The sequence below is a fragment of the Candoia aspera genome, chromosome 2 (assembly GCF_035149785.1).
Source record: "Candoia aspera isolate rCanAsp1 chromosome 2, rCanAsp1.hap2, whole genome shotgun sequence".
Classification (NCBI taxonomy): domain Eukaryota; kingdom Metazoa; phylum Chordata; class Lepidosauria; order Squamata; family Boidae; genus Candoia; species Candoia aspera.
Window position 1 is genome coordinate 126,789,298 of NC_086154.1, and position 272,883 is coordinate 127,062,180.

At 41.8% G+C, this 272,883-nt stretch overlaps 1 protein-coding gene, 1 long non-coding RNA gene and 1 other non-coding gene across 4 annotated transcripts; all 3 read right to left on the reverse strand.

Annotated features, from left to right (window-relative positions):
* Positions 1-3,678: 3,678 nt before the first annotated feature.
* LOC134490501 (uncharacterized) lies at positions 3,679-48,357 on the reverse strand. Its single transcript, XR_010067216.1, has 3 exons — positions 47,490-48,357; positions 5,326-5,919; positions 3,679-4,779 (listed from the first exon to the last, which is right to left on the reverse strand). It is a non-coding gene; the product is annotated as an uncharacterized LOC134490501 (long non-coding RNA).
* A 21,095-nt stretch (positions 48,358-69,452) lies between these two features.
* TRNAT-CGU (transfer RNA threonine (anticodon CGU)) lies at positions 69,453-69,524 on the reverse strand. Its single transcript has one exon. It is a non-coding gene; the product is annotated as a tRNA-Thr (tRNA).
* Positions 69,525-82,009: 12,485 nt separating this feature from the next.
* On the reverse strand, positions 82,010-217,494 carry RAB11FIP4 (RAB11 family interacting protein 4). 2 transcript variants are annotated; one of them, XM_063293591.1, is made up of 14 exons: positions 217,417-217,494; positions 204,367-204,455; positions 110,433-110,656; positions 104,771-104,962; positions 103,298-103,432; positions 98,839-98,874; positions 97,419-97,518; positions 96,498-96,601; positions 95,639-95,779; positions 94,702-94,783; positions 91,765-91,902; positions 89,538-89,693; positions 88,030-88,173; positions 82,010-85,777 (listed from the first exon to the last, which is right to left on the reverse strand). In XM_063293591.1, the coding sequence occupies exons 3-14, from the start codon at positions 110,573-110,575 to the stop codon at positions 85,661-85,663; spliced, it is 1,488 nt and encodes a 495-aa protein (XP_063149661.1). In that variant the 5' UTR covers positions 110,576-110,656; positions 204,367-204,455; positions 217,417-217,494; the 3' UTR covers positions 82,010-85,660. The 2 variants fall into 2 exon arrangements, with proteins under 2 accessions (XP_063149661.1, XP_063149660.1); XM_063293590.1 differs by lacking the exons at positions 204,367-204,455; positions 217,417-217,494 and adding an exon at positions 140,034-140,285.
* Between the last annotated feature and the right edge of the window lie 55,389 nt (positions 217,495-272,883).

The following is a 272,883-nucleotide window of genomic DNA, read 5'->3' on the forward strand; positions in this document are numbered from 1 at the left end:
CTGCCGGATCTCCTTCTTTTATTCCCAACAGAACTGAGATTCCCCCATCATGCCTTTGGCACTTCGCTTGGGATTACATATTGTATGAATGAAGTGGTTGCGGATTAAGAGCCATGCTTTATGGCTTAGTGTGATGTGCTGAGCAGGCCTCCATAGCTTCTTCCATCAACCATGACAAAAGCAAACCACAGGTTAGTAAGATGGGAGAACCCAGTCACTTAGTTTTTGTATGAAAAGGAAGCAATATCCTATTCACACAGCCATCACATGGAAGGCTAGCCCATGAATAAGCCTCTTCCAGGCCTGCAGTAATGTGTGGCTCAACCCAGCCTCTGATCACAACCCCATTCAGACTTGGTTGTATTGCCCAGAATTCGCTATGTGTTCAGTGTGAAGTGTCTAGTTGTATAAAGGATCTGCCTCCAGAGCTTTGCTTAATACAGAGCAACTGGGGTGCGGAACCAGAACGATCTTGAATCTTGGAGAGGAAGGCTTGCAGATACACAGAAGTCTCATGCCTAGAGGCAGCCTTGTCCCCCAGTGTGAGAAGGTAGATACCAGGGGCCTTGATATCCAGCAAGTGCCCTGCCCCTATTGATTTGGAGAGTGGGGGTGTTAATAAAGAAATGGTGGAGGAGCGTACTATAAAAATAGTGCAACCCAGGGATGTGTAGGAGAAGCCCACTTGTCCAGAAAATCTAAATGAAGTACAGTAAGTTGACACGGCAAAGAGCACCTCAGGAGTCTAGATGCTGGTGAAGCAAAAGGTTTTCTCACTTTACTGCCTGATAAGTGGATGTTTGGGGTCTGGCCAGCCCCTCCACAGGAGCCATTTTGTGGGACAGCCCAAAATACACCCTCAGTATTCCAAGTGGACCATCAGCCCCCCAAAGTTGGAGACTTCTGACCTCTCAGTTATGCAACTGAACTAAGTGGGCCAGATAAAGAAAAATGTACAGCAAAGAAACAACAACTCATTTAATGTATTGGAAAAAAAATCTGTTCAGCAAAAGACAATCCCCTCCCCAAAAAAGCACTTAAACATCCAGGTGTGGGGAAAAATAAGTCTTTTCTTCTTTGCAATTGACACCAGAGATAATCCTGGTTTCCAAGAGCAACACACTGTCTAGATTTAGAGGCGAAGCCACCAGCGTTCCTCCTTGTGTTAACAGCCACCCATGATTTATGATCCAAAGGAAGCTGAAGAACATTATTCCCACGTAAGGAACAACAAACGATCATTTCCTTTTCCAGACAAAGGGTCACCATTGGCTTACGGTGCCTTGCAACAAGAGGATAAATATGATACTGCAAAGAGAAAGCAAAGGGCAGAAAGGAAAGCATCACCAAACATCCATAGCCACTGCAGGCCTTTTCCTGTTTGGAAGACTAAAAATACGTGAGAGGAATGGCTTTCTGGTCTGCGGCCTGATGCACAGTGAGGTAATGCTCCCTCCTCTGTGTTCAACACAACTCAAACAGAGATAAAGCTAATCACATCCACAGACTCTGCCAAGCAAAACAGACTGACCCTTCCTTCTCACCTCTGTACCATTAGGAGACATTTCCAGACGGTAGGTGGGGAAAATTCTAGTGAGGAAATTTGCTAAAGAGACAATGTGTTCTCTGTGGTAGGGGTGGGAGTGGCACCCCAAAATTTGAAGATGCAGATTTAGGTTTTGGTGCTGCCCGACTCCAGAACAACTCTGAGTAATTGCAAGATGCCATAGATCCTAAGCTGCACAGAATAAAGAAGGAAACACTGGCTTGAGGACTGTTTGCTCTACCAGCATTCAAGGTTTGCAAACTTATACACGTCTGCATGGACAGTAACTATGAAACTTAAGAGGTTTTCTGGTGGACAAAGGTTAGACTATAAACTAAATGCGCAAATAGACATTTTTGAGATGTTTCTCTCCACTCTCTCTTTACGGCTCCCACTTGACTTTAATTCACTGTCCATTCCCTCCTTGGCAAAATTCTGACTGTAATTGTCTTGGGACAGAGCTCATTTGGAAAGCCCATCAAATCCAACAACTTGTTTCTAAATCTCTGGTTCCACCAAATGTCTGGTGCAAGTTCTCAAGTAGGCTTATGGTCAACCAGACATTTGGAAACAAGTTGTTGGATCAACCAGAGCCACCACCCCTTCACCCCAGAGCCATATTTAGAAGCAGACTGCCTATAAACAAGGAGGCTTTCTTCACCTGTACCTTTTAACCTTTACTCTCTTTACCTGTACCTTTACTGTACCTGTACCTCTTTACCTTAAAACCTAACCAATCAGGGCTGATCTCAAAAAGCTAATGTGTTAGGATAAGAGACCAGCAGGACATTTAGGGCCATTGACTTGACTGGAATTAAAAAATTAAATAAATCCCAGAAGAAGGCACCACAAACTATTTCCATATTAGTGCCAAGAAAACTACATGGACATTCTCAGGAAATGAAGTTGACTCAAGAGAGACTTTTCTTTCTTTACAGGTATTGACCAGGACCTTATCCTCATTTGTGACTTCACTCTTTAAAACCTCTAAACCAGCCTTCCCCAACCAGATGCACTTCAGGAATGTTGGACTACAACTCCCATCACTCCCAGAAGGGCAAAAGGACATCAGACATTACCACATTTTATGGCATGTTAGTTCTTCCACCCTGGAAAGATTAGTTTATACACCCAGTTACTCAGTAGCTTGAAAATCTGATGTTATTTGTGATGGATAAATTGATTACAGTTTTAGATTATGTATGGATTACAATGAAATACAGTCATCATTTACTGAAACAGCTGTATAAAACTTTATATACATATATGTGGTATAAGAAGCCCCCTTTAAAAAAAATAACTTAATTATGCATTGCATCAATGGCTTTCTTCAGTCTACCATGAATTTATTGCAATTCCATCTCTTGGGGTGTGTCTGAATATTAGCAGCAGGATGACAGGCCCCTCTCCATCCACTTTTTCTTTTTAGCAACCTAGTCATACCCTGCTCAGTGGAGTCCCCCCTAAAATAAAAAAATTCCTCAACGCTTTCACCTTTGCTTACAAAGAGTTTGATTACCTGAAGACATCACTGGGGTTAGGTCTGATTACTCTCCCTGTCATGTCACTTAATACTTAATATTTATCCAAGTAGAAAGTAATTAATAAATAAAATCCAAGACTGAATGGTACACTGTGGTTTGGAAGCAAGATTTCATCTGCATCAGACCTTTTCAGAGGACTAGACATTGCCCAGAGAATAAGCATCTCTCATTAACATCAAATATCTTTTCCTCTCTCTATTCCCACCCCACTAGATCTAGTGAGAAGAAATCCTGAAAAAAAACAACCTATCTATATAGGATGCTAGATTTCACCTGGGAAGCCTGGATTCATATCTTGGTTTAGCTGTAACTGTGGAGTCCTTGGTGCTCTCTGAGCCTTGTTGTTTTCTTGCAGACGTTCCATTGCCAGACTAGAAAACATCTTCAGTGCAAAGAGGGAGTGGGCCTTGCTCTCAGTTTATATACAGTACAGTACAGTTTATATACAGTATATAAACTGAGAGCAAGGCCCTCTCCCTGTTCGCACTGAAGATGTTGCCTAGTCTGGCAATGAAACGTCTGCATGAAAACAAGGCTCAGAGAGCACCAAGGACTCCACAGTTCAACCCTGAGCTACAAATATTAGCCATAATTCTCACTGGATGATCCTTCTGCTCAAAAAATAGCCTGCTTCACAGGGACAAAATGAAATGATCTCATATCTGCTTTACTGAGTCTCCTGGAGGACAGTAGTAGAGTACAAATACAATGAACTAAGAAATCCCAAGCATTTATTTTAAGTTGTGTTTATTTTGAAAACATTTGACATACAGTAAAGCTTTTGGCACGTTATAATAGCCAACAGCAATTGTCTTGATATAATTAGGTAAAGTAGAATTCTGTGCATGTACCCTTAGCTGATAAAAATATTAGTTGCACCAATATGTCCTTCCTTAAACTAGGTGATTGATCCAGCTTCTAGAGCCACACAAGAATAACCTAACCAATTGGCTAGGGGGGCATGAGGAGGTAAAGTGGTCCTTCGGGCATCCTTTCCTTAGCCAACAGCTAGCCAGCTGCTTTTCTGCTTACCTGTTTGTTACATCCATTCATATTGTGACGGAGACCAGCTTATGTAAAGCTCTTCAGGTTGATCTCATTTCTGCAGACCACCCTGCCCCAGTTGAGGCCTTTCAAATGTGTTGGACTATAACTCCCACCATTTCCAATTGCCAGTCAGGGGTGATGTAGGCTACAGTTCATCTCATCTAGGGGGCTTCAGGTTGAAGAAGACTGCTTTCAGCTAATCTAAGGTGTCAAATCTTCCAACTTCATCCATCTCTGGTAAGAATAGCAATAGGAAAGCCACAACCTTAGCTAAGAGTCAGCCAATGAACCAAAATCAAAAAAGCCCTGGAGCAGGAGTGGGGAATTTCTTGACAGGAGAGCATTCCAGAACTTCTTGAATTACAACTCCTGGCCCTTCTCTCCATGGCTGTGCTGTTTGGGATGAAAGGAACAGTAACTCTGCAAAATCTAGAAGAGTGACAGGTTCCCGTCCCTGTACCAGATTGACACTCATGACACTCATGTAGACATTCCCTTCCTGGGATTAACCTCAAGTTTGGAAAACAGTTGGGGAATTTAGTATAAAAGATTGCCCTGTGCAGCTGAAACTTTGCAGCATGGGTACAAGTTGTGATGTTCTGTATAGTCATCAATCAAGTAATGCTTCTTGGAAGTAGAGCCCTGTGGACCAACAAAAAAAGGATAACTTAGATTAGCTGCCAGAAGAAATCTAGGAAAGGAAGAGTCAGATCATCAAGCAGATGTTGTTATCCCTTTGCAGACTAAAGGAATTTAGAAATAGATCTTGGATGCTCCCAACACTTCCTAAGAAACATCTTTTGTGTTGTAGTACTATTCATCAGGAAAATGCAAGAATGGATGCAGCATTTAGAATTTTATCAACCAGGTTTTAAGCACTTTCAACAGCAAGGCTGTATGAAAATATGTGCACAGTGATGTGAGATGAAGCTGAGCATGGATTCTTAGTGGTCAGGAGAAAGACCTGAGTACTTCATGTTGTCCTGCCTCAAGACTAGCAGAAGCCAAGAGCTAGCTAGCAAGCAAAAATAATTGTTTTTTTTTAAAATCAGAAGTTCATATGCAAAATTGTTCAGTCTTTTCCTAACAAACAGACACACAGAGAGAGAGAGAAATGCAGCTTTTCTTGGCACGGTCTTAATAGTCTTGGCAGAGAATATTTGCACAACCTTGCTCAGAGGAACATACCTCAGCTTCGAGCTCATAAAAATGAAACCAGCTGAGATATAAACTGTTGTACAGTAGCTCTCCGGCAGAAAAGGCCTTCTGGCGTGTACATTGGATTTGATGGAATCAGGTCAAAGGACTCTGTGGGGCTGTCTCTGACACTGACTGACCTCTTCTGGGGAACACTGTGTGTGCACAAAATCCCACGTGCATGGAAAAGACATTTGTTTAGCAGGGCGCCTGGCAAACTTACGGGTCTATAGTATAAAGCCTTCAGAGCTTCACTATGTACTCTTAAGAGATCTGCCAAAGTTTGGGCAAACCCAGTGAAGTTGTCTAAGAGATGTGGCCTGTATCTACAATATATCTATAATGTTGGTATAAACCTGATGTTGAGATATTTCTTCCTTCTTTTTCCTTATTGCATGTCCTTCATTTCTTTTGTTTACTGTCTCTTCTTTTCTGCACTTTGCATAGCATTGCTTACTGCAAATGGGAACAGCACGATCGGTATGCATGTGTATTTACATTCAGCGCAGCAAAAAACTTGTGACACTCTTTAATAAATATTGTATCTGTCTGTTCAATACAAGTTTATTGCAGAGGAGGAAGTTCCTGTCAAGAACAACAAAACAGAAAATCAAAACTCAACATCTGTTCTGTGCTATTAAGGATGGGGAGAGGTTGCAACTCTTCTTTGACCACAGCTGAGTATCTTTACACCATCTGATGGAAACTGATTTTCCCCCAATGGAAACTCACCTTGAAAGTCTTTCTTGACAGGAGAGCATAGTTGAACATTGCAAGGAACAATAAGGATTTTTAGGGGCATTATGACTGGGTTAGTAAAACACAGCTGCCCCTGAAAGTCCCTCATTTTTCTTGCTGTCTCACATTGTCTTCTGTTGTGCCCCTAGGACCAAGAGAGGTGAATTCTGCTTTGGTACAGATTGTACGCTTGACAAAATTAACAGAGCCCCCTCCTTTTCTGTTGTTGTTTTAACCGCCCCTCTATCAGTTTTTAGCAATCAGCTGCAACGTGGCGAAAGCTGGCAAGCTTAGAGATGTTTTTATTTTGGCCTTTCAGATCCCACCAATAGAAATCCACACGTGTCATTTTTGTTCTTTGAGTGAGCAAACAACCACAGATAATATCAGAGACTGCTATATTCTGCAGCACACAGAAGCTCTCAGGAGATTGATCGTCAATTGCTCTTGAGCAATTGAAACCAATTTAACATCCTTTGGGCTCAGACTAGTGCTGCTAAACCGGCTTTCTGAAACCTGCTGCCCTGCAATTATTGGCCACACTGGCCAGGAATGACATGAGTCTGGCTTGATTGGGGAAGACACGCTGAGCATTCAAACCTTGCTGCGAAAGAATAATACGTTATATCTAATTCTTCCATTTCACTATAAGACATATAGTAGCACTTACCCATGTGATCCCCCCCCCCACACTAGTGGTAGTTCTGTCTGTGGGATATGGAAATTAGGCATTCAGTAATGCCATGACTGGGAAGGAAACATGGAAGGACTATCAACTTGGTGGAGTTGCTTTGCTCTGTTTATTTCAGGGATTCATTCCCCCCACCCCCTCAGCCAAGTCAGGACTCAACTGAAAAGGGTGGGGACTAGAATGCTTCAGAAAATTAGGGAGGGAAGGTCCTCTCCATGGTAACAATGACTGCCTCCCTCCCCTTTTAACAAGTGGGAGTGACTTCAGTGATAGGTAGAGGAGCTATTCAGACTGTCTCAAAAGTGACCCTGCCATGAGAAGGTAGTTTCTAGCTTCATGACAAGGCCATTTGAGGAAGGGAACATGGTCTGGTTGCTCCTGTTGCTTGTCCAAAAAAAAAAAAAAAAGAGGAGGAGGAGGAGGAAGAGAAGGAAGGAAATACAAGTGCCTTATCTTCCTAAATATTTTAGACCTCTAAGCTCTCCATTCCTCTAAAACATCTTTGCTCATAGCCAACGGGGCTACATATTCGGTTCAATGCTACCATACGGATTGCTCTCTATCTTCCACATACTTGCTTTATATTAGATACACAAGGCTGATGTCAGCCTACTCAGAAGCTGTGTGACCATTGCTCAGCAAAAAGCATGAAAGGATACTAGACGCTTTGCTAATAGATGGAGAGACTATCTAAGAACTCCTTCCAGGAAAGATGTTGCTGGAAAGGCCAGAGCAGGACAATCCTCAGCTGATAGGCAACTTGTGATCCTCCGACTTCCAGAGGGCCCCCGAGGGAGCCACTGAAACCACAGATCTTCAACACGGCAAAAAGCAATGGGGGGAGAAATTGGGGAGGGCTTTTGGGGGAAGCAAGTATTCTGCTTGCTAAACTGCCACTGATAGGTCTAATAAGAACTGTTCCACAAACTTCTTCTCAACTTCTGGAGTGCAGTTTAATTTAAAGACTATTTAAGACATCAATGTCTGCTCTTCATTAGACACCACTTTAAACATTTTTGATGCAAATACTTATAAAGAATTCCAAATGGTTTTCACCATCTTAAAAAAAGTATTCCCTCTTCACTTTCACATAGAGAGGAGGAGGTCTTCTAAAGTGATTCATGTGTGTATTATTTTAAATGACAAGAAATACCTTTACTGGCTCACATATGTGGGTTTTTACCTCACTGCAAATACTGTATGACCAGTACCATCAACAAGCAGAGCAATCCACTTCCACATAAGTAAGGAAGGATCTATGGCAGATAAACCAGGGGCAGAAAGGGGAAGGCTTGAGATTTATTTAACCTCCCCTCTTTGGTTTCTTCACTACATACTTCTCTGTCCCGTCTTTCCCACTAATTCTAATAGCTGTTGAATTACAATTCCCAATATTTTTTGCTGTTGTCCCTACTGTCTGGATCAGGGTTTCTCAGCCAGGGTTCCGTGGAGCCCTAGGGTTCCGCAAGAGGTCACTAGGAGTTCCCTGGGAGATCATGATTTATTTAAAAAATTATTTCAACTTCGGGCAACTTCACATTAAAGAGGTAAGTTTCATTCTTTATTTTCAGTTTAAGAACACTGTTAATGCATATATACAGGCCTACACATGAAACAAATATAATAATTTTGTAACCTCTGGCCTATATTTGAGCCTGGATGTGCAGGGGTTCCTTGAGGCCTGAAAAATATTACAAGGGTTTCTCCAGGGTCTGAAGGTTGAGAAAGGCTGGTCTGGAGTGATAGGAACTGTAGTTTAGCTCTGTAGATGTCACAGATTTGTGAAATCAAAGGTATGGAGATTTCTGTCATCCTATCATGGAAACTTCTAACGATGTACTGATCTTGGAGAGCAAACCTTCCTGCTTTATCTCTGATCAAGAAGATCAACTCCTTTAGACCATGAGATGCAACCAGAGATCAGAACTGCAGCCTAAAACTTATAGGCACCAATCCATTACACTTCTTTAACTAGGCTGCAGCCCTAATTTTAATAAATGTAATAATTTTAATACAGGACCAATCCTTTCTTGTCCACAACTTTGCTCTCCCCTACTAATTTGCCTTGATGAGTATCATTCTTTAATGGGTGGTTCACAAGCTAAACGGGACACCTGTCTAAAGTTTCCTTAATGGGAAGCTGCCAGGAAGCCATCTGTAAATGGCTCTGAATTACTTGGAGGGGAAAAAACAGGGTAGAAGTAGAACAATAATATGATTCATGACTGTTGAGAATGTTGCAAAAGAAGGTGCGTTAAAAAAACCCACCCATAAATTCACAGCAAGGCAAACAGCTGAGCCACACTTTAAAAAATTGGAAGACATGCTTTTCCCAGGAGGGGGAAAAATAGCCTGAACTATCTCTGGGAGACTGATTCTTTTAAAAGCTACTGTTCTGGCCTCCCCACTGAAACACCATGTTCAAGACAGAGCAGCAAGAGATTTCAACTACAGTTAACACTGACAGCTGTTCCATTCATTAAAAAGAAGGAAGGATCCATCTCTATGTAATGGGTGTGAAGTGGATTTTAACACTCCCAGATTTTGATTACACTGCTTCTGTGGTGTTCATGTTTTAATGTTAAGTTGGGCTGCATTGTCTTTTTTCCCCCTTTTGTTATATCTGTTATACAGATTTTTTAAGGGGAAAGCAGCATATCAGCTTTTTAAAAAATAAACAACTTTCTGGGATAGAACAATTTGATGGGGAAAAATTGTTCAGAGGGTTAGGCATCTGGTTTCAGCATAAGAAGAGGGAGTCAAGAGAGACTTGAAGCTGCTCTTCAAATTATTATTTGAAGAACAGAATAGGTGAGTATCACTCATCTGGGCACGATCTTCCACACCTTGATGAAATGATTTTAATTTAAGTTATAGCAAGTGATTGAGTTACCCTGTGCACATTTTCTATAAACATAAACTCCCAATGTGCTTTCTCCTCTCCCAGAGATATTGTAAGAGTTCCACCAGACTTAAGAATCTAAGTAAGTTGGACTGGCAAGTAATTGTTGGGTTCTCTCTCCTACATGTCTCCTAACTTTAGCTATGAAAATATCATGAGTATTTGCTAGAGTAGAAAGGCAGAGTATTAATCAAATAATAAGTCAATACAAAAGAATACATCCAGTGTGTATCCTGATTATGATTGGGTTGAGGATAGCTAACACACCAAGGAAAAGAAAATTGAGGAATGATTTAGGGTGGGAAAAAATTAAGGTTATGGTTAAGTGCAAACCTCCTATCCTCCTGATCCACATGGTTCAAAACCTACTACCACTGGTTCGTTCAAGACTTAAAACGAAGTTGGCCTCCAGTATCCATCTTCGCTAACTTGGTTCTTAAGTTTGATTCTCTTAAGACAGGTGAAAGTCTTGGACAGATGATACCACAAGTACTGAGCAATCTAGCAGTGGTAGCTTTCCAGCTGCGTCAACCAGAAAGGAGTCAGCAGGCATTATCATGTACATTCACAGCAAGCCATAAATCAGGCTTAGCACATCATGTAAAATGTTGTATTATGTCTTTTTTCTTTAAACATTCTCAAACTCTTTTTGCTTCTCTTTTTGGAGAATCACCCAAATGTCTTGATGTGATTAGAATTTTTTTAAAAATAAATTTCCTGCTGCAAATTCCTTCCTCCCAGGAGAATTTGGAGCAAAGTGCCAGTTCTTCTTTTAAAAATTAACTATTTGCCAGCTCCAATTGCATGGGTGAAGGGATTTCATTGTTCCTTCCCCCCACCCCCAACAGTGTATTCCCTGCTGCTGGTAGGCTTCGTCCCGCCATTTGGTATGCAACCAGATTTTAAAACCACACCCACCAATAAAAGTTATAATAATGAACGAGTGAAGCCAGAATCACTTGAGAGAGCCCTCCTAAAATGAATCTGAAGAAAAATTGAATACTAGCAGTAATCAAGATTCAGGAGAAAAGGATGGGGATCGTGTCATGCTTCATGAATAAGTTAGATGGCACAATGACAGGATAGGTTTGGTCAACTTGGCCCAGAATGGGTGTTTTTAGTTGATTTTAGTTAATCTTCTTCCGAGTCCATCTGTTCTGAAAAGGCACAACAATGCAGCATACATGTAATGTTGGGATTATGTGTATATGTACACATGCTAATATACAGTTTGCAGTTTCACTGTGAACCAGAAGGGATGATATTTGCCCCATACATGCACTACAGTGTTGAAAAACAAAACAAAACCAGAATCTCAATAACAAAATAGATACTTCTTATGTAGAATTCCATTCCCCAACTTGGCAGCCTCTACTTTTATTGGCTGGGAATTTTGGAAGTTCAGCACATCTGCAGAGTTGGAGAAATGATAGAAGGACTCCGATTCAGTTTCCCACACCTCCATTTAATATAAGATGGAGAAACGGATGGCTCTCCAGATGTTGCTAACTTATACATTCATAGCAGCCTCAATCAGCATGATTGTGAGGGATGCTGGGAATGGTAACTGAGCAAAGTCTGAAGGGTCATATGTTCCCTATCTCTGATGCAAGGTAGTTGGGTTTTCTGCTTTCTTGAAGACCTACAGCCCAAGTAGACAATAGTAAGTGAACCAATGCTGTAATTCAGAATAAAGCTACTTCAGGCGAAGATGTAAAACAGGTTTTTCACCTCCACCACCATCACCTCTGATACCCCTGGATTTTTTCATTGCCACTTTTTACAGTCAGTATTCTATATCAAACCAGTCACCAGAATCATGAACTTAGTCAGCATGCACTTCATTTTATACCAGATCTATTTGAATATGGCATCTCCCCCTCCCTCCCTCCTTCTCTCTCTCTCTCTCGGAGCAAACATAACATTATTGTGGTGCATTAACCTTCCAAACAATCCTGTTAAATGGATTGTTTCAACCAATAAGCAATGGAAATCAAGATTCCCCACAGCCACTGTGGGGAACTTTTACAGCTGTGGTCAGGCTACCCAAATCCATGTCCAACTCTTTATCTGCTTCATCACAAAACTTCTTTTTATCTTGTAAAATTAGTTTAGGGACAGTTCCATCATCAGGAGCATCCCAGACAACAGACTGGGGGACTGCTTATTAACTGACATTTTGTACTTGGTAACAGAAATCTATCAGCATCTTGGAGTTATGTACAGGAAGGGCCAGCCTAATCTTTAGGCAAAATGCAGCAGCTACTTTAGAAAGCAGGTGCTATATGAGAGTAGTGGCAGCTTTCTATTCCTTTTAAACTCTGTTGGGAGACAGAGTTCTGGGTTGCTATGTGACTCCTAAGCTAATTTGTTGACTCACATGTAGCAGAAAACAGCATTTGGTCACCAATAGTGAAAGAATATGCAACTGCATTCCAGCTGGGAACACCTCATTGTTCTTCACTTCAGGCAGAAAACATCTTGGGCCACCCTTGAATTTATGTATTTAAAAAACTCCTCTTTCCTCAGTGTTACATTGGAGCATCTCCAAATTACCACAGAAAATTAGCACCCATGAGTGTAAACCAACAATTTACACTCAGCAACAGACTGATCCAATTATAAAGCAGATGTCTGAATATCGGAGAAAAGTGTGTGCACACAAACATGCATGCGTGTATGCAAAGAATACATTCCTCCTGCTCAGACTTCTGAGGGGTCCTGGAAAGGCAGACATTCCTATATCAGTTATGGTAGTTATCCTGTGGAAGAACGAACTGCCTTTCATGAATAGAGCCTTGTCTCACATTTACCCTTAAAAAACATGATCAAGCTGATCATTCTGTTCAAAATTATCTCAAAGGAAACAGCAAGTCAGCATTCATTCCAGTAAGAGCATAACTTCACGGCTGATCTCTAGTCTGCATTCACCACGCCTTACGGAGACACCAGAGAGTTGCATAAGATGCATTGTGAAAGGGGAATGGCCTAATGCCCAATCCCTCTGCTGATATATATTGGGGTGGGGGGGAGAAGGAGGGTTATTTATTTCATATTAAGCAATGGAGCAATGAGTTGCCAGTTGGCCTAGTCAGTTGCCAGAAGACCAGATGTTTGGTTTGATTTGGATATTAGAGTTTTAAAGTAAAACCCATCATGTCATTTCCATTCCACACACCTGCTTTACTGATATGATCCACATCTAGGTTGCTAAGCTCAGGCCCAGCACAAGATTTCATATGCTACCGCATATGAGACTTCAGAATACAGGCATGGACTTCTTCCATAACTCCATCTTCCCACATGCTAGTTCAAAGATAAGCATTAATAAATACTGCTATATATACAGATTCCCCATATTAATGTCTAATCTTGTCATTCTTGCAGTGACCTGATTCACTAAACATTCATTCTAAAATGGTAGTTTCCATGCTGTAAACCAAAAAGAATGTCAACTGACTTCATTCTTATATATTTTCCTACATAACTGTGCCATATATAGCAGAGTTTCTATAAATTATAGTGATTAATATAGAAATAACAAAGATTGTGGGCCTATGATTGGATCAATGAGGATTCATGTTTAAAAGGACATGCTGGCACCAGTGCTAGAAAGGCTGCCACAAGAAATCCAGTAATTGAAGACAAGAATGAAATTCTCATTATTCAAGTAGCGTCCTCCCAAATTGGCCAACACTTTTTACATTTCGTCATGAATTTTCAATTTTTTTGTCTTCCTCCATAAATTAACATTTTAGTTACTTTGTTGGATCCAAACTTAGTCATGTTTACATATGACCTATTAAGACCAGTGAAGTGAGTTAATCACAATCCACTTGTCCATTTTTTAAAAAAATAAGGTCTAAATTTTCTTTTTTTGCATGGCTTAAAAAGTACTGTTTTTGGATCTCCTTGGTATAGAGGAAAACCTTTAATACAGAAAACAGAAATATGAAAATAGAAGGGAAGGGAAACATGATTTTATAGTATGTGCTTTTGATGAACCATCTGGGTTTCAATGTTACAGATGCTGTTCAGCATTTTCCATCATGAAATGTTGTATTTCAGTACATATATATGTAAGTGTTTTTGTTTATTTTTTTAGTGAAAGTTGTTTGGAAATATTTTATTTGATAGCTTTGGAACTTTAGCTCTAAAATATTTTAGTAGGAGGGGGAAAAAGCCCTAATACATTTGATTACAGGACCAACCAATACCAATAGATGATTTTAGAAACTGAAAGGTTATCATCATCCAAGAATTTCTACTAAGAAGTAGTAAAATGGTAGACTTGTTAAAGGGAAAGGATATTTTTGTTCAAAAATATTTTAGAACAAACAAGTATCTCATTTCTCTAAAACAGTTTCAAAATTTACATTTTCATAGCTCTACTGCACTACTTCCCAAATGTGGTAAAGCTAGAAAGTTCAAGTTATATTTTGCTTTTTAACTTTGCTTTGTTGTTTAAGGAAAAAAAATCAGCTTATTTTTAGGGTCTCCACTGTCTCATACATTAGGCAGATTTTCCATGTAGCTGAAAAACCCATGCAGGAGCCAGGCATTCAAATAGCAACTTGTCTAATTTGCTTGGGCCTGTTGTGATTATCTCACTGTTATTTATGTGCAGGGGGGATTCAGAGACCAAGGAGAAGGGACCATTCAAGGAGAGTGTGCTGTACCTGCATGATTCAGAGCATACCAGACAAACTCTTCCAACTTTTACTGGAAGCCATTATGGAGCGGCACTTTTTTGTAAACATCAAGCTACCAATAAACTGTCCAAAGACCAAAGTGCTTAAGGATGTGGATCGTCTCAGTGTTTAAAAAGAGAACTGTCCAAATGCATATGGGGAGGGGTTACAGGGCATCAAACAGGACATCTTAACCGTCCCACTGAGTCCAACCTCTGTTCAGATGAATGCATCCCCAACAAATGTCTTTCTAGCCTCTGTAAGATCTCCTCCAGGGAAGAGAAGCCCTTCTCCCTGGGTGATTGGCTCTGTGGTCAAGGTGCTCCTACCAGCTGAAGCAGCAGCTTTGGAACTTTCCCCTGGAGCCTGCCTTCCTGTTACCTGAGATCATTATTCCACACCCTGCACTCTGAGGTGATACGAGAACCATCCCGTGCGTTCTTTTGTACAGCCCCTTTGAGGTTCTTGAGGACTGCCATCATAATCCCCACTGGCTAAATTTACCTAGTTCTCTCAATCTCTCCTCCTAGGATTTAGTTGCCAATCCCATGATTATATTCACTGCCCATCTTTAAACCAGTTTAGAATTCTCTGAATCTTCCTTATACCAATTGCAGCCTAAAATTACATCTGCTTTTCCGGCAGTCATGTTGCATTGTTGATACATACTCAGCTTGTATGTATGCCCCTGTCTATTCTTGTGCATGTAGTTATATCACCTGCAAATCTAAGATGCGTTCCTCCCACCTAATTGTCCAAATTAGGATCAATCCCAAGATAAAAGTGGGGAGGGAAAAAGCAAATTCAGGTATCCATTCTTAAAAGGCTTTGGTTCCCTTGTAGCAACCAGCTGGGAGAAGCAGTTTAATAAATGTGATGGAGTGACTGCCCTTAGCTGGAAAAGAGGAGCACCAGGGGCAATGGAATTGCCTGTTTCTCTTCTCTCCCACCACTCTCTCTTTCCTTTCTTCTGATCCCATCTTTGGGCCAAAGAGCCTTTCAACTACCACCTAAGCTCCTTTATGTTGACAGCAGACATTGACAGAAACAACCCAGCCAAGCCTTCTTAATTCACTCTGGATTTAAGCACATCCAGTTTGGCTGGACTATAGACATGGCTATATCATCTACTAGTTTATTAATACACTCCATATACTTCAGCTAGCCCTATTTACCAAAGAATAGTCCCTCCTCTCTGGTGTAATCCCACAAAGCACCCAGCCAGTCTATTAGCTATCAGAACTAATGAAAGTAATAAGGTTTCGTGGTCTTCTTCCAACCTTAGCATGATCCAGCAATAAGTAAGAGTTACTTGGAAGCTGAATTGCAAGTACATGTTGTCCCTAAACCACCCAGTGAGTTGGCAACACTGAACATAAGAAGAGTCTTGCTGGATGTCCAACTGTCCAACTGTCTGTGTCCCATAGTGGCCAATCAGATACATTCAGGAAGCTCAGAAATATCCAGGCGACAACATTCTTCAGCTTTTGCTTCCTGGCAGCTGAGACTTAATGTATGTTGTCTGTGATGCTGGAAGTAGTAAAGAGCCAACCAACTAATAGCTATTGATTGCCTGATCCTCCAGGAATTTGTCCAACCTCCTTAATGGCCTGATGGGAGAAAATTCCAGGTCAGCTTTGTGTTTTGTAAAGAAATACAGTTTTACTGATCCTACATCTCCCTGGATCTAGTTTTAGTGAGTAAGCCCAAGGGTGAGACAGGAGAAAAAACTTTATCCACAGGTTCCATGCTATGAATGATTTCAAGTACCTCTATAACAACTCCTCTGACCCACCTTTGCTCCAGGGTAAAAAGCCCCAGACCCAATAGTCTTTCCTTGTAGGGAAGCTTCTCTGGTTCTCGCTTTAGCTGTCCTTTCTTGCACCTTTTCCAGCTGTGTAGTATCCCTTTTCAGATGTGGTGACTAAAACTGCACACAGGCTCCAAGTCTCACCATAGATGTATATAAAAGGCATTACTCTATTGGCTGTTCTATTTTCATCCTATCCTAAGATGCCAAGCATGGAATTTGTCTTACTGATCGCAGTTGCACCCTGTGTTTGACATTTTCATTGAGCTGTCCGCCATGACGTCAAGATCTCTCTCCTGATCGGTCCGTGCCAGCTCAGATTCCATTAATATGAATGCTAGAGGGGCTAACGGGCATCTCTTTGCACTAGCTTACTTTCAACTCAATTTGGCATTTTGCCACCTATTCCCCCCATTTGTCATTTGGACACCCGGGCATCCAGTTCTCTGTAGAAGGCCCAACCATGCTATTGCTCATGAAAAACATTAGGAACTTCGAACGCAAGTAACCAACTTCACTGAACAGGTACAGTACTTTGTCCTGGCTTGCAATTCCCTTGTTTTTCTAACCTCTTATGACAGACATACTTGCCTACATGAGACATAACATCCCATTGCCATCCTATTTCATATAACATACAATCAACAGCTATATTGTTTCTTCATCTGGTAGGCTCTGAGCAACACAAGAGCATTCTTTACACTAGATGGAATGAGTCGCAGTCCCCATACATCTGAAGGATCCCAGCTTAAGGATGGCTGAGAAGCCTGAACAAGCCTTGCCCCCCTCCATATGAGGATACCTAATATAGATTTCTCATTCTTTCCTTTTATTTTATCTTATGAATCTTTCAAACCAATTGTTGAACCAAGACAAGACCTGCGAGGAGGGGCTTTTAAAGAGTTAATTAGTTAAGCCAAAAATTGAAAATTTCTTCACTTCCAGCTTCTGATTTTGTTGGAATGCATCCACAAAGTTTGGGTGAAGTGATACTTTTAGTATACATGCATTTGTGTGTATGGGGGTGTATGGGTATGTTTGTGTGTGGGTACTCACACACACATATATATGTATACGCATATGACAGATATTTTACTATACACTCGTGTCTACACACACACACATGTGCACACACATATATGAATGTGGACTATGGCTTGCCTTCTGCTCTGATTTGTATGTGCCAAGTCTAACTGTCCATCTAAACTATGGATTTTTAGGAATGTATTTTCAGGAAAAAAATGCGTGCCATTTTAAAGAAAGAAAACCTTGTGCATAAGGCTAATCTGAATCCAAGCAGATGGTTAGAGAGGGCTCCATAATCCTTTGATGCTTCCTCCGTACCAGAGTGGCCTTGACTGTGCTATCTTAAATTTTATTTTAAAAATACACAGCAACATATAGAAAATACAGAAACCTATAGAAAAAGAAGTACCACTGAGTTTAGTGGAGATTTGCACCTAGGTAAATGTGCAGGGGATTACAACCTAAATCACTTGTTCACATTCTGAACACCAGATAAACAACACAAGCATAAAACAGCAGAATAAGAATAAGAAATGGGGCTTCAAAAAGCAGTGGAACAGAATCACTTTAAAATAAACACCAGTTTGCCACCACACAGTAGAAGCAAGTAAAGTCCTGAGTAAATGAAACAGACTTAATGTGGTATCTGCACTGAGGACAGCACCAGATGGATCTGAGGATTTAAACAGGGTATCACAAGAGCAGAAGGCTCCAAAGATAATGTCTTTCGGGGGAAAATTCCTACCATCACTCCTACGTCTCTGGCAGATTCATGGGGAAGACAGGCCAATATTTTTATTGACCCCTGCCATGATTTTAGTTGCAAACAACTTGATCTGCAGGTCCCAGCAAATGACAGAGCAGCCTATTCTCAGTTTCTGAGTGGCAGCTGCTTGTACGAGAATGGAAGAAGGATAAACCGTGTAGCTTAGCTTTCCCGAAGCTGGTGCCCTCCAACTCCAGAAATATAAGCTCACCTGGTCAGTGGGAGTTCTCACACATTTGCAGGACACTAGGCTGAGGAAGACGGAGGTAATTCTTCCCATTACATCAGACTCCTTCCCAGAAGATGGCTGATCCTATGGGAAAGATCCACATGAGTGACTCGACCCATGCGGTTGGGCCATTCAAGTCTATCCAGCCATCTAGAATTCTCTCAGGAGTTTGCGACTCCCCCAGGAGTGGGAAAATGAGCTGAAATAGGACTGGTCTGACATCTCCACACTGACATCTGGGGCCAAGCCATATGAGCTTTTCATTTTGGCCTAGAGATATTTAGTCACCCATGAAGCATACGATGTGCTCTCCAAGCTTCTCCGGCCTCTATTTTCCTTCAAACTTCCCCCACCCCGAGTTTCTTTTGGGTGGGTCTAGCTTGAACCAACTCTCAGTATTTCCCTAGGATAGCAAGGGTTTCAACCTCCAGCAATGTGGCTGGATGGAGAAACGGAGCCTGTGCGAGAGGGAGGTTAGGGCCTGTACCTCCTGTGAGGGCCAGAAAGGAGCATGATGTTGTAGGGGAGGGGCGGGGGAATAAAAAAGGAAAAGCAAAGGAATCTGTTCCTCCAGCAGGACTGGAGCCAGCAAAGGGTTAATGTCTAAAATAAGCGTTGTTAGAAAGCCAAGAAACCTGCTTTCACTTGTCCTTTGGGAGTAAGGATGTGTGGGCAGGAAATCAGGGGTTTTTATTTATTCATTTTGGGCTATTTGTCCCACAGCGCATCTACGAGGTGCAAAGCTGCCATCGATCACAAAGGGACGCTGGACTGATATGAAGATATGCCTGCATGTGTGTGTATTTTTCTTCTTTTCCAAAAAGCAAACTGAAACCACAGCCACTGGGGCTTGGGGGGCTATAAGTAGCACAGCACAAATGACCTTTCCCAGCCTTTTACTTCTCCTGCATTTCTAAGATTCAGCATGGCTGCAGGGGCACGCAGTTCCTGCTCATGCCCTCAGTCGAGCAGAGAGCGCTGCGTTTGTGGTCAAGCAACCAGCGAACACAAGCAGTTGCACTTGGAACAAAAGCCCCCGCTCACCCCGAAGGGGCTCCAGTGGCATTCCTGCTTTGGCTTCTACTTAAGGCAGCCTATTCTCCTTCTTCCCTTCAGGCTACCCTTTAGAACAAGGTTTCTCAACCTTGGCCACTTTAAGAGGTGCGGACTTCAGCTCCCAGCATGCTGGCTGGGGAATTCTGGGAGTTGAAGTCCACACCTCTTAAAGCGGCCAAGGTTGAGAAACCCTGCTTTAGAAGGACTACGCAGGGTCCCATCCCACTGTTACTGGCACAACCATTGTGCTAAATGAGTGGCTGCGATTTATCTCCAAATTAACAAGGATTAGATAGCCTCCCCAGTTCGCATTTGCAGAATCCTGACACTCTAATTTTGGGCTGGCTGACTATACATGCAGGGCACATTTATTACTTGATTAATTCCCTGAAAGTCTAGACAGTTCATTTAAATTTAGCAAGAGGACTGTCTGGGTCATAAGTGGAATAAATAAATAGAATGTATTTTTTCCCCCAGAACCATCTAATGCAAGTTGATGCAATATCATTAAGTGCGAGGAGCACCACCGCACAGGCGTTATCAAACATGTGTTGGCCCTGACAAACAAATCACACTGGTTGATGAACAAGAAGGCACTACATTATTAAAGCTCACCCAAAACAACACCAAGATTAAATGATATCTGACTCCATTAAACAGAAGATGAAAAAGCAGAAAGAGCTGCAGCTCAGATCTCTACTGTAATTAAATATGTTTGAGAACGTTCTGGGCTGCATTCTTGTGAAAGTTCAGAGCGTATGTAAGGGGAGGGGTGAAATGAAGGCAGATTTACTCCAGCGTAAAGGTTCAAGGTAAGGAAAAGACATATATGGACACAAATGTTCATATCCCAGAAGAAGCTATTAATCTTTTTTATTATGAGACATTGGAATTTTAGATCGTGCAAATACATCCTTTTGGGAACAAGCTAGAGGCCTGCCTCTCTTTTTGCTTTTTCAGTCTATTTTGGATATCTTTTACTTAGTTACTTATTTATTTATTTTTAAAGTGCCTTACCTAAGAGCTTAGCCACATACTGTTCAGTTATCCTGGGAGGGAAGAAAGGAAAAATCACCCAGAAAGATGAGTTACCTTGTGCCTATGAACCATTTGTAGGTGGAAGCAAAAAGAAAAAAGGCGAGTATTCTTACTAGGAGAGGGAGTCCACCATGTGACAGAGTATAATAAATAGATTTTGGGTCAGTCATCCTGATTTGTGTCAAGTCACGTTTCAACTACTAGGATTTATGGCTGGAGCTTGTCACTTTCCACCTTCTCAGCGCTGAATGATTTCTTTACCCAGAGCGAATGAGGGCAAGGGGAAAGCCTATGGACACCCAAAACAGAAAACCAACATTTCTCTAATATACACAGGGACAACCAACATGTGCCTCTTGTGATTACAACAAGCCAACAACCCAAATGTGAACAACTGCAATTCCCAGCAGATATCACTTGTAGGCTGGAGACCATTGTGAACAGTAAGTAGAAAACCAGGGTCTTCAGAGACCCTGGACTTCAGCTGTTGATCAATGGCAACTAACCGCCACAGGTCACACACATGGAGCCCAAGTTGCTCTTTTTCCTGTCTCTTGATATTACAGTCATGGGCAAATCTGCCAGCAGAAACCACAGCCCATAGCATTCCATAGCTTTGCAGATAACAACACGATCCAACCCTTAAATGATCACCAAGAGCTTTCTACCACCTCACTAATAGATGAGCAAAAAGCGATGAACCTTTCTCTCAGGAAATCCACATGACCCCTAAGTTGTGCTTGCTGAACCAGGAATTATGGGAGGAAAAACCACTTGCAACATCACCACACCATAAGCTCTCAATTACTCTGGGTCAAACCCCGCTTTCAATGGGCAACCCTGCCATGTATTAGATGGGAAGATGAGGAGGAAGATAAAGGCTGATCCAATCATAAGCATTTGAGAAGAGAATCATGTGGGGCTGGGAAGAAGCACTCTCTAATAAAACCCATATGCCAATTCTGAAAGATGTTTTTGAAAAAATAAATTGTGGCTGACACTCAAACATATACTTCCCTCTTCAATCACATGTTTATTTTCAAGAAATCCATGAAAGGGCACATTTTAGTCATGCAGGAAAATAAAGGCAGCGAAAAAAGGGGAAATTATACAGCAGCCTGATACTCTTTCTGATATCTTCACAGCTGATACGATAAAGCTTTTTGTAAAGCAGGACAATCTCGTGGCAGGAGCCTCAGCCCAAACTGAGGCTCCTGCCACCAGATTTAAGCCTTTGGCTTAAAACTTTTTTTTGGGGGGGGGGGTTGCACCTACCTCCAAGGGCCATTCCTTTCAGCCCTGCATCTTTTAATGATGCAACCGTATCATTGCTGTGCCTGCTGCAGCCTTGTGAAACCAACCTATTTTAGGAGGGAGGGGACAAGTGGGCACTGGGCACAGAACGGTTGCTCACCCTTGCACACAATAACCCTTCCTGCCAAAGGAGACTCCTGTATCTTAGTTGCTATTACCAGTCTGTCTAGCACCGCAGACAGAGTTAACTGTGATCCAATCATAGAGAAATGGCAGTCCCAACTTCTTTTCCCTACACCCCCACCCCTTATATTTGAGGAGTGCACTTGAGTTGTACAGAATGAAAATAATGAACGTGATTTATAGAAGGCTGTTCAGTTTAAATTTCTAGTCTTCCAGATATTCCAATCAACATGAGGGAAATCAATAAATTGGGGGAGGGGGGGAAATGTTATCTTTATTCCTTGCTTATGGGTTTCCTAGCAGAGGCTGCCAGGCCACGATGCCTAGATGAAAAACTCATGCTTTGCAGATATTTTAATATAGCTCAAGACTATTTTCTCATCTACACTGATATATGGAAATTAGGGGCTAAGTAAGCATTCTTAGGATTTGGTTGCACTCATAACTTCACTGAGGTTCCTTTGCAGTCTCACCTGCTTATTCAAAATATCAGTGGATTGTGTTAACTTGGGTCACGAAGAACTTTTCTCTTAATCTCAACTGTTCATATATTGTTTACATTGTTTCTTTCTAGGAAGATATCCAATTATTTCCTGCTATTCCAAAACTGCCCACATGATCTTGCTACCATTGGATCCTAGTGGACATCAGCCCTGATGGATCCATTAATCAGTCAGTGCTAAACTCTAATCCAAGGGCATCTTTGGAAGTCACCATCAGTATGTGCAACCAGCTGGAATGTATGATGAGATCCCGGTAGCAGTACATCTTAGCTCCTCATTCTGGCACAAGGACACCCAAAGAAGTAGAAAGGGGCATGATGTTCCCAAGGAAATAAACATCCCCAAGGAAACAAAACAATGATAGGAAATAGTGTGCTGCTCCTTTGACTCACAAGATTGACAGTCATCACAAATCATGTGTAACCAACCAGGTACTTCTCTAAGAGTGTGTGTGTGGGGGGATGAAATCTGGCAATTTTATTTATTTATTTATGTTTGTTTATGTTTGTTTATTTTCTATCCCGCCTTTATTATTTTTATAAATAACTCAAGGTGGGGAACATACTTAATACTCCTTCCTCCTCCTATTTTCCCCACAACAGCAACCCTGTGATGTGAGTTGGGCTGAGAGAGAGTGACTGGCCCAAGGTCACCCAGCCGGCTTTCATGCCTCAGGTGGGACTAGAACTCCCAGTCTCCTGGCCCGTTGCCTTAACCCCAGACCAGACTGGCTAACCAAACTATCTTTTCTTCCAAGCAAGGCCAACCTATGCATTCAGCAGAACCACACGCTACAATTTTTCATATGCTATATTATTTAGACAGCAGATGTAGGATTGCACAGTGTTTCTCCATCTGAAGGAAATGCTTGGCACATCCATGCATGCAATCTCATACCACCACCCCTTAATCCAGCATAATCCACGAGGAGCTCCTCACTAAAAGCTTGTCTTGCAAAAGCATTTTAATTAGTTTCCTATTTTTGAAGATTCTATTCAAATTCCACAGAGGATGGCTCATCCTTTTACAGTTTTAGTGTAATATTTTCATAAGGGTTGTTCCAGATGAGACCAAACATAACTATCAGTTTCAACACATCGAATCTGTGTGATATCATATCACACACGTCAGATAATACGATGAGTTTTGGTCTCTAGTTTATGACAAATTATTCACAGCGTTTAAAACAATTGCCTGCTCATACATTAAAACAAAACAATGACCAAATTTTCTTTACCTGCAAGGTACAACATTAGTAGCTCAGCTGAACAGAAGACACACTGCTTTATTTAGCTGAATAGTTCTAAAATTCAGCATTTGGGGCTTTGCTCTTGCGATTTGACTCTGAAGTCTCCCTTTGAAAATGTTAGGCCTTCTTCATCCACTTTAGATCAACTTCACTTTCACTTAACAGTTCATTTGGACAGTAGATATCCAAAGCAATGACTTCAACTTAGATCAACAACTTAATTTATATAGCAGTTTGCCAGTTCGGTCTTTCCCCTATCCCTGCCACAGTTAGAACATTTGACAGCGATTTTTTTTTTTTTACGCAATGGGCAGGGGGTGCACGTCATAATCAAGCTAGGTTGTTTGGCTTGAGATTTCTTCCCTGACATGTTTTAATCTTGCTTTGTTTGCTGCCTGATTTGTCCTTGCTGTCAGAATTCTCAAAGGCGGGAGGGAGGCAGGCAAAGTACATATTTTAAGGCAAGCCTGTGAACAGACCTAAGCCAGCAATGCAGAAGACTTTTTCACTCAGACCCTCTTCTCTTGGAAGATACAGTTTTAATCTCTCTCCTTCTCTCTTGTATTTCCCTTATTTTAGTAAAATAAATGTCTTTGTTTACAAAGGGCAGTACAGGTAGTCCTCGCTTAACAATCACAATTGGGACCGGAATTTTGGTTGCTAAGCAAAGCGGTCATTAAGTGAATCTGACCCAATTTTACTATCTTTTTTGCTGCGGTTGTTGAGCAAATCACCATGGGGGTTAAGTGAACCACGCGGTCATTAAGTGAATCACGTGGTTCCCCATTGATTTTACTTGCTAGAAGCCGGATGGGAAGGTCGAAAATAGTGATCATGTGAGCACGGGATGCTGCGATGGTCATAAATGCGAACTGGTTGCCAAGCATCCAAATCGTGATCACGTGACTGTGGGGCTGCTGCAGCAGTTGTAAGTCTGAGTACCGGTTGTAAGTCATTTTTTTCAGCACCGCTGTAAGTCCAAACCATCACTAAATGAATGGTTGTTAAGTGAGGACTACCTGTATATACATTTTATGCAGATTCATTTCACAAATTAATAGGAAATGGATCTGTATGGCACTCATGTCCCCTTTGTAGTCAATAGGAACACACCAAAGCAAATTACTCTGCTGTTACATGCAGCTAGAACAAGGCTGGTTCAGAGTAGTGTCTTTACAACAAGCCTACCTACAAACACACAAACTGGCGTATGTCTCTGTTTTCTTGCAAACTTTTCACTTTGCTTTTATAAACAGTACAGTGGAAACAGTGCAACACCTATGATCTCCTGCGTCTGGCATGCCAAAGCTACCGCCAGACCTTCTGAACTGATGTGCTGCTTGCACAGGATGAGACAGACAACTAGGTAGTTTTAAAATAAACAACCAGCACAGGACACTTTCCATACAAGCTAGGATGAAACAGTTGCCAGTCTTAGCATTTGGTTTGCTAAGAATGTAATAGAGAGAACAACTGCCTTGACTGCTGTTACAGTTAATGGGGAACATCATCCTCCAGGCAAATCCAGGCCGAGAAGTCCAGGGGGGATAATTGAAAATAAAATGTTTCCTCAGGAGCTGCTGCTTCAGAGGAGTAAGGATGGTGCTAGTACTCCTACACTGTGAGCTTCGGGGATTGTGACCACTGCTGCAAGACTCTTTCACTCTGCCCCTGAATCTTGTCTCAACACTGGTGATGAGATGACAACCTCAGGAGGTTCAAGTTAGGTTGGGTGGTGCCCACAGCAATATCTTCCCAACATCTTCTTGCCGTTCCCTGCCTGTCCCAAAACATCTCCTGCCGGAGGCCACCATCTCATTGTGCAGCGACTTGCGTAATTACTACAGAGCGCAATCCCCTTTCAGAATTACCACACAGATAGATATGTCAATAAAAGAGGGGAAAACAGGACAGGAGGAAGAGGTGGCAAAATCAGTATCCTGTATCCATGATTCTATGCTGTTTCTTCTTCCAGTCCATGAAAAGAAATCCCACTTTGGAATTTGTTTTGACCTTGAAAAAACTGATTAAAGATTTCATTAAAACAAATGAAGCCTAAAGCAGCTGAGAATGGGGAGAAGAATGGGAAAGTATTCAGCTCCCCTTCCAAAGTTCCTAAATGTGAGTGCAACAAATACATGAACAATTGTGACAGAAGCCACACACCTCATTTAGCTTCCAATTCATCACATGTGGATTTATTTTCTTACTTATTAGATTTTAAGGCAACATCGACAGACAGCACTCCCTTCTCCAGTTTTGCGCACTTGTGTTTGTACAGTGCTGTGAAAATCGATCTCTTTCATCCTAGCCTCTTGAGTTCAAGCAGGTACAGGACAGATTCCAGATCAGAGGCTTAGAGAAGTTCCTTCTCACCCTTTACTACTGGCATACGTGCACACCCGCATGCACCACACACATACATGTCCCATGCCATAAGTTTAGCAGCCCACTTTAGCTATACAATAATGCCCTACAAGAGTGTAGTTATGTGCTACAGCAACAGGGTTGAAATGGTAGATATCACATAGCTGGGTAAAAACAACATGTGAGGGGAGATCTGATTTGGACCAGGCCCTGTTAATCAGCAACTGGAAGATACTGGATGCAGACACTGGATACAGCTTGTCTCTTTCAGACTCCACTCAACTCCCACCCTGACCCTCGGTCTTTCTCTTGGCATCCTTTCTTTATAACATTTCAGTGCTTTACTTTCTAGCCAGTGCCAGAAATATTCACCTTTCTAAGTACCTGTCAGCCCCACCAGGTAGACCAGACCCAGAAATCAGCTCCACGGGAAGGCTAAAACAACTTTTATTGAGAGTGGCTACACTAATAGAATCTTGCAAGTCTGACTGGGCTGCCCCTCCTCCTCTTCCTCATAGTTCAGTGAATTAGGGAGGCGTCTGCCTGAGCAGCTTCCGAATGTTACCTCATTGCTCTGGACTTAAAAAATGCTTCAGCCCCTTTTGCCGAGGTAACAGATCTTGCATACTTCTGCCAAGGTCATCTTCTTTACTCTTTATAGTACTTCAGCCTATATAACATTCCTCCTCAAAGCCCCCATCTTTACTTCTAATCCAGTCACTTTCCTGCCTTTGACACCCACTGCTTTTTTGACACCCACTGCTTGCTACTAACTTTAGCCACTGCTTTGCTCCAAATCATCCGTGACCATTTATTCAATTTATTGCATTTGAGGGGCAAGGTCCTTAGAGCCTACCCCTCCCCTTTCCTGTTTTTGGGTGGGCAGCAAGAACCAGTTAACAGAGATCGTTTAATTTAACATTCTAGTCATATTCTGTAATTTTATTCCTCCTGAATGCAACATGGTGCATACATGTACAAGGATTTCTCTTACGACCAAATGATCCCAAGTCTTGTGTTCAAAGTTATCTTATTAGAGATAAGGCTAGGCTTTTTTTTCAAGGTATGACTATGCAATTATACACTGTGAGTGTATAATATATTTATTAAAGTTGTTATGCTGCCAGCTACCAAACTTGAGACAGGGAGGGGGGCGCAGAATTCAAATATTGGATTTCTGCTTGCAGTCTCAAGTTTCACATCAATAATGGGAGGGTGAATTAAGGATTGCACACATACAGAAAGAATGCCTAGACCATATGAAGTAAGCTAACACCTTGGTCCAAATCTCGTACCAGCTCTCGTCTCAGCCTCCTGCCATCCACACACCCACAAGTAGGTCCATGCACATGCCAAATGGGATGTGGCTGCTGGTTGCATCAACAGAAGCCGAACTCCATTAGTCCTACCTCTTGGATTCAAGGCAAGGGGAAGGCAACAAACTGCCTTTAGTTTTGCTGTGCGTCTGGCTCCAAAAAGGATCCTTATGCTGAGTCTAAGATCTCCCAATTGTTTGTTTGTTTGCTTATTTACGGCCTGCCTTTCATTCAGCTGCACAAGACGAATGTACAGAGCGTTTCCTCTTATTTTTCTCCAGAGCAACAACCCTGTGAGTTTGGTTGGGCTGGGAGACAGTGACTGGCCCCAGATCCCCCACTGAGCTTCTGAGGATGGCCTAGAACTTGGGTCTCCCTAGTGCCACTCCATCTCCTTAATGACTCACTCTCTCTTGATCCTTTGGAGCAGAAAGTGTGGTAGAGCCACTGTAAAAATTAAAGAGCCATCCTGATACATCACCTTTATACTGAAATTCCATGCCAGGGAGAGTTTCAGCTTTATGGATTATAACCAGTCCACAGTATCTTTTGCTGGTCTCTTGTAATGGATGAAGTAGCCAATGGTCAAATGCTGATGTACATCAGATTCATTCATCCTTGTAGGTCAATGCCGAACGCTCTGAACTTGACGCAGTTGAGACTCTGATATATCCACCAAGCTCCCATGTGAGTTGGCGTCCCTTCTCTCCTGCAAAAGTAGCAGGGACATATCCTACCATAGATAACCTGGAGAATCTCCTCCTTGCCACATCCTGCAGGGTTTTCAAGACATCACTGGAGGATCTGGAAGCAAACAATCCTGTTTCCCAGATATTATAGGGAGCCACAGCACTTTCTGCCTTCTGGGTAACAAACATGAACACACTCTGGGTTTAGTTTCAGAATCAGTTCCTAGAGCTGTTGTACATAAATTCATTTAGTTTTCATTTCATTTTGACAAGTGGGAATTGTATTCTTTCCCCAACAGCATATACTGCTACCCAATGATATGCCCAAACATTTTCAGGCTGTAATGCTACCCTATTTATCTGGGGGATCAGGCCAGGAATTTGTCCCACGTGCCCAGATCATCTCACAACTTGAGTAAGAATACCAGCAGACTCTCCTTTTGCTTTTTTACAAAAGCAGAGGGAATGCAAGCAAACTTTCCAGGTCACCCAGATGAAGTCCTGCTCACCCTTTCACTTGGGTCAGGCAGCTTGCAAGGTAGCAAATTTTTGCACAACGGCATGTCAAGTGTGGCAACAGAGAACAAGCAGTCACCTGCACAACTGGTAACCCATGTCTCTCAACAGCTGTTGGACCTGATTTCCCATTGCTTTTATGTTAGAGTTTGTTGATTATTTAAAGCAGCTGGCCTTTGGCCACAATAAAGAATTCATTTAATACATTTGTGGATATACATCTGTGCATCCAGATGTGAGAGTACAGGATATCAAGTCTGATCACTAGTCCATACTGTTCTTTAGGAGATTTTCCAGCCCTACTTAGAGATGCCACAGAATGACAATCGAATATTCTGTGTGCAAACCATGGACCACTAAGCCATCTGCCACCACACCACACTACTACTACTTTCATTCATCTGGAATCATCATCCTTTGCACTGCACACATGGTCACAAACAAGAAAACCATACTTGCACACTGAAAAATCTGGGGGGGGGGGGGGAGCCACTCTTTCAACACTATGCTTACTAATACAAAAGGGTGATTAAAATACACTAAAATGGAACTAATGTATGTGGGGTGGTCCAGAGTATGGATGGATATATATGTGTATGTGTACAAACACACACACCCTTAATCTGATTAAATCTAAGTATTTAGCTTAAATGGAGAATATATCAAAAACTTTATCCCTCAAATCTCAGCCCATCATCATTCTTTTTGAAGAAAATTCCTCCTAGTAGAAATCCAGTAGAATTCCAGATGTCCTAGCACAAGGCAAACCCATCACAGTTCTGCAACAATGCCACAGCCTTAGCAGCTTCTGGAATTTGTTCCTTTCATTACTGCACTTGCATACTTGAACTTAACCCTATAGTTAACTGCAAATTTAATGAAGACAACTTTTGTTCTTACACAGAATTGGTAATTCCGGATTTCAATATTGTTTCTTATAGTAGATACAGAAAGAGAGTCAAAATTATTGCTAAAATTTGGGGCTATTGCTGGCTTTTAGTGCCTTCCAGCTATGCTGGACTTCAGGTCCTCAAAATCTTGACTAATATGGCCAGGCTGAATTCCATCACAACCACAAAGCACCAGACTGGACAAAGCTCTTTCACAAATTGTACTGTTTAATATTGCGTCTCCTGGAGCCAAACTCTAGTGGTTCCAAAGGTGGATGAGAGACAGAGCTGCCAGCCTCTCATTTCAAAGTGCAGCTTTCAAGGAAGAATCTTATGTAAAACAAGCTTTTGGGTAAAGGGCCACTGTTTCACGGGTGGGTTTTTTTTTTTTTTTTGAGATTACTACTCAGGAGGGAGGATGAGGGAATATGATGGCCTACAAGAGCAAAGGAACCAGGACAGAGATCCCCCGAGGACTACAGATATTCAGAAAAACACATTTTGGAGCCAGGTAGCTTGCATTCTGCCAACTAGAAATATATGAGGGTGTTTTGAAAAATAATGCACATTTTTAAAATTCAGCATTGGCTGCCATTTGGGCAAAATATTCATAGCCGTTGATTCTGCCCTAACAATGACAGGTTACCCTCAACTGTATTTGCAAGTTCATCTCTTCACAGCTTTTTGATGCTCAGCTAAAGAGCAGAGAGGAAGAGGAGGAAGGGAGCTGTTGAGTTAAGAAAATGAACTCACAGACGCACCATCCAGCCTAAACTTTTGTAAGCATTACTGGCTTCAATAGGAATGATACTTAGCTCAGTCCATCCATTCAGGAGTACGTTCTTAAATTCTTTGGAACTTACGAGAACTTCTCGAACAGCATCTACCCAGAGATCCGTATGACCCCGACACTGTCCATGTTTAAAAAATCTTTATAAATCAAATTTTCCCCCAGGCCTTGGGTTTGGATAGGTGACAAGTCTCTTTTATGATTTCACATGTTTATCTGAAAGTTTATCTTTTCGGGATGCACATTGTTCTTTTTTGTTATGTTGCTTCTTGCTGTTTTTAAGATTGTAAGTCGCCCAGAGTTTATATGGAGTTGGACTGCCTTATAGATTTGACAAGTAAATAAACATTCCTAATAAGTGGGCGGCTATAATAAATCTAATAGAAGAGGAGGAGGAGGAGGAGGAAGAGTGGTGAAGGAGCCTAAAGTACACACCACTTAGCCCATAATTAATTTCACTGCATCTTAACTTTGGCTGGAACATACTCCCTAATCTGTATTTTAAAATCCTACTTTGTATGCTGCTTCTTGTTCATTTACCAATCAGTGTAACCTAGCAATTCAAGCACATGGGTTCTATATAAAGGTCTGTTTTTAAAAACAGATAAATGTTAGTCTCCTCATGACCTAAGCCAATTCTTTTCCTGCCCCAATTTTTCTTCAATAAAGTAGAAACATGTACTTTTCAGCCAGTTTGTTACAGAATTATACTATTAAGGTTGCCAAATCAAAGTTCCATAAAGTAAGGGACACAATAGAACTGGGTTCCACTGAAATAAGGAACATCCCTTATCGTATGTCCAACAGAGATCTGAAGTCCTGGAATAAAGAGGCTCTCTTTAAAATGTCTGCCAAATCTAGCTATTGTAAAAGCCAACAAGATAATAATTTTCGAAGCTCTTTCCATGCAAAAGCCATTTTTATTGCAGTTCAGAGCCAGGAGCTGTGACTTGTCTAAGATCTCCTCATATTGTCAAGATTCCAGAGGAGGCCTAAACTCCCCTCCCTCTCAAGGGAGCCATTTCAAGCCTGGCGACTTTTTTTTTTTAAATAACTTTGCTGTTTTCATTTTTCTAAAAATCTGAACTTTGTACAGGAATACTCAAGGGTAGCCCAAAGGCTTTTTTAAAAATGGAAGAAAAAGGAGGTTCCAAGAGAGAGAGAGAGAGAGATGGGAGAGTAAATGCAAAACTGAGGGGGGGGTAGGGGGAAGAAGGAAGGAAGGAAGGAAGGAAGGAAGGAAGGAAGTTGTTCTCAAGATTTTAAAAGCTCCAAAATACTGCAATCCCTCCTCCCCCAACTATTTGGTGATAAACGTGGGATATATGAATTCAGGTTTAATACACCAACACCCACAATCTAGGGAAAAGTCCACTTTCTTCCCTTTTGCACATTCTGGTGGTCCATTTTGTCCCTTCCCACAAAGAACACTACCAGAATGACAAACTACCTTTTCTTCAAGGCACGTTGATCTCCCCCTCTGAATGCCACCCCTTCCCAGCGCTGTTCATCTCCCAGCTGATTCAATCCTCATTTCAGAGCCCAGCTGATATGAGAAGACCATGAGCTGAAGAAGGGGAAGAGAGAAAAACTGGGTGGCGGGGGGGGGGGGGTTGTTTCACCTTTCCTGCCTGATCAATCCCTGCAAAAACTCCAGATCTCACTTCGGGGTTATTAGAGAAAGAGGCAGAGAAAGGCAGGAAGCTTTGCACATGCTTGGAGGGTTGAGTTCCCAATCGTGCCAATGCTGTCTCTGCAATGTTACAGAAAGTGGGAGGGAGTTTCTGTGAGGGAGGAAGGTGGCTCATTTCGTGGAGATGAAAGGCTCACGCAAGTCTTGGGAATGGTGCAATTGATGGATAGGCTGAGGATTGCTTCAAAGCCCTTGGGAAAGGAGCAGAGCGCCAAGAGGAGGAACAGCTGATAGGCAATGAGCAGAGGAAAGGCCCTCCTCGCCTGCTTCTAACTGCAGAACAAACGTGCCCTGGTAACTATTTATTTTTATGCCATGTCCTCTTGACTCACCCCCAGCCTGCAGCAAGGGAGTTTAAAGCTGGCTTTAGCTGTTCTGCTTCCAAAGTAGTATTTTTCCTTTTCTCCTAACACAATTTTGGCTGGGGATACAATTTAGCATGCTTCATTGATGATGTGGCTGCTGATGTGGTCAGGAACGGGGTCTGTCCAGCTCCATTGGCCACTACAGGCTGCTGCGGACACATGCCCGCCCTTCCCTTCCCTTCCCGTTGCTGGGAATGGCCCTCCCTCCGTGGCCATTTTGGCTGGGGCTGGAGGAGAGAGCGAACCATAATGCCTGGCTGGGGCTTTCTGACCCCCTTGTTGAGCCTTACATGAGCTCTGTATCAACAGGGTTTAGCGCTCTTTTGCAACGATGCTGGATCTGCTTTTTAAAGATGGGTTTGGTGTCTCCAAAACATGGGTCCTGAGAGAGGGCTAGTCCTTTGCTGCACAAAAAGCCAGTTTAAGCCAGGAGGGGGAGCCGGGGTACGTTACTGGTTGTCATTGCAGGTTTTCAGCTGCTTCTGCCAACGAGGGGTTTCCCCCCTCCACCTGTATTTTTTATTCCTTTGATTATGTTGAGGGTACTGGCTGTATTTGGCCTCCTCCATTACAGCACCGTGGCTATCGATGGGCTCCTTCCCGCTGGTGCTGCCATCCATGAGGACAGGCCTGGACTTGCTACGAGCAGAACTATTCCCTCACAGCATAGTTGAGGACAGAGTCTGCTGGTTATCATTTGGTTCCCCTCTCCCCCACCCCATCCCCTGTAACCTGTCTGTTGGACTACTTTGGGACATGGGTTTGGTGCTCTTCCACAAGACCACTAGACCTCTGTTCAGAAACACTGTGACTGACACATCACAGGTGTGGCACCTCCATTCTTGCAACTAAACACTCTATTCCAGGCACCAGCCTCACTCATCTATCCCTGCCCCACCTTGTCTTAAGGACAGTGATTGGTTGTTGTATTCCTGCCAGCGAGTGCCTCTTGGTGAAAGGGGAAACCAAGCTGGGGGAATCCATAACTTGTTCCATATTAACAGTAAGGGCAGCACCAGCTGCTGGCCTCATTAGTGTGGCAGAATAGGGATTGGCGCCTGGGGTGCACAATTGATGCCAGCCTACTTTTCTGTTGGCTATAGGACCGGCAGACAGTACCTTAACATAATCAGGTGGCTGGGCCCAAAGAGAGAATGAAAGAATAGAGCCACAAACATGGCACAACATCTGCACCACCACTAGATGACAGCAAAGAGGTACAGAAAGCTCAGACTCTTTGCTGCCATATAGTGGGTTGCACAGATTTTGAATGGTTGCAACCCAGATCTGGTTTCCCAATCAAAGAAGGATAAGCAAAAAGACAGAAAGCTTGAGATTAAAGCACAGAAGAGAGGATAAATTAAGGAAAGAATGGCCCAATGAGCAGCGATTGAATCAGATAAGGAACAAAAGTGCAGAGAGTTTGGAAATGTGGACCAGGAGGCATAAGCTTGGTAAATATAGCATGGCTGTGCTTATAACAATTCTGCGTAATTGTAGCAATAGCGGCTTTTACAGCCACTGGAGCACTGTGACCTAGCAATCTAGAGAGAGCAATAAGAAACCAAAAATAGGAGAGAGCAGGATTTCAGAAGCAGATTAGATCCTTCCAATCTACCCACTTCTAGTCTCATACTCTCCTGATTATGAAAACAGGCATCAGAGTGGCTTAAACTAACCTTGGCCCTCCTTGTTCTCAGAAGAATATAATCTGTGCAGGGATGGATGCAGGGACTGCATCTTATCATCTGGCTCTGGAAGCCTTTAGTCATAGCAAAAGGAGATTTTTCATTGCCTTCAAGATTTTCCGTAAGCCTCCAGACATTAGGATGAAATTGGCAAAGCTGGAATTGCCTCTGGAGGCACTTAAAAACAAAGGAAGGTAGCCACAGTCCGCAAGAGCAAACATGCTTCTAAGATGATCCAAGAGCGCTCACAGAAGATGACGACCTAGAGTTTCAATGCCTTCTTTGGATCATTTGAATTATTATGTTTAAAATCTTGATTGGAAACTCGTAAGCTCTAACCTAAAAGGAGAATTAACACCTGAGCAAGCACAAGACTGAGGACTTTGTATGTTCTCCAAAGCGCTCTCTTGTCTAACAGTCTGTTCTTCCTCACCATTGAGTTATAGTCCTATCCCTCGGTGCATGAGCTGGCAGAAAAGTAGGCTGGCTTCAAGTTGGGTGTCCCCATTCCCAATCCTTATTCTGCCATAGTAAAGAGGCTGGTGAACAGGGCTGTCCTCTGTGAGTGAAGCTAAAAGAAGGATTGGTGGACTTCCCTGGCTTGGTTTCTCTCCCACCAACCATCACCTACGGGAAGGAAAACATTCTTCTTAATATGGGCTGGGGTGAGTTTAAGCAGCTGTTTAAAATGGCAGGTTTAGCCAGTTACCTGAGATGTGAAAGGTGACAAGGAGGGGTATAGAGTGAATTGGAAAGGAGTCCTCTCAATGCTTCCGCTCACTGCTGCTCTGCGCCTGTTCTTGTCAGCCAGGCTGTATCTGAGCGTGGGTGAAGTGCTCTTCTAAATCAGCACTAAACCCATGTTCAAAAGAGCTTGGTGGATAGGTCAAAGGGATGGAGAAAAGCGTAGGGTGAAGCTCCACCCCCACTAGCAAAAGAATTGCCATGCTGGCAGCAAGTGGTCAAGGAGCCTGGTTCTGACCTTGCGGCTGGCAGCCCCCAGAAGCTGCTAAACAGTCATGGAGAACAGACATGCTAGAACGAACTGGAGGATGGGTGCAATTGCGATTAACCCACATGCAGTAACAGCCATCCCCATGGCACCTGGTGCTGCCAAAGCCAGAAAGAAGTGGGCAAAATGCTGATTCCCCCCTCACCAAAGGAGCCATAAATAACCACAGTGCATTGCCTAAACAACCATTAAAACTGCAGCTGCATTACACTGCTCCTGGGAGCATTCCCCAGTCAGGACAATAGTGGTAGCCCTCTTGCACAAGTCCACAGAGATAATAAAAATAATTTTTAAAAAATAGGAACAAGTAAAAACATGAAACCCCCCTTGTCAGCAGAAGCAGCAGAGACCAGCAACATTCTGCACAGTGATAGAATCAGCAACACACATCTGGCAGCAGAACACCGGTCTCTTTCCCAGTTTACATGGATATTCCAAGCAGCACAGGACTGGCGCTCTCTCAATACTTGCATTTTTGAAATACTATACATGCCTTTCACAAGAGCATAAAACTGGTGTTTAAACACAGATCTAGCGCTCTTTCATAAAGAGGGCTAAACCTGCATTTGTAACAAGAAAGCCCCACCCAGGGATTATGCAGGCAGAGCCCAAGCAGTCCAGAGGACAGTGTCAAGCGACCAGAGAGGAGGGCGTGCCCCACAGTAGGTTAAAGTGATCAATAGGAGCTGGGCCCTGCACCAGCCACCAAATTTATTCTTTGATTTCCTCCCTCCCTCCCTTGGGTTTTTATGCCACTCAGTTTTGGTAGGCTACAAACATCTTAAAAACTGCCAAAACATTGGATTAAAGATATTTCATCTGGCGGGGTCCAGGAAGCGGGCCTTCTCTGTGGTGGCCCCCACTGTCTGGAATGTCTTGCCCCCAGAGGTGAGGCAGGCCCCTTCTCTCCTGACCTTCTGGAAGGCCCTGAAGACCTGGTTTTGCCATCTCGCCTGGGGTGGGAAAGGGAATAACCATTCTTGGGGATGGCTCACACCCTAGAGTCCCTCCCACCAGCTTGGATTTTAAATTTCTCTTGGATTTTATTTATTTATTGGGCTTTATTATAATTGTTTTATGTGATTTTAATGTTTATGTTTTATGGGGAATTTTACTGTAAACCGCCCAGAGTCCCTCTTCTGGGGGAGATGGGCGGTGGCTCAATATGAGTAATAAATAAAATAAATAAATAAATATCAAATCACATAGGAACCTTCTAATCAAATCACATAGGAACCTTCTAACTAACACACAGAGAAAGCGCCACCCATGGGGCAAGGGAAGCACACCAGATTGTATCCACAGGCAAAACTGGGTTGCGAAAATAGGAAAAATGCTACTTTAAACATGGAACAGCTGAGGATCACTTGAAGCTGCCTTTGCCAGGCTGGAGAAAAGGCAAGGACAATGTCACGAGGGCCTGGAAGGAGAAAGTGGTTAGCGGGGCACGTTCATGCCACAGTTAAGCACAAGTGGGGAAGAGCCCTCAGACTTCTGAGGCCAAGACCAAAAACAATTCAAGAGGGTTCCCAGGAGAATCGTACACCTACCTTAGCTCAACCGTTTATTTGCATTACAGATACTAGCTTTCCACTTTCTCAAAACATGAATGATGCCCAGAAAGAGCATTCAAAAAGCTGAGAAGTGAGCTGAATTTAATAAAGTCACAGCTCAAGGCCAGGGGAAAAAGAAAGGTAAAATTAGATTGCAGAGAGCATCCTGAAAGGGCTAGATGGGGCAGCATGAAGTAACCTGACTAGGTAGTTCTTTTGACAAATGGATCTTTCCTGGGGACCTTGTTAGCCCTTGGATGGGAGACCACCAGGAGATCCCACAGCTGGAGAAAGTCAAAGCCACATCCCAGAAGAAGGCAATGACAAACCACATGCATGCTTTTGCCAAGGAAGCTTCACAGATGTGTCCGTGAAGCCCCTGAAAGTCAAGCTCCACTTGAAGTTACCGTGACAACCTTTTGTGAATGTTCAAGCCATCACCCCCTCCCATCTAATAGTGGTGGCACCCACTAGTCTAAAGTTTTGCCTATCTAATCAGGATAGGCTGAGAGAGTCATTCATTAGCCCTCCCCCCAATTCCACCCCCATGGCTCACTGCTCACCCAGTGGGAGTCCTTACTACTGATATTTTTGTTTTAGGCCTTATCACAGGTAAAAAGATTCTGCTTCCTTTGTTGGCTGGCCAAATATTTACCACTTCTTGCAGAATGCTGAAAATGTCACCTTTACTGCACAATGAAAATTCAGAGATTACACTTTGCATGAGGGGAGATTAGCCTGCCCTGTAAAAGACCAATTCTCAGGGGATCAGTTGTCTTTCCTGGCTCTTGACTCCCCCCAGCCCTTTTGGGGGGAAGACTAACAAAAATAAGTTACAGTAAAATGTAGAAGGCAAAGTAAAAAACAACCTCCTTGATGAATGGCAAGGAAACTTACATTCACTTTGGGGACAAGCACAAAGCTACCACCTCACAATAAACCAGGAAGAGCAGTAAGGGGTGGGGGGTGGGGCCTGCCAGGCAGCATTTGACCCAGCCTGTGCCACTTGTGAATTGTCAAGCCAAATGCAGTCTATGGGTTTGCCACTACGGGGTGCGTGTGTGTGTAAGGGACAGAGAAAGAGAGTGAGTTTAACTCTCAGACAAGCTGTAGGCAGCAAAAATAGGAGGCTTCCTGATTCTGCAGGTGGGCACATGTCATGACTAACAGGCTGCAGGCTGTTTCTGCAGAACCACAATTTGTGCAGGTCTTCTTTCGTTTTTTTAGCCTATTTTTCCCACCATGGGGCATCCCACAGTAGTGGAGCAATGCAAGAAATCCCAGTCCTATAACTTCATGCCTGGAACTTGCCCTTGGCCATAAAACTCAGCAGTCCAATGTGAGAATTCTTTGCATTAAATCAGGACATGCCACTTGCTTGGATGTGGAAAGGAACATGGGTTTGCTGTGTCTCATGTTGTTCTGGACAGACTGGAGCATCCCTTAGCGAACACATGCAGACATACTTGCTTGGCAAAGTGGGTAATTAGAGAGATGGGCAGAATATCCGTCCTCATGGAGGCGGGTGAAGAAATGTGGGGTGGCATCACCACGAAAGACACAACATAAAGTTAGCCACAACTATGTGCTATTGACAGCAATGGACAGCAACTGGGTGTCATTAGTATCAATGGGATGTAGCCCGTGATGGAATTTAAGCTGGACAAATTCATAATAAATTTCTCCATTGTGACATCACCCTGCCCAGGACCACTCTCCTAAAATAAATGGCATAAGCTGGGCTTTAGAGATATCATATCACCAATATACTGTAAATGGAGAGCTGCTATAATAATTAGCTCCTTTTCTAGACCATTTGTAAAACTTAGAGCAACAATCAATGGATGCCAATTTTTTTTATCATCATTGCTATTTATTTGCCATCCTTTCTCTTGAGGGACCCTAGGCACTGCACAGCAAAGAAATAGTACAGCATCACTGTATAATATTAGAAACTTAACCAGAGAAAAAAATAAATTAAAACAGAAACATCACAAATCAACAGCTCTAACGTAACAGATATTAAGTTAGAGGATTATAATTCTAGGGCTACATAACATTCCAAACATCTGAGCTGTTGTTGCCTAAAATTTAACCATGTGAGAGGGAATTCCACAATTAGGGTGCTATCCTTAGAAAGTTTTATTTCAAGTAAACGTGTCATGGGCCATTCCCATCACTGGGGCAACAAACAGGGTCTATCTGGTCATTCCCAAAGCCCATTTTGGACAGTACTAGAAGAAGTGCTAAGTTATTTAGGGCTTTGCACTGGATTGGGATGGCAGCTCATACTACAGTCTGTGAGCGCGGCTGAGAAAAGAGCTTTCATCTCGCAGAAGAGCAAGTAAGTCTCTCTGTATCAGCAAGGGACCACTTTTATCTTTGTATCTCTCTTCAGACCAACTGCCACAAAGCAGCTGCCCTTGAGAATCATTTCTATACCACAACTATATTTTGGTACAAATGCATGAAAATGGGATGCATACAGGTGATTTTTTTTTTTTGCCAGTTCATAATATATGTGCCAGTGCTCCAGGCACACGGGAATGAAGGAATAGACTGAGCTACTGCTTAAAAAGGAAGGAAGCTATTCTCCAACTCTAGTGAATCATTACTCCTGATGGCGCTGCGTTGGACACCTTAAAGCTACAGAAGGCCAGTTCCCAAGCAACCTCTCTACCTTTTAAATTTTTTTCCAGATCTCTAATTAAACTTTTTACATGTAATTGCAACCAGTTTCGTGAGTGGTTAAGGCACCAGGCTAGAAACCAGGAGACTGCGAGTTCTAGTCCCGCCTGAGGCACAAAACCAGCTGGGTGATCCTGGGCCAGTCCCTGTCTCTCTCAGCCTTAGGAAGCAGGCAGTGGCAAACCACTTCAGAAGATCTTGCCAAGGAAACTGAAGGGACTAGTTCAGGCAGTCACCATGAGTCAACACTGACTTGAAGGCACCAATAAATAAATTTTTAAAATCCACCTCACGTATGCCAGAATGCATGATTCACATAAAGCTCATTTCTACTTTTCCACACCTAGCAACCATCCTAAAATACTGTAAATGCTTTAATTCAGTTTTACACACAGATGCACAAACATTTGTATGTTGGGGAGGGGGCTATGCTCCAACTCAATGCAAATTCTGAATTCAAAATCAAATGGAATGGGGCAATTAGATGCAGTTTCTAACTCATTCCAAGGAAGACAGAAATATTTAACTTGCCCTGTTCCTGATTCAAAATCTTCCACAGAGCTCCGTTTCTGATACCCATCCAGCATCCATATCTCACAAGATGGAAAGACCAGCATTGCATTCAAAAAGGGTAGAAAGGTTCATTCCATAACAGAGAGGCTTTCCTAAAAAATCTCAACCTGTTGGGTGAAAATGAAACATGCATACACACACACACACACACACACACACACACTTAAAAAAGAAACAGATGTTAAAGGCAAGCGGTTGAAGTCAAAAAACATTCTGGAAGCGTCACCAGGAATCAAGCCTGAGTTGAAGGAATCTTTGGTGGTTTAGTTAACAAATCCCTGGACCAATTGATTGAAATATGGTATGTAGCCTTCACCTGCAATGTTCTTAAAAATTTCATTCTCACCATAAGGAAAAAAAAAAGTTGTTTCTTGATGTTTTCTTGTTTCCTGCTAGTTAATAGAAAGGCATAATTCTTGATTTCCTGAATAACGTTCAAGAACCAGGGATGAGTCAGGAGAAACCATGCTCCAGGAAGAATACAAGATGGGTCGCGCTACTTCCCAGGCTGAGTTGGGCAGGCCTTGCACACTCCTCCTATATCTCCATATATGTTCACACTTCTAGTAAAGACTTTCAAAAATGGCTTTTTAGTGTCCAAATCATTAGTATCTTCTGCTGGCATGCAAATAGTCATTCCCCATGCTGGCTGGGAAATTCTGGGAGTTGAAGTCCACACACCTTAAAGCTGCCAAGGTTGAGAAACACTGCGCTAAAGGCTAAAATCTCTCCACCATTCCATCAGGTTTTACTTCCAAGTAAGTTTGAGGGACTTTTTTCTGAGTGAAAACATGTTTGCAATTGTGCAGAGAAACTCTGCCTATGCCCTCCATTAGTCAGTTTCTGGTAACTGATGGACAGAGCCAAGCAGAAGCCTTCTAACCCAGTTGCTCAAAGACTGAAATGAGGGTGGAGGGAGTAGCAGGATCACAAGGTTATTTATTTATCTAGATTTTCATTCCAATGCCATCCCAAGGACTGGGCCGGAAGGGGGGTTGTAGAGCAACAATACTGCCTTATCTCCCCCAAAGAAGGAATCCTTTGTTGTTCTGATAGGCAGGATCCTTAATTTGAGATAGAGAAAACACGGGCTTAACTTGAGCATTGGTTTAACAAGTCAAACAACCACAATATGTTTGTGAACAAGGCAGGCTAAGCCATGGGGCAATCTCCTTCTGGGCTAGGCCAGCACAGTCCGCTTGCCCCAGAGGTCAGAGGGATTCTATGCCTGGCAGAAAGGACTTGAGTCATTTTACGGCCTTTTAAACCGGCCCTTCGCTTCTGCTTCTGCACAGCACTGCCAGAAGCCACTGGGCCAATCTTTGGGGGTTCCCAGCTGAACTGAATCCTCTTGCTCAAGACAGAATGTCATTCTCCTAATTAACTGGCAATGTAGTCGAACAAAAAGCACAAAGGGAAAATCAACTTCAGTCATTCTCCTTCTGTCTGCAAGACACGTTTTGATAAGAATGAATGGATGAGTTCAGAGACACGTGGCCAAGTGACAGTACCTCCCTGGCATGGATCCTTCATGCGTCCCCAAGCGTTGGCAAACATGTGCCTGGCATCCGCATGGAAAGCACAATTCTCCCATTCACAGATCGTAGGATTCCTGCAGAAAAATGCTGGTTGAACCCTTGTCCAGCCATGGCAACCATGACTGCCAGCTAAAACGTGGAATGGGGCCTGGAATACTTTTACAGGTTTGCTTGGCTCGTTCTCCTTATGTCAGCTTGCTAGCCTAAAAAAGAGAAGTAAGGACTATCTTTTTTTCTGTTTTTGCCTAAACATTTACAGGAAGGATGCACACTCAAATACTGAAGGTGCGAATACATACTATAGAGCAGGAACAGAGAGCCTCACACAGACGTGTCAAAATTTGAGGAGCGCCTGCAGAAGAATTGTGCAAACACTTGAACTCCCATTTGAGAATCCCCCAGTATACCAAATAAAAGGATGAATTATGCTACGTTACGAGTACAAATATTTAAACAATTCCTAGGAAATCTGAATAAGGCAAAATATCAGGGTGAATCTTGAAACAGAATGGCTGTCCATTTAAAGGATGGCAAAACCCTGAAGAATTCCCTGAAAATGGAGGAAAGACAAGCAATGAAATCTGTACTCAAAAACAGATGCCTGTTCTATCCAAACAGAAATCTCTGTTGCTCTTCTAAAGTTATTGGTTTGTCTGCTTTAAGCAATCTCTCTCCCCCTCCCATTTGAACCTAGAAAGAGCCTTAAGTGAAAGGGATAGAAAGAAAGGAAGTGCAAGACTGGGACTTCAAGAGGCACAGCCAGCCAGGAGCAGAATGCAGGTTCTTGGTGGAGTTACTGCTCACAGACCCCATGAAACCACTGAGCTAAAGTCCACTTCCGCTAAAAAGGAACAGAAATAAAATTAGAGGTGCCTCTGTTGTTCTAATGGACCAGAATCCGGGGAATTACGGATAAGCTCCTAAAATAAGGAATATGCTTTCAACTAAGGGGCAATCATTAGGATAAAGTACATGTGGATCTTGTGTTGACTTTTTACGTTATTGAATTGGGCTTGGAAGTAAGACGGGCTTGGGAGTCTTCTTATACTTGAATGGGAGACCACCAGGAAATCCCTGGACCATAGGCTAGGCTGGTAAATCATAAAGCATCCCAGAAGAAGGCGGTGTCAAACCACTTTCATATTCCTGCTATGAAAACTACACGGATGTGTGCAAGAATTCACTAGGAGGAGACTTTATGAATCCTAAAACAGCATTCCATGGTTTTAATGGTGGGGGGAGGGAATATCATAATGCTGCAATTTCCTGATCTAACAAGAGAAGCACATGGCCATGCACAAAGTTTTCTCGCTCCAAAGGACTCGGGTGTCTTTTTTTTCCTTCTAGGGTATCTTCTTCCCTTTTGCTGCAGGGCTACTAGCATCTTCATTTATAGTGGAAAACCAAAACAAAAAAACATGCTATTTTAAAGTATAGCTTAGGTGACATGGGGCAAGGAAGAAGAACAAGTGACCTATTCTGTTGCCAGTATCTCTGGAGTTTCTTCAAAGAAAAGCATACAAAGTGCAACTGCAATATAACAAAAAAATACTGAAAGAAAACTGTGACTGAAACATGCTTACTTAAAAACCATCCTATTAAAATCCAGAGGTCTTAGATCATGGAATATATAATCTGAAGACTGAAGCATCCAGGTGAAATATGCACCATTATCAATCTTCCAGAGTTCCAGCTAATATGCGGATTGAGCTCCGGCAATCCTTGAAAAGCATCTGCCCTTTTGGCATCCCCCAAAACAGCCCACCTTTGAGGCTATCACAGAGTTTTAAAAATAATATTCAGGGGGTTTATAGTACAAACCTATTCACACTGCTTCTTATGCAAAACCTGCAGTAAAAATGCTGCGTACGAGCTTCCAGAGAAGCATGCAAAAGATTTCAACCGTAGGACGCAAGCCTTGAGAATTATCTGTGAGTTCTTCTTCTAATGTCTTTGGACCTTTTTCCTGAGTAGACATGTACAGGAATGCACTGTTAACCAAGAACTCTGCCTTCACATCTCTTTCAATCACACTCTTTCCTGAAACAAAACAACTTCAGCAAATGTAGGAATACCTACAAACTGTTTGGATTGCAATCCAGTACACATTTACATTTAATTTTAATAAATACCCAAGTGAACATCACCATGTGCTAGATCATGCCATCATACTTTTGATGGGCGTTGGCCTAGCAGAAGGAGCCCTCTCGAAGATATCCTTTTCCTTCCATAGCTGTGCTAGGAGACCTACTCAAGAAATGCTACTCCTGCCGCTCTAAGAGAATTTAAAATAGAAAATTCACTGACAATTGGACAAGAGTGTCCCCAAGGGATGGCATTTCCTCTCCTCCCCCACTGAGCTCACACATCTACTTCATGTAAGGGCTAAGCAACAAACCTACCCCGAAAAATGTCATGGGAGCAATGTGGAGCAATCTAGTACTTTTAGACCGCACAGTATATACGATTCTCCTATGGAGTGCATAAAAAGCAAGGTCTGGAGACTAGGAGTGGAAAGAGTATTTCCTACACAATGAGATGCAACCTTGTGTAGGCAATAGAGGAGGATCCCTCTTGCAGTAATCTATCTTGTTTCTCAAGGCAAACAGATTTTCCTTCAGTCAGATTTATTCTATGATGGAAAATATTTAGGTCTGAAAGAAAGTACATTTGCCTTAATGGAAAATGTCTCCATTAAATAATTAGGGTTTGGGAGATATTAAATAGAATAAATATGAATACACACACACACGTATGCACATGCACATAAATATAAAACATATTTTTTGCTCTGGCTGTGATCTGGTTTAAATCTGGAATAGTAGGATTTTTATTATTTAAGTAAATATAGCTATTTCTTATTAACTGCCCAGAGCAATTAATAAGCTAATATAGGATATAAAAAGATAAAACAATAATAATATATGTGTGATTGTTTTTAATATATTAAACTTATCCCTCTAGAACAGGAAAAAAGCTAGCAAAGTAACTTTAAAAGTAAAGTAAAATCACATTTACCACGCAATCCTACTGAACTTTTTTTTTTAACTGAAAAAAAGAGTGACATCGACTTAAGCCTGGACAAGCCACCACACTTACCTAGCAGAAAATCTCACAGAATGGGATTAGAGTTTCTTTCTGAGGACTGTACCACAGAAGTCTGATCCTATGCCTGTTAAATTTAAATTAGATTTAAATTCCCCCGGATTGAGCAGAATTCATTCCCAAATAAACCCACATAGAATTGCGCCTTGCATTCTTCTTTAGGGAAAAAGGTGATCTGAAACCGTTTCTAAGAATATTTCTAAGAAAATATAACAAGGCCCAAACAGACACCTGAAATTCTTAATGCACTCACTAGCAAATGGATCAAGTCTCACGGAATACACTTGGATTTTTTAGTTTGCTGGAATGTACAGCCACAATTGTAAGTAACACTTCCTAAAAACCATTTGAATTTTTTTATATGAAAAAGAGAAATTTTACAAGAGAACTACCAATAATTCTGCTTCTAGGTGGAAATCATTTTGAAAAATATAGTAGCAATGCAAAATACCAAAAGTGAACCCTTTAGAAAAGTAACAAACAGTATTAAAATGGCTTCATATTTACTTGGCCTTCACATCTTTGACGTGATTCTATTACAAGAATGTTAAATTCCAAACTATGGATTAAAATTCAGCACCATGATCCTAACTGAACTATCACTTCAAAATGCCCAAAATGACATTTTTCCCCAAATGTGTACATTTAGAATTACTGCACACGAATGATGACTTAATTCAGAAGAAAGAGACATATATAGCGAAAGCAGAGTTTCTTGTCCTGATCTCTATCTTAAATGAGATCTTGGTTGACATCTTTGGACCATAAAAGGTAAAATATTCCCCACCTTCCAGTTGGCTTTCAAAATTTTTGTGAACTAATTATATTTTTCTTATTTATATTTGTATTCCCAATTAATTCTAAATGCCTCTTTAAACCTATGTTGAACTAGGCCCTCTTTTAATAATAGTTTTAATTGATGTTTACCACTATGTATGGTCACAGCAAATAAACTGTTGTTACGTTTCAGTGGAGGGAGATGGATTTCATTTCATTTTATTTTATTTTATTAGTGAAATGGGGTGTAGGCTGGAGATGGAATACGTCCATATCAACAGGCAAATGGATACAAATGTGATTGTTGTGTAATCTGAATGAAGTGTACAAAGACACAGCTCTGAGAAAAGAGCTGTGCTTTTCATTCCCTGTAAAGAAATTTTAAAATGGAAAGTTGTCAGACTGTTTTAAAAGGAATCTATCAAAATCCATCATCAGAAAGATTTATACACCACTGAGCATACTATAATGTAGTTAAGTCTTATGGGAATATAGGACATTACACCATAAAGCTCACATTATTTATGGAAAGAATAGTTAATGTGTTTATTTATAACTCCCCCCCCCCAGGTATTAACATTTGAATAAACTTTTAAAAGCTTACAAACAATTACTTAGAAGTAATTCCTACTAAACAGCAATAGATTTACTTCTGAATGATATGTATACGCTGAAATTATATGGCTATTATTTTTCTCTCTTTAGCAAGAATTCTTATAATGCTTTTTTACTTAAAAGCTTTCCACACTGCCACATGTATGTAAAATCAAATAACCTCTATTATTCAGAATACAGTATGTATTAAGGCAAAAATGTTGCCTTAATTTAGTTTTTTTCCCCAGAACGGCATCATTTATATAAACCAAAGAATCACAGCTGTTAGGAATACTGACTGTGTGTTTTCAAAAGCTGCCTTATTGCTTGATAAATAAGACTTTTTTAAAAAAAGCATTACTTACAAACAATATGATATTCAGTAATACCCATACTATTTCCAGTTATAATGATCTATCTTTTTTCTTGGAAAGAAATTGCATTATTTTAAAAAGCTAAAAGAACATAAAAAGGAAAAAGAGAAAAATAAATATTGGCACACTTGATTTAAGGCCCTGAACCCAGACTTGATTACAATGACTTGCAAATTTGGGAGACAGAAAAATACATTTCATGCAAACATGGAAAAAGGATGGAAAACTTCAGTTCAAGCACACACACAAAAAGTAAATTGCCAATAATATTCAGTGGGTTAGATTAAATGTATTTCCAACAGATCTGGCTTCTACCTAAATTTTAAAATCAATATTAGGACATGTATTTATCCATCTGTTTATCTATAAAAAAATGTCAGCATCTGTCCTGAATGTTCTTGAATTTGTATGAAGGCCTATCACAATTTACCAACCCAGAGAAAAATTAATTTCTGCTAGGAACCCGGGACTGTTCACAAGGAAAAGTTAAGCACGTGCTTCCTCTGAAAGGGACGCGACCTTCCAGGGCTCCATTTGGGCTGGATCGAGGAATCGATCCTGCCTGGTGCTTCATTTCGTATTGGAAAATATCAGTTGCAGTGGGTGTGTGTAGCGGGTGAGGGAAAACGGCGTTCGGAGATCTGCATTCGTAAAGCGCATTCCGAGGCGGGAGGAATTATTTCACCGACCCAGACCCTTGTCCCCCCTCCCCGCACACTCGACCACAGAAACTCCTTTTCGGCTGCTGGCTCGCTCGCCCGCGTCTGTCCTCTCCACTCAGGATAGCGCCCAGACGCACCGCAAAGTTAAGAGCCGAGAACTGGGACTTTGTAGGCCAGTTGAAGGCAGAAACTTCTCATCTCGCCCGCAAAGACCCAGCCCCAAACTCCCAGCTGCTCGTCCGGAGAAAGCCTCGCCTGGGCTTAAAAAGAAACCGTTGCTTCTTACTATGGTTGAGAAAAAGGACACATACACGCATAGTCGGGGAGCTACAAATCCTTTTCAGCAGCACATTAATAACGTTGCTTTAAAAGCGTTTCATTTTAGTGCGTTTGGGTTCGCTGGCGTGTTTAAAAGCCAAGTGCACCTTAATTGCCAACTTAGGAAATGCGCCTTGAAAAAGAAAAAGGAAAGAATTATGCTGACACCAGCAACTCTCCAGCGGGGAGGAGGGGAGGATCTGCCAGAATGTGTGGAAAGGCGACTTCGTGTCTGCCCGGGGAACCTGCGCCCCGCCACCCGACCGCCTGCAAGACAGACCGCCCTGCCTATCGTGACGATCGAACGGCCCCCCAGGAAAGGATGTCCGCTTGGAGGGTTCGATCGAACGCGCCCGAGACTGATCCCCCCACAAAGCCTGGGGATTTAAAGGGCCCCCAGTTCACGCCAGCCCGTTAGCACGACGAAACTGACAAGCTCTGAACCATTGCAAAGGAGCTGCGAGCACACGCGTGCGTAGTCGGCCGGTCGGTCCTTCCCCTCCCTGCTTACCTTCTGTCAGGGGGGACAGCGAGCAGCCCCAGCGCGTTCCTGCGGATTTAACTTGCTTGGCCTTCCTCGCCCTTGCCAGATCTTCTGGAGTTACACTGGACGGCACAAAAACTAGGAGGTACGGCAGGCACGGGTGGGGTTAGCTCCCGCCCCTCAGGAAAACCAGAGCTGGTTCGTTAAAAAGGCTCGCTGGCCACATTTTTCTGCGCTAGGAAAAGGGAGCGGCGGCGGGGGTCGAATGCCCGGAGCACCGGAGAGTCAGAAACGTGGAAGCGGGACTCCAATCGCGGGAGAAGGAAGAGAGGCACACCCCCCTGCCCGAAAAGGGGCGCCTGGATCTGCGCGGAGCTTAGATTCCGCCACCCGCAAAGCCACTGCAAGAGTCCCACGCCGCTGTCACCGAGCGCGTGTCCAAGTTGGCACCAAGTATCCCTCGAAAGTTTCCGCCGCGCAAAAAGAGCCCCACGTGTTAGGCGATAGATCCAGAAGCACGAGCTGGGGCTGGGCTGGGGAAGAGGAGCGGCGGCGGCGGCGGCGGCGACACCAGCAGCACCAGCCAGCAGCAGCCGCCGCCCAGGAAGAAGCAGCGCGCCCCTACCCGGTTCCCTCCGCTCTTCTTCTTCTCCTGGCTGTTTAAGGAAGCACCCTCGTCCCCACCCACTAAAGTTAAACCGCTCCGATGGTGCAATTTCGCTTGGCAGATTTACAGGGCAGCGCCACCATCCAAAATAATGGACGCCTTCCCCGCCCCCCTAAAATATCCCAGCTCGGAAAGGAACGGCTCGAGCCGCTCGCAAGCCACCGGACCTTCGCTTTGGAATTTCGGCCCAATCTTGAGACCGCCGCTGGGTTTCCCGATGTCTCTCTCCCCCCGCCGCCCGCGTCCCGCCGCCCATATTCCGCCCCTCTCCCTCCGCTGCCATCTGAGCATTCAGATCAGGGCTGTTTTCTTTCTTCCTACCTTGCAGTCGCAAGCAAGGAGAAAGACGGCCCCCTAGCGGTTGGCGCTGGTTTCCATAAAGAGCGGGATGATTAAATGTTTCCCCTCGTCTTCCCTGCTCCCCGCTGCAAAGCCCAGCGGCGCGGCGGGCGCCGTTCACGCTCACTGCTGTAAAGATAAGCCAGCGCGGCGACAAGCGACGTGGAAGTTTACCCTCGGGCTCCGCCGGGCGCGCTCGTCACGCGAATGCTCCCGTGGAGCCCTTCCCTCCGCATCTTCGAGCTTGGAAACGGAGCATCGCAGTTGTCTTATGCTGAGTCAGACCCGCGGAGCTTCTAACTCAGGAACCGTGACAGGTAGCGAATTTCCGGCAGCTTCACGGCTTTTCCAGGAGAGGTCAAAACCAAGCCTGGCAGAATTAACTTGGATTAGAAGGCAAACCGAAAAGACACAGTCACGCTCACATGGGCTTGCTTGCCTGCTTCCTTCCCTGTCAGCACACGCAAAATGCTGGGAATGTGCAATTTTTTTCTAGCTAAGTTGGCTAGACAACAGCTCCCATAATCCACCCTCAGAGGCCCGAACAAGTAATGCAGCCGGCTCTCTGGCCTTCAGCTTCTTTAGGGACTAGTATACAAGAGACAGCCTTACCTTATGAGTGCCTTGGATTAGACTTCCTAGTCGGCTGGGAGTTGTAGTCCAACATGCCAGTTTGGCAAATACTCCTTTATTCAGGAGGCTCGTTAAATAGGTTTACTCCCTGCTAAGAGCCAGTAAAACAATGTAGTGGTTCCTGGGTTGGAGTAAGATGGGAGAGGCAGGTTTAGGTTCACCCTCAGCTATGGAAGCTCACTTTGGCCTTTCTCACAGGGTTATTGTTGTGGGGAAACATGGAAGGAGAGAGTGCTTTCGATACTGCTTTGAATGGCTGGAAGAATGGCAGACCATAAATCTAAATACTGTAGTAACAGCAACAATAATAATAGTGAGTTGTGCTGCAGCTTCCAGCAGCTGGTTTTCACCTGGAGAAATTGTGGCCCTTCAGAAGTCACTGAATTCCAGCTCCCATTGGTCCTGCTGGTGATAGAGGAGGGTTGCTGATAGTGGAAATTCTGCAATACAGTAGGTGAAAGCCCTGGTCCTTTCTTTATGGTCATGTAACCAGAATAAAGGGACACGGTGGCGCTGCGGGTTAAACCGCTGAGCCGCTGAGCTTGCCAATCGGAAGGTTGGCAGTTCGAATCCGTGTGACAGGGTGAGCTCCCGTTGCTAGTCCCAGCTCCTGCCAACCTAGCAGTTCGAAAACATGCACATGTGAGTAGATTAATAGGTACCACTTCAGTGGGCAGGTAACGACGTTCCGTTCAGTCATGCCGGCCACATGACCATGGAAGTGTCTACGGACAAACGCCGGCTCTTCGGCCTTGAAACGGAGATGAGCACCGCCCCCTAGAGTCGGACACGACTGGACTTAATGTCAAGGGAAACCTTTACCTTAACCAGAACAAAGGCATCTGAATTTCAATACCTTTGCTCTGGGAGTGTCTGCTAGATGTGCAACTTGACTTCCTCCTAGATGCCACTTTGCTGCATTATTGTTTTCCTCTCTTGACTCTTTAGTGGAAAATAATGATATTTTGACTGTTTTATGGCTGGGTATATTGTTAGCCTTTTCTCATTGCTGCAGATTGGGTATTTTAAGTGTTGAATTTATTGTATATTGATTGTCTTACATTTTGCCACCAGCCACCTTAGATAGGACATACCTCCAGCCAGATTAAAAATAAAATTAAAATCAGTTGCTAACTGAACCAGTCAGGGAATGCCTATGCTCATAAATACGCTAGCCCCGATTGCAGTGGGGTTGCCTAACCTGGCAAAAAGGAGTCTAGATCTTGCACACACTTGTTCACCTTAATTTGTACCACTCTTTTTCATCCCAGAGGTTTCAAATGGGCAATCAGAGCATAACATAGATGAAAGAGATATTGCAGAGGAACAATCCTTTATGTAAGAATCCAATTTGATTCTCTTATTTTGGCTTGAATCAAGACAGTGGTTTCTTCTCCCATATAAGAATGAACATAGCATAACTAAACTAAGATGCAATTTGTCACCATTGAACCTAAAGTGTCCCTTCAGTTGCCCTTGATTCCTGATGATTAAGGAGATGCATCCATGTAGTTTTCTTGGTAACAATATGGAAGTGGTGTGCTATTAATTTTTTCCAGGATGTCTTTTTACTTCCCAGCTTAGGCTAAAGTCCTGGGATTTCTGGCAGTTTCTTGTCGTTAAGTACTATCCAACCCTACTGAGCTTTTGTGCCACTTGCTGTAGACCTCAGTCAGAATCACTGCTAGGACAGTTACCACTGTACTCATAAGTTTTGCACTGAAATATTACTAATTGCGTCTCATGCTTTGAATAGGCATTGGATTGCGTGTCTCTAATTGTTTTCTCTATATCAGAAGAGTATTAGGCAAATGAGGGCAAAAGTTTGAGACAGCAGGCTGTGAAAACTTACAAGGCAAGAAATCTGCCTTTAAGATGGCCTTGGACATGTTGCTGTTTTGATCCAAGAGTGGATGTTTTAAGATTGACTTTTTTATTATGCATAAATATAACTTAAATATGGGTTAGAGTCTAACAAATGATTTCTGACAGAAGTATACTGAATGTACAGCATAAAGTGAATCAATACTTGACATCTGTAAGCTGAAGACTCACTGGTATCAGATGGCTTTTAGAGTATTGGGATTAGCCTTCTCCATCTCAGCATCCTGCAGATGCATTGGAACAGCTGTTTCTAAACTTTCCAGCCAGAATGTTGATTGGGAATCATGGAGCTACCCTCCCAATACATCTGGGGAACCAAGCTGGTCTATGCATTCCAAAAATCAAGAAGTATCAACAAGATGTCACTGTATGCCACTTGATCCTTCTACCCTTGCTTATCATACTGACCCTTCTCTTAATATGATTATATGTGAGAGATGCTTCTTGATGTCAATTTGCACAGCCCTCCCCCTTGCTGCTCTAGAACTGAACACCCCTAGCCCTCAAGTACTCAAGCACTGAACATGCAAACGTTTCGAGCGTGGTCTAATTTTCATCAAAACGTGCATGAAAGCGTCTGCCTGCAAACATGTAATGCTTAAAAGGTTGGGGAGATACAATCGTACATACTTGCATTACAACCCGACTGATGACTGGAGAACCAGACAAGCAGGCTTTCCAGACTCAGGTTAAGGCTCCTGCTTTCAAATCTCAGTGCTCAAAACATGCAAAGATCTGTACAGAAACTCTGCGCATGGGAAAATTGAGGTAGAGCACGTTTACACACCCACATCCCCCAACCCTGATGTGCTGTTACACCTGCACAGCATTTGAGTCATACTGGTTGCTCTCTCTCTGGCTATGTTCTTGTCCAGTCCTGATAACTTGGAGGTCCAACTGCAATCCTGTGCATTTTTTTTAAATGGAAAGTCAGGTGTAAAAATGAAATGCAAGCGAATGGAAATTAGCCTATCATTCTGAGCATGAATACTCAACTTGCAAAAAAACTTATCCCCAGCACTTGCTCCAAGGGCATGTCATGTACAAATTAAAGCACAGGTGCTTCAGAGCAAGTTTTCATGCAGAAGGGGCAGGTTCCATTTCTGGCATCTCCAGCTAAGAAGAATCGAATGGCTGGAGGGGAGAGAAAATTTTCTGCCTGAGAGCTGGCAAGCTTTTATTGATCACCGTAGACAATCCGAGCTAAAAGGAGAGACGATCTGAGTTAAGGCAGTCCCTCTGTCTCTGAGAACAGATGGATTCTCTACACTGGCGTCATCACACCTGTTCGTCCAAAACAGCCACGTAACTGTACTCTTAGTACTGATCACACGTGTCTTTCACAACATGTCCCCGCACCTGGAAGCCTATGCTGACCAGCCCGTGGACGCCCTAGCAAAATTGCTCAGAGGCGTGCTTTTTTCCATCTGGCAGTCTTAACCAAGGGAAGAAAACCATCCCATTTAAGCCGTGCAGGAAGGCGAGTCTTGTCATTACACTGTGGGAGTTTGATCTGTGATAGCTCATTGACATGTATACATGATCACTGAAGCTGCTGCTGTTGTGTCTGTTACAGAGGAGAGGCTGACAGTGATTGAAGGGCTTTTCTTTTTCTTTCATTCATATTTCAAAGCTGTGTAAGATACTTTCTTTTATGTGTATTTAAATGCCTGGGGTCTTTGGAATCTGATAAGTGAAACTATTTAGAAATAGGGTGTGGTACTGGAACAGGGCTTAAGCAGCAGCTATTTGAAGAAGTAAAACAGGGAGTAAATATACTTGCTCAATTAGCATGTGTTTATTGTTTAGACAAATCCAATTTTTAAAGGAAGCAGAGTCCCAAGCTCAGGATCTGGGACAGAGAGCCAAAGTTATAAACATTTAAATCCCACTAAACTCCATGGGGGAAGTGTAAACATGCACATGAAATGGACCAGAGGATGGCTTTTAACTCTGGAAGGCATAGGTTCCCAGTCTGCTGATCCCTAAAGGCTGTGAGATCCTTTAAGAGTGGGTCAAAAGGATGGCTTTGAACCATATTTTAATATTAGTCAAGATGGTAAAGAGAATAGCCATGGATGTTAACATAAAGAATGGATAGAAAGATAATTAGAGGACATGTCTCTAGCTGGAAGAAGTACCCTTCTCTTGCACAACTTCCTTTCGCTTCCACGGAGGTCATGCTGGAGATTTCCAAAAGCAAGGTTGTGGTGCAGACTCAGGATTAAGCTGACCATATGGATATGTAGATATGTGGAACTTCTCCAAGCAGCTGGAGGCTAATCTGTTGGGACTATGTGAATATTCCACTCTTTGGCTTCTTGGCATGTAGGTCAGTGCATGTGTGCTAGAATGAGGGGAGTGTAGAGGAGGAGGTGATAGAAAGGATTAATTGCACATTCAGTTCAGATGTAATCACATGCCCAACAGGTTGTGGCACATCCTAACTGTCACATTTCTAAAAATAAATGTAAAAGATACTACAGTATTCAGACTAGTTTGGCAGTCTGAAGGCTATGTAAGAATGGTTTGTTTGAGACTCAAGGACCTGGAACAATGCATTAACCTGCTACTGAAAATAGCAACTTGATGGGCATTACTGGAAATACACCTAAGTCCCAGGACCTGATGTGACAACCTCACTACATCTCCACCTCGTGTGTGTGTGTCCACTGGGGATCTTAATTCACTTCCAAATGTGGGTTGATTGAGGTAATTAAAGGTTGAGATGAGTTAATAGTGAAGGAAAGTGACATTGAAGGGTTTACCTTTGCCTCTGGGTTCACAAAATAAAGCAAGAGTAGATAAGAACATAGTATATTTATTCACTTGGGGACTCCTGGGGTATGTTTTAGGGCTGTGCATATTTTCAAAATGATTGGGAAGAGGTGTTTCAGGAAGTAAGGATCACAAGCACAGCACCTCTTTAACACAGCCGTGTCTTCTGAGAGCCTGAAAAAAGACTCTGCTGCTTTTAATGATTTGATTGTTTAAAGTAGCTGCATCTGTTTTAGAGGTGCTGTGCTTGCCATCCTGTACCTTCTGAAGTAGGTGTAGCTGTAGTACCAATACTTAAAAGAAGGTGATTGGGACAAAAAGTTTTGCTTAAAACTTAGAAATATAAGAATGATTAACATACAGCACAATTCTAGATATGTCTACTCAAAAGTATATCCCATTAAATTGAATGGGGCTTACTCCTGGAGAGAGGATTGTAGCCAGAATATTTTATTTTAGAAAATAAGTCATTGTCATTGAAAACACTACGGATTGGGCATACAAATAAGTATAACAAAATTAGATGTGTTATTTAACATCATTTTTGGAGGCCTTTAAGATCCATCAGTCACCAATGATCTGTTTTGATTACTGTGTTATTTCTCCTAAAGTTAGAACACAACCGATCCATTACAAGAGAGCTTCCTAAAACAGACTTCTTTTCTGCTAACTGGTACTTACAGAAACTCATCACAATGTGGCACAGGAGTTATAAGCAGGTCATATAACTTGTGTATGGTCAGTAGCCTAGTAAAGCAATGCAATAATGTAGTATATACCATCGACTTCCATTCACATTTAAGATGAGCATTGCTCATAAAACTCAAACTGCTTGCATGTGATAGTACTATCTGCCAGATGATTTATATGAGCAAAATTACATGTTAGATTTTGAATGAGGCCTTTTCAGCCAACGATACACCACACTTTTGGATGATAGTAATACTCTATGCAACTAAAGCAAAATTACCAGATTTCATTGTAATAGGTGCTAGGCAGAATGTTTTACCTCCAGTAAAAAACAGATTGGAGATACATACTCCTTTGCATATTTAGAAATGACAGTCAACCATTACTTCTTTGTCCCACCAGCAACTTCTTTACCACACCAACCAGAATTTGCAGTCTCCATTTTTAGGCTGCTGCCTCTGCATTGCTTACTTTGGACTTTTCTGCTTTGTCCCCATCCCCTCTTGGAACCACCCACTTGCCCGTTGAAGAATTTTGCAGATTTTGAAAGTTTAGATATTCTTTTGTGGTATTTTTGGTTAGTCTTAATAAAAGCACTGCCCAGTTATGAATTTTGAATTTCATCTTGCTCATGGATCAGCCCGGCTACCCAGATGATCTTGCCATAACTTTAAAAAGGTGGGAAATGCTGGGACATCATGCTAGATCTTCCAGTGACACCTGAGATCTGAAGATTGCCAGCCCCATCTGTGACACATTCTGAGGAGATAGGCAAGATCCAGTGTGATCCGTACGTAATTCTTTAGGGATTTCCACTGCGCAGGAGATCGCAGTAGGCAAATTACTACAATCTAAATCCCTTCTCTATAAATTAATACATGCAGACTAATCCAGTTTTATCAAATATGCTTCACTCCTCTATAAAACAGAGGCCTGCCCATTACCTGAAATGTTCCTCTACAACATACAAAGCTCCCAGCTGCCAGACCCCAGGATACTTTCAGAAAGCCAGAATTCACACAAATGTGGCCGATTGTTGAGATCTGCAGTGGAGGTTGGCCCTCTTTGTCCTATCTAGAAAGACACGGGCTAGGATCTTCTTGGTTGTGACACCTACCCTGTGGAATTCGCTTCCAAGAGAGCACCCCCCCCTTCCCCTGAACCTTTCATTGTAGCTTATTTTTAGTGACAGCAAAAGGTGACCTTTAACTTGATCAAACTGCACAAACCTGTTGTGCTCTGCTCTGTTGCAACTGGACATTTGGTTCCTTTAAGGGTTGGTGTATTGTGTTGTTGTTAGACCCATTTTCAACTCATTTCATACAAAGCCTTTTTTAAAGCTGTGGTTCGGCCAGGGCTAGGTTTAAGGCCCAAAGTCTAGTGCATCAAAGCCAAAGGGTGCCCAAATAAGCAGCCTGCAAATGATACAAGAAGCATCTGGACTGATAGAGGTATGCAGAGTCCCATTTGGGCTAATGCTGCTCACTACAGCACCAGGTGTATTTAAGGAATTGGGGCCCCCAATGCAACACTAGGTTTGGTAACCCCTCTTCATACACACATCACTAGATGAACATTGCAGATAGGTTCTTGCAAAGCGAGGTTAAACCAGTGTTTTCAAAATGGAACACCCACAGAATCTGAACTGAAAATTAAAGATCTATCTAGGACAGACATACTGGACACAAAGTCTAAACACTACTTTTATTCTTTGACATATTCAAATTCTTCTTTAAAAGGAAAGATGCCTTCCTTGTTGGAGAGAGAAAACTACTTTTACTTTTGAAATGCTATTTTCCCTATTTTCTGCCATCTGCAACTTTTACAGATCCGCTGTTGGCACTGCCTGTTTCAGTAACAGAAAGAAAACAGAGTGATTAAAAATCCAACACTGTTGACAGTCCTCTTACTTCTCAAAGTAATAGCTTACTGTCCATTGATTCCTACCCTGTTTCCTATCCTTTAGCTAGTTGCCTACCCATGGCAAGAGAGGGCCTGTCTTTGAAACCGACAATTCCTCAGCTAACTCAAGAATGTAAGTGTCAAAGTGAGGGGCTTTGTCAAAAACTTCCCGCCTCTCTTTCCAGACATGGCAGGCAGGAAATCAGATGCGAAGAAGTGATTGGCTTAGCCTGGAATGACTGAGATGCCTAGTAGCTGGGACCCCTACTCAGGGCAGTGGTTCAGGGCCCTGGGCAGGACACCTCTCTCCCTCCTTGCAGCCCCCCCTCAGGAATCTGGGGGTCTGGCCTGGAAGGAGGGGCCTGATTTGGCAGTGGGACGGCTGGGGGCTAAAGCCAGTTGCCCTGAGTTGCAAAGCAGAATGTGGTTAAATGGGGGACCCTCTTTTTTCCCCCCCAAAACGTTTTTTGTCCATTCACTAGTTCTAAGATTTAAAATCCAAAGTTGGCGTACCTTAGTTTATGAAGGGTTGTGTTCCCCTAGGAGGTATCTGTTGGGGTCCCTGTTGTGGGGTGGGCTTGAAACAAGCAGGGGTAGGGCTGGAGTCCAACAGGATATGGTCCACTGACTTCCTAAAGCAGGACAGGCAAGCTCTCGCTCTGTTTGATTGACTCTCCCCCCTTCCTAAAGGTTTAGTTCCCTGTGATGTCAGGGGCATCAGGCAGGTCCCAAACTGAACCTAGTGGTTTTCCCCCTCAAAAAAGAGAGTTTTATCTGCAGGAGGAGGAACTAGGCAAATGGCCTAGAGCTGACCTCCCATTTTTTTGAGCAAAGAGCAACAGAAGTAGACAATCACATGATGCTGCCCCGTTGTGAAACTTTCACTGCAGGTTGCAGCTATTAATGGCAAATTGCTTGTAGGGATCACCTTGTAGCCTCAGATGTAATTACAATTGGCACATTGACCAAGTGTTGTTGAAATATTACAACAGGATTAACAAGTTGCATGTATAAATGATATGCACAGACAGGAACACCTGTCACTGGGGAAGGCCATTATTATCCTATAATAATCCTGACATCCTGGAGAGTATCAAAACATGCAGAGATTATTCACACTGAGATCTTCTTTGCTGGGGATTTGGCATCTATGACATTGTTTCTTTAAGTACCCAGAGACAGTAGTAGTGAAAATTGGAATACATTTCCCCAAAAGTTGGCATATCTTGGTTGACATCTACGAAGGGCTAGTGGCATTAAGACTTTACACTGCACATTTGCAAAACTCTGTAAAACCTTCCCCAATTCATGTCCCTATCTTTGTGAGGGAGACTGGCCTCTATATTAACAGTTAGTGATTTATCCAAGTAAGCTGGTGGCTGAGCACAGAGAAGCTTCTCCATCAGGATCTACTGCACACCCTTTAATTTCCAACTGAAATGTGCATTGAGACGGTCACAATTAAAATCAGAATAAGTGCCCCAACAGGAATGGGATAGGATCGAAAGTGTGTGAGTTCAGATTTCCCTTAAATTAGTCCAAGTCTGTCTATCCCCATCATTGTCTTCAGGCTGCAAATCCTATGCATACTTTTATGGGAGTATGTCCCTTAAACTCCATGGGATTAACTTCTGAGATGGGTAGAGCGCTTCCTGGATGAGATGAAGGTGCCGAACACCTTGTTCTCCTGTAGCCTCTGAGCTGAAGCAGAACCCCAAGGAAAGCGACTGCCCTCACTTCTCTCCAAGCTCAGTTGGAATTTGGAAACCCCCATGGTCCCTGTCGTGCAGAGCTGTAGATCCAGCCAAGCACCTCTGCATGATGTGTGAGGGGGGTATATATCACAGATTGTAAAAGTGGATGAAGCTAGAATAAAGGAGGGGGATGAAAATAAAATTCATTTCATTCAAGTTTGAATAGAGTCAAATGAAAGCAGTAAGATTACTCCATTTATTTCATAATATTCCCCTTCAGTCACATTAGAAATTACAACCAAGTGGTCATTTTTGACCAGGAGCCATAGACGAAAGTTTTGGTTGCACCCCTCTGCAATGGTGCCCCAGCCAGGAACCAGGTTACCTGGAAAACTATCAGTTCCCTCCTGCAGAAACCTGTCTGGCCTATATTCTCTCGTTTTTATAACCTATTCTTTCAATAACAGTATATAAACATTTTAAAGTTATTAAAATGGAAACAAAAATAAGAAAGCCTGATCTTTCCAAGGTACCTGATTCTTGGCTTGTGGTTAGCCTTCCTGATTAACTGGAGAAATTTTTTAAATTGTTCATGAGAGTTGTAAATGAATAGTTGTCCTTCTTAATTAACTACAGATTTGCAGGCCCAATTAAGGACCACATCTAGAGCCTTTACCCAAACCTGACTCTTGCAGTCTGAGAGTGACAGCAATTTGAGTCTACCCTGATCCCTCACCTGTCCTTGCCAGTCCATTCTGGTGCTGGTGGAAGGGGTCCTGTAGGGAGTAGCAGAGGAACACTGCTAAGCAGTTTTTGTCGAGCCTTGCCCTTGTGAGACTGGCCTCACTTAGCAGCTAGGAGTCCTCAATATTTATTATTGTGATATTCTACCACCTTGGGTTCTGTGTATTTATGACACAGAAATGTTCTAAAACATTGTAAACTCCCCCCCCCCAAGAGTTGGTTGTTACTTTATTCCTTCTTCATGTAACCAGATCTGATCAAATTTAAAATCCAAGAATCTGCCAGGAGGCCCACAAGTAGTGTGCATTGGATTCAGAAGACCCCTGAAACAGGGTACTTTGGAAAGAACTTCGGGAACCTTGGGTGAAGCGGGCCCATCCCATCTGGCTTCAATCCAGATTTGGACATCCCTGAAACTTAGGTCCTTTCCTCTATTTCTGGAGTTTCAGGGTTAAGAAAAATTGCTTTCTCAAGCAACTGATGGTATTGAGGGAGAGAGAAGCAATTGGTCAAATTTCAGGGACTGGTAGCATCTCAGTGTTCCTTGCAGGGCCACTGGGATCCTGCATGATTTGCTCCATATAGCAGTTTATGTAGTGAGTGGTTCCTTCCTTCTGAAATTTGGCATATTGTTCAGGTTATGGCCTGTTTTGGCTCACTGCATTCAGTGGTTTTTAAAATGATGTTACGGAATTGACTGCAGAAAATCTCCTCTAATTCACTTGATTCTTTTTCCATGGAAGATCTAGTAATATTGGACTTTTCTGTCTTCCTCAGCCAACTTCTTGTTTCTATTACTATTGTTATTGTCATCCCTCCCCTTTTGACTCAGTTGTTTAGGTTTATTAATAATTTCATCCCCATCGAAGCTCTCTTCTCTGTTGTCTTATATATTCCAGTGAAAATAATCACCACCACATTTATGGTGGTGCCCAATGCCCAGGATGAGTTTTTTTCCTCATCTTGCAGCTTCATGTGGGCTGGAATAAACTTTCAAATAATTCAGACTTTATTTTCCTTTTCATGCTACCCAGGCATAAGATCTTTTACTTCTAACCTGGCTATAAGACCATGAGAACCTGTGGCAGTAAAAGTCCAGCCACTCTGGTTATCTGTTGCCTGCAGGGCTGGATAAGGATGTAGCTGAAGGGAACATCTTTCAGTACAAGTCCTTCTATTACACAAGTGATGAGTCATTAATAAACATTGATATAATCACTTCCATTTGCACCAAAATCCATCTGTCTGAAATTTGGCAGTGGTTTCCCACAGGAAAGACTACATTTGCTGAAATTCTTTAACAAATTATATCCCCAAACAACAATGCTATAGGCACATCCCCCTCACACACAAAAAGCCAGATTTTAAGGATGAGTAACTGGAAACCTCCTGCATTAATTTCACTGAAACTTGGAAGGCTGGATTCTGCCCAAGAGGTCTAGTGTGCCTTTAGATTTCTTCCCATTCAGCTGAATAAAAAAAGTAACCATGTGCATTTCCTTCGTATTCAACAGTGGGACAAATGAAACTCAGTTCTACTGCATCTCACTCCAGGTTTGGCCACAAGATCAACAAGAGAGCCTGCGACTGATACACAGTATGGGAATCAGCTGTAAGAGACTTTCTATTCTTCCTTGACTTGTATTCACAGATTCATGTGTATTAAAGGATCAGGAGTAGGATCCCCTTTGAGAGACAGCAGAGCCACGGGTAAGGGAGAAAGCACTGCAGGTATCCTTGGAATCCAAACTTTCATACTGCCAGCAGACTCCAGCTGTTGCCTTGTTTGAGTCAATGGATACCATATAACATCACAATGAGGAGGATATGCTTCTTCTCCGATCTTGCACAAAACCAATGAGGTCCAATTCCAGGAGTTCCTGCAAAAGTCCAAGAAATCATGTGCAAGAGCAGAGGGCTTATTTTACCTTCTCCAGCATTTGCTTTGGTTGTTAGGAATGTATGAAATAGATGACAGTGCCCTTTGGTAGATTTTAGACAGCCAAATAGGCAAGAGCCACCCCTCACTGGGTGAAAAAGGACAGGCCTACTCATATTCTTCCCACTATCCCTCCGATTCCCAGGTTCCTCAAGAACATGACATCTTGACTACAAAGGGCATTTGTTTCTCTCCTAATCCCACAGTGATAAAGAGTGGTCTAGAATTTCAGAGCACAACTTCAAGTTGGTGGTCAGCACTTCTTTAATTTATTCAAAATATTTCTATCCTGCTTTTCTACAAATAGCACTTCAAGGGGCTAGCAAATCTAATGAAAACCTTTGCAGTCAATCTGCAGTGGAACCCTAGAATCGGCAGGTAAAGGTTGCTGAACTAAACATGACTTACCTTCAGGAGGGGAGATACAGGATTGTAGTTGGATTAGTTACAGCCTAAGGATGGGGGGGACTGTGAACCTCCAGTTGTTGGTCAGTTACAATCCCCAACAATCCTATGCAGCACAGCCAGTGGTAAGGTCATAGTTGATTTATAGTTCAGTGCCAGCTGAACTACAGGGACGCGGTGGCGCTGCAGGTTAAACCGCTGAGCTTGCCAATCGGAAGGTCGGCAGTTCGAATCCACATGACGGGGTGAGCTCCTGTTGCTAGTCCCAGCTCTTGCCAACCTAGCAGTTCGAAAACATGCCGATGTGAGTAGATTAATAGGTACCACTTCGGCGGGCAGGTAACAGCGTTCCGTGTAGTCATGCCGGCCACATGACCACGGAGGAAGTGTCTATGGACAAACGCCGGCTCTTCGGCTTTGAAACGGAGATGAGCACCGCCCCCTAGAGTTGGACACGACTGGACTTAATGTCGAGGGAAACCTTTACCTTAACCTACCAGCTGAACTACATCTGTACCCCGCAGTGCTACAGAGATTAATGGGAAATATTAAAGGGTCCGTGGGAAATATTATAACATACAATGGGGAATATTACAGATTCCCTGGTCTCAAGTATTGCTGTTTTATTTAGTTATAATATAGATATATAAGGCCACCCAACTCAACACTAACTCTGTTGAGCACAATTCCTAAAACCAAACAAAAGATAACAAGCACAATAGGAGGAGCAAACATGCACCCTAACTGAAACTGAAAATACACTCCAGATGAACACATCCTGACTTATCCCAGAGCCTACTGCTGGTGGGGGAGTGATATTTTCGAAGATTGTTTAAAGGATTACAGGGTCAGGACAGTTTGAACCTCCGGGGAGATGCTGTTCCAAAGGCAGGCATCGTAAAAGAGTGCAGCTTCCTGAGTCCCATCAGATAACATTGCTTAATGGATAGAACACAAAGCATGCCTGCTCTGTTGAATCTTCTGGGACAGGGAGAGATGATGGGAGAGAGGTGGTCCTGCAGATATCCAGGCCCTGTGCCATGAAGGGCTTTATAGTGATAACCAGCACCTTGAACTGCATCCAGAATAGCTCAGATACCAAAAATGTTACACGGGCACGTTGATATGGGTTCCTAATTGCTCATCCCACTGCATTTTGAACCAACTACAGCTTCCAAGTGGCCTTCAAGAGCAGACCCATGTAGCGCACATTGCAATGTACAAGGTGATCATGGCATGAGTAACCGTGAGCAGCTCTCATTTCAGGAAAAGGTTCAATTAGTATACCAGATGAATCTGTGCAAAAGTCTCGTCAAGGTTGAGTTTAAGCCCATTCCTCCCCTCGCCCTGCTTCAGACCCAACAGCGTCCAGTCGCTGGGACAAGACCTTGACTGCATCACCAGGGGTTGAGATATACAGCTGAGTTACCATAGCGATACTGATGAAACCTGACCTAATGCCAATGGACAATCTTGCCCAGAGGTTTCATATAAATGTTTCTTGTCAAGTGTTGGAACCAGAATTTTTCTTACTAAGACTTATGGATAGTCAATTAGAAAAGACTCATGGATGATTGGTTTTATATATGGTAATGGCAGTGAGATTATTACAGGCACAAAGATGGAAGAATACAGAAATACCCACAACAGAGAGGTAGACCATGAAGATGGTACAATTTGCAGAAATGACTAAATTGACTTGTTTGATTGGGGAGGGAACAACAACTACTTTTATAAAAGACTGGTAACCCCTTATGGACTTTTTGCTGAAAATTGATAAACATGAACTGGTGATTTCTGGATTTTTCAATTTAAAAGGGTTGTATATGGGGAGAACTACGTTATGTAATTTTGAAGGGGGGAAATGGTATTAAGTATGTCTGTAACTACTGTAAAGAAGATCAGAAGCCGCTTCTTTATTTTTTTTTCTATTCAATGCTTTTTTTTTTAATCTTTCCTTCTTACTTACTTTTCTTCTATATTTTTTTGTGTTTGTCTTTTAACTTTGTAAAAAATTGCTTTAATAAAAATTATTTTAAAAAAAGACAGAGTCAAGGGTGTTGAGCCCTGTGGCACCCTGCACATTAGGGATTCCAGCCTCAAGCTCTCCACCTGTCAACATTGACTGGAATCAGCCGTGATGAAAGAGAACCACCACAATACTGGGCCTCTCGCTCCCAAGCCCTGTAGCTGGTTATGGTCAATGGTATCAAAGGTTGCTGAGAAATCAAGGAAAACAAAAACAGTTCTGGCTCCACCAGAAGTCATCAACAAGTGCAATCAATGCTGTCTCTGTACTATGCCCTGGCCTGAAACTCAAATGAAATGGATCCAGATAATCCACTTCTTTCAGGGCCCTCTGAAGCTGGAGTCTGACCACCTTTTCAACAACCTTGCCCCAAAAGGGAAGGCTGGAGACATGCTTCACTTATTTTTCCCTTTGCTCCTTCTACTAGATGATTAATTTATTCCCTCCCATCCATTTTAATGGCACCAGTTTTATATATGTAGACACTCAATAAAATATTACTAAATAAACCACAAACTGCAAAGGAGGATTGCCGATTATTTTTTCCTGGCAGCACCCATGTGCACTTAACAGCTGAATGAGAAAGGAAGGACTCAGCAGAAGGATGGCTTCCCACTGTTGTCACCCCAATTTCTGTTTTGCACACCACTGTTACTTGAGGATTTATGTCACCTTGACTGATCTTAAAAGCTAAGGAGGACCAGAACTGGTGAGTACTTGGATAAGAGGCTATCAGAAAATACCAGGGCTGTAGGGTAGACTGGGAAGTCTCAAAAACATCCGAGAAGATAGCACTGAGATGCAAACCACTTTTATATTGCTGCCAACAAAACTGTGTGGATGAGTGCAACAAATCACCAGATGCTGAGTGATCTGAAGGAGACATTACCCCCTTTTCCCCCTTAATGCATACATATTTCACAGAATGACACAAAATAGTTAAAACAACAACTTCAAAATAAATCCACAATAAAAAAGCAATAGATCAAAATATGCACAGCAGATGACAAGCAGATTTCACAGAGGGTGCCAGCCCTGATGGATGATAGAGATGTCTACAAAATGTCCCTCCTCTATGTCACCATAGAAAAGGCCTTTTCTCTTATCCTGCCACTTGTGTTTCCATCACAGTCATGCAAAGAAGGCTTCTTTACATAAAACACCTTTTAGCAGGAGGTGACTGTCCCTGCAGCCAAGCTGCTCAAGTAGGAGCCTCTTTCACAAGAAGTGCGCCAACAGAAGGAAAATGTCCTTAAGTGATTTGTCCTATCCTGGTCGTTTTTCCAAGATTACTTATGTCTACAAAGCCTCAAGGGTTTTTCCAGGGTTATATCTTGATTCCTCCACAAGGAGGCAGGTTTACAAAAAAGAATAGACATGCAAGATTAACAGGGCAATATCCCTTGCAATATTTCTCTATAAAAGTTCATTGAATATGGCCATCCTAGACCCACCAAAACCTTTATCCAAGTAATTGGGGTAAATTAGACAACTGCTCTAGACTTGGAAGAATTGCCAATTTCATTCTCTTTCACTTCCCAGTTTCTTTTAAGCTATGTACATTCCATGGATCTGGCCAACTGTGGCTGATCTTGGAAGAGAAACAGTGACAATCCTGGTTAGTACTTGGATGGGGCACCATTTGGGAATTCCAAAGCTGTTGGCTAGACTGGAAACTTTAAAAAAGTCCTGGAAGACGACAAAACGGATCACCTCAGTAATGGCTGCCAAGAAAACACTAACACAGTCCAAACCCCTGTATGGGCACCATCACCGGGAATCAAGTTCTTTATCTTTTCTATCCCTTTTAACTCTCCTCTTTCACTCAAGCCAAATGTTTTCCCACATTTGCATAATGGAAGAGAGAGAAGGCAGCTGGCAAATAATGCTTCATGCATTTGATTTCTCCACTAAAACTTGGTGCCACACATCATCATGCGTCTATCTGTCTATTCAGAACTACACCCCACAAAGGACAAGGGGAGTTATTAGCAAGAAAAGGGAACTTGTGCCCCTCCAGATGTTCCTAATTCCAATTCCCTGAAGCTCCAGCCAGTAGGAACTGTGGGGAACAGCAACATCAGGAGAGCCACAGGTCCCTATCTAGGCTGGCAGCCTCCACTGTCCATTAAGAGCTGAGCTTAGCCCAGAGGCGATTTACCTTGGCGAAAACCCTCTGGATAAGTGGAAATAGAAAGAATTTCTGCTCAAATGTGTTTATTTACAACAGGTGTATGCAGCTTTTCACTTAAAAGAGCGATTCATATTAAAAAATGATCACATTAGACAATTCAGGCAGTCTTCAATTAATAACGGTAATTGGGACCGGAATTTCCATCACTAAGCAATGCAGTCGTAAAACGCAATGTTGCGTGACTGCATTGCTTAGCAACAGAAATCCCGGCAGTCCCACTGCCGTCATTAACCGAATTCCACCAGCTTTTAGGCGAGGACCTACCCTGATCCAAGCCACTCCCAGCTTGGACCCTCCCAACCCCAAGCTTCAGTAAGGTAAAGGACTGCCTCCTCTTCCACTCCCCCCAACAGCCTCTCTCCTGCCCATCTCGGTCCTTTTGGCTGCCCTGCACAGCAGCATTCCTCAGCAGTGGCAGTGGTGCTGAAGAAGAGGCCCAGGGCCTTCAGCAGTCTTAGCCAGCCACCACTGCCCCTGCTTTCCTCACTCCTATTTGGGGATGCCTGTTGCATTTTCCCAAGCCCTGCTGAAGGCCCACCTTTTCACTCAGGACTTCCATGGGTAAATGCTAGGATTTTTCCTCCCTCCATCATGCATGTATGCATACTGTCTATGCATATTTATTTATATATATATAATTACAATCATAAATATGATCGTGGCTGTACGTTTGTTGATTGTATTGAAACATTTTTTCTTTTCACTCTTTTTCCCCTGCACTGTCATGTGTTATTCACATGGGAATTCAGTATGAAAATTGGTTAATCTAACAAGGAACAGTAATAACGTCATGCTTACAGATTCTGTTCAGTCATCTAGATTTTAACAAAGAACTAGCCATAAGCTTGCATTTACCCATGACTTGAAGCCGTAACTAACCTTCCTCTGTATGTCGTAATCTATCATCCCAACTGTTCCCTCAATCCAATTTAGCAGAGCAGTTATATAAATAATATCATGGGATGGTGGAGGAGGAGCCTGAGCTTCCCTGAGATTGGATAAAAATATAATAAAATTAATTTGTTTTAAAAAGACAGTGAATTTCTGTTTCTGCAACACTTTAAGACCTTCAGCAGTTTAAATCATAATCCCAGGGCTTTTTATATCTTCTCTGCATTAACATTTTGCTTCATGCGCAAGGCTGGAGTTTGGTCAGGGCTTCATTGTGCAGACAAAACTGCTTTTATTATTCAGTGGTGAGCAAAAAAGAGGAGGGGGAAGGACCAGGTCACTGGACTTGAAACCACAGGCAAGTTCCAGGCTGCCTTCCAGATTCTCTGCCTCGCCTGCGCTGTGAGGTTGGACTGCAGAGCACAGGGGAGGAGCAGGGTGGCCCCACCGTCTCTTTGGCCCTTTCTCCCATTTTCCAGCCCTATTTCATCAGGCTAAAACTGTCTCTCCCCAAGCTGATTAAAAACTGGTTGCCAAACTTGGGGGGCAGGGGGGATTATCCTTCTTCATCACCCAACCTTTACTCCCCACTTTTCTGTTATACTAGGGTGGGCAGCCAGTAAATGACCCCCAGGTCACCACTTTTATAATCCATCACCCCAATTCAGGGACTTTCAGTGGCTATCTTTGGGCATTTGAGGGGCTTCTCAAGACTGGATATGGGAGTCTCTTCCTCCATTTCCACGCTTAACCCCCCCTCTTAAAAAAAAAAACAGAACTCCAGAGCTGAAATTTTACATGCTCACACACACACACACACACACATCTAGAGACTTCTCCAGACCACTGAAAGGCCTCCAGCAGAAGGTCACTAGACTGACTTGCAGGTCTTAGATTCTCTAATTGCCCCCTACCCCTAATTGCAACCTGAAGCCAGTGAGGGACAGCACTGACTGGCCCCTCCACATGTTATGCCTTGTTTACCATCTTGCCTGAGGAAGACTTCTGATGAGCTCCAAAGCTTGCCCAGAATTTTGTGATCTTGAATTGACCTAATAAAGACAGCACTCTAATAGGGCTTTGAGAATGTCCATTTCTGGAGATCAAGCTACCCTGAAGGCCACAAATGCTGGTCTGGAGGTTCCTTATCAACACAAACACAATCTGGGAATGTTGCAAAACCAGGCCCAAAGGTCTAATATGAAAGGAAGGGAAGGGGCCAGCAAAGATAGTGTCACCTTCCATAACACCAACAGAATCACAAAGCTAGAAGTTGCCACCGTGCCAAATCTGGGCTCAGGGTAGAAATCCAAATTAAAGCACCCCTGAAAGATGGCTGTCCAGCCAGCTCTTGAACACATCCAGTCAGGGGTGTCTGTAGGGCGAGGGTAAAAAAAGTCAAGATGTAGGCCCCAAACATGTGATGGAAGTTGTGATGCCTGTAAAAAAGGGGCAAGTCTTTGATTGCATGACTGTGGCCACCATCTTGACTTTTCTGACCCGCTGAAGGGAGCCCCCCCTTCCTGTGCAATTGGTTCCACTGCTCTTATTCTTAGGAATCCCCCCCACACATATTAAGGCCTCCCTGTAACAGTAATAATATGCTAGTGATTAAGAAATACCTTTCTAATCAAACTAAGATGACACTGGCAATTAGGGTTGATTTTTCCACTGACAATTTTTGACCCCTTTTCCCAACTGTCATCTCTCACTTCCACTATTATAAAATTGAAAGCAAGCAGGCCATTTATTTTGAATCCCCCACCTCTTATTATTTAATATACTGAAACCCAGGAGAAAAGCCTAACTCAAGCGATGCATTTTTATGGAGTACGTTTTCGTATTATGCGCAGAGACTGGAGCGGCTCTCGGCGCCCGCGTCTTATTCCGATTCTTGCTCCCCTTTTGCAGCGTTTCAGGCACAACTCGTGTCTGAAGCATCCCAATCCACTTTTCTAGGCAAAAGCGCCCGGCCCGACGCAGTCCCGCCCGAGGGCACGGGCGGTTTTCCCTGGGTCCAGTGATGGGACTGCACGGCACTCAATAGGTGGAAACAGGCTATTAAAGGCTTGGGGGAAGCTTCTCATCACGCGGGCTCGACTCGGAGAAAAAGGGCGCTTTTCCTCGGTGCCTGAGTTTCCGGTATGGCTTTCGCCCGCGCAGTGCCACCAAACCCGGGTTCAAAGCAAGAGCGCCAGACTACCTCAGGTTACCGCTTGCGGAACATCCCCATATCCGTCGGAAGGCAAATCGTCCCGTCAGCCCAATCCAATAGTCCAAGACGAGCGTGCGGCCTTCCGTGTCCTCTAGATCTCATCCTCAGATTGGGGGGAGGCCGGCGTCCACCGTTAGCCAAGTTCTTTCGGACTGGGAAGTCGGCTCTCCTCCTCTTACTGCAATATGCACAAGCCCGAAGAGAGAGCTGCGATGTTGATTTGCCTTGGGGCGCCTCTGAAGATCCCGCAGCAGAGCTGCCAACGCCGTTAGGAATTCCACCCGGGTTTGCAAAGCAACACAGAAAGCAATTGCTCAGCCGTTCGCCTTTCACATGCCCGGCGGAGGTGGCGGGGAGGAGGGGGGGCTGACAGGGCCTCAGTTGGTGGGCTGCTGCTGAAGCTTCTCATTTGCAACCCTTCCCGCCAGTATAGAAAGCTGTAAGCAAAGGGCATTTCCCATGCAATACTGTGCACGGGGAGAAACGCAGTCTTCCGTGCGATTTGGACAAGTTGCGGTTCCTTTTAACAGCCTAGTTTAAAATCGTACGTGATCATTCCACCACCGCCCCTGAAACTTTGCAGTCCCGCTTCCCTAAGGTTGCCAGACATATGCTGCAAAAATCCGGACGACCACTAGTTAGCAGCGACGGCCTATCTTTTTCTGGGTGATAGATCGGACTTCTGCAATTCAGGCCTGGCAATGCTACTTTCCCATAGGGAAAACGTCTCAGCTTCTCTTCTTGGGATTCCTTTTTTGCAAGCTAAATCCGCTTCTGACTTAATTTACCCATACTCGGATTTCCCCAAGCGGCGTGCCCTAACACCTTTGCAGGGTACAAACACCGCGACCTCCTCTTCCTTCTCCATTTCCGCTTTTTATTGTTAATTAAGGAAACCGAGCCTTAAAGATAAAAAGTGGCCTGGGAAAGGAAATCCCATTTCATTCCCTTTCATAGCAAGCCGAAGCGCTGCGCCGTCCAACGTGAGGCACGGACGGGGTTCGAACCCGCGATCTTCGGTTTACGAGACCGACGCCTTACCACTTGGCCACCGCGCCTGACGGGCTAGCAGCAGGGAAAAGCAGCCAGTGGAAGGAAGGTTCCGGATTCACGTTGCATGTGCGGGTCGACGCGCCTCGTGCTTGGGTTCCAGCGTGTTGCAAAAGAGCAAAAAAAAAAAGCCAGCCTAAGCAGGCCTGCGTTCTTCTGTTTTTTTTCCTAACCCCCACCCCTCGCTTTGCAATCAAAAGTCGAAAGTAGCAGCGCCCGGCGCCTTCCCCTGCGAACGAGCGCGGCGATTTTCTGCACACGCAGCAGAAGAAAAGAATGGCAACCCGCGGCGCCGTTTGCCCCGAGCGATTTCAACCCCCCTTCGTTCCAGTCCCCTGCCGCGCGCTAGTTCCTCCAAAGCCGGAGCAGTGCAGAAGCGCGACGCGGGAAGAAGCGAGTCCTCGGGATTTCTCGGCTTCCCCTGTAAATACAGAATACTCAGCCGAGGCGAGCGAGCCCAGTCAGCCTTCGCACCGTCGGATTTCTTGCCGTGCAATAAACCCCGCCACGCAAAGGGCAGCCACTCGCGATTTCTCGGGGATACCTGGCTCCAGGCTCCTACGGGCGTTCAGCGTCTTCGAAGCGAGGCGGATTACAGTTTCAGGACGGGGGAGGACGAGGGAAAGCAGCCATTTTAACCCCACCACGCGGGGGGGGGAGGCAGCGGCGGGGGACGAGCTGCACTGCTGGCGTGCAAGCGGGAGGGACGGAATGCTACGCCCGCACTTACTGGAGCGACGCGCTTTCCTAATTGGGGAGGGCAAGTCGATTAAAAATCTGGTCCTCGATAAGTCGTCCCTTCTAGAAGCCAAGCTGGGCTGTCGAGCTGGAATTGATTCTCTGTGCCGGAGTAGTGGCAAAGGACATAAAGATGGCCTGCCTCTTCTTACCACGACCAGCGCTCGTTCTTTACATTACCGCTTCGGGGAGACAGTGTATGTTCTTCCTTGGATTCACCACATAGCGGTTTTATAATATTTATTCGATTTGGATTGCAGCGTTTGATTTGCTTCATGTACAGGAGTTTCAAACATGGACGCTGCCTTGCACTGAATGCTTCCGAGCATATGAAGAGTGCATGCCTTTTTCTTTACGGAAGTAAATTCTTTTCAGGAAAAAGGAGAGAGATTTTATGTTCGTTCTTTCTATCTATCTATCTATCTATCTATCTATCTATCTATACTGGTTTTTTTATTTTTATATTTATAAAATTACCTGATTAAAAGCAGGCCTAAAGCATGTTTTGCATTCGTTATTTCTTGGTCTTCAGAAGAAAATAACTTGAACTTTAAACCTAAGCGCCAAAACGGAGCGAACCTGAACAGTTGCAAGCAAATCAGAATTTCTCTTTCCACCCATTGGATAAGTGTTTCTTAAGCTTTTTTCTCTCAGGGCCCTTTTCACTTTTAAAAATTATGGAGGACCCCAAAAGAGCTTTTGTTTGAACGGGTTATATTTATCAGAATTTACCATATTAAAAATTAAAATAGATGCATTTGCTGCTGCTACTGCTCCTCAGGATTGCTCGATGGGATTTTAATACTGTATTATTTTTCAACATAGGCTGGCAAATAATTTTGATTTCAAGGACCTCTGAGACTTGAAGCTCTGCACTAGATCTTCTGTTAAAATAGCCAAAGGGTAAAATTCAAGGTAGACGAGTAATATTCTGGTAAGCAGGCCTACTCTGGAGGAGACTCCCTCAGACCCAAGATTTCTGTGTAATTGCATTGGAATATCCATGTCCACGTCTTGCAGCAAAGATTACCATTGTGAATAATGAGCTGTCTAGGTACAGTTCATACCTCTAAAAGTTGGCTGATGGTTCTGTGCCGTCAGGTGGGTGCTGAATCTTAGCAAGCACTCAGATTTTCTCCTGGACCATCTGTCTCAGCTCTTAAAAGAAGCAGGTAAACTACAGTGTTGAGACAGGGTGTAAGTGTTATTACTCTATCCATTACCCATCCTATACTTTGGATATGCTGGTTCCTCAATCCCATGACTGCCTATTAATATGGCCACTGTGACAGGGCATCATGGAATTGTAGTCCAATACATCTGGGCATTATAGAGAGGGCAGAACCTAATCAAGGTTGGCTGATTTCAAAAAGTTAAATAAGAGCAGGCTTGGATAGTTGGTACTCAGGTGAATAAACAAATATATGCAACATCAAAGATGTTCTCTCCTAGCCTTTTTATATAACAATGTTTTTATTATGGAGTAAATTTAATCTTTGTTTCTTTTATGGTCTGTTTTTATTGTATGCTACCCAGAGTCATATTTGTGGGATGGGCGGCTGTATAAATGTGATGAATAAATAAAATAGACTAGTGGAAATGCCAGAATTGTAAAGCAGACTGGGTAGTTGAAAAACATTGCAGACGAATAATTTGGCCAAGATCATTTTTTGTATAATTGTCAAGAAGATTAAGATCATTTCTGTTTAATTGTCAAGAAAATCAAGATAGGTGAAGTCACTAGGAATTGTGCTCAACCTGGGGAAGACATTTTTTACTTTTGTAGAAAAGCACCATCCTATTCTTCTAGTCCCGCCTTGGGCATGAAGCCAGCTGGGTGACCTTGGGCCAGCCACTCTCTCTCAGCCCTAGGAAGCAGGCAATGGCAAGCCACTTCTGAAAAACCTTGCCAAGAAAACTGCAGGGACTTGTCCAGGCAGTCTCTGAGAATTGGACACAATTGAACGGATTAAAAAAAAAACATTCATGGTTTCTTTGATGTAAGCCCCATGGATTTCAATGCTGCTCAGCTACTCTTTCGAAGAAAGGGAATGCTGTAGAACAACCACCTCCCTGTGTTAACACTTCCTTGCTGAAAAATTAGCTGAGGTTATATGCTTTCCTTGACCAGCAACTGAATCTCTAGGTTGACTTGTTCTGTTAGAAGTTGAATAGACCGTGGAGAGGTGATTCAGGGCCGGCTACGCCTTGGGGCAGTGCTTCTCAAACGTTTTGGTCTTGGGGCTCCTTTACATTCCTAAAAATGATTGAGGACCCCAAAGAGCTTTGGTTTATGTGGGTTATATCTTTTGATATTTACTGTATCAGAAATTAAAACTGAGAAATTTTGAAATATTCATTTGACTTCGTGGACTCCCTGAAAGGATCCTGGGGGCCCCCAGGGATCCCCAGACCACACTTTGAGAACTCTGGCATTGGGGAATAGGAGGGCCCTGAGGTTCTCTAGAGTTCCCGTGGGAGCCGGGCCTATCAAGGAGAGTGGAGGAGGGGAGAACACACACATCCAGCTGTCCAAAATGCAAAGGCAAGTGAAGGAGGCTGTGGCATTTGCCACAAACCAGCAAAAGAGCAGCCGCTGTTACTGGGGGACCTCTTGCAGAACTGCAGTGAAGGACATTTCACAGAAAGATTAGATAGCTGTCTTGAGGGGAAAAAAGGCTACAGGCGTCACCTTCTTGTGACTCGTTCATGGGCGACTCTGTCGTATCCTTTTTTTTGCATAGTCACCCTTGTGTATACAAAACATTGTCTGTGACTCACCCTGCAGCAGTTTGGTGCTTGGTTACCATTTAGTATCTGTCCTCTCCTGAGAACAGAAGCAAGAGAGCCACCATCGTTCCTTCACAGAACCCAGTTTTTGTTGGTTGGTTCCTTGAATGAATCAATTATATCGAAGACCAATTAGATTAAGTGGGAGGAGCTTGAGGCCCTCAACTACAACCCCCAGCAACCCCTGTCACTATGACCAATTGTGAGGGATGCTGGGAGATGCAATTCAGCAACATCTGGAAAACTATCGCTTTCCTCATTCTTGCAATCAATCCTTAGATCTATACCTCAAAATTCAGACCCACCAGGAACCTTTAATGAGGCTCAGAAAAGGAACAAATCCTCATAGGGCAATCAAAAGCTATTATGGGATGGCTGCCTTCTCTAACCTTGTCTCCAGTTGTGTTGAGATGTTGAGATTAGAGCCTGCCAAATTCCCAGCTACTCCGTGCATTCTGGAAGTCCCAGAAGTTGAGGCCCCAGTACATTTTGGGCCGGGGGGGGCACCCGTTTGGAGGTTTTATAACCTTGCAGGCAGAAAATTTTTCAGCCAAGGAACAGACAGATGTGTTGAAAACTATGCTTCCTGTTAATCCTTCTGTTGCACAGGCAATTAGGATGACCAAAGGTTGCACTGGAAAAAAATATCAAGAGTTATATTGGTGATTGTGACAGGTAAACAGGCAATTCAAATGATTTTGAATGAGCAGCAAAAGAAGGATAAATATTAAGGAATGTGCAAATTAGACAAGATCCCATTTAGACTGCTGACTCGGTTCAAATGGATGGTCCGAATAATGGTCCGAATAATCACTTTGAAGATGCAATTGGAGAAAAGTGAGTGGGTGCAGGCTCAGAACACCACTGACTCACCAAATTGATTGAAAGTACCCTGATTTTAAACATTAGATCAATTGAGCCTGAAGGAATTTCCGTTGAATGACATTTGAATCAAGGCTGAAAATTAAAGCTTAAGTAGCAGAGCTTCACTTCAGCTACTCAACTGAGAAAAGTGGAGAGAGAAGGCATTGCTAGTCAGCAATGGGCTTATCTGAGTGCCAAAGTGCTGCAAAACAGCATTAGCAGGATTGGGGTCTTCAGATGACTTGATCCAACCAACCAATTGATTCAAATGTTTGTCTTTGTTTAATGGATACAGAATGCCTCTTGGATACACAGGTATTGTGTGGCTTTTTAAAACCATTTCTAATGTTCCCCGTTCCTCTTTCAGTTTACCTCTCCTCGCTTCCCTCTTTCTGGGGAGGGGTGCTTCAAGGATAACGGGGTACTATCTGCTGGTCTAACTCGCAAGTGTGGCATACAAAAATGGCAGTGAATATTGAGAACTGGAAGCTGAACTTCTCTCTTGGTCAAATAATTTCCCATTTTTATTTGTTTGGAATGGATGCGGAGCAGATAAATTCCATGAAAAAGAAGGTGTTTTAGAAATTATTTTAAAGGGGAGAAGATTTTCAGAAAAATTCTCAGGGGAGTATTACTGTGCTTAGTTTAGTTGTGCAGTGGCCAAGGGGTGTGTACAAATGTCCTGTCTTTCATTGGGTAATTTTCTGTCAGGTTCCGCAGCCTCCCTGAGGCATTTCTATTAAATCTCTGAGGAAGACAATGATGGATTTTTCATCAGCAGAATCCGCTAAGCAAGAGTCCTTGGGTAATTCTCGGAGAATGTCTTCTTCCTCTGAGAAATTCAGAGAAATTATTCACTTAATTTGTCTGCTCCCAATTTGGTGGAGAATTTCAAAAGGATATTTCAGGAACTAGCTGTTTTTGTCTTTTTGGCTGCATATGAAAACTCAGAGGTGAACAAGCTTGTGGCAAATCAGTTTAAAGCTTTTTCTGCCATTTTGTTGCAGTCTTCCCTTGAATGGAATTTTAATTTGCTAGCCTTTGCTTACTTTCTTAGAAGTTTGGCCCCAATTTCACACAGTAAACTTATTTCTGAATAAAGAAGCAATGTTAGCCTATTTTGGAACTGTGTGCTTTCTTGTAATATATTGACTGTGAACAGAACTACATGTGTTTAAACTAACTGGTTTAGAGAGGCTTAAACTGCAGTCTGGGTTAATTTGAATTAATCCCCACTGGAGTGATGGAATTTACTTCTGGGCAGGAAAGTATGCAATTGTGGCTTAAATTTTAGTTATTATTCCACAGAATATAGGGTGGACTTCCACAATGGAATGACTGTAAATTTCATCACTCAGTGTTATCATGTGGTGGTCGACAATTGAAATAAAGACTACTGTGCTATTACTATACGACTGTGATTCTGATTGTGGGCCTGTTTGGTGGATGGGGTAGATCACATTGATGGAGCTGCTGACACGGTTTGCAAAAAAATTTTTAAGAAGAATTGTTGCACAAATATGGCAGGTAGTACAGACCTAGGAGCTTTGTTTTCCTTGACTTAACTATGCTTCCTGTTACTCCTTCTGTTGCACAGGCAATTAGGATGACCAAAGGTTGCACTGGAAAAAAATATCAAGAGTTATATTGGTGATGGTGACAAGTAGACAGGCAATTCAAGTGATTCTTGCTTGTGATTCTGAGCACAATTTCCAAGGCGTCATTCTGGAGTAACCCAAAGATAAAAAGACTGACCTTGGACTCAAGACATTAGGCACTGGCTTGGCATTTCCCAACTCATTTCAGGAAACATTTTTAATTCTAGCGGGCTCATTCAAATAGAACCCTGGCATAGTAGTGTCACCTTGAAAGACACTTAGCTGCCAATTTTATTTTCTCTTTTATTTTCTTTTGGCAATATAAATGCAGATCAAATCATGCTGAGGAACAGAAGGTTTTCGCAAAACAAAACCCAAAGATGAATGGGTTGCTTGTTGGATTTTGTATCCTATTCTCTCTGCAAATATGGGAGTAAAAGTACACAAACTGGTTGTTTGCTTGATAGTCTGCACTGGTAAGGTGTGCTCTTCTTAGCATTTTATTATGGGGAATAATGAGATACAACTTGGGTTTTTGCAGGATTCTTACTTCTGCTATGTGCCCTTGGTTGGGGTCATATATCTCGTTCTGTGGGAAAATACAGAATGTGGCCCAGAAATTCAGTCAGTGACTGGGTGCAGATATTGAGCTAATGCATGTTTTTAACCAGGGTTTGCTCAATAAATCCAGCTGTTTGACCCTCTAATCCAGCCACATGAGCAATATTTTGATCCACCACAATGTGTGAACCTAGCCAGTGGCTGAACAGCAACGTAGATAGCTCAAAATGCATCCATTACTTTGCCTCCAGGGATTAAGGATTGCCTTTTTCTCATACAGAGATTAGGGACAGGAACTAAATTTCTAAATTTCTAAATTCTGCAGACTGAGAACAAAGGTCAGAGTAGAAAATAATGTTGCTCCTTAAATCTTGTAAGGATTTCAGGTAGGTAGGTAAGTGGATGGATGGATGGTAGAGTCACCAAACAGCACTTTCAAAGATTCCATTCACTTTGGGTCCCCCCACCCTTCGCCAATTTTGCAGATTCCACAGTGTAGCCAGTGGGCCATGTTTGTTAATAGGAAACCTCTGTCCTGTGGAACACTGCTGCTGGATGAATGTGTTTACATGATGTATCTCATGGAGACCTGGTAAGATTTTATTTCGTGATATTTGAGACAGAGCTGATCAAGTGGCTGATCTGATTGTTCGTAGCTGCCGCGGGGTGTGGAGGGGGGGTCGATGTGCTTTTTATATTGTGAATTTTAATTCTGTGGGCCGCCCAGAGTCACTGTGTGTGAGTTGGACAGCCATATAAATTCATTAAATATAAATAAATAAATAAATAATCCTGTGCAACAATAGATTAGACCTGGGAATGGAAAGGTGAAATGGGGGTGGCCTGTTGGGATCCCCCTGTCTTGAAAAATGGCCTAATCAGCCATCACTGGGTTTGAATATGTGTTCTTCATTTGATGCCCAATAAAATTCCCTACTGGAGCTGACCAAAGTAAATCTTGGGCAAGATTGGAATAGCCTTGGTTGACTCTTCTGGGAGGACTTCAGAGTATATGCCAAAGCCTCTCTCATGAGATGCTCAAGCATTTTGAACTTCTCGGAAGTAATTTCTGGTCTGACACATAGGTTTAGAAACACCTGTTTTTTCCTAACATGACGATGGTGATTTGGGGGCAGAAGAACAATTGTCATACATTCAATTTAGGTACAGTACAGTTGCATTTCAGACTTTAAAGGTGGGGGAATGTATTAGAATGGTGTGTTCCCAGACTGAAGCATTGTTCTGATAGCCCTAGGTCTTGCACTCACTCATGCTGACAGTCCTGTTGAAATCCTGGAGGTCTTTGGAGAGCATTGCTTGGTCAAATGGCAAGTTTCTGGGATGGAGGGCTACAGTAAGTTAGCCCCTGGAGTTGAGGGGCTGGTAGTGTGAAACTAGGGAAGATGAATGGAATGGCAGTGGCAGGCTCACAATGAATGTAACTGAAAATGCTTCTTTGTGTCTTATTCCTGGGAAACTGAGTATAGTTTTGAATACATACCAAGAGAGAAGGGATTGAATGTGATTAAGAAATTGGAAGTGTATCTAAACAAGGCTGAACTGCTATTCTTTAGTAAATGTTGATACAGAAATTAGAGTGAAACCTGTATGAGTATAGGTAACATTCCCCTTTTGGTTTGGGAATTGGTGTGAATCTCATTTTCATAAATGTTCTGGTCTTATATTGGTTAGATAACTATAGGGCCAAAGTATTAGTAGGTTCATGGTATAGACCAGGTTTTTTCAACCTTGGCAGCTTTCCAATGTGTGGACTTCAACTCCCAGAATTCCCCAGCCGGCCATGCTGGCTGGGAAATTCTGGTTGAAGTCCACACATCTGAAAGTTACCAAGATTGAGAAACTCTGGTATAGACCTTGCAAGCCTTTTAAAATGCTTCTTCAAACCCTCAAGTTCCTTATATCCTAGCTACCCATCATGTAATTGGCAAGCAGTGTGGCAACCTAAGATGTGCAATTTATATTCCAGTGGGGAATCTCTTGGAAACATGGGCCTAGGTGATCACTGTTCCTGTTTCTACTCATGAAAATAGGAAAGATGGCTTACAGCAGCAGTGCTCATGCGGGGACAGGTTTAAAAAAAGCCAAGATGGCCACAGCATCTTGTCCCCATCCCCCAACATAGCTGGCTTCACACTTTTGCTGATTTCACACACACAATGCAAAGCCAAACTCTGCCTAGCTTATTTATGGCATGGTATATGTTAACCCCATAAATTGTGGTTTGGAGGTGGTATCCATCTCAGACCCTGGACACAGGCTGGAGTGCATTATTACATTTATGTCCTGCTAAGTGAGTTTTCCAGATATAGACACATCCCAGGAATGCTTTCAAGTTGAGGCAGCGCCGTAGGGATTTTTTTTTTAAAAAAATCACTGTACAGTCTTCAAAACAGTCATGGAAAATCCAGCAGTTTCTAAAAATTATTCTGGATTGGGGACAGATTTGGTGATACCACTGAGGAACATTAACTAATGCAGTAGGGAGGTTTTAGCTCTGAAGTTATGTTCAGCCTGGCATAGGATTCTGTGCTGAACTGTGGCTTCTTAAGGTGAAAGCATCAGGCAACAGGAAAGCTGTCTCTGAGAGTCTGGAAAGCCACTGTCAATTGGAAGAGGCAAAACTGAGTGAGCTGGGCAAAGGGTAAACTTTGGTGTAAGGCAATGCCCCATAGTATCCAGAGTAGTAATGTAATTGTCTTGCCCACAGGCTGGAAAGAATCACTCCTGAAAGCTGGCAAATACTTAAGTATTTGCAGCATACTTTTCTGATATTCAACATAGTTTATTACCTCAGCAATCTTACAAGTTAAGGCAAGAGTATTATTCCCTTATGGTGGGATAAATGAAGGGAACTGAAGCTGAGAGAATGGGCTTGGAACCCAATAATTAACTGAGGGAGATTTTGCTTCAATTCATTTGATACGAAGTAACGAAACTGCACAATCCCTCTTAGAATGAAATAAATAGCATATTTAGTTAGGATAAGCCATCAATTTAATTCGTTCTAAACTCTAAAATGGGACAGAAGAGATGCAACTCATTATAAATAAAGACAACAAACCAGGAAGGATCATAGCTTGTGTATGTGAGAGTGAATGAATGTGAATTAGATTTACAAAAGGGCAAGAGATAATAAGTCCTTCCATTCAACATAGCAATGCTAAAAGAAAACAGATCTAACCAGTTATTTCACTAAGTGCTCAGGACAAAAATTAGTGCATCTAAGTAAAAGAAAAACATTCTGTACAAAATGAATACATCTTTTTTTATATATTCTAGTGAGGCACGTGAAATACAAACTTAGTTCTATTTCATATATACACATTTACAATAGATAGTTCAGGTGGGGATGGCAAAATAAAGATGGAACAAAATTAAAAAATTAAAACGTATTTCAAACATATAAAACCTGTGGCCAACAGCAGGTCAAAGTGAAACATGAATTCTGTACACAGTCAAGTAGAAGGCACAAAAATACTAAACTCATGCAAAATAATTTTTTTTAAAAATCCAGTCCTTACACATAACTACATTCTGTGCAATAAAGCGAAACTAGTGGTTCCCACAATAAAAAAATACAGTAATTCTCAATTTCTATCAGTACTAGAACACATTGGAAATTGAACATAAGTACTGCCTTGTATAACATACAGGTCAAAGTTGCTATTTTTTTTTTTGCCCTGCTCATCTTGAAAGACCAGTTTGTTAATTTCTTAAGTTGGGGTGAGCAGTGATAAATCTAAAGGACTGCACTGATGATTTGCATTATAGCTCCAGTCTTCAGAACTGAAGTGTTGAAGTGTTCCCACCTTTTCCTCGTGTGATCATATTCAAGTACATGCATGGGCATACTGAAGAGCCCATATCTGTAATTCTGAGGTGTTGACGTGCTACTTCAGTACAAGGATAACATTGGATTAATTTTCCAAAAAAATGAACTCTAGGATCAGACAGTCACAGGGAAACACACTCTTATTTTTCCTGTCATCAACAAGGGGAATCTGGGACTCCAGGGAAGCTGTGTCCTCTTTCTTGCCAGGAATAATCACAGCAAAAAGGAAGTCAACTTGATCCCATCCATCAGCCAGAGAAGGAGCAGCTACAAGGGCCTCACTTCTTTTCTTGTCAGAAACAAAACTCAGCTGCAGCTGACTGTTGCTTTGGGATTGCAGAAGTAAGAGGGAAGAATATGCTGAGCCAATCCTTTATCCCAAAGGAGTAAGAGCCACCAATGCTATTTAAGCCAAAACACCAGAAGAAAATCAGATTTATAGCATACTACTTTATTTTGGCCTCCCTCTACTTTCTCTTCCTATCCCATAACTCGAAACTCAAAAGCCAAGTTTTGGTTTTCAAGGCTTCTATCATTATTTGAAAGCCAAAATTCAGAATCGGAATTTTAGAATTCAGACTGACTGATCAGTTCTTAAAATTAAATATTTTGATAACATTTTAGTTTTCATTGATTCAAACCTGTGCCATACTACAGACTACTGGATGGGAAAATGCCAGTTCATTTGTTTGCATGTAAATAGGAGCCTTGTTGCTGAGATGAATAATGCTTTCCTAAAATTCTGGACAATTTTAAATGATGCATACAGGAAAAGTGGCTAAACAACCCTTACTCCAGAGTTCAAAGTACAGCAGTTCAAAAGTATCCCTTCCATTCAGTCTAATTAGCCAATTGCATTTGTTATTTCAATGGAAAATCAAATCTACAACTTGAGTGTAAGATCCAGGGTGGTCAGGATGCCTTAAATCCTAGTAAAGGTTTCAGAAGTTATTGCTTTAACATCAGCGGATGCTTTTTGCCACTTAGAGATGCAGCCATTCTTTTTTGCTTTCACAGAATCCAAACCTAAGGATCAAAGGTGCTCTAACAACTAGTAGAAGTGACAAGAGCCAATAAGGATACAAGTGTCTCAGTTTCAACCAGCTGTTCATTGACCTTAGCAGAATTTTTAAGTTCTATTAAAGCCACTCGATCAGGTGAAAACAATTTTCTGATTGTTCTGTGTCTTGCCCCATTCTGGATGCCATTGCATAAATACACAAGAAATCCTGGCTCAACAGACAAGCCTACAGTGATGTACTTTAATCCAAGCAAGCATAAAAGGGTTTTGGCAGCGTGACGAAAATTTATGATGTTGAGAAAAAGAAACTACTGGTAGGTTCCCATTAGCAAATCCCATTCCCTAAATGTGAAGTTTGAAGCATCACGTAACACAATCTTCCCCATCCTGGGTAACCTCTAAGACAATGTTTCTCAACCTTGGCAACTTAAAGCTGTGTGGACTTCAACTCCCAGAATTCCCCAGCCATCATGGGGAATTCTGGGAGTTGAAGTCCTCACATCTTAAAGTTGCCAAGGTTGAGAAACTGTGCTCTAAACCATGTGGACTTTACGATTTCTCAGCAGCTGAATTTAAAAAAAAAAAAAAAAACTCCCAGTGGCAAAAATCCTACAGCTCACCAGGAGCATCTTTCACCCTTAAAATTAGGACACCTTTCCTAATAAGTTTTATGCCTACAGCTTAAACCCAATTTTAAGTAGCAACAATCCTTTTCATAACCTACATGGCAATCCTTGTTTAGCACAAACGTATCCGTGCCTACTCAGAAATAGTGACCTTCTCCCAGCTATATGCCTATAAGTTATAGTCTCAACATATATCATGTCCACCCCCCTTCCATTTCCACCGCAAAAGAAACCCAACTCCTGCAGTCTTTGCTCAGAGGCGTGTAAATGAACCTGTCTCAAAACTTCTCAGCACATTCACTTGTAAATGAATTGTTTTCCTCTTTGAATCTGTTGTTGCCCTGCCTTTTTTTCCTTTTTATTGCATTGTAATGCAATCTTGTACTACTGGCCAAAAAAGTCCATTGGATGACTTGGAAACTGTAGCATTTGGGGAAACTCATGCTTGGAAACTGTAGCATTTGGGGAAACTCATGTCCAGAAATATGAATTCTAAATAAGCTGTGCTGACAAGCAGGCCACAGTTATTTGCATCAATTTCTTTGAAACTGTTGTGCTAAAGCAAAGGCAGTCATAGAATACAGACAGACAGTCGGCTAAAGAATTTGTTGGCCCCTAGAAACACCATCAAAAGTTTACTCACGTTTCTATGGATCATCTATGCACACAGGCCCATTTAAAGACAGCCACAAATAAAGTTCATGGGTTGAAATTAGATAGGAAAGCAGAATATTAATTTAATACAGTCCACTGACTTGTAAGGGAATCAGCTAATCTAGCCCAGCCTTTCTCAACCTGGTGCCTTCTGGGAGTACTGGATGACAGCAAGTGTGAGATGCAACATCTCCCTAAGAGGCACCACATCAGGAAGGTTTCTCTCCCTCAATACTTGCTGATCTGAACTAATTTAACTATCTGCAAGCAAGACAGCCTTCCTGCCATCTCTTGGAAACCGCTCCTCTCTCCTCAGAATTATGCCCATGTTTCATATAAAACCCTTCCTTCAGTTTCTACCCATTCACTGCTTCACTTCATCTCTAACTCCCAAAGAGATTTTTTTTCCCTCTCTGGCAGACTTTGAACATCTCCCCCTCAATCTTCTCCAAACTCAACATACCCAGCTCTTTCAGCTTTCAAGAACTTTCAGATAAATTTTGCTTCCTGTCCTGTCTACCTCTACTGATGAAATCAGCAACTCACAGCATTAAAATATCATCAGGATAAAACAAAAGCAAGCTGGAGTTAGTAGTCTAACTCTACTCTTGAAAGGCCATCTGTAAAAAATAAACCCTCCAAAGATCTGCAGTGCTACATAAAGTAACCCCCACCCCCCACCCCCCACCCACCCACACCATAGAAAGCTCTGCTGTAGTTTGCAGTGAGTGGATATTGTAGAAAAGGGGGAATGTTGTTCGAAGCAGCCCATGCACACAAAGGCTCATTTAAAGACAGCCACGAATAAAGTTGGTGCCTTCTGGGAGTACCAGGAGTGCAAGGAGTGCAAGGGATTGGCAAACCCTGGCTGGGAAAAGAATTCAGGGTCATACTTTATTTGATCATGACTTGACTACTTAAAAAGTAGTGATACAATGGATTCAATCTCATTCCCATCAAATGCAGGAGGTCAAAAGCAAAAGAGGTGTTAGAAGCTTAGATGTTGAGTAAAAGTAATAGCTGGCACTAGCAAGCATCATCTTGTATTAACTATTAGCCCTCTTACTAATTTCTTCCAATTGGAAAACACAACCAATATACACAAGGCTATTTTCCCCCACCCCCCGTTTTTCCCAATGATATATATATATATTTGTGCAGAAATGTAACACTTGTTTGAATGTGAAATGCTAAAGCACAACATAATTTTATGATTTGTATACCATGATTATACACAATTTGGAAAAGGGGCTTCAATGCTTAGAAGATTAAACTGATAAAGTAACATCAGATTCAATCTTTTGACTTATTTTTTGAAGAGACCCTACCTAGCTTTAAAATTAATTATGCAAACTTTACTCAGGACACTGCAAGGAAAAAAAGACATCTTCATTTGAAACTGGAAATGGGTTACAGAAGAAAACAATACATATGGACCAATATAGTATTTTAACTATTATACAGGGCATGCAGTTCCCTTTCATGTCTGGTGGGAAAAGCAATCTGTGGCTTTCCAGCTATTTTAGACTACCGATCACATCATACTTGGCCACCAGCTACACTGATCAGGGCTTATGGGAACTGCAATGCAAATATCCAGGGAGGATATCTTGTTGCCTACCTTTGATGTACGAAGACCACAAAGCCTGCATGCAGGTCATTATATAGTAACATAGTCTTCCTCTCTTGTATGCATTTGACTGCACATACCTATGCACCTGAATTGTTGCATGCAATGCACATATAGGCTTTTATGCTATTTTTTCACCAGAACACATCCCATGCAGGAATGGAGAAATCTTTAACTGAAAAGACAAAATTCATTTTCCCCATGGTCCCTGCACAAGCCATCACTCAACTTTACAGATTTCCCTACAGTATGCTTGGGTGGTGATGTACAAAATCTCACAAGGATTTGCTCTGAAAATGAATGAATGCTGATGTTACAGCACCAAAGTTGGAAAGAAAAAGGAAGCAGGAGGTGCTGATGGTGACAGTGATGATAGCAGGGGAAGACACATGAAAAGCCTGAATGAGTCTGAGAATATTTATTGGTGGCACCAAGTGAGGTGGTATTTTCCTATAGCTGCAGGGAGCTGTGTGGCTTAGTGGACAGTCATTTCTGGCTTTTCCACACTTACCACCCACAGTGAATTAGGCAGAAGTTTTCAGTGACTCATCAAACAGTGAACTCCAGAATTGCATCAAATAAATATTAGTGTGTATAAATAAGCACCTTTTCCCTTAAACTGTAAGAGAACCATGTAAAGTGTTGCCTGCCAGTAAGAATAGGATCAGTTTCACCCACAGGTCTCTAAAAAATCTTTCTCCACTTCTTAACTGCTCTATTAGCAGAAGATGCTTTTCTCAATGCTGACATGAAGCAGCGTAAAACGAAATGATTTAAAAATCATTGATTTCTATTTGTTATGGTGGCAGCAGAGTTCTTATCAATGAACAATGAACCAACCCTTAGTGGGGAGCCAAACAGCTTTCTGCAACCACCACTTTTTAATGCTGTTGTTGCTGAGGCTGAAGCAGTGCTGGGACTGTTTGGTAGCCCAAAAGCACCCCTCATTTATGACCTGGGGCAGTTACTATTCTCCCACCACTGGGTCCTTGGTGACCTTGTGAGAAAGCTCAGCCTTGAAAATGTACTTCCAAAGTAGTCTGGCAGTTGAAGTTCAAGAAAACACTGAACCCCCTGACCCACTGTTTTCTTGGGCACCTCAGAGGCCCATGGAATACAGCAGACTGGTCACCATCCCAAAGGATTCATAGTGACTTGGGTTCAAGATTTAGAAACTGCTTTCTGATGAAACCAGTCCAGATTCAGACAGAAACTAATAATTTGCTGGAATACCCACTTTGTATCACACATACACTCTGTTCTAAGGAGAGGACTTCAGAAGCATAACTCGGGCAAAAGTTAAACAACACAGCCAGCACCAGTAAGAATTCAACCTGATAATACAAGACATTTCTGAGATGATGACAGGAGGGTTATTCATAAGACATAAAAACTCAGCATTGTTTGTGGGGTAGGATAAGGACTGGCACAAGTTTGTTTCCATCGTGTTTTATCTTTTCATCTAGAGGTAGTATCTTTTTTTTTCTGTCCAGTATCTAAAACAGTGCAAATCCAGTTACATGGTTATTTCATTATAATCCCTAACATCCCTCCAGAGAAAGTGCATGAAAAATGGATCAATGCAAATTATGATTCACAAAATATACCAAACCTGATATAAACACGCCCTGTGTATCCACACAAGTTTTTTTTTCTATTTATATATCTATATATAATGTGTGTGTGGTGTGTGTGTATACTGAGAGAGTTATATATATGTATATATTTATAAGTTCATGTACAGTAGCAAACAGTGATACTTGGATCCAAAGGTATCCTATCTTCCCACCTCCCTTCCTGCCCCGATCTTCAATTTTTTATTTCCAGGATGGATGGATTGTGGTCTAGGATAGCCAGGATGATCTTGTCCATATACTGGCGCAATCTGTAATTGATCTCCTCCTGTTCTTTAAGGGCTTCCATGAGCTGAAATGAAAAAGGACTAGATTAAGACATCCTCTGTAGTCACAACTATTCCAGAGATTCTCTATGTCCATTCTTCCAGAGTTCTCCTGAATGTCAAACTTGTTTTCAATGAATCTATCTTTCCAGATTATTCTAACAGTGATTCATTTGATGGATGGATGGAAGAAGAGTGGCTATTTCTTCACCTTCATACTACAAATTATTGAAGCCATAATGAATTCAGCCCCATACTTTCAAGCAGAAGCATCACCCTATCCTTGTGTCTCAGTTAATTTATTCTGTTTTATGCAGAAACTCCCTGGAAGCCTTTGAGAGTCAAATTATACTTTGGTATGAATCTCAATTCTTGGGCACGTAAGACTAATTCAGTCATTTATTTTCTCATAGGGGAAAACACCCCAATGTCCTCTAGTTCTTTTGGACAACTCCTATAGTTTTGCCACTGGCCAACCAAGCTCGAGCTACTAGGGTTGGTAAACACATTTATTTATTAAGACTATACAGTCCTTCTAAGGTGCACGTAGCTTTGACGGTGAATTTGAGTGGCCCTCCCCTTCAAAGCACCACCAAGTGAGGAGGTATCTCATTTCTAATCAGCAGCAGGGCTACTTTTCTTCATTCAGCAACTCTGCAATTGTTCTTTATGCAGAAGACGCTGGTATTTGTGAAGCAGAAACAGATCTACAAGTTGAGGCAGATAGGTCTTACTGCAACAAGATGGAGCCATGTACCTCTACAAGGTGGAAAACCTTGTCCAGGCAGCTTTCCTAACCCTAGCCCCATTTTTTAATGTATGAGATCTGTAATCTATTTTCAGTGGCATGCATAATATATTCCCTCCACCCCACATAACTTTAATTTCCACACCTATGCTGTGAGGTATATTGAGGGAATTTGATTGACCCGACATCATACAGTAGGCTTCTAAGGCTAAGGGTGGGGTTGAACCTCGGGCTTCACACTCTCAATCCAACGTTACAGCACTGGCAAAGCCAAGGAAAGCTTAACCCTCTAAACCCAGGAGCTGCATACCCTTAACCATTTCTTTTCCCCTGCAGCACTTTACTTTCCTCCACAAGAATGAAACACTAATATTCACTCCTGGAGAGTAGAATGCACCATTTGGATTGTGGGCTAAAACTGCTCTATAAGCTTTAGGAATCAAATCAACCTTCCCATTTGTGTTTCCTAGTCAATTAGTGTGTGAGAGAACAATGGGAAAATGTTGTGATGCTGAGATGGATAGATGATAGACCACATCCATCCTTGGAGACTGCCACTCCTGCATAGCTGGTTTGAGGCATGAGCTTAAACTTCAACACTCTCAACACGGGCTCTTCTCCTCTTCAAGACCTTATCTATAGTTCCTGTCAGCCACCTAGCTCTGCACACTGAATAACAACTAAGGCAGAGTTAAAATAAGCCTGAATCATGCCAAGGATCATTCGCTTCTTTTAAAATGAGGGACTTACATTACTTTCCATATACTCAGAATAGTTAAAGCAAACACAATACATGCTCTATAAATACACAGTTACCCAGTTTCATCTTCAAACTACAGCATTTGATAACACATCTTACAACCTTTACTCAAGATTTACTTCCATAACAAAAGCCAAAACAGAAACTTTTCTTAAACTAAGGCATAATTCTGGAATAACTTCCTGAATGTGTGATGGGGTTGCTGCACAAAGGACAGAAAGCTAAGTCAGCATGCTGTGAGCTGAATCATTTGAGACTGTAGATGAAATGCTGAAAAAAAGAGGAGGCAGGTTGGAGGGGAGGCAGGCAGGCAGACCCACTTACTATCTAATTCTAGGTTTGCATTTTTGTATTGCTTTGCTGCCGTCCAATGGTCATCCCGATTTTTGCAGTCCAGACCTGGTAGCCCTAAGATTCTGGAGATGCTCCTGAACAATTCCTGAGTGGTGCACACAAGCAATTCTCAATGAAGAATAACTTCATAACCCAGCAATGAAGAATAACTTTCAGTTGGATGGATGTACGACAGAAGAGAAATAAAAAATGACAGGAATTTTAGCCAATTCTGATGCCTTGGTGCCTCTGCATGCTGGTGCCCAGCCAAACTGAAATAAAACATCCCAGAGCAAATTTGGCAGTGCTAAAATCTGATTTTCAAATGTCATCAGAGTTCCCCACCAAGTTAGGCTTTTTCCAAGCTGGTTGCTGAGAAATATTTTGCCAGCCCAGTCATTTAATTAGCTGCAAGGGATTGCTACCAGTCTCTTTACCTCGTCCCTGGAGGCAGAGTCAATTTCAGCTGCCAGCGATTGGGCTTTTGTCTGCGTTGCAAAAAGGTTCTTAGCTTCATAAAGGCTTAAGCTAAGGATCTGCCCATTGAGGTCATCATTCTGGTCATGAAGCTTCTGATTCTCCTGTCAAGAGAGGAAGGAAAGAAAGGAAGTTAGTTGCCCAGCATGGCAAACTAGAACCACTTTGGTGTAGTGGTTAAGGCATCAGGCTAGAAACTGGGAGATGGTGAGTTCTAGTCCCAACTTAGGCACAAAGTCTGCTGGGGGACCTTGCGTCAGTCACCATCTCTCGGCCATAGAAAGAAGAAGGCGATGGCAAACCACTTCTGAAAAACCTTGCCAAGAAAACTGCAGGGACTGGTCCAAGCAGTCATCAGGAGTGAAGACTGACGGAAAGCACACATGCACACACACAAAAGGCAAATAAGGAGCCATTTGCTTAGCACCCTAAGGATACTTCAGATAAATATTTGCTTATTTCCACACACACCCCAAGCTTTACAAGTGCAAATGACATCAGCTTTCAAAAAGGAAGTCTATGAAAGCTCTTCATCACTTTCATTGAAATTAACTGCTGAGTTTACCAGTTTATTTATTTATTTTCTATCCCACATTTATTATTTTTATAAATAACTCAAGGTGGGGAACATACCAAATACTCCTTTCTCCTCCTATTTTCCCCACAACAGCCACCCTGTGAGGTGGGTTGGGCTGAGAGAGAGGGACTGGCCCAAGGTCACCAAGCCAGCTTCCAACCAGCTTCTGGGGGAGCTTCTAATGCCAACCTTTTCCCAAATAAATGCTCCCGCTCCTCTAAGCAAGAAAGGAGAAAGAAGGGAAAACCGACAACATCTCTAAGAAGCTTTATCTTTGGATTTGATATTGGAGAGAAGTTGCTATGGAAGTAGGGGAAAAAAAAGTCCTTGTCAATTTCAGTAGTGCAGTTTCTGTTTTGTTTTTAAAATCAGATCAGCAGAACCAGGATTTTAAATAGGAAATGTAAACTGGATAGTTTCCCACACCCAGATCCATCACCCCTGTGTAGTCCCTCCATGGTTTCAAAGGTGAAATTAAATGCACCTGAAAAGCTTTGCTCTATTCGGCAACAGCAATACACAGTGGCAAGCCCTATAGTTTCATAGCCTTGCGGGACAGTAAGAATGGAGGGGCAGTGAGCTAATAAACAGAAAAGAGGTGGGAAATCTGTGCCCTGATAGAAGTTGTTGAATGACAACTCCCCACAACCCCAGATAAATTTCACGGTCAGCTCTCAGCTAAAGACTTGTGAATGCTAAAATCCAGATGTTTATTATTTAAATGACACAGTCCTTTTGCTTAAAACTTTTGGCAAAGAGGAGGTGTTTGTAACTTCAAACCCCCAGAAGCCTGGGGGAGTTGACAAATCCTTTGGCTTCCTACCACCCAGCTGCTTTTGAAAGAGAAGGTTCTTCTTGCTCCCTCATCCTCTAGCCCCTACTACACCTCACCTGTTTTAGACGCTTAATTTCATGTTCCATTTCCACTTCTCTAGTCTTGGCATTGAATTCACTCAAGCTGGAAGAACTTCTTCCTCGACCGGGCCGCTCACACTCAAGTTTATACAACTGAAGGTGTTCCAGCTCCTTTCTCAGATCTTCAATAAGCTGCACAAAAAAGCAGGGCATAATGAACCATTGTGGCCATGAACACATCAGGATAATCTGGGGCACAAAGCCAATTCTGGCCACTTTAATTAAAACTAAGATCTAATGTATCCCAAGGAACATGAATAGCGTAAGCAGCCTCTCTCAACCTTTTGATGCTGGAGGAACCCTTGAAATATTTTTCCAGCCTCGGGGAACCCCTGCACATTCAGACTCAAATATAGGCCAAAAGTTACAAAATTATTATGTTTGTTTCATGTGTAGGCCTGTATATGCATTAACAGTGTTCATAAACTAAACTAAAATAAAGAATGACACTTCCCTCTTAAACTAAAGAATGACATTCCCTCTTTAATGTGAAGTTGCCTGAATTTGAAACAAGTTTTTAAATAAATCGTGATCTCCCAGGGAACCCCTCATGACCTAGGAGATCACGATTTATGACCCCTGCAACCCCTCTTGTGGAACCCTAGGGCTCCATGGAACCCTGGTGGAGAAACCCTGGCATAGGGGTATTCTCGGCTTGAGCGCTGTCCCGGGAGATCCAAGTGGCCTCAGTGGCTGGGAGGGCCTTTTGTTGGCTTACACTGAAATACTAGTTATGACTGTACCCAAACAAAGATTGCAGTGGTTGTTCCTGCGCTGGCAACCTTTTGTTCAGGCTGTTGCAATGGTCTGGAAAACTCAGTTAGTTCAAAACAGGGCAGCTAGACTGCTATCTGGAACTAGCTAATAGTACCATCTGCGCTGGCTATCAGTCTACTTCCAGACCTTCTATAATCTATCTATCTATCTATCTATCTATCTATCTATCTATCTATCTATCTATCTAATTTCTCCACTGCCCATCTTGTGCAATGACAACTCTGGGCGGTTTACAATAAACAAAAGAATAAGAGTTCATTATAAAATATAAATATGAATAAATATAAAAATGTAAAATGTAAAATATAGAATATAGAATATAAAATATGAAGTCCAAGATGGTCTTAATGAAATTTACCAGGGCCACATCATGGTACCAGCCACCTCCACGATTGCTATGAACCTTTAAACCCCTAAATGACTTAAAGCCAGAACATCTACTCCCATACCTACCTGGAGCCTGGATCTTTTCCTGAGGCCCTTCTTCAGCTTCTTATATCCAATAAGGCAAGACAAGTGGCTGTCAGAGAATGGGTCTTTTCAGTGCTGGTGCCCCATCTGGACAATGCTCTCCAGAGAGAGGGGCTTGCTAAGCACCTTCATTATGGACTTTGCAATGCCAGGTGAAGTCTTTTTTATTTTCCCAAGCCCTTTAATAATCATTTCTGTTTTAGAACTTTAATGTTTTATTACTACTTTGTTATTATTGTATGCTACATTTATTGCCACTGCTTTTGCAGCTTCTGATTTTTATCTTATCTGTTGTGTTGTTCTCTACATAGGGTCTCATATTTTTATATTGCTTCAGGCAGCTTTTACATAGCCTTATTTTATATTCTTTTTCATTTGTTCATTTGTTATAGAGTTTTATTTTGTATACGTTTTAACCAGTTGTACATCGTTCAGAGGACGTCAGCTATTGGGCAGTATCAGAAGTACTATTTAATTTTTTCTTTAAAAGAAACATGAAGACAAGACAAGTAAAATGGTCACAAAAATCAAGGAAGGCAAACAATAAAGGACAGTATTTTTACAGGTCATTTTCTAAGCCCAAAGCCTATCTAAATAAATCTCACAGCAGAGTGCTTATGTGAGAAGAAGGTTGCCAAACAAGGACCATTTCAATCAGCCCAAGCTTCAACTTTTCAGATTTATCACCATGAAACCACCATGTCATCCTCTGTGAATAATCATTGTAGCACATCTGAAAGGGCTTCAAGGTTTTAGGAACGTATTTTGAAAATGGCTGCCAGCCAGCCACTCTTCCTAACAACTTCTGCGTCAAAGACACAATGCAAACCACATGCAGTTTTTAAAACTATGTTAATTTTTAAAACATGATTTTGCTTAATCTCAGTGCAAAACATCAGCATCAAGGAGAACACAGGAGACACACTGGCTGGGTGCCATAAGCATAATTACCAACCTCCTGAGTAGCTTCTCTCTCCTTGTTAAATTCCAACCTGTTCTGCCTCAATTTGTCCATCATCCTTTTATACAAATCCATTTCATCCTTCAGCCGCAGACTGGTATCTTCTAATCTGTCAGACATTCTCTGCCTCTCCTGATGAATGTGAAAAGAAGGTTACAAACTGCTTGCAACTCTAACGGTAGTTTTCAGTGTACAAGAAACTGTCATTTCAGGGAGCTGGTGGAAGAAATTTGCATAGGCACGTAGAAAACTATCATGACAGGGTCAATGGTCAGTTGGAACCTTTCATACCAGCAGGCTAATTTTTCCAATAAGGGAAAATTTCTGAAATGTGTGACTGTTCAACTTATGGTACTTTGAGAAGAGAAACACGGCTGAGCCTTGCAATCTGCTGCTCAGTCCTTAAGACTCTCATTTCTGTGTCCTTAGTTCATGGCATAAGACAGATTGGGATCTGCAGAAGACAGACAATGGTTGCCTGTTTTCCAAAAGTTAACAAGACTGCTACATTGTCTTTTGTTCTTCAACCTTTACACCTCTTTCTCTTTGAAGATCTTGCCACCTCTGTCCAACCATGACTTTCTCAATCTTCCCCCTCTTCTTTCAAGTTTGTTTGCAATTTAATCATTCCCTCAAACCATCTATTTACTCTTTTCTCTATTCAATCTATGTTCATTCAGCAGACCTTCATTCTTGATCCTACCACTTCTAGTTTTATCACACATTCTTCTTAAGTAACTCCCAGTGCATTCAGTTCTCACTTCCATACAAGAAAGTGAACAGAAGTATATTTGCAAGCAACCATTTTGGCTTCTTTTGACACACATTCATCCCTTGCAAGAGAAACTAGCTTTCTGACAGCATTTACACTTACTCTTAGCCAACAAAACACTATGTTAGCACAGTGATCTGTTAATTAGAGCAGCTGCAGCATCAGGTTCCTAAGGATATCAAGAACTATAAAAAGTTGTCATCGTGTGGGGGAATGTGATCCCAGCAAATTCAATATAACAGCAGCATCAGCAGAGTTTAAGCCAGCATTCACAACGAATACTGGGGAATGTGAGATTGTTTGGCTGACTGTTCTTTTGGCTGGCAGATTTCCCTCTGCCAAAGGCAAGGGCTCTCGCTTAAATGTTCTGCCATAAAGAAAACTCTATGGGAATCACTGTTCTGTTTTTCTTTGAGGAACATGATAGGGGAGCCAATGCGGTGTAGTGGTTAAAGTGTTGGATTAGGACTGGGGAGACCCAGGTTGTAGTCCACCATCAGCCCCAGAAGCCTCACGGTGTGGCTTTGGGCCAATTACTTTCTTTCAGTCCAATCTACATCACATCATGTAGTTGGGGGGTGGGGTAGAAGGAGGGGGCCTGGAACTCCTGAAGGAAAAGTGGCATATAAACCTAATAAACAAACAAACCAAGCAACCAAAGAATCTTCTTTGTCATTCCTACTCATTGTTATAGAGCCGTGAAGTCATACAGAAAAGGTGATTATTTGATACTGTAACGTAACTCCATACAAAAACTTTGTATGCTTGCTCCGTACTATCAAGTGACAAATCCCTCTTGGCCACAAAGACAGGGGTATCTAAGCCCACAATTTACTGGACAAAGTACACAAAGCTACCAGGCCCCAGATATGGAGCCCACATAAACATCTGCCCTGCCCAACTTGGTTTTTCATGCACAAACAAGTCGTGTTTGGTTCTAGCCCACACTCACATACAGAAGTGGTGGATGGAACTTTAATCATTTTCTGCAACATGGCTTGGTCTTTAAAACCAGTCCTATGCACACTGCTTGTAAATTGGTTTAGCGGGATTCCAAGGGCACAGTATTGCAGCCACTGCCCTAGGAAGCTTGGATTTCCCGAATTCTGTAAGAAATGCTAAACTGTTCCTAATTAGCTCTGAGATATGGATCTGGGATCCATGTTTCCATACAGCCAAATCTATGCACTAGTTGCAGCCAATCCAAACAAATTAGCAGTTCCAGCCTGAGCAGCCAACTGACAAGGCAAAAGGTAACAACAGTAGATCTAAGTGCTGCTTCTCCAAGGCATTTCTGGTATCCTGCTTGTTCCCTACGATTGCTTCTATTCAGAAATCCCTTTCCTGCCATGGGAACATTCCTGGTCTTCTGGTCAAACAAGCCAAGGGTTGGCTAGATTGGCAGCAGCCCTGATCAGGTAACATCATTCTTTTTAAACATCCAAGATTGAAGCAAGATACATTTTTTAAAAGCCCAGAGTTCTACTAAATAACTCTCATTTTATTTACTACTAGACAACCTGTGACCCATTGGGTCACCGTTTCCGAGATATTTCCTTACCAGATTCCTCAATGTCTTCAACATTCTAATGTACTGCCTTCACTGGAAAAGTTCTTAAAAATTCAGGGAGACATTCAGAGATGTCTCTGCCCTGAAAGTAGCCCATGTTGAACTGTATAGCCCAGTCAGACATCAGGAGCTGACCGCAGGAAATGTTTTATGACATTTTGTCTTATAAAATATTTTATAAAATTTGCCAAATTTCTATTCCATAGGAGTCACGGGTGCTGGAATTTGGACGCATTCTGTAAGTTAGCCCATTTGAGGTACCTTGGTTCAAAAACTGTTTCCCCAAGACACACTGTTCTGCCCACTTACAGGTTACAAAGTATCAAACAGACACGAGAGCTTTAGTAGTATGTAGATTCTTGACTTATCCAAACAATGTAAGTGAACGAAAGGTCAGAATTTTACACTGTACATACCAAGTTTTGCTCTTGCTGTCCGATCACAGCGATATTGCTATAATGGAATGCCACAACTCAGTCAACAAACCAGTCCAGCCAATCTTGGTTCAAACATAGGATCAAAAATTAAGTTGGCTAGGCTGAAGCTACGGGCAAGTGGATATCGAGCAAGCATTTGCAAACTCTGTTACCTCATCCAGCTTCTCAGTTTGTGATTTCAGTCGCAGGACAGTGGTTTTGAGCTCGCAGTTTTCCTCTTCCAGTTGCTGAACCCTGAAGGTAAGGCAGAAGGTTCATAACTGAATGTCTACAAAAAAGCTGTTTATCTGTCCTGCTAGGATATGAACTGAATTTGATTCATCAGTGGCAACATATGGGAAGCCAAAGGTTAAAAAAAAAAACAGTTCTTGAAAGTACCCAAGTTTCTTAATAGCTGGTGAATTTTTGAAAATGTAGCTTTCTGATACTCTAAGTTTCACCAAATAATTAAACAAATCAGTCGTCTTAAGGGACGGTTCACACACCAATTTCCTAGCTCAGATATTCTTTCCTAGCCGTCCCCAGAAATATGAATGCACAGAGGAAATCAACACAAGAAGAGATGGTGCACTGATAGCAAACAGATAAACCCAATGAGAGACAGTACAGTTTAGGATTAAGGAGACCCGGGTTCTAATCTCCACTCAGCCATGAAGTTGAGCAGGTGATCTTAAAGCAGTCACTCTTACCCCTGCCTAATCTGGAGTCAAAAATCATCCACTTGGTGTAACCAATAGGGAGCCTGCGGGATGGTTGTATTGTGTGCAGGATGTTGCTCCATTCTCCTGCAGTCTTATTTATATTTATGCTGAATTGTTTTTAATGGTTCCTTAGACTTGTTTTATTGTATACTGCCCAGAGTCACAGTTTTGAGATGAATGGCTATATAAATTTGATAGAGATTAATAAATTATTGCCTTTGAGTATCTGGAAAGGAACAGTGGGATACTCAGCTGCTGCAGGGGGAAGAGAGAAACCACCACAAGCGCACATGTGAACCAACCCTTAATCTGAAGTGGCAAAAGATCAAGAGGCGTTCTGGCCCCCTGGAGGCAAAGCCGTGGGGAAGGAGCAGTGTTGGGATGTTACCGTGTGTTGAGCAGCTCAATCTCAGTGCTCTTCTCCTTCTCGTATTTGCTGTAGGCTTCTCTGTGCCTCTTGATCTCTTCTTCCAAGGTCTGCTGAGCTGACGTCTCCTGGTCTTTCAGCAGTTCTTCTAACTCATGCACTCTGGTGTAATTATGCCACACAGATTTAGTTCAGCAGGTTTATTTGGCAGTCACACGACTGAATTATTTTAGCTATCCACTGCATTTAACACTTCCTACAAAGGTTGTTTTCTGCTGAAATGGACTTCTCCAATCTGCTCCTGGAGATACAGCCCCTGGCTGAGCATTCAAGAAACTCCGTGTACTAACACTTCTGCAAATAACGCATCCCATCCTCCCATTCCCAAACGTCTGAAAGAACGGGTCCAAAAGAGTTGGGTCCCATCCCTTCTGATGACATCACCACATCACTGGATGGCCTCTTGCAAGGCTCTGGAAGGTCCCAAACTCTGAATTGCTCCCCCCACCCAGTGTAAAACATTGGCCTCAATTGTGATGTTTAACACATTAAACCATGCACTACATTTAGAAAATTCCCTTCTCTTTCTTGGATGGGAAAGTAAAAATAAAATATTGCTTCTTCTGTCCATCACAATGTATATACATTAACGTCCATTGAGAGCACCTTGCTCTGTTAGTCCAGAAGGCCAAAGAAAATATTACTGAAGGAGACTTCCCCACTAGATTATAATGCCACCCCATTTTCAAGCCATCTCTGTTCAAGCCAGACTTTTTTACTTTCAAAAGCAGGTGGGAAATAAGTTAAAACTGAAGAATTATGAGAGCTCCCAGCTTGTGTAAACTACCGAAAGGCCATGGTGGGTAGCAGACTAAATTACCTGTGAACTAGCTGTGTATTCTCCTGTTTCAATTTGCTCTTCAGGTCACCATTTGTTACAGTATCATTCTCCAGCTCTGTCACTTTTTTTTCTAAGTAGGTCACCTACAAAAGGAAATAGGATGTGCTGAGCCCATAGGAAATTGAGTACAGGTAGTCCTCGCTTAACAACCACAATTGGAACCAGAATTTTGGTTGCTAAGTGAGGCGGTCATTAAGCAAATCTGACCTGATTTTACAACTGTTTTTGCGGCTGCCATTAAGCCAATCACTGCAGTTGTTAAACGAACCACTTGGTTGTTAATGAATCACGCAGTTCCCCACTGATTTTGCTTGCCAGAAGCTGGCTGGGAAGGTCGAAAATGGCAATCACGTGACCATGGGACACTGCAATGGTCATAAATGCAAACCAGTTGCCAAGTGCCCAAATTGTGATCATGTGACTATGGGGACACTGCGATGGTTGTGTGAGGACAGTCGTAAGTCAGAGTTCCAGCACCATTGTAAGTCTGAACCATCACTAAACAAATGGTTGTTAAGAGAGGACTACCGGTAGTGGAGAAAGGCTGAAATGGATCTCCTCCATTCCTTTAGTATCAAACTATCTTTCTATACATACTTTGCATTATTCTTCCATTCTTGGTCCAATTAAATTACTTATCCGTTTCCATATAAATTAAGCTCAGATTGTACAAGTACAGTCTTCCCAGTTACCAGATGTGTTGCAACTGCAAATCTCAGAGTTACTGTATTGATCTAGGTCTTTCAGAAGTTGGCAATACAACAAACTAGAATGAAACAAGGCCTGGAGCATGCTAGTCTGTGGAAGGCTGCACCAGGGTCTGGATACCTTCATTCTTTACCTTTCATGCACCAACCCATTCCTGAGTTTTTTCTTCTGTTGGATGCAGAAGCAGCTTACCTTTTCTGTGATATCCTGGTCACACGAATCTAGGCTGTCTCTGAACAAGTCCTCTGTGCTGCCGTTACTACTGCTGAAATTGCTGTTGTGGAAAAGCTGCCTGTGAAGGCAAGAAAACATTTCAACACTTTGAAAAGCACCTGTTGGAAAAGGGCTTCAAAACATGATTTCATTGGGATTTCTGCATTTGGTGGAGTGGGGAGGTCCAAATGGCCCCATCCAACTCTATAATTCAGTGGGGAAGCTTTCAGTGTTGACAAACTACAGGGAGATAATGCCACTAATATTCAATGCAAATATTTAGTATTAAACTGCACGGTAATTCCAAAACATTTTAAAGTAAGAGCAGAGTCAACCTGCAGCTTTTTCATGACGTAAGTGCAGAAACTTCCGCATGCAGCAAGGGAAGGTGCTAGTTTGTTTCCTCAAGGCAGAACACTCTCATGTGACAGACAACCTGATTTAGTCTCGTCGTTGTCTCAGCCACAGGAGTTCAAGTCCCTGATATCTTTAATGAGGAACCCCGCAAATCCCAGCCCTAGGAAACAACCAGCTGCTTTTCCACACCCTTCACAAATTTCCTCAGCTCTTTCCTTAGCTGAGATCTTTCTTCAGAGCAGGCTGACTTCTGAAACAGCAGTACTGCTAAATCATCGGTGCGTTCACTGATTATTTTTAATTATTTAATTTTTAATGGTAAAAGTATCATGCAAACAAAAACCTGAAATTACTTATACAACCATAGTTTGGTGCTTGTAGCACCAACCTCTGCAGAAAGGTGACTTTCACAGGAGCAGTTTTGTGGGTCTGACTTCTAATGGAACTAGATAGTGAAGAATTCTGGGTCACACAGAGCCACCCCCACCCTCCAGTTGATATACTGCCAGCAGGGGTAATGAGCACCCACACCCTGAGAGTAGGGCTATCCTGCTGCAGCCCCGCTTGCTGCATCCTGCCCACTTTTTACAATGCTGAGGCATCCTTCACTTTTGCACTGGAGCAAATGCAAAATCAGGATCATTGAACCATGCCTGTCCTGTGTAACTATCCTAACAGCTTCTCTACTCACTGAGGGCTAGAGGATTTTTTTCTTTTTCTTTTTTTGCCCAGCCAAAACATGCCAAGTAGAAACTCAAGAAGAGGATCCCACCCTCCTGCCCCCGCAACATATCAAAGAACACAAAAAACTAAACCTGCTTAACTTCTGCCATTTTAGTTCTGATGCAGAAGACTGGCAAAGTAGCTTGAGACTGAAACAGGCTGTCTTTATTGCAGATCAAAAGGTAGACTGAATTGTCCCTGACACAACTGAATTTAGATATTATTCAAACTGCATGGCTCTCCCTTCCCCGTGCAATTGTCTAAGTGCATTTGTAACTGTAAATGATGAGATCTGATAATAAACTGGAATGTCTCTTACCTCCCAAAAGCCGTACTAGAGATCTTTCTGTTTGGGCTAGAATTAAAAAAAAAATAGATGCAGGAGATTTTAATTTTGGAATATAGTTGAGGCATTAAAACACAGTAAACCTGCAACCTTAAGACTTCTTACTAGGACTTCTGGTGGGGCCATGATGGACTGAACAGGTGTGCCCGCGGGCTTAGTGGGCAGAACTGACAACGTGGCAATTTTTTTTGGGCCCAGGCAGGTTTTTCCTGAAGCCCTGGAGTGTTTTTCTGGAAAAAGGAAAACACCTGGAATCACCCATTTGTCCTCCAGACGGCTGCCTGCAGCCAGGAGATCACTAACAGAGTTCACACTTGACTGGTAAGAGTAGCCGAGAGGCTGGGATGTCACCACTTCCAAGCCGTGCTGTAGCCTTAAAGGGACATTAAGACCGCCCACCCCATTTCTAAATCACTCAATTTATATTTTTTTAAAGTATATGTACCCTAAGAGAGGCTTTCCACAGCAAGGAGAAGTGGTTCTCTTGGTGCTTATCATTATTTTTGGGTTTATTATTATTATTTTTAATTCTTTTAAAGTTTTGGCTTGTTTTCCAACCAAATACTAAGAAGCATTGAGAGTAAATAATTGTCTCCCTGTTATTTTTGTACAAAATTTGAAGATATTAGCATTTTCCTACACGTTGAATCAGCTGTTTTGAACTTTCAGTTTTCTGCTTCTACTTTCCCTGGGGAATTGTCTGCTTATCACTTTCACTTGTGTAAACATACTCTGTAACTCCTTCATATGCTCTACTCTCAGTTGGCTAAGCTCCTAGGGGGCGCCATAATCTACTGCTTGAGGCATGGAGGATCTTAAAGAAACTTTCTCTGACTTCCGCTGAGATTTCAAACAGATTCTTTCTGATTCTTACCAAGTTTTTATGCAAGGCATTCAGGACAGTGTGGAAAATATGAGCTTTAAAATGTGTCACTTGGATGGGGATGTCGTGGATGGAATTGAAGAATTTAACAGTGATAGAAATGTCTCTTCGATCTCTGTTGAAATGCTGGATGAAGATTGGATATTTGAGTTGAAGAAATTAAAGTTACAAGCCACAAGTGAAATTGATTTTCTGATGGAATGCCATGGAAAAGAAGGGGTTATTATGTATGGGACGTTTCCTGAAGAGAAGTTGGAGTTTTTGAGGGGGGAAGTTGGAAGCTGTTTGATTTCTGTAAGAAAAAACTATGTGCACATTGTGGGGACATGTAAATGCTTTGGTCTATTTTGAAGTGGGATAAAGGTTTAAGAATATCTAGTTGGATTGCTTTTAAGGTTTGACTGATTTCACTTATCTTTAATGATTTGGATTAAGATTACTAAGGTATAAAAATATTTGGTTTTGGGTTTAATATGATTAAGATTATTAAAGTTGTTATATTATCAAGTATAATAGTAGACAATTTATATGCTTTTTAGTTTGATCTTTATTATAGTAGACAGGAATGTGTAGAACAGTAGTAGGAAAGAAATAATTAAATAAATGTTATCCTTGAGGGGGTAGTTGATTAGGAGGTTTATATACATATTACTTTCTTTTCTTTAACATAAAGGGATACAGCAACTGTATTTAGTGATTTTTATAATGTGCCAATGGAATGATTTATAGAAATAATGTGATTTTGGTTTAATATAGAGTAAGGGATTGATTATGGAAAATTGTTGTATATCCTTGCTGTTAAAAGTCAGAAGACACCTTTTCTTGTAACTCTAAAAAATTTTTTTCTCTTGTGTTTTCACTTTAGTTTTTTTCTTTTTTCTTTTTCTTTGTAGTTGTTTTTCTGTAGTTTTTCTGACTGTTTGAAACTTAATAAAATTCTTATTTTAAAAAAAGGCTTCTTACTAGACAGCAAGCCTCCCTGAATTGGGTGGGTGGGCTTCTGAGTCAGGTGCTGAGGCCTGCACCACAATCGCCTGCTCACAGTTAGGCCCTTTTCACAGCAGACTGAGGTGAGCCACGCTTAAGGGGTTGGGAGCCATCACTCAGCCTCCCGGCCTTATAAAGGGACAAAGAAGGCCATCTGGTGATGCTCTGATACCTCGTCAGAAAGATGTGACTGACCTTTTGAGATCACTTTTGGTTTTGGGAGACGTTAAAAGTGGGGTGGAGGGTCACCCCTGACAGCAAACTGCTCCCATTCCTACCCTTGAAATCACTTAAAAACCTTAAAAGTGGCCCAAAATTGCACTACAATCTTGGGATGTAGGGTAGGTCCCAACTGGGGTGCTGTGGGGAGTTGCTTCCCTGTTCAGTTTCCCCCATTGTCCATCTCTGAGAACAGGTAGCTGTTGTGTAGCTTCAAGGTGCAGTCTAGGCTGTGCTGTATACATGTAAGAAGAGTCCTGCCTGATCAGACCAAACGTGTATCTCGTCCTGCATCCTGGGCCTGCATGGTGACCAACCAGGTTTTTCTGGAAGTTGACAAACGTTCCTGCACTAGTTTCCTATGCTGTTGCTTCCAGTTTTTGGCACTCAAGAGTCATTATATCTTTGCTTCTGGAGGAAACACGTGGCCCTCATAACTGATTATCATGGATGATTTTATCCTCCATCTATGAATGTTATTCCCTTTTAAAGCTATTCACATTGGTTAATAACACCATAACATACAGAGCGACTCCCATTGTTGTAAATTTGCAATGTACACAGCAACCTTTTAAAAAAAGATCAACAGAGTATATAAAAAATTAGTCACCGAAAGACACTGAACACTAAGAGAGCAACTCTTTATTGTACATTTTACATCTGTCACACTCAGCTCCACGGGGGTTAAAGAAACCTGAATTACTGATTTCTTCAATGGGAAGTTAAAGCTGCCAAGAGAGATTTGGAATCTCTTTCTTCAATTCAGGGATATTTTTTTAATATTGAGGTGTGTATTTTTATCATTCCATTCTCCTTTTATTTTACTTCTCATTTTTGTTGTGGTTAGCCACCAAGTTCATCGTGCTTTTGGATGGAAAGGTGGGCGTAAGATAAATGCATACACAAAAACTAACATTTAATATTGGCAGGGTTTTGCTTGACGGAGCTGAGAATAACTGTGGGAATGGCACCATTCACAGATAGGTGGCACAGGAACAGAAACAGAAAAATTATGAAAATAAATCTCAGTATAAAATGGAATTAAAAAAGAGCCAACAGGGCAGACCTTGTTCCACCATGGGGGAAAAAAAAGTAATGCTCTTTCTCTCAACAAGTAATCAGAATTAATACGTGCACAGAAATCTCAAATAATCAGAATTTTCCAGTGTTAGACTGAGATCACAATGGCAACACCAAAGTTCAGGGGAGGTAGAGAAACTTAGTGGTTGCTATCCAATGGATCACACCTTGGGACTGAGTGTAGGACAGGTGTAAAAAGGCAGATGGTAAATTCATACCAGCAGGAGCATTGCAGGGGAACGGTCTCATCCCAAAGCAAAAAATCTTACACATTTTACCCTAAACTTGGTCCCTGAAACCTTTTTAATTAGAAAAGCCAGGGACTGAACCTGGAATTTCCAGGCAAAAGGGGAAAAAAAAAGAATTTCCAGGCAAAAGGAAAAAAAAAGATGCATCAATTCTACCACTGTGTTGTGTCCCCTCCTATTAACTATTTAAAACGTGGATGAGGAGGAAAAAACTAGTCACTTTATCTTCTATATACACAGCAAGGGGAAAAATCTGTCCTTAAGCAGAGATAGCAAAGAGTGACTCATTCTTCAGTGCTGCAGTGGACACCAGGCCCTTTTAGTGTTGTTCCAGCGTTATGACAGTACAGTATAAACTGAGCTTCAGCCAAAGCCTGTGGCAGCATTCAGTGTGGGGATAAGAAGCTGAAACTTTACACAAACACAGTGGCTGAGTAGTGTAGCATTCAACAGACATGTATGTACTGTATACTAGAGACATTCAGGAAACCAAAGCTTGAATCAAATCAGCAAGGCCAGTTTTTGATCAGCTAGATATGCTGGCTTATTTCTCAAAACGGTTGTGGCGCTTGTGCTTTGGTCAATGACAAAAAGGCATTCGTTTAAGATAGCCCATCCTTTTAACAGCAAGAAATAGGCTTTGCTTACTAAATTATAAACTGAATAACCAACTTCTACTGAATGTTGACTCCCCCGATGGGAGGAGGTGGGCGGGGACAAACTGAATAAATAAACAAACAAACATCTCAAAAGGGCCTTAGAACTGAGGTCTCACTGCCATGCAGAGCATTCAGTTAAAAGGTTTAATCGACTCTACAACTCTGCTCAGAAGCGAGGACCACTAGATTCAATGGGACATTAAATAATTGGTTCACTACCATTAAAAACCATTATAAAAGGGTATCCTACCCTAGCAAAGCTTATTTTGCTAAAAAAAATCAGAGAGAGTTGAATACACTCATTCCCAACATGCTTTTCAGCAGATCCCCGGTAAAACTCCTTTGGGCTTACTCACCTGTTGGCTTTTAGGTTTTTCAGCCTGGCTTCCAAATCATTAAGTAGGTTGATTTTCTTGCAGCACTGTGTGCAGTAGACATCTAAGAGTTCACTGTTATAGATATGCCTCATTTTCCGTGGGGTCTGACCAGCACTGTTGGTGGAAAGGCAAGGAGTTATTAAATGAGATCCTGCAGGCATTACGAGGTCAAAAACCAAGCTGGGTTCTGGTTTGGTTTTGTTTTCAAGTGAAACTCTGTACTTCTCCTTATGGCCATATTTACAGTAGTTGCTTTTATAATCCCATTATTCACAAACAGATTTACAGGCATTTCCTTAATCTCGGGATGCTCCTGATATGTTTATGGTAGAAGCTGGTGGGATGCTATTTGTTCTATATACATTCCACTTTTCTTTTTTAATCCAAAGGGAGGACTTGCAAGGTATTGACATGACCCCTACACAGATCAATTAAATGTAACCAAAATGTCTCTCTTATACCATTTAGTGACTATCAATTAAATAGGTATTATTCTTTAAACCAGCTCTTTTAAAAATATGCACTTCAGAATTAAGAGAGGTGACGTTCTTCTCAGCCATGCTCCATTAAGGAAGGTTATCAAGCCAGCCAGCCTCTGGGGACAACTCACTTCCTTCACTACATCAACTTTCCATCAGGAGGCAAACTGGGAAGAAAAAAAATTGTGAAAACTAAGTTGTCCTCTAGATGGAAGGATGAAGAATGGATTTGAGTTTCCACCCTTTTTCTCAATGTGAGCTCTACTCATGGGCATAAGTAGGGCTCTGTAGATCCTCAGGCAAACCTCTTAAATGCCCCCTCCCAGCCGCCAGTAGTGAGAGAGATCTGGTGCTGAGCACCTTCCTCACACAGCGTCGATTGACAGCAGCTGGAGAAAAGTGGTGGGCAGGGGGAGTCACAGCCACTTCTTCTCTTTGCAGGGAGCCTGGGGTCTCCTATGCTTCCAGGCCCTAAGGTGGCTAACTCCTGCTTTGACTATCCATACACCGTTAATCCAATTTATCTGATGTACTGGGGAAAAAAATATACCGTATAAATTTCCACTCCACCCAAGCAATAGCAATTTCTAATTCTCTAACAAGACTAAAGATTCCAATATGGAATTATACTGCTATTCAGACTTTCTATTAGTGTCTTTCAGTTCTAATATTAAAAATCACAAATACAAAAGTACTTTCGATGCCAACCTGCAAGATTTTTTTAAAAATTATTTATAAACTTGGATAAGATATGCTGCATTTCTAATTCACTGTTTTGGGATTTGAGAAAGATACGTGCAAGATCTCTGCCAAAAGAAGGCAGAGGCAAAAGCTGGCATTAGTATTCGTGAACAGCAAAGCAACTGGTTAAGTCACAGTTGTCTTCCTAAGCCCTTTCTCCACCTCCAGCCCCAAGGTGAAGATGTGCGGGGCGGGGGGGGGGGGAGGCATAGCATCTGTTAAAGTAGCCAACCTGGAAGAAACCGATGAGCCAAGGTCAGAATACGCATGTGTCCTGCTTTCATCATCAAGACAAGGACTGCTGGGGGTGAAGTCTACATCATCGCCTTCTCCATAGTCTTCAAACTGTTCTTCATTACTGATCAGGGAGGCAGTGGAATAGGTGGAAAGATCAGAAGATGCAGAAGGATTCAGCAGATTTGATCTTGGAAAAGAAGAAAGGAAACATCAGGACACAATTAAAAGGGCAGTCCTAACAGTAAGCTTTCCACCTTCAAAACCAGGAAATGCTTCCAAAAATTGGAGGACATCAGGCTGAGAAGAGGGGCTCAAATGGGACAGAGAAATGTTAAATCAGCCAGCTAAAACACAACTGAGAGGAAAATTTGGTTCTTGATCTCAAACAGAAGGGGACACAAAAAACCCTTTCCTCCTCCCTATTTTTCAGGTCACTTGTCCACATTTTCTAATGCGGAGTGACATCGCTATAAACAGTTTTTATATCATAAAAATATAGTCTTGTCTTGGTGCCTTGATAGACACATCCATATAATTTTCTTGGCAACAGTACAGAAGTGGTTTGCCATTGCCTGAATGTATAAACTCATCTAAGAACAGTATATAATTACAAATACTCATTCCTAATATATACCAGATTGTGATTCATATACACATAGTTATGAGTTCCTGGAACTTGGAACTTGCTGAAATGTACCCAGGCTCTCTTTCTTCTTCCCACAAGTGCTTCACATTTTCCTTAGCAGTTGTCTGTACCTTCATGGGGAAGCTCACATCACTCCTATAGAATATAAGTTCTGGACTGGGTTGGGCAGCTTTTTGATGGGTGTGAGGCACACTGGCCCACAAAGAACTGTTCAGTAAATTTACAAGTGCCAGGATACATACATACTTGTCTACATATACACACAGTCTCATGCACACACACAAATGCCCCAGCAATTTTCCCTGCCAGGTTCACAGTGGTGGGGAAGATAGACTCTTAATAAGTAATCCACCTTAGACCGGTTCAGCTTTTGGGCCTAACATACTTAAACATACCCAACTTCAAAATTATACCAGGTTCTTTTAAATGATAAAGAAATGCAGGGGAAGACTGTGATACAACACACATTTACATAAGATAGAAGACTTCAGAGTTTGCATATTGAACTAGGTCTTCAAAGGCCTAGGTCCATATTCTTATTTAGGCAAGACACTTATGGAGTGACTTTAGACTAATTAGCTGAGCTCAGGAATGTTGTGAAGCTGGAAGAAAAGTACATATGATGCCCCAGCCAACTTGGTGGAAGGGTGACTTAGAAATGTAACAAACACCTCAACAGATGGTCTGAGGTATCTGTGCACTTCCCAAGCTCAAGCAAATTAAAAGCCTTCAACTTCTTTAACTTATCCTGGCTCACTTATTGGCAGTTAATCTTTTTAGCTTGACAGCTACCTATTTGGGATTTTGGAAGCTTCCGAACAGTGCTTTGCTTCAACAAAACTTCAAACAAAGCAATCCCTCAGAGTTGCTTCAAAGCAAAAGTGGCCCCTTTACTTCTAAAACTGAAAAGAAGTGATCATGCTGCGTTGCTTTTGTCTGCTTCAGAACCCATCTCAGCCTTCTTCTGCACAGCTCATGCTAGAGAAGGAGATTGAAAGGAGTCTTCTCGGTAGTGCTACCTCAGGAGTCTCAAAGCTGGGTGGTTCTGCAAAGCCCCACCCTCTCACCTGTGTTTTGTCTGCCTCCTCTGATCCGGGATTGGTGGCTTCAGCGTGTATGCCTTGTGATGATGGGGACAGAGAACTGCCATTCAAAGGAGGGCAATGCATGGCACCTCCTCCCAGATCTGACTTTAGCAGGAGAAGAGAATTGGAGGAGCAGGATTTGGGAGGTGTAGGTAGAAGCACAGGCCTGAGCAAAACTCAAAGTCTGGCCTGGGAATACCTCCCATCTCCACCCCCACGTCCCCACAGGAGATAGTTAGGAGTATTTTTAGTTCTGCAGTTGGCTAGGAGTGATGGGATATAAATCCTTTATAAAGGATCAGACTTCACAGACGACAATATTCTTTTCTTAAGAAAAACCCACAGCAGTTTGTGGCAGTATGAGCTAAATGGTAATATAACACACCATTATTATATTTTAAAAAACTATAAACAGTATGTGTGTGTGTGTGTGTGTGTATACACACACACACGCCCATTTAAAAAATATATCTATTTATATCTATCAGACTATTAAATATATTTCTTTGATTTTTCCCCAAAGCTTTGACTCAATTTTAAACAGACTCAATACATTTTGAATTGTATTGTCTGGTTTTGTTCCCCTCTTCAGTATAAAGTCAATTCAAAGGCTGAGAATGGGCAAATTCCATTAATCCAACATTCAGAGTCCAGGAGACAAGCATCCTTCTATTTAGTACATAATAACATTTGGGGCAACATTCCAAAGCTCCATATATTTAATGTTCTTCATAGATGGAAAGATTACAGATTTGGGGAATGGAATGTAACAAAACACTGATATAGTTAACCTTTAACTGCCTTTAATGACCCGGTTCACCGTAACAATAATGTCTAACCAATAAGGAATTTCAAGCAGACGTGCCCATCACATGCAATACAGCTATCCTACATCTTTCCCACCTTCCAACCCCTTATGTTACTTTAGAGCAGTGTTTCTCAACCTTGGCAACTTTAAGATGTGTGAACTTCAACTCCCAGAATGCCCCACAGAGCCATGAATTCTGGGAGTTCCACACATCTTAAAGTTGCCAAGGTTGAGAAACACCGCTTTAGAGACTTATAGGATTTCCCAAACCAGAAAAGAGGTTTAGTGATGGCAACAGAGCAAAGACAAACAATAAGCACAGCAAGAAAGGTACACAACAGACACTGTCTAGCTGGAGTCCCTGCAGGTTGTGCAGGATAGGGGGCTTTGCAGAGACAGCAATCCCAACGCTGCCACTTTAGAAGCATTTTAGCTGGTGCTGGGAAATAAGACTGATAGGAGCTGTCTCCTGCAGCTTTGATCTGATGCAGTTCAGAGCTTTCCAAGAGGAACTGGGTGGCCTCTCTGATTCAGTGAACCAAATCAGGTCACCTCCATAGCCCAAACAGCTTTGTCAAAGCAAATTTTAGTTGCTTTGCACTGGTTTATGGTGGTGCACCAGGATACATACATACATACATACATACATACATACATACATACATACAGCAGTAAAGTTCTTGGGCACTCACACAAAGGGTTTTTTCCTACCATGCCAACACAACCAGGAGTGATAGGCAACTAGGGCCAGAATAACAAAATTTTGTACATGCTGGTGTACAACTACCAGTGCAATCACATCAGATATGCATATACCAGTCCATTCTCCAGGAAATAAAGCCAGACTGCTCACTTGAGGGAATGATATTAAAGGCCAAACTGAAATACTTTGGCCACATCATGAGAAGACAGGACACCCTGGAGAAGATGCTGATGCTAGGGAGAGTGGAAGGCAAAAGGAAGAGGGGCCGACCAAAGGCAAGATGGATAGATGACATTCTAGAGGTGATGGATTCGTCCCTGGGGGAGCTGGGGGTGTTGACGACCGACAGGAAGCTCTGGCGTGGGCTGGTCCATGAAGTCACGAAGAGTCGGAAGCGACTAAATGAATAAACAACAACATGCATATACAGGTGTGCATTTGTACAAGAGACATTGGTTACCCCAATCCCTGGGCCTGTATTTTGCTGTCATAACGAACTTTGGAGGTTTGTTGTTGTTTATTCGTTTAGTCGCTTCCGACTCTTCGTGACTTCATGGACCAGCCCACGCCAGAGCTTCCTGTTGGTCGTCAACACCCCCAGCTCCCCCAGGGACGAGTCCGTCACCTCCAGAATATCATCCAGCCATCTAGGTTGCTTTTTTATGGAGAGCTCTGTTTTCAAGACATGAACTACCTCTGCCCTGAGGCCCAGAGAGTCCTCCTTCTCCTAATTCCCACTGCTGCCCTGACTAGCTGCTCTTCCTCTTTCATCACCCTTATTTGGTGCTGCTTTCTCTGTTTCCAGCCAGTGTGCTCTGCAACCTCCTCCCTCCACCCCCGCATCAGATGACTGATTCCTGGTGAGCACCACTCAGCCACCCACCACCATCTTTCCACTGCAGAATCTTCCAGGGTTACTCTAGTGCTGCACCTTGTTTCCTGGCATGGGAAAGGTCTGGAGAATATTGGTAAGCAGGATGCACAGACAGAGCAAGAGCAAGAGGATGAGGAGACTGGGACATTTTGCATTGTGGGACATTTTGCATCTCCCTTTGGGGGAGATGGGCAGGGACAGAAATTTGAAAGAAAGGAAGGAAGGAAGGAAGGAAAGTAAAGGTAAAGGTAAAGGTAAAGGTAAAGGTAAAGGTAAAGGTAAAGGTAAAGGTAAAGGTAAAGGTAAAGGTAAAGGTAAATATATAAAACAACTGATTTGCATGACCTGGACCAAACTAGAGCCAGTTTGGTCTAGTGATTAAGGCGCTGGGCTAGAATCCAGGAGACTGAGTTCTAGTCCTGCCTTGGGCATGAAAGCCGGCTGGGTGACTTGGGCCGGTCCCTCTCTCTCAACCCAACTCACCTCACAGGGTTGCTGTTGTGGGGAAAAGAGGAGGAGGAAAGAGTCTTAGGGATATTCGCTGCCTTGAGTTATTTATAAAAATAATAAAGGCGGGATAGAAAATAAATAAAATAAATAAATAAATAAATAAGTAACTATCCTGGTTGTCACTGTGATTGCTAGGAAAAGAAAGTTGAAAGCTCCCACTTTCCACTCACCAGTCTCCTTCTAACAAATCAAAGCTAGAGTCCCCAAGACCATTAAGTATAAAAGACAGAGCATCATATGCTCTAGCTTCTGTTCTGTTAGGTCCCTATGAACACCAGGCCTTGAAAAGCCCCCAAACCAGAGTTCACTGTGAAAAATCCAGTATGTGATTCTTTGATTTCTCAACTGAGAAGACTCTAGAGGCATAGATTTTTCAAGGAATCAGTAGAAGCAGCAACAATCAGTATGTTTGCCAAGGACACGGGGACAAGAAGGCAGGAACAGGGGAGTTACGGGCAACTGAACGACTGCAGGCATCCCAAGAGCAGGAAGTTCTCCACTTATGTTGCAACGCTTCTGCCAATCTGCAGTCTCTGCCTGCATGACTATGTTGTGCTTCCAATTACCCAGCCACTGTTGTTTTTGTCCTCCCTGTTGACCCAGCAGAGTTTCTTCTATATTTACCGTGGCTCAGTTCTTCTGTTAAATCACAGGAAGAACTCTACCCACAAATTATTTCGACTAGCCCTTTGACAACTCCTGCAAAGGCTTTGATCCCCTATTTAAGAAGCTGAGATGGGAAGGGGAACAAAGGTCAAGGAGAATTTTCCTCTCAATAGAGAAACAAAAAGTTAGCAAAAATTGGAGATTGGGAGCTAGCAAATTGATGGATCTCTCCTCCCCTTTAACATATCCTGTAACAGACACATTTTCATCAGCTGTGGTGCCCTTGGTACCCAGTGATGTGGAAACATTGCATCTATTACTACCTGTTACAGGAAAGAACTTGGCCTTTGACCTTTGGGAAAAAAACAGAAGGCATTTTAAAAGGATAAGAAACCAACAGCTGTTCCAAGGGTGCTTGTACTCACTTATCTCCAGGCAGGAAGAGGCCATTCAATCCACCATCCTTCTCAACCTTGCACACAACTGATGTTTCTTCTGAGCTGTGGTTACTTTCAATTGCACTGTCCATATCAGACTCATGGTGGACTTCCTGCTGGGCCAGGGTCATGGTGTCTTCATCAGGAAACAGATCTGACTCACTGAAGGCGCTTTCACGGTCCAGATAGCCACTCTCTGGGACTTCAGTGCCCTAGCAAAGGAAAATAAATAGGGAGAGAAAGGTCAGCAAGCATGTGGGATGGCTCAAAGACTGAGATACTTGGTAGTAATCATGGAATGGGTAGAAGTTCCAAGGATCAACCTTTTATGCAATGAAATTTAAGTGGCACGGGATTTGCTTTGGCACTGTTGAAGAATCATAGCTTCACTCTCATTTTAGGAGAAAAAGCATTAGAGGAATTTTATTTCTCTCTCCCAGCTTGTCAGGAGAGAAAAGCATATTCAACTCATCTGGGTTGCAACACAGAGGTATCACACCTTGACTTATTTGGAGGAGAGGGTGAATTAGCATGTGGCTTGAATTTTCACTGGGCTAATGAAGTACACAAAAGTCCCCTGAATAAAGGGAAAATATTCTACAGGTATTACAAATCAGTGTTTGTTCCTGCTCTCTGGCTTCAATCTGCAGTATGTGCATCAGATGGAGTGCTGTTAATATATTCAACAGCCTGTACAGGGCAACGGAGTTACATTTTGCAGCTCTCTGGTCTCTTACGCCGTGGAAATCCAGGATTTGCAAGAAGGGTCAATTCCCCAGGTACTTCAGAAAAGGAAGATTACAACCCCCTCCCCTCCCCTGAATCACTTCAAGTCATATTTAACTGGGACTGTCAAAGAATGTACCTACAGGCCTGATTTTAAACATGTTACTTGTAAAACCTGCTTAGCAGACCTGCCAACTCTCTAGTTTGCTGATCTTCACCTTTTACAAGCTGTACAGAGCTATAAAGCAAGAGGGCGAAAAGTATGCCCCCCCACCCCCGGCCTCATTTAGCCCCATGTGGGTTTAGCACTTCTTTCTTTTGCAATTTTTTAAAAAAATTGCAGGTGGATTTAAGCAGCAAGATGGGCACATTGAGCCTTGCATAGACTTAAGACAACAATAACCCCTCCCATGCCTCAAAACTCAGGTTGGTGCTGTGGGTTAAACCGCTGAGCTGCTGAACCTGCCAATCGGAAGGTTGGCGGTTCAAATCCGCGTGATGGGGTGAGCTCCCGTTGCTAGTCCCAGCTCCTGCCAACCTAGCAGTTTGAAAACATGCCAATGTGAGTAGATTAATAGGTAGCGCTTCGGCGGGCAGGTAACAGCGTTCCGTGTAGTCATGCCGGCCACATGATCATGAAAGTGTCTACCGACAAACGCCGGCTCTTCGGCTTTGAAACGGAGATGAGCACCGCCCCCTAGAGTCGGACACGACTGGACTTAATGTCAAGGGAAACCTTTACCTTTACCTAGGGTATTTTAAGGGATAAATTAGATCCGCCGTGGCTTGGACTTTATTGCATTTTATACCAATTGATTATTTGTAGTATTTATGATTTTATCGAAATTTTAAATTGTTTTTATTGTGAACCACCCAGGGTCCCCCATGTGGGGGAGATGGGCGGTGATAAAAATTTGATAGATAGATAGATAGATAGATAGATAGATAGATAGATAGATAGATAGATAGATAGATAGATAGATAGGGTATCTTAAGCTTCTGCCCCTTAAAACCCAACAAATCCTTCCAAACTGGGCCTAGAGGGGCTTCCCTCTTTTATTTGCTCTTCTATTCAGAGAGGGAGAGACATACAGTAATGGCACTCCCCCCACCCCCCAAGTCTTTATTAGCCAGGGGTCATCCAGTCAGGCTCTGCTCTGCTCTGCTCTGGATAGAAGGCTGCAAGTCCTCTATGCTCTTTACAAAAGCAAGCCCCACTGGAGTTTATCAGGCTTACTTCTGCATAAACATATATAGGACTGCACTGTTCAGCTATTTCTTTCTCGCTTGGACATTGGAAGGGTGCTCTAAGGAAGGCCTTTGCCAGACGGACGTCCTCATACATTAGGCTACATTATTCCCACAATACATCAAACCAGTAGTCAGATGATCAGTGAAATTGTAAGTATAGGTAGTTCTCATTTAGTCGCCACAATTAGAACCTGCAATTTGGTCATTAAATGAAGAGGTCACTAAGTGAAACTGTGACTGTACTTATAATCTAACGTCAGCTTTCCTTTGCTTTACAGACCTGCAAAGGTCTTAAATGTGAGGACTGGTCATACTGTTACTTTTTCATCACTGTCGTAACTGCAAACAGTCACTGTCCAAGGCAGTTGCTAAATGAGGACTACCTGTAAGTACAAGTGTGTGTGTGTATCTGTATCTTTATATCTATACCTATATAACCTTAGTACTAAAAGTTTTTCTTTTCAGATTTCACATGCTTCAGAATGCACTTATGTCCCAGTAATTTTCCCATGCAAGTTAAATATAATAAAATGAGCAACTCTTGTATCTAAGTTTCAAAATGTACTGTAACAAACTGCTAGACAGCAAGTTCTTATCTGTCCATTTCCCGGGCAGACTGTCAACAAAACCATTAATGGGAGGCCAACATCTAAAACATTAAGCAAAACTGGTTGGAGGAACGAATACATTTTTATTCAGGTTCAAATATATGCCAAAGATTAGGAAAAATACTGCCAGTCCAAGAGGTCGATAGCATAGTAAGAAACAGTGTCAAGAAAACTATTAGGAAAAAAAAAAGGATTATCTCAGCAAGGCAGTGAAAAAGAAACACACAGGAACATAAGAACAGCCTTGCTGGATCACGCCAAGGCCCATCTTAGTTTCTCATAGTGGCCCACCAGATGCCTCTGAGGCGCTTCCAAAAAGAGACACACCAGACACTTAAGAGTACGGTTTTTAAGAGGAAAATATTTGATGTAAACACAGTAACCAGAAGCAATTTTAATGTTTATAAATAATTTGATGTAATCACCAATGGGTGCAATGGGAGGGAATCTAGAACTTAATATTGTTTTTACTGTTGTTTTCAGTATTTATTTTTCATCTTTTTTTATAAGATCATGTACATTTATTTTAGATCATGATAAATAGAGGTGACATCAATATAAATATTAATGTTTAGAATTCTGTACTGATTTTCAATAATTTCTAAAGATGGTGAGTCTAGTTTTATATACTCAGTTACTTATTTAATCAATGAAATAAGGAAATTATGAATCTCAAATGTTATGACAAGTGTAAATTCTCTGCTTATTCACCGATATTTTATTTTCCACCCATTATGTCCTTTTCCATGTTCTTTTTTCTTTTAAGTAGTCATTTATTTTATTCCTTGAATGTTTTTTTTAAATAAAAATGTTCATTTTAAAAAAAGGAGATAGAGTCACATCTATCTCCTCCAATTATTCCTCTGTAGCTGGTATTTGGAGGCACGCTTTTTCCAACCCAGTGGTCATACAGAATTTTCAAGACTAAAGCCCTCGACAAACCTGTCATCCATAAATTTCTCCAGTCCTTGGTTAAGCCATCCATGTAAGTGGCCACTACTGGATCTCGGGGTGATGAAACCCACAAGTTAATTATAAGCTCTGAGGAGGATTATGTTCTTCTGTCAGTTCATCACTGGATGATCCCCATCCTAGTATTCAAAGGAGAGGAACAGATACCTCTTCTTGTCCCGTGAGGGCGTATTTTGCTCAAGAGCCTTTGGTGAGAAATGTTGATGAGGGACCCAACTCTGCTTTGAAGAAACAGAAGACAACAAAAGGAATGTTAACAAAGATTGGGAGATACATATTATGAAACCCCCAACAGAGAAAAAGGTAACTCAGTTATGGTTGAACCACTAGAAATAGAAGAGTTGTAAAGGAGGATAAGGAGATTACCAAAAAAAAAAAAAAACCTTAATGAACTAAATCATCACTGAAGAAGATGTAAAGTGGATTAATTGTGCCTGAGTTGACATTTTCAGGAAAGGATTCTGAGGAACTGTGATAAATGCAAGTGATAACAGACCTTCTCACAAGTTGAAAACAAACATCACCAGGTCCAGATAGTATCCTCCTAAGAATCCCTGAAGAACTGAAATTACTACTCTTCTAACAAAAAATGTAAGATATAATTAGGGACTGAAAAACATTTAATGTAACATCAGTTTTTAAATAACCTACAGACTGGTGCTTTTTTAAACAAAGCATGGAGCATTACACAATATGCATTTGTTGTGAATAAACTGGTGGAAGGCGCTATTCAAGAAATCTCAGGTAGCGATATTCCACTATTTATTTGTTTAGTCTCTGGAACAAATATAGCAGCCATTGGATAAAAGAAGTCCTTTTAAAGACAAATTACTACTTAAAAAAATAGAAAGGAAAAAATCAGAATAAATGGACAATCTCACAGTGAAAGGACAGAAGGTGCACAAAGATGTTTCCTGGGAGGGTGCTTTTCTAAAGTGGTTCACACATTATCTAGAACAGTTTTTCTCAACCGTGGCAACTTGAAGAGGTGTGGCTGGAGAATTCTGGGAGCTGAAGTTCCATCTCTTCAAGCTGCCAAAGTTGAGAAACACAGAACTAAAATGAGCAGTGAGGTAGCCTGATTGTCTGAAAACAGCAACTTTCTAGGATTATTATTGGTTTCTAGCCTGGTTCCTTAAATATTCTGGTAATTCTTCTCTGCACCACCATGTTCACTTCCCAGATGAGGGAGCAGCTGATGTGCTTTTTGCTGCAGTTTAGCACTCCACTTGTGAATGGCCAGGGGATGAACAGGCAGGTAACAGATATGCTAAGACCACCAATGCTTTTGAACTTTGGTGTTGGAGAAGGCTCCTGAGAATACCATGGATAAACACATTATGTGAAGACCTAGCTCTTTGGAGAAGACCTAATAATCAGAATTATGGAAGGGAAGAGAAGAGGAAGATGACAAGCAACAAGGTGGATGGACTCAGTTACTGCAGCGATGAGCGCAACACTGAAAGACCTGAAAAACCAGGTTAGCAGATCGTCATGGAAAAAAATCTACCTACATAGTCACTAAGACTCAACGCCAACTTGATGGCACATAATCAATCAATCAATCAATCAATCAATCGATTAGGGAGAGAGAGGTGTTTGTGTGTATATAGAAGAGGATCATACAAGCATTCTGATACTTGGCAGGGTCCTGTTTGTTGTCAAGAGGACGAATAACGTCAAAGGGTCCTATTCCTGGGCCCAGATTGGAAAAGGAGAAGACTTCCCTTTTTCTTTAAGGACCAGTTCCAAGTTGATGAGACTGTCACCTAGAGATGCCCGCCTGTACTGTATCACCAAGTGTCATGATCACTGTTGCGATGTTCGCTCCATTGTAACGGTTCGCATGCCAGAGTGTTGATGCGTGTTCCTGGCTGGGAGGGTGCTGCTGATAAACCTTGTACAGGGAGATGTGTAGGGCTGTGCCAGGAAGGAATGTGTTTGGGTTATCTCTTAAATGTCAAGGTCTTTTTGCCCATCGATCAGCAGAGCTCGTTAGGAGCACCTGGGAATGTGGGATTGTTCTGTATGCAAAGGGGGGGGGGTCGTTGTTGGAAATGGAGCTATTTAGTTTGAGTTTAGGCGCGCTTTTCTCATTCTCAGCTTTTTTTCTGTTTGCACCTTATTCTAAATAAACCAGACCTTAAACTTAGATTCGGAGTCTGAGCATTTTATTTGAGTAGGGCAATCGTTACATAAAGCTGAGAATCATTCCACGAACAAACCTCGCTAGTCTCTACCAAGAAATTTTCTTGAGAGAGAAGTTAGCGATGGCAGAATTGGGGAAGGAGTCGATGGGATTTGGGGAGGCGACCAGACAGCTTTTGGAGACGGCGTTCCTGAGCAGGGACTCAAGCCCCCTCCCATCCCACCCCGCACCCCATTCCAGAGATCCAAGCTCCAGCCCGGAGGAGAGAGAACCGACGGATGAAGGGCTCGCTGAACACCAACAGTTCCTGTGGGATGCCCTGGCAGACCCCCGGACGGGGACGTCTCGCACCACATGGAAACTGCGATGCCCACAGACTCTCGAAAGAGAGTCCACAAAAGTGTCGGGGAGTCAGCAACCTGAAGTGCCGGGGCTGGAGGACTCTACCACACCGGATAGGATCAGAGTCCTTGAGTCCAAGATCGAATCCATGGAGTACATGCTACGCTCACTTTCAACCGCAGTGAGTGACCTGGTAAAGGTTGTTGCCGGTCCGGGGGCAGCAGGGGGTCCCAGCGTCCCACCAACTCCTTCGCCGGCTCCAAGGGGAAGGGGCCGGCCAAGGGACCTTTCCCCGGCTCTCCGTGGTTCCACTCCAGTGGTAGTTACCCCGGCTTGTCCACCGGTTGGGGCGCCTCCGAGCGGTGGGGTAGCCAAGGACTTTTCAGTGAAGTTTGATGGCGACCCCACAAACTTGTCATTCTTCCTGAACAACGCAATGAATTATATGCAACAATATGGACATTGTTTTACCTCAGAAGGGGCTAAAATCACAGCTATTGCCACAAAACTGAAGGGCAGAGCTGCTGACTGGTATGTCCAGTTATGCGAATCAAGAGCCCCAGAGCTGACTGCCTTTAATACCTTTCTAGCCGCTTTGAAACGGTATTTTGAGGATCCCCTGGCTAAGGAAAGGGCTAAGGATGCTCTGAATGAACTGGCTCAGGGACAAAAATTGGTTGCTGATTATGCCCTTGAATTCAAAGTTTTGGCAGGGAAAGTTCCCGAATGGTCGGAGGCTACCTTGATTGAGAAATTTAAGGATGGCCTCAATCGGGAGGTGTTGCGATGGGCGCTGTGCAGAGACGATCCAGACTCCCTGCATGATTGGATCTGTCTGGCCGGGAAGGCTGAGCGGGCCCAGCACACCTTTATGTGAGCTACAAAAGGAGACAAGCCCCCCTCCAGTGGGAAGGGGCCGAGGATGCAGTCCGACTCCAGCTGGGCTGAGGAAAGGCAACGCCATTTCCCCCGGGGCCAGTGCATCAAGTGTGGCAAACCAGGTCACCGCGCAGCGGAATGTCAAAAAGCCAAGGCAGCGGATCGCCCCTCTAAACCAACCCAAAAGATACCACAAAAGGCACCTAACCCCCCTCGCCAGCTGGCGGGGGCGCTGGTGACCGCGGACGAAGAGGATGAGGTATACTTTACAGGAGATGCTTTGGCCGCCCTGGAGCAGCCGGCGGGAAACGCCTTCCACCTGCCTTAAACAGCGCCGCTGGGCAGGTGGTGGAGAATGGGTACGATACCAACATGGTGAGTGCTGATTGCCCCATCCTAGCTGTAAAAATCCAGTTGGCCTATCGATCCAAGACCGTCGACGTGTGGGCTTTGGTTGATTCAGGGTGTTCCAGATGTTTAATCCATCCCGACCTGGTCGCTGCTCTGGACTTGCCCTGCTCCCCTCTCCCTAAACTGCTGATTTTTCAGCAGCTCAACGGTTCTACGGTGGGAGGGGGTCCAGCCACCCAGTTTACTGGGGAAGTTACTCTGCGAATGAGCATGCACATCGAACTGATCCAGTTCATCGTTACCCCAGTGGGCAATCCTTTGGTTGTTTTGGGGATCCCCTGGCTAACCGAGCACAACCCTTACGTTAATTGGAAAACCCGTACTCTAACGTTTGAGGATGGTTTCTACCAAGCTCCTGTTGTGGGGAGATCCCTCACTTTGGCTGCGGGGAGGGCTGAAATTGTTGACTCTCGAGCTCCTGCTCCCCCCCTGGAGGGACTGCCGGCAAGGTACTCGGACTTTGCTGACGTCTTTGGGGAGGAGGAGGCTGACCAGTTGCCCCCCCATCGCAAGACTGACTGTGCCATTGAACTTCTTCCAGACGTTCCCTTGCCCAAGCCGAAGATTTATCCCATGACCAAGAAAGAACTGGGGGCATTACGGGAGTTCATTGATAAAAACTTGGCTAGGGGTTTCATTGAACTGGCAAACTCCCCAGTTGGGGCTCCCGTTTTATTCCGTGAGAAAAAGGATGGCACCCTGAGACTGTGCACGGACTATCATGGGTTAAATTCTGCCTCCCTCTCGAACAAGTACCCTCTGCCTCTCGTAAAAGACATGTTAGCTCATTTGTCCACTGGTAGAATTTTTTCCAAGCTTGACCTTCGCGAGGCATACTACCGCATTCGCATTCGAGAGGGGGATGAATGGAAAACAGCTTTTAATTGCCCCTTGGGTTCGTTTCAATATAAGGTTCTTCCTTTTGGCCTTGCAGGTGCCCCAGGGGTTAGGGTTACTGTCAGGACCAAAGTCATTGTCTCTATTGAGAAATGCTGCCTCAAGCTATAAGAAATAAGAAACCACAAAATAGGCTAAACTTAAAAAAGATGTAGGATGAAGTTACAGATTTGACACACCTCAGTATTCTTCTAATAGATCAGTGTTTTTCAAACCTGGCAACATTAAGATATGTGAACTTCAACTCCCAGAAGTCCCTAGTCAGCAATTGGGGAATTCTGGAAGTTCTGGGAAATTGGGGGATTCTGGGAGTTAAAGTCTGGGGAACTCTGGGAGTTGAAGTCCACACATCTTAATGTTGCCAAGTTTGAAAAACACTGTAATAGATTATACAGTGGTCTCTCATAAATGATATTTATGATATTTAATACTTTGCCTCGTTTACTACAAGGTGAAAAAAATACTGCAAAATGTTGCAAATCTCCACTATAGATGGATTAATATAGTTCAAGTCCAGATACTAGAACAGAAGGAGAAACAAATTCACTGTAATACTACAAAGGAGCTGTTTTCCAGGGGTATCCTGAAATCCCTCTCTGCTTTCACAGAGGAAATCCGTGGGCAGAGGGCAAAACAGAGATCACATGAAAAGTGGCTTTGTGTTCCTCTTAGCAGTTTTAGACTGAGACAGACTATGAGTTCCTGGTACCGGAGAGGTAAAAGCCAAAAGAGGAGTGATCTGGAATCCAGAAATAGGTCAGGAGCCACTGGAATGTCTGCATTTGCACTACCTGTCGTTGTGATGTGGGGGGAGTGGGGGGTAGACTGTTTAACATGCAAGTTGCCATTCAAAGCAGTTACTGGGGGCAAGTTTTCTTTGAATAAACTAAAGGAATCTCAGTACAGGAAAAAAAATATCCTTAAATGGCACTGTAAAAAAAAAAAGACCGGGAAGCTTATATTCAGGTTAACTAGGAAATGTAATATTTTTATGGTGCAGTGGCAGTATGACAACATTGTTTTAAGCACGGGAATGCAAAGTATGCATAGCCAAATGTGCATGTGTATTTGTTTTAATTGATACATTTCTTTTACAAGGATCACGCAGGCTCAATTCAACACACAATTATCCTGAGCTTTTACAAATGCACAGTGATATCCTCATTATTAAACTCTGTGCAAAAATCTCAGAGCCTTCTGATGATTTCTAAGTAAACCTCCACACTGTAATAACATACTAACATTGTGTGACATCCAATTGTACCTTACAATTCCAAAATTCTCATTTTTTTCTTTCTTTCTTTTGTGCTTCTAGTTCAGCTAGAGGCTGTTTTGTAAAAGCAAATTAATAGAAGTCATTGTTGGATCAAGTCATCCTCACAATCTGATAAAGAGTTCTGGTGCGTGGAGTTTTAGACTGATTTTACATAATCTCTAAGAAAACAAGAGTTTATTGGGTTTAGTCCAAAGGGATCTCCTGTCTCCACTCCCTCTCATCCCCTCAGAGCCGCAACTAGGGTCTGTGTCACCTGGGGCAAACATGGATTTTGCGCTCATTTTGGCGCCCCCCCCCAGCGCAGTGCCCAGGGCACATGCCCCACTTGCCCCCCCCCCCAGTTGCGGCCCTGCACCCCCTACCACAAGAGCTCTCAGAGCATTGATAATCTGTGCCATGGTAGAAAGCAGACGTGTTGTAAGAGCTAAAATCATAAAAAGAACAGTTGGATCTATCTCAGCACTCTCTCCTTCCTCACTTTTTCCTATGAATTTCAAGACAGTTGCAGCCAAATCATTAACAGATTCCTTGGGATTTAGAAACTTATCTTACCTCATATCAGTGACCCACTGTTTACTGTCTTCTACAGCACACAGTATTTTCCCAGGTTTTCAAAGAAGGATTTTTTTTTATCTTGATTGGGAAATATCTGGGATTGAATCTGGGTATGTAAGGTTAAGTCTTCCTCAAGTCAAGCTTGACTCCTGATGACTTCCTGAGCACCTCCCTGTAGTTTCCTTGGCAGTAGTAAGAAAGCGGTTTGCTACTACCCTCCATCGGGACTTTTCCCAGCTTTGCACCTAGCCTACAGCCTTGGTACACCCAGAAGGTCTTGCAGAGAAGCACTAACAAGGCTTGACCCTGCTTAACTTCCAACTCCAGGCCCAGGTTAACCAGGCCCTGCAAAACATTCCAAGCTTAAAACGTATGTTTCCTAATATTTCAAGCTCTATCCAAAACACCCATGATCCTAGAATTTTATTCCAATACACTTGTTTTATTCCAAGCTCAAGATCAAAGAGGACCATTTTGAGTGGCACTGTTCAAGCATTCTAAGAGTCACAAGGCTTGGGGGTTTTTAAATATGTTTTCCAGCATAGCTTGTAAAGTAGTGGGGACCTATTTGTCATTGCTGCTTTTGGCTGGGCCTAGGTGAGGGAGCAGTGAAGAAGCAGCAGTTATTTAAGCATATGTCAGAGCCAGCTGCTCTTCTATCCTGCTTCTTCAAAGTCCAAGTTTCACTTCCATAGAGGTTCATAGGAAAAACCACTGCCTGCATGATTCTGATCTTTGTAGGTAGAGGCACACCGCAGCATCTGAGTATCTTTTCCAAGGCATTCACTGCTATCCTACCAAGTGCTTCTCTGTAGCATAATTCTTGACTGCTGGTTCCTCTACTGTTGATAATCAATCCTACAATGCAAACACTATCCATCACTTCAATGTCTTCATTGTTAATTCTGAGGCTGGTTGCTGGATCTGTTGTACTTTTGGTCTTCTTTATAGTTAATCATAGTCCTATTTCTTCCATCATACTCCCGGACCTTCATTATTAGCCTTTGCAGATTACTTGCATTTTTGGCTATCACAGTAGTGTCATCAGCACACTGATGATTCTTCCTCCAGTTATGCTCATCTTCTTCCAATCCAGCTTCCCTCAATATATATTCAGCCACTCTTTCTGCATTGTTTATCAGAAGAAAAATATATGTGCCATAACACATTGCTGTTCATTCTTGCTAACATTATAAGCTGCATCTTTGCTGGCTTAGGCCATGTCTCCATTTGCATTTCAGCATAGTCAATAATTCCTTGACTGTTGCACTGAAAATACGACCATTTGTTATCAGCATAGTGTCATCAGCATAGTGCAAGTTAGTTTCATGTTACTTCCTCCAATTTTAAAACCACACTCACTTTTTCCCAGTCCAGCCTACCTATAGAGAGTAAGGAAGATTACCTTGACAAAGATAGGTGAGATCCATTACCAAAGCAACAAGGGGAAAAACATATTTTAGTTTGTCAGTCAAAAAAGGTGCCCCGAGAGTCCTTCTGACTTTTTGGCACCATAGCTTAATACAGCTCTCCTCCTACATTGTAAAAAAGGAGTATCTTCTAAGGTATCTTCATGTTGGTATCTGTCATGAGCACTGATGGTGAGCAGGAGGGAGCCCCTATCCAGGGGGGAAAACGCATGCGTAGTAGTGAGGAGTTGAGCAGCCATTCAGAGAGACACAGAACAGACCCGCCTTGACTTTTGGGGTGTATCTGTCTGGGTTTTCCCACGCTTCTTCAGTTTGTTAGGATTTTCTGTCTTATGTAGCAGTAATAAACACTAGAGACCTACTCCTTGTCTCAGCGTGGTTCCTGACTGTTAGGACAATATCTCTACTCTACAAAATTTCAATATACTCCTTCCACCTCTGTTTGCTCCCCCAAATCAGTTACTGTCTATGTTGTTAACACTGAGCTCTTCCACTTCTTTCTACAAATGACACAGTCAGCTGGATTCTGGGTGCTCCATCTGGTGATGCCCATGTATATAGGTATCATTTACATTGCTTGAAGAATGTGTTGGCAAGGTAGCCATTAGACAATGCAGTATGTGTTCTGTGCACATTACACAAATAGTACTAACAATGCTACTGAAATCTTTAGGCTCTAAATTGTAAAATGCAGAGACTATGTTGCTTTTGCTTTATGGTTGACCTCTGGCATGTGCACTTTGTTCATGCTCTTGGGTCTGCATACTGTATGCTAAATGCAAAGACTATGTGGCTTCAGTTTGCTTGTTCAGCTCTGCTGTCAAACTGCTAAATGCAAACATGTCTTCTCTAATTGTATATTAGCAAGAGAAAGAAGTTTCAAACCAATAGCCTGATAAATGTAGTTTTGCTACCATGTTTATAGGCTGTGCTGAAATGAATCGTACTCTGGGTTGCTGTTTCCTGGGCTTCTGTGGTTGTTTTTGAATACAGAATGGGAGGGGGAACTGCACTTAAAATTTTGCTTTGTTTTCTATGAGAATTGTTTAAAAAAACATTTTCATTAAAAACAAAAACAAAACAACTTCTCTGTAGTTCAACCAATAAATAATAATCAGCATGGACCACCATCCCAACCTGTTTCTGTGGCCTTAAGGTAAAAAACAAAGCATCAAGGGCATTCTTTTAAGATTTCAGAACACTCAAGGTGTTCAGAGTTACATTCCATTAAAACACGGCCAATTCAGAATATTCCAAAGAAGCATTCTGAATAAGAATGCTTTCTCCCAAGCTTGAAATAATGTTTTCTATATTTCATGCACACTCCTACAAATCATACATTTTACCGCTGTATCTACTCCTAAATGAAAGCTAGTGCCTTTTAGCTTCTAAGCTAATTCATGTTTGTATCCTGTACTTAGTTCAGGAAAAAGAAAACAAGGGGTCCAAGTCCAACTGAGATAGCAATACTGGTTTCTGTGTAAATAAGTGGAACCAGATTAGTTTGCTCCAATGTTCCATGGGCCCATGAAAAAGAGTGTGCCATGGTAATTTATACTATTAAGCATGAGGAAAGAACACTTAATGCAGATCCAGAATAAGACCTCTGCATTTTGTGACAGTGCTTGAGTTAGGATTATAATCCTTTTTAGAAAAAAGAAGAAAAGGGAGCATCTGAATTAGGTTTGCAATTTTTTTTTTATTTTTATCAGGTCTGCTGATATGCATTTATACATTAGGCTCACAACAAGGGTAAGGAAGATCAGCCTCTTAAAATATTTATTTTCCGATAGGAAAGTACAGAGGGCAGCATCCACATTCTCTGACTGATAAGGTGGCTAATGAGAATACATAAAGTATTTTTGGGTTTCTGATAAGAAATTTAGGTTCATTAACTAATCTATGCGAGAACCAGCTTGGTGTAGTGGTTAAGGCACCAGGCTAGAATCCAGGAGACTGGGAGTTCTAGTCCCACCTCAGGCACAGAGCCAGCTGGGTAACCTTGGGCCAGTCATCCTCTCAACCCTAGGAAGCAGGCAGTAGCAAATCACTTCTGAAAAACCTTGCCGAGAAAAATGCAGGGACTTGTCCAGGCAGTCTCCGAGAATCTGACACAACTGAAAGGATTAAAAAAAAAAACCTAACCTATGCACACCTTTTAACCCCACATTCTCCATCTGAAAATGTGCAAATATTTTCTAAATGATACTATTAACAGTCATAATCTCAGTTAGAGGTAGGGAATCTGGGGCTTTCCAGATGTTGCTGAATTATAACCCCCACTTCTCTCATCACTGGCCACACACTGGAGCTGCTGAGAAATAAATTCATTGACGTCTGAATAGCCACAGATTCTCCATCTCTGAAATAACTGGTGCCTTGGTGCATCTGGGACTTCTTAAATTTCAGCAGAGAATTGAATATGCAATAGCTCTGTACACAGTGAGCTGAAAATGGAAAAATCCACACTTAACAGTCTTTCTTTCACACCTACGCTAAACCTGTAGGTTTTTTTTTCCTCTAGCAAGTGTGCTGCAGAAGTAACCTTAGTAACAGTTTGGAAAGCATCTAAGGTACAAACCAGCCGTTATAGCACAGAGCTATCATCCCACTGTGATCCTAAAAATATCCAAATTTCTAGGCAGGTCAAGCCTTACCAGTAGACAGCCTGAGTACTGGCAAGGGAGAATAGGGAACAAAGAATGAAGAGCTTTTCAAAGTGAGGCCAAAAGACTCTGGACTGAGAGACAGGGATAACTCAAAGAAGCCAGAAAAGTAGAAGGCCAAAAACTTGTTAACAGCAGGGTGAGACCCTAAATGAAGAATCAAGAACCTGCATCTAAGTCCTAGAAAAGTGCACAAGCAATGAGGATCAAAGAGAACTGACATTCGGTGATGTGGGATGAAACAAGACTGATAGGCTAGCATAACTGGGTGGAAGGGACCCACATGGCCTTGACAAAGAGTATAAAGCATCAAGAAGGATGACAAGAATGTTGTTTGAAATGAAAGAGAAGACAGTGAACTTGAAGTATGATAATAGTAGCAGAATAAAATGTGCAGGGCTTGTAAAACTTTTGCTGTTGCTTGTAGCTTTGCGCAGGGCACCATCTCTCTGCTGATGGCATCCGGTAGCCTCAGTTTGCTAGTGGATGCCATCATATATTTATATGCCAACTATATAAAATCATATAGTCCTGAGAAGTAGTTGGAGTAGATGATCAGAGTCTCTTTTCAACAATTCTGTGGAAGACACCTGAGACAGGTGGTCCAAGAGCAGATGCCGATAATAGGCCAACCACAAGCACCACTATATTCAATGTCACACAACCTGCCCAGCACGAATATTCAGTATCAAGCACTTTGTGAACAGCAGTGTACAAAATGTTTCTGATTTGAAAGATACCAGGTTCAAAATGCTCATTTTTTAAGTTCAGAACACCTTGTTTCAATTTCAAAACAGCTGTTCCAATCTTACCAAAAGTGTTCCAAGCTGAAAAGAGCTGTTTTGACCTTGAGACATCTCCAGATTAGTTGGAAAAGCATCAGGCCTTTTCCAAGAAGGCTGGAACAGCTGATTTGAATTCAAAACATTTTGCACACTTTTGTTGTCAACTTCCATGAAGGTCTAGAAGAAAAAATAATTTCGGCCCCATGAAGATGTTGACAGTATTTTTATTTTATTGTCCGAGCATTACAGCTTGCATTCAAATCTCTTTGGATAGGCTTGTAGCTGTTCTGCTGAAGAGGACAGCTGGTTTCAGATGTGGTGTTTCTCTTTCATGTTTGCATATTTTCTACATTTACTCTTTACTATTTTAATGCCCTGGGTGATTTTAGCTGAAAGGATAGCATAAAAATCCTCAAAATAGAACAAACTGGTATTTTATAGTGTAATGACTAGCCATTTGAAGGTTGTGATGAACATTAGATATAGTATATGGCAAGAGTGATGTTCTTGTTGAATGGACAGGTCAGTGATGCAAGTTTATAAAATTCTCTTCTGGTTTAGACATTTCACAAATTAATAAATAATGTTGCTGTTTAAATATATGAACAGGTGGGTAGCATCAATATCTGACTTTTTTTCATAGCCAGAATTAAAATAAAATATCCCATTATGGGGGGGATCAAAACAGTGCAATTAGAATTTTTTTATTGGACATTAACCATCAAGGTATAACAGTACAGTTTCCCTGATATATCATACAGCATATATAGAGCACATGTCAAGATAACAGTATATTTACTTGATATTTAATTAAACAAAAAATACATTAAAATGTTAATATATCCCTTTTATTGTGCCTAACTGGTTTTGAGTGTAAACTTTCCTCTTCAGACAATCACCTGAAAAAAGTTAATTCTGATTTTAGATTTGACTAAAATGACTAGAATATCCATTTCATCTCCCTCCATTTAACTAGTGCTGATAAGTAACTGTATTAAAGCACTTGGCTATTATATGTGATTTTTAAAAATTAACTAGAACATTCCTTAAAAAGAGATATTTTATATATATTTTTCAGAATGCAGTGAATCTACAGATATTTATCTGGAACATGAGCATTATCAGTGAACTTTTCTTAATTCAGTTGAACAGATATCCTAAAGGCCAATTCACAAATAATATATTCAAATTATAAATCGAAGATCATGGCTATATATGGGTTGGAAAGCTTCACAATGGTGGAATCAATGTTGTGCTATGTCTATTAACCTAGCACAGTTTCTATTTTCAGAGTTTAAAAAAATTGCTTGTTTACCTTAAAGGAAAAGCTTATTTGCAATTTATTTCAAAACACGTATCTCTTTCACTCACTCTCCAAGTACCAAGGCAAGATAAATAGGAGGGAGAAAAAAAAGATTTGGTTTTATAAATAACTGTGGAATTTGCTTCAAAGTACCTCATTTGGCACTTTGCAAAATAATGGATCTAACTTGCTAAATTGTGGCAAGTTCTTAGTGGTATGGGGATACCAACTCATCTTGTCTGCCTCCTGAGGAATCTGTACAACGACCAAGTAGCAACAGTAAGAACAGACCACGGACTGGTTTAAGATTGGGAAAGGAGTACGGCAGGGTTGTATACTCTCACCCTACCTATTCAACTTGTACGCAGAACACATCATGCGACAAGCTGGCCTTGAGGAATCCAAGACTGGGGTCAAAATCGCTGGAAGAAACATTAACAATCTCAGATATGCAGATGATACCACTTTGATGGCTGAAAGCGAAGAGGAACTGAGGAGCCTTATGATGAAGGTGAAAGAAGAAAGTGCAAAAGCTGGCTTGCAGATAAACCTCAAAAAAACCAAGATTATGGCAACCAGCTTGATTGATAACTGGCAAATAGAGGGAGAAAATGTAGAAGCAGTGAAAGACTTTGTATTTCTAGGTGCGAAGATTACTGCAGATGCTGACTGCAGTCAGGAAATCAGAAGATGCTTAATCCTTGGAAGAAGAGCAATGACCAATCTCGATAAAATAGTTAAGAGCAGAGACATCACACTGACAACAAAGGTCCGCATAGTTAAAGCAATGGTGTTCCCCGTAGTAACATATGGCTGCGAGAGCTGGACCATAAGGAAGGCTGAGAGAAGGAAGATCAATGCTTTTGAACTGTGGTGTTGGAGGAAAATTCTGAGAGTGCCTTGGACTGCCAGAAGATCAAACCAGTCCATCCTCCAGGAAATAAAGCCAGCCTGCTCACTTGAGGGAATGATATTCAAGGCAAAACTGAAATACTTTGGCCACATAATGAGAAGACAGGACACCCTGGAGAAGATGCTGATGCTAGGGAGAGTGGAAGGCAAAAGGAAGAGGGGCCAACCAAGGGCAAGATGGATAGATGACATTCTAGAGGTGATGGACTCGTCCCTGGGGGAGCTGGGGGTGTTGACGACCGACAGGAAGCTCTGGTGTGGGCTGGTCCATGAAGTCACAAAGAGTCAGAAGTGACTGAATGAATAAACAACAACAACAAAACTTGCTAAAGCACTGTATTCTTTCTTTTCCTTGCTAAACCTCAGGGTTGAAAAATTGCAACCGTTATCAGACTGATAGTGAAGCACTGATCACTTGCTACAGGGTAAGGACATGGCAAGTTGTACAATATAAAGAAGGCAATGAGAGAGACTTGATTCAGCAAGCCTAAATATGTGGAAACTCTAAGACAGATAAATCAAAGGGAGTGTGTGTGTGATAGAAGATGAGGATTTCATACTCTGCTTAGCTGCCCCCCCCATATATATATATACACACACACACATACAGTATATAAAATCATATAGCTTGAAAAGATCTGTGATGTTGTGGTAACCTAGCAATCCAGACAGAAGAGAAGAGAAATCCAAAATCCCATCTACTGCATGAAGGTTGGACTGAATGACTGTGAGAAGACTTTGAGATGTTTCTATTATCAAAATAAAGCTTTTAAAATCTACTTATAGTTTCTTGTTTGTTCAGTGGTATCCACAGACTTTGCTCTGATGCTGCATAAAACATTCCCAATTCTGTAACAGAGGACAAGCCTCTTTGTAATACAGTGAGACTGCTGAAGTCGGTGTTTCTCAACCTTGGCAACTCTAAGATGTGTGGACTTCAACTTCCACGGCTGGCTGGGGAACTCTGGGAGTTGAAGTCCACATATCTTAGAGTTCCCAGGATTGAGAAACATTGGGTCTTTGTGGATTTGGAACAATTAGAAGGAAACGACTTGGCTATTATGTGAGATCATGCAGATCACACAATGGTGCTCAGGGCCTGAAAAGATTACCAAGCCTTGCTATAAACCAGGGTTTCTGAACCAGGGTTCTGTGGAATCATAAAGTTCTGTGAGAGGTCACTAGGGCTTCCCTGGGAGATCATGATTTACTTAAAAAATTATTTCACATTTGGGCAACTTCACATTAAAGAGGTAAGTTTCATTCTTTATTTCTAGTTTAAGAACACTGTTAATGCATATATACAGGCCTAAATGTGAAACGAATATAATGATTTTGTAACTTCTGGCCTATATTTGAACCGGAACGTGCAGGGGGTCCCCAAGGCCTGAAAAATATTTCAAGGGTTTCTCCAGGGTCAGAAGATTGAGAAAGGCTGCCATAAACTGTTCATTCAGACCCCCAAAATCCCAATGGATGTTAACAATACTTCTGATGCTGGAAGGTTTTTCACACAGATGGTTGGTCTCTCTCTTCTGTCCGTGATAAAATGACTCTTGCCACAATCCTGACATCCTTGGATTTCTGTACTTGTGGGAGAGTAGAAATGATGGGCTTAGCATGTGGCCGGAGAGACAACAAAGAAAGAGTCTAATTATATGGCTATGGCACAGCCTTCTACTTTTACCTTCAGAAGGCTGATCAAAAGCCAGGTACCCGTTTGGTAACTTTTTGTTTGCTCTGCTGATCTTAGTAGTAAGATTATTGCATAGGATTTCCCACAGGAAAATTCCATTCCTAAAGCCAAAAGCAATTCATAGGCAGAGGATTGTTATCTAGTTTTCATTCCACCAGCTAAAACAGCCCGTCAAGTTTTACAAAGAATGCTTCTGAAGAGGCATCCGTGACATTTACCAACTTTTGCTCCATCCACAGACCCAGCTCCAACTCACCCACCGTCCAAGATAGACCCCCCCCCCCAAATCTCAAGAACAGATTTTGAGAGATCAGAGGGGACTGAAGAGGAGTTTTAAAAGGAAAGGAGAATTTGCTTTTCCCGCATCTGCCAAGAGAATTCCCCTGCTGAAATGTCCCACGTTACAAAAGGAGCCCTTCCACCTACAGGCGGCTTAATCTGGATCCAGCTCAATGACAGACTACAGGAAATACTTCACATGGGCAAACTATAAGTACTGTACAGGCAGTCCTCGACTTACAACCATTTGTTCAGTGACTATTCGAAGTTACGACAGTGCTGAAAAAATGGACTTACAACCGGCCCCCAAAATTACGGCTGTTGCAGCACCCCTGCGGTCACATGATCAAAATTTGGGGACTTAGCTGGAGTCTGCAGGCACTTCCGGCATGTGGTCTGTAGCTCACACTGGAAGCTGCTGGCGGTTTGTGAGGCTTTCTCCTTCCTCCTGCAAAGCCCCAGAGCTGCAGTGTACCAAGAAGCCCCTGAGCCGCACTGTGGCAAGCAGCCCCGAGCCATACAGTTCTGGGGCTGCTTGCTGCCCGCAAGGCAGGGTGGCCAAAAGGGCAGAGATGGAGGGGGGAGATAGGCAGGTGGGGGGAGTTGGAGGCAGTCCCTTTCCTTACTGAGGCTCAGGGCTGGGAGGGACCAAGCCCGGAATGGTTTGGATTGCGATGGGTCCTCAGCTAACAACCAGTGGAATTTGTTTAACAATAGCAATGGGGAGTGCCATGATTGCTGTCACTAAGCGATGCTGTCATGTGATGTTTCACCTAACAACCGCATCACTTAGCAATGGAAATTCTGGTCCCAATTGTGGTCATAAGTTGAGGACTACCTGTAACATCACATTTAGCATCACTTCACAGAAGGTCTATCCTGAGTGCTATACAAGAAAAAGGGAACACACTGCTACAGCTGAACATGTATATTTGAAAGATAAATGCCCTCAAGCCAAGCTTGATTCTTGGTGATTACATGGAAACAACAATCAAGCAGGTTTCTTGGCAACAATACGGAAGCAGTTTGTGATTGCCTTCTTCCAACATACAGTTCCAAGTACTAACCAGGCTTTGACCCTGCTATCCAGATAAGGTCAGTCTGGTGATGCCATCTGTTGAGATGCATGTTTTAGTTTCTCCCAGTTATATAGTCAGGTTGCTTGATGGATAGGAATTTAAATACTGAACCTATGATGATATTTAATTCAATGCAAGCAATATGATACAAAGCCTCCAAGTGCTTTTGATCTGGGTTAACGTATTCACATAGGCTATAATCATAACTAAAAAGGTGCATGCATATAAACCAATTCCAAACTGTATAGGGGTGGATATTTTCATTGAAAAAATATCCATCCTGATGCAGCTAACATTTAAAGTTACAACAGTATGCACCATCGTTCATAAATTCATTTAACACATTTTTGCATCTTCAAGAAAGCAAACAAGTCACTTGCCTTCTGGAATTTATTAAATGTTTAACTGTGGCTTTCTGCCTTGACACAAAGGATATTACTATGCACTTCTAAGATTCACAGAAGTCTATCACATAATTTGCATCTTATTCACACACTACAAGGTGAAACTTGTAAAAGTACTATAATAAAGTGTGAACATTGACAAAGTACGTTTGGGAGGATGGGCACCCATTCAGACTACAAGATGGAAAGTGTGCCAATTTGGGCTAACCCAAAAATAAAAATGAAGATTGTTCTAAATATGAAAAAGAAAAAAAAAAATACTGGCTAATATACTGTAGAAGTTGGTTTAAAAATCTACATGCAATTTGGTTATTCATGTGCAATAGTGAGAAGTCTGTTGCCCAAATATGATAATATATTATGATCAGGTAGCAGAATTCCACTGACTTGATTGCAAAACTGAAACCCTATTTATCCACATTTCTATCATGATTTACCATGCTACTTAATCTGGAAAATCTTTTTTGGATTAAAACCTGCTATTGTATACCTAGTTCAGCTGTACCTTTCTTTTAAAGATTGGCCATAACTTGCCATCACACTGGACCACTGTAGGGCTGTTATATATTTGGCCCATACAAAGGTCATGACTGAACTTTCATCAGAGACTTATTAGTAAGTATAAAAAACAACAATGTATTTATTCTATTTGAAATATAATGATCTGTAATACATATAATGCAAATACTGTATAACCATATTGGCTGTTAAGAAAATTAGCAGCACATGCAGGCAGGAGAAAAGGCAATGGCACTTTATTTTAAATTCCAGAATTGGGAGAAGCATTGAACAGGCACCTCTCTTTTCACTGTTACATCCTCACCACCTGTCAGCGTCTTGATACAAGCTTTAAATAAATTTCTTGTACGTGGATAAGCCTAATGTCAATAGCACAATAAAAACAAAGGAGAAAAAAACATAGAAACAATAGCAGAGGGACCATTCTGAAGGGCTTCAATGGTCAGGAGATTGAGTCTTCAGCCACAGTCAGACAGACAGAGACAGACAGAAACTTTATTTCAGTCATTGACCAATAGCAACAGTCAAGGACAGAACTTCTCATTGAGTCACAAGCACTTAACAAGCTTTGAGAAGTATACATAGGAAGAAATTCAAACAATGTATGCTTATGTTCAGGTAAAAGGCAATCTTACTTGAACTCTAAGGGACTTAATCTCTTCAGTATCCCTTAAATGGTGTGCAGGGGTGGGTGGGTAGGTGGGAATCCAGTATTGCTGAGGATGCACTGAAATAACATTGGTTAAAACAAGGAGGGAAATTCAAGACTGGGCGGAACAAGAAGGAAGAAAAATATGGAGGTCTTTTTCTTAAACCCAAAATGGCCACAAGTAAAACAAGGAAAAATGAGAGGAGGCTTTTATTCTGAAAGTTATAGAGGCAAGAATAAAATGTAATAGCACGTAATGGTGTAAATGTCCGTAACATGGTCCGTGAGAGAAAAACTGCTCTGTTAGGGTATTAACAACATGAGATGAGGACGTCTGCATCAAACATGAGTTCTTTCCACAACTGTTTCAAAGCCACTGAATTATATTCTCTCCATCTCTCTCTTGCTTCAGAGTTACGCAGGGGGTACTCGTTTAACAACCACCCATTCAGCAACCATTCAAACTTATGATGGTGCTGAACGAGTGGTAGTTATGACCGGACCTCATACTTACAGCTGGCACAGTGTCCCCACAGTCATGTGATCATGATTTGCAACCTTCCCTGTTGGCTTCCCACAAGCAAAGTCAGCGGGCAAGCTGGCAGGAAGTCAAAAGCCAGTGTCACGGGAGGTCCTCGCTTAGTGACAGCAACCGGGACTGCAGGAACTGCTTTTGCTAAGCGGTGCAGTCACATGGTTTTTCAACTTATGACCACATCGCTTAACAACAGAGTTCCCAGTCCCAATTACCATCGGTAGGTGAGGACTACCTGTACTGCATTTCCAGTGTAGAGGATGTTACGCTGGGGGAAGGTCTGCTGCGGCACCCACTTTATGGAACATTCTCCCCTCCAAAGTGAGGTCAGCTCCATCTCTAATTATTTTCCGGAAGTCCCCCAAGATCTGGCTTTGTCATCAGGCCTGGGCAGCCCCAGAGGACTGATAAGATCTTGGGATGGCTCCTCTGTTAATCTATTTTCTTGTGTGCTTTATGCTTTTTTAACTTTTTAATGATTGTTTTTAACACGTTTATTGTTTTGTATCTTTGTTGTTACACTGCCCAGAGTCACTTCTTGTGAGATGGACAGCCATATAAATTTTATTTATTTATACACACACACAAACACACACACAGAGTATATATAGCTGGACCTGTCCAATGCTTTACTATAATTGCATAAAATCAGCAGATATCAGGAGAATCTCAGTGTATTATACCAAGGACATCTCTAGAAACATCTTAAGGATCCACGTAACCAGAAAAGACATTATTGTTATTATTTTGGCCATCCTTGCTTTGGATTAGATTTCCATAGGTCATGATTATCCAGAATTTCATTCAGAGAGATTGCTTCTGGGAACTAAAAAAGCAGCAAAACTCAAGTATAATTCCTCCCACATTTCATTTTAACTTCTTTCTTGCTGCTCAATATAGGTCTGAATCAGACAGGGGGCAGGGGGAGGACAATGCATTTGCATGTAAAAGGAGGGCAGAAATACAGAAATTTTCAAGACTCCAGCTTCTAACAGACCTCCTTGTATGTAAGCCATCTCTCAACCGGCAACAGCATATGGCACACATCATGTGTTACTCTGGAAGGTAAAAATTTGCAACGGATACCCCGTCCATCAAAGGGGGATTGGCTATCGGAAGGAGTGGTACAGGCATTATTACTGAAGGCCAACTCTACTTTGCAGAACAAACAGAAACAAACCACTCCCACATTCACAGCGTCTTGTGAAATTTGGTATTTCCAAGAAAAAAAGAGGAAGGCAGCAGAATGGTTCCAACTTTTCAGTCTGCAGCGTTTTTCATTGACTTTACAAGTTCATCAGGAAGCTCAGCCACAAATGTGGCCGAACACGGAGTTCAGGTCAGTACTTTCCACAGGTAAAGAAACATGAGGCTCTCAAAGCGTTGGGCCGAAGTGAACATCTCTGACCCGCCAGGCCTAATATTCAGTCTTCCTCTCATATTTCCCTGTTAAGATTATCTATTAAGGCAGCGTTTCTCAACCTTTTGACCCTGGAGGACCCCTTGAAATATTTTTCAGGCCTCAGGGAACCCCTGCACATCCAGGCTCAAATATAGGCCAGAGGTTACAAAATTATTATATATTCCTTTCACGTGTAGGCCTGTATATATGCATTAACAGTGTTCTTAAACTGAAAATAAAGAATGAAACTTACCTCTTTAATGTCAAGTTGCCTGAATCTGAAATAATTTTTTAAATAAATCGTGATCTCCCAGGGAACCCCTCGTGACCTCTTGCAGAACCTTGGTAGAGAAATCCTGTATTAAGCTATTATTACATACAAACAACAAAGAAAACTGGGAACGGGGAAGGTTCAATAAGTGCACTGGCTAGATTCGTTTTTGCTTTTACTTAAATCCTCAAAGTTATTTATAAAATTTGAAAATAGCCACACCAGGAAATCCAACAACTACTGGAGAAGAAACTATTGTTTCTCATGGGACAAGTGGTGGCAACTGGTGGCCCCAGGGTGTGATGATACAGCAGTCTTATCAAAAAGCTGTAGCAAGCTGGTGACTCCCAGCAGTTTGGGATTTCAGCTTCCATATTTAAAAAAAAAACAAATGGCAAGGAATTATGGGATGTATGTGACATCTACAGGGAATTAGGTTTCCTCCCTCTGGTCTAAATGTCTTATGCCATTTCTGCCTGCCTTATTAGTACACTGTCACACGGTAGTAAGCCATGGTTTGCTCTAAAATGCCAAACCAAAGCCAAACAAACCAAATTATGGTTTAGTTCAACACAGAGCACAGAGTTCTGACTATAATGGGGACATCAGGACACAATCAAGAATTACTTGAGGTAGAATCCAGAGTCCTGCTGTGATTGGGTCACAGTCTTTTGAGTTGGACAGACTATAAACACTGTAAAATAAATAAAGTGGGTAGAAAGACACCTTTGTTATACATACCCATTTCTGCCTCTTTAAACATTCATGCCTCACCAATAGATCATATACTATCCAATTGGTTTTTACCAGAACTTTCATGTACTATAATTTCTCAATTTTTCAGGTAATACACATTCATTTACTTGTTCTAGTTTCTTGCCACTTATGTTTAACTTGCAATAATTAATTCTATTTTCTCTTTCAAACAGAACTACTCAGTTCCTTGATACATTTATTTTCAGATCCATACTCCTTGTCACATCATACAATCAAACATTTACCACACATCATTCACATTCTCAGGAAATCACATGGCATCATCTGCATACAGAAGTACATGCAAATACATGTCCTCAACCAGCCCATTTCGTAATATATCCATAAGCATTCCTTATACATTTAACCATAAATTCTTAAAAAACCAAAAACTAAACCAACTCGAGGCTGTTTTAAATCATCCATTAAACACAATTCTTACCACATCCAACAACCATAATCTAAACCTGTTGACTTCATCTCATGCCTTCTCTAAATCAACAATCTATATACTACTAAAACTCTGGTGTCTGTTTGATACTTGTAACCTTTAACTGGGTGAAACGGTGCATCATAGGGCAACAATTTTTGAGCCAAGGTACCTCAAATGGGCTAACATACAAAATGCATGCAAAATCTGGAACCCATGACTCCCATGGAATTGAAATTTTACAATTTTATAAAACATTTTATGACATAAACTATTAAATTTTTTATGACATAATACAAAATTTTATAAAACATTTCGTGGGGTCAATTGCTGTTTGACTCTGCCATACAGTTCAATATGAATGACACGGGCTATTTGCAAGGCAGATACATCTCTGAATATCTCCCTGAATTTTTAAGAACTTTTCCAATGAAGACAGTATATCAGAAGCTCTGCCATTGTTGAAGGCATTGAGAAATCTGGTAAGGAAATATCTCTGAAACAGTGACCCAGTGAGTCACAGGTTATCCAGTATTGAATACATTTTCTTGTTATGTTCATGTACTTCTCAATGATCTGCTGAAAAGCAAATACTGTATGTATGTATCTGGTCCATACATACCCTGCCTGGCATGAAGCTATACTATACTACACTTCCTAAATTTTGCTGACTATCGCCTCTCTTACCTTTTCAATGAAAATCCTGCCAAACCCCTTCCCAGGCATACTTTAACCAATCCCTTTGTAATTCTTGCATCCATCCTTACTACCTAGCCTTTTAGATAGGGGAAAACTTTCTTCCAACTATCAGGCACAGATTCAGCCTCCACATATATCCTAAATAAGCCACATTGCAACTCCAAGAGCAAACTACTCCCTTACTTCAGCAGTTACGCCCACAGTTTTACCATTTTCAAACATTGTCATATTTATGATTTCTTTTTCATCATTGTTTGACACAAAAACATGTCACATTTGTTTCAATTCCACTCTTTTATGTCTGATCATTGTTCCCATACACATTTTTAAAATATTCCTTTCAATATTCCCTCAGTCCAGTTTCATTACAAATAATTTATTTTTAATTTCATTCACTTTCCTGGGGGCTTGTTTAGCCATGTTCACCCACTTACAAAACATTTTATTTCCATTAAAATTGATCTCCATTTTCTCTGTCTCTTTTAACCTTAGCCATTCCTTGCCCTCTTGACTATATTCTTTCCAACAACCTTTCTTTCACTCACATTTTTGTAGGAATCATTCCCTTTCCCCCATTTTTCCTATCCATAGACTCTTTCACTTCATCACTGCACTTCACTGCCCAAGCATCCTTCTCTAATTCTATCATTCCTCCATCATAAACAATTGACTCAATCACGCTTTTAGATTTATATTGCTTCTCTCTTCTAAGCAGACAGTCACCAAATAGTCACCATTTTCATTCATTCTTGAGTCTCAATAGCTTTTTCTATACTCTTGTCTTCTTCCCACCTGTGTTACCTAGCATAATTTTTCCACTCAGTCCCAATTCAATTAGAATGTAACACAATTTTCCCCAAACTGAGTGCTGATTCTTCTACTTCATTTACTGGAATATAACATCCAATTATCACCAACCTATGGAATCTTACTTTCCCAGCACTCACAATCTAGCTGATACAAATTCATGCACTCTTAACACATATTTTAGGCCTTTTGTTGAAAATTAAACCTGCACCTTCACTTTTTTGTATGTATTAATCCACCCTACCTTCATTAAAATCATATTTTTTCTTCTTTCTCGCAGGCACACAATGTATCTATTTTTCTTCAATTTAATTTGCTAATTCATGCTTTTTAGCATTTATATCTCTTCCATTCAACATGCCATGGCCATCACCAGATGGGCCTATGGACATTGACTTCCAACTTGCATTATGACTTTGGTTAATCAAGGCTTTAATGTAATACTTTTTAGTAATATAGAGAAGGTATCACTTAGGTTACCAGCCTTAGTTACACTGATGCCATATGCAAAATTCCTTGCTAAAACATGGATAGTATTAATTAGATTTGGCACATGTGCCACAGCATAACCCAATCCCACTTTTATCCCATTCAGCTGCTATTCAGTGTAAGCTAAATCTACCCACTACCTCCGAAAGCAACATATTGTCCGCAACTCAGAGTACAGCAGCATACTGACACACACTAATTGTCAAACACTGACATACAAATATAAGGCCAAGCTAATTTATATCAGGCATGCTAAACTAACATCAGAAGCAGAAAATAAGGTATGTCATCTCATATTTCTTTAAATGCCAGTAGAATTTACTGCCAAACAAAGTGACTAAACATGCTAAGTGGGCAGAAGTGCAACCACTACTCCTGTGTAGTAAGACATGTTCATCCATTTCTTAGAAACAGTTCCCACCAACCACAAGTTAAACATTAAGTTGTACTGTAGCTTCCTGTTTCATTTTCATTTTTTTGGATAGTCACAGATATGACAACCCTACACAAGCAAAGCCAGCTTTCAAACTCTCTTGGCTGCAAGTGAAAATCTAAAATGGAAGCCCAGCAAGTGCGAAACCCTGCTTTCGCAGGTCCATTTAAATAGCAGTTGCAAACACAAGGGGTACATTTAAGAACACCAATCCTTTGCAGAATTTATACCTACAAAAACACCTTTACTGCCAACCCAGCTGCTTCACTCTTAATTGTTGTGTGGTTACAGTCCACTTTCCTGCCTCTTTCCCCCATTAGTTAATTGATAGGTATGATGAACTAGAACTAATCTATTAAACCAGAAAGACAATAAACCATCATCAAAGACCGCCCTGACACCGGGCTACTTAAGGCTCAAATAATGTATCTGTCATGATCAACAAGGATGCACCCAAGTAATGTTGGGCTGACATGCCTCACAGAGCTGATGCAAACCCCCAGAATTTATAAAGCATTTTGTATATTGCTAGGAAATAAATGACTACACACACACACACCCCTTCAAAGCAATGTTTTAGAGAACACTGAGTTCTTGCTGGAAACTATAGGCTTATTTCCATAATGTAAGTACAGTATATTTTACCATTTTAATTTTAAACACTAAAACCACAGCACAATGAGGACAAAATGGTTTAACTGTTACCAGGTTTGACAACAAACCCACAGTACTGTGTAAGAAAGCTTTTGATTTCTCACTGCATATGTGTAGTACATGACTGCATACAGCTCAAACATAAATTAATGTAATGCCCTTCCAGCAAGTAAGTGTGTGTTTGTGTGTGTGTATTAGCATAGATTTTTACCATCAGATGAGGTCAAGTACAGTATAGCAATTTCTCTCAATTCAGCTAGCAGGGGTCAGGGGTGGACATTAAATTAGGAGAGAAAGAAATCCCACATTGTCAAGAAAGTATTTGGCCAAGTGCAGTAGAGACTCGGGGATCGGCACTCACAGATCCACAATATTTAAAGTTTTCATCCCAGAATCAGTTCCAAAGCCAGTGCAAGCGGATCTTTAAAAGTTAGACTAGATTCACACTTACAACTTTGCACGTACACCCACTATCAAAATGCAGATGGGGAGAACATTATGCATCCCTTTGATGTCCTCCTTCCCAAAGATTCCGAACAAGAGAAAATCTCACACTCGGCAAAAGCGACCCGGAAAGGTCAAGGCTCAGGGCTCCCTCTTGCCCACCCAGGCTGCCTCTCTGCCTGCCTCTTCCAAAGCAAGTCGCGCCGCAAATTCAGAAAGAAAACTAAGGCGACCTCAAAAGCCCCCTCGGACATTCAGCTTGCAGGAGCCGCTACCGCGCAGCGTATTTGACCATCACCCCCGCCCGGCTCCTCCGGAGTCAGAAAACTAACCAAGCAATAACAAAGAGGATTTTTTCCCTCTGGAATTCTGTCCTGCCGGTACCTCGAGATACCCAGCGGGCCCATTTCTCTAATGACCGATTTCTCCGCGAAAGGTGGCGACGGACGGGTAGCCTTTTCCAGCCTACCGCCCTCCAGATAAGGAGGGCTAAAATTCGCGCGGTCAGGAGACAGGAGACGGCGACAGTCGGTGCAGTCCTGGACGTCTGCCGAGTACCAGATGCATCGGCAAAAGGGCTGGCGCGTCGAGAAGTTTGGATGCCAGGCGGAAAAACGCGTGGCAAGGAGAGGCAGGTAACTGGAAACCGCCGTTCCGCCCGCCCAGCTCCAATGCGATCCCTATGCGAAGTGACCGGGGGAGGGGGAGAGGGGGAAACAGCTTCCACACAAAGAAGCCGGCCCCGCGGTAGCCCCCAAACTTCCCAGCAGGTTTTAGTCTGATGAGAAGGGAGAGCCTCTCTTCCCTCATTCTTCCGCCCGTCCACAACTCCGCCTCTCCTCGCCCCATTCATTCCGGCCTTCCTTCCCTCCCCTTCTCACCTGGCTCAGCAGCGAGGCGACGCTCCCGTCCGCGTTCCCCCTCCACAGCCACCCAGAGAGCAAAGAGGCTGAGCCGCAGCGCCGGAGAAAACCGCACAGCCTCCCGCTCCTCGCTCCTGAACCAGCTCGCCTCCCCACCTTGGGCAACAGTTGGTGGTTGCGCCAAAGCCACGCCCCCGCAGGCTGTTGTTGCTAAGCGCCCTGGGCGCTTCATTGTATCCGTCCGGTGATATCACAATGGCGGGGTCTGCGAAGATTCCAAAAAGGGGTGGAGCCAGGAGTCGAGAGGTAATAATCACTTGAAAAGAGGTCAAGGCTAGCCTTTTGGGGTCGGCCGCCGTTGGCCGCTGCCGGCGGGGCTCGAAGTCTTTGCTTAATGCTACGCCCGACCCTTGCGAAAAGCAGCTTAAATCTTCCTTCGCTGAAGGGACGAACGACGATCGAAGCCGCGTCTTTTCGGCTGCAGTTCCGAACATCCTCGTTAAGGGGGAAGTCCGGTTGGCCTCGTAGGTTTTATTTTTGAGTAGAGGCGCAGCTCCGAAGCGCTTCGGTTATACTCTGCATTTTCACTCCTAGAATGGAGTTACAGGGCAGTTTACGCGCTTCCATTAGCTGAAGGCTAAATTCAACCCGTTCTGAAATCTTGCGGTGGAGGAAGAAAATTCTGCGCAACTGTAAAATCTCCTGTTTCTTAAGACTCTTCCCCTTTGGGCTTGTCCGCAGTAAAGTTCAAAATAAGTCGAATTTGGATTCACTGTGGTGCCCCTTGTTTCAGTGGGATGCAAAATTTATTTTACTTGGATAATAAGCAGCAGCCTTATAGTGGCCTGACCAAAGCATTTGTGTGTTTGATATTAGCTTTGCATATTGTGTAAGTTCAGTCAATTGGTTTACTCTGGAGTAAACCAGTTAAATGAACCAATTTCTTTTCTTTTTAATTTTATTGTTGTAAATCTCAATACAATGATATTTATACAGTATTGATTGAAGATTATTAACACTCTAATGTTTAGATAACTTAGACTGTTGATAAAAAAAGAAAGGTATTAATATCACTAATAATCACAATTCAGGATGTCAGTTAATGAGTGTAAGACTTTGTCTTTTTCATCTAGAATATAATATTGAAAAAACCACTACAGATTGTGTCAAAGTATTTGTTGTACAATAAAGGTGTTGATCTTAAGCCAATTACTTAGTATTAAGGTCTCCATTGTATTGTTACTTATTCTTTTTTGTACATGTTACTAAAAGAATAGACAAACAAAGCAAGTTTCACAACAATTAAAATACCAAAAAAATAAGGAGAAGAAAAAAGAGAAAAATTATTGGGTTTCTAACTTCCCCCTTTTCCTACATTTCCTAATTTACAATGTTTATAAGCATTTGAGCCTCCTTAGAAGCCAGACTAAATGATTATATTTGCCATGCTGCTTATGTATGTTAAATGAGCGACATTTTTGACAGTCCTTTTTATATAAACCAGCAGCAGTCCAGAGTACCTTTCCTACAATTCTGGCCCAGAAACTTATCTAGCCTTACCTGGAGGTGGTGGTGATTAAATCTGGTGAGAACTTGGCATGCAAATCATTTGCTTTGTCACTCAGCTGCTGTTCTTTATCTCTTGGGGCCCAATGTTGCCTGGGGCCTGATCTTGTGGGAACTACTGTTGAAAAAAAGTCATGGGGAGATGGCAGCACACCAATCTTTTTCTCGAAGGCTGAATCTGTATGGCATCATCTGGGTGGAGAAGGTAAGCAGGGATGGGCCTGGTTACTGCTTGGATGGAACAGCTCCATGGAACCCCAGAACTGCAGGTTAGCCTGGCATGTTTAAAAACCACTCAGGAAGAAGGCATTGACAAAACACTTCCAGATTGCTGTCAGGAAAGCTTCATTAACCTTCAGTGATAGAATGGCCCAGCTACTTCTGCTCATTCACATGCTGAGTGATCTGTCTACACCAGTGTTTCTCAACCTTGGTGGCTTGAAGATGCGTGGACTTCAACTCCCAGAATTCCCTAGCCAGCATGTGTTGAAGTCCACACGTCTTCAAGCCACCAAGGCTGAGAAACACTGGTTTGCACACTAACCCACTGTTTTCATTATAGTATTACCTCCTTTAACCTCAACCTTTCTCATGTGCCTTAAATCTTAGCACCCTTCCTCTTAATGCAAGGAAGTCTTGAGTAGCTGTTCCTTCCTTCCTACTTTCTCTTGTCCTCCCCCATGTCAGGTCTTCCATTACTTTTCTCCTGTTGCTGTTCAAGAGGGAAAGGATAATGTGTTCTAGCGGCTGCATGAAATGTGCCAGCATGATGCTCTTTAAAAATGTCTTGTAGTTTGCCTGTGTAAAGTTCAGGGTAGGCTGGCTGGTTTCCTTCCTTCCCATTTCCATAACAGCAGTGTTATTTAAGGTATGATAGATTGGATTTTTACTGCCAAAACACAGGGGAAGTGTTTGGGGATGTTCAGGAACCAGAAAAAGTTGGCTTACCATTCATGCATAATAAGCATTACAAGACTCTCGCTGGTCTTTTCAAGGACTGACTGCCCTCTAAATATTCTTCAAATGCTTCCTTAAATATCTGTTTCCTTCTAAAACAGCTTAATCCAAAACCTTTAAACTCCTGGGATTGTGTAACTACTATGCAAGCAGAGGAAACGTAGCTTCTTTAAGGAGACATCAACGGATGCACCATGTGCACCAATGCCGCCGCCTCCTTTTCAACTTTGGAGCCAAAGTACTGCACATCCCTACTTCTGAGCATCACTTGTCTGATCCTTGGAGTAGCGGGCTACCAATGTTGCCTACTTAAATGAAAGGTGAGCTGTTGTGTGAAATGAAGCAGGCTGGTTCTGGGTCCATTCCTCTGTTTCTCAGTACTGGTATTTTTTTTCTCTGCAACAGTGTGAACTTCAACAGAAATATATTTTCAATTTGGTTTTACTGAAAATGAAGAACACCCAAGATACACACTGAAGCTGCTGTCCTCATCTCATTCTCTTCATATTTCTCAAGCATAGAGGGAATACATCTTTTCTATTGGGGCAGAGGAAATTTTTTTGGCTGCTGTTTCTTCTTTGCAAATACATCTGCCTGCACCCAAACACAACCAGGGCTTCCTCACTGTATTCTTCTGCTTTCAGTAACTTCCTTTTTTGGCAACATTTTTCATCTTCTGGCTTCTGTTGGGTAAACTATTCATTTGTTATTGTGCAAAAATATATTAGTGGAAAAGGGAAAACAAAGAAATTAAAATGAGAGAAAAACTTTCTTGATAGAGCTTTATCCTTCAAACATATTTCCTGACTGCCATCCCTTTGTGATGACCATCTTTTATCCACTTGGGAATGGACTCAAAAGGGAAGGTGCTCTGTCCTTCACTGTTTTCCTGAAAAATTTTCAGAACATGGAAAATACCAAGTTATAACAGATGTGGTCCAGATGTTGCAGTTTCTTTATACAGATATTATATGTGTTCACATAAATCCACAATGGACAAAACCGTGGTTTACTGAATTACACCAATTTCCATGGCCACATAACACGCTGAAGTATAAACTATCCACAATGGCTTGGTTTGTTCAACGTATTGAGCCACAAAGTAGACAATTGAGATTTAGCTTCCTGTGTCTTGCGAAAGAAGGCACCCAACGTCTGTAAAGCAAAAGTCTTCAATAAGGACTTTGAAAAAAATTGTACTCCAAAGTAATTGGAATAATGAATTTATTATTGCTGTTGCCATAAAACCATTTTTTCTAATATGATTGTCTATGTTTTTTTGGATACATTGCTTCTTCTGTTGCTTTTAAAAGCCAGCATGAGTAAGCATGCACCGCATTTCCATGGTACCGCTTTTTCATCCCCACTTCCTCCTGATTTCACATAGCAGGCAGTAAACTGCAAGTGGGGCTATTTTGAAGCTGCATCCAATATTATCTTCCCATGGAACAGGTTTGAGATGTGTGTGAAGGGGGGAAAATGCCAGGGAGGTGGGAATTACACCTCCTGGTTAAACTGGTGGAAGCTGTTTCATCTGCAGAAGACGGACACTTCCTGTTCTTTCATGATATAATCTTCACCACCTCGTATAACTTGTTAGAAATGCAGGTAATAAATAATCAAAATAGATTATAGAAAATGTGACAGATGTGTTGAGACTTCATTTCCCAGACTAATTATTTATAGGTTGCCATTCCAAAAATCTCATCCATTTTATTTTGTAACTATAAGCCTCTGAGGCACTAGCACTGTTTAAATAAATATATGCAGTATAAGGAAGCTGAGGTCCATACAAAGAGTGGAGAAGAGTCAACCTACATGTCTATGCTACCCCAGGTGCCTTCAATGGATAAGTATCAGAAACGTCTGTTCACTTTCTTCCTCCGCTTTGGCTGGATTTGTTTTTAAAAAACCCATAGTTCTGACATATTTTAGGACTATTAAAGGACTATTAAATAAGAGTTTTTTTCTGAAATATTTGGCCATGTTATAAATAAAATAAACCATAAATTACATTTTCAATTATAGATCCATGGATTTAAGTGTGAAACATCTCAAGATTATCCTTGATAATCTAACATTATTTTGAAACCTGCGAGATTATGACAGCTAGAAGAAAGCAACATATTCCAATAACTTGAATTGCATACTAAAATATATAAGTAATAAATGTTTAATAAGGGAGAACCTGTCTGAAAATACTTTATTTGGGATAGATTCACATATATCATATATCAATGTTTAATGTGTGAACTGATGTATTGCTCAGATCAGGTTATACAAGGCAACTGCGATAATTAAGAATGTATAGACATCTGGTTGATAGAAATCTATCCAGGTTATTACAAAAATAGGACTCTCAATATATCATAGCCTATATATATTGATGTTTATGAATGTGATGAAGCTGTAGACATTAGAAAACCTATTTTCCTTTAGATTACGCCAAAGCCCTGTTTACTCCTTCATTTTTATTAAGTAACATTTCAAAAATCTGATTATTCACTATAATATAAATCCCCAAAATACAATTCTCACTCTTATGATTTATTCACAACTCTGTACAGAAACGTGGTTAGCTTGATAAGTTGAGCTAAAAATTAGGATGTGAATAAGTATCATGCATTCAGCTTTTCATTTCTCTTTATGTGGGTGAGACAGCTAGCTATGAGTCAGCACTTAAACATATTTTCTCATAAAGCATAAATGTATGTGTATGTTGTTGCAAACAAATTTTGATTTCTAACTGAATATGCTCTGGTTTAAAGCTGGCTTCCAGTTATAGCTTTCTTTTCTAAACTCTTGGGCTCAGTTCATACATTGTGCTAAGCCAGAAGCCATGATTTATTAACCAAGTTACCTAGATTCACAAAATATAGCAAGCCAAAACCAAACAAATTCATTATGGTTTAATATGATATGTGAACCTAGCTTTATGCCCTCCACACGGTTCATGAGATGAAATGCAACAGCTCAACAAACATTGTCTTGAAAATGTAAAAGAGGTCCAGCCAGTGTAAGGAAAGTAGAAGAATTGCCCTGTGAGCATTCTCATGAAATATATTCAGCTATTGAGTGGGATATGACTCAACCTGATCTAGAGCAACAGAACATCAAGTTAGAGAGGTATGCATGGGAGACTGGAACTGCCCCCTTCTTTTGATATGAGGATACCAAAGGAAATTTGTTTTCAATATGTGCAATACAGCAGAATCTAAACTGTTAAGCAAGTTTGGATTCTATCAATGCCTGAATAGCTATGCCACACTGAGTTCCATTATGGGGGAAAAAAATGAACTATACATTTAAGTCTGAAAACTTAGAATGGAATATATTGTCATCTTATTCCTTATTTTGGTTTGCTGTTGTCTGCCGCCAAAATCTTTGGAATCCATGTGGGTTATAAGAATTGTTAATAGGTAAGTGAGTAAATAAATATATACTGTAAGGCATTATTCCCATGATTTCTAGCAAGAGAGCAACCTGCGATTCCCCAGATGCTGATGCTGCTTTGCAACTCCCATCATACCTCAACAACATATTGGTCAGGACTTACAGGATTTGGCATTCAACAGAAGCTAGAAGGCTGCATGTTGTCAATCTTTGATTGATTGGTTTGATGAATGGGCATGGCTGAAGAATTACTTTATTGTAGAACAATGATGTCAAGAATCCTGCCCAGACTTAAAAGTGTATTGGCATCACAAGCCCCTCTTGGTTTTAAACTATGTATGGCTTTTTTCCCCCCATGTGAAATTACATTGGGGAGGGGGGTTGCCTTAGAAAAGAAGACGGTGGAAAAGGTTATTGTAAGATGTATTGCAGTATCAAGAATGTGCTGAATGACAAACATTTGCAGAAGGCACTTTCAGACAACAGCTCTAATCTGATCAGTGCTCACCATGAGCTCCCACAGATCAGATGACCACACAAGTGACACTTGTTAGTGTGAATCCCTTCCCCCCTCCAATTTGGGGAAAAACAGTGACAATGGTAGGAAAGCTATTTCTAAACAAGTTTGATTGTTCAAACTGGGACTAAGAGAGTTGGCCTATGATCTAACCCAGTGTTTCTCAACCTCAGCAACTTGAAGATGTGTGAACGTCAACTCCCAGAATTCCCCAGACATCATGGTTTAGGAAGAACCTTGTTTGTATTCTTACAAAAGAACCTCCCCAAAGAGCAAGCCAAAATATCCTGTTTCTTGAGGACCTTGGATCTGTGCATGGTACAGCATAGGCTTTGCTGTACCATTAGACAAGGATGCACCAAGCCTTCCATTACTCAAGAGTCTTTCACAACTCATTTTAAACAAGCTGGAGTTCCAATGCAATTATCTTTCCAAGGCACCAAAATGTGTCAGGCCAAAAGGTAAGTAATTTTCCTGAGCTGGAATTTGAGCTGAATTTGGAATTTTGAAAGCTGATCATAAGCACCCTCACAAAATCACTGGCACAGTGGATGTGGACGCACACAAAATGCCATTTACAAGGAAGCAAAATGGGGAGGTGGTTCCTCAACCCCCGCTTCCTTGAAATGTTCTCTACTGCCCACTTACCCTTTTTCTGGGTTCTGGGCAGATTACCAGATAAAAGCTTTAGGCTACTCACTCTATGGATCCAGAACCATTCTTGTAAATACAGGTATATTTAAAGCTGATGCATTACTTTTCAGCATGTGAGCTTTCCATTAATATTTAATTAGTATTTTAATTAAACTAATATGCTTATTCCTGTCTTGGACTTTCACAGGATGCAGCAACTTCTCATTTAGAAAGAGAAGTGTGTGTGTGTGTGTAAGCTTATAGTATTTATGTATGTATACATGTTCTGCATGTATGTATGCAAAGAGGGACAGAGTTGGAAGGCTTAATAACTATTTTAGGGAACCTCTTGGTGAGTTTTTAAAAACCCTTTTGGGGGATTTATTAGCCGCCAGAATCATCTTCTGCTTACATCTATGAATCATTTTATTTTAAAGTGTTGAGCAGTAAGGTAAGGATTGGTAAGGATGCTTTAGAAAAAATAGGAGTGTTGTAATTACCATTCAACAACATCCAGAAGGCTACAAGTTGTCTATCCCTGGGTTAGAGTAATTTCTTTTTAAATAATATACATGAAAAACAGCAGCTAGTGTGGGGGAAAAACAGTTTGGAGCAGAGAACAGCAGGTACGAATTAGGTTTAATTCCCCATGCCACTGTACTGTGCCCCTGACCTGTATAACTGCTGCCCCAATGTTGCTATTAATCTTTTAAATTCCACAGATCTATACATATTGGTTCAAAATGTTACTACATTTATTGGAGCTTCCTCCAAGTATGTGTATAGGAATGACATCCTAAAACTACCTTCTTTCTCTCTCACACACGCAGACCTGACTGTAGGTATTCTACACTGGCTGTACTCAAACATGATGTAACACTATATTGGTGTGCTGTAACAGAGGAGTTACGTTATGACCTAACATGATATGTGAATCCAACCATCAGGTCTGACTTTGCTCTTGAGTGTTTTGGCTTTGGAATGATCTGCAAGGCTCCCAGGCAGACATTTCTTTTGCTTTAACCCTGGTCTCTCCTCAGGCAGGAATTGCAGGCTTCAGAAGCAGTAGAAACTTTGAAAAGTCTGTTTGGCCAGGGAAAGATTGATCCTGGTTGGTTTCTTTTAGCTAACCACAGTAAAAATATACAAACCATTTCCAAGCCTGGACTTAACAGGAAATTGCAGTTTATTGAAACCCCAAAATAGAAGCTTTTAAACTCCTCTTCTTATGTCTGGAGGAAGGGAGGGAGGAGAGGCTGTACAAGCTGAGATTTACCACCATGTGTTTATATCTTTGAACTAGGCTACAGAGTCAAAAGGCCCACTTGTCTCACAAACTGTGCGTATTTTTCCTATATTTGCTCTTACTAATATAGAAAAGAAAGTGTCAATTTGCACGATTTCTCATTTTGCTTCTAAAATAAATATTGCACGACAATGTGCACGGATGTACTGCATATGCAAAATTCAGCAAAACACAAAACTGCCCCCAGCTTATGTTAGTTTTTTCACCAGTATTAACAATTATTCATCCAACCTGCCTGGAAATATGAAACAAGCGGGCCAAAGAAAATCCCCACTGAGCACCTTAGTTCATGTCTGCATAATGCTTATGGGGCAGATATACCTCAAGTCGATTAAACTGCACTAGGCAGCAGAGGCTTACTTCTTTTGGAGTGCCTCCACAGATGTTCAGTGAAATATACAATATAGTCACCAGAAGGATAAAATGAAAAAAATAAGGGGGGGAGGGGATAAAATGTATCACCTTCTCAAAAGAGTTCCTTAATTATCTTTACAAATGATTCAGCTGAAGTTGCAAGAACAGAAAAAGGAGGCATTTGTCATCAGTGACATGATTCAGAACACATAATCAGCAGGATGATGCCACCTCTATTAGAGCTGTCTTTGCTTTTATATCCATGTTCCTTATTTAATATTGGGATGAATGAGCAGGCAGAAGAGAGCGGAATTTAGTTTCCAGTGGCACTTGTCTGAAACTGAGAGGCTTTTGTAAAGGAGACTAAATGAGAGACATCTAAATGCCAGGTTAGATGTATGCAAACATTTGATGGGTGCATATAAAAAATTATCCACCAAAAGGTCCCTGGAACAGTCTTGGGACAATAGGGCACTAGGAATGGTGGCAGTGTTTCATCTTTTCCCTGCACACCACTATCCCATGAAAATCCACCCTTCCCCTTGGACATTAGGAGATGCCTTTCTTCATAAGAAGCAAGGTGCGCTGTCCGCAGCCTTGCCTGTTATTTTTCTTGCTGCTGTGGTGGTTGTAGAAGCAGGGCCACCCACAACTTGGCAGTCTATATGGTCATCTCACCCCCAAGAAGCACTGACTTTGAGAAAGAACCCCCCAAAACCAGGCCTTTGGTCCAGCAGACATTGTTGTGATGATGGTTACTTCCTTACTGCAACCTTGGTCCCATGAGGAAGCAGCAGCCTCTAGAGTCAGCCTCTAAAGCAGAGCTACGTGACATGGGCTGCAATAATCTGGAAGCCATCCAACAGTCTTGATGTCTGTTGAGTTTTGCAGCCCAGATCTGATAGCCATACTCAACCACTCTTATTTAATCTCTTTTGTGCTGTGGCTCTTCAGAGTTTATTCTCTGTGCTTCACCCCTCAGAATAGGCAATGTGTCTGTCAGATGTCTTAGGCACTCTCCTCAGGCCTTTGAGTGTTATGTGTGGCCTGAGGGCCGCCCACTCATAATCAACACAAAGTCTTCAAAGTACAAGAATAGCTGTGCACAATTAGGATTACTCTGGGATGAGAACACAGCATGATTTTATTTAGCATGATGAAACTGCTCTTGGCTTTCCCCCCCCAGCCTTCCCTGTCCAACAAAACTGACACTGCATTTTGTTGTTGTTGCTGTTCCGACACCCAATATTTTCAATGATTCTTGGCTGCTTCATATTTCTAAATCATAAGCAGCAGTAACCAGGTTACCGTAAATGACTGAAAGCCTATCTTTGTGTTATGCTGTATCAGCACTGCATTAGTGAAAATTGAGGAGGAGGGGGAGAATGAGAAAAGAAGTGGTGATTGAGAAAATATTAAAAACACACGTACCAACCCAGACTGACACAGCCAATGCCTTTAATCCAACATTATTTGCCATAATTTGTTAAACATCATTTCTTCACTATACCAGTCCTTTGAATTTTGAAGCATAGGCAGAATTATGCCAACTTCCTCTCATTCACTCAACCGACCAATTCAGTGCACACCTCAAAAAAAAAAATTATAGGAGTTACAGTAAAAGCTTCTCCCTACCATCTTCCCAAACTAATATTCAGAATAACTTGGGATGGGCCTGAAAAAAATACTGTGATTTGAATGAAATAATATTTATATCCCTTCACAAATATTCAATGGGACAAATGAATTTCCACAGAAACATCTGATCAACCATCCATCAAACTGATCTATAATCGGTTTATATTTGGTCTTCTGAAACTTCAACAGCTGATGACTGGTGCAACTTAAATATTTCATAAAGCCACCACAGAGATGAATTTGAAATTTTCCCTCAATAGGTTTCTGATATGCAACAATAAATCACAGGAGATATTTTTGAATCAAATGTTTATATCAAGCCAATCTTCCTTTAAGATTTCCCAGAGCACAAATCCTATGTTTATGTGTTGTTATTATTTAAAATATGCCAAGTCAAAATAAGGTTGTAATGATTAATTAATTAATACAACATGAAATCTCTTGACAGTGTGTGAAAAATGGAATAAATGATTTTGCTGCAGGCTTCATTATGCAACCCACAAGACAGAACATTGTGGTGGAAGTTTTTGCTTTTGCTGCTGTAAAGAAGGACACACACATGCAGCCCCCTTGCAATTATGTTGTAATTTAAGAGGCTATCCACAGGAACCATTGATCTACAAAGCATGGCAGTTGCTATGCTACTGTCTTTTTAAACAGCTAAATTACATTGATCTGGCAAATAAAAAGATCCAATTCATAATTTGCCATTGCCCTAAGAGAGAAGGCCTGAAAAGGTTCATATGAACAGTATCTCCTTCCTTTTGAAAGTGATCCTTTGGATTGCCACTTCGGGCACACAACACAGCGGAGCAGTATTTCTCAACCTTGGGAACTTGAAGATGTGTAGACTTCAACTCCTAGAATTCTCCCGCCATTCTGGGAATTGAAGTCCACACATCTTCAAGTCCCCAAGGTTGAGAAACACTATTCCATAGAAATTTTGCTGATGATATGCACAAATGCTCAGATTGTTATTACCAGAGTGATGACACAGCGTATAATTTACCTGAAGAATTCATGACCACAGGATCGCTGATGGACACTAACTTGAATGATATTAAAAGGGGATTGGATAAATTCACAGACAACAGTTCTACTAAGGGCATTTAGAATTAGCTTGAAGACTCCATGTTACCTCTAAACTGGGAAGAAACATGCTTTCAAATATAGTATGTTGTTTCAGAAGAACAGTGGTGGGAAAGGATAACCCTTGCTTTTGAGAACTCTAGTGAAGGAAACAATACTGGATTAAGATGGCCCTTGGCCTAATAGAGCAAGGCCATTCTTTCATTCTCATGACAATACTCTTTACAACCTTATATGCATTAGGAATACGGTAGTGGGAGGTGGTGGGAAGGGCGTCACACATAATTCCCCAGGCCAACCTACATAAGTATGGATTCGGTAAGTAGAATTAAGAAATAGGAGCTGTGTGTGCATGTCTCTGTCCATGCGTGTTTCTGGAAAGGAGAATGGTGGGTTTCATGACCGTAGTCAGTTGCTTTGTACAGTCCAGCTGCTTTGGTGAGGGAGGAGATACAAGTTTTTAAATTTTATTCCAATTTTTGAACCGTATTTCATTCAGAGTATCTCTGTCTATTCTCAGTTTTATAATTGTCTCTCTCGACATCCTCCGTTCCCAATCATCAGTGGATTTGGGGTATGCATGTCAACAGCTGTAAACGCAAATTGCTTTCGAGATGAACTAATTTTCTGTGTTTAATTGGCAATGATCACGATTTCATGTCTTTGATTTTATTAGCCTCCCTGGACTATCAAAGGTGACATGCTATAATAAAGGGGCTTCGTTGTTACATTAACATGTGTGCAAACTAGCTCCCACATTGAAGGCACAGCTATAAACATTTTCCAGGAGTTGATAACAATCCTGGTTTAAAAAGTTCAGTATGAGACACTAATGTAATAGTTATTAGGTATATTATAAGAAGAATAATTTGGAATTTGGGATTCATTTTGATCCTCTCTTAATAGCACTGATCAGCAAGCATTCCTTAAGCTGTCTGTGTTCAAGAGAGGCTGAAAGAATTATAGGCATTTCCCCTAAATTTGAATGGATCAGCTTAACAACGAACTGGCTGGTGTAGGGTGGAAATGCAATGGGAAGTTTCACTGCCACAGAGGAAAAAAGCAACTGGCACCCTTCCCTCCCTTACACCACCTTCTGTGATTTTATATGCTTTTATATTGTGTGAATAGAGCACATGTGGTTATTTGAAGAACAAGAACTGTAAGTCGTGCCTTTTTTTTTCATTCCTAGCTGGTTGGTAACTCTATTCTGAGTAGCCCAGCTTTTATATATGGAAAAAAGATTATTTCTAGCTGTGAAGATATATCCTAATGAAGATATATCCTAATATCCTTATTAACCTCAGAAGCTGAGGTTAATAAGAAAGATCCCACACAATTTTTTGAGGAATTGAATGAATCTAGTAAGAAGGCTCCTAACTTACTGTAAAAGAAAAATTATAATCCTGGCTCTTTTCTTTTCAACGTCATTTAAAATCCCTTTCATTTTATTACTACCAAGGACTGACACCAGATGTTTTCAGTCATGTTTCCTTCTTTATGATTTCAGATTTCCTTGAAGAGGATTCAGGGAAGCAATGCCGCAATTATGGGGGGGGGGGCAAGCAGGGCATGTGCCCTGGGCGCAGCGCTGGGGGGGGGGGCACCACAATGGGCATGGAATCCATGTTTGCCCTGGGTGACACTGACCCTAGTTGCAGGCCTGCAGGGAAGTATTTTGGGAACAGACAAGAACCTGCTGTTAGCCTATAACCATTCTTGTCTTTAAGGTGGCCAAGTGGTAGGCTGTGTGTTTATTTCTTTGGCCAAAAATGATGCAAAACACAATGATCTGGAAAGTGGCTATGGCCTTCTGTGGCCATGAATATGTATTTATCGTTGCCTTCTTCAAATTTTTGGCCCAGGATAAGGGCAGCTTTCCCAAGCCTGGTGCCTCAAGTGATGCTGAATGAAAAATTCTAGGATTTCCAGCCATGGGAATGGGACTCTGCGAGTTGTAATCCCAATGCATTTGAGGAGACCACCTGGGGAAAGCTGTTCTAGGAAATAAGTACCAATGCACTTCAAATTATTACAGTCTTGACAATCCAAAGGCCCTGTTTTCCTTTGCAAGCTGACCCCATTTATACCGCTGAGGCAATATTTCCAGTCCTCCCTCCTTCCCTCCCTCCCTCTTTCTTTCTTTCTTTCTTTCGTTCTTTCTAGGTTTTTTTTCCCATAGAATAAAAGAAAATTTAAAAGAAAACAAAAACAAAAACGTGCAAGATATGAAAAAGAAAGAAACTAAAGTTAAGGAATATATAAGTGACTTCCAACCTTCTTTTCAACAGGTAATTACAATCTTATTGTCCTTCCTCCCTCTTAGATGCTATACAAATCCCTTCAACCCCTCATTAATTTATTTTTCTTAATTTTCAGGTCCATAAATCAACATGTCATTTCCTTCTTCTTTCAGCCAAAAGTCCATATAAGGTTTCCAGTCTTTCAAAAAAGTTTTTCTTCTTTTTTCTCTGACCAAACAGGTCAGTTTTACCATTTTTGTGAATTCTGACATTTTCACAATCTGTTCCTCCACTGTGGGGATTTCATTATTCTTCCATCATTGTGCATACAATAATTTTGCTGCAGTTACCATATACAAAATCAATCTACCATGCATCTTTTTGAATTCATTGGCTGTAAGTCCCAATAAAAAAAGAGTTCAGGTTTCTTTGTAATATTAATCTTTAAAATCCTTTGCATCATGGTGTGAATTTGTATCCAAACTTTCTTAGCTTTCTCACAAGTCCACCAAGCATGATAAAATGTCCCCTCATGTTTTTCATATTTTCAGCACTGATTTGAAATACCTGCAACATCTCTGGTCTTAACACACTTACACATCTCCCATATTTTCCATGTTACCCTCTGTGTTCATTGACTCTTCACAAATCTTATGTGCAATGATACGCCTTTTGTTTCACAATAGTTCATCAATGCTGGGAGATACTAGTAACAAGACATTGTGATACAAGGTCCATTGTACAGTATGGTCCCAATTTCCCTTATACACACATGCTTATAAACCAATACTTTATAAAAAGTAGGAGTAGGGTGCTTATGATTAACGAACCAAATGCAGTATGAAGTTACTTTATAGACTTTCAGCATCTTCAGCTAGTATAGCTAATGAGAAGAAATGCTAAGAGTTGTAATTCAACAACATCTGGAATGATCCTGTTTGCCCATCCTGGTTTTAATCTCTTTAAAGTAATTGAATTGGTGGCCATCACTACCTCAGAGAATTTCACAGTTTAACAATACACTAGCAGTGTGAAGTACTTCCTTTTGTTGTTTTTTGGTGCCTTCAAGTCACTCAAGGTCACCCAGTTGGCTTCATGCCTAAGGAAGGGCTAGAACTCAAGGCCTCCCGATTTCTAGCCTGGTGCCTTGACCACTACACCAAACTGACTTCCCTTTAGGTGCCCTAAATTTTCTGTCATCCCCTTTCATTGAATAATGGAAAGAGTGGGGCAGGTGTCGAGAGTCAACAACACAACAAAACATTCAACCTCCTGTGGCTCACAGTTAACCATTAACCCTTATGAGTAAAAGCATTTCAAAGGTGTCATTGAAATACATTTATCAAAAGGATCACTTCTAACTCCTGTGGCTCAAACTGTGCTTTTTCAAATCACACTGCATGTGCTAAGTTGCTTACCAAATGCCAGAATGTTTGCTATCATTAATTATTTTGTAAATGGCCCTCTCCTGAGCCCTGCACACCCCAGTAATAACTACATCTGTATCTAACAGTCCTTTCTCAAGTTTCTACTCCATGCAGCTAATATAGTGGGCTATAAGCCATCAAAGCTTATGATATAATAAATACAAGAGAAGATTTTTTTTCTTTTTTGTAGTTTTTTATTTTTACTGTAGTTTTTATTCTTTCTTTGAAAGTTAATAAAATTTACTGAAAAAAAAAAGCTTATGATATAATATATTTATTAGTCTGTAAAGTACCACAAAACTCTGTTGCTTTTGCTGTGGTAGACTTCACTCAGTGACCTTTTGGCAAACCATTGAGCTGAGTTGGTAGATGTTTAGCCAGCCCAGGTCAGGTAAAGATCTAACAGTTGCATTCATACGTTATGCTAAGCTTGGTTAGTTTGAATTGTGCTGTTTGTTGTCATCATCGTTAGTTTACAATTCTGCACATCCAAGTTATTTCAAGAACAAACCCAGTACTACACTCTGCATGTTGTTCCTTTTGGATTTCACTCCACCCCCAACTCTACCTATGTAGTCTGTATCTGTTTGTCAGCCACCCAGGTTATGGTGCATAAGAAGGGTGGTCATGTAAGTCTTTTAAATAAATAATCAAACTGGTCAGGATACCATTTGATGCATCTAACGAAGTGGATTCTGCTCTATGAAAGCAGATGTAATGCATAATAAATGTGTCCTTAAGGTGCTCCTTGTCCGTACTGGAGCGCATATAAAGAAAGTTTCCCCAGTTTATTTCAGATGGCCATAATGGTTCACCTGTCCGATGTGCAGTCGCCTCCACGGTACAGGCCAGAAACAGAGCCTTCCCTTCCCTTCCTTCACTCCACTCTGCTGAGTGCAAGACAAGGTGCCCCATGAACAAACAACCTATGGCTCTTCTTGCAAAACCAGAAAAAGAAGAAGAGAAACTTGCCCCACAAGTAACAGGTTAGAGAGCCAGTTTGGTGTGGTGGTTAAGGCACCAGCCTAGAAACCAGGAGACTGTGAGTTCTAGTTCCACCTTAGGCACAAAGCCAGCTGGGTGGCCTTGGGCCAGTCATTCTCTCTTGGCCCTAGGAGGAAGGCAAGGGCAAAGCGCTTCCGAATAACCTTACCAGCAAAACTGCAAGGATTAGTCCAGGCACTCACCAGGTATCAAAACTGACTCAAAGGCACCCAAACAAACAAACAAAAAAACAGACAAACAGACAAAAAAACTAGGTTGGATATACTAGCCTATCTTTTCCTACTCTTACTAATGAAGACCAACAGTAATGTAGTTCAGCTAAACAGAAACAGCATTCTCGTTGTTATAAGTAGAGTAAATTCTTTTTTACACAGTAGAGCACACAGCCACAATTTCCTTACTTGCTGGAATGCTCCTTTATCCGTCAGTGAAACTCACAGTACCTGTACCCTTGCTCGTAGAAGGCAACCTGAGACAACGCTATCATAAACTGTTTCCAGGGTAATTCTGATGCAACAAAAAGAGCAAAGCATCTTGTTGCATCTTCAAGATTAATACCGTAAACTTTAATGAATTAGAGTTCATCAGATACAAACACAATCACCCTTTTGGGTAAGCAACAATACACCACTAAAGTTACCAGCCTCAGGAGTGCCCATGTCACCTACAGCATTCCTTGGTTATGGTAAAGGCAAGTATTAGTCGGTTTGCCCAGAATGCCACAGGTGCCCAGTTTTATCCCTCATCCAATTCTGTGCAAACGGTGCAGTCTCTGATCCAGTCTACCTGTACAAGCCACACCCAGGGCACATGAATTGTTACACTAACTGAGGAAGTGAATAATATTACCTATTATACTATATTATACCATTGCTGCAAGTATAATCTCTCCCAACTAATATTGTTTTATGAGTGGCCTATCAATGACTCTTCAAGTTTGTTGCCCTTTGACCTCTCCGTTTATTTTTTCCTCCAAACAGGGATATGTATGTGTGTATTATTTCTCACAAGATAATATTCCATGCAACTTTCAGAGGAAGAAATGGCGGGACTTCCAGAGTGCTGGAAGACCTGGCAAATCCAGCATGCCTCATTAACATGTAAATTGAGTTGTCCCACAATGCAACTCTGAGGAAGCTGTTTGTTGCCACTCCCACTTCCTCTTTCTCTCTTCTACCAGAAGCAAGCACACAAGTGTGTGCTGCTGTCTTCCATTCTGGGCACCATGTGGTGGGCCTGGAATTCCCCCTTCTTCCACGTAGCTCTTGGCAGCTATAGGGCTGAGAGTTTAGGGCAAAACCAAGTAATTAGAAAGGAAAGAAGAACAAAGGAACTTCATCTTTTCCACCAAGATGGATGTAACACAAGCAACAATAAAGTCAGTAAGAAATTCTTTTTCTTCTTTACCTAGTCTGTCTAAGCGTGTGATTCTTTATGCTTGGGAGGGCTGAATGTGTAAGATCAATAACCTGTGTTTCTCTGGCATGCTCACTGAAGCTATCTAAGATAATTTTCTTTTTCTGTGCCAGCTTCTCAGCTGCGTTATAAGCTCTGCTCCATTTCAGTGGTTCTAGCAGGCCACTAAACTGGCTTCACAGAGGATAATATTCCATGCATTTAATGAAGTGGATCGTAGTCCACAAAAACTGATGCTATAGTGGTGCTATGAGATGTCCTGCTGTTTGATCAGAAAATATTGGATCAGCATGTGATCCACGGAATTGCAGGCAGCAACTTATCCGTGACTTCTTGGTTGCTTGTTCCTTATCCTGCTACCCAGGCAGTTTGAAATGCAGACTGAATTACTGCTTGGCTGCTTTTTCCCTTGTTTCTTGATCTTGCTGTCCCCAGTTAGCCCTGCAGGCATGCCTTTTCCTTAAATCAGTGTTTCTCAGCCCTGGCAACTTGAAGACGTGTGGACTTCAACTCCCAGAATTCCACAGCCAGCAGCTGGCTGGGGAATTCTGGGAGTTGAAGTCCACACATCTCCAAGTTGCCAAGGTTGAGAAACACTGCCTTAAATCCTAAACACTGACAGGTTCCATTTCCCCTCCTTATCCCAGACTCTTGTCTGCCACCTAGCCCTGATCCCTCCTAATCCTAATTACTGTATATTGAAAGTGGGGATTGCAATCCTAAAATGTAACTTGAAATATTAGCCACAAAAAGCAAGAATCATTTAGCTATGTGGAAAGTTCTAAATTAATCCACTCAAGTTCATAATGCATCGGTTTGGCCATGCAAATTAGTCATTGGTGAAAGATAAAAACAGAAATTGACTTCAAAGAGATTTATCAAAAACATTGGTTTTAGGAGCCCTTAAGCGCTTTTTGTGACCACTTCTTCTAAATTCCCAATGTACCCATGTTTGAAGACCCATTGTCTAAGGTATCTAGGTGGAAAAGGAGAAGAGCAGGGACATCCACAGTGGGGGTCAATGATGTCAAAATGGCAGTCATCACAGAGCAAGCAAAGCCCCCCCTTCAATGCATGTGTAATGCATATGATGCCTATTAAAAAGGGGTGAGGCTTCAATTGCCCAGCTGCACCCACCATTTTGACATTGTTGACCACCACTCCATTGGCACTCCTGGAGAAGAGGGTCTCTTTGCTGTTCACAGTTGCATATAAGAGGGGATTTTAGCAAATGTACTAATACAGTTTATTCATGCAACAAGACAGAAGCAGTAAATTTCTATGAAAATAGCTTCTCTGGAATTTTACAATTTTAATTTTTTAAAACAATACTAATCTACGCAAATGTTGAAGGGACTCTAGCTCTCTCTTCCGTTGAAGCTGGTCAGCATCTCTCCAGCCCATATTAAAAGTTTCTCCAATCAATCAATCAATCAATCAATCAATCACTTTCCCTTCTCACCCCTAGGGTGGTGTATGTCTCTTCAACCTCAAGTCCTCTACCAGAGGCCTGGGAGTTTGAGGGTTCTGTGCAGTATCTTAGCTGTTCCTAGCACTGCACTTGTGTGTGTGTGTGTATCCAATATATAACCAACCTGCAGGGTTGTGACCATCTGATATAGACTTGGTAAGAATAAATGTTTAGAGGCAAATGTGTTAGCACAGATTATTAAGCGATTTGTTTTCTTTATTCATGAAAAGTTACCTCCAACGTTCAAATGCAGACAAGCAGCTTCAAGTAATGAAATAACTAGAAAATCCTCTTGAGGCATTTTCAAGATGAGACAATAAATGACCCAGTTAGGTGGCCCCATCACTGGAGAAAGAAAAGGGGGGCTGGGGAGGAAGAGGGGAAGGAAAAGCAACCAAGAAAGGTCCTCAATATTCATCAGACCAGTCCCAACTGGCATTATCCAAGGGTCAGGCTCTATTCAGCTAGTGCAAGCAAGCTCACTGAAGCATAATGGTGAACAACAGAAAGAAAAACAGGGCTTGTCCTGTGACTTCTGAATAGTCATCTCACTAAACATAGTCTGAAAAACATAATGCAGGAACCTGGAGAAGAAACTGAAGTTCTGACACAAGCACTGCTGTGTGGGCTGTTGAAACAGGCTATGCAAAGACTCATACTTGCTCTTAAAAAGAAAAGGCTCAAGACTGGCTGCTCATGATGACACCATACTGTATCACAGGGTAGGAGCACAACAATTTTGGGTTTGAGGGTCACAGTTGGTTTTTGAGTAACTGGGAACCACACTCCAAAAAGTGAGTGGTCCATCACAAAATTAAATTTGATTTGCAGTTAATGAAAAATAATACATTGCAATCAATAAGATGACTTCCTATTATTAATTCTCTTATCTGACACATTAGATATTCACTGGCAGTGTATATTAGGGTTGCACTTATGGTACTTTGGGGCAGCAGACTGTACATATCCAACTTAGAGAAGTGCTAGCTTGGCAATAAAAAATCACGCTTGGCTCACCAACGTCATTTTAGCCTGGCATACTGTGTCAACCCAACCATTCTCTTTTTTGTGTGTGTCCTTTCATTCCTCTTCCCGTATTTTGTTCAGGAGTAGGCAGGCTGGTTATCCCACGCAAGGAAACCTGCCATTGGTTGAAGGGAATCACCAACCTAGGATGGCCAGCTGGCTGTTGCTTCAAGTGGACTGTTGTTTCCTGCTGTGTCCTCTCAAATATCTATTTTGATTCATTACTTCTGTCATGAGCCTGCCCCTTGTGCGGTGAGGGAAAAGTAGAAAAGGGGGAAAAGTAGGAAGAAAACTTCTGTCCTAATCTAGTGATGCACTTCTTACTTACTTATCTATTTACCAGCTCAATCTCTGTAGTAACTCTAGGCAGCTTACATACTTCTCATAATGCAAACAAAGGAATCCCAAGAAAACAGTCACCAACTTGGATAGTTTTCAAAGTGCCTAGGCACCTTCATGGAGTACAGGTAATCCTCGCTTACCAACTGCCCTGTTTAACTACCAAAGTTACTATGGTGCTGAAAAAGTAAACTTATGACCAGTCCTCGTACTTATGACCATCACAGCATCCCCACGGTCATGTGATTGAAATCTGGGCGCTTTGCATTTACGACTGTCACAGAATTACAAGGTCATGTGATTGCCCTTTGCATGCTTCACAGCCAGCTTCCGTCAAGCAAAGTCAATGGGGAAGCCAGCAGTGAAATTGCAAGTCAGAGTCATGTGATGTCCCACTTAATGACCTGCAGTGATTCACTCAACAACCACAGCGGGAGTGATGTCATAAGTCCAGCACGGTCACATGATTTTTTGCTTAACAACCATGTCACTTAGCAGTGGAGTGTCATGACCTCATTGCAAGGCACAAAGAGCCTCACAACGTGGATCATGATCATTAAGGAAAAGGGGAAGAAGATAATCAAACCAGGGATTAACACATGCACCCAAAGGCACCCACACCCATGGACCCATAAACAACTGAAAGGAGAGACGTCAGAGGAGTGAAGATAAGAAGCACATGGTGCCCCGGAGGACACAACCGTCGCAGGGAGACAAAGAGGACACCGGGGAAAACGCCCAAGCATCCATCAAGGGTCCCATCAAGAGGGATCGGGGCATTGAGGGGTGGGGAAGCCCGGAGCAATACAGGAGGGTATAAAAGGGGCACCCCCACACTACCTACCCCGTTCCCGTTTTTCGTTCTGTCAGCTATCATTCCAATAAACCAGAAATCCTTAATACCCATTAAGTGAGTCTGTGTCTTATTGCGAAGCGAGGCTGGCCCTGACATAAAAACGGGAACCCCAAAAATTTTTTTTTCCACCTGGTACCTATCCAACAAGCTTATGAGGGACCCAGCCAGGCATGGAGAAGCAGGAACCGAGGAGGCGCAACCCTTCGGCGCCCGGCGACGAAGCCCCGCTCTCGCAGGGCGGGATGCAGCTGAGGTCCGGGCGATGCAACGCCCCGGTAAGTATGGGACCCAGCTGGGGGGAAGCAGCGGGGGAGGGACCCACCCCGGCGCCCCGGAGCCCGCGAGGTACCGGGGGTGAGACAAGGGGACCCTCTCCAAGCCCGCAGGCAACCCCGGAGGAAGCGCGAGACGAACCGCCACCTTGGGCGCTCGAAGGCGAGGGCGCACCTGGCACCGCGGCGGGAACGAGGGACGATCCGTCCTCTACCACGGCCAACGGCGAGGGCGAGCGGAGCGGCGAACACCTCGGCGGGAAGCCGGGGACGGCAGAGAGGCTCGACGCGTTGGAGGAAGGGATGCAGGCGGTGCGGCAGATGCTCCAACAGCTGACGGCGGCGCAGGGACTCTGCGGCAGAGGCGGCGCAGAGGCACCCCCAGACGAAAGGCGGCGGGGCGAGCGGGGCGGTGGTGACGGCGGAACCTGACCCAAGGAGCCCAACCGACGACCGGAGGCGCACCGGGATGCGAGACGGGGTGGAGACCCAGCGGACGGCGGCGACCACGGCGGGACCCGACCCCAGGAGGCCACCCAACGATCGGAGGCACGCCCAGACGTGAGACGGCGGGACAACCTCGGCAGCGGCGGCACCCGGCCCCAGGAGCCCACCCCACGACGGGAGACGCGCCAGGCTGAGAGGCGGAGGGATGACCCGGCGGGCGGCAACGGCGACGGCGGAGCCTGGATCCAGGAGCCTGACCGAGGGAGAACACCCCGCCCTCCCCCCCGAGCGACGGGACAACGACCTTGCGAGGAGACCCAGAGAGAGGCACCAATGCCGCAAGAGAACTGGAGACACCCCGACCCGCAGCAGCTCCCGCAGAGCCCGAGGCACGACGTAGAGGGGGCCAGGAGCCAGACCAGGACACCCGCCAAGGACTTTGGCATAAAGTTCGATGGGGACCCCTCGAAACTCCTTTTTTTTGACTAACGCGAGGTACTACCTCGAAGAATGGGGTCCCTGCTTCAGAACTGAGCGGGGCAAAATCAATGCCCTGGCCATAAAATTAAAAGGGCGGGCCGCCGATTGGTACGTCCAATTGTGCCAATCAGGCGCCCGGGCGCTGCAGGACAGCACTGAATTCCTGCAGGCGCTGGAACGGCACTTCAGGGACCCCCTGGAGCAAGAAAAGGCGAAAAGGGCGCTAGAGACACTCAGACAAAGCCCGCGCTCCGTGGCAGAGTATGCCATGGAGTTCCAAGCCCTAGCCGGAAAAGTGGACACTTGGTCTCAATCGACACTGATTGAGAAGTTCAAACACGGACTCAACTTAAACGTCCTCCGGTGGGCACTCGGCCGCGACAACCCCAGCTCCCTCACGGGTTGGATCCAGCTGGCAGCAGAAGCGGAGAACGCTCACGACACGTTCCTCCACGCAAGGAGGGAAACGCTGCAGATGGAGACAGCGAGACCCCCACGCACCAGCGCAAGGCAGGTGAGGGCGAGACCCCAACCCTGGAAGGAGGAACGGGACAGACGCTTCACAAAAGGGCAATGTTTCACGTGCGGCAGGGAAGATCACAAAGCAGCCGCATGCCCCAAAACGACGCCCAGAGAGAGCCCAAGGAGGGCACAAACAGCACCAACCCCAGCGCCACGAAAGCGACCAGCGGCGAAGGGGGAGTACCGACGCAGACACATCCCCTACAGTTCAGAGGAGGAGGAAAGCAACCCCGATGAGGCGGCGGGAAACGACAACCACCTGGCCTAAGGGGCGCCGAAGGACAGGTGGAGGACACTGACAGGCGCTTCGACAAAGGGGTGAGTGAGGAATGCCCCACCCTCTACGTCCGTGTCACCCTCACCCATCGAAATAAAACCGAAAAGGTCTGGGCACTCATTGATTCGGGTTGCTCCAAAAGCCTCATGCACCCTGACCTGGCAGCCGCACTCGACCTCCGCTGCTATCCACTTCAGCACCACCTGGTGTTCTCGCAGCTCGATGGATCTGCAGCGGGAGGGGGCCCGGTCACCCAATACACCGGAGAAACCGCGCTACGGCTCGGCAGCCACGAGGAAAAATTGGCTTTCATCGTGGCACCGGTGGGGCAACCCCGACTCATACTGGGGATCCCATGGCTCGTGCAGCAAAACCCAGTCATCAACTGGAGAACCAGAGAGATTAAGTTTGCTGACGGGCATTACCAAGCACCTTCAGGGAACAGGGTTCCCCGAGCAGCCATGGGGGGGGCGACGACGACTGCGGAACACAGAGAGACAGCACTGCCAGAGGGACTGCCAACCAAATACGGGGATTTCGCCGACGTTTTCGGCGAGAAAGAGGCGGACAAACTCCCCCCCCACAGAAAGACGGACTGCACCATTGAACTGGTCCCGGGGGTACCCTTACCCAAACCAAAAATATATGCTATGACCCAGCGAGAGCTAGCTGCATTAAGGGACTTCATAGACAAAAACCTGGCGAGAGGTTTTATCGAGCCAGCAAACTCTCCAGTGGGAGCGCCAGTCCTCTTTCGCGAGAAAAAGGACGGGTCATTGCGGCTCTGTACAGACTACCGCGGATTAAACGCAGCAAGCATTTCAAATAAATACCCCTTACCCTTAATAAAGGACATTTTGTCCCACCTGGTAAAGGGTAAGGTATTCTCCAAACTGGACATAAGGGAAGCCTACTACCGCATACGGATACGGGAGGGGGACGAGTGGAAGACTGCTTTCAATTGCCCATTGGGGGCGTTTCAATATAAAGTACTCCCATTCGGACTGGCAGGAGCACCGGGGGTATTCATGCAGTTAATTAATGAGGTCCTGCGTGACCACCTTTTTAAGGGGGTTTTGGTTTACCTGGATGATGTATTGATCTACACAGAAACAGAACGTGAGCACGAACGCTTGGTAAAGGACGTGCTCAAGAAACTTCGCAAGGCAGAGCTGTTTGTTAAGCTCTCCAAGTGCGAGTTTCACAAAAAACAAATTGACTACCTAGGGTATAGGATTTCTGCTAAAGGGATAGAAATGGACCCCAGCAAGGTCCAAGCCATCCTGGCGTGGGAACGCCCACGCACGAGGAGACAGCTGCAAAGCCTCCTGGGATTCACTAATTTCTACAGGGGGTTCACGCCCAGGCTGGCAGAGACCATTTTGCCCCTAACTAACCTGCTAAAGACTAAGGGCTTGGGGGACACGCGCAAATCGAGGAACCCGGGGGCGCTACTGAATTGGACAGCTGACTGTCAAACGGCATTCGAGAGACTGAAAACCCTCTTCACAGCTGAGCCAGTGTTACAACACCCCGACCCCACCAAGCCTTTTGTGGTGCAGGCAGATGCCTCCGACTTTTCCATCGGAGCCATCCTGCTCCAAAAGGGCTCCGACAACCACCTAAAGCCCTGCGCCTACCTTTCCCGCAAATTCTCCGAAACGGAGCGGAGATGGCACGTATGGGAAAAGGAGGCGTTTGCAGTAAAGACAGCCTTGGAAACGTGGCGGCACCTGCTGGAGGGGGCCTCCTGCCCCTTCGAGGTCTGGACGGACCACAAGAACCTGGAGGCACTCAGCACGCCAAAACGGCTCAGCCCAAAGCAGGTGCGATGGGCTCAGTTTTTCAGCCGGTTCAATTTCACGCTGAAATTCATACCGGGCAAGAAAAACTTCTTGGCAGACGCCCTTTCCCAACGGCCACAGGACGACACGCAAGCCTCCGACATCATGGGAACAGTATGGACCGAGAAACAGCTCGGCTGCCCAGCTGTCACGCGGAGCCAGACAAGGAATCAGCGCACGCCAGCACGAACAGCGGGGAGCGATCGGAGCCGACGCTCAATTTCACCGAACTGGCAACAAAGACTCACACAAGCACTACAGCAAGACACATGGTTGCAGAATAACCAACAACATGTATCTTTCAAAGACAACATCGCCTGGAAAGAGAAAGCCTTGTACGTGCCTGAATCACTGCGGGGGGAAATCTTACACAGAGCGCACGATGACAAATCTGCAGGGCATTTTGGGTTTGTAAAAACCCTCCACCTAACGAGGAGGCAATTTTGGTGGCCAAACCTCAGAAAGGACGTAAAAGACTACGTAGCCAACTGCCCCATATGTGCCACCACCAAACGGAAAGGAGGGAAACCCCACGGGCTGCTACAGGCGGTAGCCAGCCCCTCCCGGCCATGGGAAGAAATTTCCATGGATTTCATTGTGGACCTCCCACCCAGCCAAAGAAAAACTGTGATATGGGTGGTAAAAGACTATTTCTCGAAACAAGCACACTTCATCCCGTGCGCAACTATCCCCTCCGCACAACAGCTGGCACGTTTATTCCTAACACACATATACAGGATCCACAGCGCCCCCTACAGGTTGGTGACCGACAGAGGAACACAATTCACGTCAAAGTTTTGGCGAGAATTTTTAAAACTAATCGGAACCAAGCAAGCACTGTCCACTGCGTGGCATCCACACACGGACGGATCTACAGAGATCCTAAACTCAACACTTGAACAGTTCCTGAGGGCATTCATAAATTATCAACAGGACAACTGGGTAGACCTACTACCTTTTGCAGAGGTGGCCTATAATAACGCGGTACACCAGAGCACTGGCCACACCCCTTTTAAGGTGGTCTACGGAAGGGACTTTGTACCGATACCAGAATTGCCGCAACCTGAAACCCTGCCCTGCTCACCAGACGATTGGGCGGCACAGCTGGCAACAACCTGGCCAATCATCCAAACGGCCCTAGCAGACGCACAAACAACGTACAAAAAATATGCGGACAACCACAGGGTGGAGGCACCGAACTACAAAGTGGGAGATAGGGTCTACCTCTCCACTAAGTTCATAAAGACCTCGCAACCCTCGAAGAAATTGGCACCGAAATTCATTGGACCTTTTAAAATCATACAGGTAATCAATCCAGTTACTTTCAAACTGGAACTGCCTTACAATTTGAGACGGGTCCACCCAGTGTTTCACTGTGCACTACTGAAGCCAACGAGCACATCCAAATGGCATACGGAAGAACCTCCACCCCCACCCATAATGATAGACAACCAACAACATTTTGAAGTAAAAGAAATACTGGACTCAAGAAAGCAAAGAGGAACACTACAATACCTCGTGAGATGGAAACATTTCTCACACCCAGAGTGGGTCCAGGCACGACACGTCATGGCTAGACAACTAACAAGACAGTTCCATGAGGCATACCCGGAGAAACCAGCACCATAGAACATCTTTGGGGGGGCAGCATGTCATGACCTCGTTGCAAGGCACAAAGAGCCTCACAACGTGGATCATGATCATTAAGGAAAAGGGGAAGAAGATAATCAAACCAGGGATTAACACACGCACCCAAAGGCACCCACACCCATGGACCCATAAACAACTGAAAGGAGAGACGTCAGAGGAGTGAAGATAAGAAGCACATGGTGCCCCGGAGGACACAACCGTCGCAGGGAGACAAAGAGGACACCGGGGAAAACGCCCAAGCAGCCATCAAGGGTCCCATCAAGAGGGATCGGGGCATTGAGGGGTGGGGAAGCCCGGAGCAATACAGGAGGGTATAAAAGGGGCACCCCCACACTACCTACCCCGTTCCCATTTTTCGTTCTGTCAGCTATCATTCCAATAAACCAGAAATCCTTAATACCCATTAAGTGAGTCTGTGTCTTATTGCGAAGCGAGGCTGGCCCTGACATGGAGTTTCTGGTCTCAATTGTGGTCATTAAATGAGAATTGCCTGTATATATACTGTGTGCATCTTAACCTATGTTGCAGGAGCATCCACAATGGGGTGTGGCCAAGATGGTAAGCAGAACCATGAACTGAAGTCTCGCCCTTTGTAAATATATGATGTTGACGCACATAGAAAGGGGTGGGATTGTGATCACACCTGCCATCTTGGCTGTTCCATTGCAGGTGCCTCTGCTGTTCTGTGTCAGCACAGCCAGATGCCAGGAAGCAAATTAGCAGGGTATCAATATGCCACAGGCTAGAGATAAGGTTGGGCCCTATTGTGACTAGTTGGAATAAAACAACCTTTGTGAAGTCCTTTTGCAGTACCTTGGGGACAGCCTCTACTCATGATCCAATAGGCAAGCAGGGATCAAGACCAGTAAGCTATCCATCAGACAACAATCCAAATGAGAAGCAAGAGATGAGGTCAGAGGAAATCCAAAGTCCAAATGGCAGGAACTTGGCCTATTCACAGAAAAGAGCTGGGCATTGGATTTCTTCTCAGTGCTGTCCAAAAGTCATGCGCACAATAAATAAGCCATGCTGAACCTCTACCCAGTGCACAGCCAAGATTCCATGAACAGTAAATCCAGAGTCTGCTCTCCTATTAGCTTTCCCATGCATTTTGCGAAGCCTCTCACATCTGCAAAATTCAGCTGCCTGGTTCTGGATCTTCATTAAACACCTCTGTCTAGAACCAAGTGGCTGACCTTCTGAGTCCATGTTACTGTCAGTGGGTGTGGACGAGAGGTCCTCCTCATCTGAAGACATGGCTCAAGGAAGGCCATGGCATCTGCTATGTTAAAAGGAATGCAGGTTGTTGGTCTGCTACAGACCCAGATTCAAAGTTATGCCACTGAATCCCATATAAAGGTGGGATTAAGGCCTACCTTGTGGCAGTAAGAGTGGCGAAATGTGAATATTTCTCCGCTCTTATTGCATCTGCAGAATGCCGTCCGACGGCCTTGTTTAAGATCGCTCGATCTCTTCTGGGTCAGGTAGATCCAGGGACCCACCTACAAGGCCATTCAGAAGAGTTTTCACAGCATCTGCAGGATAAAATCACTCAGATTCATTCTAAGTTGGACTCTAAGTGTGAAGCGGAGTCTGGGGAGATGCCAGGGGAATGTATTTACCTTGTTATCTGGGAACGGTTTGATCCTGTTGGACCTGAGGAAGTGGATAGGATTCTCCGGACTGTGAATGCAACCACATGCCAACTTGACCCATGCCGTTCCTGGCTGATAAAATCAGCCCGGGAAGTGACTTGTGGTTGGGTCCAGGCGATGGTTAATGCATCCTTGAGGGAGGGGGTGTTTCCGGCTGCCTTTAAGGAGGCGCTGGTATACCCCCTCCTCAAGAAGCCATCCTTGGACCCTACTATACTGGGCAATTTTCGCCGTTTCCCACCTTCCCTTTTTGGGAAAGGTGGTTGAGAAAGTGGTTGCGTTGCAGCTCCAGAGAATTTTGGAGGAAACAGATTATCTGGACCCCTTTCAGTCAGGTTTCAGGCCAGGATATGGGACAGAGACTGCATTGGTCGCACTTATGGATGATCTCTGGTGGGAGCAGGATGGAGGGAGTGCATCCATCCTGGCTCTCTTGGACCTCTCAGCGGCTTTCGATACCGTTGACCATGGTATCTTTCTGGGGCGGCTCAGGGGGTTAGGGGTGGGCGGTGCAGTTTTGCGCTGGTTCACCTCCTTCCTCCAGGGCCATTCCCAATCAGTGGTGATAGGAGAGGAGAGATCTGGCCCTCGACCCCTCCATTGTGGGGTGCAGCAGGGTTCGGTACTCTCTCTTCTCCTATTTAACATCTACATGAAACTGCTGGGTGAGATCATCCGTCACCATGGGATGAGGTATCATCAATATGCTGATGATACCCAGTTATATATCTCCATCCCAGATGAAGTAAGTGATGTGGTCTCCACCATTTCCAGGTGCCTGGGAGCTGTGGGGGCCTGGATGGGGAACAACAGGCTTCAGCTGAACCCTGGTAAGACAGAGTGGCTGTGGATTGATGGCTCCTCGGGTTCCAGGAAGTTGTCATCTTAGGTTCTGGATGGGGTGGCACTGCCCCATTCGGAACCAGTGCGGAACTTGGGGGTCCTCCTGGACTCATGACTCCTGCTCAAAGAGCAGGTGGCAGTCGTGGCCAGGAGGGCCATTGCACATCTTCGGATGGTGCGCCCATTCCTGGACCAAGATGCCCTCCGAACAGTCACTCATGCCCTTGTCATCTCCCATATAGGCTACTGCAATGCACTCTACATGGAGCTACCCTTGAAAAGTATTCGGATGCTTCAGCTGGTCCAGAACACGGCTGCGCGGACAGTTATTGGGGCTGTAAAATTAGCCCATGTGACACCACTGTTACGTGAGCTGCATTGGGTACCAGTTTGCTTCCAGGTCCAATTACATATTTTTATGTAATTTTTATCTGGCTATGTTTTAATGCTATTTATTGTAAACCGCCCAGAGTCCCCCATTGGGGGAGATGGGCGGTGATATAAATTTAATAAATAACTAAATAACTAAAGCCCTAAACAGCTTTTAATCAGGTTATACAAGAGTATCCTTGGTGGTGGTGCTATTTATGTTGGGCAATGCCAAGACAGGCTTCTTCTGGCTCTGGGGCACCAGCCCTCTGGAATGACTTCTGTGCATAACATCAGGCCCCAACACGAATATTTTTTTGTGTCCTTTGAAAATGCATCTTTTTGGCCTTCCCCCTTGTCAGAGACTGGGAAAAGGGATAATTAAGGAAGTATAAAAAGCTCCATACAGAAATGTCTGTATAGTTTGTTAGGCTAGGGCCACTGTGTACAGTGTTTAGAAATAAGCACAAATCATTTACCTAAAACCACTGTAACAATAAGCATCACGATAAGTGTGTGTGTGTGTGTGTGTGTGTGTGTCTGGAAAGGTCCTGTCCTTTTTTTCCATCCTCTGACATCCCTTATAACTATTTTTTTAAGGACTGTTCTCATTTTGATGGTTTTTTGATGTTTTTAAATATCTTTTAATTTTTACCTTTGATTTTTTGTTGTTGTTTTTAAATACCTTTTAATTTTTACCTTTATAATGGCTCTACATTACTTTCTTGCTCATGGGCTGAGTACTTTCCCTTCAACCCCTCTTTCCTGTTATCTTCTCCAAATGAAGCTTGAGAGAAATGTAGTAAACACCAGTCAGTCTAATGTAATGATGAAGGCCAAATACATTCACTTGCTTCCATATCTTGGTTACTTTCCTGGAGTTCCAAGTGACCCCTGATCCCTGAGACACAACCACATTCCTGTGAAGTAGTTTAAGCTAAGAAATAATGAAGCTGATCCAGTTGTTAAACTAACACTGAGGGCAATGCTTGTGTGTAATTTTAGTTCCTGCATAGTGTTTAGTTTTGAAGGCACTTTAAAAATAATACTATTGATTATATTATTTATTATTTTACATATACATTCTCTGCATAACTCTTTGCCCTAGTGAACATATCAGTAGCAGAAGTGGGGGACTTTCCATTCTTTCTGTTTCCTGAAAGGAAGGAGAAGTTATATAAAATAGGGTTTTCCAAATTCCACAAGAACTTGATAGGGTTCTGTGAGAGACAAAGGATTTTAAAAAAATTACTCAAACACAGCCAATTTTCTATCATTAGTACTTTGCCTCTTGATTGGGGTTGGGGATTTTTTTTTTTTACCTAACAGTTCTGTGGCCTGAAAAAGTTTGAAAATCTCTGATCTAAAAAAAAAAAAAGCTCTGGTTAAAAAGGCAGCTAGACATGGGGAACCTATTTCCATGCTGCATTTTTTGTGGGAGGAAAACTAACACAGCTTTCCCTCCCTAGGGATTTCACTACTGTTCCCAGAATTCAGCACAACCCCAGCCATCTAGAGGGTGAGTGGTTGAGGAAGGCAGGGGCTCTACCCTCACCTCAAGTTGAATGAACTTAGCCAAAGCCCATCAATAAGCTTCATCCAATCTTATGCAAAATAGAAGCTTCAGCTCCTCTCTCAACCCCTCCATATTTTCAACATGGCATTTCAAACTGAAAAAAAAAAAGTATTTGCTTTAATCCCCACTCCATTTCTTTTTTCTTTTTTGAAATCACAAATACACCTACTTTTGCAATAACAATTCAGTAGGCACACCATTTCCCACCTAGCTGTCCTTCTTTCATGTTAGTTGGGAATCATCTGTAGCTGGCCACAGCCAGCCCTCCCCACCGCCCTGCTGCTCTCCTGTCCAGACAGGTTGGGTTACGTTACCCATGATCCCCATATATGTCCTTCTGGCTGTCATTTATGGAACATGAAATCCAACCCCTTGCAGGTGACTGCACAAATGGTTCTGTTTAGAAAATTCTCCCAAGCCATCTGTAAAGCAGATATTTTAGCCATGCAAAGTTGATTTAGAAGAAACTGCTTTCCATTTTGGAGGTTTCCCTTATCCCCCCCCCCCAAATCTGACCATGTTTTTCAGAAAGATCTTTCTTATGATGGTCCTAAAACTGCCTACAATTTGACTCTTCAGTTACTTCTTTCCCAAGTTTGTACCATGAAAGCACAATAAGATAAATGGATGCACAATACATTTGGTTATACAGTATGTTTGTTACATGGCCAGTCTTTCTGGATCTGAAGTAACTCACAATGTCTTGGCACACAATGGATTTTTAATTTTGGATTAGTCTTAGATGCATCACAAGCAGCTTGAGCTAAACAGCAAGAGCAGCTTATGGTTTTATTGGCAGGAAAAATGGAAAGGCACACAGGAGAAAAGCTATCAGGCTATTGTGAACATCCTGAAAACATAAGAGGTAGAGGTGCAACCATGCAATCTTGTACAGGAGAGTTTTACTAAGAAATTCTCTTTTTAAACCAAAAAAGCCAAATAATTAAATTGAAAAAGAATGTAATTGGGAAAGGACAAATACAGCAGAAACAAGGGAAGGTAATCATAGAATTCCGGATAAAATCAACCATGTCAGTCTAATTTAAGATGAACTTGCCTGAATAAAATTTGGAGTTTTAGAACACGCTCAGAGTTAATTGGCTGGAAAGAGATTATCGGGGCCTTTGGACTGGATGTTGTCATGCATGAGCTCCCTCTCCTTCTTGTCGAACACCATCTTCCTAGTTTTAAGGAAAGTGGAGGATAAGTAAGAACCAGCCTCTTTGGGGAGATGGACTGTTGCTTTGTCCATTCAAGCAAAACACTCCATCCCTGATGTCATGAATCAGCCTGCAAATCAGAAAATTCTGGTGATTCAGTGGACCTGCCTACCAATCTAGTGGTTCAGGGATAAAGGTACTGCCTAGTTTATACTCACTGTGCCATTAGAGAAAAAAGAAGTTGTCAGAAAGTGTAACAGAATGTGGGAAAGACCTTGGGGTGAAGAGATGCTGCCTAGGGAATGGCCAGACAAGTGACGGCATATCCCACAGCTGCATAGTGGACAGGGCAAGAGGCTCAGAAGGGACCCTCCCTAGTTTCTCAGGCAGTAAAGGAGACAGTGGGAGAATTGTACTTCAAGACTTGAAAGATTCTGTTAATGTAGCCTTACAATAAAGTAGAATTAGCTTATCTGGTCGTGTTTCCTGCCTGGTCTACCTGGTAAGGCTGACAGAAAGGTGTTTTAGGAAGCAAAAGACCATTTCTGTGAGTTCTGGCTTCTCAGCCTGCTTGAGGGACACTGTTATCTCCTACGAAAAAGCAGATTTCTATCACATAGACAAATTCCTTCCCTTTTCCTCACCCACTCCTCCCCCTATTTTTAAAGGTGTATGTTTTTATATGAACTGCTTTAATTAATTATCATTTGTTTGTAATAACCATTGTATTTATTTATTTTGACTTGAGGACATAGGAATATGGTATAAAATCAGAGCCAGTTTGGTGTAGCGGTTAAGGCATCAGGCCAGAAAACGGGAGACTGTGAGTTCTAGTCCCACCTTAGGCACAAAGCCAACTGGGTGACCTTGGGCCAGTCACTTTCTCCCAGCCCTAGGAAGGAGGCAATGGCAAACCACTTCTGAAAAAACTTGCCAAGAAAACTGCAGGGACTTGTCCAGGCAGGGTCCAAGAATTGGACATGATTGAATGGATAAAATAAAATAAAATAATTAAAGCATAAATATGTTAAAGGGACGCGGTGGCGCTGCGGGTTAAACCGCTGAGCTGTCGATCGGAAGGTCGGCGGTTCGAAACCGCGCGGCGGGGTGAGCTCCCGTTGCTCGTCCCAGCTTCTGCACACCAAGCAGTTCGAAAACATGCAAATGTGAGTAGATTAATTGGTACCGCTTCGGCGGGAAGGTAACGGCGTTCCGTGAGTCATGCTGGCCACATGACCCGGAAGTGTCCTATGGACAACGCCGGCTCCAAGGCTTTGAAACGGAGATGAGCACCGCCCCCTAGAGTCGGACACGACTGGACTTTACGTCAAGGGAAACCTTTACCTTTACCTATGTTAAAGTCATACAAACCACAGTGGCTTGAGTTCACCCAACATGTTAAGCCAAAACCAACCAAGTTACACTTTGGCTTGGCAGAAGCCAGAATCATTCTCAGGTTTATTTCCTCATATTTTCATTTTACTTATTCAATCAATCAATCAATTTTTATGGCTGTCCATCTCAAACTCATGACTCTGGGTGGCTAACAAGTAAAAACAGCATTAAAAAAAGACAAAACAGTAAAGACAAGAACACACATAGAATCCACTATATTATATATTATATATATTATATATTATTTATTTAATTAAATTTATATCACTGCCCATCTCCCCCAATGGGGGACTCTGGGCAGTTTACAATAAATATTTATTATCCCAATTTAGATAGTTTCCTGTCTCAAATTCATTTTGAGATTTCAATTTTCCTATTAATGCCTGGCTTGGCAAACTTTCAGATAAAACAAAAGCACTAAACAACTATTATAGTCGGAATAAAATATATGGCATAATAGAACACGAGAGTTCAGACCTGATGTGGCTTCATATCAATGAAGTCACATCAGATCTGAATTCTCATGTTCTATTATGACACGAGAATAACAGAGACTCCACTGTTGTTATTACTATTACCTATTATTTGAATACAGTATGTCATAAAAGTACATCTGTTAGAACAGCTCCAATTCCATTTTTTCCAGCTGCTGTAATTATTTGAGTTGAAGCTGTGCTATTTCTGTGCTACTCATATCACACTTCAGTATATTGTCCAGATCTGCTGGATTACAACTTCCATCATCCTTAGCCAACAACAATAGTTAGATGTAATGCCTGAGGCTATAATACAACAGAGGGAGGATTCCAGAAAAACTGAGGTATTTATTATTTATTTGATTTTTATCCCGCCTTTATTATTTTTACAAATAACTCAAGGTGGTGAACATACCTAATACTAATAGGATTGGGCTGCTTGAGTGGAGGTGGAAGTAACTATGAATGAGTCCTATGATTTTTAGGGCTATGAAAAAATATTGATTGCCCAAAATATGTAAAGTTATGTAAAGTTAACCAAGTAACTCTAAAAGAAATGGATTTCTGAAATGGTCCTTCCCTGAACTTTCTCTCTTTTGCTGATTCTTCTTTTTTTATAATTTTTATTAAAAATTAAAACAATACAAACTAATACAAACTAAACAAAAGAATAACAAATAGAAGGTGCAGAAAAGAAAAAAAGGAAGAAAATAGAAAGAAAAATAGAAAAGAAAGAAAAAATGAGAATATAATAAAGAATACGAAAAGAAATATATAAAGATATGATTTCTCCCTCCATCACAAGTATAAACAATTTTAGTAACTTACCACCTTCTCTTAAAATACAACAAATGATCTCTTCTTCCCATATCCCATCCCTTATTTATAAATAAATCCTTAAAGCCTTGCCATTTCAGTCCTGGTGTCAGCAAAAGTCCATTAAGGATTACCAGAGTTAACAATATATCTATTTTAACCTTGATCAAATAAACCAATTTTATATTCCTTCCTTTTACTTCTAACAATCTTGATCTTTAGTCCCTTCAAATAATGTCCTAGAAATTGACTTCTTTTCAAAATTCTTCAAAGCTTTAACTAGCCTCTTTTGTAAATCCAATATAGCAAAAATTATCCAAGTCACTCTCTTGGTTTGTTATCTGTATATCCCTTTTAATTATTAAGACATCAGTCGGTTTCTTTTGTATGTCCAGTGTAACATCTTTTTCCATGTCATTCTTGTAGCCTGTCATTTTTAAGTCCACTTTCAAATCAGTCTCAGTCTTGTCAGGTAAAACTTGTTCCTCTTCCATAACATCTTTTAAACATGGTCTGTACTCTTAAAATTAACTTCTCGGTCCACTGTTCAAAAAAATCCTTTAATATATCCAGTGTTAAAATATTTTGCTTCATTCTATATTTGTAAGTTGAGTTTGAATGTTCTTCTTTAATTGTAATCTTTAGTTCCTTCTAGTTCCCTCTAGTGTCCAATTTTTAAAATCTTATGTTGTTGTTTTTTAAGAATTCAAAACAAAAGCATTTTCCCATGGGAAGGATTCTTTATAATTAATTCCAAAATCTTATTTCAAATTTATTTTTGGAATTTATTGAAATAAATTATTTCAAATTTATCTGGACCCTTAGTCCATTTGTAACTTTCTAAAATCAAAGTTTTAATCACCTTTTGCTGTTTATTCCAAAAGAAAAAAAAATCAAGTCCTTAATCTTGTAGTTAAAACTTCTTTCAGTAAGGATTGAGGGAAACTCACCCGGTACTGTAAAACTTGTCAATCTAATAGCTGAAAAGCAGTTAACAAACTATTTCCAAAAGTGATTAGAAAAGGAAGTATGTGACCGCGGTTTGAGCAAGATGGCTACTCCCTCATCTCCCAGAGTTCCAAACCCACTGGAGACCGCTGTCTTGTGGTATCCTCACAAGGAGCAACTGTCTGGACCACTTGTGGGTGGTCTCAAGTCCTCTCCTTGTCCAGAGAGGGATTATCGAAGAGCCAGTCTATTCACTGGCTCTTCATTCCCCAGCAGTCGTTGGCTCTACTTTTTGCAGAGCCGTCTTCAGTTTGCCATTTCTTCCCTGGAGGTCTCTCTTTTGCTGATTCTTCACCATGTACATTTAGAACCAAGTTCCACTTACCAAAACTGGACAGACTTTGAGTAACAGACCCTCCCTCTCAAGCCGGCTGGGTGGCCTTGGGCTAGTCACTCTCTCTCAGCCCAACGTACCTCACAGGGTGGGTGTTGTGGGGAAAATAGGAGGAGGAAGGAGTATTTAAGAATGTTCGCCACCTTGAGTTATTTATAAAAATAATAAAGGCAGGATAAAAAAAAACTTAAATAAATAAATAAATTCAGAAATAAACCTCATCCTGATATACTGCCACAGATCAGGTATATTTTAGACATGTTTGCAACAATCCCACAGAATCAGTGAAGTTCTGAACTCATTGTAAATTACATACACACTGATATGGAACAATTAATCTGTGGCACAAGCATGGGTGATGGTTGGAATGATAGCTTTGGTCTTTTTATTATGTCAGGAAGGGTTTGTTCAATAATAGGCCGTATCACTCCAGACTGAAAGACACAATTTAGAGGTGACATTTTCTTCAATTGCTGGACTTGTCTGAGCTTGCAGATAGTCATTTTGACAATAGACTACTACACATGGAAAATCGTTTGTGCAGAAAGCTAAGGATTTATACTAGCCAACCAAGTTTCTTGAATAGGTATATGTATTCAAGAACAGCTGATACTGTACATTAGACTAAAATTAGGTACTGCTATAGTAAAAGGCATAACTTACAAATAGAAGCAATTAACGTCTATAGAATAACAAAATAGTCATATACCAATGCATAAAAAAGAATCTGTAACACAAATCAGTGCAACTATCTCTGCAAATTTATAACATAGGCATACAACCAAACCTCTCATGTTGAACAGCATAAAATAAATCCAGAATATTTCAGTACATATTGCTACAAGAATTAAAGCCAGTAAAAATGTTTTTTTTAATTTTTTTCCTAAGAGACACCCACAGTTAGTTAGTGACAACTTTTTAAAAAAATATAACCAGTGGCTTTTGTTAGTCTTGTTTAGCAAGATGTCTATGTGCTCTGAAGCCTGTAAAGCCCTCTCTTTGCTGACTTGCAGGAAGATGGCAAAAATGCTAGTTCTGGGTCTGACGAGCTTGTTTTACCTTTTGCTGCATCAGAGCACCCTCCAGCTGAATTTCAATTATTTTTTTAAGCCACTACATTTGTCAGGTAGTTTATGAGGGAAAGAGCCGGCCAACTCTTCAACCCTCATTTCACACATGGTTTAATGGACGAAAGGAAAAGGACATCAAGTAAAGTGCCAACAAAAATGTGCACAGGGGGTTGGGTCATGTGACTCTGCCAGCTGGCTAGTGATAAAGTGCCAAAGTTGTTTTATTCTGAATGCTTTCCTAAGAAGGAAACAAACAGCACAGCAATTTTGCAGGGCTTGGAGACAGGGGAAATTAAAGGATTGTTGATACCTTAGGATGTAGATGTTGTTTGAGCCTAACACATATATTTATGTGGACAACTGTGTGCCTATGTGTAATATGGCTATTCCATGACACTGCCACGTGGGCAAGCTTCTATCCCACAGTTAAAACAAATTCATCATCTCCAAGGCTGCTCCTCAAGAGACATAGGAAAAGAGTCCTGCTGTGGAATGGAACTGTATGAGTTAGGACAGGAAGATTATAGTTATCTGGAAGTCATTCCCAACCTGATGCCCTCCAGATGTCTTGGGATGGCCTGCTCCAGAATTCTCAGTCAGCATGGCCAAAGACAGCCAGTTCTATTCCTTTCCTTTCTGCCAGTTCTATATCCAAGGATACTGTATTTCAGTTATCTGAAATATCCTTGGATCTTTAGCATCTGTCCTTGGGGAAAATCTTTTAAGGCCAATTCCTGCAGCAACTTCAATGGCCATTAAAGATTGACTTGGTAGAAATAAATATCAGATGTGAAAGTACTAATACAGCTAGACCTTGCTTAACGACCCTAATTGGGATCAGAAACTCCATTGCTAAGTGAAGCGGTTGTTAAGCAAAACATCATGTGACCACACCAACTTAGGAAGGCAGTTCCAGCAATCTCAGTTGCAGTCATTAAGCAAATCACCTGCAGTCGTTAAGTGAGACATCATGTGACCATGGCTTGCAACCTCCTGCTGGCTTCCCCATTGGCTTTGCTTGTCGGAAGCTGGCTGGGAAGGTCACAAATGGCGATCACATGACTGTGGGATGCTGCAACAGTCGTAAGTGTGAGGACTGGGCTTAAGTCACTTTTTTAGCGCCATCATAATTTCAAACAGTTGCTAAATGAATGATCATTAAGTGAGGACTACTTGTACTCCAGATTATTAAGAGATTAATTTCCTTAGCTCATGAGAAGCAATCTCCAATGTTCAACTGCAGACACAGAATGAACACAAGGCATCTCAAGTAAAGAAACAGCTAGAAAAGCCTTCTTGAGATGTTTTCAAGATGAAACAAAAAAGTGATAATTAGGTGGTACTATCTTTGGAAAAAAGGGGGAAAATGGGGAGGAGAAAGGAATAGGGAAGAAGAATCTAAAATATCTAAGTTTAGAAAGCTACTCCATGGAATAGAGTGAGTTTTACTTTACTCACTAGAAATCATCAACAAAGCAGTCTATGATGTTGAATGGCACCCTTATAAATTCCTCAGCAGATATTGTCTTTACATTTTTAAAACACTTCTGAGTAATTGCAGGAGCTATTCTGGAAACCCCAGTGGAAAGGGAAGATTCTCACAGTATGGTTTTCCAGTAGCTGTTGTATGGAATCCCACTGGTAGGCCACCTTGTATATGGTTGCCTTTCATAAAATCATTTCAGAGGTACAAAAGAGAGGCAAACCAAATGTTGTTTGATGCCACAAGGCTAGATCCTTGCTCCTCTCTGCCCAAATCCATATTTAAAACAAAAGGCAACCATCTCACATTTTAAGCATTAACCCACAAGAATCTGTGACAGACTCTATTTAAGCTCCTTCTTGAAATAGCTGGCAGGGAATTTGTGAACTCTGGCAATCAGCAGCTCAGAGAGATACATTGTGTTCTCCTGGTTGACCATAAATTACTCAAGAATCAATAGGGTCAGCTCTGTCCAAGTGTGATTAGAATAAAGCTTAGACCAACAACAGAGGCAGTTGATAATATTTATGTCTAACAAAATGTGAGGATCTTTTCTTCCTCTCTGCGAATTTCTGATTAATCCATTGATTTAAATGTCAGGAATCAAGCAGATAAGAATATACTCTGTCATTTATTGTTCATAGGTCACCAGCTGGATAAGGTTGATGTCACAGCATAAACTGAATCAGCAAAGTGTGAATTTAGTACTATGAAGCCAGCAAAAGGATGTGGAAGGAGTGTTTGGAGAAGATGGTTTATGGTGAACTAGGACTGGTTACCAAATCCATTCAAGAGCAGAATCACACACACACACACACACACACACACACACACACACACAGAGTTAGACTGAGGAGAACAATCCTTTCTGAATATTAAGCTATATTTCTAATTATGGGCTAACCTTCCATAAGGCTTCATCAGTGGACAGAATAAGGATGATATTGTGTTAGATGACAGAGATACAGGTATACAAAAACCCCATTCATTTCCATGGAGCTTGTGCAGACGGGACTGTAGATGGATTAGATTACAGCTTGTATTAAATAACAAACAGAGATGTGCCTCAGGTGTTATATCATCTCAGCCTACCTCTGTGGGACAGCTTCTGGTAGCATGGAGCCCTATCAAAGAGAAGTATTTTCAAGTGCTGTGGTTAGAGCACGCTGTTTGAAAATGCTGAGGACTTAGTACCAGTAAAAGAGAAATCAAGCAAAGCCATTTCCTACATATCTGTTCTGAACCTTGGATGCACTGTTAAACCTTACAGTGGTGCTCCTGCTTGGGGATATGTTATCCAAACATGTTCATGAATAAGAAAACAGGTGAAATGATGGCTGACTTCAGGGGATGAGAATTTAGCTACCTGTTCAAAGAAGCATAATAATTTAGTGTTCCTGTTTGATTCTTGAAGGTATTGTTGATATTTATTTGTTTGTTTGTTTGTTTGTTTGAGTCGATCGCTAGCCTTTGAGAACTTTCCCATTATACAGAACTTGGATGGCAGCCAATGGTTGAAGGCTGTAGAGCAGAACAGGAATCAGTTTTGCAAAGTTGATCTTTTCCTCCAAAGGAAGGCATACCAATAGCCATATTTGCCTTCTGGGAACCCACTGTACAACAGCTCGAGTTCCATTGTGGAAGAAAGGCCAGGTCTAAAAATAAATACTACAGCCAAATGATAGCATCTAAATGCAGTCTGCATTTGCTGGATCTTTAGTGCATGAATGTGAAACCAGTGCTATTACAAGAGGCAATGAACTGTAGTCAGGAACAATTATAGTCCTTCTTTAAAACATGAGTTACAATGACATGTCCAGCTTCGTGCTGTCCCCATTGCAACTGCCCCTTAAGGGTTATTAAAAAGTATCTTGGCTTTCTAAAGATCAGAAAGACAAAATGATCATGGATTCCCTAGTGATAAAATACTATTGTTGACTATCATTCACAGTGCAGAAGTTCAATGTGTCTCTTCTTACTGACTTTAAATTGCTAGATGAATCACCCTTCAGATTAAACAGAAAAAAAGTTATAAGGAAACTTTTAAGACATCACTAATAAAATTAACAGATCTAGTTAGTCAGTTAGATGCCACTGAACCGAGCTTGACTCCTGGTCACTGCAGAGACAGATGGAAGATTAGTAAAAGGGAGTTGATCATGAAAGCTCAAAATTTTAGGGTGAAAATTGTGGAGGTAGGAAGAAGCAAGACCGACAGGAAGTTCTGGCGTGGGCTGGTCCATGAAGTCACGAAGAGTTGGAAATGACTAAATGAATAAACAACAAAAAGGAAGAAGCAAAAAAACAACAGATGAAACCTACATTACTGTTAGAATCTCTTTCTTGGGAAAGACAAACTTGTTAGATCTATATAGTATTATTGAAGCACAAAAACTCATCCTTAAGGCAAGCAAAAATGGTATAATATGTGCTGGTCCTCATTGCTGATCTCCAAGAAAGGCCAAATTATGGTAGCTTTATCTACTGTGTGGAGGGCACATTAAAGAAAGGGATTGGTGAATTCCCTTGGCTTTGTTTACCTCCCTAAGAACTTATCTCAATCCTCATTCTTTTTAGATCAGCATATACAGCTGGACTGGAGAAAGAAGGGAATGGATTCCCCTCCATAAGAGATGACCACACAGATCTTGGCAAGATGTGGGAAGGCTGTCCAACAAATTCCACAGGCAGTAGACGTAGTCAGTTTGGAACTGGAATCAAATAGTGTCACTAACAAGCAGGCAATAGCTCTGGGGAATCACCTGCTGTCCCTGAATGATCTACTTCAGTAAAACTGCTCCAGGATAATTGGTTTCTGGAAGACAGGAAAAGCCTGCAGGCAAGTCGGATTCCACATGATAGGCAGTTTCCCAGTGGCATTTTGCAACATGCCAGGCCAAGAAGAAGAAGACCACTGCCACAGCCCAAGCTGCTCCATTCCATTCAAACCTTTTCAAAAGTGGGAAAAGGCTGCCTTGCTTTTCCTTCTTAAAAAACCAACCATCTGCTCAGGTCACCAAACTGATCACTTTCTTCTCTATATTCAGAAGCTGGAGGGCTCAGGATGGCAGTTGCGAACTTTTAATTAAAGCAGCAGTGCCAAACCATCAGCTGGGCTTGTTAATGGCGCTTTTTGCTGCATGGACACTTGGGAAAAAAGGAACACTACTAAGAGTTCCCCCTCCTTTTCTCCCCCTCCCTCCCTCCGCAGCAGTGGCAGCAAGATCAGGGGCTGCAACCCAGAAACGGGATGCAGAAGAAAAGGCTGGCAATTGCTACAACATTTGGCAGCTGAACACAAGAGATGTGTGCCTGACGCGAATCCGGATCAGCTAAAGAATTTCAGCTGAAGAAATAAGAAGACGAAGGAGAAATGAAGAGTAAGGAAGAAGTAATAAGAATGGCTTTGTGAGCAGGGTGGCAATACCATTGTGTTGGAGATCTAGGAATACTCAACATGAGGAAGTATTCTAAATATAGTGCAGTTCTAGGGCTGTAGGATTCTGTTTTGTTTTGTTTTTTGTTTTCCCCTGTATGGCATAGCAGTTCGGTGTTCATGCTGCTTTTCTTGCTGGGTAACCTTGTGAGGTCCAACAGCCAGATGTGTAGACTACTTAGCCGTGACAAGTCACGTTGCCCGGGGTGCACCACGAGGAGGCTAGTCTACATTGCACCGAGTTGGGCTGAGAGAGAGGGACTGGCCCAGTCCCTAGTGCCTTAACCTTTCTAGCCTGGTGCCTTAACCACTAGACCAAACTTGGCCTAGTGGTTAAGGTTCTGGGCTAGACACCAGGAATCTGTGAGTACTAGTCCCACCTTAGGCATGAAATACGGCTGGGTGACCTTGGGCCAGTCACTTTCTCTCAGCCCAACTTGGTGCAATGTAGACTAGCCTCCTCGTGCACCCCGGGCAACGTGACTTGTCATGGCTAAATAGTCTACACATCTGGCTGCTGGACCTCACAAGGATTTCCTAGCAAGAAAAGCAGCATGAACACCGAACTGCTATGCCATATGAAAAAAAAAAAAGTTCCAATCTAGGATTCTGGTGATGCTCACACATATGCAAATATCTGGGGTGAGCTAAAACTACTTAAAAACGGCTGCAGAACCTTTCCAGTGATGTCAAAAACACTTTCCAATCATTTTCAGCACAGCTGGCAAAATGATTCTTCTATACATGTACATTGATCCAGACTGCTGTCATTTGAAATTAGTCTTTCCCAAATAGGGTTCTCAGATACTGTAAGACTAAATGCCCAAAATCCCTAGCCAGCATGGCCGGTGTTTCAGAAATGAAGAAGACTGTAGTCCAACAGTATTTGAGGACCTGTGTTGGACAAAGCTGTTCTAAAGTATCTGCATGTCTGCCTCCATGCTGTGGTTCAGGTAGTTGAAAAATAAACAGCAAAATACAATTGGCTGCACAAGTTTAGGATTACCCTTATCAATGTGTGCTCCCTGAAAATGAAGACCATACTTACGACTAACTCAGAAAACACAACTTTCATTCTCATTGATTTCATTTATATCAACATACAGTCTAATGTTATAGGCTAATAGCATTTCAGCTTTCTATTACAGTTACTCCTCGGTTAACAACTGCCTTGTTTAGTGACTGTTTGAATTTGCGATGTTGCTGAAAATGTAACTTTACAACCAATCTTTGTATTTATGACTGTCGCAGCATTCCTATAGTCACATGATCACGACTCAGTGCTTCACAACCAGTGGACATTTACGACAATCACAGCATCCCATGGTCATGTGATCAACATTTGTGAGCTTCACAGCTGGCTTCTGACAAGCGAAGTCAATGGGGAGGCCAGCAATAAGTTGCAAGTTGCTGTCATGTGATATCATGCTTAACAACTGTGGGTGATTCACTTAACAACCAAGTAGAACTGATGTCATAAGTCTGGCACAATCACATGATTTTCACTTAATGACTGCATCATTTAGTGACAGAGTTGCCAGTCCCAATTCTGTCATTAAGTGAGGACTACCTGTATATAATTTCTGATTACCTGAAGTCAGCCATGTAATTGGTCTAGGAATATCTAGGGAAAAATAATGGCACTAAAGAAAAATGTTTAAACAATATTTCACATAATCAGGAAACTCTCTAGACCATCAAAAATGGACTAAAAACTAAAAATGGAAGAGCTTTGGGCTCAGCCTTACTTATATATCCAAGAGCTAATACAATACAAAATAGTATGTGTTGGATACAGTCTGAATTTGCTTTTAATGCAATCATTTTGCTTTGTAGAAGTGCTCTGGAAAATGATTTGCAGGAGTGTGAGCATGAGGACAGTACCTCTTTTAAGCAGCCACATCTTTTTAAGGAGCCTCACTGAATACTTCAAAAAGACCTGTGCTTACCTTTCTGTGTATTCCAAAGAATCTCTGCAGAATCATTTTAAAAGCATGCATAGTCCTACTATTAGAGATATACAGAACAGTATAAACCTAGTCCATTTTGCAGTCCATATTAATAAGGCAGCATTATGGTATACCATGTTGTTTTTTTAAATATCTCCTTTAAAAACTGTAGCTGTTTTTATTCACAAATTTCCCTATCATATACTGTATAGTTTTCATGCACATGCCTCCTACCATACATAAGATAAATTCCCAGAGAAACATTTTTACATGCCATACCGTAGGGGTATTTAGATTTTGCTAAAATGGGAGGAAAGTGAATTAAGTCTCTCTCCCACCCTGACTCTCACCCCATTCAGAGTATAGGCAATCATGCAAAAGGCAGCAGCTTGGCTTTTTATTTCCCCTTGATATTACTCTCTACTTGGAGGCAGGCTGAGAGTAGAGGGCAAGAGGACAAGGAAGCCATTCCAGCCTCAGTGAAGTCTTTTACTCCCATCATCCCCTCTGGTCTTCCAAGCTTGGCAAGGCCATAGCACAGCTGGTCCGTTCCAGTCTTTGAGCATCTTTGGAAGGAAAAGGGCCAGCTCTGCAGGTTGTAAAAATTACTGCCTATAAAATTTGGTCCCCTAAAACTGGGAAATGAAATTGCAAACTGCAAAGATGAGAAGTACCAGAGAAGATCCTGATACTTGAAAACATCAAAGACAATCAGAAAAGACTCCTGCTGGACAAAGGGGCTAGATACTATCTGATGACAAAGCAAGAGTTTAGAAGAAACAGTTACTTACAGACAATCCTGGCACAACAATATCCATCAGGTCACAAAGGGTTTGATATGGCCGAACAACAGAAACAACTTCAGTGGGTTGTTCAGTTCTGCATTTGCTGAATTTATATGTATACAGGTAGTCCTTGCTTACTGACTGTCTTGTTTAGTGACCATTCAAAATTACAACAGTGTAAAAAAACAGCTTTGCAACCCTAACCCTTGCATTCTTCCTCTTGAAGATGACCAGTGCACAAATATTAATGCTAGAACCACTTTTAACAAAGAAGTTGTACAATTGCACAAATATGAGGATTTAAAATGCAGCAATGGCCCACATTTTGCAGGGATAAAAATCAATACCCAATGGGCATTTAGTAAGTCAGTTATTGGAGGGGCTGCATTTTGGCAACGGAGCACAAGTTTGAAAGCAGAAAGTCTCAGGTTCATCCCCTGCTGTGTTGAGGTAGGATCAAAAGCAACCTCACAGTTTTCTTCCTCACAGTGGCAACCCTACCAACTTCCCAGATAGCAAACCAGACTAGAGAACTCAATGGAATCTACTTGTGAATACGTAAGTATAGGATTGCATGGCATGTTTTGTATTTTACACTTCAGGGCTTGTTAGATGTCTGTGATGAGCTACGTCAGGATTGTAAGGCTGCCTTTCATAAATAGTGCCTTTCACTAACAGAAGCTTTCCCAAGCTGCTTTCTTTACCCTGCAAACTGAAGACACTCTAAGTCAGTGTTTCTCAACCTTGGCAGCTTTAAGATCTGTGGACTTCAACTCCCATGGCTGGCTGGGGAATTCTGGGAGTTGAAGTCCACAGATCGTAAAGCTGCCAAGGTTGAGAAACCCTGCTCCAAGTGCTTACTTTAAATGGACAGTCATTGGCATGAGGAAAGTAGGTCATTGCTCCTCAGTCAGCTCCTTTGGATTCGTATATGTGATGTCATCTAGTGTCTATCCAGACACAGTGAGATCAAATCTAGTTGAAAGTACAGCAATAATTTTGTGCTGCAGGTCAGATACATATTCAATCATTCCAGTGAAGAATGATCTCAGGCAGCATTATCATGAAACAAGGCAATCCTCTTAAATAAGCAGGATTTAATCTACCAAAATGTCTGACATCTCCCTTTTCAAGATCTTAATGTTACAAATCTTTTCAGTATGGATCACATTCCATATTTCAATATTCAGTCACGCTACCTGTTTAAAACAGCCATAATACCTAGGTAACCTCTTGCTAGTCCTGTTCCCACAGTGTCCTTAAACCCGTCAGGCACTAACTTAGCCAAGTCTCCCTACCGGTGGGCCTAACCATGCAGTATCACACTGACCGGATCAAAGGCTTTCTCCAGAAAATGCTTAGTATCTTGCACCAGAAGGGTAGGAGCCCTTTCTCCCCATCTCCCCTAGTAGGTGTGTTTTCTGCTGCAGCCCATCCACTTTGGGGAGGTGTCTGGGAAAGTGAGTTCACAACGCTCAGAAGGAAATGATCTGAAATCTAGCCATTACCAAATCTCAGATCTAGCCATTACCAAAACAAGAGACAAATGGAAACTGAGCCTCCCGCCCAATAGAGAGAATTGTCCAGGCCATTGACTAGCACAGTTTTTATGTGGATTGATGTCATGAGTACTGATGGTGAGCAGGAGGGGGCCCCTACCCAGGGGGGAAACGCATGCGTAGTACTGAGGAATTAAGCAGCCATTCAAAGAGACACAGATCAGACCCGCCTTAACTTTTGGGGTTTATCTGTCTGGGTTTTTCCCACGCTTCTTCAGTTTGTTAGGATTCTGTCTTATGTAGCAGCAATAAACACTAGAGACCTATTCCTCGTCTCAGCGTGGTTCCTGACTGTTAGGACAATTGCACACATTACATACATAAAGAAGCAGGGGAGCTTCAATCACATGGTCATGGCCACCTTGACTTTTTTTTATCATACTCCGTAGACACCCCTTCATGGGAGGTAAATTTGCTTTGAGCTTCTAGACCCAGTCTCTAACAACGGATCTTCTTGCTATGCCATTCACTGCTGAATGCCTTGCTCCAGCATGAGGACCAAGTGGACAAGCATCAGAACCATGTGGCTGCCTAGATTAACCATTTGACCCAGTCAGCGAGCCAAAGGATGAAACAAATGGGCTACTTCACTAAGTACCAGCTGCAGCACAGCTTCCTGGGACTATGCTGCTCTGCTCTCCAGATTCCTTGTTGAATAAATATGATGGAGTTCCAGAGACATTTAAAGCCTTCTAATTCCATCTTGCAAGCTGAACATTTATTTATTTATTTATTTCATATGTACGGCTGCCCATCTCAACAAGTGACTCTGGGTGGTGAAATTAAAAACAATTCAAAAAAACAAATTTGCAATACATGGGCAACTTCTACACATACTCAGCCCTTCATCTGTATTGATACTGTATGGACTGTTTTCCATCCACTGAGTGTATTGCTGTAAAACAATAGAAACAATAATTGGACAATGGATGGAGAAAAGCCGCATGGTGCACTACAGCATATAAGCTATAGGACAGTTTTTAAGAAGAGCTCTGATGGTTCAAGATGAGAACCCACCCAGTCCAGAGTTCTGCATCACACGGTAGACAATGGCATGGTGTCCAAGGTAGGCTACCTATGACACAGGAGAGAGCAAATAGGACCCACCGATAGGCTAATCCTCATTCAATCTCATTTTAAAACCATCTATACCAGTAGTTATGACATATGATGATACTAAAGTCTCACTTGAAGCTGCCGTAGAGATGCTCCCTTCCCTCTAGTCACCGAGCATTGTCCTCCATGGCTAGGTTGGCTTGGGCTGCAAAAAAGACTGGATATCTTGCTTCCTCAGACACATCTGCCTGCATAAGGTCTGGCCAGCATTTTGCAAAATACTGTTCGGACAGTAAACAAATTCTTCATATACATACTGCAGTGAGATTATTGTATGCACAAAGATGGAAAGATTCGGCACTACCCACAATGGAGGAATGCTTGGTGGAGATGATGAAATTTGCTGAGATGGCTAAATCGACTTCTTTGATCAGAGAAAAGACAACCTACATTTACTGCTGACTGGAAATCCCTATGGACTTTTTGCATGAAACAAAAAAATGAACTCACGGTATGATTTATGGTCTTGATTAGACAGGATAGATTATAGAAAGAAGAGAGTTATGTTGTAACCATAGAGCAGGAGGTAAATTTATAACTGTACTTATAGCTGCTGTAAGGAAGATTGAAAGCTACTTCTTTGTATCTTTTTTCTTTTTTCTTTTCTATTTTCCTTTTCCTTTTTCCCCCTTTCTTGTACTTTTAGCTTTTTCTTTGATTTCTTTCTTTTTCTTTTCTTTTTCTTACTTTATATTAATCTGTATTAGTTTTTATCTCCCTTTTTAAAAATCTTTAATAAAAATTTAATAAAAAAGAGTATTAAAAACTCTTTATATGCACAAGTATAGCACTTTTCTGGAAGAGCGATAGACTGGTTTTTAAACACATGGTTAGTGGACTTTTAAAGAGTGTCAGTCCTGCTCTAAAAAAAAAAAAGGACTAACATTCGCTGGAGAAAACACTAGTTCTATAATGATATAAGGTTGATTTAAACCACAAAAGAGAGATGGGTTCTTCTAGCTGCGTATTGCTGAGCCCCCTCCCACTTCATCTGGTACTCCTTCTCTGAGCTACTTATTTTCTTATTTGGGTTTACCAGTCTTCCAGAAGAGACTAGCAGTATGTTAAGAAACAGCCCAAATGATAAGTAGGCTGACCATACATCCCGTTTTGAATGGGACAGTCCTGTTTTTTTAACATTTCCAGACCGTCCCGTCATTTTAATATAAATGTCCATTTTGTCCCGTTTTCTAAAAAACCTTACTTAAAAATTTGAAAGTTCCTGCGAACCTGTCAGAATGCAGTCTGACTTTGAGTGGAAGGAGGGGGAGCTCAGCAGAAATGGCAGGAAAAAAGCCGCAGAACTCAACCCGGTGGGAAACCTAAAAAGAAAAAAACAGGATCAGCTGATAGGCAGTGATCAAAGGGCAAGCCGATTGGCTCCTGCCTTGAAACGGCAGGAAGAAAAGAACGTAAAAGCACAGTCAGAGGAGGAACGGCTTGTTGGGGACAACCGTTCACTAAACTCTCCAGCCCAGCCTTGCCTCTCACAAACGAAGGAATCCGAAGATTCCCAGCCCAAGAAAACCAGAGAAGTTTTTGCCAATCCAGCCTGTCACCCAGCCGTGCCCTGTTTTGCCATCCCAATGTCCCATTTTTAACCCTGTCCCGTTTTGCCATCCCAATGTCCCATTTTTGTCTCAAGGAAATATGGTCAGCCTAATGATAAGCCACCAGCACAGAGCGAGACTATGACAATGACCTTGACCTGTCATTTGGGCTAACCCCTTCATCCCAGGCACCCACCCACATTTGCCCAACACTGCTCCATCTTAAGGAGAGTAATCGATGGTTCTTTTTCCCAGCAGTAGATGATATTAATGGGATGGGAGGCAAAGCCAAGAAAATCCCCCAATCCCTATGCTGGATTAAGCTTGTAAGGACAGTTCCCACCTACCAGCACCATCATTAAGGCAGAAGAAACCTCAACTGTCAGGGCAACACAATTTTATGCCAGCATACTTCTCTGGTAACTGAAGAATGCATGAATGTATAACAATGAGGCTATGAGGAAGAGCCCTTGCACCTTTATTGGATGCTGATGTCAATCTTTCTGGGGGACAAAAAAAAACTAAGGCAAATGACAACCTCACCACCATCTTCTAATTCTATCACCAGTATACGGTACATGTGAGTTATTTTCAGGAGCCTCCTGTATAAACTTGCATCAAATGGGAAGTATTTTTCTGACATAGTTTTCTTTCCTCTGTGCAGAATTTCTGCACCCTCATTAAATGAAGGTCAAATCATCTGTATCACATTTTAATTTTTAATTGAAATTTCACAGTGTTATCTCAGCAACTGTCAACAGGATCACTTGAGTCACCTAAGAGCATTACTCCTACAAGTGTTTTCAAAGACAATTTTCTCCTGCTAGTTTTTCATTACACTGCCAGTCACCTCACCCCAACAGTGGTTTATTTAATGAACTATAATTGGCTGGTTCACACAACACACTAAGCCATAAGCCATGGTTAACAAACACCCCCTGGCTGGGTTCATGTAATGTATTATTCCAAACAAATCACACGATGACTAGAAACGATATGGAAAGATCTACAGCCTGCATGATCACTGGGATTCCATCCTGGTTTCACTTAAAGACCTAAACCACTGAAAACAAACTCCATTTTTCTTCAACACAAAAAGAATTTGCAGATATCTATTTGGATTTCTGCCTTTGTCTAGCCATGCAAACTCTTTTATGAAAATGATTCTTGAACCTAAAGCTTGAGTAGGCCGATTATGTTTATGCAAACATGTTATATATAGAAAAGGGGAGGCATTGCCTCTTAGCATGTGCCTGTTCAAATTCAGCATATAATTCAGCTGACTGTCAGGCGAACACAGGCAATTTCCATTTAAATTGTTCCCAACCAGGTGGCACAGGCAGGATAATTGCCATGCAGGATAATTGTCCACCGGGGGTTTCTTGGAAATCCTAGCTAAGATGCTTTCTAGTTGCTGGGATTTGGAGTGGGGGGTGGGAAGATGGCAGAGATGTATTGCTGACAGGGTTCATTTAATAGGGGCAGTCAGATTAGAGTCTGAAAAGCAAATATATGTGTGATCTGACCTCATTTTTAAATAGGTACTGCAAATGTAAACAATAGGCAGCATTTCCCCTGCTAATTGAAATGACTCCTGTGACCCCTTCTGGAAGAAAATCCAGGGCCTTCCTGACTTGAGGTTATGGGAGGTGAAATACAACATATTCTGGCATTCCTGGAAGGACACAGAAAGCCACCAGAGAAGGCTCCAACTTGAGTAACTTGCTCTCTAAAGATGCCAATCTAAGGTGGCTTATGAGTTATCCAAATGTAGCGCTACTGAAACCCAATGTCTTAATAACCAGAAACATGTTGTATATTTATTAAATCAAGTGGAAAAAAAAGATTATTTTGTTGAAAATGCCAAATATTACTTGGTCATCCCAGTATTTTTGTATTCATTGGAGGTAGCTGGGAGCAATGAATGACTATGTCTTTATAATGTGAATAATTGCTGAGGGTATACATGATAAGGATCAAAGTGCATAGGCATGGTTTTTAAAAACTATCAAAAAGCAATTCCCATAGGGCAAATATCCACATTTAAGAAAGGAGACAAAAGAGGATCCAGAGAACTACAGTCAGAGCTTCATCCACAGTTCAGCAAACTCCCTACCCGCCACCCCTTTTTTAAAACATAAACCCTCCCTCAGAAAATGTCAGGAAAATGTCAGGGTTAAGGCTTGGGTAGAAAATTACTTTTACTTAAAATACAAGAAACCTTAATAATGAAGATCTGATACCTCACAATCAAGCACTCAACCCCCGTTTATCACAGCACTAATCTTGTATCTCTCTCTTCCACCTTTACGTGGTAATGAACTTCTTGCTATTTGTTTTTAGCCTTGACATGGAGACCACCTGCACCACGTCTGGATAATATCTTTGTCTGGGCTCAGGATCTTGGTTCCAACCTTGCTAGCTTCAGCCCTCACAACTACACACTTGTCAGTCTTTTGGGGAGGCTGAGAAAGGAATGGAAGGGAGAGCAGATATAAAAAATCAAGAGATAGATACCAGTGGACCCCTCTCTCTCTCGCAGCTCAATCTACTTCACACATTTCTTATTATGGGGATAAAATGAAAGGACATTCCACGTAACCTGTCTTGCATCTGAAGAAAATATGGGATATAAATCAAAGTCTATTGTAACATTGGAAGGGATGCACTGTTCAGTCCAACCTCCTGAGTGCAGCAGGATTGTTCTTGACCTATTCTTGGTTTCACCTTTAATTTTAAACCTCTGGGCAATGGGATATGACATTGACTCTCAATTATTGCCTTGCTGAATTTCTCAGGCTTAGGAGGACTAATGCTGGCCAGTAGGATATAAAAACAAACATCTTCTTTCCTGGTGATTAGAAGCATACGTTGAGCCGATTCGTCTCATGATGCTCTGCAGGCATAGGAAGGAAGTGGGGAATTTTGATCTAAGATGCAACGCATAAGTGCCACACATCTAGAAATACACCCACTTACTGTTTCTGTCTGTGTAGCCACAACAGAGTCCTTGGGCCATCTGTTTGTATTTTGATAAAAGCCCTGCAAATTTAATAGACATTTTCTCCAGCATTCCTGATATCTGAAGGTTTTGCTAATGTAGACTCTGTCACATACTTACTGCTATGTCCTGCACTCCTTTGATTTATCTTTTACAGAGAAGAAGTAAAACAATTCCGTGTAAAATATAAGGGGGATGGTTTTCATTTGTTTAGAGGTTTTCTCTTTCTCACCCCTTTAAAATTGGGCATTTGGAAGAATATTCTCTTTAAAAATGTCACTTTTATTGAAATAATTCATTGGAACACTGTGGAGTATGCAAAATAGTGGTCAGGCTGCCAGTATGGTTTACTATTTTAATTTTATTAATCAATATTTATAACTTTCCATATGAAGGGCCATATTTTAAACTGATCCAGTAGCACGAAATAAATAAATAGTTCCCAGAAAACAAAATCCACAGCTAATAAGGAATCTTTCCTCAGAAACTTTAAATAGAGTTCACAACATTTTATCCCTTCTAAAAAAATAGTAACATGATGCTACTTCCCATCCCCATCTGCAATAAGAGAGAGAATATAAATAAGATCATTTATACTCAGTTCTAGTGAAGAGGCATCGCTTATCACAATAAATCAAAAGCAAACCACATTATGGTTTAAAATAATGTGTGTGTGATTTATAATATGTGTGTGCTTTGTGAATCATTCATCACAGTGTAGTGTATGTTTTAATTTTAACTTTTTGTCTTTTTATTAACTGAATACAAAAACCAAATAAAAATAAGCAATACACAAAGTTATTTTTTAAAAAATTAAAACATGCAGAACATATGGTTGTGGACACATATACATATATGAAAGTTCTGTGTAAGTGTATAGCAATATAAATGAACTCATTATGACTTTAGCCAAGGGTAAAACAATTAAGAACCTAATCATTGATAAATCCCCAGAGTAAAGGCTATCAACTGGGACTGGTTTAAATCAAAGGCTTAAGTCCTGCTTATTCTACATTATAGTAACACATCATAGCTGTAGTTTATATCAGCAAAGGACTGGACCTATGTTGGGTAGAGACAGGGTGATCATCCAGTGTGAATTAGCAGATAGTATTGGAGCTTAGAAATGTTAGTGCAAATCCTGTGATTTGGCCAAATTGTTACATCGTTCATAGGTAACTTATTAATATATAATCTATAAACGTTGTGCCCTGTGAACACATAACTGGTTTGTGTTTCTTCCTGAAGTGGAAGTGAAGAAGATATGAGCAACACATCTGTTGGGGTCTCTAGGATGTACTCAGAGTTTCTGAATGTTCACCACTGGCAGACTGAATTTTGTCTCTTTTCTGCAATTGTTCAAGACTGGCCAATTGACTCTTTTTTCTCCTATCCCTAGAGCATAAACTTGACTCCAAGTACATTTTTTCTTTGGACTATGACTAAAAATACCGTGCCAGCTCTCTCCCGAAATAAGTGGACGGAGCACTTTTATATAACCGTCTGTCATAACTGAGCTAGGCAACAAAGGGAAAATGGAAAGAATAGGAAATGTAACAGATCAGATGGTTCTTATGCATTTATCTTCAGCAGCTGGTGAAACTATAGCAAAACTGCCTGTTGCACATTGGAGTTCTATGCCTACTGTTCTCTTCTATAGACAATTCCTACTTGCATCAAGCCATGGCATAAATCTTTTTTTCTGCTGTATACTGATGAGGTTGACTTCATCTTGTCCCCAGCCCATGAGAGATTTGGGCATGGATTGTCCTTAGCTGTAACTGACATTTTCTGTCTTATTCCAACACTGCCCAAAGGCAGTCTCAGAGTATAAAAAATCTGCTAGGCTCTGTTACCAATTGCCTTGACTGGTAGTGACTTCAAACAGAGGCAATAGAGGCAGGATAGGGACGGCCTGACAGTGGGGGATGATAAACGTCATGCTGGGATGCTCTTCGGCTGACTCAAGGATGTGTGGATAACCCTTTGACTCAACAGTACAGAAAGACCCTCCACCTGGTTCCCTTTGTGATTCAAAATACTGAGTTATTTGTATTAGTGCATTACAGAATCTCTAGTATTCTCTTCTTCAAGATGCTAAGTGGAGTTCCCCTTTCTTTGCGACCCAGTCTAGTATCAGAAGATGGACATGTAACACCTTTCCAGAGAGAGACAGATTGTCAGCAGGGAACCCATTAACTCCTCCAGCTAATATTTTATAAGCAGCAGATCATTGGCTAGGCTGCATCCCTGAAGCCAACTCAATTTACTTGTCATGCTTTGGAAAGCAAACATCTCCCTAATGTTCATGCTGCATATTTAATTCCTTGGCAAACAGGCAGAAAACACTCCAGGCAAGGATGACACCTTTTGAAACACAATTAGTTCTAACTTGGCTAAGAGGGTAGATTGACAGTTAAGGGAGGGAAATCAAGCAAGCAAAAGGAAATACACAGCCGATAATATTCTGTGCCAGTATTATATGAGAATCTGAACATATTTATCCTATCACATTTCTTTCTTGACATGCCGTGGACTGTCCAAACTGTAAATTAGTTTTCCACAATATGATGCCCTCCTACTATACACAGAACACACTCCCCAGAATCCCCAGCCTGCAGTTGGAACAGTTGCTTTTGAACTGGTACCAGCTTGAACGTTTCAGCCACTCAAGGAGCCATTTTGCCATCAGGGGCTAATGGATGCCAGGTGAGGCTTCCTGAAAGTGCTTGGGCCAAGTTTGCTCACTGCTTTCAGTCTGGCTTGCTACCTGCAGACTACCTCCATCTTTTCCTTCCCTCTCCCCCTGTTGTGTTCCACCCCTGAACACAAGCCAGGAATGCACAGTCTGTTAATTGCTCTGGGTGAAAACTTTTGCTGTGTTTGCTTTTAATTTGGCTGTATAAGCACCCAGTCCTGAGTGCCATCTTGTTAATCATTTTATCAGGATTCCAAATATGTCTCTGGGGGTGGGAATCTGTGGGCCTCTGGATGTGGCAGAACTCCCAGAATCCCTCACTGCTGGGATAGCTAGGGGCTGAGGAGAGCTCTAGTTCAGCGACATCTGGAGAGCCATGAATGGCTGGGTGACAGAAAGTTATATTCCTTACACTTACACTTACACACACAGACAAACACAATGACCATATTGTTATTCAATTCAACAAGGATTTGGGAAGTAAAGGTAGAATAATGATATTCTCACAGTGGAGGAGTAGATTGTAAAAATGTCAGAATTTGCAGAAATGGAGAAACTGACCTGTTTGGTCAAAGAACAAACAACAAAAAATTTTTTTTTGAAAGATTGGAAACCTTATATGGACTTTTTGCCGAAAGAAGAAAAAAAAAATTGATGATTTATGAATTTGAAGATTAAGAAAGATGTGGGTTAAATGAAGGGGTGTGAGGGGATTTGCAAAATATTTAAGAGGGAAGGGGGACAATAAGATTATAATTATCTGTTACAAAGAAGATCAGAAGTCATTTTCTTAACTTTAGTTTTCTTTTTCTTTTCTTGCACTTTTTTGTTTTCCATTTTTCTTTCTTTCTTTGGATTTGTCTTTTATTATATGAAAATTCTTGTTGTTGTTTATTCGTTCAGTCGCTTCCGGCTCTTCGTGACTTCATGGACCAGCCCACGCCAGAGCTTCCTGTCAGTCGTCAACACCCCCAGCTCCCCCAGGGACGAGTCACCTGTAGAATATCATCCATCCATCTTGCCCTTGGTCGGCCCCTCTTCCTTTTGCCCTCCACTCTCCCTAGCATCAGCATCTTCTCCAGGGTGTCCTGTCTTCTCATTATGTGGCCAAAGTATTTCAGTTTTGCCTTTAATATCATTCCCTCAAGTGAGCAGTCTGGCTTTATTTCCTGGAGGATGGACTGGTTTGATCTTCTTGCAGTCCAAGGCACTCTCAGAATTTTCCTCCAACACCACAGCTCAAAAGCATCGATCTTCCTTCTCTCAGCCTTCCTTATGGTCCAGCTCTCGCAGCCATATGTTACTACGGGGAACACCATTGCTTTAACTATGCGGACCTTTGTTGTCAGTGTGATGTCTCTGCTCTTAACTATTTTATCAAGATTTGTCATTGCTCTTCTCCCTAGGATTAAGTGTCTTCTGATTTCCTGACTGCAGTCAGCATCTGCAGTAATCTTCGCACCTTGAAATACAAAGTCTTTCACTGCTTCTACATTTTCTCCCTCTATTTGCCAGTTATCAATCAAGCTGGTTGCCATAACCTTGGTTTTTTTGAGGTTTAGCTGCAAGCCAGCTTTTGCACTTTCTTCTTTCACCTTCATCATAAGGCTCCTCAGTTCCTCTTTGCTTTCAGCCATCAAAGTGGTATCATCTGCATATCTGAGATTGTTAATGTTTCTTCCAGCAATTTTAACTCCAGCCTTGGATTCCTCAAGACCAGCATGTTGCATGATATGTTCTGTGTACAAGTTGAATAGGTAGGGTGAGAGTATACAGCCCTGCCGTACTCCTTTCCCAATCTTAAACCAGTCCGTTGTTCCGTGGTCTGTTCTTACTGTTGCTACTTGGTCATTATACAGATTCGTCAGGAGGCATACAAGATGACTTGGTATCCCCATACCACTAAGAACTTGCCACAATTTGTTATGGTCCACACAGTCAAAGGCTTTAGAATAGTCAATAAAACAGAAATAGATGTTTTTCTGAAACTTCCTGGCTTTTTCCATTATCCAGCGGATATTGGCAATTTGGTCCCTAGTTCCTCTGCCTTTTCTAAACCCAGCTTGTACATCTGGCAGTTCTCGCTCCATGAATTGCTGAAGTCTACCTTGCAGGATCTTGAGCATTACCTTACTGGCATGTGAAATGAGTGCCACTGTTCGATAGTTTGAACATTCTTTAGTGTTTCCCTTTTTTGGTATGGGGATATAAGTTGATTTTTTCCAATCTGATGGCCATTCTTGTGTTTTCCAAAGTTGCTGGCATATAGCATGCATTACCTTGACAGCATCATCTTGCAAGATTTTGAACAGTTCATGAAAATTCTTAATAAATATAAATATAAAAAAAAAGAATTTGGAGAGTAAAGAACATACAAAATTGAGTTGAAATGGAAAAGAAAGGCAAACCGTCCTATCAGCAATGGCTTCTTAATTGAGTTTGATTTTTCTTCACTGAAATCTTCAAGGGTTAAGAATATGCTCTGTCTTGCTCCTTCCCATGGGTTTCATTGCCAGTCATCTAGGGCTGTTAATGCAGAAAGCACACACTTAAATGAGATTGACAGGCACCAAGAAATAGAAGGAAAAAAAGGAGCCATGTGTATAATTAATTGCCTGCTTCAAGACACCTGGAGCCTAAGAGGCCGGTGTGGCCCAAGGAACTGTTCTGCAATTTCACATTAAATTAGCACCAACACTATGCTAGATCACATTACAAGGCACTCTCGTTGTTGCTGAGATATCTCAGTCCCCAAGGTTGTCTAAAATAACATATTTTTTCTCTTCAGTTCTTTGGGGAGAGGAAAGATTAAAATCCCAAGATTTACCAGCAGTAGCAGCTGGCTGTTCCTTAAAACAAATACAGGAAGTCAGAAACTATGTTGTTTTACTTTACCTTACACTGACACCCTGTGGCCCTTTTCCACCATCACATTTCAACACTTCATTCCAAGATAACAGAGATTTACAGGAGAATGATAGGGAAAGAAACACACAGGTCATTCTCAGATCCAGGGCTGGCTGGTCATCTGCAGGATTCAGCTTCCAAAATGTCATTGTAAAGTTAGGAAAAGTAATATCTGCCAAAAGCTAATATTTCAGTATTAGTTTATGATTTTTTAAAGAAAATTCTGCAGAAGAAAGGAATATTTATTTTTAAAAATGTTTGTGAAACTGTTCTCACAAAATAAACATTTATAAACTCTCTATCCATATCTATATTTCATTTGAGGCACAAATAAAGACTCAAATTATCCTACTTTGGACACATTATGTGAAGACTGAGCTCTCCGGAGAAGGCAATAATGCTGAGAAGAAGAGGATGACTCCTCAGTTACAGCAGTGATGAGTGCACCACTAGTAGATGTGAAAGACCTGGTTAGGGACAGATCATTGTGGAGAAAATCTATCTGTGTGGTCAGTAAGAGTCAAAACCAATTTGTTGGCACCTAAGCAAATATTTTATATATATTTGATCTTATCTTCCAACCTCATTTTCCAGCGGGGTATGTACTCCTGTTCTTCTTGATCATGTAGCCAAGCATCTCCAGGAGTACAACGGCTGTAGCGTATACTAGTTCATTGGTCTGAGTTATGGTGGTAGTAGGGATTGTCGCGAGGGCTCTGTTGGCATCTTCTAGCATACTATCTGATGGTACTTCTCCACTGAGCCTTGGTAATCGGTCTTGAGGGTTGACTATAGCTAGTTTATCCATGATCTTTTGCCTCATATCAGCAGCTGTGTTCTGTAATGGAGAGAGTGGCAGTGATGTTCCAGTTTGTGATGTTCCAGTTTCAGGTGTTGGCTGCACCTCCAGTTGTTCTTCTGGGTCTTCTTGACTCTGGGATATAATGTGTACTTGGTCTATCTCAAGTTGTGAGAGCAGCTTCCTCTTCACTATGTTGAAGCGTTGGGTAACTAGCTGTTTCTCAGTTAGTCTGGATGCAGGTCTTCAGTCCATCCATAGTTCCCTCATGCGTTTCATATATCCTCTTTCATTAGGTCTGCTGTTGTAGTAGCATTCCATCAATTCCAGGTTCTCTCGTCTCATCCATGTATGGTTTGTTCCAGTAGCTCACTTATTGTCAGATTGTCCTGGTTCCCCAACATCTGACATGGACCTTGTTAATCCGGGTGATGTCTGAGCTGGCATGACTCTCTTAGTTCGTGTCACTCTCATATTTGAGGTAGGCAGGTGAAGTGTTAGGGGGTCTTTGCCCAAGGACCCCTGCTGGTAAGGTACGTACAGTTGGAATTTGAACCCCAGTCTCCTGCTCCAAAGGCAGCATTCTAACCACTACGCTATCCAGCCAGACTAAAAGACAGCACTGAGGCACTGATCATAGCAGCACAAGAACAGGCATTAAGCACCAGATCCTTATAACCAGGGGTCTACTACAATAGACAGGACCCAAGGTGCAGACTGTGCAGAGAGGCCTCAGAGACAGTCCAACACACAGTGGCAGGCTGTAAGATGCAGGCAGGAACAGCATACACTGAACAGCACAACCAAGTAGCTGGCATTGTGTACAGGAACATTTGTACAGTGTATGGGCTAGATCCTCCCTAATGGGAGATTCCACAGAAGGTTGTGGAGAATGACAGGGCTAAGATCCTGTGGGACTTCCAGATCCAGACAGACAGGCAGGTACTGGCCAATCAACTGGACATTGTGCTAATAGACAAGGACCAGAAGACAGTGGTGGTGATAGATGTAGTGGTGCCAAGTGACAACAACATCAGGAAGAAGGAGTATGAGAAGCTGGAGAAGTACCAGGGCCTGAAGGAGGAGCTAGAGAGGATGTGGAAAGTGAAGGCCAAAGTGGTCCCAGTGGTGGCAGGGGCACTCGGGGCTGTGACCCCGAAGCTCCCACAGATCCCAGGAGCAACATCAGAGCTCTCTGTCCAGAAGAGTGCAGTGCTGGGAACAGCTAAGATCCTGCATAGAACCCTCAAACTCCCGAGGTTGAGGAAGACCCATACACATATACATAGGGGTGAGAAGGGATTTTTAAATATATATATATACTCTGTGTGTGTGTGTGTATGTGTGTGTGTAAATAATTTCTAGGATTCATTCGGCCTCCCATCTTAAATACATAATTCTGGGTGGTTAACAACAATCCAGAAATAAATAAATAATAAAACCTTGAGACACAAATATAAATAAAGTAAAAAATAACCATAACACAGCAGCCGAGGCACCATTAAAAAAACTCACAACACAACTATACCTATATTGGGGTCAATTAACATTCTGGCCCAGCACCTGGGTGAACAGCCAGGTCTTGACAGCACTGCAGAAGGCCAGGAGGGTGGGGCCTTCCAGATTTCTGGCTGTTTCATATCCTAAAATACACATCTATTTGTTTTTACAGTGCCACAATATGATTGATTGATTTTACTGCAAATGATACTATTTTACATACGTCTTGACATGTATGTAAACAGAAAACTCCAATCGCAAAATCTGGGGAAGTGTGAAATCCAAAGAATAATTTCATTCCAATCCATACACAAGTTATGGATCTCTTCAGTGAAGCATCATATTTCTGAAAGATCCTAGTCTTTAAAACTTTCCAAGTTGATGGTGTTATGATGATGATGGTACCATAATGAAGAGTATAAAACATCAGTGTTTTATTGAATCATCATTCTTCATAATTGGTATCTTGAATAAAATTAAATAAAACACCTCAGACAGCTAAGCAATTGCTTTCTTAATATCTGATTTATTAATTACTCCTAAGTGCAATGAGAAAATAAATTTAACAAGTTAAAAATGTACTAAAATGTTGCTTGTTTGAGACTTCAGCCAGGAAAAGTTGAAGCTAATTGTCACGTTCACTGGCTTCTCCTGGGAATAGAAAAGAGCACCTACTGTATACTAAGGTTACCATATCTGGCTGCAAACATTTGGACAACCACTAGAGGGAAGCAAAAAATTAGCACTTTCTATATCCTTTTGCTGCCATCTACTAGTTGTCCAGAGTTTTGCAGCCCAGTGCTGGTAGCTCTAATAATTAAAAATACTGTATATTTGGCCTAACTAACTTTCCCAATTGGGTCTCTTCACATCAGTATATCTCTTCAGTTCTGACATATTCTCTATTGGCTGGGATCTGAGAGTTAAAGTCCAGTATAATTCTCATTTCCCAGCCAACAAAGAATATTTCAGGAATTATGAGGGTTGAATGTCTAACACATTTGGAGGACAAGGCTGGGAAATGTTAGCTTAGGAATTGCCTCATTCGTTCTTTAACTACTTTCAGATTTATGAGGCAATAAATAACCATATTTGCCTCCTTAATTCTGTTCTCATGGTTGTGTTCAGTTTTAATGGACAGGCTGCTGGATCTTTAACCATTAGCTGACTGCTAACAGTACGAGACAGTATATGAACTAAACTCTTCAATCGTGTATCTCTGAGAGGAAGTCAAGCTTGTTCTTGCATTTCTGCTTGCCAGCTGTCAAGGCACCCAAGCCCACTCCAGCCGTCCCCAGTCCCTGTTTGGAGACTCACAGGCAGAGGCTGGATCTGATCCCTGGTTGTGTTTCCCTCATAGTACTAGAACTATCCCACTTTGCAGGGCTCAACCCATCTTGAGAAGACTATTTCATGCTGCTACCACATGTAGGAACATTTTATTCAGTAACTAACCCAGGTTTCTGCCACCAGCATCCCCTCCCTACCCAATTTTTTCATACTTGCTGGGCTTCCCAGTGGGCTGTGGATTCTGGGAGCTTTGTATTACAAAGCCATAAGACCTGAGAACAGCCCAGGAACTAGGGTCTGTGTCACCTGGGGAAAACATGGATTCCGTGCCCATTTTGGCACCCCCCCCAGCACTCATTTTGGTGCCCCCCCCCCAGCGCGATGCCCTGCTTGCCCCCCCTAGTTGCAGCACTGCCTGAGAACATGCTAGACTGCCTGCTGATGATTCATGGTGCAGGCCAGAAGGGAGAGAAGGGTCTGAGGCCTGAAGAGACTTATCACTCCAGTGGTGCCACTCCCTTGCTGAAGAGAAGGGAGGAATAAAATCCTCCCCCCAGTCTCCATGTTGAAACATCAGCATCACTGTCTTCATAGAATCACAGCTGGAAGGAGCTGGCTCCAACCTCCTGCTCTGGGTAGGAATCCAGATTAAAGCATCTCTGAGGCTGTCCAGCTTCAGCCTGGACCCTTCCACAGGGGAGGAGAGCCCACCTCTGACTTCACCAAGATCTGACTTGGAGAAGAGTTCCTAAAAATGGAGGTGCTCCTTCACTCTGGAATCAAAGGGGAGGAGAAGTGCCCCACATCATTGCTCTTTTATTTGGAGAGGGGTGAATTTTACGAGAAGAGACCTGAGCTATGAGCATGGGAAGGTGAAGTGCACTTAACTTAATCATTTTAAACCAAAAGTTTTAATTACTTAACACCACACAAATATTTTAAAATAATATATAAAAAGAACATTGCTTAACATATCTGTAACTGCCAGAATCCAGTTACGCAGAGATGGAAAAAAAACATTGCACAGCCTTTGCCAACCCTGCTTATAGCCATTGCCCAGGAAAAGCCCTAACAGCAAAGACAAGAAATGTATTCTCCCTTTAAAAAGGCAATGTAATTTTTATCTAGAGATTTAGATTACCACATGCAAATTTTGGCCACGCTGGCCTTTACCTGATGACGTTTAGGTAGCCGGTAACCACAACTGTATCTGAAACATGTGCTAGCGATCACTTTTTTCAGTCATATCCCCATGAAATTGCCTTCATCTTGTCTCAGGCCACAGGTGGGGCCCCCTTAAATCATCCTTAGTCCACCAATGTACAGTACAGTTACACTAAATCAGTGTTTCTCAACCTTAGCAACTTTAAGATGTATGGTCTTCAACTCCCAGAATTCCCTAGCCAGCATCCCACCAGTCAGCAATGGGGACAACAATTTTATTTATGTATTTAATTAATTAAATTGAGAGACCACCCAACTCCAGGGAATTCTGAGCAGGTTATATTTTAAAAAGTAAGACCATACAGTAAAGAAAAAATAACCATGTACAGTACATCCAGAGAAAAACATACAATATCCCAAATAAGCAACCAGCAGGCGCTCTGTACCCACCCTACCCCAAGGCCGGGGAGACCAGCAGAATTCCAAAGGGCAGGGGCTGTGACAGAAGGTGTGCTTCCTAGGTCCAGATAGGTGACCCTGTTTAATGATCAAAGGGACCTGGAGCATACCTACTCCTCCCAATCTTACTTGGATGCACTTACTGGGAAGCTATCAGAGAGAGGTGGTTCTTCAAATAACCAGGCCCTATGCCATGTTATGGTTAGAACGTAATGATATGGTTGTAGGAGCTCTCAAGGGTGGGAGGAATAGCACTTCAGCTCAGCAGTGGGGAAAGGCCCTGTGACAGCGGCGTGCATAGTACTGCTGTTTTGATAGGGGGGCAGCTTAGCTTCCAACTCTGGACCCAGTTGACAAGCCAACGTCCTAGTCAAGAGAACTCGGTGCTGCGTAACGTAACCCTAGACAGAGGAGCACAAGGTTCGCAAAAAGCAGAATGGGGCAAGTGAGTCACAGTTTCATTGGAGATGAAATGCAGGAGAATCTAGAAAATAGGCCCCTGGCAAAAATAGAGTTCACTGGAAATAGTTCATTGTCTCTTGGCATATTATGCCCAAAGAAAATGAGTACAGATTTTTAAAATTAATCCTTACTGAAGAAGGCTCTTTTTCAACACCCAAGGAAAAAAAAAGCATGCCAGTTTAAGACTATGTAACAACAGTCAAAAGAATCCTTACACTTTAAGGGCGTTCCAGTTGGCTCTATGAATCTCTAGTTGTCAAAAAAAAAAAGCGCACTCAGCTTTGCTCTAGTTTTTAAACTGCAAACTTTCAAATAAGTTTTCCATATCAATCATTTGTGTTGCAGCCAAAAGAGCAAAAGCCTTTCTTTCAAACCTAACAAATCACTCAGTCAGAACATTCATTAACATTTTTAAAAGGGCTAACCCAACAACAAAGAATGTTCAGCTGTGTAAATTCAGTTGTTCAAGATGTTTCCCCAGCCATGCCTTGGTCTGTGCCTTCATAGTTCTGGTTCATAGAATGAACCTCAGAGCCTGGAAAATGCAAATAATCATGGCCTTTGAAATGCTGCCCAAGTTCCAAACAATTGAGTCTTGCGGTGACTTTGTCTTAGTGTTATGAATTCCATATTCACCAAACTGCAATTTGATAACGTGAATGAAAGTAGCAAAAGTATGGGAGAAAAATTACCAGAATATTTGAATGATCTAGAATTCCAGAAGGAGGTTTGGCTTTATATAAGAAGTCAGGTTTTTTTTTACCTGATAGTAGTAATCCACATATTCCGTCTCATAGTGCCGAAGCCCGAGACTTTCGACAGACAAAGCATCTTTCAGTAACTCTTCACAGCCTAAAGAAATAAGGGGATGGGACAGGTTTTCAGAATCTCCTCATTAGAATAAGTTAGACAGACAACACTTTGAAGAACAACAGACACAAATCATGGATAGTATTATCATGTGTGTTGCTTTGTACTGAGCCCCCTGCTAAGCCAATGCTTGATTTGGTGCAGCCTTAAAGAAGCCGTAGCATACAAATGAGTGGCTTATTTCATGGAGGTGTAATAGATGGAAGAAGATAAGCACTTCACACATAAGATTCCCACTTTGTGGTTTATAAATAAATGCGTGTTTATTCTACATTTTCTATTCCAAGAGAAACCTTCAGTGCAATTGACAACAAGGTCATATAATGATAAAACAGAAAACAATAAAGTTTTTAAAAGAAGTAAGAAAGGAAAAACATAAAGCAATCTTATAAAATAGGCATCTAAAAGAACTGAATTGATCTCTGAACTATGAAATAACCAAGTCTCATGAGGCAAGTAGTTACATATTCTGGGTTCCAATAAAAGGAAGACCCTTTCCTGTGTTTATAGCCTCTGCCCTTCACACAGCAGAAGGAAAGGTGGAAGAGCTTCCCTCAATAATAGACTAGATCAGCCTTTCTCAACCTTTTGATCCTGGAAGAACCCTTGAAATGTTTTTCCGGCCGCGGGGAACCCCTGCACATTCAGGCTCAGATATAGGCCAGAAGTTACACAAATATTATATTCGTTTCACATGTAGGCCTGTATATATGCATTAACAGTGTTCTTCAACTAAAAATAAAGAATGAAACTTACCTCTCTAATGTGAAGTTGACCGAATTTGAAATAATTTTTAAAATAAATCTTGATCTCCCAGGGAACCCCTAGTGACCTCTTGAGGAACCCTAGGGCTGCACGGAATTCTGGTGGAGAAATCCTGGACTAGATGGTTTGGTCAATATCAATTTCAATATTGATTAAAATCCACTTTCTCTGCGAAGTTGCTCTTCCTATCTACATTTATAGTCATTGATCTCATTCATGAACATCATATTTCAGAGTCTCCTCCACTGACCAGTTTTTAAAAGAACCATACTTTGATGATGATATACTTGTCATAACTAATAGATAAGTATGTTCCCCTTATTGCTTCAAACCGACTTATGAAGGGTTTTAATTGGGTCTAATATCCAATGTTTCAAATTCCTTGGACAATATCTAATTAATACTTCTTAATCTGGGAATGTACACACTAACTGTGGGCAAAAGAATTTTTTCAACTGCCCAAACTTCAGCAGCCGTAACACACATTGCATATAGTTTTGCATAACCTGCAAGGGCCCAGTAAGATGAATGTAATATTTTATTTTGTAAATTCCCTTCAGGGTGTATCACAAAGTACTGTTTGGCTTATACATAAATGCTTCCATTCTGTTTCTTCCTTATATTAAATCTCATTCCTACTTTCTTTTACTGAGTCATTCATATTTCCAACAATATTCTGTATACATCTCTCTGAAGATAATAGTTTCAGCTTCTCTAGGATTACAGTCTGGCTCCAGCCCATGATATATTAAAAAATGGAAGTAGAATTAAGCAGCTCCACAAAAAGAGATCAATTCTGAAAGAAAATCAATCTTGGAATGCCTAAGAATTTTTTTCCAAAAAAAAAAAAAAATGAACACATTTGGTGCAGTAGTGGAGTAAATACCACTAACAAGGATTCTGAAGATGCAGCTGATGGAGGGAGTAGAAGCTGACACAGAGAGAAAAGATGAAGGGGCAAAAGGGAATGAAAGAATTTTCCCATAGTGGTTATTGTAGCAGGTAGGTTTGGGGGAAGGTCTCCCCTTCTACTGATATCTTTTCATTTTACCCTCCTACAGCCCTTGTGGCTGGGTGAGTTGAAAACCAAAGGAGACACAAAGACAGAGTGCCTAGAGAGATCCTATTTTTATGGGGCATCTCTAGGACTTCATCTCATCTCACAGGAAGATTAGATAACACCACAACATGGATGAAGGGAGGGAGGGGGTTTAACTCTGTTTAGGATCAATTAATCTCATGCTAGAGTCCCTATCACACACTAACATGCCTCCCCCCGCCCCAGCTTAGCCTATCATAGAAACAGCCCTATATTGTTGTTAAATTACTCTTTAATGTTTTACAAGTCTCACTTTTTTCTAATACATATAAAATCCCCAACAGTAACATGAAGCAAAGCACTTCTATGGGATACCTACCGATTTTGGCTGTTTCTTGGTTTACCTGAGAACAAGCATATTAGAATTAAACTCAGCCTTTTCCTTTTTTTTTTCTTTTTTAAAAAACCAGTGGCTATGTCTCAGTTTCAAGAATTTAAGTTAAATATAGTTGCCTAATTCCCAGGACCCTCACAAAGAAAAATAATTACGTTTTCACACTGAGCAGTAGAAAGGGCATGAAGAGGGCAGGTTATTTTAAAATCAGTGAGTAACATTCCTGTTGTGTAAAATATGAAATTCTTTCTCCAGGAGAACTGATGAAATGGGGAAGGTGCAGGAACAAAACTGCCATTACACTGCAACGTTTTTAAATCTATTCCCCCCACACCCCCAGCAACAGCATATATATTCCTTTATAACCCCATGCCCTGTTATTCCCACTTGCAAAGTAGCTAAGGATTTTTTAAAAAACATCAGAATAGAGATGTCAGGAAAAGTATATAATGACCATTACTCCCTTCAGAAAGAGCAAGAAGAGTAGCAATTTAGGGGGAATTACAGCAAAGCACACTAGGAAAAAACAGATTAAAAGACTGATAAATGAAGGGAGTTTTCACAGAACAATAACACTGGAGTAGTGATGGGCAATTATTCAGATTCAAAACAGAAATGGTGCTCTGGAGAGCATATGGGCATGTTCGCTAGACTTGCCAGTGCCAATTTAAAGAAGCCTCTCTTTCTCTTGAGCTTTCACTATAGCCTAACCCTAACCACTCAACTGCCATAAATTGGTACCATTCTTTTCCATTCTTTATACAGGTAACAAGTAACACATGCCAACTTTCAGATTCCTCCATCTTGTATTTGGGAAGCAATGTGGGGGCAGGGGGGGGACGGGTATCCCAATACTTCACTGTTATGCTGCTTCAAGCCCAGATAAGTAGTTTCCTTTGCATTTCACACCCGTGTCCACACCGACAGCAGCGGAAATGCAGTAAACAAGGCTGATTGGAGGAAAGGCTGTGTGCCCATATCACACTGAAATGGCCAATAAGCATCACATCAATCCCACTTGCCACTGGTCACCTAACTTCACCTCTGACATAGAGGGTGGCAAAGTTTTACTAGTTTTATATGCCTGGGGGCTGCCATTGGATGCAGTAAGGATCAGGAGGAAAAACTACTTTAATGCCAGCACAGGGAAGGATGATTTAAGTCTATCTCACTCATGGGCTGGGAATGAGACTAAAGCAACATCATGTGGACCCGATGGAAAAACATGTTGCCAGTCCATGTTTATACCGTGACAAGTGCTAGCAAAGAAAGTCCCTTTGACAAACAAAGATTGATGAACTCCAAACTGGGTAAAATATTGGAAACGTTGCATAAGACCCTATTAGGGAAAAGCTTCCATGGGTATAATCTGGCAAGTATTAAATTAGCTCTACAAGCAAAGGCTCCTTGTGTTGCATAGAAATTATCATTATAAATTGAAAGATGGTTCCCCTACCCTTTTTTTTTTCTTTACAGTGGATTTCCCATGCTCCTGTGGCAGGAGGTAATTTATTTTTCTGTTTATACCCTTTAGATGTTAACAACAAAAGCTCATTAGTCACACAGCTGTCTCCTGCCATTGTATCTCAGGAGAGTCTTTAGAGCATAAATGAGCTCTGTATAAGCTGCCAAGCTCCCTGCAAGAGAGGGTGAGGGAAAGGAGGCACGTTTATTAATAGGAGTTATCAGAAAAAGGAAAAACGAACAAGTACATAGCATCAAATAATGTATGTAAACAGAATAAATGGAGGGCATCCATTGCTATAATTCATCACTGCTAGAATAATTCCAGAGCCTCGTGTGGCATAGAGTGGTAGGTGGCAGTACTGCAACCAAAACTCTTCCTATGACTTGAGTTTGATCCCAGCGGAAGCTGGATTCTCGGGTAGCCAGCTCAGGTCGACTCAGCCTTCCATCCTTCCGAGGTCGGTAAAATGAGTAACCAACTTCCTGGGGAAGGTGACAACGGGGAAGGCAATGGCAAACTACCCTGCTATAGTCTGCCAAGAAAAAGTCGCGAAAGCGGCATCCTCCCAAAGGGTCAGAGATGACTCAGTGCTTGCACAGGGGACCTTTCATCTTTTTTTTTCAGAATAATCCCAGCCATCCATCAAACTCTTCTTTGCATAATATATTAAAGTAACCTTGTGGCCATAATAAGCAATTCCATTGTCCAAAGACTTATGAAGCTCTAATTTCCATCCATCCCACTCCAATGAAGGAAAGTGAGTTATATGTCTCTCAACATTGGCATCTCCTACGTGAGTCTTCTCCAGCCTGGTACCCTCTAGACAGGTTGAATGCCCATGATCCCCATTCAGCATGGTTCTTTGACTGTACTGGTTGGAAATTATCAGAATTAATCCATCCAACCTCTCTGGAATGCAGCAGGTTAGGAAATCTGTGATAGAATGGCAAATGCCTGTGTCTTTTGTTTTGTTTTGTTTGTTTGTTTGTTTTGTTTTATAGTTGGTTTCCTTGACCTAGCACTCTTCTTTCTGTAGCTGTTCATGAATTACATCTTACCCTTCTTGGAAGATCAGAGTGGTGCACATTCTCCAGCAATCTTCTATCCTGGAAGTGGCTTAGTTTTTAGATGAATCTGAAGAAATAATCTGGATCAGACCAAACATTATTTTGTTTTAGCAGGTTGTTTCCTAAAGTGATCATCTATATGCACATAGGAAGTCCATATGCCAGAAATAAAGACAATAGCAAGTACTCATTGGCGGGTCTCTTCCAAAAATGGAGGTTTTATTGAGCTATATGAATCAATTATGTCAAGTTGTATCTGCTGAGCAGGGTAAGCTGTTCTTTATCCATGACCATCACATCTTCAGCTCCTTCTATTTCACAGACATCTTGCTAGGTCCATGCAGAGAGCACAATGCAAATGAAAGACGGCATTGACCCAGGCTAGTCCCAGACATAGATACATCTGTTTTCCTAATGCAGACATATGCTTGGCTGGCAGCCTAGAAAATGCCATTGTATGAAATTAATGCATCACTATTGGGCAAGAAATGATTTTTTTTTTACTCTTTAGTCTACCTGACCGTATTGTAAAATGTATAAATACACATTACTACTTGTGTCTAGCTTGGAAGAAGCAGAAAGGAGGAGGAGGAGGATTTTGTGGCTTCTGGGCAGGGGGGAGGCTTGCATGAAGAAGTTCCAGAGCAGATTTTTTTTTCTTCAGATGTGCACCGGTGCGTTCATGAGGACACAATATAGTCTTTTTAAAAGGAAAAGCAGAAACCTAGTGACAAATTTCTGGCCTAGACTGCTTTTCGGAGTCACATCACTGAGAAGACGGATGATGGTTTCAATCTCACTCTTTTGAATGGCAAGCACTCCATTTCACTCTGTTGAACAGCAAGCAACCACATGTATTCCAACTTTTATTTCTTTCAGGTTTTCCTGTGTTTGCTTGTATTGTAAATTTTCTAATAATAAACGTTAACTAGCACCGCTGAAAAAAAAACTATCATTCAATTAAAAGGATTCGGTGGAATGTTTAATTGTGTAATAAAACTTTGACCTGGGAGATCAAAGGTGTGAGAACAGATGGCTGCCAATTTCATAATGAATTTGCTTTTTGCCTGCAGGTGATCTAACATTTGCCAGCATCCTTTGTTCTATGTCTTCAGGCAATTTCATACCTGTTGTTTTCAGGTATTCACCTACAGGCCAAATCAAATGAGCTTGAACAGCTATGAATAGCTTATCCAAAGGTACATTCTGGGCACATAAAGCAGGGAAAGCAGAGCCTGTTCTCTACATGAAAAATACCAGACCTGATTCACTTCTGCCATCAGCAAGGAGAAAACTGTTTCAAGCACAGTGAATGAATGAAGCACACACCCATATCTGCCCTGCTGCATATAGTTTGGACCTCTGACTGTAGCAGAAGAGAGAATGAGTAGATGGAGGACTGATTGATAGGAAAGCTCATAAAGGAATGCTGTCACAGCATACTGAAGGATAAGTAAGTTCAAGGGGATGGTTGAAAGTGAAGGATATAGAGGGTCAAATATGTTGCCTGGTAGATTAATGCCACGACCTAGATATGAATTGTTGAGGTGTTCCTTTGATAAATTAGTATTTAATTTCTTGTAAACTTTTCATATTCTAGTCTGTGCATATTCAAATGTTTGTGTTACCCAAGGTGCTAATTTAAAGAATGTAGGGAAACCCTACACTATATACATAGCACATGTAGAAAGTTATTACTTGACCCTTTCAAAATCTTGGCAAAGGCTTGTTTCTTCTTTTAGCTGAAAGGCAGTTGTCTTTCAGACTGCAAAACAGGTTTAGCAGGTGTGAAGACAAAAGTGTGAAAAATTGACATTCTAGATTAAATCTGACTTAAAAATTGTAAGTAAATGCCTTTTTTTTGGAGCTCCTGGGCAGAAAATGGTATCAATATGCTAGAGCAACGTATTGTTAATCATTCCTTTAAAACATTCGGTACAATGCAAGAAGAATTTGGATTCTTGAAAACTGCTGAATGGCAATGTATTCAGTTAAAACATCTTTTGATTTCTCAGTTTGAACTTGATGCACTTTCTTAAATCACCAAATTGCTTGTGGTTTTGGAAAATGTTTTGGAAGAGTCTAAATCTACAATTTAATTCTATAGATAGCTGAAGAACGTTACTAAGATATGCATTGGTTATTTGAAAGAAGTTTGGAATAACAAGTTGGAATATCTTTTTTTAAACAGTCCAATGGTCTTTTGTTTTAAATGATATTAACTGTGTCTCTTATGATCTTAAGATGATATTAATTCATCAAAAATTATTGTTCACATTTGTTAGACACTTCAGAGAATTTTTAAGAAGGATTAGGTATTAGTCTTCTTATGCTGAAGATGCAATAAGTTTGAGTGGACTTTGACACGTAGGATTTGAGCTTATCCTATGGTTGTCTCATTTTGGCTTAGTACGCTGACTGATTGATTGATTGATTGTGCTTGTATGCTGCTCCAATCAGACTGACTCTGAGCAGCTTAGAAATTCTACAATATCACAACCAGAGTAAAACAAAATTTTTTTTTGTGGTCTGGCTTCAGGAACGAAGCTGAACTCCAAAGCACATGGCAGGCAGAGTGCAAGTGCAGTGCACGTGTCTGTGTGCAAGCTTTTCTGAGGACTGGAGTCCAGCACATGCTGCAAGTGTGCTTGGGTCAAAGGTTAACAGCAAGGAAACAAAAAGAAGAGTATATGGGGGTACATGTGGAGGCAGGGCCAAGAGTGTGAGGCAAAGAAACAGGAATGGAGTTTCTAGGAAGGAGAGTGTGGGGTGTGCATTTGCACATCATCTTTGTGGAGAACCAAAGAAGAGATGTGAGCAAGGTCAAGTGGTCTGAGGTCAAAGAGTGTAGCACAGTCTTGGAATGCTGAGGGGTGAGTCAGAGTTGGAGTCAGAAATGAACTGAGGTCAAGAGAATAATAGGACTCAGAAACAGGGAACACAGTGGCAGAGGCCAAGGTTGCTTCCAGCAATGGAGACTGGCAGTAGCATTGTTTAAATCCCCTTTCAGTATGACCCACAGAGCTGTTGTTCATTTGCACAGCCAGTGCCAATGAGGAGGCCACCAACCCTCCAGGTCCAGGTGGAATGTTGGCGATTAGGCAATAATCATCTAAGATAGCTAGGTTGAGTGATGGCTTCTTCAGGAGAAGGCACACCACCAAGCAAGGGGCATTCCCCTTGCAACCCAAGGAAGTATTACTATAATCGCCAGCCACACCCAACCTCCCATCACCTCCCTGGCAGCTTTCACTAACCAAGTGGAATATAATCCACAAGTGATTATATTCATTCCAGTAAACCAAGGAACTATCCCCTGCCCCACCAATATTGTTAATCTGATTCATAGAAGAGAAATAAGGATTAAAAATGTTGATGTGATAATGAATTGTTGTTGTTGTTTATTCATTTAGTCGCTTCCGACTCTCCGTGACTTCATGGACTAGCCCATGCCAGAGCTTCCTGTCGGTCAACACCCCCAGCTCCCCCAGGGACGAGTCCATCACCTCTAGAATATCATCCATCCATCTTGCCCTTGGTCGGCCCCTCTTCCTTTTGCCTTCCGCTCTCCCTAGCATCAGCATCTTCTCCAGGGTGTCCTGTCTTCTCATTATGTGGCCAAAATATTTCAGTTTTGCCTTTAATATCATTCCCTCAAGTGAGCAGTCTGGCTTTATTTCCTGGAGGATGGACTGGTTTGATCTTCTGGCAGTCCAAGGCACTCTCAGAATTTTCCTCCAACACCACAGCTCAAAAGCATCGATCTTCCTTCTCTCAGCCTTCCTTATGGTCCAGCTCTCGCAGCCATATGTTACTACAGGGAACACCATTGCTTTAACTATGCGGACCTTTGTTGTCAGTGTGATGTCTCTGCTCTTAACTATTTTATCGAGATAATGAATTATATACTTAAAATGTATCAGCGAAGATCTTTGGATGTATTGAGCTTGGAGTGTAACTAAAAAGATAATATTCCAGTGCCAGAAAAGAATTATAATGCTGGACTTGGAATCCTGGATTCCAGAACTGTGTTCATTGTCACCCTTTGAACTGCCTTTCTATCCAAGTAATGAAAAGACCGATCACAATCATTCCATGAGGGCAAGACTTAAGTCGCCATTACACTAAGTCGCTTTTATGTTTCTATTGCTACATATGTGTCTATTAGATTTTGTTGAGGAAAGGCATACATGCCAACTTCTTGAAGGGAAGGGTGGGACATCAATTAAATACACCATGTTTGAATACTCATCACAAGATGATTAGCAGTTAAGAAATGATTATATATAAACAAAACCTAGCATGAGAGGTAGCTAAGTTTGTCACACCAGAGAGGCAGGACTGGCTATACCTTCCTGCCAGGATCACACCTGATTGCACACCTGGACTTGCTTCCCTACAATGTGAGAATGATTCTTGGCATATGTGGTTATGCAGTCATAGGAAGGAAAGAAATTCACTCAAACTAAAATACTGGATTTTATCCAATTGGGGAATCGGAAGCTATAGTGAATGAAGATTCATTCATATGACTTTCTAAGCCTTAGATTATAGTGAGGGAGTTTCAAAAGAGAGGGGGAGGGGCTAACATTTGCAAACTACATTTTCCAATCAGGAAATTATGCAAATTTGTAATTTAAAAAATCCTATCAGAACAGAAAGATTTTTTCTACCCTTTCCCTTCATAGCAGAAGAGGAGAGAGGATAAATATGGCCACTAGAGGGAGGATGGTTTTGTGTTTTACACTTGTCTAAGAAATCCAAGGGGATGGTGACAGTGAAATTGGGAGATGAGTTACTAGTCAGATAAATTCTTCAGAGTAGCCCAAGAGTATGTTAGGAGACTGCATTATCTCTTGATTGGTGGCATACAAGTGCAGCAGTGTCTTGGCTTGGACTTTTATCTCTAGACTGCCGAGCCTCATTTCCATAGAAAAGCATAAGCAAGCTTGGGTTAAGCTGGCTGTGGCTGCACTTGCTGCATCCTGGCCAAAATGGGCCAAACCTGACTCCTTACCAAGGAATGCAGCATGTGGTTTGGGTACCACTAAGAGTAGTAACTCTTTCTTTCTCTTATTACAAAACTATGATGGGATACAGAGTTTAGCATTTATGGACCTATCTGCTGATGACCACGGCATACAGAAGACTCTGACTTGGAATGTCAAAGGATGAAGTGCTTAAGACATGAACTGATAAATTATGTGAAAGAAAGGAAAATAGATATATTGTGTATTTGTGAAAGGCAGGGATATAATTTGAATGAAGATAGTCTGATCTTGTGAAATGGAGTTGATGAATACCTGTGCAGAACTGAAGAAGTAGGTTGAATTATGAATGAAACAGCTAAAATGTATGTCATAAAGTATAAACTGATGTCAGATACATCCTTGTGGGTGCTTTATGAAAATTGAAATTCATAGGTTGGCACTAGTTGCCTGTTACGGTCCAGTAAATAGTGATACAATAGAAGAATCAAGGATGAGTTTGCAGGGAAAATGTGCAACATTCTCAACAAATGTAATCCAAGGGGAAAAAAACTATTCAGTTAAGTGTCATGAATGGATCAGTGGGAACAAGATGTACAGGTACAGAAAGAGCAACTGGGCCCTTCTGAGGCCCAAGAATCAATCAGAACGTGCTCAGAAGTTGTTGAGTATCTGCTTAGAAAAAGGCTGGTTTATTTCAGATATGTGGCTTAAGAATACGTAAGTCTATTTGTATGTATTACAGGAATTAATCAAAAAGTATGATTGATCTGATTGTTTATGATGAAATATTGGGACAATCAGTGAAACATACAAGGGTGTTGAAAGGTTCTGAGCATGGAACAGACAATTATTTGGTTGTGACAACAGTGGGTCTTAGGAAAAAATGAATACTGAAGAAACAGAATTGTGAATAAGATGAAAAGTAGTAGAAGAAAGATTAATATCCCAACTGAATGCATGGAAAGTGGATGCCAGGAAAGTGGATGTGAAAGCTGCATAGAGCAGAGGGAAAATAATTATGCTACAGAATGCATAACTCCAGTGTGTGGAGTTATACTAACAGCAAACATGCAAAAGGATGCCTGGCAGAATAATGAAGTTGTAGGCTTAACTGATCCCAGCAGAAGCTGGATTCTCAGGTAGCCAGCTCAGGTCGACTCAGCCTTCCATCCTTCCAAGGTTGGTAAAATGAGGACCCAGCTTGCTTGCTGGGGAAGGTGATGACTGGGGAAGACAATGGCAAACCACCCCGCTCTAGTCTGCCAAGAAAATGTCACAAAAGCGGCATCCCCCCAAAGGGTCAGACATGACTCAGTGCTTGCACAAGGGACCTTTCACCTTTTTTATTCAGCCCTCCTTCAAGGTCTTCAGCATCAGACTTTATATCAGATTTATGTATAATATTGATGAGCATTTGATTCCATACCAAAAAAAAAAAGGATTACTGTAGAGTTTTCATTTACTTTCCATCTCTTGGCATATACATCTTGTTTTAGCAATCAGATGTATTCATCAGATGTAGCAAGAATGTTTATCCTAATTCCTGTACTAAAAGATTGAATAGTACACATGCAACAGCCTCCTGCCCCTTGTGGGATTACTGCTTACTCATGTCCCTAACAAAACAAAACCAGCCAAACAAATAACAACAAAAACATTAGGGCAGAGTTGTGTTTAAGGGTGCCAAGTTTCACTCTGAACTCTCGGTGCTGACTTTCAGGCTCCACTGATTGTGTACACTAACTTGCCAAGTCACTTTGCAAGTAGGAGAAAATATTTTTCTCTAGGTACAGTACAAAGGGTGCAGCATAGATTTATTTCCGAAGCTGAATTAGTGCTATGCAAACTGTAACAGACCGTTTTGGCATCATGCAGAGAGCAGAAGGTTTCTCTCCAGTAGCAACTGGATTATAATAGTCAATGTAGCGTAGTGGTGTTAGGCTGGGAGTAGAGAAATCCAGATTCAGGTTCCCTCTGGATCAAAGAATTCATGGCATCAGATTTTTTCTCAGTCCAATTTACCTGACAGGATTGTTGTAAGGATAATATGAAGGGAGACCCCCATGTACACCACCTTGATCTCCCAAGGGATAGGCAGGAGGTAAGCATTAAGAAGTAACTAAAGAATAATGTGATTGTCAGCTTACATCTTGACCTTTAGCTGCCCTGCAGAGCCTTAGCATTCTTTTCCTTAATCTGACAGCAGTAATAGTGCAACTATCTATTTTCCCCAGTGGGAGAAACCATGCTTGAGTTTATATCCCAGTGTTCAGTTGCTCATGTAAGGGGGGGAGTTGGAGATGGGACCTCATCCTGTCACTTTCCCTGTGTCAGAGGAAAGGTCTGAAGCAGGAAGCCTGTTCTTCACATGTAGGCTTCCTACAGCCTTTGGGTTTCAACTCACAGAGGGATCTTACAGATATGCAACAGGCACTTTATTTCAGACTTTTTCCTCCCATCTGAGGAGGATGGGCAGGCCAGGCTGAGATAGACCTGATGGAGAGAAAGGAATCACCATGCATAACTCTACATATAATTTTAATTGTACAATGTCTGGATTAATTGAATCAGATTGTGCCTTTGATTCTATCTAAGAACACAAATGATACACACCCAACGTATATTCTAGGAGATCAATGAATATTTGGCCCAATCTGGAAAGCATTTATGCATAAAGCTCAGAGAAGCCATGAACCTGACTGGTGCTTGGAAAGGAGACCATTAAAGGATCCATGGAAGATGTTTTGAATCGAATGATAATAAAAAATAACAGCAAGAATGATTTTTTTAATATGTCATTTTTTATATCTCATTTTTCCTAACAAAACAATAGTTAATATTTTAAAAAATTTAAAAATGCAAACTAAAAATATAAAACTAAGAAGGAAAAGAAAAATATCTGTCTTATAATTTATATTTATCAATAGTCACTGGTTTACCAATGAATTCACTACTATACTATAAACAACACATTATTGTATGATATCACAGAATCTCTGCCATAATAACACATATTGCTGCATCCTTTGATTGGTAGAAAATATTGCCTTTTCCAAAACAGATAGATCTCACATTTCTGACAACCATTCCTAGACAACTGGAATAATATCCCTTTTCCAATTTCTTAATATAATTCTTTTTGCCACCTCCCATGCTCAATACAACCACAATTCATGATAAACATGAATTCCAAAGAATGATTATAAAAATAATGCCTACCTTTGATGGCAAATACCCCATGACAGAAATCTTTGAAGCTGATCTTTCCCAGATCATTTGGATCCAAATATTTCGCAAATTTTTCTACCTTTGGAAAAAAAATGAAACACACGTTAGAGCATGGGCCACATCTTTTTTTCCAGGATGACTGGTGGAAAATGCAGTACTTGCTTTTTCCCCAAAAGTAAGAAATTTAAATTAGGAGGAGGAAAGTAATGCACAAATTGGCTTTACCTATCTCTATTCCATCTCTCCAGACCAGGGTTTCTCAGCCAGGGTTCTGTGGACCCCTAGGATTCCACAAGAGGTCACTAGGGGTTCCCTGGGAGATCACGATTTATTTGAAAAATTTCAAATTCAGGCAACTTATATTAAAGAGGTCAGTTTCATTCTTTATTGTTAGTTTAAGAATGCTGTTAATGCGTATATACAGGCCTGCACATGAAACGAATATAGTAATTTTGCAACTTCTGGCCTATATTTAGGCCTGATTGTGCAGGGGTTCCTCAAGGCCTGAAAAATATTTCAAGGGTTCCTCCAGGGTCAAAAAGTTGAGAAAAGCTGCTCCAGACGTTCAAATCTATTTTATGACACAAGTGCCCCCCACCGTGCCAAAAAAACCTTATGGAATAGCCAGTGATGATTATGATGATGTTGTTGATTATGATAAATTAATTTGCTGCCTGACTCCCAGTGACCAGAATCAGGTCTTTTGAGTATCCGAAGAGAATACTATGCTACCTTAACATTGTAGAAAGAGAGCCAAGTTAGTTCAGGGGCATCTTTTCAGACTAACAAATATTATTTAAAAAACATAAGCTGTACTTTCTCTAGCATACTGTTCTCATGCTGAAGCATCACTCTGGATGGTTTTCCCACTAGTTCAAAATACAATATCATCATAAAACTAGAATATAAAATAGAAGGCATTTGGAAGCAGTCAGATAAAAATGTTAGCTGCTGAGCTTGCAGAAATCCGCTAGAATTGTGAAAAGCCTTTAACTTGCCAAAGGAAAGTTTCACACACAGCACTGCCTGAAATTTGGAGTTATAACCTCCAGCCTATCAGGCTATCAGTTGATACATACTGCCAGGAGTCTGCATGAATTCGGTGGGATAGAAATACTGTAAATAAATTAAACTGTATGTGTTCTGTTTCAGATATTTATATATAAACCACCACCTCCACACACTGTCAGGGTTGTGGTAGCAGAATGAATAACATCAGAAGGAGCCAGCTAAAGGTCAGGAGACCACATAGGCCAAGTTTGCATGCAACCACTGAAGTTCGAATTTTTGTTATAACTATTCAAGCATTGAGGATAGTCAGGCACAGAGAAGGGCTTCTTCACCAGTTATTAGGCAAGGGAGAGGTTAATGTGCAAGGCGGCTGCGTTTTAAGCATCAAGTCATTTAGGGCAAATTGTCAACCAGGATTCTCTGAGCACATGATGAGCACTCACTCTCATTCTTAAAACCTCAACATGGGCATAACTGAGTTCCTGGATTCCCTTCAAAGCTATATCTGTACTGTACATGGCAAAGAATCTAACCTAAATGTACCAAGGTATGTGAAATAGGCTTATTTTTTCATGTGGGAAGTGGAAATGCTGCCCTGTTTAGGAAGATAGGATTTTAGGATTAGAAGAGTCTTTAATTTTCTAAAAATTAATTTCTGCAGCAACAATTTAGTGTAACCATAATCATGTCAGGGTCAAATGATATCTAGCTCAAGATGCAATTGCAGAACAAGGAGTCGATAACCAGCAAATTGAGGTCATCATTCAGCACCATGGACAGCTGTCAATTCCAAATAATTTATAGAGCTTGCTTAAGAAAGGCCGACCCATCAGAAATGTCACCACCTACTTTTGCTGCCTATAAACTCTCAGTCCTGCTCAGCAGATACACATAACCTTTCCTTACTCTGGCATTTCACCCAATTTCATTCTATTTCAAGAAGTAATTTCTGTTCCACCCAGAATTCTTCTCACAAATACCCAGGGAAATGAGTGGGACAAATTACATTGGTAAACCTTGTGATGTGCAATTCTGTTAAGCGATAATGAAAAACTGAAAAAATGAAACATATATGTTGAATATACAGTGATTGACTTCATATACTGTATTATGCCTAAATGCGGTTTGTCTGATTTAGCATGTTTTGTGTTTTCAAAAATTACGCTGTATTGTCCATGATTTATGGCTTCATTTATGGTGTGAATCCAGTTAATTGTGGCTTATTCAAGAGATTATAGTTAATGTAGCCACAACTTAGTTTCAGCCCAATTAATGGAAGAACCGTCATGGATGCTATAGATAAAGATTCATGTCACTCCATCTCCTTGAAATATGGTACGTTTGAAGAGAAGCAATGTTCTCATGTTCTTATCACTGAAATAAAGATGTTAAGCTTGCAGCCACAATCCTCAGTTGCACAGTCATGTCTATTCACAATGGAATTAGCTGAATTCATATTCATATCTTCTCCTTGGTAGTCCTCTTCAATTTGTTATATGCCTCCTTAGCACTAGACTCCCATCACAAAAACCCACCCGTTTCTTCTACATCAAGAGTTACTAAATGTGCTAACTGCATGAACAGCAAAAAGCAGGAGTGTCAAAAAGGAAACCGTGTTTACTTCCCTCTGTTATCCTCTGACAAACTTCACAGAAGTATTCCAAGAGGACAGGCTCAATGGCCCAAGAGAGCTGTGGCATTCCCTCTTCTGCTGCTACTACTCAGTAACTCCTGAAGGGAATGTTTGAAGATATGGGGGTTAAAGGTGGTAGCAAGAACAAAAAGGAAGCAGGGAATTCTCTGGCTTAGTTTGGAATATAACTAAGGTAAAAATGTGGAAGGTGCAAAAAGCTTCCGTTTTATGATCCTTCAGAGCACATGTCTTTGGCTGTAACAGAACACTTCCAATGTGCGTGCATAAGAAAATGTGTATCCCTCCAAACTTATGCTCAGATTCATTTGATTTGACCCTGGTGGGGAGTTCAAACTAGCTGACTTTGAACTCTCGCTCTCCCCCCCCATTTTTTCTTTAACGGATCTCCATTTCATGTCCTTTCACCTGTGCTGTTGCTGTTTCTATGATTTTTTGTCTGCCTGAGTATACTTCTTATAGGAAGTTATGTCTTATCAGCAAATACTGTATATCTCAGCAACATTACTGCTACCAAGTGGGAAGGCACTGATTTTTCCAATTCCCTAACCTCAGATTTGTGTAGTGGCTGTTTCTCACACAGGAAAGAAGGGTTTTATAGAAAAATAAATGCATCCAAGTTTCACAGTTTTATCAGTATAATCCCTCAAGCCCCAAATCTCAAACCTTTGCTTTCTTACACCAATTTCTTGGAGTCACAAAGGGCAACCAATTCTATATACTAATAGAGTCCTAAGAGAGACAGTCTGATGTAGTGGTTAAGGCACCTGGCTAGAAACCAGGAGACTGTGAGTTCTAGTCCCACCTGAGGCACAAAGCCAGCTGGGTGACCTTGGGCCAGCCACTCTCTCTCAGCCCTAGGAAGCAGACAAGGGCAAACCACTTCTGAAATCTTGTCAAGAAAACTGCAAGAACTGCCAGGAATCAATACTTACCCGAATATACATATTTTTTTTAAAAAAATATCCCCACCCAGAGATACATTAGCAGCTGCAAGCACAACTATCTGGTCTGTGCTTTATTTGCTTATAAATTTGACATAAGGTAGAATGTCAGCACCTATGAGCTAAGGACCTGAAAACTTTGCTGTTGGCCACAAAGGGATGCTTTAATTTCTCTTTTGCTCTCTACCAAGCTGGCCTTAGCTAATCTCAAAAAGCTAAGCAGGGTCAGGCTTGGTTAAAACTTGGAAAATAGATAATCAGAAAATCCCAAGGCTGCAGGCTGGACTGGGAAGTCAAAGAAACATCCTGGATGGAGGATGAACAAGGGATTTAGGAGTAAGACATCCCAAAGACAATCCACACCTTCACGGCACAATTAACAAGCCATTCAGGGGTAGGGACAATGCAGCCACCCTGGAAGACATATATGGGGGTCCCCTTACCAACCTTTACCGACACTGAAGAAGCTGCTTGGACAAGCAGTGAAACATTTCAACCAAAAAGAAAGAAATTCAGTTGCCATGACTTAACCTACAGACAATTCCACCTGGATGACTTAGAATCTTCATTGACATCCTGGGTGGAAGCAATGACAAACCACTTCCATCCTGTGTCCAGGAGTCAAGCTCAGCTTGAAGGGAAGAATACAATTCTAATGGAGACACACCATAGAGATGCATGCTTTCCAACAAGAACAAAGAATGATTCGTGTTCAAAGGTGGGAAATGGTATGTGCAATTTCTGTTCTGCTGCCTTGAAACTCTGAAAGCTGCAGGCAGAGGCTTCAGTTCTGAACCTGGCACATGGGACAAGGCCCTTAGCCCAAGCAGTAAACACTAACTCATCCCAGCCTGCTGTCGGGCCATCAGCTCATTCTCTCTAGCTTCCCTGACAGCTCATTCTCTTGCCTGAAGACTTGCTCACAGGGCCCATATTGGCTGTGTCATGTTGCAAAAAGGCTTCCTGCCAGAGTCCTGGTTTCCACCACTCTTTTCATTCTTTCTCCTCCCTCTGCTGAAGAGTTGTGACTCAGGATTTTAAAAAGGGATTGAGAACCATCTGTTATACAGGAACAAGGTGGACCTTGTTCATAATTATTTGATGGAACCAATACAACCCATGACTAAGATTTCTACCTAGCTAGCCAAATTCTTTCTCAAAATATTTCCTTCCATTTCCCATTTCATTTTTCCACTCCCCCATCTAATATTTCATGCTGACTGAGCATGGTCAGCCTCCATGAGCTATTTCTCCATTTACTTTCTTCTCCATACCTTAGAGCTGTTTCTTCTCAAGTTGTTGGCATTTCTATAAGCCATGGGGTTCTCTCAAGCCTGCTGATAACTCCACTTGTAAGTGGATGGGATCATTTTTGGTACCTAAGAATTACAATTGGTTCACTATTAGCATCTAGCAGGGAGGTGGCACATACAACCCTCCAGATGTTGCCCAACTAAAATTCCCAGAAGCATCCATCAGCATGGCCAATGGTAAGGGATGCTGGGAGTCCTGGCATCTGGAGGTCTTCAAGTTCCCTGTTCCATTTATAGGATGAAGCAATTCAAGGTTGTGGAAGAACTTAGCAAGATGTCTTCTGAGGGTGCCTTCTTCCTTCTCACCTCCTGTCCAGAGATAAAAGGCAAATGACTGAGCACATGGCATGATCTGCAAGCCCTGCCCCTTGCTGACATCACCCCCTTGCCCTTTCTCCTGCTATATTGGAGACAGGAAAGCAGAAGGGCCAAACCAGTAGCAGGGCCAGTTGGTAGTCCTGGACCCACACTGGTGCATTCAGATGCTTGGCCTTTAATGTTATCAATACAACACGGAACTTGATTTTAGGGAAACAAGGTGCCAGCAGGGACTATATGCTCACCCTGGGATTGAGTTAACTCTCCTTTACAAGCTTTACACTACTTGATCTCATTAGTATGCAATGTGTTTATTTTTTTAAAGCCTTTTTTAATCTCCCTGTTCTACCTTGATATGAGGAAGCAGCTCTGAACAAGAGGGCTGAAAAAGTTATTCTGAACTTAAAGCACATAACTCTTGCTCTAGGTCTCTGCTGCATCAATTTCTCTCAACTTCAGGAAGAAGTTGCCACTATTTCTTTTTAGTGCTTGGTGGAGCACGCTAGCAACAATTAATCAGACTTTCAGTAAAGACAAAACACTATCTTTATGGGAGTTCTTTATGGGAGAATAAAAGGTGAAAGGCTTGTCACCTGAATAATCAGGATTCATGACATGGAACCACTTCTGTTCCCAAAGACACAGTCTACTCATTGGAATGCTATATTTTAAAACCAAAAACAAAACAGGCTGCCAGATAACCTGTTGCCTACTCAAGCTTGTGGCTTGAAGAGGGTAAAGAGGTCCTTGGCGTATGTTGACTGGCTCGAAGATGTTCCCATCTGGGGATAACCAGAGGTCAGGAACAGAGCACCTGCTTTGCTTACAAAAGATCCTGCTTTCCTTTAATTGGCAGCTTCAGTTAAAAGGCCTTACCTGCAACATTGGGGCAAACTTCTGTCTGGGTTTGTTCTGGTGCACAATCTAAGGCAGTGTTTCTCAGCCTTGGCCACTTGAAAATGTGTGGACTTCAGCTCCCAGAATTCCCCAGCCAGCCAGCTGACCTGAGGTCTTAGGTGCTCATGGACATCTCCCCCAAAGCTTTGGGTTCAGGTCCTCAAGCCCTCCAGGATTTCTCAGTGTATTGTAATTTTGAATATGACAGAGGGGAAAATATAAAAATATATGATCAGCAATCATATTAAATTAAGTCAAAAGTAGCTTTTGTTCTAGCCTTACCTATCCTTATTCTAGAGATAAGGGAGTTATGATCTAACATCTGGCAATGTGGCAATTAGTCAAGTATAATTGGAATCCGGGTATACCTGAAGGACCATGTATGTCCTCTCCCTCCACACCCTGCTGTAGGGCATGCTGCCAACCAGAGTGGGCATAATGAAGTTAAATAGCCATAACCTCACTTACAATATTTTTCAGATCTTTTCAATTTGTGGATTCACATATAATGCTAAGCTTATTCAACCATGATTGGTTGAATAAGCCAGAATTTATTGGGACCACGCAATGTGCTAGGCAGTATGTCATGGCTGATAAACCACAATGGCAAGATACATACATGTCAAATCAAAATAAAGTACTATGGTTTAGCCCAGTTTGTGACCCCAACTTATATAAGTGTAGGCAGAACAAGACAGTGCCCGATACATAAAGTCCAAAGGCCTGAGAAAGACACATCATCCTTCTGCAATTTAGAAAAGGCAAAACTTTCTTTCAATTGAGTGAACTCCTGGGACTTCCTGGATATGTCCATGTATTTTTGTTACATCAATACAGAAGTGATTTTCCACTGCCATCTTCCAGGATGTTTTGAGTGTTGGGACTGGGACCACATTGAGTTCCATGATTGGAAAAAAAATATGTGATGCATACTATCCTTTAAAAAAATAGAAAGCATCTCTCCTCTAGAGCAGGTACACAACCTATTCTAGTCTGATCCTTACCCATGGCATGATATTTTATTCAAAGGTTTGGAAGAATGGGGGGAGTTTTTTTCTTGACTTTTAAGAAAAAGTTAAATGTTGAATCCAAGTTTGTACTTGGATAATAACTTTATTAGGACCTACCAAAATGACCCAAAGGGTTATAACCAAGCTATGGACGTTGCATTTCTCTCTCCCCAAGGAACAACATGGCTATAACAGAAAAATGAATCTTGATGAATTTTTTTTCCATAGTGGTTCAGGAGAATAGCTTATATATGAGACTATACATCTTCTGTGCAGGACACTGCTGCCAGTCAGTGTATATATATGCTCATCTACAGCAATAACAAGCCAGGGGAAAATTATACCAAGTGGTAGTTTTGGCAAATTGCAAACATCCTGCAGTCTGAATGCAGTTTCCAAATGAAAAACAAATGGCATTGCTAATACCGGGGTGGTATGGCTGTGCAGAGACAGGATTTGATAGACACATTCAGGGCACACATGGGAACATATGTAGCACCTTAAACAAATGTGTCTTTTTTCCAGTATTGCACATCAGCTGTGGAGGGCAGCCATGCAAGACCAAGGAAAGATGTAGCAGGTTTAAAGTGTTTCTGACAGGTGCTGTATATGTTTCTGCATATGCACTGAATCACATTTCACTCTTGGAATCCACATTTCTGCACAGTTCTGTTAGGGGTTACTTGATAGGTAACTCAGAACAGATTTCTGGAAAAAGTTAAGTACTGGCCATTTTCTCAGATCATCACTATCATCACCACCACCACCACTACTTCCTCTGCTCCATCTCAACTATGGTTGAGATCCTCCACATCATGCAATATAGTTAAACTCATGTTAATCTGGGTCATGCATTCTACTAAGCACAACTTAGTTCCTGCATCAATCACAATCATATTTATACAAAAACCAAATGAACTTCATTATAGCTTACTGAGATATACAAACCCAACCATACTGTTAATAACCGATGCACTGTAAATCAAGCCACAAATGCAGAAATATATAGCATTTATAAGGTGCTTCAGAGTGTTTATTAACATTTTTTATTAACATAGCAGTTCTCTCTCTCATACACACACACACACATTGATTGATTGATTATGTGCCATCAAGTCATTATCAACTCTTAGAGACCACATAGATAGATTTTCTCCATGACGATCTTTCCCTAACCTGGTCCTTCAGCTCTTCCAATGGTGCACTCATCAATACTGTAGCTGAGTCAATCTGCCTTGCTACTCATTGTCCTCTTCTTCTCTTTCCTTCCACCTTTCCCAGCATTAGAGCCTTCTCCAGAGAATACACACATACACAAACATAATACTCTTGGACAGATGATAGGAACTGAAAGATGTTGTTGTTGGTTTTTATAACTATCCTGTGAAAACCTCTATAGTAGGGGTTTTCAAAATTGTTCAAGCTATGGAAAACCCCCAAACCCTAATCAAGAGGCAAACCTCTAGTGGTAGAAAATGGGTTGCATTCTAGTGAACAGGATTTGTTTTGTTTTGCAGGTCCATGCAACACTGTTTGAAAAACCCTCCTCTAGAGTAAGGGACAGTTACTAGTTCAAGTTTAACCAGTTTTGTAACTATGCAGGTCTAAATTCATGGCTCTATCCACCACCACACCACATTAGTGCCCTCAATGAAGTCAGTGTATATGATTTAGCGCCACCTTGATCTGGTTCACATATTGTGCTAAGCCATGATAGGCTTTATTATGCTTTCTTAACTAATTGGTACATCACACTACTGTAAGTCATAAACTATAGTTTTTAAGTTACAATGCTTGAATTCATGCCATTGGTATCCCAGGAGTAAGTGGTATAGAGTCTAAATACTACTGACATCACTGCAAGTAACAGCAGGCAGCATCACTACCATATTTTGGCTTATGGGATATGGGAACCCAGCCTATAAATTGGAACAAGGAGGAAAAAGACTTGTATAGATCGCTGATCAAAAGCTGACAGCAGGATAAATTGGGAGGAGAAAATGCATTATGATCTGCAGCTGTGCCTGGAGAGGAGCAAAATATGGGTTCATTAGCCTCTGCTGAATGTAGAGAAGGGGCTTCATTTTTCTGCATGGTCTTGAGGCTAACCAAGCTTAAAGTCATAAGTATTATAAGTCATCTGTTTGGCTAAGCTCTCAAATAGATTTCTCTCTCATCTCTCTTGTTCATTTAATTGCTGAGTATGGTGGATTTTGTCAGCAGGCAGGAGGCCTGTAACTATCTCTGTGCAGCTATAAAGATCTGGAGGGGGAAGAGGAGCAGGAGGCTGCCAGTAAGGAGAGAATCTTGATGTGCCTTTAGGGAATAGACATAGACACCATATACAGTCCCTGCCTCCAGAATTAGCAAGCTACTTCTATATTAACTAATATATTGGATGTTTCTTTAATCTTGTTCATAGTTAAGACTTTCTGAAAAGCTCACCAAAAGATAGCACTAAAATACTATTCTTTTTTTGCAGTATTACACAATAATAACCTGATATTATAAATTAAGTATCCATACTATCTCTAATAGACTGTCTGCATCTTGGCCAATATTCCCTTTCTTTTCCTTACTGTTTATTCTGCTGCTATGTCATTTACATGGCCTGTCCTACATTTGTCTATAAATCACACTGCTTTTAGTATGCTTGAGAAAATCAACCGAATATCACAACTAAAAGGCACAACTATCTAATTGGCAATTCCATTAATATTGCTAAGTGAAGTTCTTGCACATTGGATTTGTTTGTATCATAGCTGAAATTTCTTGTGGCATAAAATCAAATACATAAAACTTTCCCCTAGATGGTGTTTGAATAGCTCTTGCATGATTTATAAGAAGACATGCAGAACTCTGCCATCTTGAATTTAACTAGTCTCTCTCTCTTGGGCAGAGCGTGCATACTATTGAAAGATATAAGGTGTTGGAAAGACAATAACAAAAGTAGTTGGACTGAAAGAAAGTATCCTGCGGTGCTTAGGGGTAATATATGAGCTAGCCTTTTTGGGAATATTTTGAGTTGTGCCTCTGATATCTTCCGTGTTGATTCTAAAAGGCCTGAAATTCAAAGAGAGCATCTCCTCTGAGATTCCTTGTCTTCTGCTTGAGATACTTTAGTTCAGCCTTACTAGTTTACCATAGGCTTTGACCACAATGCAACACTAGCATGTGGCAGGTTTGAGCCCACTGGTGATAAAGTCTGCGTTCAAACACTGTGCTAAGCGATGATCTGTTTTAGTCTTCAGTCACTGAATAACTCAGAATGGCCAAGCTCATACAGTGCACTAAGTAATAAACCATGGCTTATAACATACAGTGGTTGGATTCACAAACCTATCAAGAAGAAATCAAACAACTACATTATAGTTTACTGCAGTATATGAAACCAAGCACTCAAACAATAATTTACTGCCTAAAAACAAACTATTAGGAATTCAGCATAATATTGAGGTGTGAATAAGATTTGGACCAGTAACTGTTAATGCATCCTTTAATTTACACCTATTGACCAACTTACTAATAATTCTAACATCATGTTAAGAGAATAAAGAGCAAATGATCAAACCTGTTACCAGTTCCTATGTATATACAGGATGTACTGTATATATCCTGGTGTTGTAGAGCAAAGAATTCAAAATGCCCTGAAATATAAGTTAATCACTGTGCATCCCATATATAGAATAAGACAGAAGGAAAACTTAAGAATACCTATTCTCACGTGCCCATTGCATGGACTGCTGCAAATGTGTTTTGGAAATACATGCAGCAGGGTAGGAATTAATTCAGCTAGTGTTGCTGAATTAATAAGGTAGAGTGAAAGCTGAATATGCTCCAGTTATGCCATCGCCTAGGACAGTCATCTTTTCTCCTGAACTAGCTCTTTGATTGAACCATCGTCCTTCTTAAAAGAGGAATTCTCACCAGTCATCAACTCTGGAACAAATCTAACTGAAGCTAATGCTTGGAACGCTTCCTCCTCCATCAAATCCATGGGGTCAGAACAAGTGGAGGCCAACAGCAAAGAGCTTGCTGGCCTGGGTGCCTTGCTGCAAGTGAGGGTCACCCTTCCTCCACAGGTTTAAGATATTACAGGATTATTTCTCTCTTGGGCTAGTGAAGATTAAATCATCCCTCTCCTTTCAAATGTCTGCATAAATAGAGAGGTTGGTTGGTTGGTTGGTTGGTTGGTTGACTGATTATGTGCCATCAAGTCATTGTTAACTCTTAGTGATCACATAGATCAGTGTTTCTCAACCTCGGCAACTTTAAGCTGTGTGAACTTCAACTCCCAGAATTCCCCAGCCAGCCAGCTGGCTGGGGAATTCTGGGAGTTGAAGTTCACACAGCTTAAAGTTGCCGAGGTTGAGAAACACTGATGTAGATATTCTCCATGATGATCTGTCCCTCAGCTGGTCCTTCAGCTCTTCCAGTGGGGCACCCATTGCCACTGTAACTGAGTCTGTCCACCTTGCTGTAGGTTGTTCTCTTCTCTTTCCTTCCTCTGCGTATACAACATCACCTCCCTTTCTCCCCTTTTCTGATGTCTGCTGCAGCGTCCCTGATGTGGGGCTCACTCCCCATGAAGGCCAGGCAAGTAGCAATATTCTCTGCCTTTTGGCATCATGCTTTTCACTCTCAGCCTGGCCATGACTTTTATCCCTTATGTTCGCCCCTGGCAGTGTCACTTCTTTATTATTGTGTGCTTTAAATTATTCCTTTGGATTACTTTTTAAAATTTGGTTTTGTTGTTCTGTTTTTCAGGATAACATTCCATGAGATCCTCTGGATAGAGAGTGGGCTGTAAACATCTCAAATAAATAAAAATAGATGAATAAAATAGGTCTTATGCATATTTATTTGGAAGGAACTCCTGCTGCACTTCAATAGAACTGATTCCACAGACTGCACAGGAAAAACAATCCCTTTTCTTTCACAGAGAAAATGATATAAGGGAGATTGTGGGTAGAGAAGAGGTTTGGAGTTTATCAGATCATGTCAACTGAATGATCAACAGCCTTATATTTCCTCTTCCCACCCCATCTGCTTTTCCTTCTGTCTCATACTTTTTAGATTATAATCCAGCAGGCAGGGAAATTGCTTTTAGTTGAAAAGCGGTATAAATTTCTGCAAGTAAGTAAGCAAGTTTCTCTCCTCAGACTGTTCAACTAATTGCTACAAGTGGTTCCATTAGTTCATGAAAACCATTCAGAAACCCAACATGATATAATAAAATCGTTCTTTAGCAGATTCTTATTTAGGAGCTGGAAATCTCACCATATCTGGGCGACAGACCCCATGCTGAAAACGGCTATTATTAAAGAAGCAGCCCTCCTTTTAGCTCCAGAAGGAATTGTTTAACTTTTCAAGAGCCTTGATCTTTTCTCCCCTTTCCTAGCATCATCTCAAAGGCCTACGGAAAGGAAACAGGCTGTGAGCACCATTAGTTTTGATAGGGATAATTACAAGGCACAACATGGATCTGCCTCAAGAGCAACGACATTATCTTCACTTATTCCAAGGGAAAGGATGTGAATTAGTGAGCTGCAGCAGCTGACTTGAAGGCTCAAACAAGCAGCATTGTGAATTTATTTATTTATATATTAGATTTATATCTGTAATGGGCAGAAGGAATAACCTCAAGGCACAGGAGGAAGAGCCACAAGGCACAGGAGGAAGAGCCACAACCAAGACTATGGTTGGATAAAAGAAATCTGAGTCTGGAGCAGAAATGTAATTGGAGAAAGCGTCTTAGACTTGACCTTCCCTGGTTCTTGCGAAGATAAAGGGAGGGAGTGGGGGAAGTGCCTCCAGACTTGGAAGATTCTGTTACTGTAAGCTTATAATAAAAGTAGTATTACATGTGTAATTTTGGTTTCCTGGTCTGGTCCACCTTGGAGGGCTGACAACGTCTCACCTTTCCTCCAGGGCTTAAGGCAGAATACACTGTATTCCCTCCTGCACTTTTCCCCCACAAGAGTGACCCTGAGTGGTATGTAGGATTGAAAGTTAGTGACTGGCAAACAATTACACTGAGTGTGAGGGTGGACTTGAACCTGGATTTCCCAGTTCCACTGTTAACATCCTACCCGCTACATTTTCTCTTCCATTGACTGGGTGTGCCTGTTTTAGAAAACACAGTGTAGCTATAAGGGAAATAAACCCTATGATCAGGTTTCTATCTATGATTTTGGATTGTACTCCTGATGACAGTGTCAACAAGCCCTTGCAATCATGCAGTGCTTTTTTAGATATATCTATTCAGACCTTCCTATCAGCTGGACTGCAGCCCCAATTGCTTGGGATTCAAACAGTGTTGCTTTCATTATTCAAGCTCCTACTCTAAATGTGAGCGTTTTTCTTAATCTGATACAGATCATAGACTGCATTTTTTTAATACAAAATTAAACTCCTATTCCTTACTTCTAATCTTTATGCTAATTGTATGCTTGTCTCTACTTTTAATTATCTTAACCGCTGAGCTGCTGAGCTTGCCAATCAGAGGGTCGGCGGTTCGAATCCGCATGACGGGGTGAGCTCCCGTTGCTAGTCCCAGCTCCTGCCAACCTAGCAGTTTGAAAACATGCCAATGTGAGTAGATTAATAGGTACCGCTTCGGCGGGCAGGTAACGGCGTTCCGTTTAGTCATGCCGGCCGCATGACCACGGAAGTGTCTGTGGACAAACGTTGGCTCTTCGGCCTTGAAACGGAGATGAGCACCGCCCCCTAGAGTCGGATATGACTGGCCTTAATGTCAAGGGAAACCTTTACCTTTACCTAGTCTTTGTATTATTATAAGTTTACAACTATTTCTATCTTATTTAATCTATTTCATTTAATCTATAATTTTCTATCTCTACGTTCTATGTCTGTATTGATACTTCTATGTTTGTACCACTATGTTTTCCTATCGTAACTATTTACGTAAGCTCTTTACAGCTTCTTTTTTCCCAGGCCTTCAGCTCTTGTAGCCAGTGTCAGGCCATTTCCATGTGAAAATCCTTTTCACTCTTCTATAGCCTTGTAAATGGGCTTTTCTCTGCTTGCTTTTGGTTCCATTTTATGGGACAAACTCTCCAATTAAGGAGAGGGTGGGGCTGTTTTAATCTTCCTTCCCAGGCAGTGCCAAAATTCTGGATCCCTGGAGGGAAAAGAAATGCCTGCTCATTCTGGGTGGGGAGTTGACTCTTCCACAACCCTATGCTGCTTTATTCTGCTTCCAGGCTGGAAAAGATTAGTCCTGCAGTAATCTTTAAACTCACTAAAAAGAGATTTTCAACAGTTCAAGTTTACCCTGATTAGAGTCCACTTTGGATGTATGAAGTATTGCTAGAAAATAGATTTTCTATTACAGGTGGTCCTGTCATGAGCACTGATGGTGAGCAGGTTTGTTGTTTATTCGTTTAGTCGCTTCCGACTCTTCATGACTTCATGGACCAGCCCACGCCAGAGCTTCCTGTCAGTCTTCAACTCCCCCAGGGACGAGTCCATCACCTCTAGAATATCATCCATCCACCTTGCCCTTGGTCGGCCCCTCTTCTGTTTGCCTCCACTCTCCCTAGCATCAGCATCTTCTCCAGGGTGTCCTGTCTTCTCATTATGTGGCCAAAGTATTTCAGTTTTGCCTTTAATATCATTCCCTCCAGTGAGCAGTCTGGCTTTATTTCCTGGAGGATGGACTGGTTTGATCTTCTTGCAGTCCAAGGCACTCTCAGAATTTTCCTCCAGCACCACAGTTCAAAAGCATCGATCTTCCTTCTCTCAGCCTTCCTTATGGTCCAGCTCTCGCAGCCATACGTTACTACGGGGAACACCATTGCTTTAACTATGCGGGCCTTTGTTGTCAGTGTGATGTCTCTGCTCTTGACTATTTTATCGAGATTTGTCATTGCTCTTCTTCCAAGGATTAAGCATCTTCTGATTTCCTGACTGCAGTCAGCATCTGCAGTAATCTTCGCACCTAGGAATACAAAGTCTTTCACTGCTTCTACATTTTCTCCCTCTATTTGCCAGTTATCAATCAAGCTGGTTGCCATAATCTTGGTTTTTTTGAGGTTTAGCTGCAAAACAGCTTTTGCACTTTCTTCTTTCACCTTCATCATAAGGCTCCTCAGTTCCTCTTCGCTTTCAGCCATCAAAGTGGTATCATCTGCATATCTGAGATTGTTAATGTTTCTTCCAGCAATTTTAACTCCAGCCTTGGATTCCTCAAGGCCAGCATGTCGCATGATGTGTTCTGCGTACAAGTTGTAGTACTGAGGAGTTAAGCAGCCATTCAAAGAGACACAGATCACACCCGCCTTGACTTTGGGGTTTATCTGTCCGGGTTTTTCCCACGCTTCTTCAGTTTGTTAGGATTTTCTGTCTAATGTAGCAGCAATAAACACTCAAGACCTATTCCTCGTCTCAGCGTGGTTCCTGACTGTTAGGACAGGTCCTCTTTTAATGACTGTTTCTTCAGCAACTGTTCAAACTTGCAACAGTGCTGAATGAGTGGTACTTTCAACTGGTCCTCCTACTTACAGCTGTTGCAGCCTCCCCGTGGTCACGTGTTCATGATTCGGGTGCTTGGCAACCAGCTCACAATTATGATTGTGTCACATGGTCGCCATTTGCAACCTTCTTTGCTGGCTTCTGACAAGCAAAGTCAATGAAGAAGCCGGCAAGAAGTCGCAAATGGCAACCACAGGACATCCTCACGTAACAACCCACGCGGTCCTCACTTAAAGATGGCAATTGGGACTGGAATTTGTTAAGGTTTCCCTACTAACAGATTAAGCTACTTTTATACCTAATCATTTGGCTGGGTGAAAATGTTGCAAGTGATTGTCTCCTCTCACGTGCTTCATGCAAAATAGCCTGGGGGGAGGACCTGCCCGGACTTGTCTTCTCACTTCTTTTTTTTCTCTCTGCCGGCATGTAGCAAGCCAGGTAGCTCTCGATGAGAGCTAAGTCCTTTAAATGTTTTTGCTTTTGTTTTTGCTTTCTGTAAATAAATTATTTTTATAGAAATGCTTGGTGTGTGACTTTGTTGACCTCTCCTGGGCTAAAGGCTTTCCCAGCATCTGCAACAGAATTGCCATCACTAAGCAGCATGGTCACATGGCATTGTGCTTTACAACCAACTGCTTAGCGATGGCAATTCTGGTCCCAACTGCCATCGTTAAGCAAGGACTACCTGTATGCGCTGCCATGCATGTGCACAGGGATAAATAATATAGGGTGGGATCAACCAGACCTGGTAAGAAAGGGGAATTCTTGTACACAGCCCAGTGTCACACACTTTGCATGCTATCAGTACTGGGCCCCACGGTTTAATTAATTATTATACCTATACTGTATATACAAACATCCAATAGCTATGGATAAAACATAATGGGCTTTAGTAAAACAATCCTAGAGTTGGAAGGGGCTGCTGAGGCCCTGAAGTCCAACCCATAGCTCAATGCAGGAACACATTCTTGAATAAAGCATTCCTGAAAGATGGCTCCCCAGCCTCGGCTTGAACACTAGTAAAGCCCACTAGCCCACCACCTTTCTGGCTAACTGATTCCACCATCAAACCACTCTTATCAATAGATTTTTTTCCTCTAACATTTAATTGGAACCTGCCTGCATAACTTAAACCCATTCTTCCATGTTCTGTCTTCTTTCCCCCAAGCCTTAATCTTCTGTATGATATTCTTGCAGGTATCTGAAGGGTGTTTTGATATGTGGCTCAGTCTTTTCTTCTCAAAGTTAAACCTTCCCATTTCCTTCAGTCCCAATAATTAGTACTTAGCTTATAGAGCCATGAAGAACTTCTATTCCATTACCTTTGATTTATATATATTCTTACTGAGTTTGCTATAAGAGAAGAATACGCAGCTACCCAGAGAGATACATCACTAAAAAAAAGCATCTTAATTCACTTGAGGAGAAGAATCAACCCAGAATTAACTGCAGTTTTCTCCCTCACTAAGGAACAACAATAACAGTTCTTAATTTAGGCTATCTAGTTTTATAAAACAACTGGAAAGCAAAATAATCACAAAGCCACTGAAATCCAATTACCCAATTTTCTTCCCAAAACTATTACTAATAATGTAGATCCTCCACTTTTTCCTCTAAAAATTAGCACAGGCGGTAAGATTTAAGCAACACTGATAGCATCTCTACTGCTGGGGTGGGGAACATGGGAACAGTAGTGGCCAGTGGAATCCTCCTTGGGGACCTTCCAGGTGCATTATCCTCTCTGTTGTAACAGATGCTTTTAGTTAATCAAAATTAAAAGAGAAGCTAATATGCAGGAAAGCAAAGGGCAAGCCTGCAGGGTTGTGTTTTGTACATTAAAAAAAGATCTGGGTCACATAGGTATTTTTAAATATGAAAATGGTGGGTGGATGTGTGGACAGGTATTTATCTACCCAAGAAAAGAAAAGAGGAGCTGGGACAATAAAAAGTGCCCTGTGCTCCTAGACTGTTGATCAGGAGCAACCTTACTTTTTTGTCTTCTGCTAGGTTGGTGCATGGTGACTGGATAGACCAGCGTTTCTCAACCTTGGCAACTTTCAAGGCTGGCTGGGGAATTCTGGGAGATGAAGTCCACACATCTGAAAGTTGCCAAGGCTGAAAAACACTGGGATAGACCTTCCTGGCAGCTGTTTTGTGAATGGGAAAATCCCTCCATGGCACAGTGCCTGCTCTCAAATCTCCAGATGTATCTACTGGTTTACAAATTGTGCCTTGCCCGGATCTAAAGATCTTCATATGTTCAATATTTCCTGGAGAAGTCCAGTTCTAAAAGCCCAATATGGCCAGATATCTAAAAATAACTAAAATGTCCAGGTTTGCTCAAAGATTGCTCTCTCTCTCTCTCTCTCTCTCACACACACACACACCCGCTACCATCTTCCTTTTCTCACTTTTGCATAGCATCTTGCTGCTGTTTCTCTCACACTCCTGGCTCTTGGCTCCCTTCTTCTGTGTGCCTGCTTTTATTTCTTGCGATCATTTCTTGCCTTCTCTTTGCTTTTTCTTCCCACCCCGTTACCCTTAGTTTCCTACCCTTAGTTTCAAGTCTTGTGCTACTTCCTAGCTATCACACTCTTTTCCCACCACTTTTTTTTATCATCAGCCTTGGCCCCAGCCCAGGATCCAGCCCTCCTTCGTGCTGCTCAACCTAGGACCCACGCTGCTGCTCCTTTCCACACAGGGTAGGACCCCTTGTTTCTCACCCATTTCTAACTCCCCCCCCACCTAGGATTCAACTCCTTCCTCATCCTCCCTTTAGAGTCAAGATCTGGAACTACCTAGACTTCCTCTACCTGCTGTTGTAACTGCTGCTACTGCCCATCATAGGCAGTGAAGGGGACAGGGTTGGGGGGGGGTGTAATGGGGCACATCTGCTCTGCACTTAAGCAGTCCCTGTGCTCATGCTGGCCTGACTCTACACTGGCTAAGGAAAATCCTTTCTAGGCTGAGATGCTCCGGCAGCAACTTGCCATGTGCTCAGTCCAGCCACCAGCCACCACAGCCACTCACTGGACAGTTCCCCTTGCTCTCTCCTCCCCACTTCCCATTCCAGGGAAGCAGTGGCCCAAAGCTTTCCCTTCTGTGGCTGCATCTGATTGGGTAGAGATGATTCATTCATTCATTCATTCATTCATTCGTTTGTTCGTTCATTCATTTGTTCATCATAGACAGACATGTATGTGTCTGTGCACATGCATGCATGCACACAGGTACAGTAGGCAAACCTTTTTATAAAAAAGAAAACTGATATCTGGCTGCACTCTGCACTCCTGTAAGTCTATAGGAAGATGCAGCATTCAAGCAGGCTGCTTATCAATACAAAATTGAGTAGGTGGATGTGACTAGATCATTCAGTCAACATCAGAATTAAACTATGGAAGATTTGACCAGGGCTTCCAATGGAAAATTTTACCTGCTCCCCCCCAAACAGGGATGTCCTCATATGGCTATACTGTGTAAATAAGGTCAATAATTTTATTTGTTCAAAATCGATTCAGTCCTGTGACCACGTTTCAAACTCCAATTCTTGACAAGTTTGGATAAATTAATGCCAGCTCACAGTGAGCCTATAACCTCTTACCCACTGTGTGTTTACAAGCTCCTGCTGTAGAGAATTTGCAAAAGCAGAAATAATGGAATTGTTGTGACATTTGCGGAGAGTGCTGGCAAGATTAAAAGGACTGCTTCCAATTCATTTGCCTAAGTTCAACTCAAGGAACACACTCAGAAAAAAAGGGGAAAGCATAGCAATATGACTTTCATGTGAGCACAGCCATTGGAATGTTTTTAAAGTATTTTTCACACAGATACTTGCCAAGTGCTGCGTGCTGTGGTTTTCCTGGCCCTGCTCATCAGCTTTTCAATGCAACCTGTGCCAGATTTCAACTAAAGGCACAGGGGAAGAGAAAGTGTAAAACATAAATTAACTCTTTGTACGTCAATTGTAAAAATGTACAGTATGTACTGTATAATGTTTTTAAGCCATAGAGCCAGAAACTATACCATCTTTCCTGGTATCAAAACAGGGCCTGGCATAAATCTTCTCAGAGAAAACATTCTTTCAAAACTTACAGCTGTATCCAGCTATAGCTTATTTACTTCTGGCTCAGCTGTTTAGCCAAACCTGCAAAACAAGCTGTCCTTCCATTTTCAGTGATGAAGCTCTTTGGAGCTTATAGGCTGTTTTCTAATTCAGAGGAACTCCTGCCTTACCTCACCTCCTGGCTCCTAAGTTTCAAATAATATAGCATTCTGTTCATAGGTCTTTAAAGGGGAAGGGAGGCTTGATGATACTTTAAAGATCCTTCACATAGCAACCACTTAGATTTTTATTTTGCACATGACTGAATGCACATCACCCTGCTACTTTTATTTTGAAATGCAATCAGGATTGATCTGAGCTGTTCTGTTTGCAGATCTATGCAACCCTTTTCTAGTATATGCTAGCCCAGGAGAAGGGAGCAGAAGTAAACTTGACAAGGATTCTGTCTATCTCCCTTTTCTTTTTGACACAATCAAGCCCTGCAAAGCACCATGCTGTTTCAGTTCTCCCCCTTTTTGAGTGACTCCCTATTGGATTGGGATAGCAGTAATTCCTTTCACTTGGGGAGGGTGTGTGTGAAGAGGATTTTTGCTGCTCTGTCATCCCGCAGCAGTAATCTGCAGCATCCTATTTCTGAAGCTCATCTGTAGGCAGTGTTTAGAATATATCTTCAGCTTCTGCAGCAACATGCAATTGTGGTTGCAACTACTGGGAAAAAAGCATTTTGCTGTAAAATTGCCAGCATTCTATTCTTTCATCCTCACAGCTAGTGAGAAACATTTAAATACAACTGTGCTTGATGGCTTGGAAGTTAGCCCTTTCTAATAACTGCTCAGGGTGATTGTATTAGGTTGAGACCGTGTGTGTGTATGTGTGTAAACAACCAAGCACTTTCTACTTATTGTATTTTCTTTCTGCATGGCAAGGGGAAGAAGATATTTATTGCCCAGGGTTTGCCAGAGCTTGGGTAGGCACTGACCGAATTAATGATTTTTTGGGAGACTCTCCTATTGGATGGGTCGATGGAGAGCACTGGTTGGTTCAGAGTAATGATCCCTGCATTTCAAGATCTACAGAAGCGAAGGTGACTGTAGGTTGGCCTCCAGATGGTTAATGAAGGATTCAGGAGTTGAAACACAGCTGCATGGAAGTACCTTAACCATCTTCCTAGGTTTGCCGTACACACTGAACTACAACTTAGCCAACCCCATTTTAAGGCTGTGTAAACCCAGCTTCACAGCCTCATGTGGCACAGAGGGGTAGGCGGCAGTATTGCAACTGAAACTCTACCCACGACCCAAGAGTTCGATCCCAGCGGAAGCTGGATTCTCTCTCGGGTAGCTGGCTCAGGTTGACTCAGCCTCCATCCTTCTGAGCGGGGCCGCAACCGGGGGCGGGGGGCAAGTGGGGCATGTGCCCCAGGCACTTCACTGGGGGGGTGCCAAAATGAGCACTGGGGGGGTGGTGCTAAAATGGGTGCAGAATCCATGTTTGCCCCAGGTGACACAGACCATAGTTGCGGGCCTGCTTCTGAGGTCAGTAAAATGAGGACCCAGCTTGCTGGGGAAGGTGAAGACTGGGGAAGGCAATGGCAAACCATCCTGCTTTATAGTCTGCCAAGAAAACATCACGAAAGTGGCATCCCCCCAAAGGGTCAGACATGACTCGGTGCTGGCACAGGGGACTTTCACCTTGCAAACCCATCTAGACCCTTTAAAGTCCCAAACAGAGATTAACCAAGATGCAAATCTGCTTGGAGCTCTATATTGTAGAGGAAGGGAGGTTTGCTTGGCTTTTTATGGAATGCATGCGTAATGGTATGTGGGAATGACCTTGGGAGACAGGGGGAAGAGCCACAGCCAGGGTAATGGTTAGATAAGCAGCATCTTCACCCACAGAAGGAATGGGGGCATGGCAAACATGTCAGAAGAGACCCTCCCTAGTTTCTTGGGCTGTAAAGGCAAGGAGAGGAGAACTGTACTTTCGGACTTGCAAGATTTTGCTAATGTAACCTCACAATAAAGTTAGGGCTAGTACTCCTGGGTGTGTTTCTTGTCTGGACTACCTCTCAAGGCTGACAGCACGTGCTGTGTGTATTGTGTGGCATAGCTCTCAACCTGCCTGATCCATTTGCTGTTCTGCAGAGGACTCAGGTCCATTCTAATTCAAGCACTTCAAGGGGGTTAAATCTGTTTTACTTTGGACCAAGTACTACTAAGTTTCCAGTAGGGTTATTTAAACACTTCTGCTGCATCCTTGCAGCCACCTCTTAATGTTTTCTAGCACTTGCAGAAGCTGGCACTTCCTCCAGCTTTTGCAAGTACAGTACCAGAAGGTGTTGCCTCGCAGCCTTTACTTAACACTCTCTGGTATTTGCAACAGCAGAAGAGGCAAGTGCTAGAAAAGGCTGAGGAGGGACTGGACGGTACTGCAAAACTGTACAACTGCTTCTCTTCGGCTCCAGAATGAAGGGGCCAGGTGGTTTTTATGGGTAAAAAACAATGCAAGATTCTGGAGCAAGAGTGCATTCTAGAGTTTATTGGCTTATCTTGTTCTAGTTAGGACAAGAACATCAATACAATCTCCTGCATGTGAGATTATCCTGAGGCGTTGAATTTCCTGAGGTTTGCAACAAAACAAAACCCACAAACAACAAGGAATCTAACGAAGTCTTCCAGCATGATGTTAGAGTTCCTCACAGTTGGCTTTCCAAGTGTGAAGCATCAGTCGTCTTGTGACCTTGCAAAGTAAATACTTTCCTTTCTGAATTATTTTCTCACCCTCCTACTCCAGAGGTTCAACTCTGAATTAAATACTCAGAGCCTAGACCTGCATACCTTGTGACCTATTAAATTCAAGCCCCCCAGTTTGCATGGCAAGTTGCCAAGATATTCAGAAGCCCCCAATTTATTCTGCCTACAGTATTTAATATTGAAATAGAGAGGTAAAGAACCCAAGCAGGGCTGGAGGCCCTGCTCAACTTGGTGGTTCTTAAGCTATGAAGATTCATAACATCTTAAGATTTTTTAACAGCATCTCAAAGATGTCTGGATATGTTATAATGTAAAGTAGCTTTTCCCACATATTCTTTCTGATGTATTTGAACTGTAACACAGAATTCCCCAGCCAGTCATGAGACAAAGGCTTGTGGAATCTATAGGTAGTCCTCAACTTATCGTTAGTCCTGTAACTTCGAAGTTACAACAGCACTGAAAAAAGTGACTTGCGACCAGTTCTTGCACTTATAACCATCGCAGCATCCCTGCAGTCACGTGATCATGATTCAGATGCTTGGCAACTGTCTTGCATTTACGATGGTTGCAGCATCCTGCGGTCATGTGATTGCCATTTGCAACCTTCCCAGTTGGTTTCTGACAAGCAAAATCAATGGGGAAGCAGGCAGGGAAGGTCACAAGTCACGGTCAAGTGATGTCCCACTTAATGACTCCACCACTTAACAATGAATTTTCCAGTCCCTATTCTGGTCATAAGTCGAAGACTACCTGTATTTCTTGAGATAAATGTCCTGAATTAGTTGCAGATATACATTCATGGCTGGTGTTTTGTAACATCAACAATATATGTATTCTTCTGCAGATTTCTAACATTTTAGTAAGTGAAACAAAATAAATCTGAATTTTTCAAGATACTTTTTAAGACTGCAACCTTACATACATACTCTTAGAAGTTCCATTGGTTGTACTGCACAAATGCCTAAAACGTTATGGTAAAAATTTGAATAATGATTTTGTTTTATTTTGATGGCTAAGAATGGAAGACAAGATTGCAAATTTTCCTAAAAACGAAATACTAAAATTTACAGCCAACAGCTGATGGATAGAATCAAGACTCCTAAATAACTAACCACTAATTTAAACAGATAACCACTTCTGAGTAAAGGAGTTTCCAGGGCCAGTTGGATCCCATACCAGCATCAAGAATAAAAGAGGGGTTGAAATTCTGATTTGCTCACATCTATTTGCATCACCTGCTGTGATTTCTAAACTTAAATCCCTGTGAGGGAAACAACTGTCAGAAGGTCCTATGCACTTAAAAGGAATTTCCATGCCAGAGGTCATTTTTATGCCAGAATTAAGCTAAGCAGGCCAAGCACTCATCCACAGAGGCTTGCTAATGCTGACACTCACTCATAAGGATTAAACAGAGTGCAGTACTATTCAGAATCCGTAATGCAACGCCAACACTGACTTACATATCGTCAAGCTTTTTTGCCTGGCATAGGAAAGAAGTACATACTCCCAAGACTGGACAAGATGATTAATAAAAGATGCACAAACATAAGGCTGCCAAAGGGAATTCATTTCTGCATTAGCATAGGTTCAGCATGAGAGAGCTGGTTCTCCACCAGGATTTATAAAGCTGTGCGAAGCTTGCAGAGAAGTTATTTATTTCTCAAGCAACAGAGCAGCTACAGGAGCCTCTCTTGTGATTACATGCAACAATAAATTTGGCACACGGTGTGGCAACTAGGACAGAGTCAACCCAAAGGGATAGGCTGGCCACTTGTATACAGCTCCCGCCCCAAGAGGAAAATCACATAGAAAGAGAGCATGAAGAAAATGATGCGAACTTGCTAAAAATTCACACAAAATAGTTTACAAGTGTAGATGCAAATTTAGAAGTAATTGCTATAATTCAAATAGAAATCCAGGTCTAATCAGGGCGGCTGTGAATAGATGACCTCTGTGCCAGTGAAGTCAAGATGTGAAGTGTTCACGTACAACAGCAGTGCCGATATGAGCATGCTTTCCTTGTGGTTCTTTTATGTTTAAGCCATTCAAGTAGAGCATGCCTTCAAACAGAGGATTATCTACGGTAATAAGACAAATGGCCATCTTTCATAGCAGGGACATCTGCAGCTATTGGTCAGTGGCTTCAAATGGTGGGCACAACCAGGTGATCAAAGCCTTGCCTCTTTTAAACATGCAGCACACACACTGCACACAATAAAAAGGGGCAGGGCTTCACTCACTCAGTTACACTCAACAGTTTAAAGACAGTGGATGCCCCTGCTGTAGTGAGCAAAGCCACAGAAAACTTCCCTGAACATAGCAGTCTGCTTCACCAATCATGATAAGCCAGTGTATGGTACGAGAACCCCCAACTATTACAGCTTAATGCTATGTGTAAGCCAAGTCATTAAGTCTTGTTCAACACATCATGGAGAAAAATCTGTGGCTTAGCAAGATTTGCATACCCACCAGCTGTGTGGTATGCAGGAAGATAAGTAAGGTTCTGAAAACATTTAAGTTAGAAGTTCCAGTGGAAGGTTGGTGGAATATATGTGGAAATACGTGATAGGCTCTGATTAGGTCCTCTATTAATTGTGTAATAAATTCACCCAGTGTCTAGACCAGTGTTTCCCAACCTTGGCAACTTTCCCATGTGTGGACTTCAACTCCCAGAATCCACATCAATGTCCATGCTGGTCTAGACAATTCTGCAGAGAGGGTAATTCTGCATAGTTACCATTTCTGATGAGTCACAAATGATTGGAGAAAAAATACAAAATGGATATATGAAGGAGAAGGTGGGACTACCATTTTTTGGCCCACTATTTTTGGGGTGAGACTAAAGTTCTTCCTTGTTTAGCTACTGTTCGTTGGTTGTACTACAGTTTTCATATGTTTCCTACAATAAAATGGTGGGAACTAGATTGATGGTGTTAGTTGCAGTGCTGGATTTGAAGAGGGTTCTGAAAGGTAAAAAAAAGAGGTTTGGAGGCCATCTGTATCCCTGGAAGCACAGATTGATCTATACAGTATCTACATAATCTGGCAAATCTTTTCTACTTGTTTCCCAAAACCTGCATGCAGAGGGATAATCCAGGACCTTTCAAATTTACCAAATGTATATTGCCTCTAGTTTCTTGCCCTAGTCCCACAAATGTGTGGAAAACAAAATTCACAGGGGAGAACAAAACTTGTCCAATTCCAAAACAAAGGAAAGCCTGCAGAGCATGTTTACTTGAATTCCTTCCAACTCATTAAAAATAACTCAGCTCTGGGTCACATAACTAGGGGAGGAGGGGGCAGGCTAGATTGGAGGAATTGGCAGCGTTCTGATCCACTGCCCATTTTGTTCCTCCACAGTCCCTGGCTGGATCTGGCCCATTTTTGAGCCCCAGATAGAGAGTCTAAACCAGTGTTTCTCAACCCTAGCAACTTTAAGATATGTGGACTTCAACTCCCAAAACTCCCCAGCCAGCAAAGCTAACCCACAACTTTGCTTCACTGGCAGGTCTGAAGCCAGCCCTGCAGCTCCCAGCGTTGTGGCCAATTTCAGGAAATGCAGGCTGTAAAGACACAACATGCAAAAGGTCGGGGAAGGTCCAGAAGAGACAGGCAGGGCCTCCTTTCATCTTTGCCATCAAAGGTTTGGGACCACTAAGATCTTTATCTTCTCTTCTCACCAGTGGCCAGGGCCTCAACTAGGGGGGGCAACCGGGGCATGTGCCCCAGGCGCCGCACTGGTGGGGTGCCAAAATGAGTGCGGGGGGGGGGCGCCAAAATGGGTGCGGAATCCATGTTTGCCCTGGGTGACATAGACCCTAGTTGCGGCCCTGCCAGTGGCGCTGACAGCCTGGTATCATCCTTTGACTTCTTTCATGTAATTATCAGCCATTGCTTATCTGAAGGTTACCACTCAACACTCCCAGCAGTTTGAGCCAAAATTACCTTGTTTTTCCCTGGCAAGGTGATATCAAGGGGTTGCTCTGTTTTTAACTCCCACCAAACTTTAGAATCCTGGTTCTTAGACAACAACAACAGCCCTACAAAAGCAACTTTAACAGAATTGCCACGGGCCTTAATTTTTTTTTTTCAATTTCTTGTTTATCCTATACTATCAATTTCTATCCTGATCCTGCTTCCCCACTCCAGAAATCTATCTGTAAATTTGATTTACAATAATAACAAAGCCATAAAATAATAATGATGATGATGATGCCATAAGAACAAAAGAATCCCAGTAGTATGTTATAAAAGCAGCCCAGATCCACCACTGATATCAGAAGCCCACTGAAGCAGAAGGCTCTTCACACCTTTGGGAAAAGCAAGCAAAGTAGGGGCTCCCCATATCTTTGGGACAAGGCATTCCATTGTATGGGGACTGCCACCAAGAAGGTGTGCCTCCAGGTACAATAGTATGTGGGAATGACCTTGGGAGACAGGAGGAACAGACACAGACTGAACAACCATCATATAAAAGATATCTCAGTCCACAGGAAGGGGGGGGCATGGGAAGCATTTCAGAAGGGACCCTCCCTCATTTTCCAGACAGTAAAAGGAAAGGAGGGGAGAAGTACTTTCAATCTTGCAAGATTCTGTCAATGTAACCTTACAATAAAGATAGAATTAGTACTCATAATTGTGCTTCTTGTCTGGACTACCTGGAAGGGCTAACACCAAGCCACTCCTTTTATTCCACATGGGCTGGAGACCTTCAGCAGCTTTTCTTGGGATGAATGGACAAGATGTATTGATTCTGGTTGGAAAAGACACTCTGTAGGGTACACAGGTACCAATTCATGTAGGGCTTTAAAGCCAGGTTCTCCTATTGGGAATCAATACAGCAACCTCAACATAGTTGTAACAAGACCAAACCTATTTCTTCCTATAAGTACTCAGACCTCTGCCTTTTGACCCACTTGCAGCTTCTATGTCATTTGCAAGGGCAACCCCATATAAAGCTAATTTTTGTAAACACCATGAGGTGATGAGACCGTTTATTCTTGGCTTGGGGAGATCATCAGCACAATAAAAATGTGTTAATCCTTGAGGTAGAACTGTCTTCCTTGACTTGCAGCCCCCTGGATGTTTTGAACTATAGCTACCATCTGCCTCAACGTGGACAAGGATCAAGGAAGGTGGGAGCCAGGATGTCTAGGAGGCACTGGGCTGAAGAATTCTGGGTTAGTTCATATGTTCACATAGCTGCTTCAGGAATGTTATAACTCTTCCATAAGGTACTGCCAGTGTTATCCTCAGCAGATTGCAGGCAGGGCTGAGCCAAGGTAATTTCAGAAGTGATTTCTCAATTGGAGTGATTTCAAAGTAGGTGTCTGCAACCGAGGTGTGACTGAATCAAGGTATATGTGTGTGTGTATTTGTGTGGATGCCACAGTGACTGTTCTTGACATGGCATTAAAAGGCTTCCTGGCCTACCTTCCAAGAACCTGAATTTCTGCTATAATTTACAAACACTTGAAGGATTTGTGGACATGAAGACTTCAGGGAAACCTCTGAAAATTAACTCAGATTATTCTTGTTGCTAAGTACCAAGGGCCAGCAAATTTGTTGCAGATACCCAGTTTATGTAGGCCTGGCAGAACCAACTCCTCTCTATTCCTTCTCTTGCTTACACTCTTAAGAACTCTTAGATGAGCTTTTATCATCACACCATTTCCCTGCTTTGTGTGGAACCAGTTCCAAACTAGGAAGTCTTCAACTAACCCTCTCATGTTACCTCAGTTCTTTCATGACTTTTTCCCCCTTCACCACAGAAAAGACAGGAAGGTGCACTATATGTCTTTAGATTGGCAGTGCTGGAAGCTACCTGTCTGGAAAAACCTTTATATCATCTTAGCACATGGATGACCTAAGGCAATAACAAGCAATGTTTTAACTGTGGGGAGGGGAGGTCTCTATCTATCATCTCATCTATCTATCTATCTATCTATCTATCTATCTATCATCATCATCATCATCATCATCTAGATATAGATAGATGATGATGATCTCCATCTCCATCCTCATAGGGCTATAAGGGGCATAACAGTAGCATCATAAGTGAGAGAGTAGACTAGAAATATATTGCTAGTTTCTTTAGAGGGTAGATGGGGTTTTTTTAAGGTAAAGTCTATAAGGTACCTCAGGGGCTTAACTTACCTAATTTGCTCCTTATTTCTGCAAAGCCCCACTCTCAAAATTATGCCAGTGAATATCAGAAGCTCCACCAGGAGGCACTGGACAGACTTGGGTTGTCCACCCACTGACTAAATCAATACAAGGCTCAGAGGGAGAACAGAATCAAGATTTGCAAAAGTTCCATTGCTAGTTGCCTGAAGCTGGTTCTTCTTTTGAGACAACTAGACAAGTGATTATTCATAAAAAGGGATTAAGTGCTGTATACTTTCAAAACTATGTGACCTACTGTACTCAATTTTTAATGCATGACCGAGCTTTTACGTTTTTTTTAATTTGTTCAATTGTGTTCAATTCTCAGAGACTGCCAGGACAAGTCCCTGCAGTTTTCTTGGCAAGTTTTTTTCAGAAGCAGTTTGCCCTTGCCTGCTTCCTAGGGCTGAGAGAGAGGGACTGGCCCAAGGTCACCCAGCTGGCTTGGTGCCTAAGGTGGAACTAGAATTCATGGTCTCCTGGTTTCTAGCCTGATGCCTTAACTACTACACAAATTGGCTTTAAAACTTTTACTTAGAAAACTTAAAACACCATAATTAAGGAGAAAAATGTGAATGAGACCTAGATGGTATTAAACTTTGAAGGACATTCTACCTGAGGCCAGAGAATGCTGCTGAGAGTGAGTGCTTTTGAAGGTGTGGACTAAAAATATATCATTAAATAGTTTCCTATTAAAACTAAGCAGATGATCCAACTTGCCAATAGGCACTTCTGAGAGTTCACAGGCAATTACAAAAATGTAATCCATATCAACAGCTTATATTAATAGGTATGGAAAGGAATGGCCATTGGTGCTATTTACCTCATTTTAAAAAAATTGTACATTAATTGCATTCAGGGAGGGGGGTTATTGCTATTTATGGCATGCCATATCATTAAATCTCAATAAGATTAATTCTCTATTTTGGAGACCTTAATTTCACTTCTTTCTCACAAAGTTAAAGATGAAAATGAACTAGCAAGAACTTTCAACTTGGCCCTGTTATGGGAAGAGAGAGGGAAAAAAACTATTGGCTGGTTATGACTAAAGTGAAATCATTGGCTGGCCTGAAGTGCTTATGTGCCATCAAGTCAGAGTCAACTCCTAGCAACCACGTAGATAGATTTTTCTCCATGACAACCTGTCCCTAAGCTAGTCTGATTCAAATCCCTATTTAGCTGTGAAACTCAGTGAGTAACTTTATATTAATTGCTGTCTCTTCGCCTATTGTACCTCACAGGTTGTGAGAATAAAATGGGTGAAGGACCATGGAGGCAATCTGTCATCCTTGGAGAAAGTGTGGAATATAAATGTCAATAACTGAACAGGTCTGTGACCTAACTGGTATCTCGATGTTTGATTTCTGCCTCGTGACAATCTAAAGTAAACATTTTCATTAGGATTGAAAATTGTGATTGGCATAAATCACTGGATTAATCAGCTAAAATTTCAATGTTACCCATTTAAATCACTGGGTACAATTTCAGTACATACTTACTGATTTATGAGATTAGCATCACTGCTCTAAGGTTTGCTATGAAGAGAAAAGTTTTAAAATATTATTTCCTTTTTTAATGGCTGGTAACTTTCTTCATGCAATATATTACATTTTATAACCCTCAGTATTTAACAATGAGGTGTGGCATATCAATTCCTTAACTGGAAACAGTAATGCCTGTTCATTTTTATATTTTATTTTTATAAAAGCAGCTGGAAGGGCAATTCATATCAGGACCCAAGAAAGAAAGAAGGCAATACTTTCTCCCCCTCCCCACATCCCCTTGTAGCCTTCCCCAAATTTCTACCTCACTGAAAAAATATATGAGCACATATAGAAAATTGTAGTTTGGTATATATCAGTGTTTCTCAGCCTTGATGGCTTTAAGATGTGTGGACTTCAATTCCCAGAATTCATGGCTTCTCTGCAGTGGCTCCCGCCCTCTGGAATATCCTTCCCCCCAAGATAAGGCAGATTCCATCCCTGGTGGTTTTCCGAAAACAACTAAAGATCTGGTTCTGCCATCTTGCCTGGGGGGAGGGAGGTAATCACTCTTGGAGATGGCTGGTGCCCTAAAATGGCCCTTTAGATATAGACAAGAGGTTTTATATCAACTATCATCATCTGGATTTTATATTACATTTATGTTTTATATTATATTGTTATATAATAACAATATTATTATATTAAAGTCCTACATGGCATGAGGCCAGATTACCTGAGGGACCGCCTCTTCCCCATTACATCAGCCTGTCCCAGCCGATCGTGCAGAGAGGGCATGCTGCAGACCCCATCTCTAAGACAACTTGGTCCAGGAGGCAGGCCTTCTCTGCAGTAGCTCCTGCCCTGTGGAACACGCTGCCCCCGGAGGTGAGATTGGCCCCCTTCGCTCCTGGCCTTCGGGAGGAGTCTGAAGACCTGGCTCTGCCGCCTCACTTGGGGCGGAGAGGGGAATGGCTGCTATAGACCACTCCTCCCACACTTGGACTGTTTCTAGATTCTTTTGCCACTTGGACTTTTTTATTTTTTACTCTTATTTATATTATTTATTACTGTAATTTTATACCGTATATTTTATTCATTGTATGATTGTTGTTTTAATTGATTATTGTAAACCGCCCAGAGTCCCCCAATGGGAAGAGATGGGTGGGGACAAATTGGATAAATAAATAAGTATTGTATTAGATAGGTATTTATGTTTGTGATATTTAATGTTTTTATTGTTTTTGTAAACCACCCAGAGTCCCTCCTTCTAGGGGAAATGGGCAGTGGCAAAATTTAATTACTAAATAAATAAATTCTAGGAGTTGAAGTACACACATCTTAAAGCCGCCAAGGTTGAGAAACACTGGTCTATATGATCATTTTTAGTGAGAAAGATGGTGCCAGATGACAGGGTTAAGTTCCTCTCCTAGCATGGAATCCTTTTGTTCTCCAGCTGCTTCACAAACTAGGAAAAATTGTCCAAAGTTGTTGTTAGATTTTTATCTCATTTTTAAAAAATATGAACTCAAGGCAGTGAACATGCCTAATACTCCTGCCTCCTATTTTTCCCAAAGACAACTCTGTGAAGTAGGTCACGCTGAGGGAGAGCGACTGGCCCAAGGTCACCCAGCCAGCTTTCATGCCTAAGGGAGTGAAAGTGCCATTCATAAGAGGAATCATGTCTACTTCAGCTCTCAGAAACTTCCCAAAATCATGCCTGAGCAGGGTTCAATTTTAAATTTGATGTCCAGAATCACTTAGGGAGGCAAATGACTAATGAAAACTTTCTTTAAATCGGTTGCTCTGAAGCTGATTATTTTCCTCCTCATATCTGTCTAATTAAAGGGAACTGAATCTTCTGATTCATAAATCTGAATATTTATCACTCCTTAGGTTAAATCCTAAGATATAGCACATCCACATATTCAAGTAGCTAAGCTGCATTAATTACACACTGTGGGTCACCTAAATCTCCATATCCCAAAGGAAAAGTTGTTTTGTAAGAGTAGTGAAATGAAAGAAAGATTAGCCGAAGAGGCGGCATTGTTTAACTCAACAGCTAGTGATGCTTCCATCTATGTGGCAGGGCACATCTGGATCTGTGCCAGGCAAAGCCTGTGTCCATCCTCCTTCATACCTCTGTCTGAAAAATGGTTGAGATTGTTGCAGGGTGACCCATTTACCAGGAGCTTTTGCAGGAATCACAGAACCTCTTTATTCAAAGCTCTGATGGTGACAAGCAGCAAAAATTCCTCAGGTTGCATGTACAGTATGCAGAAAACCATTCTAAAAAACCAATAAAAGCAGAATGCACACCTGGTAGAAGGTATCTTAGGGGAAAATTGCAGTGTTCTCAGAGAAAAATGACTATGCGGTTTACTTTCAAATAAACCAGTAGAAGACTGGAATTATAATCTAGGCCAAAATGTAGAAGAGCAAGTGAGGCAGCAAAGGGATTATAGACTCTGAAGGTAATGATCTAATGAGACTTCCTTGACAATAAGTATCATCTTGGGGTAGGAAAGAGTATGCTTTAAAAATAAAAATAAAAAGGATTTGGAACCGTGTAAATCAGCCTTTCTCAACCTTTGACCCTGGAGGAATGCTTGAAATATATTTCAGGCCTCGGGGAACCCCTGCACAGTCAGGCTCAAATATAGGCCAGAAGTTACTAAATTATTATATTTGTTTCATGTGTAGGCCTGTATAGATGCATTAACAGTTTTCATAAACTAAAAATAAAGAATGAAACTTACCTCCTTAATGTGAAGTTGCCTGAATTAGAAATAATTTTTTAAAGAAATTGTGATCTCGCAGGGAACCTCTAGTGACCTCTCGCGGAACCCTAGGTTCCATGGAACCCTGGTTGAGAAACCCTGCCGTAAATACTCAGTTTACTGCCATGATTATTCAGTTTTAAGAAATCAAGAAGCAAATGATGCTGCAGGGAACATTATCAGTTTTATTGCCTCCCACCATACTCCTCGGGGCAATCCAGGAATTTCAGCACCAACTTTTCATTTTGTCATACAGTATTTCTCTGCTAGACTTTGTATTTCTAGGTACAAAGATTACTGCAGATGCTGACTGCAGTCAGGAAATCAGAAGACGCTTAATCCTTGGGAGAAGAGCAATGACAAATCTCGATAAAATAGTTAAGAGCAGAGACATCACACTGACAACAAAGGTCCGCATAGTTAAAGCAATGGTGTTCCCCATAGTAACATATGGCTGCGAGAGCTGGACCATGAGGAAGGCTGAGAGAAGGAAGATAGATGCTTTGGAACGGTGGTGTTGGAGGAAAATTCTGAGAGTGCCTTGGATTGCAACAAGATCAAACCAGTCCACAATTCCAGGAAATAAAGCCAGACTGCTCACTTGAGGGAATGATATTAAAGGCAAAACTGAAATACTTTGGCCACATAATGAGAAGACAGGACACCCTGGAGAAGATGCTGATGCTAGGGAGAGTGGAAGGCAAAAGGAAGAGGGGCCAACCAAGGGCAAGATGGATGGATGATATTCTAGAGGTGACGGACTCGTCCCTGGGGGAGCTGGGGGTGTTGATGACCAACAGGAAGCTCTGGCGTGGGCTGGTCCATGAAGTCACGAAGAGTCGGAAGCGACTGAATGAATAAACAACAACATTCCTCTGCTCCTTTTGCATTGCTCTGGCCCTACTGATTAAGGAGTGGCTATCACTCTCTGAAATTCCCCCTTATTTTAGCACATTCGAGGTCCTGATAACTCAGAAATGGAAACCTGTTTTTTAAAGTTTATAGCCTGACACCATTTTCAGTGACATTTGGCCAATTACTTATCTCATCATGCTCTAGCTTGCTGCTTTGCCATTTGGATGAAAATTAACAAACCTGTCCTGGATCTAGGCAAACAGATGAGTCTGGCCAAGCCAACCTATTTTCCAAGCTCTGATTCAGACCTAAATTAGAGTGTGAGGTTGTTATACCATATTCATAGTCCTCCACTGGAGAATAATGTTCCATTTTCTCCCTAGAAGCTTTTGCTGATTATTTCAACTCTAATAACACCCAGCCCAATTAAAGCCAAAAGCCCCAACATTAATGTGTTGTGCAAGTCTTTGATTATTGCTAATTGCTCTGAATGTTCTCTACATTTGAGAAAAAAGAAGAGACAAACCAGAGCAGAGCACCAGTATATAGAGAACTGCAGTTGGAGAGAGAGCGAAAGCGAACTGAGCAGGCATCTTCAAAAACTATTAGAAGCAATTTGCAACAGCATTATTGTCTCTGTCAACTCAACTGAGTCGGGCTACTGTTGGAACGGTGGCATAAATCATATTTATTTCCATTTGGAATAACTCTGATAAAGCTGAAACTGTGTGCTGAAAAGAACTAATTTGATCCACAAATTACTATACTGAAGTTAATGGAGAGAAAAAATTAGGTCATCTGGGCAAAAACTCAGCAACAAGCCACCAACTCCTATGACTACTTCTAGCTGTAAAAAGAAGGAGAGGGAGGGAGGGAGGGAGGGAGGAAGGAAGGAAGGAAGACATAGCCTGGCAGGAAACCATTTTGTTATCCTGTTTATCACAGAGAAAGAAATTCGGTTTCTGGGCAGTATAATTGGTGACTGGGGTCCTGCTCCTTAATTACTTTTTTCCTTCTATCCATCGACAGAAAATACCTCATCAAATTTATTTCCTTGGGTTTAAACCTGTTTGCATGAAGGGAATCTACAATGGACTTACCTGAGGCCCTCTCTCAGCCTCAGGTTTGGAGAGGGGAAATGAGAGGGGGGTATTTTTGATTGTGCTCCTAAACTATGGTCAAACGCTTTCCCTACAGTGCTTGGCACCCACCTTGTGGAATTTCAAGAATTTCTGCTTTTTCCCAGGCATATAACATATTTTACTTTAGTTTGGGTGGGTGGCGGGAGAGGGTTTTTTGTTGTTGTTGTTTTAGCTTCCTATTCTATACTGGTGGGTTTTTAGTGTGCTGGTTTATAATGAGATACTGAGATTTCTGTTCTTTAGTGGTTATGGTTAATTAATCTATGATGTCTAAGTAATTAATTATATAAATATAAATATATAAGCTACTGCAGAATCTTCAACTCCAGATCCAGGTCCAAAATTCTAAAACTAGGAGGAAGAAGTAGTAGTAATACTTGTGCTTCTTTCCTAGGTATCAGTTAACCTTCATGGAATATTGGACAAATAACTTGCAGACTAAAAGAAGTCTTCCTTCCGTAATAAGCTTTCTTTCTTTCTTATACCAAAAATAAAGAAAGCAAGTGTATGTGGGTTAGTTCCTTCAACTTCCTTCAAGATTTCATGAGTGCTGTTTGAGTTTTCATTTCTGCAAGGATCATTGTGTTTTCTATCATAGCTTGTTTTAACAACTTGTAGAGACATATATGCACCTATGAGCCATTGTTTCTGAAGCTGATAAAAACTAGACTAATCTCTGAAGTTTAAAGAGAAACTGGTCAGGTAATCATTGATAAGAAAGCAGATTATTGCCCTTGGCAGAGACAAAACTGGACTAAGTAGACCAAGTATCTGATTCATCATAGAGTAGCCTTGTATGTATTCCCTACCTTAGTTATTTTTCAGCCATTAAGCGAAACATCCATCTGGACTAGGAAGGTACTCAAGATCAACTAATTCCGCATACGCCTTGGCTCCGTTGGATCTTGCGTTGCACATGGTTTTTAAACTAGATCCTAAATCCACAGAAACTGCGCCTACCAGCTAGAACCTGGATCAAATTCAGCACCATTCTTATTCATCAAATTCATGATATCAAAGATGAGCAGAAGGAGCCAGTTTTAATTGATGCTAATAGGCAAATGCTTGCATTCTCCTACTAAAGAGAAATGTTTTCTTTTCTGATGTTTCCTGGCCTGTTATATATGCAAGGGATCACAACATGATTCAATCACTTTTATGATTTGAACAATCAAATAGCTAAAATCTAAGATGCTTGAGCTTCAGCAAAGGATCGTTACCTCGTCGTGGTGCTGGAGCTTGAGCACCTCAATGATGCCATGAGCTAAACCGTGAAGGGCCACCCAAGACAGGAAGGTCATGACAGAGAGGTCAGACTAAATGCGATCCCTGGGGAAGGTAATGGCAACCCACCCCAGTATTCTTGCCGTGAAAACTAAATGGATCAGTACAACCAGAGATATGTCGGTATACCATCGGAATATGAGACCCCCAGGTCGGAAGATGGTCGAAATGCTACTGGGGAGGAACAGAGGATGAGTTCAACTAGCCCCAGACGTGATGATGCAGCTAGCTCAAAGCCGAAAGGACGGCTAGTGGCCAACGGTGCTGGTGGTGAACAGCGAATCCGATGTTCTAAGGATCAACACACCATTGGAACCTGGAATGTAAGATCTATGAGCCAGGGCAAATTGGATGTGGTTATTGGTGAGATGTCAAGATTAAAGATAGACATTTTGGGCGTCAGTGAACTGAAATGGACTGGAATGGGCCACTTCACATCAAATGACCACCAGATCTACTACTGTGGACAAGAGGACCACAGAAGAAATGGAGTAGCCTTCATAATTAATAGTAAAGTGGCTAAAGCAGTGCTTGGATACAATCCAAAAAACGATAGAATGATCTCAATTTGAATTCAGGGCAAGCCATCTAACATCACAGTGATCCAAATATACGCCCCAACCACAGATGCTGAAGAAGCTGAAGTAGAGCAGTTCGATGAGGATCTGCAACACCTACTGGACAACAGGCCTAAAAGAGATGTTACTTTCATCACAGGAGACTGGAATGCTAAGGTGGGCAGTCAAATGACACCTGGAATTACAGGTAAGCATGGCCTGGGAGAACAAAACGAAGCAGGACATAGGCTGATAGAATTTTGTCAAGACAGCTCACTCTGCATAACAAACACTCTCTTCCAACAACCTAAGAGACGGCTTCATACGTGGACTTCACCAGATGGACAACACCAAAATCAGATTGACTACATCCTTTGCAGCCAAAGGTGGCGGACATCTATACAGTCGGTAAAAACAAGACCTGGAGCTGACTGTAGTTCAGATCATGAACTTCTTATTGCACAATTTAGGATCAGACTAAAGAGATTAGGGAAGACCCACAGATCAGCTAGATATGAGCTCACTAATATTCCTAAGGAATATGCAGTGGAGGTGAAGAATTGATTTAAGGGACTGGACTTAGTAGATAGGGTCCCGGAAGAACTATGGACAGAAGTTCGCAACATTGTTCAGGAGGTGGCAACAAAATACATCCCAAAGAAAGAGAAAACCAAAAGGCAAAATGGCTGTCTGCTGAGACACTAGAAGTAGCCCAAGAAAGGAAAGCAAAAGGCAACAGTGATAGGGGGAGATATGCCCAATTAAATGCAAAATTCCAGAGGTTAGCCAGAAGAGATAAGGAATTATTTTTAAACAAGCAATGCGTGGAAGTGGAAGAAGACAATAGAATAGGAAGGACAAGAGACCTCTTCCAGAAAATTAGAAACATCGGAGGTAAATTCTAGGCCAAAATGGGTATGATCAAAAACAAAGATGGCAAGGACCTAACAGAAGAAGAAGAGATCAAGAAAAGGTGGCAAGAATATACAGAAGACCTGTATAGGAAGGATAACAATAGCAGGGATAGCTTTGACGGTGTGGTCAGTGAGCTAGAGCCAGACATCCTGAAGAGTGAGGTTGAATGGGCCTTAAGAAGCATTGCTAATAACAAGGCAGCAGGAGACGACGGCATCCCAGCTGAACTGTTCAAAATCTTGCAAGATGATGCTGTCAAGGTAATGTATGCTATATGCCAGCAAATTTGGAAAACACAAGAATGGCCATCAGATTGGAAAAAATCAACTTATATCCCCATACCAAAAAAGGGAAACACTAAAGAATGTTCAAACTATCAAACAGTGGCACTCATTTCACATGCCAGTAAGGTAATGCTCAAGATCCTGCAAGGTAGACTTCAGCAATTCATGGAGCGAGAACTGCCAGATGTACAAGCTGGGTTTAGAAAAGGCAGAGGAACTACGGACCAAATTGCCAATATCCGCTGGATAATGGAAAAAGCCAGGGAGTTTCAGAAAAACATCTATTTCTGTTTTATTGACTGTTCTAAAGCCTTTGACTGTGTGGACCATAACAAATTGTGGCAAGTTCTTAGTGGTATGGGGATACCAAGTCATCTTGTCTGCCTCCTGACGAATCTGTATAACGACCAAGTAGCAACAGTAAGAACAGACCACAGAACAACGAACTGGTTTAAGATTGGGAAAGGAGTACGGCAGGGCTGTATACTCTCACCCTACCTATTCAACTTGTATGCAGAACACATCATGCGACATGCTGGGCTTGAGGAATCCAAGGCTGGAGTTAAAATCGTTGGAAGAAACATTAACAATCTCAGATATGCAGATGATACCACTTCGATGGCTGAAAGCGAAGAGGAACTGAGGAGCCTTATGATGAAGGTGAAAGAAGAAAGTGCAAAAGCTCACAAAAAACCAAGATTATGGCAACCAGCTTGATTGATAACTGGCAAATAGAGGGAGAAAATGTAGAAGCAGTGAAAGACTTTGTATTCCTAGGTGTGAAGATTACTGCAGATGCTGACTGCAGTCAGGAAATCAGCAGATGCTTAATCCTTGGGAGAAGAGCAATGACAAATCTTGATAAAATAGTTAAGAGCAGAGACATCACACTGAGAACAAAGATCCGCATAGTTAAAGCAATGGCGTTCCCCATAGTAACATATGGCTGCGAGAACTGAACCATAAGGAAGGCTGAGAGAAGGAAGATAGATGCTTTTGAACGGTGGTGTTGGAGGAAAATTCTGAGAGTGCCTTGGATTGCAAGAAGATCAAACCAGTCCATCCTCCAGGAAATCAAGCCAGACTGCTCACTGGAGGGAATGGTATTAAAGGCAAAACTGAAATACTTTGGCCACATAATGAGAAGACAGGACACCCTGGAGAAGATGCTGATGCTAGGGAGAGTGGAGGGCGAAAGGAAGAAGGGCCAACCAAGGGCAAGGTGGATGGATGATATTCTAGAGGTGATGGACTCGTCCCTGGGGGAGCTGGGGGTGTTGACAACCGACAGGAAGCTCTGGCGTGGGCTGGTCCATGAAGTCACGAAGAGTCGGAAGCGACTAAACGAATAAACAACAACAAGATGCTTGAGAGATGAAAAAACATCTTTGCTGAAATAGATATTTCAAAGTGAGCTCCAGCCATTTGAAGTAGCCTCAGAAAATGGACTGTAAGCCATTGCAGCTCCATATAATCACATATGATCATCCAGTCCTACTTAGGGACCCAGATGCTCTGTTCTGGACTAACAAGGCTTTCCTTTTATTCTATTTCTTACAATATTATATATATATATTACAATATTATAATTCAACTGCAGTAAACTAATGAATATGAAATCCTTCAATGGCGATGTCCCTCTTTAATGACTATCACATTGTCCCATCCATTTGTCACTTTTTTAATGTGGGCAAAATTGGTCTGCAGCATGGCTGGCTGATCATCATTATGAGCAAGACTCTCAGAGGCTGGTGATAGCATTATATAAAAATTAAACCACCAGAAATACAAACTTCATGATTCAACTACTTTTGGACTTCTGCCCTTTTCTATTAGATATGAAAACGTTTTCCTTTAACTGCTCCAGGATAAGTTTTCTGGAACTATGAGAAGTTAGCTAAAGTGTTCTATGAAAAATATGTGTCTTTTTTAAAGCTATGGCCCTTTTGAAAATGCCCTTCTCCCAGTGCTCTGAAATGACAACAAGGAATTCATCATTATTGTGGTGATGCTGGAAATATGCAGAGGGAGGAAGGGAAACATTTACTAGCCCCTTCCATATACAGGGCTCTGCTGCTCTAAAAATCTGCTTCTAAGTAATCTGGTTACTTACAGTACCACTGCTCCAATCTGAATCTGCTCAGCCTACCAGATGCTCCAACCTAAATTGTCCCAACTTTGGAATGGATTGATTGATTTGATTGGTATGACCATTCATCTCACCACAGCAACTCTGGGTGACTAACAGCATATAAGAATACAATAAAAACATATAAACATATAAACATATATATAGAGGGGTGGGGAAAGGCTACAAGGTAGAACAGCCAAGGTAGAGAGCCAGTTTGGTCTAGTGGTTAAGGCACCAGGCTAGAAACCAGGAGACAAAGAGTTCCAGTCCTGCCTTAGGCATGAAAGCCGGCTGGGTGACCTTGGGCCAGTCACTCTCTCTCAGCCGAACTCACCTCACAGGGTGGCTGTTGTGGGGAAAAGAGGAGGAGGAAGGAGTATTAGGTATGTTCCCCACCTTGAGTCATTTATAAAAATAATAAAGGTGGGATAATAAATAAATAAATAAAAATAAACACCAGTCTACAACAAATCCAAACACAACCGCATGCCACCCCCAAACCAGGCAACCCTCCCCATTCCCAGGAACACATGAGCTCTTCAAGGTTTTCCAAAAAGATGGGTTGTGCCAATCTCATCTTGGGGGCTATGATGTTCCAAAGGGCAGGCACTGCAACAGAAAAAGCACACTTGCTGGTCCTGCAAGATGACACTCTTTAACCAATGGGACCTGCAACCTGCCTCTTCTGCTGGGCCAAATGGGAAAAAACCATGAGAGAGAGGCAGTCCCACAAGTGGCCCAGCCATGTGTCACAGAGGGCTTTATAGATGACAACCAGCACTTTGACACACACTGGCCACAAATGCAGCTCACGGAGCAGAGATTCCCAGCTTCCCATCTCCCAGGGGAGATCAGACTGATGATTTTTGCAGGGAGGTTAAAAATTGAGCTCTTCTAGAGAACATTCCAGGAGTTCCTGTCCTGCATGGTCTTTTATTCTTATTTTGTTCTTTGCCTATATTTTGTTTCTGTGTTGTTGTTGAAATTGGCTGGGTTTCTAAGATTTAGACTTAATTTTTTATGTTTTAATTATTCTTCCCTATCATGGAAGCCCCTGAGAGTCCTTGGATAGCAGTGGGATAGAAATGTGATAAATAAACCAATACCTTCCAGCTCAGCTGTTGCAGAAAAAGTGCTAGGAAAACATTGTTGTTTTTCCAAACCCTCATTAGGGTAACTTGGCCACTCTTTTTGTACCTCCCCCATATGTTTGTCCTCACTCATTACCAAAGCAAACAGAACAAGGGCATGTTGAGGATGCAAGAAGGGTCCTGATTAGAAAACCATTGGCCAGCTGGATGCTGTTTCTCTTTCTGTCCTTTCACTTCTGTCCCAGCTGCAAGGAACACAGTGAAGACTCTTGTGGGGGCAGCAGTAAGCAAGTTCAGGAGATTAATGGTATGTGGAAATGACCTTGGGAGACAGGATGAAGAGTCGCAGACCAGACAACAGTCAGACGAAAGGCAGCTGAGCCCGCAGAAGCAATGTGGGCATTGCAAATGTCTCAGAAGGGACCTTCCCTAGTTTCTTGGACTGTAAAGGCAAGGGGATGGGGGAAGAATTGTACTTTGAGATTTTCAAGGTTCTGGTAATGTAACCTTACAATAAAGACAGAACTAGTACTCCTGGGTGCACTTCTTGTCTGGACTACCTTGCAAGGCTAACATCAATCATGCAAGTCTCAAAGTACCCCTCCCATCCCTCCCTTTTACTCTGCTGAAAACTAGGGAGGGTCCCTTCTGAGCCACTTTCACCACCCCTGCTCCTTTGGACTCAAATTTTGTTTATCAGACGATTATCTAGTCTGCAGCTCTTCCTCCTGTCTCCCAAGGTCATTCCCACATACTGATACAGAAGACTACCAAATGCCTTCTCTTTTCTCCAGAGTTACAGGCTGAAAACCAAGGGCAACTTTAAATAACTCAAGGGAGCATCTAGGGCACTGAGAGGAATTTAAAGCATGATATGCCATGTGGGCTGGGGGTGATGGGTGTTGTAGTCTAGCATACATAGAAAACACCAGGTAGGGGAAGGCTGCCATATGGTATAATTAGGTAAAGCAATCCAACATGTAAACATTGAAAGCAGCAGTGTTGTCTAACAGACTTTTCTTAAGTGTATTAATAAAGTTGCAAACATATGCACATTATTGTTTGCATATGCATCTCAGCAGGAGAATAAATGTGAAAGAATCATCAGTTTCAAAGTGGCATATAGATTGTGCTGGGAACATTTTATCTTTTTCTATAGTTTCATCTACTCTGGTCATTAGGATTGAAACCCATGACCCCAAATCCTCTGGACTGATGTCAAACCTTGAAGCAATGCAACTTACAGTAAAGGCATAACCATATTTACTCAGTGTTACTCAAAATTAAATCTCTAAACACATTTCGGATTCAGCCCTTAGCCCATTAAGACAATATGGTTCTGATCTGCTGTGCCTTACTGAAACTATGATGCCTGCACTCATTGGGGCTAGTTGTAACCAGTAACTTATCTCAGGGCAATGATAGGCTGCACAGGAACTCCTCTTATGATGACTGCTGAAAACTGGTAGCAGTATTTCAAAGAAGAATTTATGGTTAATTGTTTTTAATGGTTGTTACACTGTTTTTAACTGTTGTTGGTTGTGTGCCACGTTTAGTGAGATGGGCAGCTATATAAAGTTGCTAAGCAAATAAATATATAAGAAACTCAGATGCAAATGGACACTGCAGTGTAAAGGGTTAATGTGCTTTTAGGGGGGGAAAATGAATTCCTCAAACATCCCCCTCAAACCAGAACAAAATGGAAACTCTAGACTTGCTTAATTGCAGGGCTCACTTACTTTCCAGCATCTTCCCTACCGTACACACACCGAAAAAATTTAGAGAAGCATTTTGGGATAAAATCCTAATGCACAGGTATTGTTCATGAAGCATCCGAAGAAATAAAAAAAATCCTCCTTTAAGCTACATGTGGAATGAAGAAATGCTAAACAATGGTAAGATAGTAAAAGTTGTCATTCACAGCTGCTCTAGAAGTCTACCAATGCCTAGCAATTACATTTTCTCTTTAATCTGCTGGCAAGTTAAATCTCCTTCATGAATTGTTACCTTGTAGTGGTGAAGGGGCTTGTACATCCCAGTGACGCTAGAGCTGTACTATTGGGAGTGTAGATACCCAGAAGGTTCATCCATGTTGGTCAGGTCACAGATGAGGAATAAGACTAAATAAGATTCACTGGAGAAGAAAGTGGCAGCTCATTCCATAAAACCAAATGTTTTCATGGCAAAATACTGCTGAGAATGTTCACAAGGTTAACAGTGATAGGTCAGAACTTAACCAATGAACTACTGTGGAACTGTAGAAGACAAGTATGAGTTCTTTTGATATGGTTCATTAAAGACAAAAGGACATCCAGCGGTTGTATGAAAGTTATTGGTATGTGGAATATCATACACAAAGGCAAAGCTGGTTTTATCATAGCAGAAATGTCAAGATTTAACATTGATGTTCTAGCAATTAAAGAACTCAAATGGACAGGAGTGGGTCACTTTGCATCAGAGGAACATCAGATCTTCTACTGAAGATGGAAAATCATAGAAGAAATGTTCATATTTTATATTTTAGAGTTTTTATTATATTTGTATATTTATATTTTATTATTTTATTATATTTGTATATTTTATAAGGTATCTTTTAAAATTGATATTTAATTGCTACTGTTTTTAATTCATTTGTAAACTGCCCAGAGTCGTTTTCAAGATGGGTGGTGGAAAAATATGATAAATAAATAAATAAATAAATAAATAAATAAGTGGAGTCCCAATCATTACTAACCAAACAGTGTCAAAGTCAGTGTGCTTGGATACAAAACGATAGACTCAATTTGAATCCCAGGCAAGGCAGTCAATATTACAGTGATCCAGTCTGTGCTTGAGGTCATCTGAAGTTGAACTGTTCTAATGCTGACTTGGAACATTTTGTCCATACAATAGCAAAAAAGACATACTAACTCTTGGAACCTGGAATGCTATAGTCAGAAGGAAAGTAGCATCTGGAATACCAGGAAAAAATGGCCTTGTTGTTTGAAACAAAGCAGGAGACAAATGAGTAGGATTCTGCCAAGAAAATTCAGTGTTTATAGCAAATACCTTCTTTAAAGCTAAGACCATTAAAGATGAGCAAATAAAAATATACTGAAATGCAAGGAGCAAAAGGAGGTGAAATGTCTGCCTACCGATATGTTAAAAGCAAAAGACAACAGACGGGGGGGAAATTACCTAACTGAATGCTGAGTTCCAGAGATGAGCACGAGGAGACAAGAAGTTATATCTAAATAAACAATGCAAAGAAATTGAGGATAACCATGGAGTGAGAAAGACATTCATTTGGGAAGATCACAGGAATCAGGGGAACCAGTTTCGTCTAGTGGTTAAGGCACCGGGCTAGAAACCAGGCGACTGAGAGTTCTAGTCCCGCCTTAGGCACAAAAGCCGGCTGGGTGACCTTGGGCCAGTCCCTCTCTCTCAGCCCAACTCACCTCACAGGGTGGCTGTTGTGGGGAAAAGAGGAGGAGGAAGGAGTATGAGGTATGTTCACTGCCTTGAGTTATTTATAAAAATAATAAAGGCGGGATAGAAAATAAACAAATAAATAAAAACCTACTAGACAAATATGGGCACAATAAAAGACAGAGAATGCAAAGATCTACTGGAGAATGAAGATAAAGAAGAGATGGCATGGTTATACAGAAAAACTGCAAAAATATCTCAAAACTAATGATATATGCAGTATGAAGTTTTAATCACTGAACTAGAGCCAGACATTCTGGAAAATGGAGTTAAATGGGCCATAGACAATATTGCTAAGAACTAAGCTGTGGTAACTGATGAAATACCAGCAAAACTGTTTAAAATCTTATGAGATGCTGCAGTTAAAGTACCACTTATAATTTGTAAACAAGTATGGAAAAAACAGCAGTGGCTAGGGACTGGAAAATACCAATTTATATTCCAGCACTCAAAAAGACAGTGCTAAATTTACTGAGCAATTGCACTTACCTCTCATGCGAACACTCAAGATTTTGCCATCTTCAGCAATAACAAGGGACAAGAACTGCCAGATTTCAAGATGGATTCAGAAGAGTTGAAGAACCTGACAGCGCAGTGCTAACATCTAGTGGATACTGGTAGTCCTCGGGTTACAACAGCAATTGGGACCGGAATTTCCATCGCTAAGCAATGCAGTCATAAACTGCAACATCATGTGACCACATTGCTTAGCGATGGCAATCCTGGCAATCCCGACTGCTGTCATGACCCCAGCACCAGGTGGGTCGTTAAGCAGGAAGAGGTTGGAGTCCCAGGCAAGGGGAGTGGGGAGGCACACGGGTGCCCTGGGTGCTGGAGCACTGCCACAGGTACACACTACAGACAGCTGGCAGGTGGCAGGGGCTGCAGGTGGGACAGCGGGGGCCATGGGTGGGCACTACAGAGCATTGGCAGGTGGGATCTCGTACTCCATAGTGGGGCTCCTTGGGAGAAAAAGCAGTGGGAGTGACTTACAGAAGTGACTTGCAACCTTCCTTGCTGGCTTCTCCATTGACTTTTCTTGCGGGAAAGCTGGTAGGGAAGGTTGCAAATGATGATCAAGTGATTGCGGAATGCTGCAACTTTCATAAGTGTGAGCTGGTTGCCAAGCACCCAAATCATGATCATGTGACCAGAGGGGTGCTGCAACAGCTGGAAGTTCAAGGACCAGTCATAAGTCCCTTCATTTGGCGCGGTCGTAACTTTGAACAGTCACTGACTGAGTGGTCGTAACCCGAGGACTACATGAATGGAAAAGGAAAAAGTGTTCCAAAATAGGTCTATGATTGCTATATTGATTATTATAAAGGCTTTTGTCTGCATAGATCACAACAAATTGTGAATAGCTCTTAAGATATTGGTACATAAGAGCTGGACCATCTCATCTGCCTACTGAAGAATTTGTGCAATGACCAGGAAGCAATAGTTGGAACAGCATATGGAGCCAATAAATGTTTCAAAACTGAGAAAGAAGTGTACCAAGTTTCTGCACTGTTGTATGTTGTGAAATTTGGACCATCAGAAAGACTGAACAATGAAACATGGATAGAGCTGAATTGTAATGCTGGAGCAAATGTTGAGAATACTTTGGACTGCAAGAAGAACTAATAATTCAATACTAGATGAATTAAGTACTGATGGCACAAGCTTAGAAGTACTCGAAGAAGCAGTTACGGACTGAGAATCTTGCCCAAATAATGCCACTGGGTTATGAATAATTGGCAACAACTGAACAGCAACAAAGAAGCACCAGTAATTATTAACTCTTGAAAGTTCCAAGGCAAAACTGTAATGTATGTACAGCATTCAGAGGTTTATTCTGCCATCTGTTTGATTACAGACAATTTGGTTTCTCCTGTTATCAAAGGATAATTAATTTTCATAACTATGTGTTTTTTTTCCCGATTATTCAGGCAAGAATGTTACCCCGTTTAAAGTTTGTGCTTGAATTCAGTATCTGGAGTTCTCTGCTCAAAAAGAAAAATAGACCCTGTCTCCCAGGGCCCATCTGGGGATGGAGATTACATGCTCTAGTTAGTTTTATGATCTAAGATTAGGCAAGCTGTTGCTTTCCAGTCTTTTTTTTTCCCCCGCTTTTGGTCCAATTCTCACAGTCCCTTGCTCTTGGCTAAGCTGGCTTAGACTGATGGGAATTGGAGTCCAAAATGTAGGGAAGTCATCAAGTTAGCTGGCTGTTTGAAAGGAACTGATAATGATTACATGATTTTATAGGTAAAGTCCTCCCATCCAAGACAGCATGTGAAGGAAAATGGAGTTGGTCAATACTGACTCTTATTGGACTGCAGTGACATGAGCCAAACAGCAGATAGGAAAGAAAGCAGAAATTCTTGTCCTTATGTAGGACATGATTCAGTCCCCTCGAAACCTCTGAGTAATGTACTCATCATTATCACATGCTGTACTTAATATCACAACCTTCCAATTCAGGTGTGTCTCTGAATCTAAAATAGGTTGTGCACCCATGTTTATACAGTCTACGCCCATATCTGGAAGGATGCCTATTCAAGAAAATGGATTGTGTGTTCTAAAAAAACGCAGAGGTTAGAGTTTAGAAATCTTCTTGTACTTCAAGTGAAGCTGAGCAAAAACTCTGGGAGGAAAATGGTCTCTACATATTCTCAACTGAGGGACTTTAATTACATATGGAACAGAAAATAATAGAGATGTCTGTTAGTGTACGTCCTTATTTATAGCCACACTGCTCTTGTAAAATCATATACTATATGGTGGGCAGTTGTTTCTGCCATATTTTGTTACCATTCATCTCTTTAATCATCTCCTCTCCCCTCCATTTAACTGAAGATTTTTCTCTTTTTTTTTTTAAGTATGCACACATTGAAGTGGTACTGAAGAAGCAATATTGAAATTATCCAGTTAAGAAGCACTGTATATACTTTACAAAACATGACATATTATAGCAGTCTAACTCCATGCAGGTATTTTGGACTGCAAACCCTGTAATCCATGCTGGGTGGAGCTTATAGGAACTGAAATTCAAACATAATATTCTGAACTTAATGAGTTGAACAGATATGGGAATTAAAGGCATGGAAATGGCTAAGATTTCCAAAACAGACTCCAAAAATGCCTGCTGGCTGGAGTCTATGGGACTTGCAGTCCAGCACATCTAGTGATCACCTGGGGTTGGAGATGGTTGACCTAAAAATCACCAACCAGCATGGAGGTATTTAAATTTGTGCAAAGCCTTTGTAGAAGAACAGAGTGTATAGGTTCATGAATGATCATCTAACTGAATACTGCAGTTAATCATTGCTTTAAAATATTGCAGTCAGCCTTCTGGTCTCTTTTCCTTGTTCCATCTCTATGCACCATGGTTTGATTCATTTGCTATGGTTGCATGATATGCTCACCCATGGTTTTTCCTTTTTTCTACTCTGTGGTTTCCAAAAAGAAAAATAAGAGAAGAGATAATATGTTTATGTGTATATCCTAAATTTAGCTTGTTTATATTTAAGTCAGTTTATCTAAATTGTACTCAATTACATTTTCTGGGTTCTGCGTGATGCACTGAGCTAAAACTGAACTGAATTCACATAGTATGTTAGGCCAGCCATGTGGTGCAGTTGTATAATATGTATACTGTGTAATATGGGAAGTGAACCCAAATACTGTACTGTAATGTGTGTGTGTGTCTGTGTGTGTGTTTTCTTCCAGCTATAAGGTAGATCTTACTGAGCAATTGAAAACAAAGGATCAGGCAGTTTCCATGTGAGAGGTCGAAGAACACAGACATGATATTGCTGGTTGTCTAACAAAAATAACAAAAGCTTGTCACTGTACCAGAGGACTAGAAGATAACCAATGTCATAGCACACTTAAAAAGGGAATTTTCCTGGTTGGACTAAAACCTATAGACAACCATTTGGAAGAACACCTTTTTTATATGGTGGACACTCTCTGGAATAAGCTTCTAAAGGAAGAAGACATACAGTATGTCAATCCTGCCATAGTTTTGGTGAATGTCTCTATTAGAACACAGTGCACATATTAAACAATAAATAGAGAAAACTTCCTATGAGATGGAAGCATGATGATTTGTTTCTGTTGCACTGCTGATATCGTAGAACTCCCTTCCAATTTGTGTTACAGACGAAACCAATCTGCAAAAGAAAATGCACAATTTTCTTACCCTTTCAATCATGCAGACATTACCCTATTGCAAATGTTACCTCCATTGCCTAGAAATTGATACACTTCTTTAATCCACTTCAAATTACAAAGCACGAGATAAAATGAGTCAGCCAGGAAGCATCATGAATGCATTTAACTCGGCTAAAGAGGGGGAAAGATTCCCCTCAACCCCCCCCCCCCGCTTATTATTATGGCTATGTGTACCATGTAACGCTGAGGAAGCAGCTCAGAACAATACGCCTTTCCTAGCACCACTGTCAGCCTGAAATGTGAAGTGTACCGCACTGCCCATTTGCTGTAGATCACCTACATAACGTGATTCCCAGAGCTTCATGATATTAGAGACGAGAAAGGAAGCCACACGTAATTGTTGGAACACATGTGCTGACGATCTCCCAGGCACAACACAGCCATGAAATCCAATATTGTTAGGAAGCAGAGCAGCTTATAAAATATGCAGACAACTGAGCAAAGCAGCCAGTGGTGAACCTTACTTATTTCATGCTCTGTCTCCAAAAGAATACGGAATGGAAGGCTTTCCTGTAAGAGAGCGAAAGCTCTTTTGTGCCAACAGATGACATGGGAATTCAGTGAGGGAGATGCTTTGAAACATGCACACACACACACACACAGACATAAAATTATTTCAATAAAAGGCTAAGATTATTAAAAGCTACTGCTTTTCAGTTGCTTCTGTGCTAACTCATACGGTAATTAGCTGGCTTATAGAAACCTGAAATGAAGACAGTTTGGTGAAAAGAGAGTCTGGTTGTGGGATTTTTAAAAAAATACATTAAAACATTTGGGTCTTTATCAGACAGGATGCAACAAAGACATATTTTAGAACAATTATAATAAATTATGGAAAGAAATTTTAAAAAAAGATATTGAAAGATGGAAAAACGTAAAACTTTCTTGGCTAGGACTTATTGCAACAATAAAAATGAACATACTACCCAAGATGAACTTTTTATTTCAAATGGCACCAATTCCAATCTCAGAAAAACCTTTCAGGATTGCAAAGAACAATAAACAGATTTATCTGGAATGGGAAAAAGCCAAGAGGAAGATCTAAAATTTTGCAAGACTGAAAAGAAAGAGGTGGCCTTGCATTTCCTTACCTTAAATTATATTAAGACACTGCTTGTCTATCATGGATAACAGAATGAATAAAATCCCCAAATAGAAGAATATCAATCATAGAAGGATATATTATACAAAAACGTTTGCTAAAAATGTGGAATCTTTTAAAAATAAGAATACATCAGGCAACTTCACCATCCAAATGCCTTTTACTTCAGGGACAACTATACTGTAGTAAGAAAGATTTAATCACATATGCCAATGTGGTACATCCAGACTCAGGAATCACACTAAAGGCACAGCAAGAACTGCTAAATGAAGTAGGAATTTACCATGGTTGATGTATTTACAAATTGCTGGAAGAATAAAAAGTGCTCTTAAGAAAGAAAAAGGGGGGTTGAGAAATATAACTGAATTTGAAACACACAAAATCAAGATCACCTATTAAGATGTATATATAAATTGTTATTGAAATATGACACAGAGATGGAACAAATCAAAAATTGTATGATGAAGTGAATGCAAAACTTAAAAAATAATAATCATAGTTGAACAATGGGAAGAGCTATAGGGGAAAAAAACCCACTACATTTATTCCAAGTAAAAATTTAAGTGAAAATTGTATAAAAAATGTTTTACAGACTGTATATAACCCCAGCAATTTCCAAGATAAACAAATCATATAACAATAAATGTTGTAAATGCCATAACAAAGAAAGAACATTTTATTATATGTGGTAGTTAAGTTAAACAACCCTCAAAAATACTGGAAAGAAATATATAAAAATATTCTAAAAATCCTAAAAATAAAATTTAACTGAAACCACAAATATTCCTATTAGGTATAACTCCAGAAAACATAAATGAAAATATCACAATTAACTCTTATTAAACCTTTTATGAGATCTGGGTAGGATAAGATCCAGCCAAACTGAAACATGGATCTTTTAGGTTGTTCCAGAAGGAAATCTGGAAAGGTCTCGTCTGCATAATCTGTGCAGCAGCCCATTCATTGATCTTCCTTTTAACTGACTGTACCCCATCCTCCTTATGCCTGTCTCTGAAGATTTGATTTGATCTGATCTGATCTTCCCAGAACCTTCCTTTTTTTTTTTTTCCCCAAGTCAGTGTTGACTGCTGGACTAATCCCTGCAGTTTGCTTGGCAAGATTTTCAGAAGTGGTTTGCCCTTCCTTGCCTGCTTCCTAGGGCTGAGAGAAAGTGACTGGCCCAAGATCACCCAGCTGGCTTCGTGCCTCAGGCAGGACTAGAACTCACTGTCTCCCGGTATCTAGCCTGACGCTTTTAACCACTACACGAAACTGGCTCTCCCTCCCACTCCTGCACTGCAAATCAAGTGCAGCATACACAACAGATCCCCCTTCTCCTTCCCTGATCTTCCCAGCGCCTTTCTTCCCCGTAGGCCGTTCCTGCCACGCTCGAATTCAAGCACAACATATCCAGTCAGACAATCTGCCCCTCCTTCATCTTCCCAGAGCCTTCTTTTCTCTTACCTGTGCTTAGCTGTGTGCCGCCACAAAGGGTATCTATCCTGTCTGTCTGTCTATTTAATTTATACAGCCACCTATTTTTGCAATTGCAAATCTTTTTGCATCTTCCCTGCTGCCTCTCACCCTGGAACATCACTGCCCAGAAAACATGCATTCCAGGTTCAGTTCCAGACCAAATACATTTGCTTCAGTCCAAGTACAGATCACCCAACACAGCCTGCTCCATGCCCAGCTGATGCACGCATGGAACATTTTGCACATTCTTATTAAGGAGCCCTGGTTGATTCTTCAAGCCACTGTGGAATTCAAACCTTCAAAGGCCTCAGGAACTAATAGCCAACAAGTGAATGAACGGCCAAGGAGTATTCTTATGTAAATCGGTTTTTAATTCTACAAACGTTTAAAAACAGCTTCATCAGAACTGTATTGGTCCAACTAATAATATTATGAGAGGCCCAGTTTACCCCTAATTTCTAAACTGAGATTATCCCATAAAGACAGTTTTTCATGAGTAAAAGTAGCTGTTAAAATCTTAGCATCCACATTTATCAAGGAAATATACAGAATGCATAGTAGGAACCTTGCTCATCTTGGGAATAATTATCAGATTTGCCTCATTAAAACTAAAAGGGAGGATTGTATTTGAACAAGCTTCACCATATATCTCCAATAAAATAGGAGACAGAAAGCCAATATATTTTTTGTACCATTTCAAGTAGAAAACCATCAAGGCTGATCAATAGCCTTCTTCGATTTAAAGGGTTTAACTCTAGTGACAATTTGTTGAAGGATAGCAATAAAGTAAGAGTAGTGACCTGAACCAGTAATAACCAGAGTAATCTCATATACTTTAAAAACTTGACCAAATTCAGGCAAGCAAGTACCTGGATGGGTTGTACTAAGCATTTTTTTTTAATTTTTGAAGAAGAGAGCTGCTAATCACTATTTTAGTTTCCTGTAGAAAATTATGAAATGGATATTGATATATAGTTATTCCCCTTCAGGGATGCAGTGGCACTGCAGGTTAAACCGCTGAGCTGCTGAGCTTGCTGATTGGAAGGTCGGCAGTTCAAATCCGCGTGACGGGGTGAGCTCCCGTTGCTAGTCCCAGCTCCTGCCAACCTAGCAGTTCGAAAACATGCCAATGTGAGTAGATTAATAGGTAGTGCTTCGGTGGGCAGGTAACGGTGTTCCGTGTAGTCATGCCGGCCACATGACCACGGAAGTGTCTATGGACAAACGCCGGCTCTTCGGCCTTGAAACGGAGATGAGCACCGCCCCCTAGAGTTGGACACGACTGGACTTAATGTCAAGGGAAACCTTTACCTTTACCTATTCCCCTTCAGAGTGCATTAAGTCTGACAAGTTTTAGAGGAACATGTTGGGGGCAGGGGGAATTGTATCAGTTCAGCCATTACCTGTTGAGGGTATCAAAGAAAAAAATTGAGCTGGAATATCTCTTCAGTATTTTCTAACAATGTTACACCTAGGATGTGCATAGGGACTGTTGCTTATGGTTCCCTGAGTATTAGTTATCCTTTCTTTATAGCTGTGTTTGTTAAAATATTTATAATTATTGTTTACATTGTCAGGTTTTGGCTGATCTGTAATAAACATATAATAAATCAGTAAGATATTATTGACCCTCAGTGTTGTTTTGCTTCAATATGGTATCAACGGTTGTGCATTTTTTTAAAAAAAAATTGAAATAAGCTACTTTGTGGATCATTTTGATTAAAATGACCTAAAGTGACCTATACATAAATGGCAAAGATCTTCATCTCAATATGAATACTCTAAGTTCAATAAATCACACATAGTTTTACATTCCAATCTAATGTTTGTTCATTTGATTTTGCTCTATTGATTTTTTCTGAAAACATTAAAAGAGAGAAAGGAGAGAAAGATCTTTCCAAGATAACTCTATTCCAAATTTCCATTCTGTTGGCGGCATTTCATTAACAAGATTTAAAAAGAAAATAAGCCACAAATACAACAGCAGGTTTGCAAAACAAAATGAGGAGGAGGAGGAAGCTTACTTGTTAAGACTATAGTTCTCCATTTCCATACTTCTATATTTATACAACACTTGATAAGCATGATCTTCAGGACAAGACTATATAAGGCCCAACATCATATTGCAAAAAGATTAAAAGCCACTGTGCAGCTTATGATTAGGCAAACAAGGTAAAACCAGAACACGCAAAACATTCTTAAGGTAACATCACAATATAGAAGGTGTTATCACCTCTTTGGGGAACTAACAACAATGTTTATTATTTTTAAAAGATGGCCAAAGCAATTTTGCTGTATTTAGTTATTCAGTTCAACTTGGAAATAAACTATGATCCCCAGTGAGGTTTCACATTTACTTCACCATCTGATGACTGTAACTGAATGCTTCATTCTTCAAGCTACTCGCTATAGAAGCAATCCCTCTAGTGATGAGTTCTGTGTTATGACTCAGGTCTCACAGCTTCACTTTTTCTTTATAATATATTCATTTCATGTTGATATAAAGCTATGGGTCTTAAGGATGCCACTACTCCCAGATCAGAACCTTCAACTAAGCCCATCTTACATCCTCTGCACATCCACATCAAGAGACATCTTCAGTTAAACCAATACTGAAATAGCATATAAGCACTCCTTCTGAATTAGTTGTATTCTCTAAGGTTGATTTCTAGAAAGTGAACAGAATTCTAATGACAGTGAGCAAATAGAGATAATTTCAATGAGACCCTTGTCTACAGATATTGATATATTAGACAAAATCACCTAATGAAATGAATGAAGGGCTGCTGAGATCAAGCAAGAAAAGAAGTGGTTAGAATCATATAAGGAGGGGATTAACCTCCCCCCACTTTTCTCTCTCATAAAAAACTGTTTCCTGACTCTTAGTTATCAAAAGCAGCAAAGGATTTTTGTGAGATTGATTCTGGTAGCATTCACAACATTTTAGGCCAAGCATTTAAGTAAAAGCTATCCTCCTATTATTCTTAGGATACAACTGCCTGCCCCATTATTTTGCAGCATAGTGTTGCCTGATAGCAATTTTGTTTCTAGAGAAGAAACCAAGTAAACATCAGAAGCCTGAAGGTGCATAAGTGGTTGGTAGTACAGAGGGAAGATGAAAGAACAAAAATGTTAATGTTTATCAGAAAGACAAAGCTCTGGAACCAGGAGTTGTTTGAACATTTAGTTAAGAACATAATAATAAATTATGATTAGTAAGCTAGTTAAGTATGAGCTGGGTAGAATATGTATTAGGTGATCCAAAGCTATCTTGAAAACAATACTCAAACAGTACTCATCAATAATTCCTCATCAAGTGGGGTATCATGGAGTTTTGTTCTGAGCCTGGTCCTCCTTTAATATTTTCATTAATGGATTTGATAAAGAGGTGAAGAAAATGATTATCTAATTTGCAAATGACACAGAAATGGGTGGAAGAGAAAATACTATAAAAGACAAAATTTTCAAAATGATGTTGACAGATTAGAGAAATTGGTTGAAAATAAAAGAATGAACCTTAAAAGAGACAAATGCAAAGTTCTTCACTTAAGAAGAAGATGTCAAATGTACAGGGATAGGATGGGAGGTAATAGTTTGATAATTGTACATGTGAAAAGGATGTTGGAATTTAACTGATCACAAGCTGAATATGAGTCAGCACTATGATGTGGCTGCTAAAAAAAACAACAAATGCAAACTTAGGCTGCATCAGTAGAGGTAATAAAGTAATAATTCTGTGTTATTCTGCACTGGTCAAACCCCACTCCAAGTACTATGCCCACCTCTAAGCACCACATTTTAAGAAAGAGAGATGAGAATAGGCACAAAGAAGGGCAATAAGGACAGAGGAGAGGCTGAGGAAACTGAGTAAGTTTAGCCTTCAGAAAAAACTGGTAAGGGGATATGACAGGAGTTTGCTAGTGCCTGAAGGGGTCACATAGATCTGGTCTCTTTCATCCCTGGGTGCAGGACCCTGAATAACTATCTTGTTACAGGAAGGCAGATGCTGGTTGAATGTTGGGAAAAACTTAATAGCAACAGCAGTTTAAC

Excerpts from the sequence above, each read along its gene's own strand:
- RAB11FIP4 (XM_063293591.1), bottom strand. The coding sequence starts at position 110,575 with ATGACCCTGGCCCAGCAGGAAGTCCACCATGAGTCTGATATGGACAGT. Across the intron at positions 96,602-97,418 it reads ACCAGGATATCACAGAAAAG|GTGACCTACTTAGAAAAAAA; the intron begins GTAAGCTGCTTC and ends TTCCTTTTGTAG. Across the intron at positions 85,778-88,029 it reads ACTCTGCCTCCAGGGACGAG|CTCATGGAAGCCCTTAAAGA; the intron begins GTAAAGAGACTG and ends TTTTCATTTCAG.